The 268,110-nt window shown below is 40.7% G+C and overlaps 1 protein-coding gene across 2 annotated transcripts; it reads right to left on the reverse strand.

Moving 5' to 3' along the window:
• Positions 1-28,545: 28,545 nt before the first annotated feature.
• LOC126457904 (ATP-binding cassette sub-family C member 4-like) lies at positions 28,546-230,138 on the reverse strand. Of its 2 annotated transcripts, none has more exons than XM_050094579.1 (26): positions 229,963-230,138; positions 197,978-198,114; positions 191,302-191,403; positions 191,060-191,194; positions 180,979-181,183; positions 170,788-171,013; positions 166,038-166,194; positions 152,917-153,055; positions 152,726-152,836; positions 141,786-141,968; positions 135,225-135,511; positions 125,577-125,760; positions 125,351-125,497; positions 125,184-125,279; positions 123,149-123,357; positions 111,304-111,664; positions 96,981-97,131; positions 93,820-93,926; positions 80,565-80,688; positions 71,430-71,603; positions 62,141-62,268; positions 61,803-62,048; positions 54,268-54,428; positions 53,339-53,468; positions 28,899-29,009; positions 28,546-28,814 (listed from the first exon to the last, which is right to left on the reverse strand). In XM_050094579.1, the coding sequence occupies exons 2-26, from the start codon at positions 198,049-198,051 to the stop codon at positions 28,773-28,775; spliced, it is 3,990 nt and encodes a 1,329-aa protein (XP_049950536.1). In that variant the 5' UTR covers positions 198,052-198,114; positions 229,963-230,138; the 3' UTR covers positions 28,546-28,772. The 2 variants fall into 2 exon arrangements, with proteins under 2 accessions (XP_049950536.1, XP_049950537.1); XM_050094580.1 differs by having other exon boundaries at positions 93,820-93,922; positions 96,977-97,131; positions 229,963-230,137.
• Positions 230,139-268,110: the final 37,972 nt, after the last annotated feature.

The raw sequence follows: 268,110 nt of genomic DNA on the forward strand, positions 1-268,110 counted from the left end.
GGCCTACAGGTCGCTCTCACGTCTGTTTACAGTAAAAATTTATCGGAACGAAATATTCCGACCTGCTCGGAATGTATGTGGTTCCTAAGGCACATCTTGCCAGCTTCATGGTCCTGGACGTTGTGTGGAATTGTAATAAATTTTTAAATCTTCCCCTGCCTCGGCAATCAACAGTCTAACACCGACTGCAGCAGCGGGTGCGGTAGGTGTTGGCTTTACGTCCCGAATAAAGACAGCCTCTGCTTGCACTTTAACTTCTTATAAAAGGACTTGGTTACGTGTTGCATCTCTTCCTAAGGTGTATGACCGACTGGAAATCGTTTTGATTCTGTCTTCTGTCAGCAAATGCCCCCCCCCCCGACAGTGGGTGATTTATCACAGTAATGACTGACTCTTCTGTTATCCAAATCGTGCTTTGTAAATTCCAAGGCTCTCTGCATTGTTTAACGCATTTACTCATCCTTTGTAAGTTCTTCGTAGATTTCTTTCAGAGCGTCCCACGCTTCTTTAGCAAATGAACATCTATCCACGAATGGACAGAGTGTGATTTGAGCTTTCCTTGCATATACTTCAGTTGCCACGGTTATTTTGCCTGTTACGAAGAAACAAGCAGAAAAAACAAACACCTTAAACAGGCCGTGTATCCAACGGTACCAACAGACCGCCGTCTCATCCTCAGCTTTTAGGCGTCACCGAATGCGGATATGGACGTGAAAGGACATGTAGCCAGAACACCGCTCTCCCAGTCGTTGTCAGCCTTCGTCACCAGTGTCTCTGCTTCTCAGTCAAGTGGCTCCTCAACTGGCCCCGCAAGGATTGAGTGCACCAGTTACGCAATCCCCCAATTGCTTGTGTTCTAGTCAACCAACATACGGCTTTCTCCTACGTGTATCTCGCAAAGGGACATTAAGGGTAGAAATAAAGAGCTTTCAGCAGATACAGAGGCCGACCAACAAAATAAGAGATGATGTCCCCAGCAGTTACGCAAGCAGAAAGAGAATTCAATGACCCGCACGCAACTGGAAAGGAGGAACTGACAGTGGGACGCAAACTATCCTCCGGCACACACCATAAGCCAGCTAGTAAAATATAGACGTAGATGTACGTGTAATTGAGTCTGCATTGCAAACTGCAACATACTATAGTTCGTTCTGCCATTTATAAGCTATAAACTAAGTTAGTGTCTACAGAATTTGTGTGCTCTCAGTACCTAGCACTACATTTTAGTACTGTTAGTCGAATTTAGAAGTCATCATATTTGCTGAAAACAATTTTGTACATGCTGAATTAGTATATTTTAATTCTCAACGTGCTTTTTCTGTGAAAGGTGACATTCTGATTCATGTTAGGGAATGTGTAGTCTATTTTTCTGAGATTTTTTGGGTGTTTAGTACTGTAATCAGTAGTGTTTTCACTTCATTTCCTTTGTTTACGATATTTCTCATTCTTTTCTGGTTTTGTTTTTTTCTTACACACTATGTTGCTGTTTCTAATTTGCTACAATTATTTCTATCTATAAATGGCTCAAATGGCTCTGAGCACTATGGGACTTAACATCTTAGGTCATCAGTCCCCTAGAACATAGAACTACTTAAACCTAACTAACCTAAGGACATCACACACATCCATGCCCGAGACAGGATTCGAACCTGCGACCGTAGCGGTCGAGCGGTTCCAGACTGTAGCGCCTACAACCGCTCGGCCACCCCGGGCGGCAGTACGTGGGAAGAATGACTGTCCGGTAGCCCCTGTATTGCCTTCAATTTCTCAAATTTTCACCTCGTGGTCAATACACGAGATGTATGTGGGGGGAAGTAATATGCTGTCCGACTCCTCCTAAAAAGTGCTGTCTCAAAATTTGAATAGTAAATCTCTCCGTGATGCACAGCGCCTATCTTGAAACGTCTGCCAGCGGAGTTTGTTTAGCATCTCCGTAACGCTCTCTCGCCAGCTAAGAGATCCCGTGACGTACGCGGTGCTCTTCGTTGTATCTTCTCTATGTCCTCTATCAGTTCTACCTGTTAGGGATCCCACATAGATGAACAATACTCAAGAATCTTCCGAACAAGCACCTTATAAGCCACTTCTTTTGTGGATGAGTTACATTTCGTTAATATTTTTACGATGAATCTGAGTCTGGTGTCTGCTTTTCCCACTATGTGTTTAATGTGGTCATTCCGATTAAGGCCGCTCTGGATAGTTAGTTCTAGATATTTTACGGCAGAAGCTGCCTCCAGCTGTTTGTCATCATTAATGTGGCTGTACAGTAGTGGATTTTTGTTCCTATGTACGCTCAATATGTTACATTTGTTTACGTTCAGAGTCAACTGTCAGAGCCTGGACCGGTTTTCAAATCTCTGCACGTCGTTCTGCAAGTTCTTGCTATCTTCTGGTGTTGATACTTTGGTATAGACAACTGCATCATCTGCGAATAGCCTTACAGAGCGTCAAACGCTTTCTACTAGATCATTTACATATATTGTAAACAGCAACGCTCGTATCACACTTCACTATGGTACTCCGGATATTACCTTAACATCTGTCGATTTTCTTCCGTTAAGAGCGACATTTGAGCTCTATCTGCAAGAGAATCCAATCTTAAGTCTGCTCCGATACTCCGTAAGCTCGCAGTTTTTTCATTAAACGGCAATGAGGGACGGTGTCAAATGCCTTACTGAAACCAAGCAGCACGGCATCAACATGAGCGCCGTTGTACACTGCGCTGTGGATCTCACGGAGGAACAGAGCGAGTTGAGTTTCGCAAGATCTCTGTTTGCGGAATCCACGTTGATTTCTGTGGAGGAGGTGTTCATTTTCCAAGAACATCATAATCCTTGAGCATAAACATCTTCCATAATTCTACAACACATTGGCGTCATCGATATACCGGGTGTTACAAAAAGGCACGGCCAAACTTTCAGGCAACATTCCTGACACACAAATAAAGAAAAGATGTTATGTGGACATGTGTCCGGAAACGCTTACTTTCCATGTTAGAGCTCAGTTTATTACTTCTCTTCAAATCACACTAATCATGGAGTGGAAACACACAGCAACAGACTGTACCAGCGTGACTTCAAACACTTTGTTGGAGGAAATGTTCAAAATGTCCTCCGTTAGCGAGGATACATGCATCCACCCTCCGTCGCATGGAATCCCTGATGCGCTGATGCAGCCCTGGAGAATGGCGTATTGTATCACAGCCGTCCACAATACGAGCACGAAGAGTCTCTACATTTGGTACCGGGGTTGCGTAGACAAGAGCTTTCAAATGCCCCCATAAATGAAAGTCAAGAGGGTTGAGGTCAGGAGAGCGTGGAGGCTATGGAATTGGTCCGCCTCTATCAATCCATCGATCACCGAATCTGTTGTTGAGAAGCGTACGAACACTTCGACTGAAATGTGCAGGAGCTCCACTGTGTATGAACTACATGTTGTGTCGTACTTGTAAAGGCACATGTTCTAGCAGCACAGGTAGAGTATCCCGTATGAAATCATGATAACGTGCTCCATTGAGCGTAGGTGGAAAAAACTAAAATGAGCTCTAATATGGAAATTAAGCGTTTCCGGGCACATGTCCACGTAACATCTTTACTTTATTTGTGTGTGAGGAATGTTTCCTGAAATTTTGGCCGTACCTTTTTGTAACACCCTGTGGGTCTATAATTAAGTGGAATGACCTGTGCTTTTTTCCAGTCGCAAGGGCCTCTAGCTGCTCAAGCAATCTACGATAAATTACTGCTAGAAGGGGAGCAAGTTCTTTCGCATAATCTTTATAGAATCTTATAGCTCTCTCATCTGTTCCTGATGCCTTTCCACTACTAAGCGATTGTAGATGCTTTTCAGTTCCGCTATCGGTTATCTCAATATGTGCCATTTCGACGTTCGTAAGCCGATTGAACGGAGGGACGGTGTTACGATCTTCCGCGGTGAAACAACTTCGGAAGACCGAATTCAGTATTTCGGCCTTCTCTCTGTTATCTTCCGTTTCGGTGCCCGTGTGGTCTCTGAGAGATTGAATATATGATTTTGATCCACTTACTCTCTTAGGTTTTTCACTAAGGTCGGTTGACAACGTCTTATTTTCAGAGTCATTGAACGCTTCTCTCATTGCTATCCTTACGCTCATTTTCGCTTCTTTCAGCTTTTGTTTGTCAGCTAGGTTTTTACTTCTCTTAAATCTGAGATGAAGTGCTCTTTGTTTATCTAGCGCATTTCTGAAACGGCTGTTCAACCGTGGTGGATCTTTCCCATTTCTTAAAACCTTACTTGGAGCATACTTGTCTAGGGCATATTGAACGATGCCTTTGAATTTTTTCCATTTGTTCTCCACATCTTCGTCCTCATCACCGAATATTTGATTCTGACTGCTGAGATATTCTGAAATTTGTATCCTGTCACCCTCGCTGAGCAAATATATCTTCCTACCTTTCTTAACATTCCTTGTAGGACCCGTCGCCACATGCTGTCACAGCCTTATGATCACTGATAGCTTCCTCTACGTTAACTGATTCGATAAGTTTAGGTACGTTTGTTTCCAGGAGGTCTAGGACGTTCCCCTCACGAGTTGGTTCCTTAACTATCTGCTCAAGGTAATTTTCGGATAAGACATCCATAACAATGTCACCGAATGCCAATGGCATCAGTTTTGATGGCGTAACACTCCCAATCTATACCTGGAAAGTTGAAATCACCCCCTATTACAACGGCATGATCAGGAAAATTACTAATGATATTCTACAAGTTCTGTCTGAAGCGCTGTACAACTACAGATCCTCACTCAGATGGTCTATAAAAGCATCCGATCACCATTTTTGACCGTTCTTTGATACTCTTTTTCACACAGATTAATTCACATTCGGAATCCGTGATAACTATGCTAGATTTTATCGACTTTTTTTATTGCAATAGACACGCCGCCATCATTGGCGACTAACCTATCCTTACAATAAACATTACAGTCTGAACTTAGGATTTCCTTGTCATTGACGTCTGATTTCAACCAGATTTCGCTTCCCATTATGCATTATAACCTTCCGTAACCGATAATAATTCTAGGACCTTTCCTTGGATGCTTACTAAAATCATATTAATATTTTCTATCTCTGATCTGCGGACCAAGATTCTCTGAGGTCACTGTGGCTGATTTAAAAGGCAAATCGTCTTTGATCCCAAGGGAGGGGTTCTCTAACATAAAAAAGCCCCATGTGCAGACCACACATACTCCGCTATTCTAGTAGCAGCTTCCTGCGTATAATTCACGCCTGACCTATTGAGGGGGGAACCCTAGAATTCTTATTTGTTAACGAATTTATTTAGTTTGCTAAACATATCACTTCTGTCATCTTCCAGTTACTTAATTAATTTGAGTTGCAGAAGGTTTTATGCAATCATTTGTTTCATGTTCTGTTGTCAATTTATTGCTTTATTGCATGGTATTAAGTTATTGGTGAAATTCGTGAAACTTCGCCGTTGTATGAACGAGACGTGGATAGAGCTTCTTCTACAACATACTGTGAGCAATTTAAACTCCAGTTTCTCGTAGAAAACCCAACATTGTGAACATACGTAACCCCCTCCCTCCCCCTCCTAAATAAGGGAAAATGAGGATAACAGCTGTGGTTTTTGTGAAATACAGATAAAATGAATGTATCTTCCTACTTCCCAACTGACATATTGACTGTGGTATCTTTGACCACCCTGCTACACTATGAACGTAGTGATAATCAAAAAGTTATGAAAACCGTCATTGATTGAAAACTATACCTAGTAACTCATTTTAACAACTATAAGAAGGGCAAATATTAATATACGTCATTCGGTAGGAAAACAGTGAAAGTGAAGCAGTGAGTATTATGAAATACATTTTATTGAACGGCTGAGAGCCGTTTATCGAGACATGCCAAAAGTACATTCTAGCTCAGACAGTCAACATATCTCCTGAAGCTGGACTACAACACCAATGCCTTGATTTCATCTTGAAAGAAGCATATGTGTGCACATTCAAAATATCATTCATTGTAGTATTTTTTTCAGTATTACCCATTCGCAAAATTAAAAAAATAAACATTTCTGTTATGTTTCTCTTCATTTTCTAAACCAGGCCAATTCATTCAAACCTTCACACATACATGACTTGCTGCTCACGTGCAATCCAGGGCTCAGTCTGTCTCAGTAGTACTCGATACACCTTGGCTGTGCTCAGTCCTTCTCAGTATAGCGTGTATTTAATTTATCAGTGCACTGAGACAATGTCTTCCAGGATTTGGTGCATATCTTTCTTCATATGGCGGAATTGTGGTGTAAGTGCTGTTTACACTTCGCTAATTGTTCTGGTATAAAGAAAGTTCACAGGTACAGTGGCTGTTTGCACAAAAAGAGGCAGTCTAACAATAATTAAAAAGAATGGGAACCACAGAGTTGAAGAAGGAGAACCCTCAACATCTACTACATAGTTGCATAATCGACGATTACCGCAAATGTGCTACGAAACAGCATTACAATACCAATTTAAAGATTTAGCTGGCGATGAAAGAGTTAAAAATTATATCGACTGACAGATGATTTTTATGGGATTCATTGTTCTGTGTACCAAGAAGCATCTTGTGTTAAATATGCAGGCATGGAACATACAGGAGTTGATGGTGTGAATAGAAATTTTATTAAATCATACGCGTTATTACATTGTCAGTTATTAAAGCTTTTGATAGAAATGACGATTAATATGGAGACGTTATTCATGACCGCAAAGCGTGTTGTTGAGTCAAAGGTGATGTAGAGAACAAGTTTTTGGTTGAGGTGCCACTATTGTTAAATTTCTGAAGGGAAAACAAGAACGAAAATTAGAAGATCTAGAATGGATTGCAAACCTTGCAGTTTGAACAGAGTTGACTACAGGCTCTGCCAGTAAGACATTTCAAGGTGAGAAGTAAATTATTTATATTTTCATGTCGAAAATGGATCCATTTAAAAAGAAAATCGTATTTTCAGATAGACAGCTTGAGACAAGGAACACCATCCATTTCCATAAGCTTACCAGTGCTGAAAATACGCAAATTTTGAACACTCGATTGTGTGAAACTTCCTGGCAGATCAAAACTGTGTGCCCGACCGAGACTTGAACTCGGGACCTTTGCCTTTCGCGGCAAGTGCTCTACCAACTGAGCTACCGAAGCACAACTCACGCCCGGTACTCACAGCTTTACTTCTGCCAGTACCTCGTCTCCTACCTTCCAAACTTTACAGAAGCTCTCCTGCGAACCTTGCAGCACTAGCACTGCAGAACTAGTTCTGCAAAGTTCGCAGGAGAGCTTCTGTAAAGTTTGGAAGGTTGGAGACGAGGTACTGGCCGAAGTAAAGCTGTGAGTACCGGGTGTGAGTCGTGCTTTGGTAGCTCAGTTGGTAGAGCACTTGCCCGCGAAAGGTAAAGGTCCCGAGCTCGAGTCTCGGTCGGGCACACAGTTTTGATCTGCAGGAAGTTTCATATCAGCGCACACTCCGCTGCAGAGTGAAAATCTCAATCGATTGTGTCATTGAAAGGATCACAGGAATAGCATTCTAAAGTTAGAGGACACTGACGTTTTACATCTGTTTCTAAGTTATTTTCGAAAACATTCGTGATTTCAATTAAAAGCACCACTGTGCTTCTGAAGTTGGAACTGGTCGATCTATAATGCAGTTCCTGTTTAAAAGACAATTTTTTTTACCCTAAAATTATCCATGAGTTTTATGTTGTTTTCCTCAGAAAGAGTTCTCACATCTCCATAATGAGGTTGCTAAAATGATATCAAAGTTTTGATCAATACGCGTGTCTAAGAGGCTTTTCTCGATTCTGAAACGAAATGTCTTGATACATGGCAACAAGAATAACGAAAATTTGCGATACTGTCTGCATCTCTCTGACAAATATTTTTAGTTGGCTCTTTAATTTCTGTTGCTGAAACTATTTCATATAACATTAGATTAGTTTCAATGTTACTATCTTTAATAATCTTAGTTGGTAATTTTGATATATAATTAATTTTATGAACTATCAGCTTTGTTATCGATTTATTTTTATTTCTTTTTCTTTGGTTTTAGATTGCATTGCTTCACATTTAGCTGAAACTAATTATACTCTGTTTAATTTTGATGAATGAGATTCAGAAGCAGTTTCAGTGTAAATGTTGAATATGGTGCAAGTATTTTTATTTTTATTTTATTGGCACAGCAGACTAGAATATTTTTGTATATTATTGGCCTTGATGTTATTAGATGTTAATTTTTATTTTTTTGTGTTTTCTATTAATCTTGCTGTGATGTCTTTAGGTTTTATTTCAGTTAGAGGATTACAACTCAGCTCCATCACGATAATTTAACATAACTCAGTCTGAAATTGTTTCTACCTTTATTTTCAATTTTTTTATTTCCTTTATTGGTTTAAAGATTTTATTTCTTACATTTATTTAGTGTAATATTTGAAAATTCAAAAGTTAATAGAAGAATTAATCTTCTAGTCTTATGTTGTCAAAACATGTGCTTTTCCTAAGCCTGGTAGTTACATTAAAATTTATTTCTTAATTAATTTATTTCATATAATTACTAACAGGTGTTAATTATGAAATAAATAAATAAATTTTAGAGTTTGTAATGTTAAAATATAAGGTTCTTGAAGTGGTCATTTTCTAATTCATGTTAATAGCCATGCAACAGTTAGTATAATTCAATTAAGAATTGATATGATAAAACTAGGTACCTCCAAATGTTGCTTTGAAATAGAACAGTTGAGTTATTCAGATTCTAATTGATAAGAATAAAGCAGTTAAACCTCCAGAGTTATTTAAAATTAATTATAAAGTAGTATATGCTAACAGTTCACTCTAGTTCAGATGAACTGGTGTTTCAAGAGCATTTGCAAGTGCAAAAATTGTCTGAATCTCCTAGGAGATATGGATAATTAAACATAACAAAATTAATAATGAAGTTCTTAATACAAATGCATCTGAGTCTTTAATACAAAATAAGGATGGAGTTGAATTTTTTTGATGTATTCGTTTACTTATAAATGGTCATTTAACTTGCTAGCTGTAAGAAAAGTAAGTGAAATAAAGCTATAACTGCAATCAAAAGTGGTAATACAGAATGGAATGTGAAAAATTAATTTAATGCTGCATTATCTGTGGAAAATCCTCCTCATACTCTCTGAACTAAATATGGTCCTAGGTATGGGATTATTAATAATAGATTCATAATTACTGTTGCTCCTCACAAATAATTACACAAACCATAACAATTTTTTTGTGTTACATACAAGTGAAAAATATAGATGTTCCATTTGCATGTAAGGTTGGGATACTTCAGTCATTGCCAGTATCTCAATAAATGTGAATGCTATTTCAGAATATGAGGTATAGTCAGCCTACAATCTGAATTATTGAGCATCACCCTATTAATGAAATGTTTGAAACTAGTATGTCAACTAAAGAGCTATTAGGTGATGGAAGGTCCAGGTTAGATTAACAACAATATTATGAAAAGGATAAATAGCTACTCACCATATACAAGTAGAGGAGATATTAAATCAGAGACAGGCACAAAAAGAGACTACTAAAAATTTCAGCTTTTGGCCAAAAGGCATTTTCCTGAAGTAGAAAACACACACTCATTCACACAAGCCTAATTCACATGAACATGACTACTGTCTCTGGATGTTGCTAATTAAAGATTGCTGGTAATTAAAGGCTGTATCGATCAGAAGTGTGTTTTCATTATTGATTATCTTATTTGATGAATAGGTCCTTGGTTAAAGTTAGCAGTTTTGACTACTACTGATAGTGCTAGGATTAAATAAATAATAATTATTTTTTTCTGTTATAATTAATGTTATCATATAATTTTTTGGAGGTTTTGTTACTTCTTGAGAATTAGTTGAATTATTCGTATTTACAATTTCTTTGTTTAATGGTGTTAACAAAAACTGTTTTATCTATTACAGTTAGTGTAATTATAATGAAGACATGTTACTAAAATGAAGATTGTAGTAATTGATTTAGACTGAAATAAATCATTTTATCCACTCTTTGTGATATAAATAGAAAGGAGTATTAAAAATAGAATATATGATAGTAAAAATCTTTCTGAGTTCCTATAATTAATCCAATAAGGAACATTTGTAAAATAATAATAATATTATTGGTATGGGGTAACTTAACAAAACGTTTAACATGTTTGTTAACATTATAGTTATTTTTTTATAACTTCAGTAGTAAGTTTATTAAAATATCGATTTCAGAAGCCATCTATGCACTTTTAAAAGTGGATGTTATTCTTATTTATAGTTTACAACAGCAGCATGGTTTTAAACCATTACAACTTAAGTTTATATTTCCTCTTTCTACTTCTTTATTAGTTTATTTTGCTGATATTTTGGTTGTTCTTCAAAAATGTAAGTACTTATTAAAAGCTTTATTTACATTTCAATATAATGTTCTTCCTTAATTTATTAATTTTAGTTGTACATTTATTTATTAGTTATTGTTTTCAGTTTGATGGTGATAATTTCTTCTGGTTATTTCTAGATTTATCTGTTTGAGAGGGTACATTGTGCCTTATTGCGTTATTTCTGCAAGTCATTCTCATGCTAATTAGCTTTTAAGTTATCTTAGCTTACTTATGTAAAACATATTTATTTATAACTAGTTTTTCACCCTTTATTGTTAGCTGGGTGATTCTTCATGGGTGGTTAATTCTGTAATACATCTGTCTGATTTTATATGATCTGCATTATTATTATACTGATTTGAATATAATTAGATAAGACTTGGGTTTGATTATTTTTCATTTTGTTTGATTTTGTTGAGGTTTTGAATTTGTTCTTTAACAATAACTACTATAGATTAGGTTTACTTATATTCTTGTCAGTCTAATTTTTCCACCTTATTGTTTTGATTTTAATAATTATAATGTAAGTTTCAGTTGGTAGATTAAGTTAATTAACTTTTTATACTTTTTAGGCTAGATTGTTTCCTATTTTACTTTTAATTTGGAATTGAGGATATCAATGTGCTTTTTATTTAATGTTTTATACTTTAATTGCTTGTTTACTTTTATTGTTAGTTTCATTGAAGGCTTATGATTAGTAATAATCTTCATTTTTGGTCATTATTCTTTTGGTCGCTTTTGTGTTTTATTTATCTTATTTTACCTTATGTACTTACGATGGCTATATTTTTATGGAATCTTTGCTCTCCAAGGTTCATGTAGAGGCTCAAATCTCTGATAGAATAATTCTTACTGATGTTATACTGAAGCTGGAAAGGTCTGATATTTTTCATGTGATGAAGGCTATTTCTTACTTAGGTTTAATATTTAATTAATTTTTAATTCTCCTTAGGATCAGCAGGAGGTATTATTATTAGATTTACTTGTTTTTGACAAATTGATTTACAGTCTGTATTCGGTTTTTTGTTTGTAGCTCATATAAGAATAGAGACTTTAGGTCAATAACTATAAATTGATGAGATTATATAGCCTTATTTCCTTTTGTTTTTGGCTATGTTCTAGGTTCTTCTGATTTCCTTTATTTAGCAAATAGTCTCTGATAATGTTTGAGAAAACATAGATGATTAATTAATAAGGATACAATTAATCTTATGGGTAGAATGAGACTTTAATGATTTCTTTTAAAATCGTCTTATAAGACTGCTCCTTCTTCTTTTAGTTCATTAAACAGAGCGATATATTGATCTTCTTTTTAGCATCTTTTCTTAGTGCTGTCTGTAAATTATATATGTATTCTTATTCACAACATATTTCCTATTATTTTGGTGTATATACTTGTTCTCATGGTTATCTATATGAATAGCATCTTTTACTAGTACACAAGATACCTTTAAAAATTCTTTGTTTTTGGAATGAATATTTCTTTGTTTAATTTTGGTTATCTTATTTAATGAAAATATTGTTTAGGGGCACCAATGATATCAAGTTTTCGTATTTGGCTGTGTAACTATTTTGCATCTGTTCATTTCTTTTTTCTTGATTTTTGTCAAGGACTTCAATTTTTTTCTTCAGTTATTTATCGTTTATAAATAACTGTGGGCTTTTTAGTGAGTGAGAACCTTATGATTCAAATGGTTCTGTGGTTACAATAACTTTAATTTTCGGGTGAATGTCTCCTATCTTTATGTCTTTTGTTTTACATACTTTTTCTATAGCTACCTTTCATAGATAGTATATCTTGTGAAGCCTTATAAATCGATTTATTATATTTGCTTTAATGTTTTCTTCTTTCAATAGGTTTCCAGTTATTAGTTCAAATTTAATTAGAACTTTGTGAGATTTCTTCAGCTTAGGATTAATTTCTTACTGTTTTGTTATTTACTATCAAAACTCGGTATCTACAGTGCATGCATATTAATGCATTAACTAACCATATTGGTGATGCTTCTATTTTAATTTCTATTTGTTAAATATTAAATTTTGTTGAATTATATTTATTATTATCATTTGATCTTGAATTTTTTGAAATAATGTTCATTACTTTGTTAATTGTCTTGGAGGTTATAACTTAGAGTCTCAAACTCCTGTTTCTCCTTAATGTTCTGCAGCTACAGCTGCTCCTTCACTGTGTATGCTGTGGTTCATTCATCTACTGTTGTTACTGCTGTTACAGCTTGTGTTGATTTATTGATTTGTTTTAGTCCAGTGCTTATGTTTTTATTATTAATTGGTAGTGTAGCTTGTTCACAATTTTAAATTTGATTTAAAATGGAAATGGAAGTGAGCATTTGCATCATTGGCTAGGAGGCCCCTTACGGGGCAGGTCCAGCCGCCTTGATGCTGGTCTTATTACATTCAATGTCACATTGGGAAACCTGTGCATTGGAGGGGGATGAAATGATGATGAAGACAACACAACATACAGTCTCTGAGCAGAGAAAATCCCCGACTGAGGCAGATATTGAACCTGGGCACCTTAGGATGGCAGTCGGTCACTCTGACCATTCAGCTATCAAGGTGGATGGTGTAAAACAATTATTTCTCTTTATACGTTAAGACATTTTCGTTTCATAATAAAAATTTTGGTATGTTACGCTTGCATTTTTACATTCATTAACTCACCCAATGATTTTCGATTATTATTTATGTGTATAAATCTAATAATTTATAATTTGAAAGATTCTAAAGACATTAGCTTTATGGGATCTATTCTCAATTTTTAACATTTAACTTGTGTATGTTTAAATGTTCTTGATTGTCTTTATGTGGAAGCTCTTCCTTGTCTGGTTTTTAGACAAAGGACTTCACTTTTGAGTTGCTTAATTTAAGATAAGTTATTGTCTAATTTTGTCTTTACATTTCTATTCTTTTGGTTTAAGTGTTTCTTATTGTTTTGTTTGTTTTATTATTTAATGCTACTGATAATAACTTTTATTGAAGTTTTTTATGATAGGGTTTATTATATTTCTATTGGTAAATTGGTATATTGTTTGCTGCTGTTTTTGATTGTGGACTTCTGTCTCCATAATGTTTTCGTATTCCTCATATACTTGGTTTATCTTTTTATTTAAAATTTTTAATGGTTGTTGTGGTTGGTATAGATTATTATCCCTGTTATCTTATTTCTAGGTTTGATTTCCCTCATGATTTGTTCTGGATGAATATATCACATTTTTATAGATTTACTGGTTCCATATGATTATACCTTTCCTTACAACTAAATTTGTTAGATACTCACTTTTGTTGTTCATCAAAATCTAACGCTGATGGTAAGATTTATATAGGTAGCTTAAGTCTACACAGGTTTATATAGTTAATTTACATTTACACAGTTTATTTATACATGTAATTAATTATATTCTTGAATGGCTTGACTAAGTTTTCAAAAGTTATTTCTTAGCTTTTGTGTTTCAAATATTTTAATTATGTTACTATTTTATAGTACCTAAATAGCTTATAGTTATTGTGTGAAGATGATAACAAAGTATTTTTATCTGTAAGTCTATTTATGAATAGAAATATGTCATTTGCACAGTGAAAATGTTATATTACGTTTAAATTATACAAAAATTAGCAATGCCAATGCAGCTTCACTGATTTTATGAAAATGTTAGAATGATTCACACAGCCTTTAGACTTCTTTAATTAGAATTTCATAATTCAGTAATAGTAATATGCTAATTTTTGACTATAAGTAATTTAAAATAAGGGAATAATTTACCAAACTCTAAAATGAAAACTCATTACTATAATTCACTTCTTATTCAATGTATGGCTTGCTGATTATTATCAATGCTTTCTGGATGCAACCCAAATGTTGTATTTAACTGCAACCCTGTATTCTGTTCCCTGTCAAGCTCATAATACATATACAGAATGTCAAGATCATGCAACACCTTCAAATCCAGAACTATGTTTTGAAGAGATTTTGATTTATTGATTGTCTAATTATACATGTTTTTGGGAAGATTGTTCCAGTTGTAACCTGCATCCATACAGTGCTGTAGAAGCATAGAATATTGGACCTTAAACTGCCTCATCTATAGTTAAGGGAGTTTCTTACTTTCATATGCTTGTAGTATAGTGAAATATAGCCCTAGAAATACTGTAAAAGGAGAATCATTGTTGTGCTTGTGTATGATTTTATTCTGTAAATCTACAATGTGCTCATTTTACAGTTACTTATGGCTCAAGAAGAATAACTAAAGTATGTAGTGAAATTTGTATAGGATTAATAGTTTGGATTCCTATTAGTGGTTATAGCATTCCAACAGTTGGTGCTAGTGTTCTTCTGAGTAAAGCTTGAAAAATGATACAAAGAATAAAACTTCAGATGCAATAAATGGAATTAATCCTGTTCATTACTTAATTGAAACAAATCCAATTGAAAATAAAGTAATTCCAATTCAGTTATGAAAAGTTTAATCATTTGGCTATCCTCATGCTAGAACTATTTCTCAATTGATCCTGTTAACACTTATGGTCTATTATCTTTTAGGTCATGTAGGCAATTTGAGTGCATTGCTAAAATATGTTTATGAATATAATGTTCTTAGAACTGAATTATTACAATGACTCATTCAAAAATTAATAATAACATTTGTCCAAAATTAATATTGAAATTAGATTCATTGCCATTGGTGGTCTTGCATTTCCTAACAGCGTTAGCTGTAAATGCCTCACAATTCTATTTGCTGCTATTCAAACCGCTTACTTTCCTTGGGAAATAAGATTTATATTTGTTTCAGTTGGAACTATAAGTCACATTATTTTAGGAGACATACCTGGAGCTACTAGGTGTGTAAATATGTGATTAGTGTGGTTGATTCACACAAATAATGGGAATATTAGTTGCATAGGTACATAAAATATGAATATTAATCCTGCATAATTTGTAAAAATATATAGGAATAATTTTATTATGTTATTACAAAATATTATAACGAAAATTTAACTGTAGATAAATGATTATGGTCTTGATAAGAAGTTGAATTCATTATGTAGTATTCTATTTAATTTACTCTGCTAATATCAATTTGTGATCAGGTTAGTCAGAATAATGAGGATATTACTAATAATCTTGGAAATGGTCTAGTTCAGTTTCATGATAAATTAAAGATGTTTGTTAATAGGTCAAATACTACAAGTAAATTTAATGTCTTTTCAGATTAAAGCCTTTCTTTCAATTATTTCTCTCTCTGCTCTTTCAATAGGATTTAGTTTAAATGAAAGAAGATTAATTAGAAATAGAATTCATGAATCAAAATATAAAAAATAGGAAAATCATACAAATTGTGACATTTGAAGGCTTTAGATTAATAGTCTCCCTCAGAAGCAGGTGTTAATTTAATCTTTTTTTGGTTTAAGAGACAAATACTTAACTTTCAGTGACCTGAGGTAGACAGTATAGTAAGTTTTTAGAAATTTGGTTCTCTGATGTTACATTTCAAATGAATACTAAGATTTTTTAGATAATCAGTGAATGAATATGTTAGCTGAAGGTCGTTCAATTTTGATTGGTATAAATCGGTTACAATTTAAGTTTGTAAATCAGCTCTTTATATGTAAATACTTTGACAGAAAAAGTAATGGTAACACTAAAAAGAACAAATTTTGCAAACATAAACGAAAGCTGGGTAGCGTATTTATGCATATAACATATGATGTATATTCAGGTTTTAGGTCAGTCGCATAAGAGTGGTACTAGTAGCGCCATTACGAGGATGAAAATCAGGTGTGCTTTAAATACACGCAGTAACGAACGTGAGTGGTACTTATCTCTGAGATTGGACATGGTGAGATGATATTGGTCAAGAAAGCCTTTAGGGCGACAAAGCCATCATTAACAACACCTAACTGAATTTGAATGAGGTCGTTCAACAGATCTATGAGAAGCTTGATGTTCCTTCTGCGATATTGCGGAAAGACTTGGCAGGAATGTCGCAATTGTACATAACTGCTGGTAGTGGTAGTCACGGAAATGTGCAGTAGCAGGAAGACCTGCTTCCAGCAGCCAAGTGGCATTAGGGAGAGTGAAGACCATCATGTTCAGTGGATGGGTCTGGCACATGGTACTGTATCTGCAGCAGCGATTTGAGGAATAGTTGACATCACAGTGACACAACGAAACGTTACAAGTTGATTTCTTCGAGGACATCGAGCCAAATACCCTGCAGTGCAAGTTCCATTGACCCCAAAACACCAAAGTTTGCGACTTCAGTGGCGTCAAGCAAGAGCTCGTTAGAGGGCAGGGTGGAAGTACAATGTGTTTTCTGATGAAAGTTGATCCTGCCTCAGTGCCAGTGATGGCTGTGTATTGGTTAGAAGGAGGCCAGCTGAAGGCTTTAAACCAGCCTGTCTGTGTGTCAGACACACTGAACCTAAATCTGGATTTATGGTCTGTGATGCAACTTCAGTGATGGCAGGGGCACTGTTGTGGTTAACTTATGCATCCTGACTGCAAATTCATACATCAATCTGGTGTTTCGACCTGTTGTGTTGCCATTGATGAACAGCATTCCAGGGTGTGTTTCCCATCACCCACATACTGTTGTAATTCAACATCCTTTATGGAGTGCCGACATGTTGCCTTGGCATGGTCAATCACGTGACTTGTCTCCAGTCGAGCACATGTGGGACACCATTGGACAGTAACTCTGCATCATCCACAACCAGCATTAACTGTCCCTCTATTGATCGACCAATTGCAACAGGCAAGGAACTTCATCCCAAAAACTGATAACTGGCACCTGTAAAGCACAATGCATGCACATTTGCATATCTGTAGTCAATATTTTGGCGGTTACACCAGTTATTAATGTGCCTCTATTTCACATTTTCAATGACTCATCCTGCACTCACATTAACCTGTGATCTTACAACGTTAATCATTTAAATATCTTACATAACCAAATGTACTCCCAAAATATCATTACCCTACATCAGTTAGTTTTTGGCACTGCAGATTTTTCCATCAATGTATATCTTTCAATTTTACTTGTTTTCTAAAAGGCATAGTGAGCCACACTAAGACTTTCATGCAATCATTCCCTGATAAAGGATCTTTCACTGGTACTGCAGTAGACAATACTATGTTTAGTTTTATTTGCTCCTGATTACAACATATTATGATGATTTATTACTTGTGCATTTTTTTCTAATGCTATCCTATCACAGGAATTAATTCGTTTATATATGTTTGTTTAGCTACATGGTAAATTAATGAAGCTGAAGAGAAAAGTGATCTGTATACTAACATTCAATCATAAAAGTTAATATAATGCAGTGGAAAATGATATGAATGTATACTTGAATTTAATATTGTAGTTAGCAAGTGAATTTATTACCAACGGGCTCACTGAATTACATCCACAATCACTGAGTACCATTCTCTGTGATATTTTAGTAAAAATCCTTTAAATCTGCTGTATAATCCATTCCTTTTCTGTAGTTCCGGGATCTCAAACATAAACATTGATGTTAGCTCCCAACCTCCTACGATTATAAGAAATAAATTCAATTTTGTGGGCTATAACGATAAATAATAAGACCACATAATATGAAAACTCACAATGTGGACAGGATTCACACTATTGGTAAGATGTAAAATGATGTAGCAATAAGGACATGTGCTAAGTCTGTATGATGTGAAATCCACTATATGGACTAACCACATACCTGAAGACGGCAGCAACGTGATGTACTAAATTTTTAATATATTTTTATTGATATTCTGAAATATATATACCTTGCTATGTGTAGTGAATTATTTTTAAGAGTTAGCATTGTAGTGGGATATCAGCTTGATGTTACTGTGATTTTTGAACTCTCATAAATAATAATTTCATGTCAACCTGATATTATTGTGAATTTTTGAACCCTCATAATTATTATGTTTTATGCAGCAACTTTAATACCAATGCCACAATCTTATATATTTTTATTTCTTTCATGTTTTTACAAAATTGTTACATAAAACTCTGTATGTAAAAGTCAATGTCCCAAGTGACTATCTCACTCACTCACTTTCCATCATTGCCCAGTTCGAGCCACTAAGGATAAATACTTGAAATTATCAGAGGGCGTTGATCCTATACTGTAGGCATCGTTAATAAGCTATTTTTCGAAATTCCATCGCTAAGGAAGTGAAATGGGGGTTGAAAGATGTTTTGAGAATATGTCTCTATAAAGGCAATTTTGAAGCTGGACATACAAAAACTGGTATTTGGTTTGCTGGTCATAAATAAAGAAATACATGTTTCAACATTTTTGGAAATTCAACCTCTATGGAGTAGAAAGTTGAGATGAAAGTCAAGTCATTATTAAAGAACTACTACAGTATTTTTAAAGCTACATTTATGAAAGTTGGTTTTTGAATTCTAAGTTACAAACAAAAAAATGCCTGTTTCAGAGTTTTTGGAAAATCAACTCTTACAAGGGTGAAATAGAAGACGAAAAGTTTTGTGAAACTGTTTCAATTTTGAAAAGATTTTTAAAGATAAATCTATAAAAATTTGAATTTCGATTTTCAGTCAAAAAAAAATTTATGTTCCACTATTTTTGGAATTTCATCCCCTATGTGGTGTAATAGTGGATCAAACATTTCATGGTGAAACTGTTCTTCAAGCTAAATCTTTGAAAACTGGTGTTTGGCTTTCTGGTTAGAAATGAAACATGAGTTTTTCACTATTTTTGGAAATTCACCTCCTACAGGGATGAAATGGTCGGATTGATTGACTGACTTTTCATCGCCCAGAGCAAACTGCTAAGAATAGAAACTTGAAATTTCCAGAGGATGTAGAAGTTATGTTGTAAGCCTCATTTAAGAAAAGACCATTTGATTTTCACTCCTAAGATTTTGATATATTGGAAGAAATGCGTTTTTGAAAATATGTCGCTATTAAGGTAATAACAACATGGGTATTTGATTCCCTAGTCAGAAGTAAAAAAATACAAGTTTGAGAATTTTTGGTAATTCAACCACCTAGGGGCAAAAATTGAGTGAATGTTTCTTGGAAATAAATCATAATTATGGGACTACTAAAGAACTATTAAAGCTATATCTATGAAAATTGGTATACGACTTCTTAGTTACAAGTAAACAAAAACAAAAAGGGCTTCAGTATTTTGAATTTCAATCCCTAATGTATTAAAATAGGAAATGGAAACTTCTATGAAATTGTTTCATTATAAAAACAGTTTCAAAGTTAAAATTATAAAAATTTGGCTTTGGCTTCTCTGTTAGAAATAGTAAGCTATGTGTTCCACTGTTTCTGGAAATTCAACCCCTAGTCAGTGAAACAGGGGACGAAAATTTTAAGCAAATATTTCGTCATATTAAAAAATTTTTAAAGCTATATCTGTGAAAATTTATATTTCACTTCTCAGTCATGTAAAAAGAAATATGTCTTAGGGAAAGAACCACACAATGGCAAAATGCATGAAAAACAAAACCCAGCTACCATAATTACGTTTTGATAAGAAGAATATTCAGAAAAGACCTTGCTTATTTAGCCTTAATTAGTGTGAAGAGTTTAGAACGTTTTGCAATTCGTGAAGAACATAAAAATTCGATTAAAGAAAAATAGAAAAGCCTGTGCAGATCATAGTGTATGCGGGCAAAGCATTGAGCTCTTAGCTAGTAACTTATATATGCAATTAAGACAGATCTGATTTTGAATTTTTATGTTTTGTTGACATGCATGTTCTTTTGTTTGTCTTCACCCATATGTTGTAAAATTCCTTTTATAATTTGTTGCACTTTTCCCATTGCATTTCATGTGAGAAGGGACATGGTTGCAGTTTGATTATCTGCCATAAGTTAGACTTTGTTGTGGTTGTGGCACATACTGTCGAGTAGAGGCACAATTATATCTTTGGCTCAATGGAATTACATTATATTGACAGAATTCTCCAATTATTTGTAGAATACTATGGGGCTATTGTGATATGCATTCACAATCGATTATCCGTTATTGAAGAAAAGTCAATCACAACACCAAGTAACAGACTCTTTGACCCTGTCTTAAATTGCTGTTATTTAAGTCCTATTTTTTGTACATAAAACATGTTTATAACAACAGCACAACAGTGCTGACTGCTTTCTGATTGCATGGATGCCATACATAATTTTCTTTGGGCCTTTGCCCCACTTCAATGTGAGGTTGGCCCTGTTACTACAGACTTGGCAGTGTTAGTTCCAGAGGGTGGCCAGATGCCCTTCCTGTAGTCACCCCAATCCCCCAGGATGGAATTAGTGTACCCCAGCTGTCGTCATCGAGTGTAAAATGTGAAATATTGCGAACGTTTCCAAATGTCTGCAGGTCGTGTAACTGACATGGGACGTGGGGATTAGCCTGGTATTCACCTAGTGGGATGTGGAAAACTGCCAAAATCCATACCCAGGCAGGCCAGCACACTGGCCTTCATTGCCAACCCGCCAGGAGGATTTGATCCACAGCTGGCGCCTATCTGAGTCCAGTAAGCAGTGCATTAGCGCTCTCAGCTAACCTGGCAGGTTGTGTGGATACCACACAACCTCTGTGAAACTGTGTTTTAGGATTCTTGTATAAAAAACCCGTGGATATTTTGATTATCAAATACGCCGGGAGAAACTCAAGAATCACATAAAAATTCCTGTTTAGAATGTTGAAACCAGTGAAATTCATCAACCTATATTTTGCTACCATGAACTCAAACCCTTTGACAAACAAAGAATATAACAGAATAATTTGTTTCATAAGGAACCAATTGTTTTTGGCTTATTCCAAAACCGTGGCATGTAATAAAGAAAACATTTATGATGCAATATTGAAAATCAATGAAATGACTGTCATCAAAAGTAACATTCATTCATACATACAATCAGTCAAAGTTAGAGAACAAAAGATTAAGTTTTACACGTGACACTGTAACACAAATGCCCCAGATGAACCAATATTAGTAAACTATAAATCATAATATTAAATTTTCCAGATTCAGATATACTGTAGACACAGAAATTCTGAGACACATTTTGGAATAAGCAAAACTTTCCTTTGATTTGAGGCATTTTACAAATAATTTCACAGTTTTTTTATATTTCGTAATTATTACCTTTATATAATTTTGCTTAGATGACAAAACATGATGTGGAAGGAATAATTGACCAAAATATGATTTCTACCATATTTATATTATGTTTAATTTAATATACAAAGTAATTAGAACTAATTAAAATTAAGATAGTTGTAGCTATCAGGCAGCTTAATTCTACAATGAATTATATATTTATACTTCAGTCACATGACCTGACATCCCTTTAATTAGCACAAAGATGCATGCATGTCTGTATACAGATTTTTAATAGATGGAAAAAGATCTTGATATTGAGAAAGTTCAGTGGGTCTGACAATGCCTTTGTTTTTGTGAATGCCTTTCTTACTGCTTTTTATAATAGCAGTTGAGCTTTCTGTTTAAAATTACTTTTTAAATGCAGTTACTCCATGTTCCAACAATTTGCAGTAAATAATAAGCAAACTTGATGACTTGACAATATGTCACCTGAATAACATTAGCTATTAATCTCTTGAATACTAATAACTACAGTGCAAATATTTTACTCCTGATCGAAATGAACATTTAAACTTTACAATGTTTATTGCATCTGAATGAGCCTTCCATATTATTAAGGTTTCACGCACTGGAAATTATCATTGTCCTTTCCCAGTAGAATTCCAGATTAACTTATGCTGAACAGTTGATTGTTCTGTTATATTCTTTAAATGGCACTTGATCACTGAAATCCTTTTACTATTATTGGCATAACTTTGATTTGAAGCTGACAGGAGATCATCCAGTAAGAGACTAGTTTGTGCAGTTACATTTCATGATTCCTTTTCAGTCAGAACATTTAAGTTATACCAGACAACATTTTACATTATTCACAAAACTTGAAGGGCTTTCATTGCCCCTTTGTGATTTGGACAGACGTTGGGCATATAGGTTTGGTGCAATATATTGCTTCTATCCATCCAATTTGTAATATTATAGGATATCAGGGCAGGCTGAGTACTTCAACTTTAAGGCTGAATTCTTTTTGCAAATTTCAGGAGCTTCTTACCTTTCTTTACAGGGTAGCAACCATTTATGATGATAAACTTGTAGAAATTCAATTGAAGATTTCAACTGTAAACAGTGGTAAGGGACAAGGTCATTGTTTCCAGAATCTGTATAGTAAAGTTTCAATAAAATCTCACAAATAAGATATATGAATTTCATCTACTGTAATTTTTTAGTTCAGGTAATCTTTATTTTCAAATATTTCTAGGGCAATGATATGTTTTCAAAATCATATTTTCTTTTTAAAATTCTATTCTTAAAAATGTCTGAATACATTTATTTCTAAACTGAATGCACTTGTTGATGAGCCATAGTTTTCTTGCTGGTCGAATTAACAAAACATCATTGTGAAACATTTCAAATATACAGATTTAAAGGTTTGAATAGTTTCGGTTTATGGTGGTAAGATTAGCATTATTAAATTTTACAGTTATAAAGTATAACAACCTAAACAATAAGTATTATTCAGAAACATATAAAATTAATTTTGTTTTCATTGCTACAGGATGGTCCTTGACATTTCTGCCATCATACTGTCGCCTGAGTTCATGTAAACAACAGTAAGAGACACAACATTGTTTACTTTCTAGATAATTATTTATATTCTCCTATTTAACAATAACTGCCAGATTTTTGACACTTAACACTGTTTGCTTGGACACGTCCTGACAAAGTTGCCATTACTCATAATCTGAAATCAGAGTTATAGTTACCATTTCTTGGTTTTCCATTGAATTGTCAACTAATATAAATAAAGCAAATCACACACCATGTTTTAAAACAAATAACTCTTTTTCTCATCGACTGTCCCTTACATTTGTTTACAGCTGAGATCTTCAGTTATTCTCACTTCCACCTATAATTACTGATACGTCCTTGAAATAGTTAATTATGCACATTGAGTATGAACTTTTGAGCATTGTTGACATAAATCATTCCTGTTGGTGACATCGTGTGCACTGCATCCATCTCTGCCAGTATCTCCCTGAATTCTCCTTCTCTGGTGTTCGTTCACTGATGGCTTGCGCACCAGGCAAGGGAAAATTTGTTCACAATCCTTATGCTGGTCATGATATTTTCTACATAAATACGGTTATTGACCGATCTATACTATACATTTTACAGTATTTTTCTTTGTAATATCTCGTTTGGTTTGGCAAAAAAAACTATATTTCTTAAACAGCATTGTTTGAACAAAAGTGCATGAGACATACATTGCCAGTGATTCCATTTTTCAAAGCAGATTGCGAATGGATTGCCTAAAGCCAAAAGTCTTAATAATTATGTCAGTAAACGGTAGACTGTAAGGCAGTGACGTGAGACTGTAAGATGTGGCATTATCCCAGATAACCCTGACGTCCTTCTGGAAGGACGACGTCACTCACTGTTGAAATTATTTATTTTTGCGAATAACGCATTGTTGCAATGGACTGTGTCGCATTGTTATATGAAGTAGGCAGAGCCAGTTGCGCGCTGCGACAGTCAGTTTGACGGTGTCGTTCATAGTGAGTGAGAAACTGTGTCTTGAAGATAGGGCCGATTTTACCATAGACGAACTGACTGACCTTGTCATCGATGGGTATGTATATTTTCTTTCATATTGCGTCAATATTTCTGAAACTTGTCATATAATATCTTAAAGAATTAACCTATATTATTTATGGGTTTATATTACGATTGAAAGTTTTCGTCAGTTGTAATTCAATTATGTTTTCAACCGTCCTTCCAGAAGGACGTCAGGGTAATATCTTGTCATTTTGTATTCACAGAAAACGATGTACACTGATGGAACTTTTGGACATGTTAGAATCAAAAGATGAGGAAATACCTAATACTGGTGTGAATGTAACATTACACCCTCCTCTAAATTCAACTGATGACGTAACAGATGAAGATTCTGGTGCTGAAGAAAATCCAAGTGTAGATAAATTACCAGCAAGTCAGCTCAATGCTACTGCGCTTTGTGATTTGGCCATTTTTACCAATGGTAATGCTGTGAATGCAACAAGGAAACAATCCTTCACCTCTGATGTTGTTCCAGGACCCTTCAGTAGTACAAAAACAGTAACAATAATAACAACAACCACAAACAAACCAGCAAGGCTATCGAAGAATAAAGTTCTAAACCTCAAGAAATATAACTGGTAAAGTGGTGAAATTGTTAATCCAACACCTGTATGGCCTCTAATGTTCACAGGTGGAATGAAGAAAGGGCGAACACCTCTTGAGTATTTCCAACAGTTTTTTGATAACGAAGTGTTTCTAATGATGGTCACATACACAAATCAGTACGCAGCCAAGAGAAATAGACTAGGTGATTGTTCAGAAGATGAGATGTTGGTGTTTATTGCAATATTTCTGCTTAGTGGATATGTAACAGTGTCACGCAGAAAGATGTACTGGCAATCAGATAAAGACAGTCACAATGACCTCGTAACAAATTCCATGTCCAGAGATCGATTTGACTTCATCTTTTCCAATTTGCATGTATGCAACAATGACAATTTAGATAAATCAGACCGTTTTGGGAAAATCCGCCCATTATTGTGTATGCTGAATGATAGATTCAAACAATTTGCGCCTCACATGCGGCATCATTCTGTCGATGAATCGATGACCCCATTCTTCGGAAGTCACAGGTGCAAACAATTCATAAAAGGGAAACCAATCCGATACAGATTCGAATTTTGGTGTGGAGGCACAAGTGGTGGATATATTATTTGGCACGAACCCTACCAAGGAGCTGGCACGTGTAGTAAGGATTATGAAACGAAAGGTATGGGGTACGGTGTGGTAATGACTTATGTTGACCAGTCACTTCCACATGTTCCATATCGAATATACTTTGATAACCTCTTCACCAGCGTTGAACTACTACATGACCTAAAAGAGAGGGGCGTGGAAGCAACAGGAACAATAAGAGGAAACAGAGTTAAGAATTGTACTCTATCACCCGAAGAAAAAATGACAAAAGAAAATAGAGGATCATATGAAGTTTGTTCTGACTCAGCATCCGGGATTTCCATTGTAGGTTGGAATGATAACAATGTTGTTACTGTAGCCACCAACTTTGACAGAGTGCAACCACTACGCTCTGTAGCAAGATTTTCCAGGGAACAAAAGAAAAGGATTAGCGTGCCTCAACCTAACTTATTACACTCCCACAATACTCATATGGGAGGCATAGATCGAACTGACCAAAATGAATCCCTATATAGATGAATCTATAAGAGGGAAAAAGTGGTATTTCCCGATCATTGCAAATTTTATACACATTGCTGAGCAAAATGCCTGGGATCTTTACAAGCACAACGAAGAACCCATAGATCATCTGACATTTCGTCGTCGAATTGTCACTGCAATTCTTGAAAGTCACAAAAGAGTCACTACCAGCAGAGGACGTCCTAGTAAGAGGGCAAAACTAGATTCTAGATTTGATGGAAGAGAACATTATGTTGCTGAATTACCAACAGATGAGGTAACAAAAAAGAAGAAGCAGCTGAAATGTCGAAGTTGCTACAAAAAAACTACTACTATGTGCATAAAATGTGACGAACCACTTCATGTTTGCTGCTTTTTGTCTTATCATACTAGTGCATAAAATATGTGTATAGGTTATTTTCTTTGTTTTTTGTATTTATTAGCTGTTTTAGCCTATAATTCAAATTTATTTATGTTTATTTGAAAGTATAAAAACCGAAACAAGTTAATTGCGCAATGTCATATACTTTAAAAACATATTCCCTTATTGTCCTGATGTCCTTCTGGAAGGACGCCCATTTTTGGAAATACTAAATAAAAATAAATACTCAAAACTGTTTTTACGTTCTTCCTCACAAACTTGTGAATGAATGTACGAGTAGATAAGATATAAATCAATTTTGAAAAAAAAAATTCAGGACTATCTGGGTTATAATTGTATTAAACAAACGTTTTCCTTGAAATCACAGTGCAACTGCATAGTGGCGAGGTGGCGCAGTGGAGAGCATGACTTGTAGTGAACTGTCCGCAGGGTACCAGAGAGTGCAGCACCGTCAGGGCACTGGCTGACTGACAGCTCTGTCAGTATGAGCAGTCCCTTTAGAACCCACAAGAAACAGGTGCAGTCTGCCATGTCAGTTTAGGGAACAGCTAAAACCTTGTCCTTTCCTGTCGGCAGGAGCTTTGTCATCTGCCTTGTTGGAAGGTGAGACCTCATGGACAATCCCTCCTGGGTGAGGAGGGATGAGGAGGGGATGCTACCACCATTAAAACTCAACCTGAATCTTGTGACATGACACATATAATGAGGAAGCTCACACTGAGGTGCCTGTCCACATGTTGGTGGGGCTGTGGTGCAGCGTCTTCTGCCACAGACCTGGCTCTGTAAATCACGTTTTCTGCTGTGGAGCCACCTCTCTAGACTGCATTTACTGCCACAGAGCTGCCCCTGTAGACTGCATTTTCTGCCGTGGAATCACCATTGTAGACCGCATTTTCCACTGCAGAACCAATCCTGGAGCCTGCGTTTCCTGGAAAGGTGCCACCCCTATACACCACGTTTTCTGTTGCGGAATGCTCCCATAGACTGTGGGTTTTGCCCTGGAGGCACCTCTCTAGACCACATCTTTAGCTGCAGAGCTGCCGTTTGGACAGCACTTTCTCCTGCAGAGCCTCCCCTGTACACCCCATATTCCAGCGCAGAGCTAATTCTGTAGGCTGTGTTTTCTACTGTGGAGATGCCCAATAGACCGTGGTTTCTGGCGTGGAGCTGCCCCTGTAAACCATTGTGTCTGTCGTGGAGCCATTCATGTCGACAGTGGTTTCTGACGTGCTAACTCCTGATCACTACAACTGCGTTTTAGTGATCTGCTAATGCCATCGATAGAAGAGCTCGGAATTGTTCATTTAACGAAACGCAATATTTTAAATACTAAAATCTCATGTCGTTGCTTAATAGTGACTAATTTTTCAGTACTTGTCATAGTTATTGTTGTGTTCCGAATTTATGTATCATTTCCAGGCATTTGCATCAGGTGCACTTTTCGTTGTTTATTGATGTGTGAGATATGTGTGCAACACATAGACATTGGTTTTAAAGCTGGAAGCATAAACAGATTTTAAAGAGTGGTGAAATGCTGCATAATGCTGTTCCACATGTTGCGGACTCAGACTTTCATATATCCATTGCTACGCATGTCTGTATGATAAATGTTCTATGTCGTCTGATTTATGTAAGTTTTATTCACAAAACAAGATCAAGTAACTGTTACTTGTATTAATATATTAGCAGGACTTTAAAGGAATAGTAAGCACTTAATATATTTCAATATAGATATTGTGTAATCTAAAAGGGAAAAGTGATTTTAAAAGATAGGAAGATGTCTTTTATTGGTACCGTTTGGACACAATCAATTCAGGTTACAGCTAGGTAATGGAACAGAAACTGAGAGGCATTGTAACGTATTGGCCAGTAATCATTTTGGGACGGCTATCGGTTTACTACAATTCGCTTTCTGTTTCCAGCGTGATTAATCAGAATCTAAATGGAAGTAAAATGATATTGGGTCATTGTGAAGCACATACAGAATTGTTTCTCATCCAGATGAACTAGCAGTTTGACAGTAAAGAAATGAGGCAATGATTCACATTATGGGCATTTTGTTCTTTCTTCTCTTTCGTTTTAATCTTACCTTGTGATGGAAGATGTTAATTGTTTGACAAGAAGACTTGTTACATGTAACTGCTGTCTTTGGTCCAGAATGAGTTTTGTGATTATTTCCTGCAGATGGTATGTTCAAGTGCATTTTTTATAAGTAGTTCATTGAAGGCTACGTAGATTCTAAATCTACGAACCATAAGGTAAGTAATTTACTCGAATACAACATTTGATGCCTTACACTGAGATGTCATTGGATACCATCTAAAGATAGTCATCACCAAAATATGTGGGTGTGAAAGCAAGCTTTGCGAATGTTAACACTCAGACCCAGTTTTGATCTAGTTTTAATTCGTCATGACAAATTAGCTGGGAAACATAAGAGAATTAACATAACAACAGTCCATGGAGAATACTTCTCATCAGAGATCGTTGGAAATAACTGTTCCTTTAGCGAAACGTGGAAATAGTCCATTCCACAGGCAGTTCTTGCAGATAACACTTTGTACAAACAAAATTTGAGGCAGTAAATGAAGATTCATAAATTTCATGTCCGTCAGTCTGATTCTTCTTCCAAACCTTGTAGCTCAGTATAGCTCTGAAAAAATTAAACATATGTTGTGGTATCGCTTTCACACGTAACATGAAGACAAACTAGAGTCGTGACACACAAGATTCTCACCTGTCTGGCGACGCAGCGCAGCTGTTCTGCCATGGCTGAGCCCGTTTCCTCTACAAGCTTCGACAGAAAACCAGTTGGATTTTTTAGTAGAGTGTATGGATGATCATATTCCTGCAAATGGGATAAATACCAATTAGTCCAACTGCAACTTGTATTTGAAATAATACATGAAACGTTTTCACTGGAATCCTAAACAGCAACAGAGAAAATTGCAGAAAGGTGCCCTTTTCTTTCGCGACATGTGGTGTAGTTCCATTTGATACTGCCACTTAGCGGTACCACCTATTCATTTGTATACACTGACGGTAAAAGAAATCACAACACGGTGAAGGAGTTGTGTGAAATTACCAGAAGTTGGTAGGTGTGTGTCTACATATGAAAGATGATGTCTATCCAGATTTTGTGCCACTAGCCCAAGGGGATGCAGTCCAGATTCACTTTAAATAAAAGCCCTAACGATCATGAGCGTTAACCACCTTTGAGATTGTAGGTGGTGAGTCGCTGGTAGTCAAGAATGCTTTAAAGGCGACAAAGATTCCATTATTAACACCTCACTGAGTTTGAGCAAGGTTGTTTAATAGGACTACGAGGAGATGGACGTTCCTTCTACGGTATTGCAGAAAGACTTGGCAGGAATATAGCCACTGTACATGATTGATGGCAGCGGTGTTCACGAGAATGTACGGTCACAAGAAGACCGAATCCTGAGCGACCACGTGGCACTACTGAAAATCTGTACAGCAATCTGGTGATTCAACCTGTTGTGCTGCCATTCATGAACACAATTCCACGGAGTGTTTTACAACAGGATAACGCTCGCCCACGTACCGCTGTTGTATTATTACATGTTTTACAGAGTGTCGACACGTTGCCTTGGCGAGCTCTATCACCAGCTTCCTCGTGTCGAGCACATATGGGACATCATCGGACGACAATTCCACACAACCAGCATTAACTGTCCGTGTATTGACTGACCAAGTGCCACAAGCATGGAGCTCCATTTAAACACTGACGTCTGGCACCAGTACAACACAATGCATGCACGTTTGCATGTTTCCATTCGACAATCTGGGGGTTACATCGGTTATTAATGTACTATCATTTCACATTTACGATGCGCACTTACAGTAACCTGTGACCTTCCAATGTTAATAACAGAAATATGTTACCTAGACAATGTATTCCCGGAATTTCATTACTCTATATTAATTAGTTTTTGGTATTACGGTATTTTCTGTCAGTGTATATGTTGACGGCTGATCCTGGTGGAGGTTCGAGTCCTCCCTCGGGCATGGATGTGTGTGTTTGTCCTTAGGATAATTTAGGGTAAGTAGAGTGTAAGCTTAGGGATTGATGTCCTCAGTAGTTAAGTCCCATAAGATTTCACACATATTTGAACATTTTTGTACATGCTGATTTAGCACACTAACAACTTGATATTTGCAATACACATACTACCCCCAATCCATCTTCTCTCGTTGTCTGTCACGGCGACTTACTAATACCTCTTTCAGATCTACTTCCGCGATGCAAACAAATATGTAATACACCTGTTAGAATGCGTTAATTTACTTCCTTCAAAGGACAAACATAACCGGTATCAACCTTAACGGATGATATTACCAGCTCACAAATATGTAGGGATAGACTACTACACATTTTCAATAGTTTCAGGCTAAATTACAGTACTTCGTGAACAAAGTATACGATAGCAGAAACACAAGAACAGTGAGCGCAAGAGCTGTAAGTCGATGGCAACGAACACACAGAGGCGCAGAAATTTATACATCTGTGATGCAGAGCTGTCCATCCCAGGTTTCAGCCCCGCGCATGCGCCCCCCCACCACCCCTGCCCCCCTCCGCCTATTCGTCGCAAACTCACGGAGTTGCTGTGGCGCAGGAGGCGGCGGCGGGCGGCGGGCGGCGGGCATCAAGTGCGGAGAGCCCTTTGCGCCAGCCAGGCTCGTACGACTGGTAGACGCTCATGTGCCGTGCTGCGGTAACAGAGTAGCATTATCTGTTAATGCTAAAAGACTGGATCTACTTTCTGGTACACAGACCCGGAATAACCTGGGCGTACTTCCAGCTAGGATTACTTCAAGGACTACTTCTTTAGTTTTTGTTAATAATTTGCAGCATTTCATATTAGATGAACGACATGCACTAAACATTGTTATCGGTTTTTATGAAGTTTCCCTTGTTTACTTTCACAACTATTTCAAATAAGAGCGCTTAAGTTTTATTTACATACCTCTTTTACACTGAAGCGCCAAAGAACCTGGTACAGGCATGCGTATTCAAATACACACGAATGTAAACAGACAGAATACGGCGCTGCGGTCGGCAACGCCTGTATACGACAACAAATGTCTGGTGCAATTGTTAGATCGATTACTGTTGCTACAATGGCAGGTTATAAAATTTTTATGACTTTGAACGTGAGGTTATAAAATTTTAAGTGACTTTGAACGTGGTGTTATACTCGGCGCACGAGCGTTGGGACACAGCATCTCCGAGGTAGCGATGAAGTTGGGATTTTCCTGTACGACCATTTCACGAATGCACCGTGAATATCAGGAATCCGGTAAAACATCAAATCTCTGACATCACTGCGGTCGGAAAAAGATCCTGCAAGAACGGGACCAACGACGACTGAAAAGAATCGTTCAACGTGACAGAAATGCAACACGTCCGCAACTTGCTGCAGATTTCAATGCTGGATCATCAACAAGTGTCAGCGTGCGAACAATTCAACGAAATATCATCGGTATGGGCTGCATGACACAAAGATTTACACCTAGCCTGGGCCTTTCAACACCGACCTGGCCTGTTGATGACTGGAAACATGTTGCCTGGTCGGAAGAGTGTCGTTTCAAATTGTATCGAACGGATGGACATGCATGGGTGCCAGCCGAAGTGGCCGTGCGGTTAAAGGCGCTGCAGTCTGGAACCGCAAGACCGCTACGGTCGCAGGTTCGAATCCTGCCTCGGGCATGGATGTTTGTGATGTCCTTAGCTTAGTTAGGTTTAACTAGTTCTAAGTTCTAGGGGACTAATGACCTCAGCAGTTGAATCCCATAGTGCTCAGAGCCATTTGAACCATTTTTGCATGGGTATGGAGACAACTTCACGAATCCATGGACCCTGAATGTCAAAACGGGACTGTTAAAGCTGGTGTCGGTTCTGTAATGGTGTGGGTCATGTGAAGTTGGAGTGATATGGGACCCCTGATACGTCTAGATACGCCTCTGACAGGTGAGACGTAAGTAAGCAAACTGTCTGATCAACTGCATTCATCCATGTCCATCGTGCATTTGGACGGTCTTGGGCAGTTCCGTCAGGACAATGCGATACCCTACACGTCCAGAATTCAGAAGAGCTGTGCAGAAGAGATCTCCACCTCCTCGTACTCTTACGGATTCATGGTGTCAAATCGCTCCAGCACTACTTCAGATATTAGCCGAGTCCATACCACGTCGTGTTGCGCCACTTCTGCGTGCTCGTGGGTGACCTGAACGATATTAAGCAGATGTACCAGTTTCTTTGGCTCTTCAGTCTAGTTTAAAACTTTTAAAACTTAAGCATTTCTTTTGCTCGTCGTCTAATTTAAAACTTCTTGGTTGCTCGTAAGGTAACAAACCCAGTCACGGATGAAAGTTCAGGAATATTAACCACGTGTCACAGTTACAAAAAATTAAAACAGAACATAATTTTTTGGAATGGCATTAGATAAGGCGTTCCCTCGATTTCATCAAACAGTTTGAATGCTGTTTCTTAATTACTTAAGGAACTATCATGCAAAATTCAGTTTGCAGTAACTGTAGGAATAATGATCACCATATTTTCAGCTTTGCTTTTTTTGCCCTTTAGTTTAAAAAATTATCTTCATTATTTTCAGGACTTAGGAGAAAAAGATAGGAGCTGTAAGTAGTATAGCAATGGGGATTCCAGCTTGTTCCTCCCTCTGGTACTACACGTCCCCACACAGGCCACAATTGTCTCTTTCATCCACTATGTGGAATTAGAAATAACAGTAACAAGCATTTGTTCTGCTGAATAGAGCAGCAGTATATCATAGTTTAAATTTCTGCTGTTAGTCGATGATGTTGTCACGGCAGTGCAGTTGCTAGTGGTGCCAAGAAATTTAAAATCCTAGATCGCGGCAGCTGTTCTCCCCTTATCTATCATGGCACTAGCAGTGCTCCTCGTATCTATCATGTAAAATGACACATGCCCCCTCCCACGCCCCCCTCCGTCTCACAGCCAATATCATTTAAACGAAACAGAAAATCACAGCATAGTACTCAAGCGCACATTAAAATGAAACCACAATGTAACCCCAGAGCAGCCATCTTGGTTAAGGTCCAAAGAATCTGATTTGTATGATATTTATTGCACCATGTTCAAAAGTATTTACTCAGAAAATTATATAAAGGTTTAATTTGGAGTATTTCCAAATCTAAAATACGTCACCGACACACAAACAAACAAGCACACACACACACACACACACACACACACACACACACACACACACACACACACACACACGCACACGCACATACCAGTTAAAGCTGAAGCCTAAGACGTGATTCTGAACTCTCAAATTAATCACCCCCAATGCTATTTTCGTGCTTAGTCATATGTTGTTAAAAAATGACATGCTAAACAGGCAGATAAACTTGATGCCTACACCTGATTTGCGTTTTGTACTAAAACTAACCTGACTGAGATCATAACTGCTGAAAACACATATCGGATAAAATACTGTCATAAACAGACAACAAGACAAACAAATGGGCATTCTGGATGACAGCGAGCTAGGCAGTTAGTTTGTTAGTTTAATATTCCATGCATCATTTCCATAATAAATCACATTATTGTGGATTTAGTCATTTTATATTCACGTCACACATTATTTAGTGAATACAGTACAATATCTTTAAGCTGACTATTTTTCCCTTTACTTAACAAACGTGAAGCGATCTGCAGTTGTATTCCGTATTTGACTTTTTTCACAATTAAACTCCCTCGATAACTGACGCTGAGATTTTCCTTTTTCGTTCTCTCTAATAATAGAAATTCGCTGTTCTAGTGAAAGAACAATAAGTTTTATTTTATTTTAAGTAACTATGACTGTTTACTACACAGGAAAAATCAGAAGCATGTGCTATTAGAAGTACAAATAACAATGAAATTTTAGATACTGTTGTGCCACATTCTCAGCGAGAAATCTTACAGTAAAACAGTATTGTAATTCTCTCTTCTATGGTTGTTTGTGACCGTCTTAAAGGGTGGGGATCGTTAGTTAAGGAGTAGTCGTCGGCTTTGAAAGGGGTGGTCATCTCAAAGGGGAAAAAGATGTGTTGGTCTTGTGGAAATTTACGTCCATTCCTTCGAAATATGGTGGTTTAGAAAGGAGGTCGGCTTAAAGGGGTGTTCTTCTCGAGAGGTTTCACTGTATGGCCAAATCATTTTTTTAATATAAAAATGAAGTGATGTCAGTAATTGCTATCACCACCTTTTATACATTCCAATAATATAAATTCTTCTACGGAATTGAAGGAGTTATCAAGAACAAACGTTTTCAGTTTGTTTTCAGATTTAATTTGCTGTTTGTCAGACATTTTACATAACTGGGTAAGTGATTAAAAGTTTGATTGCAGCGTTGTGCAGCACTGTTTTTGCTAAAGACAACGTTAATGCAGAGTGATGAATGTCATTTTCCTCCTGGTATTGTAATTAGATATATCATTCTTCCTTTTGACCTGCAGCGAATTATTCGTAACAAACTTCAGAAAGAGAAAAAATATAATGTGACGCAGTAAACAAAAACCTGACTTTTTTAAACATCTGTCTACTAGATGACTGCCGGTGAGCAACACATTTCTTCTCAAGCCACTATACGATGAAAACTTTCTTTCTTAAAGATGAGTTACCCCAAACATTATTGCACATGAAGTTACAAAATGAAAACAAAATATGTCCACTTAGTGACTTGTCTCTCCTTAAGATCTGCAATGATTCTAAGTGCAAATGTCGCTGAAGTAAGTTGTTTCAGGAGTTCCAAAATGTGAATATCTAAGATCAAACTCTTATCAACTTGGCAGCTAAGAAATTGAAGGTTACACCCTGGTTATTACTTCCTCACCACCTGTCACTTTTATCATTTGTGTAGTATCTCTAGATGTGCAGAACTGAATATATCGTATCTTTGGAAATTGAGAGTAACGCCTTTCACAGAAAACCAGTCAGTGGCACTTATAAGAACATTGTTTAACTTTTCTTCTATCTCTGCATGTATGCTTGGTCTGATTGCAGTTCTTGTGTTATTTACAAGAAGAGACAATTCTGCTTGTTGTACATATACATAAGGTCATTTGCGAGTATGAGCGACAATAAGGAACGTCAAATGTGATTTCTCCTCAATTAGAGGAATCTGACCTGATTACACTGGTTGAGCTACTAAGTACAACTTTCTGCTATCGCCGGCAGGAGTGGCCGAGTGGTTCTAGGCGCTACAGTATGAAACCGCGCGACCGCTACAGTCGCAGGTTCGAATCCTGCCTCGGGCATGGATGTGTGTGATGTCCTTAGGTTAGTTAGGTTTAAGTAGTTCTAAGTTCTGGGGGACTGATGACCTCAGCAGTTAAGTCCCATAGTGCTCAGAACCATTTTTTTCTGCTATCTTTTCGTTCGGTCTGAAATTGTACGTTCATTGGCTGTATTCCATTGGCTGGCTTTACCATAAATCTCAAAAATCTCAATTCGTCTAGGACAATATTGTGATTCACGCAATCAAATGCCTTATATCTGTAGTGGAAAATATCAACTGTTTCGGCCGGCCGAAGTGGCCGTGCGGTTCTAGGCGATGCAGCCTGGAACCGCGAGACCGCTACGGTCGAGGTTCGAATCCTGCCTCGGGCATGGATGTGTGTGATGTTCTTAGGTTAGTTAGGTTTAACTAATAGTAAGTTCTAGGGGACTAATGACCTCAGAAGTTGAGTCCCATAGTGCTCAGAGCCATTTGAACCATTTTTGAACCAACCGCTTCTATTTCGTTATTGAACTGTTCAAGAATTTTGTGAGTGAATGTGTAACTGACATTTTCAGTACAGCAACTCTTGCGGAATTCGCAGTGTGATTTACTGATAATATTACTGTTGCTCACATGGAATACTGTTCAAAACTATATCGCCTTCTAAAAAGTTCTGGAAATCAATGTCTGCAGTGAAACAGTTTGGTAGTTATTGACATCTCGCCTGTCACCTTTGATATAGAGAAGTTTAACAACGGCATATTTGAATCTCTCTTTAAAAATTCCTTGAGATAGTGATACATTCAGATAAGACCAGCTTATTGCATTGAAATAAATATTTAATTCTCTGTTGGAACACTGTCAACTCAAGATGAGCTTCCAGATTTGAGAGAGTATATAATTTTCTAATTTCAGAAGGAGTATATAATTCAGAAGGAGTATGTAATTTTCTAATTCCAGAAGGAGAAATAGGCGATACACTGATGTGGCTGAATTCTATGGGAGTTGCTTTTTGAACTGCTGCGATTGTTTTCTTGAACTGTTCGTGCATTTAACCTCCAATATGTTTATGAACGATTATTAAACATATTTTCTACATGTCACTCATCATTCATAGGCCTCATGTTTAAATCTTACTAGATACCATTTAGCCTTAACTCTGTTGATGCAATTAATGATCACTGGGATAATGGGCACATTCCTTGGTTTTCTTAATAACTTTTCTTAACAATTTTGAGTAGATTTTGCAGTGTGCAACTACTGCAGGATCTCTACTTGGTCCTGGCAGTACATTTATTTTCCTTTTTCTTCCACAAGACACTTTAGTGTCCAATTTTTACCCCTCACTCTTTAGTATCTTTGTGATTAGTTTACGCAGAAAGCTATTTTCAAATAATAATCTGAATTCATTGTGGAATAGATTAAATTTTATATCAGTATTGGGTTCACTATAAATTTAATTCCAGGTCATGCCTTGTAAACTGGTTTTGTAAGCGTTTGTTCTGGAGTCATTAATTATTCTAATTTCCACTGACATGTATAAGAATCTCATTAATTAAGCTGCTCTATGAATGTAATTAGTAACATTTCTGCCTACACATGGTGTAAGCATCCTCAGATTAAATATTTCCACATCTACACTACTGGCCATTAAAATTGCTACAACACGAAGATGACGTGCTACAGACGTGAAATTTAACCGACAGGAAGAAGATGCTGTGATATGCAAATGATAAGCTTTTCAGAGCATTCACACAAGGTTGGCGCCGGTGGCGACACCTATAACGTGCTGTCATGAGGAAAGTTTCCAACCGATTTCTCATACACAAACAGCAATTGACTGGCGTTTCCTGGTGAAACGTCGTTGTGATGCCTCGTGTAGGGAGGAGAAATGCGTACCATCACGTTTCCGACTTTGATAAAGGTCGGATTGTAGGCTATCGCGATTGCGGTTTATCGTATCGCGACATTACTGCTCGCGTTGGTCGAGATCCAATGAATGTTAGCAGAATATGGAATCGGTGGCTTCAGGTGGGTAATACGGAACGCCGTGCTGAATCCCAACGGCCTCGCATCACTAGCAGTCGAGATGACAGGCATCTTATCCGCATGGCTGTAACGGATCATGCAGCTACATCTCGACCCCTGAGTCAACAGATGGAAACGTTTGCAACACTACAACCATCTGCACGAACAGTTAGACGACGTTTGCAACAGCATGGACTATCAGCTTGGAAACCATGGCTGCGGTTATCCTTGACGCTGCATCACAGACAGGAGTGCCTGCGATGGTGTACTCAACGACGAACCTGGGTGCACGAATGGGAAAACGTCATTTTTTCGGATGAATCCAGGTTCTGTTTGCAGCATCATGACGGTCGCATTTGAGTTTGGCGACATCGCGGTGAACGCACAAAAGAAGCGTGTATTCGTAATCGCCATACTGGCGTATCACGCGGCGTGATGGTATGGGGTGCCATTGGTTACGCGTCTCGGTCACCTCTTGTTCGCATTGACGGCATTTTGAACGGTGGACGTTACGTTTCAGCTGTGTTACGACCCGTGGCTCTGACTTTCATTTGATCCCTGCGAAACCCGACATTTCAGCGGGAAAATGCACGACCACATGTTGCAGGTCCTGTATGGGCCTTTCTGGATACAGAAAATGTTCGACTGCTGCCCTGCCCAGAATATTTTCCAGATCTCTCACCAATTGATAACGTCTGGTCAATGGCGGCCGAGCAACTGGCTCGTCACAATACGCCAGTCACTACTCTTGATGAACTGTGGTATCGTGTTGAAGGTGCATGGACAGCTGTACCTTTACACGCCATCCAAGCTCTGTTTGACTCAATGCCCAGGCATATCAAGGCCGTTATTACGGCCAGAGGTGGTTGTTTTGGGTACTGATTTTTCAGCATCTATGCACTCAAATTGCGTGAAAATGTAATCCCATGTCATTTCTAGTATAATATATTTGTCCAATGAATACCCATTTATCATCTACATTTGTTCTTGGTGTAGCAATTTTAATGGCCAGTAGTGTACATTGTTTTATGAGGCTTGTCAGGAGGTACAACGGTATCTCCACGTCTAAAATTCGTAATGGGTCTATTCATTTCAATCTGAGGATGTGTTACTTGTGGTTTATATAACAAACAGACTTCTCCTAGTGTTTATACAAGTTTCTGAGTCATGCTTCACGTTAGCAGGTACCAATTTGAGGGAGGACGACGGTAATAAATCAAACTGTTCACAAAATATTGTATACATTATTTTTAACAGCCTACTATTGGTTTTTATTTAAATGTAGACTAGACATATTTCAGGTTATGTAGAAAGCAACTTTTTTTAGGAATTCTGCGATGTTTATTAATTGTAAATATGGTGCCAAAATTCTATAAACATTTATGTACTATAATTCATTAATAAAATGCTAAATAATACCAAAATCTAATCAAAATACACCTTGTTACACATATTTTAATAATACCAAGGAGAACTTCTACAGCCTTTCTGTTCATCATAATAAACTGAAAACTATGTTGGAACAAGACATAGATAGGAGGTCAATGTCTCAAAAATCTAATCTTTGTAATCAAAATGAAATTACTTATAATTATAAGTAACTATTTCCAGTACAAAACACATGCAGATATTTATCATAACAAACAAGTATAATTATAGGAAAACAGAGACTGCATTACATCCAACAAATGTTTGAGGATGTAGGATGCAAATGCTTCTCAGAGATGATGAGGTTGGCGCAGGATAGGAATTCCTGGTAGGCCACTTGAAATCAGTCATATGACTGATGATTAAAAAAACTATTAGAGATATCTGATCATGAAAGAACTTCCAAATTTTGGAACAAAATAAAACTATGTAATTTCTCAAAATATGAGATATTTGAAACACAAAACATGCATGGCACTACACACAAAACACACGTAACATTATTGTTGTAAATTATAAGATGAAAAAGGAATATGTATGGCTTGTATATTGGCACTCCTAGTAAAGGTTATAAAAGTTACAGCTTACGTAGCGCTTGTTGAGTGCTCAAGTTTGATCTTTATACCACAATGTGCAGACACAATGTACTTTCAGATGAATTGTCTGTATTACTTACAGAAACACACATGACTCACTTATAGAAACCAACGAAGTAAATTATAGGTTAGTCGTTGACCATAGTTTAAACTTTGTACTACCGATTTCTTTAACATTAATAAAAACTGGTTCTATAACATTGCAGAACACACATGCTGATCTCACTTATAGCTTAAAGTGTACTTGTCACTACTGATCAAAGTAAAAAATGTTATTCCAATGACGTTGGCATTGGCAATATATTATGATTGCAAAAGCAGTGTCTGATAGTTCACCATTCATCTGTATATCTTCCCATGCTTGGAATTGATTTAGCAAAGTAATGTGATCAGAATATCTACCACCAGCATTTGAGTTATTGATATGTCGAATGGTAATTGTACATGACAGTAACAAAAGTCTCTGAGAAGGTAGAGTTGTTGAAATATGTCTTCTCTAGTATCATCTTATTACTCAGTCTAGATTCAATTGGTAACTTAGCAATGATCTGGCTTAATGGAGGAATTTCATCATACAAGCAAGAGAGGAGGGCCGCTGCACTTTTAGCTACCCACTTTCAAAATCAGCCAAACATTTGTTATTGTCTTGACTGCATGTTCTCGTTCGCAACTTTCTGATTCTACAATTGAATCTTTCGCTTTACTTTCTGCAGCCATTTTAAATTTCAAGCAATAATCGAGGCTTCTCAGACTTCTATTTCAGTAGTTGTTATTCCATTATCATGTGAATTATTGGGTACTGATTTTGAGGCTAACAAAAAATAACTGTTCTACAAGTTAATTCGAATTATTTCAGTGAACATAGTTGATGACTGCTAACTATTCGTTAGTGACGTTAACCCAGTTGTGATTATCAGCTTCACTTTCTGTCCTCGTAAATACATTGTTTCCTTTGGCTCAACGTTTTGACTTCTCTCATTTTGCTCTTTCTTCTTCTTCTCCAATGTATGGTGCATACACCTTCCTTTGTCTTTTATCAGTAACACTGCATCATAGCGAAGTCCTTATCTCTGGAATTATTTGAGTGTTGTCTGGGATTCTTGGTAAAAACTATTATGTCCACTTCTTGCCAAGTTTCCTATCCTTGAATGTACTATCCAGCTTCAACACTGCAACTAGTTTGTGGACAAAATGTTTTAGCTGACTTCAAATAACAGGGAATAAATTATATTGACTCCCCAATATCTGCTTCACTCTCCAAGCTTCACATTCGTCACCCTGTATTCAGGAAGAATCCATCTGATTTTGACAGAATATTCACAGAATTTTATATACCTGCATTGTTCTGGGAATTTTATCGAGTTTACTAGAACTTCGGGCTTCCCATTTTTACACCTGACTTTCTTTGTCCTTGAGGCTTTACTTTTCCTTTTCTATCATCATGCCAATTCATAGCTGAAAACTCGAAAGAAAATGTGCTAACGAGGCAAGGCAGTGATGATAAATCCAAACAAACGTGCATTGAGAAATCAACAAAACAGTAAGTATAAGCCACTGAATTTTAAACAGTATTCTATGGCCAGGCGGAGCAGCGTGTATGAGCATTGAATGTCTGCTACTGGATCATAAATAGAGTTCAGTAGTAGTCAGCTACAGGGATATGTGTCCATTCTCATCTACAGGCATCAGCAGGTCTACTCATGACATCGATTAAGCAAGCTGAGATTTGTCCAGGTAAGATTTGACTTGTTCCTGTAAGCAAAAGCGATAAAAAACTTTCTACAGCCAATTTGAGTAAATACTTCTTTATTTTCGACAACCAGTTTTGAGAGACATTGATGTCATCTTATGCTCTTAAAATTTTTTTGTGTATTCACTGCGAGCTTGAACCTCATGAAAATTTGTCATATTAGTTGATAAAATGTGGCGTATTAGTCAAAATTTTGTCAGAAATAAAACGTTGACAGTCAAAAAGTACTGTTTGCACATGGCCATGTCTGTACATGTAGTGCTCACAGAGGGTTGTTAAGTTTTAAAAATCACAATATGCCGTGAAAGATACAATAGTACATCTGTTTACTTTAACTGCACATGTTACATTCACTGATAAACTAAAATTGACGGCGTATATGGTACCATATACACCTGCTAAGGTGGATCATCATTCACACGAGTTAATTCACTTCAGTTCATAGGAGACGTGGTGGAAGAGGACATCTTACATCTTTTCAAACATGTGTGTGCAGCAGAACTTATGTGAATTCTGAAAGGTAGGAAACGAGGTACTGGCGGAAGTAAATCTGTGAGGACGAGTCAACAGTCGTGTCTGGGTAGCTTAGCTAGTAGAACGCTTACGTGCGAAATGCAGAGGTCCCAAGTTCAAACCCCAGTCTGGCACACAGTTTTAATCTGCCAGGAAGTTTCACGTGCTTACCTCGGCTTGCGTTTTATTTCATGAACAGTATTTTGAGTGAACTAACGGTGCTGCTATGGATAACCCTTTGCCTCCCATAACAGTTAACTTTTTCATGAAAGATTTCGGGGACAAAGCACTTCAATCAGAGGTTTTGAAATGTAATTGTTTTTGTAGATATGTGGGTGCCAGTTTTGTGATATGGATACATGGTACAGCAATGCTTCCTTCATTTTTGGAACATCTTAACTTCCTCCATCCTAGCATTTGCTTTACCATGGAAGTGGAGGAAAATGCAGACTTTGTGTTTTTAGATGACTTCGTCTATAGAAACGAAGACTGTTCCATGTGTAACAGTGTGTATTGTAAAGTAACTCACACTGATATGTTTCTACGATCTACATGCGTCATCATTCATAACAGTGCAGTGATGTACTACGGACTCTCTTTCTTTGGGCTGGAATTATCTCAGATCCAGAGAGCTTATCATCAGAGCTCAACCATTTTGCCTCTGCTTTTGTCCAACATGGGTACTCCGATATGAAAATTTGTAATTCATTTCAACGAGCATGCACTAACCATCACTTACAGCCAGAGGAAACAGAGAAACCAACGAGAATTGTTTTCTTATATTATGTTGATGATGTGTCCTTTAAGATCGGCAAGTTATTCACGAAACATTAAACAAGGTTTGTCTTTCACCCCCCAGCATGTGCGCAAATGATGTCGGGTCCCGTTAAAGACAACCTAGATTTAAGAAGTCCAGGAATATGTAACATCGTATGTGAGTGTGAGAAATCATACGTTGGCAACACGTATCGCGCTGTTGAAGATAGATTCAATGAACATAGAAATCATTCAAGATTATGTCAGCCAGAAATACCTTATGTTTATGAACATTGTCTTGACGCGGGATAAAGCATGAACCACAGACAGCTAAAGATCCTGCCGTCCACCTCGGCGCGCTGGGATTCCTGCATTAAAAATCTGTCGAAATACGATAACTAAGGGCCTGATTAACAGAGACCAGAGACATGATATTTCAAATTAGCAAAGCATGAGAACCATCAATGGCAATACTAAGGCAGCGTCTGCCATAGATAAACGAATACAACGAATCCACGCAGACGGAGAGCTATGGTCAGGAAGCTTATGCTGGACACCACAATTCTGCCCATATGCGTGCTGAGCTCACGACTTTGGATATCGACGTCCTGTAGATTCATCTACGATGAAGTTATAGCCCCATCCATTGGTGCCTGCACTTTTATAACGAACAGCGCATGTACTGCAAGTGTCAACAGCAATACAGCAGTAAGCACCTGAAGATGATAAGCACCTTTCTCATTGAACCACTGCATTTTCCAATGCCGTGCGTGTGAACCACTGAAATAGGCTTGATAAGCCTCAACTTTCTGGCTAATCACTTTTGCTTGTTGGAACAAGTCACAACTTGTCAGAACACATCTCAACTTGCCTCGTCAATTTAATGATTAGACTAGCTGATATCTGTGTATGAGTACTGATGCACACCCCAATAGCTGTCATCCACTGCGCATACAAAATACAATTTATGATCCAATTGCAGAGATCCACTGTACATACACACCTCATATTTTGGCGATAGAATACTGTTTAATGTCCAATGGCTGACACTTACTATCAGGTTTTGGACCATACTATTTGAGTTCTCAGTGCATATTGGTTTGGATTTGTTATCACTCCCTTGCCTGCTTAGTATATTATTTTTTTTCGAGTTTTCAACTATAAATTGACACGGAGAAAGAAAAGGAATAGAAGGTTATCAGGCACAAAGAAACTTAAATAAGTCAAACTTTGGAAGCTGTAAAAAACGAGAAGAACAAAGTGCTATTAAACTGCACAAAGTTCCCAAAGCAATGCTGATGTATAAAAAATCTGTAAATATTTAGTCAAAGTCAGATGTTTTCTTCCTGTATACTGGGTGAAGAATGTGGAGCTTGGCGAGTTAAGCAGATCTTAGAGAGTCAAAAGAATTGATTCCCCATTAGCTGAAGTCAGATAAAAGAATTTTTCCACAAACTAGCTGCAGTGTTTAAGCTGGATAGTACATTTAAAGTTGGGAAACTTGGCAAGAAACAGATAGTAAAGTTCTTACAAAGAGTTCGGACAATACCTAGAAACTGTATGTTGGACAGAAAAGAAGAAAAATGATAAGAAGAAGGAGAAAGTCAGAGCAAGAGAAAGAGGGCGAAGACATTAAAATCAAAGAAATCAAAATACACTCCTGGAAATTGAAATGAGAACACCGTGAATTCATTGTCCCAGGAAGGGGAAACTTTATTGACACATTCCTGGGGTCAGATACATCACATGATCACACTGACAGAACCACAGGCACATAGACACAGGCAACAGAGCATGCACAATGTCGGCACTAGTACAGTGTATATCCACCTTTCGCAGCAATGCAGGCTGCTATTCTCCCATGGAGACGATCGTAGAGATGCTGGATGTAGTCCTGTGGAACGGCTTGCCATGCCATTTCCACCTGGCGCCTCAGTTGGACCAGCGTTCGTGCTGGACGTGCAGACCGCGTGAGACGACGCTTCATCCAGTCCCAAACATGCTCAATGGGGGACAGATCCGGAGATCTTGCTGGCCAGTGTAGTTGACTTACACCTTCTAGAGCACGTTGGGTGGCACGGGATACATGCGGACGTGCATTGTCCTGTTGGAACAGCAAGTTCCCTTGCCGGTCTAGGAATGGTAGAACGATGGGTTCGATGACGGTTTGGATGTACCGTGCACTATTCAGTGTCCCCTCGACGATCACCAGTGGTGTACGGCCAGTGTAGGAGATCGCTCCCCACACCATGATGCCGGGTGTTGGCCCTGTGTGCCTCGGTCGTATGCAGTCCTGATTGTGGCGCTCACCTGCACGGCGCCAAACACGCATACGACCATCATTGGCACCAAGGCAGAAGCGACTCTCATCGCTGAAGACGACACGTCTCCATTCGTCCCTCCATTCACGCCTGTCGCGACACCACTGGAGGCGGGCTGCACGATGTTGGGGCGTGAGCGGAAGACGGCCTAATGGTGTGCGGGACCGTAGCCCAGCTTCATGGAGACGGTTGCGAATGGTCCTCGCCGATACCCCAGGAGCAACAGTGTCCCTAATTTGCTGGGAAGTGGCGGTGGGGTCCCCTACGGCACTGCGTAGGATCCTACGGTCTTGGCGTGCATCCGTGCGTCGCTGCGGTCCGGTCCCAGGTCGACGGGCACGTGCACGTTCCGCCGACCACTGGCGACAACATCGATGTACTGTGGAGACCTCACGCCCCACGTGTTGAACAATTCATCGGTACGTCCACCCGGCCTCCCGCATGCCCACTATACGCCCTCGCTCAAAGTCCGTCAACTGCACATACGGTTCACGTCCACGCTGTCGCGGCATGCTACCAGTGTTAAAGACTGCGATGGAGCTCCGTATGCCACGGCAAACTGGCTGACACTGACGGCGGCGGTGCACAAATGCTGCGCAGCTAGCGCCATTCGACGGCCAACACCACGGTTCCTGGTGTGTCCGCTGTGCCGTGCGTGTGATCATTGCTTGTACAGCCCTCTCGCAGTGTCCGGAGCAAGTATGGTGGGTCTGACACACCGGTGTCAATGTGTTCTTTTTTCCATTTCCAGGAGTGTATTTACCAAAGTAGAAAGAGGAGATATTGCAGCGGTAGAGGAAGAGGATAACTATGGGCAAGATGATGATGATGGTGATCATCATGAAGCAAGTTATGTTGCTAATGATGCCAATGATGATGAGGAATACAAAGAAGGAGAATTTGGGTTGGTAAAGATGAGCAAGTTGACAATTATGATTAGAAGATGGTCTCCAAGAAATCGGCAGTGGATATCCTGTCCATTGGAATGAACTGGGAGAGTGATTATCTTTTTTACCTGCATCAAAAACGGTAGGCAATAATTCACACGATTATGACATAATACCTACTGATGAAAAACATCAAGAAGCATGGGACTGTTTGTAGTTCTCAGTAGCTGTGGAAAATAAACTGAAAGAATCAATTGCAGCATGGGAAAGCTGTGTATGAGAACATTCTGTCACTTGAAAGAGAAACACATATGTTTGCTTGACGTTGAATGAGGTATTTATAATCATAGCATCCCTCATTTCTTACCTATATGATGAACTTGCTCCATTGAACCAGATCCTTGTTAAGCTGCAAATTGAATCTAGAGTGCAGTGTGAGTTAAGTGCTTGAAATATTACATATTTTGAGAAATTGTACAGTTTTATTTTTGACCAAAAAATTGAATTTTCATTCACAATCAGAAATCTGTAATTATGCTTGTGTATTATGATCAGCAACAAGCATGTGTTTTGTACTCAAAATAGTTACTTGTATTAAGAAATAATTTTATTTTATTGACAAAGATTGTATTTTTAATATATTGTCCTTACATATCTCATATTCCAAGAGTATCTTTGGTTGTGCTGTAACAAATGTAAACATTGGGAAAGTTCTCCTTGTTTATAAATAAAATATGTCAAAACATCTTCTTTTTCTCTTCCCAAAATAATGTTTAGTTAATTTAAATAGTTTTCTTTTGGCTGTAATGTGTGCGTGAGTCATTACATCGCATATTTTGATTAGATTCTGGTGTTATTTAGTAGTTGATTATATGAAATACAGTCTGCAAACGTTTTAGAGCCTTCGCATCATAATTTTGATTAGTGAGTATTACAGTAAACGTCAAAAGTTCGGCTTACCACATATATATATAGTCATGAAAATAGCACTGGGGCACTTAATAAGAGAGTTTACAATCATCTTTTAGGCACCAATTTTATATTTATCCTCTAACATGTCTAGTTCAAATGCAAATCAAAAGCAGTATTACGTTGTTAATAACTTAAGCTACATTTTTTAGGTCATACTGTGATGCATTATCTTCATTGCCCCGCAAACTGGTTGTTCCCAATACGAAGCAGTACTGAAAAACTTACAAAAATGTCAGGTGACATCAATTTATTCTATGAATCATGAATATCGCATTCTCAGATTGAAATATCAATACCCTTTTTGTATTGATGTTGGAGATATCTTGGTAACACTTAACAAGCATCATGGAGCAATTTAGATGCGGAAATTTTTAATTTGAGTCTGCATTTTGCCTTACATACAGTGTAGGTCTAAAAGTAGTATTAATAGCAGTCTTCTAGTAGCTGGTAGTAATTCAGGATATACAGGGGAAATACCACGAGCTTGGAAAGACATATGCTCGAAATTATCATCCAAGCGACATCTACAACAGCTTCGAAAAGCGATAAAGACACAATCAGTGACAAATACGAACTGATATGTGTGTTGAATGTACGACCCTTCAGCTTTGTCACTTGAGAATGGTTTATTAGTCTTTCACAAGAATTAGCTAGCACTGGCACCAAGAAGGGCACAGTGAGTGCAGAACTCCAAGAAATGTCTCGACGTATAAAAAACATCGCCAGTGAAGTGAGAATTGAGATGTTGCCTAAATTAAAGGAAGCCATTGACCAGAACGAGTGTACTATGGAGTGCGATCTTGAGACTGACAAACATCACAAAATACATTATCTTACTGTGACGTACAGCTTTGGGTAGCCACTGAGGACGTTGTAAACTAGGAAACAATGTGCTACTCACAAAAAAGTTTCAAAATGTTACAAAGACAAGTGAAAATATTCTTACGGAATCCCACGAAAAAGTGTCTGAGATCGGTGTACCTTCCCTGGAAGTAAGCAAAATAACATTTGTAACGGACCAAGGCCAGAACATAAACAATCTCATCAACAGCAGGACGTCTGACACGTACAGTACATTGGTGAACAAAGCATCAAGGCTCAAATTATATGAAAATTTCCATAGTGAAGAATTGCTTGGCATTTATAAATCCATTCAGACACATAATCGGACTATATGTTTTATGAAATGCTCTGGTTTCATGGCAAGATTAGAAACAACATTGTATTGTACTGTATTGTATGTTAATCGGGGGTCTAGAAACGAGGGAGAGGCTCCGTCCCCGCCGCAGCCGCAGTGGTCCACAACCCCACGACGACTACCGCTGTCCGCTTCATCCCTACGCCGCCCCACACCGAACCACTCTTTCAGGGTTAGAAACAACATTACTACTTGTTGAATCTACACTGCGCAAAAGAATTAAAGAGTAATTTTTTATTTACATCGTCTTCCCCCAATCGTGACGCAGAAGTTTGAAATTTGACTCAAAAGTGCCTACAGCTTTCCTCAGTCATGGGGTGAATGCCTGTCGCCCAGCGACGCAACGTCTGGCTCAGTGACCCCCCAAACAGCAAGGTGTTGTCGACACATACGAAAAATAACAAGGCCAGAACTCAAAAGTTCATATGAGGTGTAAGGCTGCTTAATGATGTGGATGTGTCACACGGTGGGAACGTCGCCACACGCCCTCTCACCAACATCTCACCCTTTCCCTTGACGCCTCTGCGATGAAGGTCAGAATGGCGATGCCCAGTACTGAATCACGCGATTTTCTTATGGGTGGCCGAGGAAAACATTTCAGACACACCGTCGCTTAGAATCGACATGAAGACGCCCGACGTAACGACATAAAGGGCTTCAATGAAACCACCCCTCTCTTTTGGGCGTTCATTTACACACATTTCGCCATCGGAAACAACAATCTGCAGTGCGATGTGCAGCACAATGACGTTTCTGACAGCCTGTGCCTCCGCTGACACACACACTGGACGATCGAACCCTTCACTATCGTGGCGCTGCAACAACACTGAAGGTGATGTGTAGTGCGAGCGCAATTTTTGCTCTGGTTTGCAGGGAGGAGTCGCTAGGGACCGTCCAAATCTATTCGGTGAAATCTAAACGTGAGCCACAGCAATACAGGGTGTTTACTCTTCTTCAGTCCTCCTATTTCTATATATTGCTGGTCTCATTCCAGTCACAAAAGAAGACATTGAAACTTTGCTGTTGGAGAAAAACAAGCAGGAAATAATATCTTCGTATTACCCTGACATAGTGAGCTGTATATTTAAATTTGTTTTAAATAAGTCACTAAAGGCCTGGGGGGTGAAGCAGAACTAACGCTGTCTTTTGTAGCACCGTGGGGATGTAGTTTACTACCTTCAGGCCAAAGTTGACATGTCAATACAGTTCTTAAATTACTGAATGAACGTTCCTAAAAGAATAAGTCGGTAACGAACTACAGAATTGTCATTACAAGGCAGTTTCAAAGAACTCTGTGACCTGAGTGAAGAAAAGAAAGAAAATATCCATCGAACTGTCTGTCAGAAGTTAATTAGCTTAGTTGTGGGAGAAGAGAAGAAAGGACCTAGCATCAAAGCGTAAAGAAGTTCGAAGCTAACATTCATGAACGCCTACACATTAAAACTGTCCTGTTAGACATAAATTTTCTGCTAGTGATTCCCTCGAACGAAATATGAAGTTGAAGGAGGTTACTTTTTGTTTTACTTACCCTGGTATCAATTGGTTTCATGCGATTCTTTCTTGCTGTATACTTGTGTTCATACACTTGGATTGTGGCGATAAAGTGTTATTATTACTGTGAGAAAGCGATTAGTTTTGCTAATAGTGTAGAGTAATAATTATAAAATGCCTAGGCAAAATAATAGAGTATTTAAACGCCGTGTTGACTGGAGAAAAAAGTGTTGCTGAGAACCAGGTATTGGGCAAAAAATGTAAGAGTGAAGACATGAAATTAGAAATAAAAAATGTCGGAGTAGTTGCAGACTTAGAGTTAATTTATTTGTGTTGTAAATATAGCGCTAGTTTTTTTTTCTTGCCATATTACACGTGACAATAATACCAAATTGCACAGTTACAATATTAGATTGATATATGGCCTACACTACAATGGGATGGGAAAAGCAGCCGAGGATATGCTATGTGGAGTAATGAACCTGCGTCCTTCCCCACCCAAATTTAGCAATTATAATTATGCATTAGGGTCTGCAGCTGATGATGCTGCCAATGAATGTATGAAAATTGTAGTAGCGGAAGCAGGATTAGAAAACATAGACTGTGACACTGAAAGGGCCAACGGCCTTGCCACAGCGGTAACACCGGTTCCCGTCAGATCACCGATGTTATTGCTGTCGGGCTGGGCTAGCACTTGTATGGGTGACCATCCGGTCTGCCGAGCGCTGTTGGCAAGCGGGGTGTACTCAGCCCTTGTGAGGCAAACTGAGGAGCTACTTGGTTGAGAAGTAGTGGCTCCAGTCTCGGAAACTGACATTCGGCCGGCAGAGCGGTGTGCTGACCACATGCCCCTCCATCTCCGCACCCAGTGACGCCTGTGGGATGAGGATGACACGGCACCCGGTCGGTACCGTTAGGCCTTTCGAGGCTTGTTCGGACGGAGAGGAGGGGAGACACTGAAAGGGCCGTAAGTGCAGCATTTCATGACAATTGTCAAAAGCGAGGGCACACTTCAATAAACTGTGTCATCACAGCCGCACGTGCGGACATAGACAAAATTACTGATCTTGCTATTACGTACAAATTTTCTAGGTGTCCAGAAAGACAAAATCAACTACATTTAGACAATTGTACAGCAAATTTCAGTGGTGCAAGTGGAGCCATGGAAGTGACTGGAGTAAACAAACTTTTTCAACTCTGTCATCTATGTTATGATGTACGGTACGCCAATCACTTAGGCGACGGAGACTGCACAGCCTATAATGAAGTTGTGACATTAAAACCATATAAAGATGGTGCAAAAATAAAGACACTTGAATATATGAGGCATATGAAGAAGAGAATAGGGGCCCATCTTCAAAACCTGAAGTAGTCTCTAGCGAAAACTTTGCCTCAGTGATAGAACACCAATTGGTGGCAAGGATAGTCCGTCAGCGTCAGCTATAAAGAGGCTCCAAGATTATTATGATACAGCAGTTAGGGAAAATACTCATTTTGTAGGTACAATGAAAGCTGTATGGACAGTGCATTTTCATACACTGTCCAACAATGATGATCCTCAACATGGACTATGCCTGGCACGTGCGACAGGCTGGTTCAAATACAATAAACAGTAGCAACTGGCGAAAAATGTAATCATAGAAATAGTCCGCTTATTGCAGTTATGGAGGCAGCGAAGCCAGTACCAGAACACTTGGCAAACATTGATCTACTTCGAAAGTGTTTGCAGGGCAGGGCACAGAATGCAAACGAGTCTGTAAAAAATTTCATTTGGTTTCGCTTACCCAAAAAATTGCTTGTGGTCATATATGCTCTACACTTTGTGGTGTATGGTGCCGCTGCTACCTTCAATCAAGGCAAAGTTAGTAAGTGTGAAGTGCTGCAATATCTAGGATTAGGTGTAGCCTCTCACACTGTTGAGCGGTGTGAAATTTGGATAGCGAGGGATTGAGAAATACGGAAAACAAGTTAAAGATATAAAATAGAGATGTAAGACAAACTGGAAAATTAGCAAAAAGGAAACTAGAACTGAAGAAGCAGAGAATCTGACGATCCACACTACGCAGTAGGCATGTTTTAAGGTCCACCTTTGGACTCGGTTTTTCGTATGATTATTCTTTTCAATACAAAAGATACATTTTCTCAGCTTCTACTCAATACAGAAAGCTGAAATTTTCAGGGTATACTTAAACATATATTTTGTATCACCTGAAGTTATTTTTAATATGATAAATGAAGTTTCTAACATTTTATCAGGAAAATAGGACTGAAATTTAAAAGAAAAATTAAGCTCAGAGGGAAAAAATAACACTAAATTGCCACAACTTCTTCATTTACATAAGCAATTTATTTATGAGCCCTAAAAATTTCTAAACTTTTGTTTGCGGAGTTTCTGAGATAATATATCATAAACAGAACCTAATTTTACATTATGCGGATAGGGCGTTCCGTTTCCCCTTAAACGTGTGCTTGTGGGTGCAGTTTTGAGTGGCGGGTCATTCATTACCACACTCCGATGATTTCAATCGAGCTACGAGTCACGTCATTCGCGAGCGTCTGTGCTTAGTGCACGAGTCGCCCGCTGCCCCACTGCCCAACAGCTGTCCAGCTCACGGGCAACGAGCGAGCCTGATGCGCACGTGCTCACCGCCTCTGCTGGAAACCATACTCGCAGAGAATGTATCAAGTCAGACAGAGTTTAAAACCACAGGCCACTCGCATAGCGGTCGATTCACGGTCTCTGCAAAAACAATAGGGCTCTCGGAGAATAGCACGATAGCTCACGTTAGGTCTTTACAATGTCCTTACACACACCGATAGTCTTTAGCGGTATGAGACTTGTAGCTCAAGAAAGTCATACCTAAAACAGTTCCTTGCTTTTGAGAAATAAATTTTCAGGTAATGTACAGACTTGTTAGAGACAGCGAATCCAGGTGATAAAAACTTGTCCACTTTGGAAAACTATTGTCCAGTATTTTTGGGCTGGTTAAGGACAGTACCCCAGAACAGAATAAGCATGTGGATAGGATGTATAATTAACGACAGTAAGGGATGGCATGAACAAATAAGTAAATGGCGCAGCTGCCATGCAAAATCCTAAGTAAAAGAAGACTTTCAAAAGTTTGAATCCTGGTACAAACGGAGAAGCATTGCAGGAAACAGAATGGAGTGGAGGGTCTCAGTCGTGACGTCGTGTGGTCTCCACGGTCTGGCCCAGTAAAAGAAGGACAAAGGGAGAAAATACAACAACATTGCTGCCTACTGACAATTTCCTAAATTACCCTTACTACTCATTGTACTTTTACATTAATTGTTAACCACAATTCGTCTGCGACAGTGCTACACGAATTGTGAAACAATAAAGATGTTCTGTGTGTCACTAATTAGAGAATGGCTGCAGCAAGTTACATGAAAAATAATAATCGCCACCGACTCACATTAACAACGAACAACCTACGTCAGATCGGTTGGTTGGTTTGTGGGATTGAAGGGACCAGACTGCTAGGCCCATCGGTCCCTACGTCAGTTCGAAATGTTTGTTTCCATATTATACTTCAGGGCATGACCAACCAAACAAACGACAAATTGCTGAATGTATAACAGTATTTTGATTTCTTTTGTTAAATATTTAATAACTCATGCTTATTGACATCCTTGGTTTTAGAGATTACTCAAACTGAAAAGTTTCTCGTGTGATGACGAGCTATCAACGGCAGTACAACCATGTCTAGTAAAGCACTGTTATCTGTGAAGCGTTATCATACGCACTGGGAAGGTATTTTGTTTGTCCTGTAGTCTACGGTTTAGTACTTGCAGCGAAACATCAGGTGCAATTAAAAATTAGATAAGCAAACATTACGTATGATTCCTATAATTTGTGTTACTTGAAATAAGATGGCTGATGGGCTACAGATAATGTGATTTTATTCAACTACCGTTTCAGTAACAATATTTCAACTTACCACCATAGCTCCAGCGTCCATTACCAAAACCTTGTCGGAATCCATAACGGTATTCAGCCTGTGGGCTACGGTGAGCACTGTACAGTGCCTGAATTTTCTGCGAATTGTAGTCTGAATCAGAGCGTCTGTCCTGGAACACAAGTTATTTTACAGATCATCAGAGAAAATCAGAAATAAAAGCACTCCACTGTGCGTGGTTTGGCAGAGGGTACTTCGTACCAGTATTAGTTGTTTTCTGTCCTATTATATGGAGACTGGTTGGTTGGTTGATTTTTTTTTTTGGAGGGGGGGGGGGGGGGGGCAAACAGCTTGGTCATCGATCTCATCGGATAAGGGAAGTATGGGGACGGAAGTCGGCCGTGGCCTTTCAAAGGAACCACCCCGTCATTTGCCCGAAGCCATTTAGGGAAATCACGGAAAATCGAAGTCAGGATGGTAGGGCACGGATTTGAAGCTTCGTCCTTCCGATTGCGAGTGCAGTGTGCTTACCACTGTGCCACCTCGCTCGGTACTCAGGTGGAGAGCGAGGGAAAAATGAATGAATGTGTATGGGCCTCTGCATGCGGCCTAACCTCTGTCACCTTGCTTTCAAGTTGTTATAGCCCATTAGAAAGTCTGTTATAGATGCCCAGGGAATTTCAATCTGAATCTTTGAATCAAAGGCATCGTGTTTTTCGAAACGAGTGCAAGTCAATTTAGAGACCTAGTATTTCAATAGTGTTCTGTGACAACTCTACAGCTTCCATCACAAATGAAATTCTTTTTCCATCAGCGGCGTTATCACGGTTTATTGGCTCACATAAATACGGTTGAGAAAAAAGGCAGAGAAATGAATTTTTATTAAATATTGTAAGGATAAAGATACGTATAAATTGGAAGAAGAGAGTTTTGGGAGCAAACATTGGAACTGTGTGGATCACGTCACTCACTCTGGGTCGACATTGGCGGTTGCTTCATCGAGCACCAGGATCCTGTTGTTTCTGAGTATGGCCCTCGCCAGACACAGCAGCTGCCTCTGGCCCACGCTGAAGTTACTGCCGCCCTCCGTCACCTGGAAGTCTAGCGTCTGTATACCGGATTTGAGCTCCACCTGAAAATTCGTCAGTATAATTGATACAAAGTCGTGAATCACATAAGATGGTATTGATATTTTAGATTGTGAAATGCTACATATTCCCAAATAAATTATTTTAAAAACATGGTTCAAATGGCTCTGAGCACTATGGGACTTAACATCTGTGGTCATCAGTCCCCTAGAACTTAGAACTACTTAAAACTAACGAACATAAGAACATCACACACATCCATGCCTGAGGCAGGATTCGAACCTGCGACCGTAGCAGTCATGCGGTTCCGGACTGAGCGCCTAGAACCACTAGACCAGCGCGGCTGGCAAATTATTATACCACGTACAAAAAAAAAAAAAAAGAAAAAAAAGAAAAAAATAACGATTTTAATAATTTCACGAATAAATGATACACAACTCTCTGCAGTGTGTACAGCAGAAACAAATGTATTACCAACTTTTCGTTAATGTAAATGTTGCAGTTCCTTCAGTTTATAATCACTCGACATAGCACATTATGCTGGGACACTTCTTAATTGTGTATTTCTGCTAGAAATTCCACTAATAAGTTGTTGGCCATGCGTACCAAACTTGTTTTGTTGTGACGAGAAGCGACTCGTGCGACTCGTCAACTAACAACCCTTACAGAACAACGTGAACAGGTCGCGCAGGCGTGGCATAACGTGTCCCAGGACACTATTCGCCATCTGTAGGGCATATATAATATGTTTCGTCTGTTATCAAATTTGTGCATACGACACTTAAACCCGCCAACGAAAGAGGTCTGGGTAAAAAGTAGAAAAAAAAGAACAATGTTATTGATCCCTTCTGCCCACATTTGATCTCATTCTTCCTGAGCTCTTTTGAATTTTAACTCTAACACTGGACACCCCATGTCTTCCATAACGACTCCTAGTTCTATCACGTTGTCAGACAGGTTCCTCGTCCCCCACCCCCTTCCCAACACAGAGACCTTCAATGTACTCTTTCCCTCTACTCTCTCTCTCTCTTATGCATTCAACAATGGAATTCCCATTGCACTCTTAATGTTACTAGCACTGCTTATAATTCACCGAAGGTTATTTGTACTTTTCTGTATGTTGTATCAGTCCACCCGACGATCGTTTCTCTTCCGATTTAGGCACATCTTCCTGGCAGCCATTTCACCTAGGCTCCCCTACACTTCCCATTTATTTCATTCGCAAGGGATTTATATTGCTATATTCATCTCTTTCTCTGAAAATTTTTGTATTTCCTTCTTTCGTCCATCAGTACTGAAGCATGTCTTCTGTTTCCAATGGTTCCTTCGCAGTTTCCTTCCTTATACCTGTGTTGTCTGTCCACCATCTGTAATTTCTCCTTTTCAGAAATGTCCACTCCCCTTCAACTAAACTGCCTACTCTGGTATTCCGCATCGCAGTATACACATCCTTAGCGAGCTTCAGACGCGCCTCGTCGTTCCTCAGTACTTCAGTAACCAACTTCCTTCCACACTGATTCCTCCGGACGATTCTCTTGAACTTCATCCTTCTCTTCATCCTCACTAAACTGTGCTCCGAGTCTGTATCTGCTCCTGGGAATGTCTTACAATCTAATATCTGATTACGGGGTCTCTGTCTGACCATGTCATCATCCAACTAGAATGTTCCCAAGTCTCCCAGTCTTTTCCACGTATACCTCCATTTCTTGTCATTCTTGAACACAGTAATCACTATTACCATCTGATATTTATTGTAGAACTCAGTCTTTCTCCTCTCTCATTCCTATTTGCAAGCGCATACCATGCAGTTACTTTTTCTCCTGTTCCTTCCCCTGCAGGCCCCCATGATTATTAGATTTTCATCTCCCTCACGTCAACTCTTTTACTGAAATGTTCACAGTAGCTCATTTTCTGCCCTAGTTTCCTACTCATTACGAACCCTTCTACAGTTATACCATTTTCTACTGTTGTTGATATTAGCCTATAGTCGTTGTCCTTGTTTTCGTTCCATTTCACTTCGACCCCCACTATACCTAGGTTGAACTTTTATGTTTACCCTTCACACTTCTCAGTTTTCTTTCTGCGTTAAAACATTTTACACTCCAGTCCCGACTCAAAGAACGTTACTCTTTCGTTGGTTACTAGGTCTTTTCCTAGTGGTCACCACCCCCTTGGCAGTCACCTCCCGGAGAACCGAATGGGGGACTATTCCGGAATATTTTGCATCTGCAGAGATTGTTACAGGCCACATGTCCTGTGGATACACATTAAATGTAATGCAGTGGTTTTTGTTGTCATCTGTATCCTCATGGCGTTGATCACTGCTGCTTGTTTCGCCTTGTTGGGGCTGTTTCCAACCCAAGGGCAAGAGAGTTCCCTGGACCTCTGTCCACTTCTCCGCCCTCTTTGGCAGAAAGAGGGCAACTACTAATCCCAGAAGTCTTCGGTGGCCATTGCTAATGATTTTTGTTCAAAATGGAAAGACTGGCTGGAGTCGACCTCTGGACCGAAGGCTTTCTGAACAGTAATCAAAGACTCTATACCCCCCCCCTTTTTTTTCTCCTAGGCCGCACGTCAACTCCTCACTATTAACGACCAATAAACAGTCCATTCAGTACTTTGCACGTATCTTATTTGCCGCACAAACTCTTCTCCTTGTGTTGCTATTCGATTACTTCCGCATATGCAGGAATCTTGTTGAACTTTCTTTTCCTGATACTCAGTTTGGGGGGCTCTGAGCACTTTGGGACTTAACATCTGAGGTCATCAGTCCCCTAGAACTTAGAACTGCTTAAACCTAACTAACGTAAGGATATCACACACATCCATGCCCGAGGCCGGATTCGAAACTGCGACCGTAGCGCTCAGTTTCGGGATAACACACCTAAACTTAGGTTCGCTTAGACCATGAAAGTTTTCAGCTTAATTTTTAAACATTCCCTGTAATTGTTGGAAACTTCTGTCATCTGCCACTATCTTTGGTGGTACAAGACTTGGAGTTTTTCGATACTTGGTTGATTTTCGGTCCATCATTATATCACTGAGACATAGCAGTTACCTTTTCTGGCTGTAATACGCACAAACAGTTTGTGCCTTCATGTTGTTGTTGTGGTCTTAAGTCCTGAGACTGTTTTGATGCAGCTCTAAATGCTACTCTATCCTGTGCAAGCTGCTTCATCTCCCAGTACCTATTGCAGCTACATCCTTCTGAATCTGCTTAGTGTATTCATGTCTTGGTCTCCCTCTGCAATTTTTACCCTCTACGCTGCCCTCCAATACTGAATTGGTGATCGCTTGATGCATCAGAACATGTCCTACCAACCCATGGCTTCTTCTAGTCAAGTCGTGCCACTAATTCCTCTTCTCCCCAATTCTGTTCAATACCTCCTCATAAGTTATGTGATCTACCCATCTAATCTTCAGCATTCTTCTGTAGCACCACATTTCGAAAGCTTCTATTCTCTTCTTGTCCAAACTATTTTTCGTCCATGTTTCACTTCCATACAAATACTTTCAGAAACGACTTCCTGACACTTAAATCTATACTCGATCTTAACAAATTTCTCTTCTTCAGAAACGCTTTCCTTGCCATTACCAGTCTACATTTTATGTCTTCTCCACTTCGACCATCATCAGTTATTTTGCTCCCGAAATAGCAAAACTCCTTTACTACTTTAAGTGTCACATTTCCTAATCTAATTCCCTCAGCATCACCCGACTTAATTCGACTACATTCCATTATCCTCGTTTTGCTTTTGTTGATGTTCATCTTATACCCTCCTTTCAAGACACTGTCCATTCCGTTCAACTGCTCTCCCAAGTCCTTTGCTGTCTCTGACAGAATTACAATGTCGTCGGCGAACCTCAACATTTTTATTTCTTCTCCATGGATTTTAATACCTACTCCGAATTTTTCTTTTGTTTCCTTTACTGCTTGCTCAATATACAGATTGAATAACATCGGGGAAAGGCTACAAACCTGTCACACTCCCTTCCCAACCACTGCTACCCTTTCATGTCCCTTGACCCTTATAACTGCCATCTGGTTTCTGTACAAATTGTAAATAGCCTTTCGCTCCCCGTATTTTACCCCTGGCACCTACATAATTTGAAAGAGAGCATTCCAGTCAACATTGTCAAAAGCTTTCTCTAAGTCTTCAAATGCTAGAAACGTAGGTTTGCCTTTTCTTAATCTAGCTTCTAAGGTAAGTCGTAGGGTCAGTATTGCCTCACGTGTTCCAGTATTTCTACGGAATCCAAACTGATCTTCCTCGAGGTCGGCTTCATAGCATACGAAAAGCAGCTGGTTATATGGGGAACTCAACAAATAGGAAAAAGATTAATTTTGCACGAATGTCGCTTGGAAGTATTCCTAGATACACTACTGGCCATTAAAATTGCTATACCAAGAAGAAATGCAGATGATAAACGGGTATTCATTGGACAAATATATTATACTAGAACTGACATGTGATTACATTTTCACGCAATTTGGGTGCATAGATCCTGAGAAATCAGTAGCCAGAACAACCACCTCTGGCCGTAATAACGGCCTTGATATGCCTGGGCATTGAGTCAAACAGAGCTTGGATGGCGTGTATAGGTACAGCTGTCCATGCAGCTTCAACACGATACCACAGTTCATCAAGAGTAGCGACTGGCGTATTGTGACGAGCCAGTTGCTCGGCCGCCATTGACTAGACGTTTTCAGTTGGTGAGAGATCTGGAGAATGTGCTGGCCAGGGCAGCAGTCGAACATTTTCTGTATCCAGAAAGGCCCGTACAGGACCGGCATCATGTGGTCGTGCATTATCCTACTCAAATGTAGGGTTTCGCACGGATCGAATGAAGGGTAGAGCCACGGGTCGTAACACATCTGAAATGTAACGTCCACTGTTCATATTGCCGTCAATGCGAACAAGAGGTGACCGAGAAGTGTAACCAATGGCACCCCATACCATCACGCCGGGTGATACGCCAGTATGACGATGATGGATACACGCTTCTTTTGTGCGTTCACCGCGATGTCGCCAAACACGGATGCGACCATCATGATGCTGTAAACAGAACCTGGACTCATCCGAAAAAATGACGTTTTGCTATTCGTGCACCCGGGTTCGTCGTTGAGTACACCATCTCAGGCGCTCCTGTCTGTGATGCAGCGTCAAGGGTAACCGCAGCCATGGTCTCCGTGCTGATAGTCCATGCTGCTGCAAACGTCGTCGAACTGTTCGTGCAGATGGTTGTAGTCTTGCAAAGGTCCCCATCTGTAGACTCATGGATCGAGGCGTGGCTGCACGATCCGTTACAGCCATGTGGATGAGATGCCTGTCATCGCGACTGCTAGTGATACAAGGCCATTGGGATCCAGCACGACGTTCCGTATTACCCTCTGAACCCACCGGTTCCATATTCTGCTAACAGTCATTGGATCTCGACCAACGCGAGCAACAATGTCGCGATACGATAAACCACAATCGCGATAGGCTACAATCCGACCTTTATCAAAGTCGGAAACGTGATGGTACGCATTTCTGCACCTTACACGAGGCATCGCAACAACGTTTCACCGGGCAACGCCGGTCAACTGATGTCTGTGTATGAGAAATCGGCTGGAAACTTTCCTCAAGAAAATGGTTCAAATGGCTCTGAGCACATGGGACTTAACATCTATGGTCATCAGTCCCCTAGAACTTAGAACTACTTAAACCTAACTAACCTAAGGACATCACACAACACCCAGCCATCACGAGGCAGAGAAAATCCCTGACCCCTCCGGGAATCGAACCCGGGAACCCGGGCGTGGGAAGCGAGAACGCTACCGCACGACCACGAGATGCGGGCAACTTTCCTCATGTCAGCACGTTGTAGGTGTCGCCACCAGCGCCAACCTTGTGTGAATGCTCTGAAAAGATAATCATTTGCATATCGCAGCATCTTCTTCCTGTTGGTTAAATTTCGCGTCTGTAGCACGGCATCTCCGTGGTGTAGCAATTTTAATGGCCAGTAGTGTAGCTCGAGCCCTCTGTACCGTAGCTTCCTCTGGTAAGTCTAGTACGGTTACAATACAGTTGTGTCACCTGGGGAGAGACTTTGTTACAGCACAAGTGTATCACAATTATGTTGAGGAACTGACGTAGCAAACAAGAAGAAAGTTTTTGCGTGACGCAGGACATTCTCGTACTGTCTCTACGATCACAATTTTTTTTTCCATTTTGGGCTTAATATTGATCAGAATATACTAGTTACTAACAAGCACAATAAACAATAATTATCGTTAGAAAAGTGCTATTAATGGAACTAATTCCGAATTACCTATCAATCACGGATCATTCCGTGCGACTCTAAATAAATAGTGACCCTGCACATTCATTACGCTAGCAGAAACAGATTAACCGTATGGACCTTTGCTTCATTGCGATAGTACAGAAGTAATACATCCTACGTCAAAAAATTTAATAATGAACATATAACAGAGGAATAAAATAAATGCCGTGTGGCTAGGGCCGGCCGTCGGGTAGACCGTTCGCCTGGTGCAAGTCTTTCGAGTTGACGCCACTTCAGCGACTTGCGTGTCGATGGGGATGAAATGATGAAGATAAGGGCAAACACAATACCCAGTCCCTGAGCGGAGAAAATCTCCGACCCAGCCGGGAATCGAACCGGGGCCGTTAGGTATGACATTCCATCGCGCTGACCACACAGCTACCAGGGGCAGACAACACAGGAATTAGTAAAGGTCATAGTCTGAACCGCCCCGTGCCCAACACTTCCTTCAACACAGTCACCATGCATTTGTGCAGATTTTTATCACCTGTGAACTCAGGCATCAAAATCAGTTTAAAAGAATTCAGTGTTTTGCTTCTTGACCCACTGTTTTAAAGCAGTTTTAGACTTACTTGTGAAGAATGTGTATGGGGTTGCTGTAATAGACTTCAGCTACGTACAGTGTTGGGTGAACAAGTTTGGTAACGGAGACTGATATTGCAAACAAACCACTCAGCGGGCAGCCGACAACGTCTGTCACAGACGCCAGTCGAGGAGGTGCTGGTGAAGTGATTCGAGGTGACAGACGCTTTAGATTTCAAAATCAACAGCGAAGCCAGGCGTTTTGAAATAGTGGGCTAAGAAGAAAAACATTGAATTTTTCCATGCTGGTTTTAATGCACGGATTCGACAATGTGTACAAGTGCATGGTGACTGTTGAACGCCAGTGTTGTGTAGAGGACAGTGCAGACTACGATCTGCACTAACTGTGCTGTTACATGTTCACTAGTAAATTTTTTAAGACACAGAAGACATTACCTTTTTGATTCACCTTTGAACAACGCTCTTTTAATACCTGCTTACTTCTGAATCACTCATTCGACTTGTACATGTTAATAACTATATTTAGTAGGCCATTGTGACAAACTTACCTCTTCAAGGGCATTCCAGAGCTTGTCATCATCAAACTCAGAGAACGGGTCCAGATTAAAGCGGAGCGTCTCTGAGAACAGAACGGGCTCCTGGGGAATAATCGAGACTTTCTTTCGCAGGTCGTGCAGGCCGAGGCTGCTAATGTCGATGTCATCTATTAGAATAGTCCCGTCTATATTGACCAGGCGGAAAAGGGCGGAGATTAGAGACGATTTTCCAGCGCCAGTTCTTCCTACAATACCGACCTACATACAAAAAATCAAAGAATAAGTTTTAGAAACGTACGAAGACAAAGTAATGAGTTAAAAGCACACTGGAAAAATACAAGGTTTACCACCTTATGCATTGCTTGAATAGAGAAATTAAGATCTCTGAGGACTGGAGATTCTGTTGGCTTATATTTCAGATATACCCTCCGAAAGGTGATGTGACCTCTCTGAGGCCATGTATCTGGTGGTTTTTTATCTGAAATGATAAATGTAGGAGGTGAGACACAGATATACATTTGTCAAAAATTGTGGACTATGAATTTAACTTAACACACCTATTGCACTTGAAGTATTTCAAACATCTTTTAACGCAAATGAAGAATACGGTTAGGTTTCACTGTAGCTGTATTACTAGCCGAGAAACAATAACAACGTTAATGAAAGTGCGTGTGTGACATGGTGGTAGCACAGAGGCCCACTGTTCTGTATTATACGACTCTAAAACGATTGGATGTGAATTAGGACTTCAGATTTTTATCGTTTTTACACAAAATGGAGACAAAAATGGGTTCGATGTTATATTTTCTACATTGTGTGTGTTGTATCACCCGCTCATAGTATTGTACAAAATGATAAAACGAGGAATGAACATTATATTTGTTATTTTATCGTTGTTCATCACTACTTATAGGAATTGTGCGGTTCGGTAGAGCAGAAAAAATTAGGCAACGTAAAAGTCTTCATCTTTTCAACTGCTTTGGCTAGCTTTCTTCTTGCTAATCTCCATATAATGAACGAAGTGACCGAAGTCTGAGAGATTACTGGGTTTCTCCGAAAATAAGTAAGAATTGCAAATAGATGCTCTATGCTTTTTCTGTTAATGAATAGACATTACTCAGAATCCGGAACGAATGATTTTAATAACACTTTGCGATTGTTCCTGTTTCGTTTTACTGTCAGAAGTTGATAACAACAGATTTGAGATTTCACTGTAAAATATGGTCTGAAAAATGTAATATTTTGTGCAGTTTATATCCTGATACCTTTAACATGAGTTATCGAAGACTACTTTAGCCTAGCACGTCCATGACAAATGTTATTTCGACCTACCGTTTGTCACAAAAATGCCGTCTGGGTTTCCGTGCAACAAAATTCTTTCACTCCCTCAAGTCCTCGAAAGGCGAGGAATCCACTACGCCGTAATATGCGTTCTCCCTCCCTACTGGAATCCCGTTGTCACCTTCTTAATTTAAACCCTCTCCTTTACCATACTGAATACCCCCACTTTCCATCACTTCACGAAAGCTCGACACCAATTATCCAGTAGTTCCATAACTGATGAGCTACCTTCGTTGTCTGTCACGCTTATACCACCACGTCCTCTCAGCCTGACGTCTACAGGCGCTTCACATTCTTTCGAAAGGAACATTACCGCTTTTGCCTAACTGACCACGGTATGTGCCCACAAATCCACTCACCCATCTACATCCTTTCTACTACATTTCAGGACTCTTCTCCTTCTCGGTCTTCTCCGTTTACTTTAAACAGCTTGATCTGATGTCCCCATCACCAACAAATCCATATCGCAAACCATCCAAAACAATGTCTCGCCAAATGTCGTGCCGTCCATTGCTTACTTCTCTCTAAAGGTCAACAAACCTCAGCCCTATTCCCTGACAATCCCTGATCTTGCGCTTTCATCCCCAACAACTCTATACACTAGAGGAAGACGTGAGTTTTATTTACTTACTCCTCAAGGACATCGGCTCTTTTCTTTCAAGAAAACCTCAATGGAAACCATCAGTATTTTAAATTATACGTAATACCTAATTTAATAGCTTTTTAATGTTTCTGCATCACTTTTGCACGTTTCTCTAGCTGAAAAGGGGCTCTGTTACCCGTGACAGCCCACACTTTGCCCGTGTGTTGTGAGGTGGTTGGAACAACCATAAAAAAGGAAAGAGGGTACTAAACGAACGATTTGAGTAGTGTCAGTTACCAGCAAAGTAGAAATGGCTGTTAAGATAGATAGAAAAATAACAAGTGTCATAAGAAATAGACTGCAGATTTTACACGAAGAATCAACATCGTTCGTCTCTGTGCTGAATATCTCGAACATCAATCTAAAAAAAAGAATGTGAGTGTATTAACACAATTAGTTTCGACTGCTACGGGTTGAGTAATGTTTGAATATAGAAAAGATCCAGTGTTGGTTAAAACTGTATTAGAAACTTGCAACGAAATAAAAAAAAAGCTAAGTCACAGTTTTAAGCTGAAAGCCTTGTTAACACATGAAATCTGAAAGAAGCCGAAATGAACGTAAGGAGCCCTATGCGAGATGCGGTCAGTTAGTGCGAAAGAAAAATTGCAGCTACGGATATTGCAAAACAATCCTAAAAAGTTTGGTCTTAACCAAAGTAAGACAAAAATCATCTGTTCGATCTCTGAATCACGAAACCATTTTAAATAGCACTTTAGACTGTCAAGTTCTATAATGCAACATGACCTTTCCTGAACCATGTACACATTTCAGTCTATTCTCAGCCTGTGGCCATTGTGAAATGTATTTGAGTCGGTGATGTGTGCGTCATATTTAAAATCTGTTTAGTGACACACACATCACCAACGGAGGTATGCTGTAAAATAGCCACAGTCCTAAACTGGCCCGTACTGTCATGTATAAGAGCGTACTGAAGAGAGATGCCTCTGAATGTGAAAACTCTTAAAGTTTTTCGAATAAAACAAGCATTATTAACATTCTACATCTTTATTCGCTATGTATTCATATTTTCAGCTCTCTACCGGTACCAAGTACAGAATTGCAGCGTGTAACACGCCGCTGTGTAACGTAACTGTGGTGGTGCGTGAAAAACAGCGTGCTGTAATCGAGTTACAATTTCGAGGAGTGAGTTCACACATGGAACACCCTCTCTTTCAGCTTGACAATGCTAGACCACACACGAGCGCTGCGACATCTGGAACAGTCTGACTCCTTGGGGCACTGTCATCAATGATCCTCCATACTCCCCGACCACTCGATTTTCATATGTTTCCAAAACTTAAGAAACACCTTCGTGGACTTTACTTTGATGAAGATGAAGTGGTGCAATTAGGGATGAGCTTGTGGCTCCGTCAACAGTGTCAAACATTCTACAGTGACGATATGAAAAAACTGATCACTCTTTGGGAGAAATGAGCTTGACGGCAAGATGACTATATGGAGAAAAAATACATAGACGTGAAGGGTAAAGATGTAGAATGTTAATGTCATTTGTTTTACTTTAAAATTTTTAAGAGTTTTCACATGCAAAATTCGGAGACAATGCTCAGCACGTTCTCGTATGTACACGATGCAATAAAGGTCACCTTGCATTATAGAATTTGACAACCTACTTTTTTAAAAAAAAAAAAGTTTCATCATTCAGAAATAATTTCGAGGCTGTGGACCCATACAACAAGAGATTAAGCTACTCAAACGTTCCGTGATACTACCAGCGTTGACATGAAGGATGACACACAGCATCTGTCGGCCTCCGAAGTTATTTCACTGAGGAAGTTCATACTACGGTTTGCTCTTTCAACCGTAGCGCGAACGCCGAAATGAAAGATTTTAAGATAAGTGACTGTTAATATAAAGACGAACTACAGTTGCTCAGTAGAAGTAAAGCGACTGTACATCTACATCTACATCCACATATATACTCCGCTAGCCACCAAGCGGTGTGTGGCGTAGCGCACAACTCGCGCCAATGCAATGTCATATTCCCCCCCCCCCCCCCCCTGTTCCACTCGCGGATCGTACTGTCTGAACGCCTCAGTACGAGTTCAAATTTCCCTTATCTTTGAATGGTGATCATTGCGCGATTTGAAAGTTGATGGTAATAATAGATGCTCTACATCCTCGGCGAAGATCGGATTTCGGAATTTAGTGAGTAGCCCCTTCAGTTTAGCGTGTCGTCTATCTGGAAGTGTATCCTACTTCAAACTTTCTTTGACATTTGTAACGCTCTCGCGATGGCTAAATGTACCAGTCACGAATCTTGCCGCTCTTCTTTGGACCTTTCCAATCTCTTGAATGAGACTCAACTGGTAAAGCTCCCATACGGATGAACAGTACTCTAAGACTGGACGAACTAACGTATTGGAAGCAGTTTCCTTTGTTGAAGGACTGCATCGCTACAGGATTCTACCAAAAACCGCAATCTAGACGGGAAACCCGTATGTTACTGTATAGGTTACGTGAAAGGTCGAAAGAACAGCCAAGCGTGCCAGGCGTTTGAAATCGGGCATAGGCCATTCCAGTTTTCAAGACGGGTTGTTGAATGGATGCCCATTACCGTAATGTGTCTGACTCAGTCTGTTGTCGAATTATGGGACATTATTCCTCTGTATGAGTGGGTTCTATAAACACTGAACTAGAACTGAGTTCATTTTGCTCGTCCTTGAATACCAGATGGCAATGAACAGCGGGGACAACACGGAAGTCGCGGTTCTCGAGTACTGGAACCTATTCCGTACAGTCTGGCACTGGCAGCTAGTGAGCAAAGCAGGAGCTGCTTTGTGACCGGATTGTATACCTAGTAAACAGAACTCGCAACGTCGTTAATAAACTGGAAGAAACCGTCAGATATAGAAGTAATTTGTCTGTATCCCTTGAGAGTATTATTAGTCGTACGACAGTTATTTTGGACGATTTATGCCTATTTTGTGAATCGTTTTGTGGATAATTACGTGTTCTTCGTAAGGCTGTTTCCAGGTGATGTTACTGAATGTAGGTAAGTTGTAAGGCCAGGAAATTGTAACGACATTTTGGAAGACCTGCATGTGATTGAATCTTGATACTAATTCTGGCATTTGGCAACATAAACGAATATAGCGTTCTTAGAATAAATGTGTGGAGAGAGTCACAGTTATTTCATTACTAGTTTGTCAATAAATAAATGGAAATAAAATATCGTGGAGCATATGTGCCATAGATTTTGTATGGAACGACCACATAAGATGATATTTAATAGCCTGAGATTGATTGTAAGAATCCTAAGGGAATCTAGTTCACCTAGGAAAGAAATAGTCAACAGAACCATTATTCGTCGGGATTCTTGAACATTGTTCGTTTAGGGCGCCTACCAGGTAGGATTGATAGAGGGCGTAGTGGAGGTTCAAAGAAGAGCAAACCGTTTCGTGACGGGTTTGGTTAGTAATGGCGAGAGCGTCACGCAGCCCCTCAGCCTGCTGCGGCGAGGACTGTTGTGAATGTCTGGAGAGAGAACGTTCTAGCAAGAGTCGGGCAACGTGATCCTGCCTCCTTCACACATCTCACGAAACGAATACGGTGGGAAACTCAGAGGAATCAGAAGTACGGAGGCGTAAGTACAGGCTCTCTCATCATGCAGCTTTCACGGAAGGAGCAGCAAAGGAAGGATAGTATAGTGGAACACCGAGTACCTTCTGGCACACGCCGTAAGCTGACCTGCGGAGAACAGATGTAGGTGTTGGGAAATACAAATAAATGGCCCTGTTGTCTTTTACCACTTCCTGGTTTTACGAAATCAGTCTAGGTAGTCACTAATTTGGTTAGAAAATATACCAGGGGACTTCAAAAAGTAGGTTACACATTATTCCGGCAGGTCGAGTACCTTGTATTGAGTGCTGCAATACACCTCAAAGTAGCACACATGGCATTATTTTTCATCATGGTCACCAAATATCTGCGAGAAACTGTCGGAACTTCCTACCAATCGTTCAGTTCCTCGGCGATGGCAACCCGCTCCTTCGGCACAAAGACATTGGGCAGCTGGTGTGTGAACGTCCTCATCGTTGGAACGTTTCTTTCCCTCCAGTCTTCCAGGTATGCTCTCAGCTTGCCGAAAAGAAGCAAATGGCATGGTGCAGGACCTGGACTTCCCGATCAACAACCCCCGCGTCTGTGAAGCCTTGGCCGATTTGTTGTTGTCATTTTATTACGGCTCGACGCGACAGTTCATTTGGTCCACATACCGCCAGTATAGCATGGTGAATGTGAGTGTAGTTTAGACGTCTTGTCCACAAGAATCGAGACGACCCACTTACTTCAGCTTGGGAGTACGTTTCCAGTTGCATCGCCATGTCACTCCCAAACTGTGATGCACTTGTTATAAGTACTACAGCAGAACTATGTGTGCTGGAAACCCGCAGTGGTCTTATCGTGCGACGTCATGTGTAACCTATTTTCTGAAGTCCCTACGTAAAAAATATTGACTAAATAAAAAACAACTGTTCACCTGATTTACTTAAGAAATTAAATAGAGACTGTATGGTGTAATGGGTGTTAATTAATGGGTGTGAATTCCTAAGGGACCAAACTGCTTAGGTCATCGGTCCCTAGACTTACTCACTGCTAAAACTGACTTATACTAAGAACAACACACACACCCATGCCCGAGGGAGGACTCGAACCTCCGGCGGGAGGGGCCGCGCAGTCCGTGACATGGCGCCTCAAACCGCACGGCCACTCCGCGCGGCGAGGCTATACGCTCAGGTAACAAAAGTCATAGGATACCTCCTAATACCATGTCGGATCTCCTTCACAGCATAATGCAACAACTCGACGTGGCATGGACTCAACAAGTCGCTGGAACTTCCTGTAATAACATTGAGCCATGCTACCTCTACGGCCGTCCGTCATTGCGAAAGTGTTGACGGTGCAGGATTTTCTACACATACTGACCTCCCGCTTATGACCCATAAATGTTCAATTGGATTCATATCAGATGATTTATGTGGCCAAATCGTTCTCAGATCAATTGCGAACAATTTTTGCTCAGTGACGCGGCCCATCGTCATCCAAAAAATTCCCTCACTGTGTCCATGAATGGCCGAATATAGCCATTTCCAGTCAATGATCGGTTCAGTTGGACAGGAGGATCAGTCCATTCCGTGTAAACCCAGGTCACACCATTTTGGAGCCGCCACCAACTTACACAGGGCCTTGTTGACAACTTGAGTCCATGGCTTCTTGGGATCTGTGCCAGACTCGAAACCAACCATCAACTCTTACCAACTGAAATCAGGATTCTTCTCACCAGGCACGGTTTTCCGGTCGTCTATGGTTTAAACGATATAGTCACAGCCCAGGAAAGGCGCTGCGGGCGATGTCGTGCTGTTAGCAAAGGCAATCGCGTCGGTCATCTGCTGCCACAGCCCGTTAACGCCAAATTTCGCCGCACTGTTTACGTTCTTCGTACAACCGACATTGATTTCAGCGGTTATTTCACGCAGTGTTGCTTGTCTGTTAGCGCTGACAACTATATATAAACGCTTCTGCTCTCGGTCCTTGGGTGAAGGGCGTCGGCCACTGCGTTGCCCGTGGTGAGAGGTAATGCTTGAAATCTGGTATTCTCGGCACACTCTTGCAGCTGTGGATGTCGGAATATTGAATTACCTAACGATTTCCAAAGTGTGTCTAGCTCCAATTACCGTTCCGCGTTCAAAGGCTGTTAATCAGCGTCGTGCGGCTATAATCACGTCGAAAACCTCTTCACACGGATCACCTGAGTAGAAATGACGGCTCCGTCAATGCACTGACCTTTCATGCTTTGTGTACACGACAATACCGCCATCTAAATATGTGTGTATCGTTATTCCATTACTTTCGTCATGTCAGTGTACATGAGCTTAACAGATAATCTGAAATCAATATTCCGGCAGAGTTAATGTAACCAAAAGGTAAAATGGGAAAGAGACATAGCGCCCGTTGAACGACGACATCACTAGAGACGAGAGGGGCGCCCTGACTGGACAGACCTTGTGAAGGACGTTGGCCACGTCCCTTTCGAAAGAAGTACCGCAAAGTTTCCCCTGGCAGATTTTGGGTAACAGTGAAAATCCTATAAGTGGATTGCTGGATAGGTAATTGAACTTCGATCTTCCCGAATGCTAGTTCAATGACTCACTACAGCGCTACAGCACTCGCTGAGTATTTATACAAGTTATTTACAAATACTATATAAAGATAAGCACCGTAAGTTCTAAAATATGAGACTGGCAGCATTGGCACAAAATCAGTATTGGTACTATACAGCCTGACAAAAATGTAAAGCACCTGGAAAACATGGCCGAATGTCAATCTAATTTCGCACATGTGGTCACTATCGTGACATATAGAACGGTCACCAGAGTGCGTTAGTACTGTTCACGTTTACTGATGTTACCAAGCCTGATGTGGTATATAAGGGCCATCAACAGCGTCAAACGGTAAGTGAACGCTTTGAATGACACGGAGATGCCGCCTACTCGTGAGAGACAGCGTTATCAGCAACTGACATTGCCTGGACGGGGCGTCATTGTGGGTCTTCATTGGTGTCTTGGTGGAACTGCGCAATATCCAGATTTGTGGGACATTTGGATGTGATAAAAGCCCGATATTGATCTGCGTGGGTGAGCGAAGGCAGGCAGACTAGTGGTCAGGTTTCCGGTCGACCAAGTCTGACCACTAAAAGGGATGATCGTCGTCTTGCACATCAAGCAGATCGTAACCTCTTCACATCTGCGTCTGCGCGTGCTCCGAGAACAAGAAATGGACCCCATGCGACATAATGCGTCACCGCACGTGATTGGTCGGAGACCAGCAGCATCCGCACTAGCGAATAACCGTCCCATGTGCAGGCTGCGGGCAACAGCACATCACGAACGGCTGCCTTTGGAGCGGTGCCGTGGCCGGGCCGGGAAGCGTGGACAGCTGATGAACAGAGCCGCACTGTGTTCAGCGATGAGTGGAGATGCTGTGAGTATGGCGGGGACCTGCGAGACGTCCCATACTCCTAGGGCTGGTAGTGGCTGACGGAACTGACGGTGCGAGGCGTGGCAGAGTCATCCCGCGCCTCGTGCATTACCTCTCATGCGACAGATTCGTGGTGCCATTTGTTTGTAGGACATTGCTCATTCACACATTATACGTGTCTCTATCAGCTGCGTGATACTGACTATTCCTGTGGTCAGGAACACCAAGCAGACCTGGCCATCAAAGAATATGTCTGGGACCAGTTCGGAAGTGAACAGTATCTCAGTCCCAGTATCGAAGGCATCAAGAAACAGCTGTAACAGCTGTCTTGCAGCTTAGCTCGGGAGAAGATACGGCGCCTTCCAAATCCAATCAGCGCTTGCATCACGGCAGAGGGGGGTGCCACGTATACATATAATTGGGCCCATAATGCCAATTTTGTAAATCTGAGTCGATTTTGTAATTACTTAAATAACATCACAGGCCCTCCCAGCCCGTGAAGTTTCATTTCGTTTCCTCCTCCCCTTGTGGGTGCCCCACGCTTTTTGTGAGGCAATTTAATCGCTAGCAGAACATTCAACATCTCCCTGTTGTTAAGCAGCGTCGAGGAGCCTATTAAATTTAAATGTTGCAATGTTTAATTTACTATGCTTGCTTACCTGGTGTCGACTCCAAAGCTGCTTCGGATGGAATTTTGGTATATTCGAGGATTCTCTCCACTGACGTCATCTGACTAAGGACTTCGGTCATTTGCAGGATACCGAACTGTAGCATAACTGTCAGAGTAAGTGACTGTGAAATGGCCAGTCCGACGCCAGATCCACCGAAGGAAGCTGTATAACATGCATTTGAACAGTTAATGATTCTTCAGATCTCTAAACAATGAAATGTAAGTGATTTGCGTACATCGAAACTTCTGTGAATGAAATTTATTAAACAGATCACCATTGGCACATAAAGTACTAAAGACACAACATACAGTTAATTTTTGTACATCAGTAATAAATAAATATGGATTAGCAGAGGATAAAAGAAGATTCCTATATTACTTAAAAACGAGCTCTTCGTCCAGTCCGTGAAGGGCCAAGGGACGTCTACCGGTGACTGTGTGATCCGCTGTCTTGTGCCTTCATGTGGGTGCGGTATGGAGCGGCATGTGGTCCGATCAGCACACCGCTCTCCCGTCCGTTGTCCGTTTTGCAGACTTTCCAGACAGTAGAGCCACTACCACTCGGCCACGTAGCTTAATTGGCGTCACGAAACTGAACGGATCCCTAACAGTCCTCGCATCAAAGAAAAATCGTTAGGACTATCCGGATCGAACCCGGGTCCTCCACATGGCTGATGACCACTCAGCTGCAGATGCGGATTTTCCGATGTTATAGTTTTATCACAATGGCAAATTGAATGGAAAATGTATTGTTGACTGGTACAAACAATTTATTTTTTCACAGTGTTTTCCGAAGACTATCTCTCATCATTAGGTAGATCGTTTTTCATAATTATTTGTGATTCTGAAAGCTGGCGCAGAAAGTTGTATTACATACACAACCTGGCTGAAAAGGCTTATTGTGATTCGGATATTACTTATTAACAAATTATTGTCGTTCTGAAATAACTGTGTAATGTAGGGAGAACATCCTTTCGTATGATCAATGTATTCGTCAAGAATATAAGAAAGACATTATTCAGTTGATTACACAGATGCATTATTAATTCTATAAGTCGTCAACATTTCGACGCTCTCAGTGATTGGTACTACGTCTCAGTGATCAAAAATGTCTGACTCAAAACTGTTGCTATCATATTTATATCCAGAATGACATGCCAGTTACAACTTACAACGGGGTTCTAGAAGATTCGTCCCATTTCATAAGACTGGAGGAAGTATCAGGCAGGTAAGCTCTTTCAGACTTACGATATTTTCTGGACGTTGTGTGGGTACATTCTTCTCACGAAGCACTACTGTGGTACGTAACATAATACAGTTACAAAACTCCACTTCAAAAGTAAAAAAAAAGTCTAGTAACATTAATGTGACGACTTGTCAAAAGCAGGAATAGCCACCTTTTGCAGCGAGCACCGTTGCGAGACTTGCAACAAGTCACTGCGGATGTGAAGCCATGACGACTCCAGCGCCGAGGCAAGTTGCGCTAGGTTTCTCGGTTGAGGATCCGTGGCGTGAGCAGCCCGATAGAGGTGCTCCCATAGATCTTCGATTGGGTTTAAATACGGTGAGATTGATGGCCAGGGGAGTATGGTAAACTCATCCTGGTGCTCTTTGAACCACGCACGTACACTGCGAGCTTGGTGACACTTTGTACTGGCCTTCTGGTAGACGCCGAAGAAAAATAAACTGCCTGTAGGGCTGGACATGGTCTCCAAGAACATGTGTATACTTGTGTTGACCCACTGCGTCTTCCAGAATGACAAGACCACCCAGGGAATGCCACGAAAACATTTCCTGGACCACATTGCTCCCTCCTGGTTGCAGGGTGTCTGCTTTCAGACGTTTCGCCCCGTGTGCGTCAATGACCATCAGTCCGATGGAGCGTAAAACGTGATTTACCTGAAAAGGCCACTTGTCAGCACTCAGTGGACGCCCAGTTACGGTACTGGAGTGCAGATTCCAGCCTTCGTCCCTGAAGAAGTCAGCACGTGTCCATAAACCAGGCGCCTGCTGCGGAGGCCCCTCCACAGTAACGTCCACTGTACGGCCGTTGAGGAGACGCTGTTGGCAGCCCCTTGGTACATCTGAGCGGTCAGTTGCCCAGTAGTTGCACCTCTATTCGCCCAAGAGTATCTCCGCAGTCGCCGTTCACCCCTGTAATCTGTGGCTCATGGTGTACCACAGTTGCCTCGGACCCGGTTTTGGACAGCACCGTTCTGCCATGCACGGTATATTTTTAAAACTGCTGCGTGTGAACAGCGACAAATTCAGCATTTTCGGAAACGCTTCCGCACTTGGCCCGAAAGCCAATGATCATGTCATTTTGGACGTCACACAAATCGCTCTGTTTCCGCCTTGCGGCAACGACTGCACAGTTTTCGGCGTTCCCCCGAACGCTATATACAGCCTCTACTGCGTGTTCTGCCACCTGCCATCTGTGAGTACTTAGTGCACGTTGACGTCGAACATGGGCTATTGTCACATTACTGTGACTGGACAAAGTGTAAGAATGAAATTGAAGTGTAATAATGTCATTTCTGATGCAAAACTTTTTTCATTCAGCTGCATCTACATACATACTTCACTAGCCACACCGCATGTATTTGCTGAAGGGTATCCTATACCACTACTAGTTACAGTATTTCCTTTTCTTTCCCACACGAAATTAGAGCAAGAGAAAAACGACTGTCTAGACTATCTATATACTACGGTACTAGGCCCTAATCTCTCTAATCTCATCTTCATATTCCTTCCGCGAAACGTATGTTTTCGTCAGTAGAATCGTTCTGCAGTAAGCCTCAAATGCCGGTTCACTAAATTTAGTCAATAGCGCTCTTCGAAAAGAACGTCGCCTTTCCTCTAGCGGTTCCTATTTGAGTTCTCAAAGTATCTTCGTAATACTCGTGCGTTGTTCGAACCTACCGGTAACAGATCTAGCAGCCTGCCTCTGAATTTTTTCGATGCCTTCCTTTAGTCCGATCTGGTGCGGATCTCAAACACTCGAACAGTACTTAACAATGTGTCACACTATTGTCTTATATGCGGGCTCCTAAAATTCCCCTAATAAACCTAAGTCAACCATTTGCCTTTCCTAATACAACCTGACGTGCTCTATCCACTTCATATCGCTTTGCCATGTTATGCCGAGAAAATGAATTCTTGTGTGCAGAAAAGGAAACCGTGTTGAACATCTACACTCCTGGAAATTGAAATAAGAACACCGTGAATTCATTGTCCCAGGAAGAGGAAACTTTATTGACACATTCCTGGGGTCAGATACATCACATGATCACACTGACAGAACCACAGGCGCATAGACACAGGCAACAGAGCATGCACAATGTCGCCACTAGTACAGTGTATATCCACCTTTCGCAGCAATGCAGGCTGCTATTCTCCCATGGAGACGATCATAGAGATGCTGGATGTAGTCCTGTGGAACGGATTGCCATGCCATTTCCACCTGGCGCCTCAGTTGGACCAGCGTTCGTGCTGGACGTGCAGACCGCGTGAGACGACGCTTCATCCAGTCCCAAACATGCTCAATGGGGGACAGATCCGGAGATCTTGCTGGCCAGGGTAGTTGACTTACACCTTCTAGAGCACGTTGGGTGGCACGGGATACATGCGGACGTGCATTGTCCTGTTGGAACAGCAAGTTCCCTTGCCGGTCTAGGAATGGTAGAACGATGGGTTCGATGACGGTTTGGATGTACCGTGCACTATTCAGTGTCCCCTCGACGATCACCAGTGGTGTACGGCCAGTGTAGGAGATCGCTCCCCACACCATGATGCCGGGTGTTGGCCCTGTGTGCCTCGGTCGTATGCAGTCCTGATTGTGGCGCTCACATGCACGGCGCCAAACACGCATACGACCATCATTGGCACCAAGGCAGAAGTGACTCTCATCGCTGAAGACGACACGTCTCCATTCGTCCCTCCATTCACGCCTGTCGCGACACCACTGGAGGCGGGCTGCACGATGTTGGGGCGTGAGCAGAAGACGGCCTAACGGTGTGCGGGACCGTAGCCCAGCTTCAAGGAGACGGTTGCGAATGGTCCTCGCCGATACCCCAGGAGCAACAGTGTCCCTAATTTGCTGGGAAGTGGCGGTGGGGTCCCCTACGGCACTGCGTAGGATCCTACGGTCTTGGCGTGCATCCGTGCATCACTGCGGTCCGGTCCCAGGTCGACGGGCACGTGCACGTTCCGCCGACCACTGGCGACAACATCGATGTACTGTGGAGACCTCACGCCCCACGTGTTGAGCAATTCGGCGGTACGTCCACCCGGCCTCCCGCATGCCCACTATACGCCCTCGCTCAAAGTCCGTCAACTACACATACGGTTCACGTCCACGCTGTCGCGGCATGCTACCAGTGTTAAAGACTGCGATGGAGCTCCGTATGCCACGGCAAACTGGCTGACACTGACGGCGGCGGTGCACAAATGCTGCGCAGCTAGCGCCATTCGACGGCCAACACCGCGGTTCCTGGTGTGTCCGCTGTGCCGTGCGTGTGATCATTGCTTGTACAGCCCTCTCGCAGTGTCCGGAGCAAGTATGGTGGGTCTGACACACCGGTGTCAATGTGTTCTTTTTTCCATTTCCAGGAGTGTATAATCCATGATCAGCCACGCTCTGGACGTCCTATCACAGCCACTGGACATCATTGCCTCATCCACCCTACAGTCCAGACCTGGCACCCTCGGACTTCCATCTCTCTGGGCCCGCTTAAAGATTCTCTATGGGGAACACACTTTGAAGATGACGAGAGTGTCGGTCATGCAGTGAAAACATGGCTACGCTTACGGGACAAGAGCTTTTACCAGCAGGGAACCAGGGAACACATGGTCTTCCACAACGCTGGCGTACGGCTTTAGAATGTGATGAAGACTAGTGGAAAAATTGGACATAGACAAGACATGTTGATGTACACTCCTGGAAATTGAAATAAGAACACCGTGAATTCATTGTCCCAGGAAGGGGAAACTTTATTGACACATTCCTGGGGTCAGATACATCACATGATCACACTGACAGAACCACAGGCACATAGACACAGACAACAGAGCATGCACAATGTCGGCACTAGTACAGTGTATATCCACCTTTCGCAGCAATGCAGGCTGCAATTCTCCCATGGAGACGATCGTAGAGATGCTGGATGTAGTCCTGTGGAACGGCTTGCCATGCCATTTCCACCTGGCGCCTCAGTTGGACCAGCGTTCGTGCTGGACGTGCAGACCGCGTGAGACGACGCTTCATCCAGTCCCAAACATGCTCAATGGGGGACAGATCCGGAGATCTTGCTGGCCAGGGTAGTTGACTTACACCTTCTAGAGCACGTTGAGTGGCACGGGATACATGCGGACGTGCATTGTCCTGTTGGAACAGCAAGTTCCCTTGCCGGTCTAGGAATGGTAGAACGATGGGTTCGATGACGGTTTGGATGTACCGTGCACTATTCAGTGTCCCCTCGACGATCACCAGTGGTGTACGGCCAGTGTAGGAGATCGCTCCCCACACCATGATGCCGGGTGTTGGCCCTGTGTGCCTCGGTCGTATGCAGTCCTGATTGTGGCGCTCACCTGCACGGCGCCAAACACGCATACGACCATCATTGGCACCAAGGCAGAAGCGACTCTCATCGCTGAAGACGACACGTCTCCATTCGTCCCTCCATTCACGCCTGTCGCGACACCTCTGGAGGCGGGCTGCACGATGTTGGGGCGTGAGCGGAAGACGGCCTAACGGTGTGCGGGACCGTAGCCCACCTTCGTGGAGACGGTTGCGAATGGTCCTCGCCGATACCCCAGGAGCAACAGTGTCCCTAATTTGCTGGGAAGTGGCGGTGCGGTCCCCTATGGCACTGCGTAGGATCCTACGGTCTTGGCGTGCATCCGTGCGTCGCTGCCGTCCGGTCCCAGGTCGACGGGCACGTGCACGTTCCGCCGACCACTGGCGACAACATCGATGTACTGTGGAGACCTCACGCCCCACGTGTTGAGCAATTCGGCGGTTCGTCCACCCGGCCTCCCGCATGCCCACTATACGCCCTCGCTCAAAGTCCGTCAACTGCACATACGGTTCACGTCCACGCTGTCGCGGCATGCTACCAGTGTTAAAGACTGCGATGGAGCTCCGTATGCCACGGCAAACTGGCTGACACTGACGGCGGCGGTGCACAAATGCTGCGCAGCTGGCGCCATTCGACGGCCAACACCGCGGTTCCTGGTGTGTCCGCTGTGCCGTGCGTGTGATCATTGCTTGTACAGCCCTCTCGCAGTGTCCGGAGCAAGTACGGTGGGTCTGACACACCGGTGTCAATGTGTTCTTTTTTCCATTTCCAGGAGTGTATATTGTCACAAAATTCGGACTCTTAACAATAAATATGTTCTGAGAATAAAATGTGGGGAATCACTTATTGAACGACTCTCGTAGTTATGTTGCAATAAGATCCTGCAACGCCGTTCTTACGCGTTCCAGCCAAAATTAAGCCCTGCTGCAACGTTAAGTTCGTGCACGGAAAAACTCACCAGGAGTCAGGAGAAGATAACTTGTCCCTCTGAAACACAATGTTACTGCTGATTTGATTCAGATTTACGCTAGCTGTCTTTTTCCTGCACATATCAGACTGCAGTGGCGCGACAGGTGCTTTCACTAAAGCTAGAGTTTAGAGACAGCTCTTGTCCGGTACAGTATGCTGTCCGATACGGCCCGACCTTTCCCTGTATCTTCTACATGCACTTAGACAGAAACTTGCAACGATGTTCACTCAGGCATCGAAACTAAAAGTGTCTGTCGGCAGGAGACTTCGTGGTGCAGCTAGGTGCAATTCTGTTACAACTGTGCCGTGGTGTTTTCGGCGAGAGAACAACATAGCACCTCCTACAGCTCAAAGCACTCGACAGTAGCACTACAATGGCACTAATAAATCAGAACGTTTCTACAACTGCGAAATCATACCGGAAATTTCATATTTCCAAGACGATCGAGCACCAATGCACTGTTACCTGCATTTAAGAGCAACTTCAAATAGAGATCCGCTTCAGCGGTGGATCGTCCGCAGCGGCATGCAGCACTGGCCAGCAAGTTCGCCTGATCCCACGGTATGTGATTCCTTGTTTTAGAGGGTGCGTGAAGATCTCCATCTCTGTGTCTCTTCTTGCAGCAACTTCGGGTGAATGTGATGCCGCAAAGCAAGAGCAGCCAAACTCCAGACATGCTTACGGAAGTATGGGACGAGTTTGATTGTCGTCTGGATGTTCATCGCGCGTCCAGTTGAAGAAATGGTACATTTGTGAAAGGCGAATGAAAACTCTGATACGAAACATAGTTGTAAAATATACCCCAAGAGTTTACGTTTAGTCATGTAAAAGACATACCAGTGTAAAATCAGATTAATAATCCTATGCGTTACACAAAATGTACCCTAAGATTCCCTCTTCATTGAAGTAGAAGGTAATTTTATAATCTTGTGACAGGATGAAACATTCTGAAACACTCTTAAAATGAAGTGTCTCATTGACTTTTGCCTTCCGAGAAATATTTTTTCGTCACCTTATGCAAGAAGTCATTGAGGGTGTCTGCGGCCATATTGGCGCTAATGATTACGCACTTATCTTGGTTGCTAAAACATTTTTCTTTATTTTGAACCTCTCATCATGCGTTTCGGATTATCCCATCATAAGATCTATGGCATAAGAATACCACGTAAAACGAAATAGAGAAATATACATTACAATGAAGCAATAAAGCTGAGTAACATATTTTTAATATCGTGACACAGCATCTGGTCACTCATAATCAATTCACTACACCATCACTGCCCAAAGTGGCACAGGCAAACAATCTTTGCCATCAAGCTGCATTAGTTGCAGTATCAATACGTCTATGACAACAAGCATATCTCTGACATGTCTACGATTATTACAACTGCTTGTTATTTAACCTCAGTTGTATAAAAAGATAATACAAAAGCCCTAATAAATACGGGCATAACAGTTACATTTCAGTGCTGTTCGGATTATAGTGCAGAAGTTGACTGTCGCAAAGGCTGGGTATAGTCGTATAACTTACAATAATTCACAGTGCTCACACACAATTTTTATGCCACAGACCAGATGATGGGGTAACACAGAACCCACAATGGGATGTAAAAAATAATAACAAAAAATTACGACGAAGGTACGTGTATAATCATCAGATACTGTTTTTTATGGTTCACAAAGGTTTCGCCAAAGGTTAAGCAACATTCTGTATGATTCAGCCAGTGTGTGGTTAACAAGTGAGGCTTGATAATATATTTATAGACCACTGTATCTGGCTGCACTGATGTACGTTGTTAGCTTCTATACGAGATCGGCGTTCATTGACTCCCTTTGTTGGTATCTGTACATATTTCGTCAGTGGTCATTAAACAATTCCATTAATCAGCAATCAACCGTTGCCTCTGATCTGATACTAATCAGGCGGTAAGCAATTAGTGTTCGAAGCTAGTAGCAGTTCAAATGGTTCAAATGGCTCTAAGCACTATCGGACTTAACAGCTGAGGTCATCAGTCCCCTAGAACTTGGAACTACTTAAACCTAACTAACCGAAGGACATCACACACATCCATGCCCGAGGCAGGATTCGAACCTGCGACCGTAGCAGCAACGCGGCTCTTGACCCAGTAGCAGTGATAGCGAAGAGGAATCACCTTGTATCGGGATTAAAGGAGCAGATGATGCATTCTTACAATGTCTCGGTCCGCCACACAGTTTCAATCTGCCAGGAAGTTGAATATATAAATTGCTGTAGGTAACTACATTTGTCAATATATATTTCAATTTAATATTGCTGAACCAAACACATAAGTATTATTTATGCTGCTATGATCAAATGCGCAAGGCAATGTCATATAATGATTTATACAATGACTTATTTGGATATTTTTAATACGCATGATTATGAACTGAAATTTTTTACATAGAACCACTTTGCGACATGGCTAAATAATTGGCTGTATACAGCAGAAAAACTTACTAAAGATAATTATGGTTTTACAGTACAAAAGAAAGCATGTATTTCCTAGGTATCTTATATCAATAGGAAAACTGAGTAGCATTTTATAAACCTCACCTGTTGAAAGGACGAGGAAACTGTATGTCACCACACCAACAAATGTGCTGCTCAGCAAATCCAGCCATATGCCGAGGGCTGCCGTATTCGTAATGTAAAGAAACCACGCTGACGTATGGCGATCCTGAAGAAGTTGAAAGGAATAAAATGATAAATCATTCTACAACGAGTAAGAACAGTGGTATTGAGAAATAACGGGAACTTCAGAAGTCCGATTTAAATTCTCATCTCGTAAAACTATTTACTGTCACTATTAATTGAAATTGATTTCAGTATAAACTAACTTTAAGTAAAATAACATGGAACATTTAAACTTGGTTTATAATCTTCTTGAGTATGCGACTGAGTACTGCTGTTAAACGTTCACAACATTACGAGTCAACTCCGTCCTAACGTGATACGCAGGTGTTCAAGGAACGTTGCTGATAGTGTAATTTAAAAAATAAGAAAAAAACATCAAATTGAAAATCTCTGTTTTTGTTCAAAAGTATTCTAATGGTTGGTATTAAGGGTATCAGGACATACCTTAATTATTACTGAATAGGAGCAAGAGTACCCTAAGACATCTGTAATGGTACCCCTACAGTTTTCAGTAGCATTGTACTTCCAACACGTGATATAATTTCTTATGTTACTAGACTAAGTCAGAAGCTACTGAAGTAGGCTACTTGCATGTATCTGAACGTTAGTTGTCTAATAGCAAAGTAATACATACAAATCCTATGTAGAATATATTCTTTCAATTACGTACGATGTAGGGAGTAGGTATCTAATAAAATGTATTAAGATTAATGCACATGATGGTAATTAAAAACTATTTTTCAGTAGTTTCAAGTGCTGTTTTCTAATAAAAATACTTCGTTTCCTCCACGTCTCCCCATTCTGCGAATACCCTCCCGCCCCCACCCACCCCCCACCCACCCCCCGTCCTCATCCCCTTACTTTAACTCAGATCCTGGGTGCACTCTTCGTACCCAACATCAAAATCAATAAGGTCGTGTAATGACAGGAACTTAGCGTCACTGGAATGATGTACCACAAAGTTAAGAAGTGTGGAATAGTACTTAACGTTACTGTAATAAGGTGCATAGATTTTGTTCTCAGAAATTACGGTCTTTCTGGGCTCCAGATATCGTCTGACCATTAGTAGACGAAAGATAAACAAATTAAAAAATGACAACACATACTAAGATGACGAAACTCATAGGATAACGATATACACACATACAGATGACGATAATATCCACCACATAAGGTATGAAAGGGCAGTGTTTTGGCGGAGCTCTCATTTGTACTCAGGTGACTCATTCCGACGTGATTATGGCCGCATGACGGAAATTAACACACTTTGAACACGGATTGGTGGTTGGAGCTTGACTTTCCATTTCAAAATTCGTTAGGAAATTCAACATTCCGATACCCACAGTATCAAGAGTGTGCTGAGAATAGCAAATTTCAAGCATTACCTCTCACGACCGACAACGCAGTGGCCGGCGACCTTCAATTAACGACCGAGACCAACGGCGTTCGCGAAGAGTTCTCAGTGCTAACAGACAAGCAACACTGCTTTGAAATAACCACAGAAATTAATGTGGGACGTACGACGAACATATGCGTTAGGACCGTGCAGCGAAAAGTGGCGTTAGTGGGCTATGGCAGCAGACGACAGACGCGAGTGCCTTTGCTAACAGCACATCGCCTGCTGAGCCTCTCCTGTTCTCGTGACCATATCGTTTGGACCTAAGACGACTGGAAAACCATGACCTGGTCAGATGAGTCCCGGTTTCAGTTGGTAGGAGCTGTTGGTAGGGACAGAACAGTAGTTCCCAAACTTTCTTAGACCATAACCCCTGAGTGCAATCAGACATTCGCTAGTATTCCGGCCCTAGCACCTAACTAAATTGTGGAATGAAAGACTTCTTCGAAGGCTTTTATTTTTAAAATGATGAAATATTAATGATATGTGTTGTTTGTGGGTATGTCGGAAGGGGACGGGGGGTGTTAGATTGAATGGCGAAGGAATTCGTAGTGCATTGCAAGTGGTACCCACAACTTCCAGATAAGAAAGCTAACTATTCACAGTGAGAATAGACATTTGTTACAAAACATACTGCCGGCCGAAGTGGCCGTGCGGTTAAAGGCGCTGCAGTCTGGAACCGCAAGACCGCTACGGTCGCAGGTTCGAATCCTGCCTCGGGCATGGATGTTTGTGATGTCCTTAGGTTAGTTAGGTTTAACTAGTTCTAAGTTCTAGGGGACTAATGACCTCAGCAGTTGAGTCCCATAGTGCTCAGAGCCATTTGAACAAAACATACTTTCCCTGCATTACTACTCTCCACAGCGGCACTTGCTTGACCTGGACATTGCAGGCCCATTTAAAATCAACCAAGCTGTGTGCACTGCACTTACTGTCCGCAAATGACTTGATCGCTGCACTTTATTGCTTGGGAGACTTCAGGCTGTTAATGCTTTGTGTGTCACACCACAGCCACTAATAGTAATAGTAATAATAATAATACAGCACTATAGTAGCCCGTATGTAGTTACTGCCGTGTCGTGCTGTTAGTTAATTTATTTATCTGTTTCGAAGCCTGTAACGAAGCCATTTCTGGACTATTGCAGGTACTATCTACAACTCGGAGTAGACTTTTCTTGAGATATTTAGCATTTGTTTATACAAGGGGGTAATTATCCTCAGGGTGGGAAACACTGGGGCAGAGTGTGGCGCAGGGCCCACGAAGACATGGATCCAAGCTGTCAACAGGGCGCTGTGCAAGCTGTTGGTGACTCCATGATGGTGTGGACCGTCGAATGAACAGGGTCTTCTAATACAACTGAACAGATCATTCACTGGAAATGATATGTTCGGCTACTTCATTCACAGACCTCGTTTTTGTGGGTGACAATGCCGGGTGACAATTATTCGAGATTGATTGGAAGAACACTCTTGACGATTCGAGTGAAAGACTTGGTCACCCATATCGTCCGACATGAATCCCATCGAACGTTTATGAGGCATAATGGAGAGGTCAGATCTTGCACAAAATCTTGCATTGGCTACACTTTTGCAATTATCGACAGCTCATTACTTCTGCATTAATGTTCAGTCCATGCGACGTTGAGTTGCTGCACCACTCGGGTAAAAAGAAAAAAGGTCCGACACGATCCCTCTGAGTTTGTCATCTCATTGTATTTTCTGAACAGCGTGTCAGAAGGATTAAAGTGATCAATGAACTCTGACGTACTCTGTGACGTGAGTTTCACGTGCTTAAAGCCAACTGAGGCCTCTACGCCGTAAAACTCGACACAAATGCCGTCTTTGTGACGTTATGCTCTAACCTTTAGATAGAAGAGACACTAATGCCAATGAAAGTACAACATAACTAATACATTATCGGCGAAAACCACAAAAATATAGATGACCGTTTGCAATATCGCTTTCTCGTTATGCTTGGCTTTTGGATTAACTTGCGGGATAAAGGTGGCCTGCAGGCCTGTAACCATTTGTCAATACTTAGCAAGACTTTTTCACCAGTTTTTAGCCTCTGATAACAGAAATCCACTTGCTAACAAAATTTTATTCATTTACACATTTTTGCCATTGTTTGTGATAAAAAAGATTTAAAACCAGTGTGTACTGTGAGTTAGCGAGTCACCGTAATGTTGAACTACCGCCCCTTTGTCTGTTGGCATCAGCAGTGGTCACCAGCTATGATGTGTTCCTGAGGCAGCAGAGCGCGCGAAAGTGCAATACAGTCGAGTGCAGCGCCACTGTGAGGCGGTGATCTACCGTAACTGACAATGGAGATATGGTGTCTCCGCCAGACACCACACTTGCTAGGTGGTAGCCTTTAAATCGGCCGCGGTCCGCTAGTATACGTCGGACCCGCGTGTCGCCAGTGATTGCAGACCGAGCGCCACCACACGGCAGGTCTAAAGAGACTTCCTAGCACTCGCCCCAGTTGTACAGCCTACTTTGCTAGCGATGCTACACTGACAAATACGCTTTCATTTGCCGAGACGATAGTTAGCATAGCCTTCAGCTACATCATTTGCTACGACGTAGCAAGGCGCCATTACCAGTTTATACTGAGATTGTAATTATGTATCATCAAGAGCGATGTTCTCCAATTATGGATTAAAGTTTTCAAAGAGCTTCGTACTTTATTTATTAGACTCAACTCCTTTAATTGTTCCAGACCTCACGCCAGTCTGCGTGAGCTTAAACGCATGCAATTCGGCCTCCTCTAGCAACACGGTGTTGGCTCTTCTGCCAACACATCAGGAGAGCCGTCTGTTTTACAACAACGGAGCGGCAGAAACTTGGAGCAAGCGCCTGGGACCGCAGGTAGCAGCAGCACGGCAACATTTTGCATGCGGCGCCGGGCAGTGGATGGTGCAGCGGCCGGTGTTGTTTACGTCCTAGAGCGGCAGGTTCACGGAGTCAGCTGGCGGACAGTGGTGGTGATAGAGGCCCTGTCTGTGTGTGTGTGTGTGTGTGTGTGTGTGTGTGTGTGTGTGTGTGTGCGGTTAGCAGCGGGGGCAGCCCAGTGGAATCTGATTTGTGCATGCAGAAACTTGGTATCAACACGAGCCATAGGTCCCTGTTCTGAGTTAGCGGAGAGGAGAGGAGGAGGAGATTAGTGTTTAACGTCCCGTCGACAACGAGGTCATTAGAGACGGAGCACAAGCTCGGGTTAGGGAAGGTCGGGGAAGGAAATCGGCCGTGCCCTTTCAAAGGAACCATCCCGGCATTTGCCTGAAAGGATTTAGGGAAATCACGGGAAACCTAAATCAGGATGGCCGGAGACGGGATTGAACCGTCGTCCTCCCGAATGCGAGTCCAGTGTGCTAACCACTGCGCCACCTCGCTCGGTCTCTGAGATAGCGAACGGTGTCTAACGTGTTGGCTCCAAGGAAGGGGGTTAGCAGACGGTGTCTAGCGTATTGGCTGCAAGGAAGGTAGTTAGCCAATTCGATGCACCTGCGCGTTATGATCCATAGAAATGAATTCAGGGCCAAATGCACCCCTGAAAAGACGCAGAAGACGAAGGGATGCATTGTGACAATGACATTGACCACTGAATGTATTGCATTCAAAGACAAAGGACGTCAGTACACCTATGTAGCATTATGCCTCCCCACACCATAACACCTGGACCAGCAAAACGATCATGTTCGAGAATACTTGATATACCCCTCGCAAGGCGATAGGTGGGAACATGTAATTCACTCAGAACCAATGTCGAGCGCGTTCGTTCTAGTAGTCCAGTTGTTATGGTGTGGAAAAGCAGGCCCTAATGTTGCAAGGACGTACTGTCCTAAAAACCTTTGAACTCGCTATACCTGCAGGTAATTGTTAGTGTTACACTGTACTCCTTTCCCAAGAGATTCTTTTTGGGTGTGTATTCGGCCCAGACTATGGATGACACTGCGCGGCCGCATCCAGAACCTCGGGTGGAGCATTTGCAAAGAGGGGATATTTGGCGAATAGACTGGCCTACCCTTCTCCCGACTTGAATCCCATCGAGGCCGCTTGGGATGGGTTGAGGAGACGTAATGCGGCAGGCTCACGTGCACCAGCTAGCATCGGTCAGTCGTCAGTGACGATGGTGGGGAAATGGAATGCCCTACCACAAGAACTGCTTCCCAACCCTGTGGCCAGCATAGGAGCACGCTGGAAGGCATGCACTGCTGTCCGTTCCTTGGTGGTCAGACACAATACTGAGAACGACGTCTCACCTTTTTGTAGTGTTCTGGGTCCTTCATGACTCACGGTAACTGCAGTGCAATTATTGTCTTCGAAGAAAAGTGTAATTTCTGTTCCCCTCATGGCGTATTTCTTTCAGTTATCTTGTGTTCTATACTGCAGCAGTTTTATCTATGTATGGTGAAAGTGTCATCGAGCTGTGTTACTTGCCAGTGACACATCTTGTGAAAGTTACTTTCGTCCTTATGTTTTGCTTAACAGAGTAATTACAAATTCAGAATAGTCGCAAAAGTGTAACTCATACTCGATAATAATCACACTAGGCACCATGTGGCTGGATCGATACAACAACTGACAACCATCCAGACGAGTTTCACCATTTAATTACAGTAACAACCCTGTTGTTCTTTCTGTTGGAAAAAAAAGTGAATGCAACAGGTTGAAAGAGTCTGTAAAACAGAAAACTGAGGTGGAAGTATTAGCAAATAGTAATTCCACACCAGTCAAAAAAATAACACGGGTTTAATTCTGAAACACACTTATTTTGTAATATTTCAACTTCAGTAGCACTAAGATAAAAGGATATTACAATCCGAAGCGGTCATAACACTTCCATAAAAATCCATTAATGTTATCACGTATTTTAAAAGTCCACACACTACTCGTTTGAAGACGATGGTGCAAAGTCTTCTCCACAGAAGGTCTACTCCACACACTGAACAGGTTTCCTCTATATATTTGCACACGCTGCAGCAATGCGATGTTTTAAATACTTTTGGATCGTGAGAAGTTATGTTCACGACAGAGAAAAAACAGTGGTGTCAAGTCAGTCGAACGTACAGGTCAAGTGTCAATGTCTTCAGATCCTGTACAGGGGCAAGGAAACAGGTGAAAGAAGTAAGTGAGACCTTTCCTAGCCACTAGAGTGTAGAGCGCAGAGCACCCTTTCGCCTACGGAACTTCCTCTACGAAAGCTGTAGCGCTTTGGTTAGAAACTAAAGGATCTGTTATCTGTTAACGTTTCGTCAGTAACGTAAGGGCCAATTACATAGTCTCCAATAATCCCACACCAAACATTCACAGTCTACATCCCTTACGTTTGAACCGACCTTACCTACTGTGGATTCACAGCGGACCAACAGTGCACAATTCGTTAGTTCGTCTTTCTGTGAGTTGATAAGGTTGCCTGTTTGGTGAAGAGAATTTACTAGAGAAAGAAAATACTGTAGAGACGTCACGTCAGAACCAAGCGACGTTTAGCCGTGCACCTTCTGCTATGCTGCCGGCCGCGGTGGTCTCGCGGTTAAGGCGCTCAGTCCGGAACCGCGCGACTGCTACGGTCGCAGGTTCGAATCCTGCCTCGGGCATGGATGTGTGTGATGTCCTTAGGTTAGTTAGGTTTAAGTAGTTCTAAGTTCTAGGGGACTGATGACCACAGATGTTAAGTCCCATAGTGCTCAGAGCCATTTGAACCATTTTCTGCTATGCTACTGTTGAATTTGCTTGTGACGTGGCACATTATGCTTACGGGAGTTATTTGCGTGCAATTAATGAACGGTTATAGTCTGACATATTCGACAGATAGTTTCTCTAGAGCTGACGTGCGAAATACGATCAACAGCTGCCAGAACACCTATTTATTCCTTTGCTTGTTGCATGTTTTCCTCCTATCCACATCGTAGCATTTAAGGGAGTTGTCCTTCTTATTTGTTGTCCACAGTCCGTCAGTATATCTTTGTGCGTGCAACTCAACTGCCCTTTTCGAGCTCCTTATGCACTATCCGCAAAGAAGCAGGATGTATAGCACTTAATGGTTTGTCAAAGTCTGTTTTAAAGTAATCTGTACTCGAGTTATGTGAACTTCAAAAACAAAACAGAAAGCTACTCGTACATTTCCTCCGTAACCCTTTTGTAACGCGTTCGCCCCGGTGCAATCTTTATTTCCTCCGTATCCTTACCTGGGTACGAAATAAACTTCTAACGTAAGACAGCGACCGATTTGACACTCACATTGATCCTAAGTTGCAAATATTGTAATTTCTCAGAAACCACTCATCGTATTTCCGGTAGGAAAGTGGCTGAACTCCTCGTTTTGATTTCTAACGAGGGAATGGACCTATCTGACATTTCTAAACCTATCCTGAAATTTTTCATACAGGAAGAATACATTGAAATAAATTCACTGTCAAAATCTTGGCTGCTAATGCACACAGCAAATATTTAAAAAAAGTTAAAGTTACTAATTTTTGCCAACAAAAAACAGTTTATAGTTGTAGAGTGAAAATTTCATTCTAGAAACAGCCCCCAGTCTGAGGCTAAGCCATATCTCCGCAATATCCTTTCTTCCAGGAGTGCTAGTTCTGCAAGTTTAGCAGGAGAGCTTCTGTGAAGTTTGGAAGGTAGGAGACGAGGTACTGGCGTAATTAAAGCTGTGAGGACGGGGCGTGAGTCGTGCTTGGGAAGCTCAGATGGTAGAGTACTTGCCCGTGAAAGGCGAAGCTCCCGAGTTCGAGTCTCGGTCCGGCACGCGGTTTTAATCTGCCAGGAAGTTTCATATCAGCGCACACTCCGCTGTAGAGTGAAAATTTCATTCTAGAAACATCCCCCAGGCTGTGGCTAAGCCATGTCTCCTCAATATCCTTTCTTCCAGGAGTACTAGTTCTGCAAGCTTAGCAGGAGAGCTTCTGTGACGTTTGGAAGGTAGGAGACGAGGTACTGGTGTAATTAAAGCTGTGAGGATGGGGCGTGAGTCGTGCTTGGGTAGCTCAGATGGTAGAGCACTTGCCCGTGAAAGGCGAAGGTCCCGATTTCGAGTCTTGCTCTGGCACACAGTTTTAATCTGCCAGAAAGTTTCTTGTTCTTTCCCTATTTCCAGATTCTGCTACATAGATTACAAGATTTCTGCAAATAAACAGACGTATTTTCTAAATTTTTGGTTGTAATTTACCTTGATGTTCCTGAAGACAGATGTAAAGCTGTGGCAACAGTAATCCATTGATACTTATCACTGGCATTGTTGTACATGAATGTGTCAAAGCATTCATCGACTGCAGAAGTCACTCTGGCTTTTATTTGATCGAAACTTTTTATTTGCACGAAACCTAAGTGATTGGGTGCATACACAGTATTTTAGGGGGTTACAAAAAACTTCGTCTTTATGTCAGTTACAAAATTCTCTGTAGTATTTACCTCCTAATGAAATCTCCTCCATACGCGTACTTGAGGTAAACTACTTAATTTGGTGACTTTATTTTCTGTTTAATTACCTGAATTTGTTTAAATAGCTTGTAAAAGCCCGGAAATCAGCAATGTTCATCTTACTTGTAATTCAGAGCCCCTAGTCTCGTAGATCTCCTTCGATAACGGTGGATTGACTCTCAGGAGCAGTTCTAAGTCGTCCAAATAGTTCTTCTTCTATACTTTTGTGCATATTTCATACTAAGTGTAAACCTTTCTTCCATTTGTACAATTCGTTTTCAGTTTTTACGAAACGAAACCGCCTTTGCACACTGCTTATGGTAATCGTTTTTTCTTTCCTTTGTTTAACTACAAAATTATAACCTTTTCTTTCTCACTGAAAGCTATTACTGTACACCTTTTATTTGGGTTTGGGAGCTGCTCTGTTTCTGTTCTGGACTTTAATTAGCAGAAAAGTCATCGATCGAATCCCAATTCACGCAGTCGTCCAAGTTATTTCCTGTTTGCTCTATTGTTTACACAATTACTAACGAAATCTCTACATGACTGGAATGAATGCCCAAGAAAACAACACATATGTATGTAGGTCTTTAGGAAAAGTAGACGATATCGATTGCATACCTCGTTCTTCAGATCTTACCTCTGCAAGGTTGCAAAGCATTAATTGTATTCCACATTACTGTGAAAAGGCAGGTGCTGTTTGCAAGCATATACCTAGAAATCATGCAGAAAATTAATTCAGTCTCCATTATTAACACTTTGCGATACTGCAAGGGCAATTATAGATGTTAAATGAGTTGCAGATTCGAGCGCATATTAACTGTGAACTTCAAATGTTCAAATGTGTGTGAAATCTTATGGGACTTAACTGCTAAGGTCATCAGTCCCTAAGCTTACACACTACTTAACCTGAATTATCCTAATGACAAACACACACACCCATGCCCGAGGGAGGACTTGAATCTCCGCCGTGACTAGCCGCACAGTCCATGACTGCAGCGCCTGAGACCGCTCGGCTAATTCCTCGCGGCAACCGTGAACTATTGTGTCAGAGAAACTATGAATGGAAACTGAAATTTGCTTTACAAATTACAATCAGGTTGTGCCTGTTTACCGATGCGCTGTCGAACAAGGATATGCGCTCGGAGTGTTGCGTATGTCCTGCTTGTTACAGATACGGCAGGGGATGGCGGTAGTATCCGGTGTACAAAGTATAAAAGGGCAACGCATTGGCAGAGATGTCATTTTACTTAGATCATTCATGCGAAAAGTGTCCGATGCGATTATCGCCACGCGACGGGAATTAACAGACTCTGAATGTGGAATAGTAGATTGAGCCAGACGCATGGGCCATTCCGTTTAGGAAATAGTTAGGGAATACAGTATTCGGAGATCCACAGCGTAAAGAGCGCGCCGAGAGCAAAATATTTCACGCATTACCTCTAACCTCGGACAAAGCAGTGGCCGATGGTCTTCACTTAACAACCGAGAGTAGCCGTGTTTATGTACAGTTGTCACTGCTATGGCAGCAGACAACAGTCGCGAGTGCCTTTGCTAACAGCACAACATCGCCTGTAGCGTTTCTCCTGGGCTCGAGGCCAAATCGATTGGACCCTAGACGCCTGAAAAACAGTGGCCTGATCAAACGAGTCCCTATTTCAGTTGGTAAGAGGTGATGGTAGGGTTCGAGTATGGTTCAGACGCAACGAAACCGTCGACCCGAGTTGTCGACAAGGCGCTGTGCTAGCTGATGGTGGCTCCATGATAGTTAGCTGATGGTGGCTCCATGATAGTGTGGACTGAGTTTACATGGATTGGACTGGGTCCTCCGGTCCAAGTGAACCGGTCATTAACTGGAAATAGCTATGTTCGGCTACTTGGACTTCACGTTCAGCAACGATGGAATTTTTCTGGATGACAATGCGCCATGTCACCCGGTCACAATTGTTCGCGATTGATCTGAGGAACATTTTGGACAGTTCGATCGAATGATTTGACCACCCAAATCGTCCGATGTAAATCCCATCGAACATTTATGGAACATAACGAAGAGGTCATTTCGTGCAAACAATCCTTCACTGGCAACACTTCCGTAATTATGGACGTCTATAGAGGCAGCACGCCTCAGTATTTCTGAAGGGGACTTCCAACGACTTGTTGAGTCCACGCATCGTCGAGATGCATCATTACGCCCGGAAAAAGGAGGTCCGACACAATATTAGGAGGTATCCCAAGACTTTTATCACGTATATTTCTCCAGCCGCTTGGCGAGCTAAAAATTTGGCGAAATTCAACATCTTTTAAAAAATACTTGCAGTGTGTCCAATTTATTTTTCTTAGATTTTTTTTTTTGCTTTTTGAGTCTTTAGTCTTCTGACTGGTTTGATAGGGTCCGCCACGATTTCTCTCCTGTGCCAACCCCTTCATTCCAGAGTAACACATACAACGTACTTCCACAATTATTTGCTGGACTTATTCCAATCCCTGTCTTCGAATACAGTTTTTACCCTCTACAATTCCTCCTACTACCATGAAAGTTATTATGTGATGTGTTAACAGATGTCCTATCATTCTACCCCATCTTCTTGTCAGCCTCGAAGGCTCTACGGAGAATCTCCTCATTTCATACCTTACCAGATAACCTAATTTTCAGCATTCTTTTGTAACACCATATCTCAAATGCTTCGATTCTCCTCTGTTTCGGTTTTCCACAGCCCACTTTTCACTACCATATAAAGGTTTGCTCAAGCGTACATTCTCAGCAATTTCTTCCTCAAATGAAGGTCTATGCATCACAGTAAGAGACTTCTCTAGGACAGTCTGTTTTTAATGTCCTCCTTGCTCCGTCCGTCATGAGCTATTTTGCTGCCTAGGTAGCAGAGTTCCTTAACTTCATCTATTTCGTGATCATCAATCCTGAAGTTAAGTTTCTTGCTATTCTCATTTCTGCTACTTCTGATTACTTTCGTCTTTCTTCAATGCACTCCCAGTCCATGTTCTTTACTCATTTAGCAGATCCTGTGATTTTTCTTAAATTTCACTGAGGATAGCAAAGTCATCAGCGAATCGTATCATTGATTTACTTTCAACTTAAATTTTGATTCCACTTTTGATCCTTTCCATCGCTGCTTCGTCGATGCATAGATTCAACAGTAGGGGCGAAAGACTGCACCTTTGTCTTAGACTCCTTTTAATCCGAGCCCTTCGTTCCTGGTCTTGCACTATTAATGTTCCCTCTTGGCGCTTGTACATGTTGTATATTACCCGTCTTTCTCTATAGCTTATCCCAATTTTTCTCAGGATTTCCAACATCTTGCACGATTTGACATTGTCGAGCGCTTTTTCCAGGTGAACAAATCCTATCAACGTGTGTTGATTTTTCTTTAGTCTTGTTTCCACTATCAATTGCAACATCAAAATTGCCTCTCTGGTGCCTATACCTTTTCTAAAGCCAAACTGATCATCATCTAGCACATCCTCAATTTTCTTTTCTTTTCTCCTGTATATTATTCTGGCAAATAACTTGGATCCATGAGCTGTTAACCTGATTGTGTGATATTTCTCGCACTTGTCAACTCTTGCAGTCTTTTGGATTGGTTGGGTGATGTTTGTCCGGAAGTCAAACGGTATATCGTTTGATTCATACATTCTGCACACCAGAGTGGATAGTAGTTTTGTTAATTTTAGAAATTCTGATAGAATATTATTTATCCCGTCTGTCTTTTTTGATATTATGCCTGCCTTAGTGGCTAAAATTTTGACGTCGTGTTTTTTCGGTGTATTCTTCCTATACAAAACTTTGGAGACAGTTTCGACATGTCGAATTGGACAGTTCCCTTGTAGAAGATTACAGTTAACCAAGTGAGTTGCATTAGAAAAAGCAGATTTAATATCGATCTCTCTTTGTAATTATTTATGTATATTAAGAGACAATCTGTCGATCAGTGATCACTCTCTTGTAACAGTATTACCGTGTCTTAAACGGGCACGGAAATATGAAAGTGACGAGTTCAATTGAATCACTTGTATATTTCCCTCTTGAAGCTCTAGATAGTCTTCAATTTCTGAAATTTTGGTTTCGTGCTCCTAAAGCTCCGGTTGTAATTTAGATCTGTTCTCTCAGCCTACTAGAAGTAATTTAGATCTGTTCTCTCAGCCTGCTAGAAGTAAATGCTTCTCAAAGTATTCAATTACTGCAAACACTGCAGTCTGCTGAGTGGGCAGTCGAGAGCTCAGAACTGACACATTAGATTAGTGTATGACTTACTCCCCTTGTTGTCTTTTCTGTTGATTCAACCTTTTTCTGTCACCAATAACTTCTGTGTAATGAGGAAACAAGCGACGTACCTGGTGGTCATCGAATTCTTTTCGTACAATATCTTGAACTCCTGAAGATCTTATTGTCGCCAGGCCGTTGAGTGTGTCCGAAAGATGGGAAAACATGGGACTTCTGCCTGAAAAAATCAAAGTCGTGGTACATGTCCTGATATACAACACGACAGACAAAATGGCAATACTTTGTAGTTTACTTAAGGACACTAAAAACAATTTTTTTTTTTTTTTACTCTTGTTACTTTATGTAGTCTATGGAATTTAACAGAAAAAGGAGCGAGAAGAAACAAAAGTTTTTGTTTGGCTTCTCAATAAAACTAGAATAACCTACAGACAACTATCAAAATGATGATTCCGTACAAAGTATTTTATAAATCACTGGACGCTCAGATGAGAAGCGTACAGTTATTATTTGTGGTTAAAAAAGTAATGCAAACAACTTTCAATAGCAACCGTGAAGCACTCATTGTGCACAGCAACAGTTAGTACCATCAGTGATTTAAAAGAAAGAATTCTGCCCATTTCCACTTAGCAAAAAGTAGCCACATGTGTTATATGACGTTCAAACCGGGTGGCGAAAATGCCATGAGAAACACCGTGAATTTCACACACAAGTTCTACAAATAATTTCTGAAAAGACCTGCCTATGTGATGTAGAATAGTTTCTTCGTGGAAGACGGCATTCATACCAATGACCAACTCTTGTACGATTCGGCAATTTATGTAAAAAATTCAAGTAGTTCATAATCTTCAAGATTATCCTATGAACACCAACACACGATAACGTAATTTTTACTTAAGGAAGTGTGAGCTCCAAAGCTTAATATACTGTAATCAGTAGTTGTTCATTAATGTGGCCCCTCATTAGAAAAAAAATTAAGATGTAATTGCGTAGGTTAATACAAAAGTTTTCTGAGTATGATACCGCGTTGTCAAATTGTAAATAACTATCACTGGATATAATGGACATCGGCGATGGTCGCAGTCGCCACCTTCTGCGAGATGTGCCAGTTTTATTCGGCGACAATTATTTTACAACATAGGGTGACACCTTACCTAGGATAAATCAAAGGCCAGGTAACGTTCAGTTTCTGCAGCTTACTTGTATTCAGACTGCTGAACAAGTAGTTCAACATCCTGACTGAATACGGACAGCACTTTTGTGGTAAGAATTTCAGCATTATTTCTTAGCTTCTCCTAACAGACGATTTCTCTCATTTGCTATTAGTATCAGTTTACTGTTGCTTTTAGTCGTGCAAGGGATCGAGTAAACTGTCACTGTGCTTCGCTACTATTGCTACATCTACATCTACATACATACTCCGCAATCCATCATAGGGTGCGTGGCGGAGGGTACCTCGTACCACAACTAGCATCTTCTCTCCCTGTTCCACTCCCAAACAGAACGAGGGAAAAATGACTGCCTATATGCCTCTCTACGAGCCCTAATCTCTCTTATCTTATCTTTGTGGTCATTCCGCGAAATATAAGTTGGCGGCAGTAAAATTGTACGGCAGTCAGCCTCAGATGCTGGTTCTCTAAATTTCCTCAGCAGAGATTCACTAAAAAAACGCCTCCTTTCCTCCAGAGACTCCCACCCGAGTTCCTGAAGGATTTCCGTAACACTCGCGTGATGATCAAACGCCGGCCGTGGTGGCCGAGTGGTTCTAGGCGCTACAGTCTGGAACCGCGCGACCGCTACAGTCGCAGGTTCGAATCTTGCCTCGGGCATGGATGTGTGTGATGTCCTTAGGTTAGTTAGGTTTAAGTATTTCTAAGTTCTAGGGGACTGATGACATCATAAGTTAAGTCCCATAGTGCTCAGAGCCATTTGAACCATTTTTTTTATGATCAAACCTACCAGTAACAAATTTAGCAACCCGCATCTGAATTGCTCCTATGTCCTCTCTCAATCCGAGTGATAGGGATCCCAAACGCTCTTGAGACTTCAAATATCACCACTCCAGCAACGTCCCCCTTCAAAAGACAGAGGAATCTCCAGTTTTCATCATCTACGCTTAGTCGTTTGCACTAGCAAATAATGAGTTCAACAGAAATGAGGATACGAGGCAGATAGAAAACCTTCATATAAAAACCAAGATTTCCGGTAACTTCTTGAGATTAAAGAAACTTGCAATATTACTTTTCTCAGCAAAGTGTACGCAAATTTTCGAATTTAAAGTATATCATTCACGGTTTTTCGTAATTCCACAAAGATTATTACACTGCCGGAATTCTGTGTCGTTCAAAGTCGATTATTTTAAATTTTTCTGTGTTATGCACGGCAATTAGTTTTCCCATAAATTTCACGGTGAAGTAAAAAATACCACTTTGTTTTTATTTCTGCATGGTGGAATTGATATAATATCATTCATAGCAGATGTCACTTATTATGACTAATTTACAAACGTAATTTATTTGAACCTGATGACGTGCCATATTTTAGAAATGTATTTAATTTGTTTTCATAGTATATCAATATCTTTAACTTTTATTATATTTTTAAAAGTTTTTATTCACATAAATTATATTTTTTTCAAATCTGTCGTCATTTTTAAAAGCACAAAAGATGTTATAGTTAAATTGACTATCAAAAAATTCCAGATATTTGTAGAAGGAATTGAAATTTATATAAATGATGAAATTTGCGTATTCGGTCAGTTCAGTTGTTCACTTCAGAACAGTCTCTCCTTTTTATGCTCTTAGAACAGTGAGTTATTGAGCAACTTCTCTTCGTTTGAGCCTTACGTCACAGTGCATACAAAAATGCTTCTGAGATTTGTTAAAATATCCTTTGGGCAATCTGTGATGATTGAACCGAAGATAAAAAGTGTTAATAGCAAGATATGGCAATAATCTTCATTTTTATCAGAGAAAATATCACGGACCTTATGTAATTTCATAAAGATCATGCAATGGAAGCTACTCCTTGAGCCTGACACCAAATTAAACTTAAGCAATAGTCATATAATATCTTTCCTTAGAATAACACAAGTATTGCACAGTTGACGTGTAGCACAAGATTGCAATAAGATAACAATAATAACAATATCTCAGGGGGACTGTATAGTTACCACTTCTCAAAGCTTTTGTGTTGCGGAACACTCTGATAACCATGTGGGCAGTGTTTTCGTTGTGCAGGGGAAACTGGAAAACATGAGACGCTCAGTACTTACGGATGCCTTCCAGTCTTTTGATGTTTCTCCCAGTTGTCATGAAACGCTTCGCCACAACGCCAAACAGTGCTCCGATAATGACCATCGGAACAATTAGCAAGTAGTTCACCACGAGGACCATTGCCAGGATGCCGCAGAGCGCCATGTATACCTGCAGCGGCAAGAACAGTTCGCATGAGTCAGGCTCTTAGAGAAAACAGAATCGTTTTCGTATTACCTATAATAATGTAATTTACTTGCTAAACATTTTTCTGAAGACGTGTTTTTCTCAGATTCACACAAATTATACAGCTCATCTAGTAGTTAAAAAAAATGTAATATACCAAAGATGATTGTGTAACAGAAAGTAATCTATGAGTTGTTCACCGCTCGCATGCGTCCTCTTCCTGAGCGTATAGCTGATACAAGTCTTCATAAATTACAAATCTTCATAACTGAATATTCTCTGAAATCTTAGTAAGTGGTAATTAGAGGGATCTATCCAGTGACGTTTCCCTTCGTCCCAACGACAGTGAACATCATACAATGATCCTAGTCACTCCCCTTAAAGTACATACTGATCGCTTTGGATCTCTAGACAGTGTAGAATTACAATCAGGTGGTAAGCTTACGTATGTCCCGACAGTGAAGTGTTGTGGACACTATGTAGCATTCAGATGTACGGAATCGTACAGTAAGATCAATCGACGTTGTGACTTGGCAGAAGGGCAAAAAGAAGCTATCATTTTTAGACGAGATCATAACCACAACATGAAGGAAGTTACTCGATTTGTTGTTGTGTCAACGGGGACCTTCCAACGTTTCTACAAAAAATTGCATACCACTTGCAGCACTGTAACACACATTCAAAACAGCGCTCGTAAAACGAGCCTAACCGTCAAGGACTGTAGTTGAAAGTCTCTTCAAATTCTTCAAGGACAGTCACTTACAAACACGGCGGCCGCGGTGACCGTGCGGTTCTAGGCGCTTCAGTCCGGAACCGAGAGACTGCTACGGTCGCAGGTTCGAATCCTGCCTCGGGCATGGATGTGTGTGATGTCCTTAGGTTAGTTAGGTTTAAGTAGTTCTAAGATCTAGGGGACTGATGACCTCAGATGTTAAGCCCCATAGTGCTCAGGGCCATTTTTTTGAACTTAGAAACACGAAAGGAATTGACCTTTTAAATGAAGGGACTCGCCGTGTTCTAGGGGCTGGAGTGGGGGGACGGCACGGCTTTAGCAGCCGTGCAGTGCGGATGTGTTCCCGCCTGCAGCGCCAACACGCTCGCCCTGTTTACTTCCTTAGGCCGATACTAACGCGAGGCCGCAGCGCGACAAGATTATGGCGAATAAAAGCCGAAAATCAACACTGAAATTCGCTTTTAGAAACGAACTTGTTAGACCAAAAGCACTCGATATCGAGCGCTTTTTCAAGGAAGGTGCCTAGATCCCGGCTGCCAACAGCTTTGGTATCCACTTTTCGATCGTACCTGTAAGTAACACGGCCTATGTGCAACTTATTAACGACGCTACATGAGACAAGGTTCTTCGACAGATGAAACAAAGACTCTGCGACGGCTCAATTCGCCTCTACAAAGAAGGACAAGGAAGACCTGGGCAAATGGGGATTCAACATCATTCGTTAATGCACATTTGAATTATAATTTATTGACATTACCAAATTCCTCAAAAATCAGCAAACTTAAAAGGATGGCCCCCAAAACCAAAGGTATATTTACCAATTTCTAAATTAAGAGCACTGCAAAGCAAAGATTCAGGTATGACGAAATTTACCAAATATTATTTACATCAATGAACATTTGAGAATAAAATAATAAAATTACATAATCTTAACGGTATAGGCTTTAAGTAAAATCAGACAGCTCTTAAAAACTTTTAGCAGTGCATCAAATAATGTATACAAACTAACAGTAACGCCGAACTAAACCTTATCTTGACACATCCAATGACATTTAAATCAATTTAAAGAATATTTTAAGAAAAGACGTATACAACTGTAATAAGAAATCTGAAGGAGAAACTTTTTACGTATAGAACAACTGTAAGAAGAAATTTGACGGTGAAACTTTTGTGTATACAATCACTATAATAAGGAATTTGAAGGTGAAACTTTTACAAAATATTCGGAGCAATGTTTTGGTACTGCAAGTGGTTCGTAGCGGGCGGTAGAATCCCTTACACTCCATAAGTACGCGGCGCAGTAACCCAAATTAACTAGTTCTATAACATACACGTGACTGTTATTACAAACACAATAAAATTAACGAGTGCAGTATAGCGTGCCATCAAACAGCTGAATCTCACACTCAGGAAATTAGATTTACGCTTTATTTGCACCCCTCCCTTCAATACCATAGTGTTTTATAATATAAGAAAGGACAATTAAAAAAGGATCCTGGTACCACGTGATATAACAGAGAGCTTTAGTAAGTTATTATAATTTTTCTTCATTTACAAGAAGCAGATTTTTTTGTTGCAAGGCCCACGCTACCACTCTTAAATAGACAATTCTATGAATACTAAGAGAAACCAGGCTGATTCATCTCCATAAGGCTGGTTGCAAGAACACAGATGGAGCGTTAAAAATCACACCAAACTATACACTGTCTACAACGGCAAAATTTACTGAATGTTAGTTTGTATGCCCTTATCCACCTCTCTCAACAAAGGACCAACGCAATAAGCAGCAAGCATGTAATAAGAAGGAAGTTTCACCACGTTAGGCTGAACCTTGCCAAACAAATCAAATCATTAAAATAGCAAGATGATAATTAGCGGGTATCGGCTTCTCTCATAGACCTGCACAACTAACGAGCATTACCCAAGTTAGCGAACCTTGCAAGACACTCGGCTGGTATACCATGTGGTAACTGCAGTTACAACAGCACTGCTGCACTGCTAAATGCAGCAACAACTTCAAGGGTGTTAAAGGAGAGAAGTAAACATGCAGCTTGTGGTTCTGTGGTAGCACGCAGAGTAGAACTCTGGCACAGACGGCGGTTTGCAGCACCAGTCCTTAGGCCGCGGTGGATAAGGCCCCTCTTCCCGCGGTACCACTAACTTCGGTGGAAACGGCCCACACGCCCGCCGCCTTAAGCACAGCCGACAACCTAAGACCGCCAGGTGCTCCGAACACCCCAATAGCTTTCCAGCTAAGCACCACCTGCCTCCTCGAAGGACTGTCCGAGAGAGAGAGCGAGCGCACGAGAGATCTCTTGAAATCCGCCCTTGGACGCCCTCTAGGCAAAGAAAAGCGCACACTAAAGCCTGCTGCGAGAGGCTTGACTCTGCTTGTGTCCCAGGCGGAAATGTTGGCAACCTTGGGGTTTACCATGCTGGACTGGGACTGTGGACTATACGCATATTCGAACTACCCTTCGAAACCATGGTGGTAGAAGTCTTGGAGGCACTCCGCCCCTACGGTACAGTACAACAATGCGTGGTAGAAAAGTGGACCCACTTTAAGACATATCCAGACTTCTACGGAGTACGCCAGGTGTGGATTGAACTCCCCCAGCACATACCATCACACATCCAAATAGGAGGCTGTAGAGCCATTGTTATTTGTGGTGACCTACCTAAAACGTGTTCCGGATGTGGAAAGAAAGGTCACCTACGTTCCGAGTGCCTCCAAGGTCGGTTCACACGACTTCCACAGCAGGACATGGCGCCACCACAGACACCGACAATGTTTCCAGTAACTTACATCGCGGCTCTCACGACGTTTCCCTCTGTCCAGACGCAACAGACCGGCGTTGCAGTGCCGCAACCACCATCTGTGGACTGACGCCGGGCCGATCGGTCTGTCTGGCCAACGGCAGAATTCCGTGCAAGCCATCGATACCACTGAACACTGCAGGCGCCGCCGACAGCGGAATGGAATCAAATGGCTCTGAGCACTATGGAACTTAACAGCTGTGGTTATCAGTCCCCTACAACTTAGAACTACTTAAACCTAACTAACCTAAGGATGTCACACACATCTATGCCCGAGGCAGGATTCGAACCTGCGACCGTAGCAGTCGCGCGGTTCCGGACTGGGCGCCTAGAGCCGCTCCGCCACCGCGGCCGGCAGTATGGAATCGATACACGTATCGTACCAACAGAAATCCTTGTGTCGGTGAAGCGTGAGTCAATGCCACCATCTGACACGGAAGGCCACACACGAAAACAGTTATTACCAAAATGCCAAAAGAGCTGCTGCAGGACTGTGTCGAAACACGGCAGCTCTCACTTGCAGGGGGAAGAAGAACTGACCCTGCAGGACACCAACCATGGAGCTGACACTCTTGCCACTGACTTTACCCTGCAGAATGGATGGTGGCACGGGCGGAGTTTATCTGCAAGTCCTCTGCAATGAGATGAGCAGAAAGTTTCCAGTGCAGGCTGTAAGATGGCTCGCTCCGTTCCTATCACCCGCCACGGCCTTATGGAAGATGAACACACTGTGCCCAAATCGTGGACCGAAGACGTCGAGACCGAGAAGGATACGAACTGGGGTCCTCTGAGGTCTGAATAAAACTGGGAGGCCCACTGTCGGTGGGATTCGATATCACTCGCGACGTCTGCTTCTCTCCACCATCACCATTAATAACCCTGCCTAACCACAGCACCACCAGGCTAACTGCTTAGCCACAATGAATATCAGCATGGTCAGTTCTCCTGCCGAGATCCAACTCTTGAGTGAAACAGTACGAGCCACCAGGAGTCGACTTTACATTCCTGCAAGAAATGCGAATGAATGAACTCCCGAACATTTCTGGCTACGAAATGCACATGACGCCTAGTGGTCCCCCAGACACCGGCATGGAGATTATAGTGCGTGATGGTGACATCACGTATCTCCCCTGTGCATGAGGATAAGAAGCCACAGCACTCAATACACAATTCATTATTCTTTGCACACCATCGTGCACCACCAACCGTTGTGATCGACCAGGTTCTACTCCAATGATCTCGTCCCCTTTGCTTAGGACGGTACAAACACAGTGTCTTCACCGACGATGTTAATTGCGTCCTTCATCCCAAAGACCAAATCCCGCACTACACGACTTGTCTGGAACTGGGTATGGCGATTCACGATCTTTACTTGTGCGACACATGGGAAAAGATACACAGTGACAGCTCTGGATATTCGCATCTTACCATTCATTCGGCGAGTCAACTGGATGGCATATATACAAGGTTTTACAAAGGGAGTGTTGATCGACGAACGATGACGGCCTCTGGCCTTCTCTGATCACAGGGGCTACATCTGCATGATGCATCTCCACCCTAAACAAGTCTAGCATAGTAACAGCATTGGGAAGCTGAATATAACACACCTCCAGGACCTGGGCTGTCGTCGGCAAGGCGTCGCTCCCGATACCATTCGACTCTGGCGTGGTGGCTCCTCTGTGTCAAAGTGGCAATGTGCAAGACGCTTATGCAGTTTCGCAAGGACACAGCTGCGTGGTACAGGGAGATCCTACTTTTAATCCATGGCGCTCAGGGGCCTTGACCTCTACCCGCATCAACCGACCGCCAGCGAGAACGACATCAAAACAAGGCCTACATATTATCGTTGACAAGGCACCAATTAGATGGTGCCATAGTCCGCTCGCGACGACACTACCAAACGGCCGCGTAGGTACCCACCAAGCATCACGTTGTATCAGACATGCGAGATCATTTTCGTCATCTTTATCAGGAAAAACTGTAGATGACCAGGCCACTGTGGAAGCGTTACAACAGGTGACATACACTATCGACAGAGAAACAGCGACAGCATTAATGCAGGAACTGTCGTCTGAAGAGGTGGTGTGTGCCTTAGACAAAAGTGCGGTCAATAAATCTCCAGAGCCCGATGGATTACCGGTCGAATTTTACCGGACCTTCCATCACATCATGATGCCCTGCTGGGTTACAATGTTCCGAGAACTCATGTTCCACAGACTGCCCAGTGTGACCTACCTGAATCAACGGATTTCTCATAGTGGTACACAAGCCAGTCACTGTACATTGGCCACTTACAGTGTTGAACGACAGCCAAAACACGTTCGCCAGGCCTTTGGAAAGCCGCATTACGAAGACTTCGCCAATTGATTATCGCCCCATAACAAGTGTCGCAGGTGAGAGATGGAAACTTACAAATGTCCTTTGGTGACTGAAGGGACTTAATAGCTATAGCCTCAGTGTGCCGCCTGAGAGTGCATCATAACTTCCATGATGGACCATATGGGATTTTCCCGTTGGCTCATCGTCATACTGCACTGCCTTTTGGCAGCAACCAGCTCTCAGGTCCTGGGCAATGACAGAGGGTGTGCCCAGTACTCATTAAGAGGTGTCTACCTAGCTTTATGCAACATCGCTTTCGACCCACTCCTCAGTGATTTCAACCACAAGCTATCTCACATCTCACTGTGGGACAACACATTCCGTTATAGGGCGTATGCTGACGAGCTGCTACTGCTAGTTCGTTCCACCGATGAAGTCCATGGCATACTAAACTGGATCGAGCGTTATGGACAGGCTGCGGGCAGTCTTGTGAATATCAATAAGCCGGTGGCGCTGGATATCGGGCTCTGTCTTTGGCTAGGTGCTTTCGCCTTCCTATGGACAGTTACTGAACTGAGATATTTGGAAGTCACGTTTACAAAAGATGTGCTCTAAACGGTCGTGGCAAACTATCGATGATTACTACAGACTGTACGCGTGATGGTGCGCCAGAACCTGCTCCAGGACTTTAACCAACTGAGTTTGTGGAATAAGTGAACCTCTATGTGGCTTGAAAACTCAGTCACAAGGTACAGGTTCTCCACCTACCGAAGGTGATTGGTCACAGACTTCAGGTGGCCTTCAGTTATTTCCTATCGAAACGACACGTATTTAAAGTACGTTTGACACACTCACCCTCCCTCTACATGACGGAGGAGTGGGACTGGTTAACATCCAGGCACGGATAGCTGTCCTTTATATGAGCAATGTGTGAAAAATGTAGACCAGTCAAGACACCTCCCTCACGGATCGTCTATTGAAGGTACTGATGCCAGTCTTTCACGTCCTTCTGGTGTCGGTGGAGCATGTCCCGACACAGCTCTCTCATGTGTCGACATTCGTTCTGGATACAGCTTTGTGACTTCGGACCTCTATGAACCAGCCCGCTGAAAGCAAAAGATTTGTACAGCACCCTTCTGCGAGCAGCTCCGCGTAACGTGGTAGAAACAAAGTATCCAACTGTTAATTGGCCATGAGTCTGGAAAATGATACACCACCACGTTCCACCAACTATGGTGCCCGCGACGTGGTATCAAGTCACCAACAAAAAATACGAGGCGAGACACTGTTTCACGCTATCGGATTAACGGACCCCCCAATTTACTCTGAGCGTCGCCTCCTGAACATCAATGAACATCGCCTCACGTGTGTGTCGTCGTCCAGCTTTCGGCGACTGATGCAGAACGGTTTAGCCTGTTACCTATACGTACCACCTGACGTGATTGAACACCGGACTTCCTTATGTGCGGATAATTATTACTTTCCTCTCGCAAACCATCATGCGCTTATTTGGTTCGAGGGAATTATCATCGACTACATCTACGGCGAAGTGGAGAAAGTGCAGCTTGATTACTGGTGGTACCTGCAAAACACTCGCAACGCTCTTGAATGCTCACTGAGGTATCGTACGCTCTTGGCAAATTATTTATGCTGTGTTTTCGTAAACGCCCCCCTAGTTGGGATGTACTAGACTCAGTGTGACTTTCCGTGCAGTATCACATCGAAGACAGAATCATCTGAATTGTAAGCAGTGAGAAAGAGAGAGACTGGCTGATTCATGGGAATCTGCGTTCATTGAGGCATTAGCAGTGCAGCATGAGACACATATTTTAGACGGAGACAGAAAACGCCATGGCAGTCGACAAGAAAATTCCAGTTGCACCATTTCTTGAAGAAAGGTTCTTTTAGATGAAGTTGCACAAGTAACGTATAAAGTTATTTTAGTTTACCCTTTGACTCACATTTTTGTAACATTCTGCTTTCACTTGAACACATTTAGTAATTACATCATGTAACAAAAATTACAGACCCGTAGAACCTTGGGAGAACTTTTCGGGGTGGCTAGGAACAACGACTGAAGAGGGGTAGCTTTTTTTATGGTATGGTAAAAGTGGCGGTGCCAGGTAGCAGTGGATTTGATTTTCGTCTCTTTTTTTGAGATTACACTTAGCTGAATAAGGAGACAGTTCCACCACAGAAAAGGGTAACGTCTTTGATTGTTAATCAAAACGTACTCGGTCCCGGGTAAGAACCTCGCCACTGCTTAAATTTCGAATAAAAAACGTCAACAACGGCCGCCGACAACTTTCGGCATGAGAAGTCACCGTCGTTCTGCCAACGGCATTGTCGAAGAGGGCGAGGAGTGTATAGAGGTTCAGGTCACTCACTTACCCTTGGGTTGGAAAACTGCCGCTAACTGGCAGAAGAAACAGCAATTATCAACGACATGAGGATGCAGGATGCAATGGAAACCATTGCATTAAATACACATAATGTGTATCAGCAGGACATGTGGCTTTAAGTCAAAAAAGTGTCATGACGATATCTCCATCGGCAAAAGATTCTAGACTAGCCCCCATTTGGATCACCGGGAGAGCATTGCCAAGGGGGAGGTGACCATGAAAAAAAGATAAAATGACCAACGAAACGATAACGTTCTATGAGTTGGGGGGGGGGGGGGTGGAATATCACAAGTTTGGACCTATTAGTTAAGCTACAAAATCTTAAAAGGGAAGTGCTAATGCTCAGTCTAGATATAGTGGAGGACAGCGAAGTAAAATGGAAAGGAGACAAGGAGTTCTGGTAAGACGAGTATAGGATAATATAAACAGTAGCAGAAAATGGTATAATGGGTGTAGAATTCGTTATGAGTAGGTAGGTGAGCAGAGAGTGAGTTACTGTGAACAGTTCACTGAAAGGGTTGTTCTCATCAGAATCGACAGCTAACAAACAGCGACAACAGTAGTTCAGGTATACAATGTTGTTGTATCGACGGGATCAGAAGAAAGGGTTATGGGAGATTATGGGCTTGGTAGCAGAAACAAGGGAGGAGAAAGATTCAGTTCTGTGACATATATAAGTTTTTGTACTTGAAAAAGGTCTAAGGCCGAAATAAGGATCTTACAACAATAAAACAAAAGTTATTACAATCAAATGGAGGCAGTATCATTAAAAAATATCAGTTAGTAATAGCGAATACTGTAAGTACCATAAGAGAAGGTGATATACCTGGGAAAGGCCGGGAGATACCGGAAGATATCCCGGATTCAAATATTGGATTTTAAGGCGTAACTGGGGCCAGATATAGACTCAGATCACAATAGACTAATGATGAAGCGAAGGCTGAAGTCTCAGAGACAAATCAGGAAGAGTCAATGTGCAAAGAAGTCGGAGACGGAAGTGCTACGGAATGAAGTGGCAGGCTTGAAGTTCTCTAAGGCTATAGATACTGTGACAACTCAGAAGGTAGTGCAATTGAAAAGGAACGGACATCTCTAAAAAGGACAGTCACAGAAATTGGAAAGATAACGGTGGGTATAAGGAAGGCATCTGCATGGAAACCATGGATAACAGATGAAATACTTCAGCTGAACGACGAAAGAGGGAAGTACATAAATGTTCAGGGAAGTTCTGGAATAAAGAAATACAAGTTACTTAAGAACGAAATAAACAGGGAGTGCAGGGAAGATAAGGCAAAATGGGTGCATGAAAAATGTGAAGAAATGGAATCAGACATGATCGACGGAAGGAGAAACTCAGCATTAGAAGAGTCAAAGAATTTTCGGAGAAATTAAAAGGACGAGTGATAACATTAACAGTGCAACGGAAATTCCAGTGTTAAATGCAGAGGAGAGAGAGAAAGCGGATAGGAGGAAAGAGTACACTGAGGACCTATGTGAGGGGGATGACTTGTCTGATGACGTGGTAGAAGAAGAATCAGGAGTCGAGAGGGAAGAGATAGGGTGTCTGGTATCAGAATCACAATTTAGAAGAGCTTTGGAAGACTTAAAATCAAAGAAGGCAGAAGGGATAGATAACATTCCATCGGAATCACTAAATAATTGGGGGAAGTGGCAAGAAAATGATTATTCACGTCAGTGTGTAGAATGTGTCAGACTGGCGATGTACTGTCTGACTTTCAGAACAATATCATCCACACAATTCCGAAGACTGCAAGAGCTAACAAATGCGAGAGTATTGCAGCTCATACATCCAAGTTGCTGACAACAGTAATATAGGGAAGAACGGAATATAAAACTGTGGATGTGTTAGATGATGATCAGTTAGGAAAGGTAAAGGCACCAGACAGGCAGTTCCGACGTTGCGGTTCGTAATGGGAGCAAGACCACAGAAAAATCAGGGAATAATACGAGTGGAAGACCAAGAACGAAGTGCTCGGATAAAAATGGGTGTAAGACAAGGATTTGGTTCTTCACCCCTATTGTTCAATCTATACTATGAAGAAGCTATGTCGGGAAGATTCAACAGTGGGGTTAAAATTCCAGGCGAAAGGATATCATTGATAAGATTTGCTGATGACATTTCTATCCTCAGTGACAGTGAATACAGGATCTGCTGAATGAGGTGAACAAAAAATTGAATAATCTGAATAATAAAGGTTCGTGGGGGGATTTGAACCTTTTTTTTCGGTTATCAGGTCATCAGTCTTCTGACTGGTTTGACGCGGCCGGACACGAATTCCTCTGCTGTGCCGACCTCTTCATTTCATAGTAGCACTTGCAACCTACTTCCTCAGTTATTTGCTGGATGTATTCCAGTCTCTGTCTTCCTCTACAGTTTTTGCCTTTACAGCTTCCTCTAGTACCATGGAAGTCATTACCTCATGTCTTAACAGATGTCCTATCATCTTGTCCCTTCTCCTTATCAGTGTTTACCATATATTCCTTTCCTCTCCGATTCAGCGTGGAACTTCCTCATTCCTTACCTTATCAGTCCACCTACTTTTCAACATTCGTCTGTAGCACCAAATCTCAAATACTTCGATTCTCTTCTGTTCCGGTTTTCCCAAAGTCCATGTTTTGCTACCATACAATTCCGTGCTCCAGAATTCTGTACTCTCAGAAATTTCTTCCTCAAATTAAGGCCGGGATTTGATATTAGTAGACTTCTCTTGGCCAGGAATGCCTTTTTTGCCATGGCTAGTCCGCTTTTGATGTCCTCCTTGCTCGCTGTTCTCATTTCTACTACTTCTCATTACCTTCGTCTTTCTTCGATTTACTCTCAATCCATGCTGTGTACTCATTAGACAGTGCATTCTGTTCAGCAGATCATGTAATTCTTCTTCACTTTCACTCAGCACAGCAGTGTCATCAGCGAATCGTAACATTGATACCCTTTCACCTTGAATTTTATTTCCACTCCTGACCTTCTCTTTTATTTCCATTATTGCTTCCTCGATGTACAGATTGAATAGTATGGGAGAAAGGCTACATCCTTGTCTTACACCTTTTTTTAATACGAGCACTTCGTTCTTGTTCGTCCACTCTTGGCTGTTATACATATTGTATATGACCCGTATCTCCCTATAGCTTACCCCCACTTTTTTCAGAATCTTGCACCATTTTACATTGACGAACGGTTTTTCCAGGTCGACAAATCCTATGAACGTGTCTTGATTTTTCTTTAGTCTTTCTTTCATTATTAACCGCAACGTCATAATTGCCTCTCTCGTGCCTTTACCTTTCCTAAAGCCAAACTGATCGTCATTTGGCGCATTCTCAATTTTCTTTTCCATTTTTGTGTATATTATTCTTGTAAGCAACTTGAATGCATGAGCTGTTAAGCTGATTCTGCGATAATTCTTACCCTTGTCACTTCTTTCCGTCTTCGGAATTGTACGGACGATGCTTTTCCGAAAGTCAGATGGTATGTCACCAGACTCACACATTCTACACACCAACGTGAATAGTCGCCACTTCCCCCAATGATTTTAGAAATTCTGATGGAATGTTATCTATCTCTTCTGCCTTATTTGACCTTAAGTGCTCCAAAGCTCTTTTAAATTCTGATTCTAATACAGGATCCCCTACCTCTTCTAAATCGACTCCTGTTTCTTCTTCTATCACGTCAGACAAATCTGCCCTTCATTGAGGCTTTCAGTGTACTCTTTCCATCCATCCGCCCTCTCTTCTGCATTTAGTAGTGGAATTCCCGTTGCACTCTTAATGTCACCACCCTTGCTTTTAATGTCACCGAAGGTTGTTAGACTTTCCTGTATGCTGAGTCTGTCCTTCCGACAATCATTTCGGTTTCGATGTCTTCACATTTTTCCTGTAGTCATTTCGTCTTAGCATCCCTGCACTTCCTATTTATTTCATTCCTCAGCGACTTGTATTTCTGTATTCTTGAGTATCTCGGAACGTTTTTCCACTTCCTCCTTTCATCAATCAACTGAAGTATTTCTTCTGTTATCCATGGTATCTTCGCAGTTACCTTCTTTGTACCTATGTTTTCCTTCCCAACTTCTGTGACGACCCTTTTTAGAGATGTCCATTCCTCTTCAACTGTACTGCCTCCTGAGCTATTCCTTATTGCTATATCTATAGCCTTAGAGAACTTCAAGCGTATATTGTCATTCCTTAGTACTTTCGTATCTCACTTCTTTGCATATTGATTCTTCCTGACTAATGTCTTAAACTTCAGCCTATTCTTCATCACTACTATACTACTGGCCATTAAAATAGCTACACCACGAAGATGACTTGCTACAGACGCGAAATTTAACCGACAGGAAGAAGATGCTGTAATATGCAAATGATTAGGTTTTCAGAGCCTTTACACAAGGTGGGCGCCGGTGGCGACACCTACAACGTGCTGACAGGAGGAAAGTTTCCAACCGATTTCTCATACACAAACAGCAGTTGACCGGCGTTGCCTGGTGAAACGTTGTTGTGATGGCTCGTGTAAGGAGAAGAAATGCGTACCATCACGTTTCCGACTTTGATAAAGGTCGGATTGTAGCCTATCGCGATTGCGGTTTATCGTATCGCGACATTCCTGCTCGCGTTGGTCGAGATCCAATGACTGTTAGCAGAATATGGAATCGGTGGGTTCAGGATGGTAATATGGAACACCGTGCTGGATCCCAACGGCCTCGTGTCACTAGCAGCCGAGATGACAGATATCTTATCCGCATGGCTCTAACGGATCGTGCAGCCACGTCTCGATCCCTGAGTCAACAGATGGAGACGTTTGCAAGACAACAACCATCTACACTAACAGTTCGACGACGTTTGCAGCAGAATGGACTATCAGCTCGGTGACCATGGCTGCGGTTACCCTTGACGCTGCATCACAGATAGGAGCGCCGGCCGGAGTGGCCGAGCGGTTCTAGGTGCTACAGTCTGGACCCGCGCGACAGCTACGGTCGCAGGTTCGAATCCTGCCTCGGGTATGGATGTATGTGATGTCGTTAGCTTAGTTAGGTTTAAGTAGTTCTAAGTTCAAGGGGACTGATGACCACAGAAGTTGTGATCTGAGTCTGTATCTGCTCCTGGGTACCGTTTACAAATCGGTATCTGATTTCGGACTCTCTGTCTGACCATGATGTAATCTAACTGAAATCTTCCCGTTTCACTAGGCCTTTTCCAAGTATACCTCCAGCGCATTCGCTATTACTAGCTGAAACTTGTTAGAGAACTCAGTTAGTTTTACTCCTCTCTCATTCCTTGTCGCAAGCCCATATTCTCCTGTAACCTTTTCTTCTACTCCATCCCCAACAACTGCATTCCAGTCCCCTATGACTATTAGATTTTCATCCCCCGTTAAATACTGAACATTTGAATCTACTCTCCATTTGAATCTACGGTTTTGAATAATTTGTGTACTGCCTGTTTAATGTAGGTACTTGGACATCGGAATTCTGAAATGAAAGTCAGCAAAAAACTTTTATAGACCGTAAATACATGAAATATGAGTGCACAGAAAGTAGGACGGTGAGTATCAGCCTGGTTTGTCAAGTAGTGTAAGAATCAGTTACGCTGGTGCCCACACTTGACACTGAGGTGATCCGACGGATAATATCGAAGTGCCACTCCTGTAGGAACTACCGCCCTCCAAAAAGTATCCAATGTCGTATAGTCACAGAGAACTATATCATTAATCCCCTCACTGCTTGTTACGTGTTTCTGCACAAGTCATCACGAACACCACGTGGTTCACTAGTAGCTGTCGCTTGGTCATAATTCAGCGATCACTCGCAGTAAGTTTTCTCGCGTATAGTTTCGAAGCTCGTGCCAAGATTTCCTTTGCATCGTTTCCATACGTACCTGTATCATATTCATCATAAACTGCGGAAGTAGATCGTCTGTGGAGCCGACGTCTTTGGAGAATCTGTTCAAAATCCTCCCCGACGGATTCGTGTCGAAAAAGCTCATAGTGGCCCTCAGGACGCTGTTGAACATGCGGCTGTGGAGATTTTTGGAGGCTCGCATGCAGAAGGTGAAGAAGGCGACGGAGCGGAGCTGCGTGAAGGCGATGCAGCCGAGCACGAGGCCGGCCAGCAGCTCGAGGAACGTCTGCGCTGTGGGCAGCGCGTCCAGCTGGCGCCGCTGCGCGCCGTCGCCCTCGCCGCCGCCGGACTCCTCCAGCTGCTGCTGCAGCGAGCGCCTCACCACCTCCGTGTCAGACCTGTGGGCGACGCCAGGGGGTACAAGTGGCAACGACTTTTCCCTCTTCTCTAAATTGAATTGGTCTGCGGCTGGTCATAGACTTGAAGAAAATGATTACCGAATTCGGTAATTTTGTTCATTATTTTATTGGACTACGAGTTTCGGGGCCTCATTGCCAAACTCTTCAGGCTCCTGTATAAATCGACTGAATCAGGTTTAAAATGAACAAAAAATCTGACATGCAACATCAGTTGTCATTATTTGAAATAAATTAACCGTTCATATGTATTACAAAAAGTATAAGAAGAGAGATCAAATATATCGAGATGGTAAACTGTAATGCACGACATACAAACAGTGGTCACAGAACTGTCATGTATCTGTCAACTGTATTAAAAAAAACGCATAAAATACAATGCTACCATAATATTACGACATAAAGTAAAAGTTTTCACATTGTAGTAATTAGAAAAGCTTTTATTGAAAAATAAGCTGAGTCATGTTGTACATACAGTGGTCGAACTGTAATGAGACATCCTGAAGGTAGCGAATATGCCTCAATATATAAATACCGAAAAATAAGAAACTGAAATAATGAATGCGTAAACATGATAAAGAAATAAAGAAAACTACCCCTAGTAGTGTAACTGAACTGTGAAGGGATGCAATAACCGTTAAAAGACTAAAAAACCAGAAATGAGCCACTTGTTTATGGTTCAAACGGCTCTAAGCACTATCGGACTTAACAAATGGTTCAAATGGCTCTGAGCACTATGGGACTTAACATCTGTGGTCATCAGTCCCCTAGAACTTAGAACTACTTAAACCTAACTAACCTACGGACATCACACACATCCATGCCCGAGGCAGGATTCGAACCTGCGACCGTAGCGGTCACGCGGTTCCAGACTGAAGCGCCTGGAACCGCACGGCCACACCGGCCGGCTCGGACTTAACATCGGTGGTACCAGTCTCCTAGACTTAGGACTTAGAACAACTTAATCGTAACTAACCTAAGGACATCACACACATCCATGATCGAGGCAGGATTCGAACCTGCTACCGGAACCACTTGTTTACGTCAAAGTAAGAGTCTAATACCGTAAACAAAATTTTAAAAAATGTAACGAAAGGTGTAAAACACATGGATATAAAAATAGAAGTCATCAACAAAGTAAAGCTGTGTGTGCTGGTTTAGAAGCATAGAGGAAGTGAACTCTATGAACTCTAAAGTTTAGTCATTCTTTTCAGTAGCTGTCTCTCTATAACGTAACGTGAGAATTATTGTAATAAAATCTTGTCAGTTGTTATAAGCTTAACAGCGTAGAGTAAAATAGTTTATGACGAAAACTGATACGTCAAAATAATGGGAGCACATCCTGAACAAAATTTGAGTGTACAAAGAAAGGACCAATAGTGACTCAATATCTTTCTAATCGGAGAATTGCTGGGCATGTGTGGCAGATGAGACAAGAACATGGATGATGTGCCAATGCACTCAATATTTAGGGAAGATAACTCAAGCCACAGAAACAAATAAAGAGGCAGGGGGTGCAAACAATCTCCTGTCAGCTGGTTTCTATGTATTTTATGCGGGCTGTATTAACACAGTTGAGGGATACATGATTCCTCTGGAAATCTACTAATGACTTGTTAAATCTATTTCACGGAGAATTCTTGCTCTACTGCGTTCCAAAAGTGGACCAACACGATTTACAGCAGGTAATCGTAATTGTATATTCATTTTTTGCACTTATATTACTAAAAACGTTTCGCTACATTCTTGTGAGAATTGCCCAGTAAGGCGGCGGTCGCTTCTAAACGCTACCTACTTTTGTCTCGGACAAAAAGTGCCCCACCACATCTCTTCAGGACCCACTGGTGGGCGGTGCATATTCGTTTATAACTGTGATCCAGAAGAATGCATTACCACTGAAAGCGTTCGAGGAAAATCACCAGTGGGTTCGTAGTGCGGTAAATATAATTAGACATCTGTGGTACTTTCAACACTGGTAAAAACTTGAAATTCGGGCTACGCTTTAGTTTTGAGACAGAATAACGCTGTAATGTTTCTCGCCACTATCTTGTAATGGCGTCAGAAGACAAAATTCTTTCCTTATCAGCTCCCGTTTTGAGTTTATTATTCATTAGGTCACTAGAATGTGGAAAAGAAATTGGCCGCGGCTATCACATGAGATCCAAGATGGTTTCACAACAAAGATGGAAGCGACGGGCGCCTTAATACGCCCATAGCTTGCTTGTGTCGTGAATCGTCCAGCACGCGCCACCAGCAACCTCCACCGCGAGCAGTGAAGGTACAGTGAACCAGGCTAGGGAGACGACCACGTGCTTCCACATGCCTACGGTCAGGTGACGCAGTTCCCGTAAATTACGGGCCGGTGGTTTTGTGAGAGTGGAGCTGGGGCCAGATATCGTCCCAGACGTGTTCCATCGGGTTCAGGTCAGGCCAATTTGTTGGTGACCAAGGCATCAACTTGAGTTCACTACCATTTTACTCAAACAACCTTAGCACGATTCTGGCCTTGTGACACTGATAGTTCCTGTAGGAACATGCCATTGCAGTCGGGGAAACAACCAAGTGTGACAGGATTCACGTTGTCCGCAGTTATGTTCTCGTAGTCCACAGGCTTTGATTACTACTACAGGTCCAACTGAAGCCTAAGTATTCTCCAACGCAAATACCACCCCAGCGGCATGCCTCCTCGGCGCTTTGCATGTTTCGAGCAGCCGTTTACCTGAATGACAACGTACCCGGACATGGCGTGGTGTAACATGCGACCATGTAACACGTGGCCAAGGTCCACGATGCAATCTTGGTGATCCCATGTCCACTGCAGTTGTAACTGACCATTTTGTTGGGTTAATATGGGAATACGTCTGTTTCTGAACCCCTTGTTCAACTATTTGAGCTGAACGTGTGCTCCAAAACGCGAATGCCTACACAAACATTGCACTCAGTCGTCACGTACGCCACACATCTTCGCACATCCTACTTTATAGGGCAGGCAAGACTCCGACGTCCATGTTTTTAAATAGACGCGGCAGTTCAACTCACTGTCGACTGGCCGTGGTTTCACCGTCCTCCTGCCACCTTCCGTAGATGCTCACGACAGTAACACACACACAGCAGATTAGGATCGCCGTTTTCGATATGCTCGTTCCTAGGGCCTCAAGTCAGAATAATCTAACGTTTGTTAAAATCGCTTGTATCGTGGATTTCGCCATTTGCGGGCCATACCGTCCGCTAGAATAAATCCACATTCATCTCTCCTCCGCCTATGTACTTCACTAACCACCACACGTGCCCGGTACACAACGAAGCTACGTTCAGCATCGTGATGGGTACTGGTCATAGTATTTTGGTTGATCAGTGTATGATTCAAAAAGTAATTCTAACTATCTTTCAGGCTAATTCAGCCCTTATTAAAAGTAGATATTATTTACTATTTACATAGCTGGAAAAGTGACAAGTGTGAGAATAAAGTACCTGAGTAAGGAAGCGAAGGAATTAAGAAATGTTCTGCAGTTATATCTCAACAATTTCCTCCCTTTTAACGCACTTACTTCCTATGGATTCCAAGTATTTATATCATTGATGAGCTTTTAATGTTAAAACCAATAAAATATTCTCGGATTTCTTGCGGTGTCAATTCAATTAGAAATTTGGAAATTTGTGGTAATTTCCTGTGGGAGCAAACTGCTGAAGTCATCGGTCCCTAGGCTTACACACTACTTAATCTAACATAAGCTAACTTACGTTAAAGACACCACGCACAACCATGCCCGAGGGAGGACTCGAACCTCCGACGGGGTGAGCCGCGAGAACCGTGGCAAGGCGCTACAGACCGCGCGGTTAGTCCGAGCGGCGTCAATTCAGTCAACACAAGAGAACGCATTAATAAAAGTTAAACAATCTTTGTGGACCTTCATACAAAGGTTGCCTCCTCCTGCGTGTTGTGTACTCCACGTACTGGTAAAGTTCACGCATTTTGCAGTTGACTGTATTAAATTCGTAATATTGTAATGTAGTCAGTTACTTTAATTTAAATTTTTTTAAGAAAGTGTTGTTTTTAATGAATTCTGCTACCAGATTCCATTACTTTTTAGTTTTTCAATTAAAGTTAATTCAAAAATTTAGGTCTTAGGAACAGATGTCACTTGTGCAATGAATGTCATATTCAATATTATCAGGTTCAGGACCTCACTTAAAGATCAACATCTCTTTAAATAGTATTTTATGAGTAAAAAATTGCATTTTTTAATTTTATTTCGGGGAGCATAAAGTAGTACACATTACTGAAAGAGTGGTGATATTGATAAGTGTGTGGACCCTACTTACACATCAGTATGTGTTTGAAAAGTAAGTTATTGGTATAAATCAATAACAAATAACTATTTTTCTGATTTTTTAAGGTCGGCATAAAGTGGCCCCCAGTTACGTGGGCCGGCCGCTGTGGTCGAGCGGTTCTAGGCGCTTCAGCTGGGAACCGCGATGCTGCTACGGTCGCAGGTTCGAATCCTGCCTCGGGCATGGATGTGTGTGATGTCCTTAGGTTAGTTAGGTTTAAGTAGTTCTAAGTCTAGGAGACTTATGACCTCAGATGTTAAGTTCAAATGGTTCAAACGGCTCTGAACACTATGGGACTTAACATCTGAGGTCATCAGTCCCCTAGAACTTAGAATTACTTAAACCTAACTAACCTAAGGACGTCACACACACCCATGCCCGAGGCAGGATTCGAACCTGCGACCGTAGCGGTCGCGCGGTTTCAGGCTGAAGCGCCTAGAGCCGCTCGACCACAATGGCCGGTAGATGTTAAGTCCCATTGTGCTTAGAGCCATTTGGACCATTTGAACCAGTTACGTGTGTTATGGAAAATGCCTTGGTATTGCTAGGATTAATGGATTTGACTACAGACAACAGCGTAAGTGACACAGGACGGTTTTCTATTTCACATTTTACGCCACAGTAAGAGGTCATCAATTGAGGTTTATGCAAACAATGTTATGTAACGTACGATGAACAGTTGATCTAAACTGGCAGCTGATAATTATTTGTTTCATTAGGAGCTCTTCGTGATTCATTAATATCTTTTCCATTATTTACGAGCTGTAGAGCACCACCTAAACAAAATGCTCGTATACTGTGTATTAATCAGCAATAAGAAGATTTTCACAGCGAATGTAGCTTTGACTTATTCAGGAAACAAAGAACAAGTTAGACACAGAATCTGGCTTGGGTAGTTGACCTGTCCATTCGGAGATACAGGAACAACCAACAGTCGGGAGACAGAGTGCTGAATTGAGCTACCGCTGGGCTTTTATACTAACAGTCCTGTGGTATGATTTTGGAGACACTCCGAACACATGCGTAATGTTCTGTAATCTCAGTCCATCGGTGTGTGGGTAGAAAGCAAGCGTATGTACTTGGCTGGATCAGCAGAGCTGTAAGGTGTACATGTCACTTTGATTTTGTTAGCTACCGATGTTCACGTCAGGGAGAGAGCAAGCTACGTTACTGTTAAACAATCTTTGGCCTTGTCGTGGCACAGTCTTTGCCTCTGCGTAGTCTGATACATTCTTAGTTGAAATGCGGTAGGTGATGGACGTATTCAGTAGTGCTGTGTTGGCTTGTGAGTGTATCTGTTAGATGAAGAGAGATATACTGTGAAGGACAGTGAGGATGAATATGATGTATATATTGGAAGGCGAAAAGAACATAACTCATGAAAAATATTTTATTTAGAGAATAAGTTTGTGGTAAGACTGCAGCACTGCGCAGATAGTCGAAACGTTTGTTAGCTAGTTAACTTGAACAGAGCTGACAGAAAACCACCCCTGTTCCTTTCGTCATGCATTAAGATATCGACTGATTAAGCCGTTTGGTTTTATAGAAATTTTCTGTCAACTTTGTACCCTTTACAAATTGTTGTTCACTTTGTTAAGCATAGCATTGTTCAAACCTATGTTATGTGTGAAGACCACGCGAATTTTTAATACATACTTCATTCTAAAATCGCTGTCTTGGAATACAATTTCATAGGAATAGTTACTCCCCCATCCACCGTTACAGATTACCACAGTGCATCATGTGGTATGCAACAATTTGAATATTTATTTAGAAATAGAAATCTAGCTTAGCCGCTGCGTGCTTACTGTTTGCTGATGTGCTTTCGAGAAGTCTGCCACAATGTTTTCAAGACGCAAGGTAAGTGGAAATTTTTATTAGGGCCAGATAATTATCTTACTTCAGTTGTTCATTTCATATAAAGACTAGCTACAGTTCAGTTCAAATTAGGTTCTGTTTAGTCCCAGGTTAGCATAAGAGTTTAAGTTGGATAGCACTTTCAAAGTATACAGTTTCGTTACTACGTAGGCTTTTATAGTGTGGGAGGTAAAGTTGGGCTAAATTTCATTCAGAAACCAGTAGTGGGGAGGTTACAGAGTTCATATTTATTAGGTTACACACGTTCAACAATATTAATACGCGTGCAAAATATCGAACCTACGCAAGTTTCTAAGGTTTCATTAAATATTGCTATAAAAAATGAGGCTCTATATTAGGTATGCTTCGTGAACGAAGGCACAAAGAATCAGCTGAAACAGTTCAATACATTCAACATCTACTCGACTTCATAATAGCAAGTGCTGTAATCTGTGACTCCATTCAGCAAAATGTAAACACTTTGTAAGAAAGTAAGGAGACATGTAGCTGCTGTTGCTTGTTGCAGAAACTGACGCAGTGCTGTAAGAGGGTTCAGAAAATTAGTACTCGTGGGGAAGGAATCTAAAACTTGAGCACCAGAACGCCCATTCATGTCACGTGATGGTACATGCAGTAACTAGCCGAAATCTTGCCTTGTACAAACAATTTTTTTCTGGAAGACAATTCTAATGTTTTCTTTGTGGAAAGACCTGATGTTGTCACCCTGGTATTTTTGACAATTTATAGGAGCATTTATGGAAAATTTTAGAAATCTGTTTCAGTATATCCTTCCCATGATCATTCTAAGGCGAGTACTACAACCTTTCTGAAAAGTACAAACATTAGAATTATTACTGCATGAGGGGTTCATTGAAGAGTCGACAAATGAATGATTGAAACTGAAATAAAAAAATTATACAACAAATTTAGTTTCAAAGATAAAGTCATAAATTATATCCAGCTTTAAGGCCTGCAGCAAGGAAGATTTTACATTATATTTTTATCATCATACTGCGATGCCTGCATGTTTGAGTAACATCTGCTCTTAATGGAGGTGGCATCCACGTAAATCCTTTGATAAAGCAGTAAAGTAATCACTGTTACCAATGTTCCCTTTGTCAAATCTTGTGACTGTCGGCTTCATATGCTGTATTATTTTCTAACGACTATTTTTATTGTGAGCAGATATCAGGGCGCCTCTTTGGCTCAGACTCATAAGGAATAACTAATATATAATAGATTTACACCCAGGTCAAACGACTATGAGATTCATAATACGAAACTGCAATACCTTTTTTTATGGAAAATACAGATTAACGAACCATTCGGTTGTTTCAGTGCACAGGTCTCACTATTAGCTGTGGTTCCTTTGCGTAATCTTTCTGACTCCGTAAACTTCATTTCTGTTGGTTTTCCTTCAGTGGTCTGCCACCCGTCAACCATAAAAATGGCTGACAGGTACTCAAAGAAGAAACAACAGAATGTCAATAGCTCAAGGTGGCGTTTCAAGGCTGCAAATATTGAAACATTAGCATCATTCCACCAAGCGCAGTCTCCCACTTAAAGATATCAAAATTTGAGCCCAATATTGTTAATAGCTTTTGATATAATAATTTAAAAATCTGACTTATTATCAATAAATAGTGCTGTTTAGCTCGCCTAAGTGTGCCGCCATCGCGTCACTGCTGGAAAGAATGAGTGAATATCCAATAAGTTGCAAAACTATGAACTATTTTATTGATTCCAAGAACAGGAGTGTGTTTTTCTTAAAAGAAGAGTGGAGTAGGAAAGGAAAACCACTGGTGGTAAAATTAACATGATAACTGGACCCTGCTCTCACATCTGTACCGTGAGTTTGAAAGATGGTGCCATATCCACAAACACTTCTGTTACTCAAATCATAAAACAGGAAAACGTGGAGCATAAGTGGCTCTCGTTTAATTCATGAAAAAGTAAAGAACATTTGACACTATAAGAGGAAAACTTTTTTATATATATAAAGAAACTACGACGGCCTGTGTAGGCAAATGGATTTCTTAAGAAAATTTGTCCATCCAAATGGTTATTTTGAATGCCATTACGATTGATGCTGTCTTCTTCTATTCTGTGGACCTGTACATCTAGTGTTACAGGGGGCAAAGAATACGAATCACTGTGCGACTTTATTTGTTCATATTCAAAAAGCATTGCCTGAAAATGTTGATCTGATTCCACCACGTCCTTAAGACGCATGAAAATTTCAAAATTATCACGAGATTATATCACAGGCTATTTGAATTTATAATTTTTCCGTATCAGTAGTGGGGTTAAGAATCTACTGCGCATCAGGCTTTCCCGACGAGGCTGTTGAATGGACAAATGTTTCTCCAGGCATCTGTCAGCAGCTGATAGATGTTTCAGGAAACTCGTGACAGCTGGCTACATTAGAACAATTTATTTATTTTCTGCCGGTTTCGGACAATGAACATCATCTGGCACCTGAATCAAAGTTAAATAAATTTACAACAAAAATTCAGTGTAACAAACATCGGAAAGACACGAAAATATCAAACGTAACTTACGAACAACTGACTAATACAACTCATAAGTCAATCATATTGAACCACAAAATCCTTTTAGCTGTCAAACTCATGAAACACAGAAGAACAGTACTTTTCCCATATAAGCAAATTTTGTCATGTACGCACAACAGGAAACTAGAAATATGTAGTCGGAACATGGCATGAAAGCCAATGTACTCGTAGCCTCAAAGATAAAACCATAGAGATATCCAGTCGATATGAGCCAAGACGCACAAAAATAATTTTAATATAAAAATAACCATAATACCGCCGATTACAGTGAAGTTATAAGTAATATTTGTGCAGAAGAGAATAATGGTATGACCACTTAATCACAAGCAACTATTATGAAAAACACTTAAATTTTCATTTTTCTTGTACATTAATTATCATATGGACATCACAATGTACGATCTTCGTAATACACATTGAATGACAGTTATGTAAATAATGTGTCCTGTGACAAAACATATGAAATATACTTATCATGTATGTATACTAGCCTTTATGTATTACTTGGTAATTGTATTGTTACATTTTTCCTTCTGGTTGATCCTGTAAAATATGGGCTTTTATATTACAGTATTTAATATGATTTCTTTGTGACGGCTGTGTGGCTTATTGCAGTTTAAGTATTCTTGTTTCTGCTGTGATTATGTCTCCTATCATCGTTGCACAAAATTGCTTGTTGGTTATTTAACAGCATCAGTGAGTTGTAATGGTCAAAGAATGATTTAATGTTTTTTTTTTTTATAGCCAGTTCCAAAATCCACTTCTTAAGTTATCCATTTGTTGGTCACTTGCTTCGTTCCACTCTATACAATGCTCAGTTGCCTAAACCAGATAACCTAATTTTTCCTTGTTTTTGTACAACTATTGTAAGCTAATCTGCTATTTGTCTGTCGTTCCATATTGATCTGATATTGTGCTGTGGTGTACTGATTCTTCTTGGGAAAATGGATTCTATGTAATTCTTGTTTGACTATAGATTAGATGTCATGTGATTAACCACACATGTGAACATGAAATAATGCTTTTATTAACAGATTTCTGCATACTCTGATTAAAGTACCCTTTATTATGCTATTAAGTTTTAACAATGTATGCTTTGTATTGTTTAATCCTGGTTAGTTCTTTCATACATCCATAATGATGTAATTTCTCAGTAATTATCTAGGAACCTCAATCTTAATCATTTGTTCCCGAGTCGCTGTCTATTGGGACACGTGACACACTGACTTGTGTATTGTAGTCAGAAATTATATGTAACATTTGCTATTGGCATTTTCATTTTAATTGTGTTTCAGTTCTTTTTGCACAGTTTACGTTGCTTATGTGACTGTCATTAAAGGCGTATTAAACATTTCCATAAATGATGGTCGTGATTTAGTGGTCATACCACTGTCATCTTTTGTATAAATATTACTTATGACTTTACTGGAATCGTTGTAGTTATTTGAAAATTCTTTTTGTGTGTCTTGGTGGATATCGACAGGACATTTCTATGGTGTTGTCTTTCAGGCTACGCCTACTTTGGCTGCTCATGCTATGCCCAGACTCTTGTTGTATGTAGATAACGAAAGTTGATTATGTGAGAAAATTAGTTATTTTGTGTTATTATTATTGAGTTTGACATCAAATGTGATTTTATGGTTCATCATGATTGACATGTGAATTGTGTTGGTCAATTTTTCGTTACTGTTTTGTATTTTCATGTTTTTATGAAGTATTGTACATTGAGCCTTTATTGTCTTTTTTGCCTTTTAGCCACTGATCGAAATCGATAGCAAATTAACAATTTGCTCTAATGCAGCCAAGTGTCTTGATGTTGAATGTACGGCTACTGGATCTGCATCCGCATATATATGTATAAACCCAACAGTATTTTGTGGAGACATCTTTAGGCGTTTTGCTTCCATGAAATACTGCAATATTTACACAACATGATTCTCGACTCGTGTACGCAATGAAGAATTGTTAGGAAGTTATTTGGGAAAGTCTTTGTGAAGAGTGAGAGTTCACAACACCAACTTTGCAACTGAAACGTTACCAAGTAAAGCACTTTGCTACTCAGTCAGTAAATGTAACGAAGGTCGCGAAAGAAGCAAAATGTTAGCTATTCTGACGTTACCTATCCCTGTGGCTGTTGAGATGACGCAGGCCTCTCAAGAAATACCGGTGTCGATGCACTAACCTACTGAGTAACAGCGTGGGCGACATGAATCAGAACCAACCAAATGAAAAGAAACTCTCTACAAGTAGACATTGATGGAGACCATTTCTTGCAAGCTGAATTTAGGGTTTAAGGGTATGTGACTGTGAAGAAATTAAAAGTGATGGTCTTTGATTTTGTAGCATGTGTGTTTAGGGTGGATATCCGATAGCTGTTTACCATTGTAACAGTTATTTTATTTGGACAGTTATTAAGCAGGTAAATAACTTCAGACGTCCTACGAAACTACCGCAGTTGTCATCCCACAATATTTGTACCTTATTTATTTCAATAACAAAAATTTTATTTAATTATTGAACGACACTACTAAAGACATTTCGAGAAATCATAAAAACTTTTGAAAATGCTGGGAATATTAGTCATATTCATTGGCATCCAGTAAGTGATCCTGCACAAATTCATCGGTGTACTCTATAAGCTGCACGCATACCTCGCAGGTGTGGAAGCATGTGATGATACGGGTATAAAACAGTGTTTCCCTACCAGTACGTTACCACGTAGTCCGAACCACTGGTGATGACTTGGGCGACGAAAATCATGGCCATCACGGAGAAGAGCAGCCACATGCCTCCCGCGGCCCTGTAGTACTGCCACACGGTGGACCACCTGAACGCTGCCTTCAGCATCTTCTCGCTGTTGTCCTGCTCAGAGGGGTCTCTGTGCAGCTTCCCAGTCTCGTCCATAATGACACTCTGCAGGAAAGAAGGGCGGCGCAGGCACTTTAGTGGAGCAGAACAGTCATGAGAGCTGTATGGTATACTCATACATAGGTAAACGCGGCAAAAGCGGGATCTGACACAAAGCGTAAAATAAAACGTAGTTTTATCATAGAAAAACGTTATCGTTGTGAATAAGCCTGATGTAAGGAAGTGGTCGCGACTGTTATGGAAATGAACTCAACAAGAAAGGGATACAGTTGTGTTTACATAGCTGTTCATAATGTCTGAAGATGTGAAGTGGAACTTACACATGTGACCAGTTAAAGATAGGTAAAACAAGTTTTATTTCATTTCTTGAATACTGTCAAAAGAGAGGTTACTTAGAAGACGTTTGTACAGTATCTACCGGAGTATTTCACACAAATGTGGGATGCATACCAAGTGGAACTAACAGGAGCATTCAAACTATGTAACGAAGGTGACGTGGATTGTCACAGACGTGTTTGTTCCGCAGTTGGAAAATCACAGCTGGCATATATCTACATCAGAAGAGAAACGTCAAACATTCTGTCACAAACATAACTGGAAGGTTTCAGGTATAGTTCATTTTAAAGTACCCTCTGCGATGCCTTATACAGTAGTAATGTATGAAATCTATCCATAAATGTGAACGTAATATTGATATTTATTTCCAGTATTGTAAATAGCTTACTCCAGCAGTCAGAGAAACGTGACAGGAAAGATCATATCAAACACTGCTGCAGTAGGGTATTGTGTCCCAGCATGTCATCCACATGAGGAAAGCACATATCCAGGAGGTTGGTTAGATGTTGGTTTTTCGTGCACTGTACGTTTTCCCGATTTTCAGATGTCCTCTTTCTGCACCCAAAAACCTTGTAAAACATGAACTTTCACAGCCGAAATGTCACAGTAAATAAAATATTACGGGCTATTACGCCTTGGTCGGATGTATTTCACATTAAAATCCAGTGTTTTGTCCTCATCTGTAGAGAATGTTTCAAGGGGGATCGTAGCTTCATTGAGTGTCCGATTCAGACCCTAGCTTGCTACTGACTGCAGGAAACTTTCACCCACGTGTGCTCCCTCCGACATACCCGAGGAAATTTCTAGGAGGTGTCGCTCTCTCCTGGCGCAGTGGCGTGGCTTCGCATGCTTTGAATACCAAGGCGAAAATACACGTTGTCGGTTGCCATCGTCCGCTGTTGCTATCACCCCATGGCGGAAGACTCGTACACACCTTATTTAGTACCGAGATCCAGATGTGAATCAATTGCACGCACTCGTCCTTCCTATAGACATTGCTGAGATGTTTCATCATCTCTATGGCCTCAACGTGTAGCCTTTCATGGTATCTGCTTGTGGCTTTCAGTACTTGAGCCCTATCAAAATCAATGTGACGGACTCCTGGCTGCAAAGCATGTTCGGCAGCAGCTAATCTGTCAATCTCTCGGCGTCTATAGTTGCCCTCGTTCCACGTGTGTGGCTTCGCGTGACAGCACGGAAGCTCCCAGTACGGACGAAGGGAACATTTGAGTCTTTTAAATGTTACATCAGAACATTTTCAACTCCAGATCACATTTCTGTTACAGGTGAAAGGGGAAACTGCTCCAGCTTGGACGGAGATAGTCACAGATAATGAACGGGAACAAATTAGCCATTAACTAACGTATGCCACTTATTTCAAATAAAAAGTGAAAATAACTTGACCAATGAATAAGATAATCAAATAAGTAATAATTAATAATTAAATATATTTTTACTATTTGGCTTCTAGGCATCGCAGCATTCAAACATACTAGGTTGTGAGCACCAGTGATTTAAGCAGTAGCAATACTTACCACTTCAGACAAAGTGGAGATTTCACTCTGGAGAACATTTGCATTATCCCTCCGTGATCCTAAACGCTTCGAACGTCTTAGGATGTTGTCCTCTCTCTGTGAATGAGGCAAGTGTTAGCAACTAGGCCTAGATGTCGTTACGGATTTTTACGCCCACTGACATTTACCTGCAACGACTTTCTCGTACTGTGTTTTCGCATGATGGTGAACTCCTCTGGCACATCTTCTTCCGCTTCGTTGCTCGACATCAATTTTGAAAAGCTTACGCCACTATCCATAATCTCGTCGAAGGTTCCTTGATAATCAATCTTGCCCTGTGATGAAAGTCTTCGTTACGGTGTGCTCCACGGAACAGATTTAAAGTAACAAAGACGTAAGGATGGAATCACTCACCTTGTTGAGCACCACGATGTTGTCGGCGCCCTTGACGTGCTGAAGCTGGTGAGTGACCAGGATTCTGGTCTTGTCGCTCAGGTAGGAGTTGATGCATTCATCCAAGAGATGTTTCCCTACGTGGGTGTCCACAGCAGATAAAGGATCATCTAGCAGGTAAATGTCTGCATCACGGTAAACAGCTCTGTAAAATTAAACAGAAAATTACAAACTGCGCACTTGAATTTTAGAGCCAATTTGTTCTCTTGGAAATGTATTGTAAAGTACACTGCGTTCCGGGAGGGATGATCAATATTGAGAGAGATATGACAAAAAAAGGTCATTTGAAACAAAAAGCGTCATATGGACACAAGCCCTATTATGAAAGGTTTCCGAGACAGAACAGTATGTTTCTGGGATAGTGGCGCGCACTATGTACCTTGCTCTCCCAATCTCTTTCACGTTTTATTCAAGGCCAAACTTGCCTCATTGCTTTCAGTGACTTTGCTCGGGAGGTCTTTGTAATATTAAACTAGCCCGTTGAACGCACAGTTGCCTATGACGTGTTGTGAGTAAAGTAGTGTGAGAGACTGAGAGTTTATCTGTGTTTGTTCACGAGTTGGCTAAAATACTGCACGTCTGCCTAATGAACAGTATGAAGGTATGGTGTCTGCTTACGGCTTCTATGGCTACTGCTGTAGAAAAATACCGTCGGTGCTTTCCGACACGTCGAAGTCCTGATCGGACAGTCTGTACCAGAGTTTTCAGCACATTGCGTGAAACAGGTAGTCTTTCAAGTTCTCATTTTTCTTCTGAACGTGTGGTTCAACAACCCATGCAGGGAAAACAACACATTATTGAAATAGTTCAGCCTGGTCTTACTGCAGTCCTAGCAGTGTACGGTGACCGTGCACAGTGGCGAATTTTAGCCCTAAGCGCTGGGCGAGTCCATTCACTTGTCTGGAAGTGGGTGGCCGCCGTTGTTTGCCCACTCGCGTACAGTTGTCGACACGCTGGGCTGACAGAACCGAGGTATGCGCCCTGCAATCTTTCTCAAACGATTTACAGCAACTATTCGGCAAAAAGAAAAAAAAATCACTTTTGTGTTGCTTATAACTTTACGTGTCAGCTTTACGACGAAGGGCCCATCATTTCGTTAAAGGTAATAATTACCATGATATTTTTATTTATGGAAGACACTGTAGAAATTCGAAAAAGTTTTCAATGAAAACTAATGGTTGCTATGATTTTGCATTTGGTGCATAATACATCATGTGTTGCTGCAAATGAAATTTAGCTAAAATACTGAATTTTCCTTTAATCTTGGATGGAGTTTGTGGTGTGTGTACTGTAAGACCTTCAGTACACACATCATCTGATTACTTGACTTGTCGCTCTAACTAAGTAGGCAAGTGTCAGCAATATGTCTCGTGGTCTTATCGTGGCGTGTTTATCTTCTGCCGTTTGGTCAGACGATGGAAATGTCACTTGCACGCTTAGAAAAGCAGAGTGACGATGACCAACTTTGAACGGAACTTGATTAATTTTCACACACATTTATTACAATAATAACAAGCATTAAAATTACTTAACTTGGATCTGGATGCTATTTACAATTGACAATCTGAAGTTCCTTTGGTATTGGTACGTTAATCTTATTCTCACATACATCTCTGATACTTGCCAAAAGTGGCTATACTTTTATCTTCATGGCTATGTACAGGAATATGGTAATCTTATTAGGCGCAGACTGAAACTTGTCTATAGACTGGTACAGACAAATGTAGAACTCGTACAGACTGGTACAGACTAATACAGACTGGTACAGACTGATGCAGACTGACTAATCGGAGGTCTTTACACTCGTTATAATACCTCGCGCGTTCATGTATTACTGCGCGAGTGTGATCCGCGAGGAGAAAAGGTTCTACGTTAGCAGCAATCTCATTGGCTGCGTTACATAATAATACGCGGATCGGCGGAAGCAGAATTTGGTCCGTCTCTATCTCGTAGTGCGGAGACGGACGAGCGCAGCGCCTGCGCTGTTGATCTTAGCGGGGCGCGCTCTAGTGGGAAAGTTGTGTACGCGCTGACTACTCGGAACTATGTACACAACAGAGGTATCTACCTGTCTTCAACCTCATGAAAAATGATTTTACGTGGCGTACTCACTTTCGATCGCCGCACCAGTAATGCTGCCAGAATGAAATATCCATAAAATTCCTTATATCTCATTAACAGTATGAAATATAGAAACGTGATTTTAGCAAATGGTAGTACACTCCTGCAAATGGAAAAAAGAACACATTGACACCGGTGTGTCAGACCCACCATACTTGCTCCGGACACTGCGAGAGGGCTGTACAAGCAATGATCACACGCACGGCACAGCGGACACACCAGGAACCGCGGTGTTGGCTGTCGAATGGCGCTAGCTGCGCAGCATTTGTGCACCGCCGCCGTCAGTGTCAGCCAGTTTGCCGTGGCATACGGAGCTGCATCGCAGTCTTTAACACTGGTAGCATGCCGCGACAGCGTGGACGTGAACCGTATGTGCAGTTGACGGACTTTGAGCGAGGGCGTATAGTGGGCATGCGGGAGGCCGGGTGGACGTACCGCCGAATTGCTCAACACGTGGGGCGTGAGGTCTCCACAGTGCATAGATGTTGTCGCCAGTGGTCGGCGGAAGGTGCACGTGCCCGTCGACCTGGGACCGGACCGCAGCGACGCACGGATGCACGCCAAGACCGTAGGATCCTACGCAGTGCCGTAGGGGCCCGCACCGCCACTTCCCAGCAAATTAGGGACACTGTTGCTCCTGGGGTATCGGCGAGGACCATTCGCAACCGTCTCCATGAAGCTGGGCTACGGTCCCGCACACCGTTAGGCCGTCTTCCGCTCACGCCCCAACATCGTGCAGCCCGCCTCCAGTGGTGTCGCGACAGGCGTGAATGGAGGGACGAATGGAGACGTGTCGTCTTCAGCGATGAGAGTCGCTTCTGCCTTGGTGCCAATGATGGTCGTATGCGTGTTTGGCGCCGTGCAGGTGAGCGCCACAATCAGGACTGCATACGACCGAGGCACACAGGGCCAACACCCGGCATCATGGTGTGGGGAGCGATCTCCTACACTGGCCGTACACCACTGGTGATCGTCGAGGGGACACTGAATAGTGCACGGTACATCCAAACCGTCATCGAACCCATCGTTCTACCATTCCTAGACCGGCAAGGGAACTTGCTGTTCCAACAGGACAATGCACGTCCGCATGTATCCCGTGCCACCCAACGTGCTCTAGAAGGTGTAAGTCAACTACCCTGGCCAGCAAGATCTCCGGATCTGTCCCCCATTGAGCATGTTTGGGACTGGATGAAGCATCGTCTCATGCGGTCTGCACGTCCAGCACGAACGCTGGTCCAACTGAGGCGCCAGGTGGAAATGGCATGGCAAGCCGTTCCACAGGACTACATCCAGCATCTCTACGATCGTCTCCATGGGAGAATAGCAGCCTGCATTGGTGCGAAAGGTAGATATACACTGTACTAGTGCCGACATTGTGCATGCTCTGTTGCCTGTGTCTTTGTGCCTGTGGTTCTGTCAGTGTGATCATGTGATGTATCTGACCCCAGGAATGTGTGAATAAAGTTTCCCCTTCCTGGGACAATGAATTCACGGTGTTCTTATTTCAATTTCCAGGAGTTTATATAAAGAGGAGAGTATTTTGCAGCATGGCAAACATACAAAACTTCATTATCTGTTAGACTATACCAGTAACTACAGAATTTTTAATGATACTATGCAATTATTAAGGACCATTGCAAAACGGATGAACTGAAAATTTCTGTGGGTTTTGGAACAGCACAGGTGAAGATATTACACTTTTGTTTTTGTACCGAAGATCTTTTTCATAAGCTATTGGCCTAAATTGTCCTCACTTAGTAAACGTAATAAACCACTGTTTATGGATTCCATCGCTGCTGCATCCGCAAAACATGTTAGTGAGGTGACGTTGTGCAAACTCCGCTGTATTTTGGCAAAAGAACCAAATTTTAACACAGACAAGAAAATTGTAGGTTTTAGTCATAATTCGCCACTCATGATGCTTCTTAGAGAATTAAAAATAGTTAACAAGTCAGGTAAAAATAGATCGCTGTTTTTGTTGCGTTTTCAGCAGAATTCTTTTCTGGTACGAATGAACCACTGGTGACAGTAGACCGTTTCGGATGATCACCGTGCAAGTTTGGGTGTGAGGCGCTGCACTTAATATTTACAAAAAATATGAACATAGGCTTCAGTTTAGAATGGAAACTCCCCTCCAGTGCTTGGCACTTCCCATACAGCACACTGACGGCCCACCCACAACCACAACCACTACCACTTTCCCCATGCTTGCCCACCCAATTGCGCAGCTACTAGCTATGTAGTATGTGCACACTCTATCATCACACAGCTATTTACTGCACGAATGTCACATGAACATGTGTATAGCTAACATCAGATATGGAAAACTCGTACCCATTTCACATGCAACGTGTCCATAATCTACACATTGGCTACAACACCACATGACTTGGATCTTGTCAGTAGTTGAAAGAGAATCGCCATGTGCTTCTGTTAATACTATTCCCTGATCTAGCCACGTTTTCAAAGAGTGGAACCAACAACACATGTAATAATCATCGATGGTCAAAGGAATACTCACACGCTACAGTGGAAACCAAATCCAAGTTCACTTTTCAATCGATTCTGGTGTGGCATGAATGGTGACAGTTGATAGGTCCAGTGATTTTAGCAGAGCAAATGACGGGGCAGAATTACTTCCATTTTTGGAAAATTAGTTTGTTGAACAAACTGAAGGCGTTTCTTTGGTCTCGCAGACTGCAGTGTACTTAATGAGTAATGTAGCCCCTCCACATTTCACCCGATTTCTGATGTAACATCTTAACTGCACTTAACCTAATCGCTAGATTAATCATGGCAGTACAATTAACTGGCCAACTAGATCGTTAGCCGTTGCGTTATTAGATTTCTCTTTACGGGGACGGTTGAAGTCTGAGGTGAACAAACGAAAGGTGAACACACGAGATTTACTGCTTGTTCGCAACACTGATGCTGTTGCCGTCATTAGAGAAACTCAGACAACCAAGAGAACATGTTCTCCCAGGAGAGCACACATGCACGGAAACTGACTGGGAGACATCCCAATATTTATTGTCAGCTGTAAAACAGCGGTAATGTGGTTTAGATACCACATGAGACTACCGTGCTGAGAGACTATGCCGAAAACACGCACAGCATCTATAACGTTTCAAAGCAAAGTAATATCTGACCATATGAGATTATGTATTTTTCATTTGATAGTTTCTGAAATGCCTGTTGTAGTGTTACTCAGTGTCGTACATATATACATGAGTAAACTGACAATGTATTGAGTAATATAGGAAATAATTAATAATGTACATTAAGTACATTCTACCTCAGAAACCATTTGGCAAAGGGCACAGGTCCATATACACATTTTGCCTTCTGGCAGGTGCCAGCGGAATGGGAGCTGTGAGGACGGGTCGTGAGTCGTCCTTGGGTAGCTCAGATGGTAGAGCACTTGCCCGCCAAACGCGAAGGTCCCGAGTTAGAGTCTCGGTCCGGCAGAAAGGTTTAATCTGTCAGGAAGTTTCATGTCCCTGAATACTGACCGTTCCAACTGGGACACCTTACAGACCTTGAATTAATGATTAATTAACTAACGAGCGCACATAATTGACAAATACGGTTGACGTTAAGCGGAAGATTTATTTATAGACCCCTTGCCTCTGTCGCATAGAAGTGGAATTTACCGAGGAAAACTGCAGAATGTCACGGATAAATTTGTTAATTCTGTTGCGGTATTTAAAGGAGATTGCAACTTGTCTGTCTCTTTTGATGTTGTCATTTTTTGTATTGTTCTTTTGAGTACTATAAACAAGTTTAATAATATTACGGCAAGCGCGAACAGCACACCAACGGTAACGTGTATGTACAGCGAGAGAGTTAGGCTCTGTCTGGTTTGTGATGGCACTACTCTGTGAACTTACGATCACACAAAAGGAAGAAAGGATAAAGGGCCCTTGTTCTAGAGTTGGAGGAGAACGGTTGCAATTACTTTTTATGTAACAACTAGCGTTGTTGTGGTCACCATTAAAGGAACTGATTTAAATATAAAAGCTATGTCAGCATGTCGACTAGATTACAATGGCGATGATGTCCGGGGATAGGAAAAGTGAAAGTGTATAAACATTATTGGGCCATATAATTATAATTTAAAGGTATACTGTGATTATTAGTCCAGTATTTTTTTCATTGATATCGCCATGTATCATTACCGGCAGTTTGAGGACCGTAGGGAGAGATGTAGGATGGATGAGTAGTAGAAACCCGCATCTCGGTCGTTGCTCTGTTTGGGGGAAATTATTATTTCACTGATTTTCAGTTTTCACACAGTACAACAGCTACCAATCACCCTCCACTTATAGTCCTACACCAGTAGTTGTGTGAACTGTCTATTGCTCATAAATGCGAGAGCGATTTGACAAATTTTCTAGATCAAAGGAATAACATTTTTTGTCTAGTTTATTTCAGATATTTCGCCGAAAACAAGCCAGAGTTACACAAGTTCTATTCCCATGAAGGGTGTTGGGAATTTTTCTCTCTTGCATGATGCAAGTATTTTAAATCGTAATACCATGGTTAATTAGATATTATACACTGTTGTGTAAGGTGTCAGGACATGTACTGTATTTTTAATGTAAAATGTGTTAATCTCTGTACTCTTTTATTGTTTCATGCTTTACCCTCGTGGAAACAGAGGTACCTGGCTGATGAACCTAGTTCCATTGAGTGCGAATTTCACATGACTGCAACACATAAAAGACAAGCACGAACTTTAACTATCATCACTTCCTCACCTATGCCACTTCATTGCTATTAGCATTCCTTTAAGTTAAGTGAGTTGAACAGCCTATGACTATTTTCAGTGTTAGTGATGAATTTTTTTGCTGATTCACCGTCTCCTGTGTAGCTACGTCGGAAAGTGTTTAGAACGATGCCTTGTTGTGTTCCCTTTTTCAGAAAATTGTGTGTTGATTCTTCTTTACTGTAAGTTGACAGTGTTAATTTTAAGTTGTGTTCCTCTGTGAGGCCAGAACAGACCTGCATATTTACTGAATTTAGTGTACGGTGGTTAAAACTCGTTCACAGTTTAAAATTGAGCATCAGCAGTTAACTAAAGCACAATTCGTGGAAGAGGTTTATAGAATTCAGGAGTCAGCAGTAGCTAGTCAATTAGAGATAGACGCAGTAGCTCAAATTTTGCAACAATTAAGATTGTTAGCCACATGACAGACTGAGATGACAGCAGATGTTGCAGATACGGTAACGAAACAGAGTGGAAAGTCAACTCAGGTAAATGAGATAGTTGTAATCTGTGCCTACCAAAGAATATTTAGCTGCTGTTACTATTCAGGTTTGTGATACAGCAGTTATTAACGTGCTGTGCTAACTGGCAATTGCAGCTGCGTTGTCTTCGCCTGCTGTCATCCGTGTTGCGATTACTAATAATATTTGAAGTAGGTCTCCAGAGAAGAAGGTGGTACAGCTGATCATAGGGCTACTGTTGTTACGCAGATTCGAATTGTTCTGTGGAACACGTCAATGAATATTTCATGGGACATCAGGAAGCTGATCTCAAACAATGGAAGTTCAATCCTAAATCAGTTACCAATATTACTTTGCTTTGAAACGTTAAAGGTGCTGTGCGTGTTTTCGGCATAGTCTCTCAGCACGGTAGTCTGACGGCCTTATGTATATCACCGCTAAATGGCAAAGGCATGTTTCTCACAGAGGCAGATGACTTCATTTCATCATAGCTCGGCCAGTTAGGATGAAATATTTGTAAATTAAACAGACAGGGCTTTCTTTTGAATCACTCCACCTACTAATAAAAACCATATCAAAATACCTACGGTACTTCCCGAGATTTGTAACAGATTATGAATGCATCTAAATGAGTTATCGTATAAAATATGTTTATGCTACATAATTATAATTCAACAATTTTCAGCTTTTTCCCTTTTCTTGTACTGTGAAACCTCGCTGCTTGCAAAAATTTCATGATTCTAGGGGTTCTAGATAATGTTCATATAGATTTTTGTGAAGGAATTTTTCGATTATCAAAATATGTAATATAAATGGCCGAGTCATTTGATTAAATTGACATAGAAGCTTAAATTTTTTACACCGGCAAAGGGCCATGACCTTACTTTGTGACATAAGTATGAACTTGACACGTCTACCCGCTCCTGACAAACAGGTGTGTTAACAGTCTGACAGACGGACTGACAGACAGACGGACAATAAAGCGACCCTGTAAGGGATCCGTTTTTACCAAATGACATACAGATTCCTAGAAAGAGGGGTAGATGACAGTAATGAGCTAAGTACCCACTGCCACAAGCTGTAATGCTGCTTGTGGAATATGGTTGTAGATTTTGGTAGAATAATTACGTTGCTCATTTGGTCACTCCCAGTTGAAATTGGTACTCCCTAGTCTTACTCTGACTTGGCAGCTAGCTCTTGCATTTCTACAGTCGAATTCAGAGCAGAGACCCACTTGGCATTCGTCACACATGAAAGACTTCGGGAAGTTAAAGTCACTAAAATTCCCGAGTTCAATTGGATAACTAATCAAGACCCCCCCCCCCACACACACACACACACATAATCGTATCAGCATTTGATCAACTGACTCGTTTCGATTTACTCGTGATTAATAGTTGCGCATATAATGCAATATTTCAACGTAATCAACGCAAAATGACCGCGACAGGAAAATTAGTGATCATACGGAAACTTTCTGACACTTGTGCACTGCTTGTGATTGGAACGCGAAAGAGGGATTGCTAATGGTACCTGAACTACCCTCAGCCACACACCGTAAACTGGACTGTGGAGTAGGCCTATTTATTCAGATTTAGATGCATATATGACAGATTTACTTTGTTTTATTTCTGAAGATGATAGCCACATGGCTATGTGGTACAAGTTTTAATCTACGTTCATCTTTTTGTCCTTAAGCTACATTATTGTGCAACAGATATAACAACGTAACAGAAACAAATAATTATAGATTCCTACGCTATATCAGTACCAGGCTGAGAAATTTACTCTCGTAACATGTATCCAACGATTAGAATTTCATTTCTTCAACAAATAACAAATGAGAGTAAATTTATACTCCAATACTACATGTTTCTAATCTAATATCAAAAGGCCGACAAGATTTCAAAGGCAACATATTTTTTTACAATGCTGTGTTTCTGAAACTCAAGTTATTTAACCATTAATATGGTGTGAATGGCCGTACGATGATAATCTGATGTTCGAAACTCATTGTGACTTACTGATAAAAAGGGCATATAACAGAAATGTATAGTAGTGCCTGGTACATACATACAAAACAGTGACGTATTCGTTTTAATCTCCGGATATTATTATTATGTGGCGTGTTTTGTAAAAAAGATTTTTTCCCATGGTTCAGACGTAAATGTTGCAGATAAAGGCCTGTTTCTGGAAGCAACTGCTCACATTTGACTTTCCGCCTAGCCTGACACACGTGCAGAGTACTTGGGTTCTCACCTGGCGAGGCTGACCCTGGCCCTCTGTCCGCCGCTGAGGGTGATGCCCTTCTCGCCCACCAGCGTCTGGTCGCCGTACGGCAGCAGCTCAAAGTCCTTGGACAGGGCGCACGCCTCCACCACGCGCTGGTACTTCTTCCGGTCGTACGGCTGTCCGAACAGGATGTTCTGCCGCACGCTGCCCACGAATACCCACGGCTCCTGGCTCGCGTACGACACCTTCCCACCAATCCTCAGGCTTCCAGACGACGGAGACAGTTCGTTTATCAGCAGATACAGCAGAGAGCTCTGGAATAAATAGACTCAGTGAAGTGAAAAAGAACGCACTGAATTAGTCAGACAGCACTTGGTCGTTCTCATAACTTTTTCATTATCTTCGAAGAGGTGTAATGCTGACCCTTTTGATGCCAAGGAAAAAGGTATCTTTTTTATTTATGCTCTTTTTTTGCTTCTTTCACAGGACTTTAGAAAAGGATCATTTCTAATTATATTGTAAATTTGTTTTTCAGTGTATGTAGGCTAAGAACACGATCTTCGACAAACTGATTTTTTATTTACGTTATTATGAAAAATAGTGATCTTCTTTATGTTTTAATCAAATGGGTATGTGGTTAAGTTTATTTGTATTTACTTCAACAATCAGCTATCTATATATTAAAATCTGTGTTGATGCTCATCTAATTTACTGGGAGTTATTATTTGCATTCTATATGAGGTTTAGTGAACAATAAAGTTCTCCATCTTATGAAATGAACACAAATGTCACTTGGGAAAGAGCAACAAAAAGTAAAAGTGCTGTGCACACGGGAAACAAATGACAGTAACTGGACAATAGAGAACTAGATGAACTAGGAAAAACTCTGCTTGAGAGCATATAAAAAACGTTTAGTGCATCAAAGCTATTCCACTACAGACATTTACGAAAAAACAGATGAGAAAATGTTGACTAAAGAACAAATTTGTTGTGTTGCCTGGCTTAAGCCAAAACAGGTAACAATTTTCCATTGTATACTAAGATTAAAAAGCAGTTAAATGTTCATTCTATTACTGACAGTCCCAGAATTGCTTTCTTGTCATTTATAACTCATTTTAGAATAAATGGAATATTCGAAGTCAGACTTTTCCTCTAGTGTTCTAGTGTATGTGAATGTGCATAGTCAATGTGTCCTGTTTCACGCGAAACAGGAGGGCCTCCTGCCGTTAGTCCAGCCTAACAGGAGCCGGCTGGAAGAGGTCACCGGCCCTTACGGTGAACCTCTTGAGTGGCCTTCCAGCTCCAGCTGATGCTGAAGCGTCTCACGTCAGTAGTACAAGCAAGGTGAACATAGTAGGGCTGTATCGAAATCCTTGGTGTTTCCTGGCATTTTGCAAAACTCTTCCTGGGTGTGCCCTTACGTTTCAGTGGACCACTCGGGTTTTGAAGCCTTCCAATTGAATTATTTTTGAATTATTTGTACATCAATTGCCTGTAACTGATACTCAGTCTTCCTCTCTCTCTCTCTCTCTCTCTCTCTCTCTCTCTCTCTCTCTCTCTCACACACACACACACACACACACACACGCACACGCACACACACTCGCAAACACTTGTCAATAAAGTTTTCCTTGTAAATACTTTTAGCTTGTCGATGCCTCTCGCACAACTTACAAACCCCACGTTCCATAACATAATAGTATTTGACGAAGCCTTACCAGAGCTTTGACTCTTCTGTTCAGCTCCATTGCTAATCTGCAACCCTCTGCATTGTCAATCTCGTCTGCGGAGGACTAGGTTATCACTCTCTGGTGAGATGTTTCGTTTAATGTCTCTACAGAACCTTGAATAGACCGAAAATGTTTATGGTGAGGTTCTGCGTCGAATTGTCGAATGTGTTGATTTAGGGACAAGTGGTAAAGTTCTCTTTTGAGAGTTGAAACTGTTTAATATATATTTATGTGACATGACCCACTTTCATCCAGTTAAGGTAGCCTCAACTGCTGCTACACAGCGATATACCGTTCAGATCAAAATATATTGATTATACCTGACAAGTTCTATTTTTAACTGAAAAATTATTGTAAAAACGTCAGATCTAAATAAATATGTGTGAAACTCAAGGAACTTTTATTCCAAGAAAAGACAGTCTTTGCACACAACACGGTATTATTAAATGAAAATATTTCGTGGACTGATTTCCACTAATCACCTTGGAGTTCATTCGGATAAACGCGTTAAGAAATGCATAATGAAAACAACAAATAAAGCAAGCAGTATGTTAGCTTCTTTACGTCCTTTAATAAACAAATCATACCCAAACCAGATAAAGAGTGTCTTGCACCATCTTGTAGTCACAAACAGAAGAAAGTCTTTTACCGTGGCACACGTGACACTTGCAAAAGAACTAAGTTTCTTTAATGCCTGAACAATTCTACTTGTCTTGAAAACGGAAATTTGCTTCGTTTCCAATAAATTCTGTTTCAAAATGTATTTAAGTTGTAACTGGTTTTTATAACACTTTTACTTAATTTGATTTCACTTACTGATTGCTGATGTGTAGTAGGGTAATAACGAAACAGGTAGACGATTAAATACAATACTGACAACACTTTCTCGTTTTCGACGCTTTTGTATAACAGTACTTCATTTCTTTCTAATTACATGACAATGTTGCGCCTTGGAACATGTTTTGACGTTGGGATAAATTTTAATTCCGAGGAGTAGTTTTGTAATTTCAGAAAAGGACTGTGGCACATTAAAAGTGAATGTCAACATTCAAAAATGGAATAAGAAAATAAATTAAATTTTCATTACAGGGCTGGCTAGATGCGAATGTCTGAGGAGTGTACTAAGGTGCAGCACTCTTCCCTATCTACAAACGTTAAGAAAATCCAGACTTTCCAATAAAAGACGCTATGATTAATTTTAAATGCCCCACCGTTTGTAAGAATTTCAGCAGTTAATAATGACCTAAAAACAAATTCACAATTACCTACGAATAAGAACCGATGCAGAAACGACTCGCTCCATATCTAAAAGGAATTACAGCAAACTACCCCACTCGGCCAACGCATAAATTCGTCAAATATCCAACTAGACATCCATGATCAAGAAAGTAATAAAGTTTCGAAACTGGGAACATTACCACTTGAGAAGGAAAACATCAAAAAAAATACTATACAAATACGCGTGATCATGTATGTTGGAAAGTCATGGAACATGTAAGTAATAATTATTTGTTGTAGTAGTGGAGGGTCTTGTCTTTGTAACGTTCCCATTGTTTAAAAGTATTTATGCATAGGTCAAATTGTAATATTTACTTGAATCTGTTTTATAGTTATCTCTACCACGTCACTTTATTGAGACTTTGTTGACTACATGGTAAATGTTTGGCTCTATATCTGTGACGTGTTAGTCATACAAAGTATTTTGTGTAATTGTATGTCACCTATGGGTCAGAGCTCCACGAAAGTGAAATAAAAAAATTCCTGGTGGCAAGCACAAAGACAGTGAAAAGCGGCGCTACGTGTTTTTTTTTTTTGTGTGTGTGTCCGCCTGCACACCTGTCGGTGAGGAAAAATCTCCACTGGTGTGGACCAATGAATCTCAGCCGCAACCTATGTCTCGAAAAACGATAGTCAGCAAACACCTATTAGCGTGATCGTTGCAAATGAAGCCTTGGTTTTGCAGCCACCGCTTTCTGCAGTAGCTTGCGTGTGTCCCAGCGAACGGCGCCTGGTCAGGGCAGATTCGGTGTCGGACTGACTCTGTCCCGTCTCTTGATGTGTGGCACCCTTCGAACAAGGTGCCCGCTTCGACAGCTCTGCCGCCCCCCGCCCAACGTTGCGCGAATAATTGTTTTATTATTATTTGTACTGCCCTAAACTACGGAAGCTAATTACTGTAGACGCTTAACAGGTCCTCTTTTATGCCATTGAGCACAGTTATGCAATGATAGACGCTGAACCAGCAGTCACAGTCAGCGGGGGCGGGGGGGGGGGGGGGGGGGGGGCAGCGGTTCAAAACCTAGCTAGTCCATTGTCCGTCCAGATTTAGGTTTTCTAAGGTTTCCCTAAGTGGCTTAAGGCAAGTTGCTTTGAGAATAACACGGACCATTTCTTTGTTTATCCTTCGTTAAAATCGAGCTTTTCTCCACTGACGAGACGTTAAACCCTAACATTCCTTTCATTTTTCTGCCATCTCAGTGCTTCGTTGTGGTAGCATCGCTCATTTGCTTTACTTCTATCGACTTATCGTTTATTTTATGTCTGACCAAGTGCTTTTACTTATACTGCAAGACGGAAAAAATTCGCAACACCAAGGAGTTGTGCAACGCAAACGGAAGTTGGTAGGCGTGTCTATTTAAATTTCGCGCCAGTCGCATTAGAGTGACAGTAGTAGCGCCACTATAAGGATGCAAATGAGGTTTGATTTAAATATACGCTGTAATGGCAGTGAGAGTTAGCTACCTTTGAAATTGGACGTGGTGGGTTGATGTTAGTCAAGAATGCCTTTAAGCTGACAAAGACGCCACTATCAACACCTCACTGGGTTTGAACGAGGTCGTGGAATAGGCCTACGGGAAGCTGGGTAGATGTTCCTTCTGCGATGTTGCAGAACGTGGCAGGACTGTATGTACTGTAGATGATTTTTAGCAGTATGGTCACAAGAATGTACTGTCGCGAGAGGGCCAAATGGTACTACCAACGGAAGACCACAATGTTCGACATACGGCTGTGGCGCATCGTACTGCATCTGTTGCAGCAATTCGAGCAGCAGTTGGCACCACGGTGACACAATGAACTGTTGCTTATTAACAGATAACTGATGTGCGAAAACTCCGAGCCATGCGCCCTGTAGCTTTCATTTCACTGACCCCAAACCACCACCGTTTGCCACTTCAGTGGTGTGAAGAGAAAGCTCGTTAGAGGTCAAGATGGAGGTCTGTTGTGTTTTCTGATGACAGCTGGTTCTGCCTCTGTGCCACCGATGGCCGAGTGTTGGTTAGAAGGAGGTCACTTGAGGGCCTGCGAACAACTTTTATGTGTGATGCACACTGACCTACACCAGGAGAAAATGAAATGACATGATCGTGTGGCATTGTTGGCCCGGAGGCCCCACTGGGGAAGTTCGGCCGCCGACTGCAAGTCTTTTTTCAGTCGACGCCACACAGTGCGACTTGCATGCCGGTGATGAGGATGAAATGATGATGAGGGCAACACAACACCCAGTCCATGAGCGGAGAAAATTTCCAACCCGGTAGGGAATCGAACCAGGGCCCGCTGCATGGTAGGCAAGCACGTTCCACTGCGATGAGCAGGAGTTATGGTCTGGCGTACGATTTAGTATGACAGCAGGAGCACTATCGTGGTTGTCCCACATACCGTGACTGACAGTTTGTACATAAGTCTGGTGATTCGACCTGCTGTGCTGCCATTCAAGAGTTGCATTTCAGGGAGTGTTTTCTAACAGGATCACGCCCGCTCACATACCACTGTTGTAACCCAAAACGCTCTACAGAGTGTCGGCGTGTTGTCATTCCCTGTTCGACCCCCAGGCCTGTCTCTAATCCAGCACGTATGGGACATCATCTTACAACTCCTGCGTCGTCCACAAACAGCATTAATCGTCCCTGTTTCGAGCGGCTTACTGCAACAGACATAGAACCCCCAAACTGGATATCTGGCGTCTGTACAACAACATGCATGCACGTTTGCATGCTTGCATTCAACATTCTGGCGGTTACACCGATTTTTAATATACTAGCGTGTCACATCCGCAATGCTTACCTTGCAAAGTTAATCACTTAAATATTTTATCCAGACAAATGTATTCCCGAAATTTTATTACTCTAGATTAATTACGTTTTGGTGTTGCGATTTTGCTTCCTTCAGTGTAGTTTTCGCCATCAGTTACCTATTACTAAGCCCTTTTGGTTACGTATCGTAAAAAGTCACGCACTTACATAAACTTCTCCGTGTGAAACCCAATAACAGTATCGGTAATTATCTAACACAGTCAAACTGTATAATTGTAAAAAACAACGTAGAAGGAAAAATTGTAGGATTAAGAATAACTTTGCACTTACATAGTCGAGACTTGTCAAAGAAAAGATCGTTGTGGAACTAGTGTGTTGACAACGTAACAGAGTGAGCGCTTCCAACACCTCAAAATTTATACCTCTAGCTTCAATGGCAACGCTGAACAGCAGGCAGTTCGAGGCTTACACAAGTTTCCTCGCCTGAAAATTCGCGTATAGGTGATAGTACTCCAGTCAGTAGAGAGAAGGGGCGTTGATTGGCGCTCTTATAGCACGGGACGTATTTTGTTAACCATGAATTAAAGAAAAAATTTTTTTTGGTATCTATAACGGTAAGGAGATTGTCACTTGCTAGCAGAATAATTCCATTGGTATTCGCTGCACTGTTGTACAGATTTGCCACCAGTATAACATGTTAGTAGGTGAGGATACTTCCGATAGGTTATCGAAATCGAGCTGTACATGTACGAAAATGAACGCAGTGGCAACTTACGCTCACGTCCACGGACGCCGCACCTTTCACAATAGCAGGTGAAGTGTGTTACCTTTCCGCAGCCCACAGGCCCTACGACAGCGCACAGCTGGCCGGGTAAGACGGTGAGGTTGATGCCGCAGAGGACGTCGGCGCCGCCGTCCCACGTGGCCGACACGTGCTGCAGGCTCAGCTCTCCCGTGGCGGCGTCCTGGCTGGAGTGCTCCACGCTGGCCTCTGGCTTCAGGAGGAACTCCTGAGGGCAGCACAACAGCAGAACACCCGCCTTGTGTGTAACGTAGAACGGAAACTAATGTATCTGAACATAGAGGACGAATTCCTCTGAGTAAAGGAAGTGAACCTCAGAAGTAATGGAAAATCTGCCCTGAGAACCATTCGAAGAACGATTACACTTCAAAAACTAGTGATGCACAGCTCACATAAGGGAGGGATCCAAGTTTGAATTTCTGTGTGGCACACAGAACTTGGTCGCATAAAATCGAAAAAATGGTTATCTCACTAACTTCCCATCTACAAAATCTTAAACCTTGATGTTGCACGAGATATTTAAAATGCATTTTACCTCTGACATTGTGCACCCTTAGAGATTCAGAATTCAAGATTAAAAGTAATTATATTATAAAACAGAGGAAATTTTCCACGTCCTATTTTGCACAGTAAATAATGCACAAAAATAATTTTACCTGACACACACCTTTCAGTGGCTTAGGAACTATATGTTAATGAGCATCTATATTAGAATATCCTTTTTCGCTCTAAGGATGAGTTATTCGGTTTTACATAACAGAGTGTACATAAATATTAAAAATGTATATGGAGTACTAAATTCTTATCTGACTCCTCGGTCTGCCGTGATAGCGTTTCAACCTGCGACTTGTATACAGGGTGTTACAAAAAGGTACGGCCAAACTTTCAGGCAACATTCCTCACACATAAATAAAGAAAAGATGTTATGTGGACATGTGTCAAGAAACGCTTAATTTCCATGTTAGAGCTCATTTTAGTTTCGTCAGTATGTACTGTACTTCCTCGATTCACCGCCATGATTTCATACGGGATACTCTACCTGTGCTGCTAGAACATGTGCCTTTACAAGTACGACACAACATGTGGTTCATTCTCGATGGAGCTCCTGCACATTTCAATCGAAGTGTTCGTACGCTTCTCAACAACAGATTCGGTGACCGATGGACTGGTAGAGGCGGACCAATTCCATGGTCTCCACGCTCTCCTGACCTCAACCCTCTTGACTTTCATTTATGGGGGCATTTGAAAGCTCTTGTCTACGCAACCCCGGTACCAAATGTAGAGACTCTTCGTGCTCGTATTTTGGACGGCTGTGATACAATACGCCATTCTCCAGGGCTGCATCAGCGCATCAGGGATTCCATGCGACGGAGGGTGGATGCATGTTTCCTCGCTAACGGAGGACATTTTGAACATTTCCTGTAACAAAGTGGTTGAAGTCACGCTGGTACGTTCTGTTGCTGTGTGTTTCCATTCCATGATTAATGTGATTTGAAGAGAAGTAATAAAATGAGCTCTAACATGGAAAGTAAGCGTTTCCGGACACATATCCACATAACATATTTTCTTTTTTTGTGTGTGAGGAATGTTTCCTGAAAGTTTGGCCGTACCTTTTTGTAACACACTGTATAGAGAATTACTTGTTGCTATGTTATTACAGCAAGTTCTTGAAATAGATAAATATAGATAAATGTAAATTAATGCAGATGAATAGGAACAAGAATCCCGTAATGTTTGAATACTCCATTAGTAGTGTAGCGCTTGACAGTCACGTCGATTAATTATTTGGGCGTAACATTGCAGAGCGATATGAAGTGGGACAAGCATGTAATGGCAGTTGTGGGGAAGGCGGATAGTCGTCTTCGGTTCATTGGTAGAATTTTGGGAAGATGTGGTTCATCTGTAAAGGAGACCGCTTATAAAACACTAATACGACCTACTCTTGAGTTCTGCTCGAGCGTTTGGGATCCCAATCAGGTCACATTGAGGGAGGACATAGAAGCAATTCAGACGCGAGCTGCTAGATTTGTTACTGGTAGGTTTGATCATCAAGCGAGTGTTACGGAAATGCTTCAGGAACTCGGGTGGGAGTCTCTAGAGGAAAGGAGGCGTTCTTTTCGTGAATCGCTACTAAGGAAATTTAGAGAACCAGCATTTGAGGCTGACTGGAGTACAATTTTAGTGCCGTCAACTTACATTTCGCGGAAAGACCACAAAGATAAGATAAGAGAGATTAGGGATCGTACAGAGGCATATAGGCAGTCATTTTTCCCTCGTTCTGTTTGGGAGTGGAACAGGGAGAGAAGATGCTAGTTGTGGTACGGGGTACCCTCCGCCACGCACCGTATTGTGGATTGCGGAGTATGTATGTATGTAGAAATATTTGGTGTATATAGATCATAGTTGTTTTTCTTTATAACAGGTCATTGCACATCCTACAACGGTATTCAGTGTTTTTCAGAGTTAATTAATGCTAAAAATAATTTCTCTTTTTTGCACTATATAAATGTAAACTTGCTTTGAACCATCTCAGTACTTGTGTCAATGTATAGTCAAATTAGAAATCATGTGCCACATGCGAAGGGCTATAAAATTAACCAACTTCATGTGGTCTCTATGGGAACAATAATTTTATATTTAAAGCTAATCAAATTTCCAAATAATAATTTTCTGTTTCATCTCAGTAGTGTGAGATGATGAAAATAGACGTTTCTTTAAATATTTGATTGTAAATAGTAGAATGTTTAGAGTGGACAGAAAACGATTTGTGAAATTTCGATACGTATCTGAAAGCGCCGTAGTAAATGGGTTCATAGGACTGCGTCAGAGATAAAGTTTGTAATTGTGCGATGGCGAGTGCTGAGAGAACTAGGCAGTCTCAGGATGGCGATGGACGGCAGCAGATATGAGGTTCGCTGGTGGTGGCGGCGTAGTCAGGTACCACGAAACAGCCACATCTTACTTTTATAGACGAGGTCACTTGAGCACACGGACTCCATTGCAGTCAGAGTATAAAACATTTATCTGTTTGCTTTGATATGCCACAAATGGTTTTGGAAGATACACCAGTGTGACGTTCTTCTTGTATAATTCGATACGAACAAACTCACTATGTTTCTTATATAATGCATTCTCTTGCCACGAAGACCAGTTATACTAGATGTGAGACTCATTACTCGCCACAACTACTCCTTCTATTATAATGACATAAGTTCTACTCCAGAAACGACCATTAGAGATGTCGTGTGTACTCTCACCGTAATGTTTTCATACCGTACTGTCCTGCTTGACGTTATTCTTACTGCTATTGGTATGGTATATTTTGACTGGCTGCTGTTGCCATTGCATCCTATAGAGTTCGATATTCACTGAATTTTCCGGTGACGTTCATTACATAGGGGGTATTGGATGATTATACGTCCATTCAGTTCAGAAATGATGTCCATTATCAACATCGCTACGAGGTGTGACCCGACATTCACGCTCTTCCATTCGTTGCAGCATTGAAGCAAACAGCCTTTGAAAATCATCATAAAGAGTTTCTGACAATGGCTGTGTCGTACAAGATTGAGGGCCGGAGTCCGGTACGGAACAGCACATTTCCCGTCGTGTAAAAGGCACGCTGAATATAACGAAACAAGAGAGAGGGGGAGGGGCCTAGTTACATACTAATTACTCACAATAAAAGAATATAAAAACTAATGTGAAACAATACAAAAACAATTTTCTATCAAAAGTGTGTCATAGCCCAGAGTCTACGTGCGTCATTGGAAGTACGAGTAAATTGTAACCTCATATCTACGCTCATTAGTTAGGCTACACAACATAAAACGAATACATAAAATTTTTACATATGAGAGGGAAACTAAAACATGTAATAATTACATAAAAGAAAACAGCATAAACTAAATAATACGTCTAGTAATATGATTGCATTCCAGCAAAAAGAGAGTTCCTTGGCCCAGAGTCATGCAATCTTTTGGGACTGCGTCAAAACACACACATGCTCACAGTCTAAGGAAAACACATGTGAGTAATGTAGCAAAAAGTCTAACAACACGAATCGTAGCCCGACGTCGCCAAGGGCGCTAACAAGCGGAGTATAAAAATATATACAGGGTAAGTCACTAACTGTTGCCACCAAGAATAAGTCCGAACATATGATAGGAGCTGAAAAGTTTGTAGGACAACGGGGGCCATAATATGACGTTGGTTTTTTTGTTGCTAGTTGGCGTCGCGTTAGAGATACAAAGGTCAACTTTGTTTTTTTTTTAATGGGATGCTATAGTTGGTACTTATTTTCTGATAGCGGCTGTCGAGACGAATCCAGTGATGTGTAACAGTAAGGTCTTTGAACGTCAATGAAGGTCCCAAAGGTAGCATGAACGTCCATTTACAGAAGGTGTTCGAAGTGATGGCCATTGGTATCAATGCAGTGCTGCAATCTTCTTATCATGGATTGAGCAGTATTTTTTGTCACTTCGGCACTTACAGAAGTACGTGCTCCGACAATTCTCTCTCGCATATCTTCAGGTGTTGTTGGAACGTCTCTATAAACAATGTGTTTTACGAATCCCCACAAGAAAAAAATCCAGAGGTGTCAAGTCTGGCGAACGAGTCAGCCACGACACTTCTCCTCCAAGTCCAATTAAACGATTTGGGAATTGTCTCTGCAACTCATTTCTAGCAATAAGCGAAAAATATGTCGGACGCCCATCGTGTTGATACCACATTCTGTCCCTTGTTCCTAAAGGTATTTCTTCCACTAACAGAACTAATGTTTCTTGCAGGAGTGTGGTGTGCTTCATACCATTAAGATTTCCTTCTATGAAATAGGGGCCTGTAATTCTGTCCTCCAGAATTTATGCCGTTGCAGAACACGAACGACACTACTCAAGCTCATGGCATATTCCCTTGCGATCTGACGCGAACGAACACAAGGAAAAAAATTGGAAATTTGTGGTAAGGTCTTATGGGAGCAAACTACATAGGTCATCGCTCCCTAAGCCTACACACTACTTAATTTAACTTAAACTTATGCTATGGACAACGCACACCCAAGCCCTAGGGAGGACTCGAACCTCCGACGGAGATAGACGCACGGACCGTGACAAGACTCCCGAGACCCCGCGGCTACCCCGTGCGGCCCGAGCGCAGGGATCTCGAACCACAGTGGCAACAGTACCAATTTCAGTTTCCTTGTTAGTAATTCCCTTGCCGGATATGTTTCCGATGCGTCAAAGATGCTGTTGTTCTCAGTTTATCATACACGTATTTAAATGTGCCACGTGTAGTTTGAGTACGTTGAGGATATCTTTCGGCGTATAAGTCTCTAGCTCTCACTGAATTTCGTTTGCGTACTCCGTAAATGAAAAGCATATCGACTTGTTCCTCGAAGGAATATATCATTCACATTCCCTTTATTCAACGATTCTAGTCTTACCGTTCCTATTGGTGTTGTATTGTGAAACCCTCGAATGGTGTTTACATGTCAATGGCACGTTAGATGGATACGCTGTATTCGGCGAATATTTACTATTTGCACGATATACGAGAGAGAATTGTCAGAGCATGTGCTTCGATAAGTGCCGAAATGATAAGGAATACCAGTCAATCCATGATAAGAAGATTGCAGCACTGCACTGATATCAATGGTCATCACTTCGAACACCTTCTGTAAATGGACGTTCATGCCACCTTTTTGACCTTCGTTGACCTTCAAAGACCTTTCTGTAACACATCATTGGATTCGTCTCAATAGCCGCTGTCATGAAATAAGTACGAAACTATAGCATCCTATTTAGAAAACAAAGTTGACTTTCATATCTCTGACGCGACCCTAACTTGTAACAAAAAATCAATGTCATTTATGGCCCCCACTGTCTCATGCAACATTTATTCCACAAACTTTTCAGCTACTATCATAATTTCGGAGTTTTTCTAGGTGGCAGTAGTTAGTCACCACTCTGTATATGAGGGAATCGTAGCCCGAAACCTACACACATCAGTGGAAGTGAATAGTAGAACGATAAGTATGTTCGTGAACTAGGCGAAACAATACAAAAACACAAAAATTACTGATACAGTGAAGATGCGTCGGTGATACCAAGGTGGGCAAAATAAAGACAAGTTGACTGGATCTGGGGTGGACGTGATGAGGGGTAATTGTCCTCATTTTTACATTAGTCATACAGGTCGTTTCTTTGAAACCAGGTAGATGGTTCAAATGGCTCTAAGCAGTAGGGGACTTCACATCTGAGGTCATCATTCCCCTCGACTTAGAACTACTTAAACCTAACTAACCTAAAGACATCACACACATCCACGCCCGAGGCGCCTAAAACCGCTCGGCCACAGCGGCCGACAAACCAGGCAGAGAGAACGTACTAATTATCAGCATAGAACAGTTTTTTCAGTACATTTAAGTGCACCTCATCCTCAACGATCAGCGCGATTTTAATCAAGGTTATTTTTTCAACAATTTTCATGATCACTCATAAACACTCTTGTTTATTACATGTATCTCCGCTGCCTACACAGCTTCTATACAATTTCAGTCATCCAGTGAACTTAGACATCTGGCTACTTAGACATCTGGCTTACTTACGGAAGACACAGACTTCGGGCTACGAAACGAGTTAGATGGACTTCTGTTGCAGTACTCACATCTGTTTATCCTTACTCAATCTGTGAGCATAGATATAACTCTTTGTCATGAAACTCTCTTTTTGTTGGAATGCAACCTCAATATTAATTTTACTAACGTTTACGCTGTTTTCTTTTTGTGTTATTGTGACATTTTTTTCTTCCCTTCTTATGTTTACAACGTTTCAGCGTTCATTTTATATTGTGTAATCTAGCTAATGAGCTGAGATATTAGGTTACGATTTACTACCAATGATGAACATAGACTCTGGACTCCGACACACTTTTGATGGAATAAGGTTTCTGTATTCTTTCACGTTAGTGTCTGTATTCTTTACTCGTAAATAATTACTGTATAAGAAGTTCCCCTATCTTTCTTTTTCGTATTATCGATTACATACAGGACATTATTACATTATTAAATTTAATTACATTGATAAATTTTTTCTCCCATTGAATTTTCTTGCACATTTGCATGTCTTGTTCAAAACATTATTTGTACTTTTAAGACATAAATTTCATCGTTTTGTAACTTCTTTTATATTTTCTTCATTTATTTTATTTCTTTATTTATATTTCTTATTTTTTAATTATTTCTACCCGACTGCGACTTGCCGGCAGTTCGTTTCCCTGCGAGCATGAGCGCGGGCACGCACACACACAAGCACACACACACACAGTATAATTATTGCTCTGAACTCACCACATAGTACATGTTGTTGACGAATTACTGGAGTAATGAGACTGTTTACGGAGTATTATGAGCTGATGATTTTTTGTAAGAAAGGTTTGTTCCTCATCCGCTTACGGTGGACTTATTGAACGTTGTGTCACGTTTTTATTGCTTTGAATGTTTATTTTTAAGGTTTTTCTTACATAATGTTTCATCTCAATATGTGAGCTACAGCCATGTTGATGACTGATGACAGCGTGTGAAATCTCACGATGAAATATCGCACTCCAATGGACAACTGGTATGTGTTGAACACGTTTATATATTTTTATAATTTTAATTAATTGTTCATAATTCTCCCGCCTGAAGTGCAATATTCGGTTTCAGTTTAAGACCCGAGCATGGTTGAATATGCAATCGAATCTAGTAATCATTGAATATTATACAATTTCGATCAGGACAGTTAAAAGAATTTTTCCAGAATTTTTTAGCTTCATTAATCTTTTTAGATCCCTTATCTTCTTCCTGATTATTTTATGATGTAATGGTAATACGAAAACTATAGCCTCCAGGGAACCTTTCCGATTATTGAATAAATGTAGCAGAGCAGACGAACGAAAAGCTCGCAGAGAAATCTAACAAGGTGGAGAGAGACACAGTGAAAATAATTTCCAACCAATCTACATGTCATGCAAACTTACTCTCATTCCTATCACTGCAGCGGACGTAATCACTGCTTATGTCTCTGATAACGGCACAGCGAATATAGGAAAACTTATCAAAATAAATAATTGAATTTTAATACTTCTATAATTCTTCATCATAAATTCTTAACTTCTGCAATTGATTTTCGTGCACCCTTTTCAATAACGTGTAATTATTATATTGTTTTTAATTAATATCTCAATAGTGCATGAAAAAAAATTAATTTCCGAAATATTATTAATAAAATAAACACCACCGAGCACATTAACGTAGAAATTCTCTAAATTCTAGAAACAGCATTTAAATTTCATTAATTCCGCATTGCGCGTTACATGTTGTATATGTTCACTGTGTTGTGGAGTCAACTTCCGACACATATTCGTGCCAATAAAGAGTGATATCAAGCTTGCAGTTACAGATAAAACATGGATGAAAATAGTCATAGTAAAGTAGCAGGTGTAAACAAGTTTACTTTCTGTAACATTGGTCATTGAGTTCAAAACTTTCCATTGCACCCTTCAGAAATTTTCAACGTAGGAAACAATATCACATTTTGAGATTCGCTATGTTGGAGATTGGGTGTTATAAAAGAATATACAGTAATACTTTCATGACGAGTGAAAAGACGGAGTATTGAGAGTAATTCACAATATGTATGGTGACGTTAAGAAGGATACCGCAAGTACAACTGTGGCGCTTTCCCCGAACAACTGGTATAAAAATAAACCTTAATTTCATCGTAAATATTACGATCAGCATTCGAAAGGAACAAGACCCACCTATTCACCACATACATCGCATGTTGGGGAAAAGGCTTCGATTTCCTGTTTGATTGTTCCATAGTTTTCCTAAATCATATCAATCCAATCGCAGGAACGTTTCTTCTATAAAGCTGTTGCCAAGCTAAAAACTTTCCTCGTGAAATTAATTTGACTGAGTTTTAATAATTCTGCGTAATGGGGACATAAAATTCCAACTCTTCCATCTATGTGGATCTGATCGCTTTAAAACAGCCACATCAGAGTTGCTCAGCAGGAAATACCAATCAAACGCGCACTTTGGGGGAAGCTTCCTTTCGTATTATATCTCAGAATCGTATCAAACGCCTATTGTGTTTAACATTGTGGCATGAAACAGCTTTTCTTTAATACCTAGCAGCTTAAGAGAATACTGAAATACTGGTAGAGCTGTGTTCATTTCTTTTAACCGAGGTGACTTTGTGATAAAAAGGAGGGGATGACATTCTGAACATATTTTCGTTTCTTTTAACGGAACAGATTCTTGGCATTACTCTCAAACAGGAATGCAGTGTAACTAGAGAGACTAGTGCACCACAAGGATTGGTTTCATACCTTACAACAATGGTCCATTGTTGTTAAGCACTTGTATCTAGGTATGAAGCCTCTTCTTCGTTGAAAGGGTTTGCTTGTGTAGCTCACTTAATGGCCTGCTGTAGGCGTGAGTGAAAGTGTTAAGAGAATAGTTCATTGTAGATAATTGTATGTCAGATTTTGTTCACACTTATCCGTTTCTCGTACATGTTCAGAAATGCTGTTTTAAAGCGACTTCTGTAGTGATATTTTATTTGAAATGGGTATTATAGTTACAAACAAAATGTTGCTAGAAAAGAAAATTGGGATACTCAGAAGAAACTGCCAGTGGTGGCGGTTCATCATTACTAAAGGACGAGTTTCCAAGACTCCATAATAATGTGGTAGAGACCTTGGCAAAAAAAAGAGAAAACCTAGAATTCACGCTACCGGATGGCTGGGAGACATCCATTGAACAGGGTAGAAGCCTGCTTCCCTTTTCGAAGAGAGTTCAATCCTTAATGCAGTTAGTAATGCTTACTTCTAGGACATTAAGAGAATACGTCTTCACGCACTCAAAGAAGAATTATGCCAAGACACAGGAAAAGGACTGTATTACAGAGGCTAGGTCCTGGAGTGACATGTGTAGGTTGCTACGACACAAATAAAATGAGAAATAGTTCCCGGCATAGACCTCTTAATGGAACCAGTTATATAAAAAAATTCTCCAGAAAAACTTGTAAATTCTCTGAAGGTGACACTGATTACAATGGGGGGATGAGTTTTGTTGAGGTGATGGCAACAGTTTAGACACTGTAGCGGAACTAAACAACTTACCTACAAATTATGTTAGTCGAGGGATGGGTGCTGTAGTTCGTTGTAATGGAAAATTTTACAATGATTTGCTGACAGCATGAACAGCAAATGGATATATTTCTTGTGCAATGGCAGGAAATGAAAAATACTTTAAATAGCTTGAGAGACGAGATGAATATTTTCCAGATATTTTCTCCTAATAAAACTGGCATGAAAGTTAGACAGGCGTGACGTATTTGAAGTGCCTCAAGTGGCAATACAAAAGAGGAACTTTTAACTGTCAGAGGATATTATTCCATCAGTGAATCTATATGTACTAAGTTTGTGAATCACAGTTCATCAGTTTTTGTCAAAGCTGAGAATTTCTACAAAATAGGAAAGCCCCAAAACTGTCACAAAGCCATTTCTATTTACGGTTCGTCTGAAACTTAAACTATCTAACCTTATCATTCCTAAAGCCATCAATGTTATTTATACCGACGAAGCTTCCACGATTTTGCATTTCATATGTCAGGCAATATACACTATGTATGTCATGAATAAATTACTGTGTGTATCCTCGGAGCGTGGACCTATGCATAAGAACTATATTCAACACTGATTAGTGAAGACTTTGGCTCACAAGCACTATTCCTTTCTCTTGTGTCGTATTCTAGAATGTTTGCAGTTTGTTACCATGACAATCAGTCATTATCATGTCTGTCAGTGCTGGAGAGAATCGCATGTATGCCTTAGCATCTAACGAACAGAAATTCGGTATGCTAGGGATGCTGGTAAGTGTTGAGGAGAGCTCGCAGACACGTGGCCTGCGCTTACCTGAATACGATGGGCGGACACACGTGCCTCCTGCAGAGCGGACATACTGAGTGGCACCCACAGGGCCAGAGACGAGTTGAGCACGTTGTAGAACTGAGAGATTGCGAAAATCTGAAACATACGAGAAGAAATGCAGGTTCTTGCAGGCAGAGGTATTCGAAGTAATTCGGAGCTAAAACGGGCAGTCATACCTGCTCGGGTCCGGCAATTTTCCCACCCAGAAAGTAAGCTGCGAGCGTGACCAGAAGAGCAGACCTCTCTATAAACACACTGGATGCCAGTATAACACTCTTCAGGTAAGCCACGTGCAATAGTTTGTGAACTTCAGATCTGCAAGCAACACACAACTGTATGTAGAGTTTCCGTCTCGTTGTATATGAGAGAAAGAAACTAAATCTTATGGAGATAAGAAATGTAAGAAACCATTGGCCTTCATGCCTCCATCACGCGCTCTGTATCCATATTGTCAGCGATTGGCAGCTTCAAGATGTCTTAAAACAATTGGCGGTGCGATGTGACGTGGAAATCGAGAACAGCCCTCTCTGTGATCGGAAATAGCACATGTGCGACATTTCCCTTCAGTTTGACATCTAACAAGAGGTTTGAAGGCTTTTGTAGAAACGTTGACTGAAAACCCGTAGTCAAAGAGTTTGGAGTGTCGTTAATCCTTACCACATGAAGGATGATTCTGGGAAACTTCAGCGTTAAACATGAAAGGGGGGCTGGGGGCGGGGGCGGAGCGGGCGTGCAACCTCTCCCTAATTGGGAAACACGCTCGGTGGCCGGTGGTCACTTTTGTTGGGCACTTTCATTATGTTCCTGTAAAGAGACAGTCGTTCACTGATTCCTATGCACCGATGTGACAGGCAACCATTTCAATGACCCTGAGCTAAGTGGTGGTATGTAGTTGAACTAGCACCTGCTGTCCACAGGCAGAATCTAAAGGATATCGAAAGGGATTCCTGTGACACTAACGCCTAGGAATCCGTGAATCGCTGTCTCGCTACATGAACACTTTTAAAGTGCTAAACAAAGGTATGAGGGTGGTACTGAGGGTGTTCTCGAGCTGGAGGGTCTAAGGGCCGCCCTTTGCCGTTTTTATCATGCACGTGTCAATGTTGCACCCCAACAGGGCGCGAAAAGGAGGATCGAGAAAGCATAAACGCCGCTTGCTGTTTCTCGTCGAATGGTTTTGAAAGGTCCCTAGTTGTTTCATCCTGCGTACCAGAGCAAAAATTGCGATTGTGCTACATACCAAATGGGTGAGATCGCGCCCAGATTAGATTTAGATTAGATTAGTTTTTCGTTCCATAGATCCGTGCTGAGGAGATCCTCGTGGATGTGGAACATGTCAATTTATTTATTTATTTATTTTTTTAAGCTGAAATAACAATACTAATAGTATGAATATATACAATACATCATTTGTCTCTATTAAAAAATTCGTCAATGGAGTAGAAGGAGTTGGCCACTAGTAAGTCTTTCAGGCTCCTTTTAAACTGATCTTTATTTGTAACTAAATTTTTTATGTTTACTGGCAAATTATTGAAGATGAGTGTTCCTGAGTAGTGGACCCCTTTTTGAACTAAAGTAAGTGCTTTTAAGTCCTTGTGCAGATCATTTTTATTCCTGGTATTGTATGTATGAACTGAACTGTTTGTTGGAAAAAGAGATATATTATTTAGGACAAATTTCATTAATGAGTAAATATACTGAGAGGCAGTAGTTAGCATACCCAGTTCTTTGAAGAGGTTTCTACAGGACGTCCGTGAATTTACTCCACAAATAATACCACGCTTTTGGAGTTGCAGCCCCAAAGTGTCCTTAAAGAATGGCTGAATCGTCTGGTGGTGTCAAAGACTGTTGTGACCGTCGGCCTGTTTGCTCATCGCATTGCGAACTGTCGTTTCCGAATGCAGAAAGTGTGGGAATCAACGCCACTAGGGAACCGTTGCTTTCATTATCGCCGTTAATGCCAACGCTTGAAGCCTATTCGTGTCGATTCTGAGCTGCGGTGTGTCTGAACTGTTTTCTTTGTCCACCCATAAGAGAACCGCGTGGTTTCAACGCTGGGCGTTTCGTTCCTGACCTCCATCGCAGAGGCACCAAGAGAAGGGATGAGATATGGGTAAGGAGGGAGGGGCGACAACCTTCCCATCTTGTGACATTCCACTTTGTCGCTGGGGAGAAGTGTGGTGAAACTTGGTTCCAGTCTGACATCATTAACTCATCTTACAACTCACACGAGCTTCTGGCCTTTCTTTGGCAAGTGTCGGCACATTGCTGTTCGTAGCGTCGCCGTATCCACGAGTGACGTCGCAGGGCACCACGTTTTTGCGCCATTACAGAGGAACACTGTAGGCAGTTTTGACCCAAATTTGAAACTTTAGTGTCGCAAGGGGAGATAAATGTGGGGTTCCGAAAAAGTGAGTCTTTAATTGTGTTGCACAGTGTAGATTTCTACGAGGTGCAGTGACTGTAATTTCCATTATAGTACACATCATTTTCTTTGTGCTCGGTAGTTCGTCTTTTCCTTCATAGATATAGTGAAAGAAAAGTAAGCTTACTTTTATTTCCAGTTAATCGCAGAATGTGTAGTTTTTTTCTTTAATAACAATTACCAGCTGTCTCAGTTCCACTCATCAGTGGAACTGAGACGGCTGGTAATTGTTACTGTTAGTTTTATCAGTCAGTATTCTCTGAAGCTGATGGACGCCTGGAGCTGTGGAACTTAATTATCAAAGTCAGATGCATTTTCTAGGGCCACAATAACGATTTTATGCTGATAAAGTAATTTTCCCAGGGGATTTTTATTTTAAACCCCTAATATCGGCGGATTACCCATAAAAAAGCTTAGGTACTGGGTTGCAATTCTGAGTCAAACTTATTCATAGCGAAGAGGGCCGCTATAAACGTTGAAAAATGGATGGCGCAACAGATAATATCAATGCAGTAGTCCGCCCCCTGTAGCTGAGTGGTCAGCACGCCAGAATGTCAATCCTAAGGGCCCGGGTTCGATTCACGGCTGGTGGTGGTGGTGGTTAGTGTTTAACGTCCCGTCGACAACGAGGTCATTAGAGACGGAGCGCCAGCTCGGGTTAGGGAAGGATTGGGAAGGAAATCGGCCGTGCCCTTTCAAAGGAACCATCCCAGCATTTGCCTGAAACGATTTAGGGAAATCACGGAAAACCTAAATCAGGATGGCTGGAGACGGGATTGAACCGTCGTCCTCCCGAATGCGAGTCCAGTGTGCTAACCACTGCGCCACCTCGCTCGGTGATTCTCGGCTGGGTCGGAGATTTTCTCTGCTCAGGAACTGGATGTTGTGTTGTCCTAATCATCATCATTTCAACCCAATCGACGCACAAATCGCCGAAGTCGCGTCAAATCGAAAGACTTGCACCGGGCGAACGGTCTACCCGACGGGAGGTCCCAGTCACACGACATCATCATCATCAATGCAGTGCAGCTGCTATAACTGACCGTTTTCCCAACATGCTGTTGTGGTCTACAATTACGCCAGAGGAAAGAGAAGTGTATATTTCAGAGAAAGAGACGTCGCGAAGTTTCAGCTCGCCGCAGCGAGACACATTTCAGAGTACAGGATGGCGCACGCGCCCGCTGCTTCCAACGCCGTGAAGGAGCCTGCAGCCCCGAAGGCGGGCGGGCAGCTCCCATCACTGCACCACCCCCAAGGCTTGTTGCTCGAACTGAGTAGTAGCTGGGCTCACAGATTCATCTTCGAATAAATAAAACACGTCAGGAGCGGCCTTTAAAACAACTCTGAGAAAATGGTTGTGGCATTTAGTACCTGAGATGCTGTGTCAGCGGCATCTGCTTAGAGGGCCGTGTATAATCTGAAATTCAGACCTTAAGCAACCGTGGACCATCGACTGCCAATACAGTTACTACTGCTTGACTAGTGTATGGGTTCAGATATCGATCCTGCACCTAACAGATCGAATCCACCCTTACTGAACTTCGCTCTGGTGAAGTAGCACCGATGGCGTGGGAATGTCCCGTTCTACATTCAATGAGTGTGCATTAGTCAGTACATTGGCTATCACGTCGAGCGGGTCTTACGGGCGCGTGACGTGCGCGATAGCGTATAAAATTGTCTAAACTGAGTATCAGATTAAATTTCATAATCTGTGTACATATAAAAGGCAATGTCCTGACTGACTGATTCATCAACGTCAAGCCCAAGTGGGTAAAACAACAACTTGAAATTTGGAGATAGTGTTGACCTTATACTAGAGACATTGTTTAATAAGGGATTATTCGATATTCCTACCTAATGGGGTCAGGAAATGTCCTGACGACTGACTCATCAACGCCTAGCCCTAGCCGCTAAGACAGAAACTTGAAATTTGTATATGGTGTTGATCTTATACTGGAGACATCGTTTAAGAAGGCACTACTCGACATTTCGTCTTTAAGGGTGTGAAAAAAAAGGAGAAAGGTATTTTGGAAATACGTTATTAAGGCAATTTTGAAGCTAGACCTACGAAAATTGATATTTAGTTCCTCGATCAGAAATAAAGAAATACTTGTTTCAGCATTTTTGGAAATTTAAGTGAAAGTTTTTTGAAAAATAAGTCATTAGTAAAGAACAACCGAAGTATTTTTAAAGCAAAATTTCTCGGTTACAAATAAAAAAATACATGTTTTAGGAAACCTGAAACTTTAAATTTGTAGTTGTTGGTTCTATATTGTAGGTACCTGTAACATTACGAGTCAAGACAGCTGTAACGGAACTTGAATAGTGTAAAGTTATCGTTAAAAACGCACGCCGCGCGATTTGTTATGATTTGGTCGGTCATAATAGTAGTAACATGCTTTTGAATACAATTAAAATATAACGGCGATACCTGTTTAGCGTTATTGGAAATAATATGTAATAAATTAATGAGTAAGGTAGCCGATCCTATAAGAAGAGGTAAAATTGGGCATATTAAGGTGTTTTGCTTTATATCGACTAAGCCGATGATACGGCGTCTTTTTTTTCCGTTTACTCTTAGAAGAAAAAAAAGAAAACAAGTAACGAAGTGCTAATTGTGCGTTGTGAAAAATATAGGGGCGAATTTTAAATAGCTACAGTGTATAATCAGATTAACAAATGGACATTCAGTTACGCGAAATAGCCGACAGTGAAGTGTGGTCATTAAATTGAGTACACCTACAGGGCGGTCAATTCCAGGATAAGTCTATTCGCATCTCACGAGGGACGCGGTATTGAGACCGGTTTTTTTTTTATTATATCACGGAGAGCGGGCTTCAATTTATAAAAAGGAGAAAAGCTGTATCATTATCATTGACTGTTGGTGTTAAGCAACCAAAACTGTTCATCAAAGGGTTTCGGTGAATGAGTGGTGAATGCGAAATGAAACTGTGAACGAAGTTATGTTAAATAAAGCAGAAGAGACAAGACAGTTTGGTTGTATCTGTTATTATTCCATAAACCGTAACATTTATTCTCGTTGTACGAAGCCTTTATAGACGATCGTTATGACAATTTGCTTTGAAGGGATCTCGTTACGAGTTAAGTTTTGGGGACCTGGTCAAGAGGGGATAGTTCGTAGATCTTAACTACTGCAACTATTCTGGAATCAGGTGCTACCGTGACCGTTGTGTGTTGTCAATGGCTTAAGGTCATCATATCTCATGCTCAAAGATCGACGCGCCTTTCCTCTTGGTATAACGGTGTCTCACGGTAACAACGACAACGCCGACGGCGAAGGAAGATACGGTAGATACCGTTTCGTAAGGGATTGTTTGAAATTCCATCCCGAAGGAGGTAAAGTAGCGGATGAAAGGTTTTTTGAAAATATGTTACTGTTAAGGCAGTTTTGAATCTAGAACTACAAAAATTGGTATTTGAATTCTCGGTCCAAAATAAAGAACGTGTGCTTCAGAAATTTGGTAAATTCAAGCACTAAGGGGGTAAAATAGTGACTGAAATTTTTTTGAAGAGAAATTGTAATTCAGTTACTAAAGCTACGTATGTGAAAATTGGTATTTGGCTTCTCGGTTAGAAATAAAAAGAAAAATGTTTCACTAACCTTCTCGGTTAGATGTAAGGAAATATGTGTTAAGGGATGAAAGTTACTATGAAGATATTAATACAAGAACGCAAAAGTGATGACTAACAAAATCAGTTGCCAGAACCTTTTTTTCTGTCAGCAGTACATTCGGAAAAGACCATGTTTCTATGGATTTAATTAATGCGAAAAGCTTAGGTGTTGCAATCTGCGAACAACATAAAAATTCGATTAAAGAAAAGCAAAAAATATCTGTACAAACCACACAATCCCCGTAAGCGAAGCAGCGAGCGCTAAGCTACTTACATAATAAATGGGCGACCCTAAAGTACCGAACACCAGTGGCAAACTCAGACAGAACTGTGTTAAGTGGGTGATTGTGACTGTATTGGGAGTGACATAAGTCCACCTAGGGGCATAGTGCTTGTGCCTGGAGAGCAATAAATCGAGTTTTCCTTAAAACAGTGTTATCATCATTCAACCCTATCATCATTTTTCTAGTGGTTTGGTGCGAACTAGTGATGAGAAACAGAGAACGTTTTGATAGGACTTGTGGTAGTGGGTGCACGATTAGGAACTTTGATAAAGTGGCACGTCCCCTTGGCCGTAATCCTGCCTTCCTAAGCCGTCATAATTTACAAGTCTTATGCGTCGAACTTTCGACAGCCATACAACTCAAGCATTCCTGGAAGCAGAACATCGGTAGTGTAACTGATTAACTTGCCATGTCTGTGGTTTACAGTCATTTAGAACTTTTTAAACGATGTTCTATCTGCCATTGGCTGTCCAAAGCTTTTGTTTTCACAACTGTATATCCGGCCTTAAGGCCATTATTAAGTGGTGTACTCTAGACACTAAAAAATAAAGAACAGTGAACAAATAAAATGGTATTAACATGCCTTACATAGGTTTGCTCTATATTGCAAATTGGTGGAAATTACATAACACTTACACTGTGCTTCAGCACATGTGAAGCATTAAAATCCTCCGATATGTACAGATGTCATCATCGTATCTGAGCCTTATAATTGTAAGAATACAACATTAAACGAGCGCGAGTCTGCGTGCATCGTGAAAAGGCTATAAATTACATAAAATATTAGAAATGTAGTCATCCTTAACACGAATCCCGGTGAACAGGTGTTCTTGTACACCGCTTCCATACTCGTATGATCTAGGGCAGTTGACGCGAAGATACATGCAGAGGTCGTATTTTCTTTGCTCTTGTGAAATATGGTCTGAACAAAATACAGCTTTGTATGTATTGAGACAGTCATAGGGTACAAAGTGACGAGTTAGGAATTTTATTTACAGCAGAATAACGTAAAAGTCCTAAAGGACTTACAGAAGTTTTGCTATTCATACAAGCATGGCAGTAGTAATCTTTGACATCGCTTTACGTGCGTGTACATCGCAAAACCCTTCATCCACCCACTCTCTCCCAAGCAAACATTGGATGGATATGTGCCCCACTATAACTCCCTTCACATCCCTGCATCCGTCCATCAGTGGATCCTTTACCATTTCATCAACTTCCCACCTCTGCTCAATCTCGTTGAACAGCTTCTCACAACCTAATTTCTAGTCCTAGTACGTAGCCGCGCCTCTACTGACATATTACACCAACCCTAAGCCTCCACACCATCCACATCCTCCCCGAACAGCCGTTCAACCGTATTCTTCCCCCAGACCATGCAGTCCGTCCAGACTGCCAATTATAAATTCTACTTCATAACTGCTCCCGTTTAGTTCCCCCCATACATTTCCCTACGCCTTTTCCGCTTCACCTATTCATTCCCTACTTCCTTTTTCCCTTTCAAATTATGGCTCCTCTCTTAGTAACATCCACTCTTGCTCCACCAAGACCTCACATCAGTCCCCCTTCTTTACGCCCCCATTCTCGTTCCCTTCTCAGTGTCCAACCTTCTTCCTTTCAGCTACAGACAACCTTTCCCAGCACAGGTCTTTCCAGTTTTAGTGACAGTGGTGTGCTTCTTTACGAGATCAGTGTCTTACATCTTATTTTAAATGTACTCTCATTGTTTTTCATTTTACCTTTTTATTATTACTGTTTTAAATTCAAAACCAGGAAGCCATGTTCCGTGTATACAAAAACGTTCAACAGTTTCACCTTTAAAAATTTGTATTTCACTTACAAGTATCTCACCTTTCTGCTAGCGTTTGTTTCACCTCTGTTGTAATTGTCCCTTGGCTATAAAGTGGGTTGAATGCACAGTACCGACCTCCGCCCCCATACTGGGCGAGAGGGGACAAAATAACAATAAAAATAAATAAGGTACACATGCAATTGGTGAAACAATATATTAAGGCCAAAAAATGCTTGCATTTGAATTGATCCAACAGGACAAGCCAAAGTGCGGCACTGCTGACTGAGTCAAAAATATGTAACGAGACACTTCTCATTAAATACAAGTCTTTGTATCAACCTACAGCAAGAGAAACACATTGTATGTAAAAGTAATACGTAAATGTAGTCGTGCAGTTCCCTGGTGCTTAGAATGTTAACGAGGGAAGTCCATATGGGATGCACTTATATAACTGGTCGAACAGTAGTTTTGGAGAACTGCTAAATTAGATTACATAAGACAAAATCGCTCTAAAGATAAAAATAGAAATAGAGTAAACTGTACGAGACTACATGCGATTTTTACTTGTTGTCATATAAAAGAACAAACGTTGTAGGTATCATAGATATTATGAAATCAAGCTACGTACGTTTCTGTTCAAGCCGTTAGGGCAATAAACCTAAGTCAAACAAGGTAGAGTATGTATCTTTATGCCCACATTCTTCTGCAGTTAGCACATAAAATAGACTGGAAGTTATCAAAAAATCTTCTGTTCCTTAGATCCGGCAGTATTTTAACCCTTTCAGATCCACTGGCTACAATTATGTACATTAACTTTTACTGTGAAGTAGGTGGAACAGAAATATTTTCCTCAATGTAAACGTGATACATACTTTTGTGAATGTTCAGTCTTTCCATCATGCGGAGGTGCTGTGGATCTCTATAAAATAGACTGTGATTGTAGCAGTATGCAGCAGCTTGTGAATGTCAGGATACACAGATGTGGTTGGTTATTTATATGAGAAAGCAGACAAGTAGTTGGAGGAGTTTACAGGGAGAGCGGCGTTGTGCTGTATAAAGGCCTGTCGCCTGTCCCAGCGTTTCTTTGTTGTAATGAGATTCCGAACTTGTCGCTGTATTTGCCGATGGCATTGGAGTGTATGCCCGTCATGCAACGTATATACATGTACAGCAATATGAAATATTACTACTGCAATCCTTGTATGAGCACCTAAGCTGCTGTAAGTGCATTAGGACGAATAACATTTGCGCTTTACATCACTGTGCTATAAATGCAGTTCCTATCTCGTCTCTTTGTGTTGTATGACTCTATCAATACACAGAAAGTTGTGTTATGTCAAAAAATGTAAAACCGTGCTATTGCACTAAGTTTACTATTGTTCTCGCTGGAATGTACTATCTTCGACAATAGAAAATAAAATACGACCTCTGAATGTATCCCCACGCCAACTGCTTCATTTCATATGCAGGCCGTGTACAAGAACAGAGATTCATCACGATTTGTGTTAATGGTGTCAATATTTATGTAATTTATGTCACTTTCATGAAGTACGCAACCTTACGCTCGTTTGATGTTGCTGTATTCTTACAGTTACAAGGATCAGGTATTATGATGATATGTCCCTTCGTGTTTCCTCTCCTTCCCCCCCCCCCCCCCCTTTTTCTTTCCCATCATTTGTCCAGGTTCCCCCCGTCTGCCCTCGGCTGTGGTATGTCATATTTGCCAACTTTTTAGTGTAGTGTTCAAGTGAATGTTCAATGTTGTTCGTCTTTCCAAAGTGTTGCGAACAGAAATCATGCTATCGCTGGGTGTGAATTTTACGTCTCTTGCGAACAGAAACCAGTACGTCGCCGTGTTTTTTAATTGTCTATTATTTTACCTGTCTGCTTCATATGTATTTTCTTAGCATCATCATCCCTTTGTTCTTCATCTTTTTAAAACAAATTCTGTAGGCTGAAGAGCGGCATACTAAGCTGCTGCCAGCCCGCCGCCCCCTTCGGGGGGAATTGAAACTCAATAAAGAAAAAAAAAAGGATGGTATGTGTACATGTCACAGGATTATAATGTCTGGCATGTAATGAACCATAGTGTAAGTGATGTACTACAACAGTATGTATGACATTTTAGTAACATTTTAGTTATACACTCTGTTCTTTGTTCTTCAGCATATGCAGCACATCACTTGATAATGTCGTTAAGACGGGAATTGTAACTGTGAAAACAAAAATTTTGTAAAGTAATGGTGCATGCAATGCTTTACAAAAAGCATGTTAACTGTCAATTTTTTCTGGCGAAAAATGGAGGTTTTTATTCGAGAACATGAACTCACAGAACAACCGACGCTATAATTGTGAAAATCATGAGCTACACCAAGAGCCTCTGCGAGGTGTGTAAACATGTGAGCAGGAAACCATGTATTGTAGTTGTCTGTGGATATCGGAATGCAAACGTTTTTCAGGGAACCAACCGTTATTCATTGGTGGACAGAGTAAGAGCAGACACTGCCAATACGTCTGTGACTGTACTACGCGGTGTTTTTCATAACTGAACAACTTTATGTTCAACGTGTCAGTCATACAGAGACTGCAACAGTCAGCTGCTATGTAGATATCGAGCAATAAATAGTATCTGAATTAGTCAGTCGATGCACTGCCGTTATTCTGTAGGGTTTCAGTTCGAGTTTCTGTGCAGCTGTTCGAGCGAATGCCACTGACACACGAGGTAAAGTACAAAATGACGCATTGGTTTACTAGGAAATTGTTCCAAGGCCGGTCGTAACTAACGTACTTTAAATCTTGGTTAAAACCGATAGTACACTTGTCAGACAATCCGAAGAACAGCTAAGAGAGTCATGGAGCGATCGGAGCCTGCCGCAGACTTATTCAGCGGCCGGGCGAACGGCACTGTGTGCACGGCTGCCGGATGTAAAATAAACTGTACCTCTCGACGGCCGCGTAGCAGTCAGAAAACTGTGAACGGATGATAAGGGAGTATTGATTCCTTCTTAAATTCATTTGCATTACACGTCAATCAACCTTATTTTGACATAATCGAATATACGGGTTTTGTAAGTGTAAGACGTAAAAATTTGATAAGTTTCACTGAAATGTGCTTTATTTCCTTTATGTCATGTATATATTGCTTTTGTTTCTTCATAAAGCCACTGATTTTCTCATTTTTTATAAGTTTGCATACGCTTGTTGAACTTGCTACAAGAAGACTTTTCGAAGCTATGTAATGCACATGCCACGCTCACAACGAGTGTCCAGACCACTTCATATCGCAGAGAACCGGGAAAAATTAGTTCAGTAGTTTCAATCACAGACTGAGGTTTCTTGCAAACTTCTGAGTTCTTTGATAGCAGTCTTAGACGAGATGCATCATTAATGAGAAAGAAAACTAAATCAATAAATTAACGTAATTAACACAATTTTGCCCAGCCATTGAACATAGTTGAAGGTCCCCTTGCGTGGAAGACTATCGAATGAAGAGGGCAAAGTAATTTATACATTCACCATTTTAATTAATTTAGGATACACAAGTGGTGAAATTCTCTAAAGAAATTGCGCCGTTACACTTAATATTTTAAGCTGAAGCCACACCACGTTTCCGGCCGCTGTGGCCTAGCGGTTCTAGGCGCTTCAGTCCGGAACGGCGCCCCTGCTACGGTCTGAGGTTCGAATCATGCCTCGGGCATGGATGTGTGTGGTGTCCTTACGTTAGTTAGGTTTAAGTAATTCTAAGTCAAGGGGACTAATGACCTCACATGTTAAGTCCAATAGAGCTTAGAGCCATTTGAACGGCATCATGTTGGAAGTGCAATAATACTTTCCTCATTCAGAGAACAGGAGTCCCAACTTGAAAGTCAAAAGGCCGCACCGCACCGCACCACCGGGCTGAGACTGTAGCAGTGGTTCCGCCCCACCCCAGTCTCGTTAGCTAAGGGAACATATTTCCTAACTGTGGAAGCAAAATAGGAGGTGGCGCCTGAGTTTATAAATTGTTTGGCGAGCCGCTCTCCAGTCCTATTCGTTCTCTGATCGAGGACGGCTTCATTCTGCAGAAAGTGGTAGAGCGGAAGTTACCTCCATTTTTACACGCAAATGTTTCCTTCCATCACCTCAGGAGCAATCTTGCACTAAGACCACGCGGTCGGGTCAGCATGATTCGCGATAGGAAGCTTAGAGCAACGACATCGGTTGCCACAGTGCTATCACACCGTTTGTACTGCTATTATCTGGCATCACAGTTCCACTGATCCTAATGTGGTAAGCATTGTCGTTCGGTCGCTATCCTGTATTTGTAATACGGAATTCATGGCTAGTATTCCTCATTTTCTTGATTCATATCGATTCAACATCATCCGCTCTCTCTAGGGACTGGACGTATAATCGTTTAGTTTTCATTGCATATCGATGTACTGAGTACTTCATTCTTTGTGCTACAGCAGGGTGGCTACTGGTCAAGTCACTCAGAATTGCGACCACATGTTATAAAACACCGTGACAGGGCTACCTAACATTTGTGTCTTTTTCTGCGATTTATTCAAAGATAATCTTATTCACTGACTATCTTTGACTGTAACTTTCCCATTATCTCTTTTTCTTCAGTTAAGTTATCAATTACGTGTTGAATAGCCTGTAAAAGAGAAGACGTGTTCAGAGTGCGAGGGCAGAAAACCAAAAGGTGGCTTAGGGGACAATGATAGGTAGTACATTCCTCCATTCCAACCGCCAGACTTTAACAACCTGCACAATTTGATCTTATCTGAAGAAATTTCATAGACGCGAATGAAAGTAATGAATAACTTTGATGTATAGCGACATATCAAAATGAAACAATTAACAAAGGAGTTTCCAAAAAAAATGGTTCTGAACACTATGGGACTTAACTTCTGAGGTCATCAGTCCCCTAGAACTTAGAACTACTTAAACCTAACTAACCTAAGGACGTCACACACATCCATGCCCGAGACAGGATTCGAACCTGCGACCGTAGCGGCCGCGCGGTTCCAGACTGTAGCGCCTAGAACCGCTCGTCCACCACGGCCGGCAAAGAAGTTTCCATTTACAGTTTAAGGTCTGTAATATTTGCTGAAGCAATGGTCTGCTGGTACTTTGCTTCTGTTTGTTGATGTCTGAAATGGTGGTGCTGCCACTTACTTCCTGGCCATGGCCACGAGCTTGGCGAAGGGCTTCTCCCAGGCGTACATCTTGACCACCTGTATGCCCTGCACCAGCTCGTTCATCATCCTCATCCTCTCGTCAGTGCGGACGGCCACTCGCTTACGGAATCGCGCTGACAGCCTCCCCATGTACACTGTGAACAGAGCGAATTACCCACAATAACACTCTAGTGCAAGTACCCACACTAAGCGAATCAGTTTAACTCACTGCCTCATTTCGAGCATTTGAGCTTAAGCTAATAGTTTTCAAAATAACCATCATATTTGGGGTGGAAATTCTTTGAGACCGTGTCAGATACCATTGACTTACAAAACTACACAAAATTTAGTAGTCAGAGACAATGATCCAATTGGGACAGAGTTTAGAAATACAGTTACACAGATCATAAATGTGGAATAGTAGTACAAGTGCAAGAAAAGTCATTACTTTAAAACACGTAGCAATGTCGTTTCCTTTACAGTTTGTATGGATGATGTGATGCCTCTGTGTTAGAAATGTGAGTTCAAACTATCATTATGATGAGAGATGGAAGATGGTTAACTCATCAAATACATAAGAATGATCAGATCAATAGCGTCATACAAATAATTTCAGAAAAAAAATCAGAAATATCTACTTCGAGCTAAGCAACAAAAGATACGCTTCTTCTTCGCTTACTTGCAAACAGACTATCAATGCAGTAGTCTAATATGAGATATCACAAAAACTACGTGGAATTATTCAGAACAAGTACTGAGGAATGTTGTCTCGGCAACTGCAATTATATTACGGGAGTAGGTGTCCGTATGTTTTTTATGGTACTCAAGAACTGCTGGAGTTCTTAGGTTCATGAATTTTAGCTTATCTGTTGTATATTTTAGATCTCTCACCAAGTGAGTTTCACGTTTTTCGGAAGTCAGGGTTACACCTGAATAAAAAATGTTTTTTCAAACGACTACTAACGATGCGACAAAGATAGGGTGTTCTAGAAAGTAATCTAAAAGTTTCTACGGCATAATGATAAAGGATGACGTTACTCCCAACAGAAATTAAAAGTAACTAAGACAAAGAATACCCTTCCGTTTCAATTCATTCACTATCTTGCTAAGTGTATTGGTGTGCTGAATAAAACTATAAGTTAGGATAGCTCACTAGACTTTCAGAAATCTCATTGATTGCAGTTTTAAACATGACTGTTTCTTAGCAACCATATACAGTTTTCAAACATAGGAATCACACAGCCAACCGGTTACAAATAACTGTTTGGTACCTTGTCCTAGGCTGCGACACCTCTTTTTTAATTAAAAAATATGGATACAAAGTTACCTTTTTCACTAACAATAACTTGCAAAGAAATCTTGTTCACAATCTCTACAACTCCTCCTAAACACAATTCAGGAGTGTATTAAATCACTTGTGTTACGTCTGCCTTTTATTATATAGAACAAACAGGAAGATCTTTTAGTGTTAGGTACAAATAACATTTATTGAGAAAGAGAGACACTACTCCACACAATTCCACTTTCGCTAATCATCTACTAATTTCCGGTCACAAACAGAAAAGCGGTGAAGAAATTTTCATTTCGACGTACTGGAAGAGCTAGAGATTTTCAAGCATATTTCTAAGAACGATGGCCTCATCCTCAATGAACAGTTACTATTACATAACAAAAATTATTTCAGTGGTTTTTTTATCCACTAGTCGCAGAATTTTGATTCGTCTATTTTTTACTATATTTTCCTGCCTCTAGTTCCGAAACATCATTTTCTTCGAATATCATAGATGTGTAGTGCTAAAGTTACTTTCATGCCGATATTTCTTGGGTTGTAAAGCTATTTGTATCAAATTTCTATATTATTCTGCCCTTTATGCAAAAGCAAATTCTGTACAGCCTAATAGGTGGTTCTTAGTTATACTTCACTGCTTGACAACCATGTATTAAAAAAAAAAAAAAATGCGTTAAGCTCTCCTCCTTATTTTCTTTTTGGAATTAACTGTCGGTTTTTTCAATTTTTTCTGTTATACTGTTTCAAATGGGCAGATGTCACTGTCCGCGCCCGGCAGGCTGCGCACCTTGTGTTGCTAACATGGCAGCGATGTAAACCACTGGGCCTATCAGTCTGATGTTGTTCGTAGCTAGGCATACGTGCCAAAGGCTGGAACGTGTTTTATTTTATTTTTTACTTGCGTTTATCTGCTCTAAAATCTGACGATTGCCTTCTCGCCATTTAATTTTATTGTCATCTTTATTAATGGTTCTTTTTGTCATACTTAATTTTCTGTGTATTATTTTATAGAGTTTCTAAAAGTTTCACTCTGATGAAGACATCCTTAGAGGTGTCGAAATTTAGGTCAATGTACAAAACCGTTATTTGCAACCGGTTGGCTGTTGGAAAAGTTTCATTGATTGCATCATCCAAGGATTGCAAAATGCACAGAACAACCATCTGATTGAAACCTGAAAATTTCTGACTCTTAAAACTTAATATACTGTGAAAGTGTGACAAAATTAAACCAGTCGTATAGTAAAGAACAGCCAAAAACAGATTTTTGAACGACGTAAAAGATTATTTTTAAGTTCTCGGGTTTGCAGGCGAGTGAACAGGACTTATAGGTGCAACGTTTCGATTGGCATCAACTTCCGTAGAAAAACACTATGACAAATTGCCTATTCGATTCTGTCTCGGTTTCTTCCGTCGAGGTTTGTTTGGTGATTTTTATGACTTTTGCCAGCACAAGCATCTGGAATTGTCATCACTTCACCCTGCCTTGCTGGTGGTGTACTGGAGTCGAGCTGGCGGGCGCAGATAATATATAACTGGCGCGCCAACGTCGCAGGGCTTTTCCGTAGTTATTACCGCTGTGGTTCTCCCCTTGCTATCTGCAGCACGAGAATCCAGAATCTGTTCACTTTCAGGCTTTCTTTTTTCTTACTGAAGTAACTGTCATGTTTGTGTAGGCCTACAGCTACCGCGAAGAAGCTGACGTGATAGTGCTTCTCTACAGCAAGAACATTCGTGTCGGCGAATTTTGCTATGTGGTCGGTATCAACACAGGGCGCGCTTCACCGCAGCAAAATTTTTCACCAGCCGCAACCTGGAATGTCGTTTACGTACGGTGATCCTGGAGTTGAGCGGTCATACAGTCATTCCAACATGGACTTTTCCACATGTGCGTAGTATGCGGTATATTCCCGTCATTACAAGTTGCTCTCTTTTCTCCGTTGGCGATCTGAGGTACCCTTTGATCTTCTTTGTCCGTTTGTAAACAATCTTTATGTAATATTTGCGCAGTACACAGGCGAGTCTGTCCGTCACTCTGAAATCTATGCCACAAGGCGTTACCAGACTTTTCTCTCTCCAATGACTCCGTCGAGTGTTTGGCTCTAACTTGTGGAGTACCGATTGCTTCTCAAATCCCATTCTAGGTGTTGCATCTCGCGTCTGAGATGCTGCGACTCACATATTCCTCTTGTTAGAGTTACGGACGAATTAATCAGGTTCATTTTCTGGTTCGGATGGTGATTTGACATTTTTTTCAGGTACCGGCCCACCATTAACATAAGAAATGTCAAACTGGAAAAAGAAATCTGGGCTACGGCCTTTCTGCCATACATACCCAGAGTGACGGACAGAACCGGCCGTACACTGTCCAAACACGGCGTAATGATTGTTTATAAACTGATAAAGAAAATCAAAGGATGCCTCAGATCGACAAAGGAAAAAAAGAGACCCACTTGTAATGTCGGTAATATACCACACGCTATGGAGATGCCATAAAGTGTTTGTTGGAATGACTGTATGAAAGATCAACACCAGAATCACAGAACATAAGCGACATTACAGGTTGGGACAGGTGAAAAAATCGGCCGCGGTGGAGCACGGCCGGCCGTTGTGACCGAGCGGTTCTAGGCGCTTCAGTCCGGAACCGCGCTGATGCTACGGTCGCAGGTTCGAATCCTGCCTCGGTCATGGATGTGTGTGATGTCCTTTGGTTAGTTAGGTTTAAGTAGTTCTAAGTCTCGGGGACTCATGACTTCAGATGTTAAGTCCCATAGTGCGCAGAGCCATTTGAACCATTTTGGTGGAGGACACGCTGCCTGATGCTGACCACACAGTAAAATTCGCCGACACGCAAGTTCTTGCTATAGAGAAGCGTTATCGTACTTGCTTCTTCAGGGTAACTATAGACATACACAAACGTGACAATTACTTCAGCAAGAAAAAAGAAAGCCTGAAGGTGAAGGGATCCTGGATTCCAGTTCTGCAGCGAACGTCCGTTGCAGATAGCAAGAGGAAAACTGTAGCGGTAATGGCCACGGAAAAGCCCTGGGATGTTGGCATGCCAGTTATATATCATCTGCGGCTGCGACCTCGACTCCAGTATATTATAGAAATGGAGGCTGAAGCTTCGACAGTTGCATCTACTAGTGCTGACGAAATATCAGGAAAATCATCAAAGAGACGTCGGTGAAACAGCACGAGCAAGAAGGCAATAGGCAACTTGTCAACAAGTGGCCATGAGAGCCCAAACAATTTTCGGAAATGTTATACTGCATTGTGTTTGGTTCGTGACGGTAGACATGAGTGGCTGAACGCACTAGATTACCTGCCAGCGGAAAGGGACCTTGTAACACAGCTGGTACAAACGTGTTCTGGATGATCAGCCTCGATCACTACCAGACAGTTTCTAGCTCTTAGTGCAGCTGCTGTCTCACTGGTGCGTAATAACGTGGTTGCGCCTTACTCTGCGGTGGTACTGTCATGAGGACGATGTAGACGATGCCGGCGTAGGCGGCCCAGGAGACGTAGCTGTAGAGGCAGTAGGTGACGAGCGCCAGCTGCAACGAGCTGAACCACAGCCAGTTGGCGTGCAGCGACGCCTGGTCGAAGCGCGCCACGTCGTTGGACAGCAGGTTGATCACTTGCCCGGTCGCCGTCACGTCCATGGACTGCTTGTTGATGCGCAGTATCTGAGGAAACGTTCCAACGTACTGGGTACTGTTTTATATAGGGTTCGACGTCCGATGCGCGGACAGGCTCCTGTGCGTGTTAAACGTGGTCATTTCCACTTACAGCTGTCAAACATTATTTTTATTTTTTCATTTATTGCAATTGCACTGACGAGTATTACTCTACTTCAAGAAGAAATCACAGATGCAGGCGTAACTGCAGTTGCCGCATGTCCAAACACCAAGAGAGTACGAGCTGTCACCGAATCACAGAGTACGTGAATAAACACAAATCCAGATAAAAACTGCAGCATAAAGTATTTCTCATATTCGTAGTATGTTACTTTCGAACGAAGTGGATAAACTACGACCTTAGTTTGTCAAGATGCAGTGCGGGTCGCTGTTTTGGCTCAAATGGCTCTGAGCACTATGGGACTCAACTTCTGAGGTCATTAGTCCCCTAGAAACTTAGAACTAGTTACACCTAACTAACCTAAGGACATCACACACATCCATGCCCGAGGTAGGATTCGAACCTGCGACCGTAGTGGTCTCGCGGTACCAGACTGTAGCGCCTAGAACCGCACGGCCACTACGGCCGGCTCGCTGTTTTGTTTATGGGCTCTAAATATACTGTATATACAGTTCCTAACATACACGAGTGCCGTAATTAATGAAAGGCATCCGCCACTGGAAATGAGGCTATCTTTGTGGTACCAACAGATTATCACAGCCTTAATACAACACTTGGATATCATCGTATCGGTCGTTTGGGTAACTCAAAATGCACTGTGCACTCTACAAAAGACTATTGTCTCACCAGCAGCAGTTTGCGCTTCGCAACTGGAAGCTGGCGACAGTGCTCCTACTAGGGATGTTGTTATATCGTCTCGACTGTAGACGAACAGGCAGGTTGCATGTTCTCTTTCTGGCACGATCGTGTAATCACCAGTTTCATTTCGCGGTTATGTTGTACGGTATTAATACATCGGGAAGGTGATTTGCATGAACCCCTTTACCCTGTTAAATTAACTTTGCCAACCGTATTATAACATAGTTTCATGTCTCATTTTTCGATGTTTTTGTTGTAATGTCCATTATAAATTTGTGCATACTAAGAATTGTAATAAATACAGGAATTTACGGGCGCCAAGCGTCTGACTCGTAATTATGAAACAGCCTTCATGAAGTTAGTTAACAGTAAGCTAAGGGATACCTGAACCTGGAAGTCAATTCTAGGGCTACCCATTTCCATTAATTGCTTTACTCAGATTTGTCGTGTAAGTTTTATTAAGCGTTTGAGTTTCAGGGAGTGATCTGCCACTCAGAAGACCCAGACTGAAGCAGGTCAGTTGAAGGCCTCACAGCCGGCCGAGGTGGCCGCGCGGTTAAAGGCGCTGCAGTCTGGAACCGCAAGACCGCTACGGTCGCAGGTTCGAATCCTGCCTCGGGCATGGATGTTTGTGATGTCCTTAGGTTAGTTAGGTTTAACTAGTTCTAAGTTCTAGGGGACTAATAACCTCAGCTGTTGAGTCCCATAGTGCTCAGAGCCATTTTGAAGGCCTCACACCGGTATTTCCACAGATTACAGCTAGATAAATGCCAAACATTCAGTGCCATCCAGTAGACCACGAGTACAGTACGACAAAGAACAAAACACACCAGAGTTTGTTAAAGCTTCAGCCCAACGGACGAAATGTACCACTGAAACGATTCTTTAAATACACACGAGATACAGTGCAATATATAAATGATCAGGAATACAAAAACACAGCATGTTTCAGGAGGAGTAGTAAACTATTAGGAGATAGTAGTTCTCAAATAAAGCTTTCCTTATGTGTCCAATTATTGTTACTGATCGAGATACAACTGGTTAAAGAGATAAATTTTTATTTCGTGCTTTAGTACTCTAGTTGCTATTGGTTTATGCATCGACTGCCTTATGTTTTTTAATTCAACTTGCGAAATTGAGCTTGAGTTTATGTAGTTGAATTTTTTAATTGTAACTGTGATTGTGGATTATTCGCCAGTTCTGAGATACCGATTAAGCACGACGCATGTATTTAAAATTGTTGAGTATGCTGATGTGGTATATATACGCGGATTTTGTAATGGAGACGCTCCTGCTGCTTGTAGAGAATACCACAGACGATTTCCTAACGGCAGAGTGACAGATTCATGACCGTTTACTCGTGTTTTCATCAGACCGCACGACGCTGGTGCAGTGGCCACCCCTCATACCTCATCTGAACGCGTAAGTGAACGGAGTGTGGATGAAGTAGGAGACAGTTGGTAGAATGTAGTCCTTTAACAAGCACACACAGAATTTCTACACGTATCGCTGTTCAACACACAACCATATGTCGTTCATTACGCATAAATGACCTCTATTAAGATTATTTACAATGGAGTCAATACTTTAGAGAAGGAGATGAAGGAAGATTATTGGAACTACGTCGTTGGCTAATGGCTCATGACAGACTGATCCCACTAACACTGTTTACTGATGAAGCCACTTTCAGTACTAACGGCTTCACTTATATCGTCGGTCCGATGAAAAGCCACGTGCCTTTGTGGAGACATATTTACAGCAACTGTTCACTGCTAACATGCGGGTTGAAATGGTAGAAAATCACTGCATTGGGCCTGTTATGACACCGCATGCCCCGTTTTGTAGGCTTCCCTGAGGAGAGGTTACTTTGATTACAAGACTGGGCATGTTCCTGAAGCATGGTGGAGCCCCTAAAAGTTTTAGTAATCGGATGGTACATCAGCTAAACCATACTTTCCCCGACAAATGAGTCAGTAGGAACGGTATTAAAACTAGGCATAGAATTTAAGAAAATTAAATTTTTGAACTTAATCATTTGCGTTCGCTTAACGTGTTCTGTGTGCATTTGTTTGCGTTACATTTTAACCATGAATCTCTCTACCCAATAAAAATAGGACATGTATAGAATATTTTATTTGAAATCATGTCTACCACTACCTCTTAAAATTTTTACTGTTTTTTCCTGACCACAACTTACACAGAGACAGCACTGTGTGAAGTAATGAGTGCTGGAATGAGTGCCATGGAATCAAAAATGACCCAGACATATTACGAACGTCTCTTCAAAATATTTATACATCACAAAGCAACAAGAGTGATTTTTGTAGGTCTTGTGAATAAAGCTGGCCTTCAAGCGTACCCCTGAGATGTTCGGTGGGCGTCGTTTCATAGAGACGTACAAGCTATAGAAGCACACAATTCCTTGCCTTTTTTGAAGAAAGCTTACACACTTTTCGAATCAGTGGTGCGATTATGAAATATCGAATGCTGATTAGTTCGAACTAGGCTGTTAAACTTCCGCAAATTAGCAGCTACTGTTCGAATCGATCTAATATGAACGAGTCAGAATCAAATATTCAGATCGGGCGAGATGGTGCAGTGATTAGCACACTATACCCGCATTTTTGAGGACGATGGTTCAAACCCACGTCCGACAGTCCTGATTTAGGTACTCCGTGATTTCCTTAAATCGCTTCGGGCAATTTCCGGGATAGTTCATTTGAAAGGGCACTGCCGATTTCCTTCCCCATCCTTCTTTAAAGCGAGCTTGAGTTCCGTCTCTATAGCCCCGTTGTCGTCGGGACGTTAAGCACTAATTCCCCCCCACCCACGTATTCAGACGCGCCCGAGACATTCTACTTGATGTGAAAGATGAGACAGAAGAAGCATTAGGGCTTAACATCCAGTGGATGATTAGGTCGTTAAAGAATGAGCGCAAGCCCAGAAAATTCAGAACTAGTACTCCTGGAATAAAGTAGATTGCGGAGACATGGCATAGCCACAGCCTGGGGGATGTTTCCAGAATGAGATTTTCACTCGGCAGTGGAGTGTGCGCTGATATGAAACTTTCTGGCAGATTAAAACAGTGTGGCGGACCGAGACTCGAACTCGGAACTCTTGCCTTTCGCGGGCAAGTGCTGTACCATATGAGCTACCCAAACACGATTCACGGCCCGTCCTTTCAGCTTCAATTCTGCCAGTACCTCTTCTCCTACGTTCCAAACTTCACAGAAGCCCTTCTGCGAACATGCAGAACTAGCACTCCTTTTTTCAGGACTGTTAGTTCTGCAGGTTCACAGAAGAGCTTCTGTCAAGTTTGGAACGTAGGAGAAGATATACTGGCAGAATTGAAGCTGAGAGGACGGGTCGTGAGTCATGCTTAGAAAGCTCATATGGTAGAGCACTTGCCCGCGAAAGGCAAAGGTCCCGAGTTAGATTCTCGGTCCGACACACAGTTTTAATCTGCCTGGAAGTTTCACACCACATGTTGTTGCTCAGAATTCTGTGGACTGTGTACACGTGACCATTACAGTCGGAGGCATCTGTTATCTCTGGACAATAAAAGGAAAAGTACATGGCGTGTTTGAACACTAAACCGGCACAACGGCTTAGAACCGTGGAAGCACACAGGTCCAGCATTTAACCAGGAAATTGCACCATATATTTCTGACGCATGAAGAAGATGGTGGATATTCTGTGCCTTGGTAAAACTGCATAGTCTAGAATCTGATCGTCTAAGTAATCATTTGTCAATAATCATTCCGCCTCGTTTGAACTCAAAGACAGCGTCTCAATTGTAGCGGCTGACGCTGAAATTTGTTGAGGATCTCCGTAACAGTCTTGAGCTTACTTAAAGAGCCCGTGGCGAAAAGCGACACACTTCATCGCGCCATCTTCAACTCTACTATTAATCTAACCTGGTAAGTGTCCCAGTCTGACGATCGAAACTTAATAATTCATCGAAAAATTATTTTGTGAGCCACTTCTTTCGTTCACGAATTAAATATCCCTAAGATTCTTGCAACTCATCTCAGATAGCTAAATACTTTCCCTAAAATCGGTTTTATTGTTTCCAGTAATTTATTGCCAATAGTGTAACAGAACAGTAATGGATCTCTCTGGGTATCTATACGAAGTATGGCGCAAATTATGGCATATACGTTTAGGGTCAATGGCACTGACTGTGGCAATAGTTGATCATCTGCAGATTTTTCTGCATTTCGTTACAGTTCTCTGAATTCACAGCCTCGCTACTATAAGGGTAAAGACACCAACACACTTCCTACGCATCGAACCTTGCCATCACTCATTTCTGATGGACCGGAGTTCACAGGTGGAACGATGACTCCTCATCATCTAAGAAAAGGGATCGGCTTGCAGCCTGCAGATTTGACGCGTGACACTTGGGCAGTTGGTCTTAGGGATCCTGCAGAATGATTCGCAGGCGAGCTTGGTATAGATAATCACGCATCGGAGTGCGGAAAGCAGGCACCAAATTTAACAAATATTGACTGTCGTTGGTTTTGTGTGAAATGAGGCAACATATAATGTTTTACAACGACAAGGCTGAACCAGGAATGCAATGGCTACCTGGATGCAGTTTCCGAATCATGAGAATGCTGTCAATGAACTCTACACATCGTAGGGATGTTTTCCATGAAAATAACGTATAATAAAAACAGTTCTACAGACTGTTCTGACTTCAAGAGATATTTCTCGTCACTTTCATGCGTTACTGACCTACTTACCTAGAATAGTGAGACCACTGATTTGACACGACATGCGTTACGTGGGCATAAGGTTAAGAATTTCTTCTCTGTGCGAATTAGTCTCAGAAATAGTCGTTCAGTTGTTGCTTTAAGTTTCGGTAGACAAAATACGTGGTTTACCACAGATATTATGAGTTTTTTATATTGTAAAATTCAATATGTAACATATCGTCTGCACGTAAATTTTAAATACGAAACGTTGCAAAACACTATAAGACGACCTGAAATTCCCGTTGAACAGTAACTAATTAGTACTGGTTGTAGAATTTCATTTACCCTAATCTCTGTGCTCTAGTGAAACGTGCAGTTTGCTTATTCTCATTTAACTGAATTCGTTTCTGAGCTTTGTAACATATACTGTGACTGCTAGGTTGACAAATTTACTGTCTTTGGCCACAAATAGACCTTTATCACTATTGAAATTTAATTTAGGCAACGAAATCGCAAAATTCTCTATTTAAATGTAGGCCAAGTACCTTTCGCATTGATAGAATCTGAAGCAGTCAGGATGGGACGTGGCTTGCAAACTGTTGTTTACGAAGGGTTAATTTAAGATTTGATGAATTAAATTTTTCATTTCCAACAGAAATCAAAATCGACATGAGGCAATCAGTACTCTAAGTGAGACAATAATCTGCACTCTTAATAACTTTAAGCCATAAATATACAATTACTGGAAACGTACTCCCGTTTATCTCAAATTGGGACCATTGGATCGTAATGTGAGGTTTGGAGGAAACTTTTGGATTCATAAGGAAAACGATTAAATACGGAGTCAATCACTCAAACACTCATACAAAAATAGATTTAGCAAGAGAGAAGCTACCACATCACCGCATCTACTGAAACGATTGGAGATTGTGCAGAAAAGCAAGTCATCACAATGAACACGAAGATAAACCGAAACATTTCGTTAAACTAAGAAAAATACAAATTAATAAAATCATAATATAAGTATAGGTAGGCCTACTTGTTATACATGAAAAAAGAGAGCAATCGATTCCAGCATAATTTGATAAGCATGCCTGTGAACAGAAACAATAATGTAAGAAAATCACGAAAGACATTAAATCTAAAATCATAAAAACAGAAAAATTTAACTACAGAACTACGTATTCATTTCGCGAAGAAACTTTAGCACAATACAATGGTGAACACAAATAGGCAACTCAACATAATGTACTGAACACGTGGTAGAACACTGACAAACATGTGAAGTACGAAACTCCACTATTTACCCACAAAAATCACATCTTAATGGAAAATCACAATAGATAAGCACGTCGAAAGACTAAGGAAGGAAGACATCAGTACTACTGCAGCATCCCCCAAAAAATTGCTGAAATAAATATCCAATTACAAAGTCCTCTAACAATAGGAAAATTTAGAATTCCAAAACTGCTTAAGCACAAATAGACGCCTTGAATGAATCTATAGCACTGAGAGAGCAAAAACTTGTATCTAATTTGTCTTACCACTCCATGTGGTAACCAAACGATCTATAGATACACCACTACTCATATAAAAATCGAAAGTTCTCGTGCACACATGATAGTATACCCTAAACAAATGGTATAAATTTTCTCCTAACATTCTAAGCCTGAAGGCTAACAAAAAAAGAAAAAAAAAATTAAACCATACCAAGACCATTTCCGTACCTGTACCCGCATCTCGAAGTGTCTACATGCGACATGATTTCACTTACCAAGAAACGAGAGTGTCCTTCGATTTCATCGCCCTGGACTTGCCCGCTTCAGAAGCCAGAGAGTGGAGAGTGCTAAGTTAAAGACCACTGCTGCCTGATACCAAATCCTGTGCAAACTCTCTTGCGAAAGCGTCTATTTGATGGTAAACCTCTCTGCCCTTCTGTCTGAAGACCGAAGTTTTGAAGACTGCCTAAACATACTACAAGATTCTCTTCAGCCAGGTGCGTCGTGCCGTTGGGAGGCTGTGGTCCGCGACATGCTTGGCTTAATCAAAAGTGACATCAGAATGATGTGTCACTCTATGGAACCAAGCCATTCGAAATATTTGGGAGACGCCATATTGCATTCATTGTACTGTTTTCTTTTTTTTTTGTATTATTAACTGTGTAGCATAGCAGTATGGAGTTTCAAGACAGGGGAAAATGGAAGATTTTTCAAAAATACGCCATCCTGGTACAAGTATTTGTAATTAAATGTCAGTTAATCACGCATTTGCACTAAAAGCCCCCAGCAGATTTTAACATAAAAGATAATATTATTAACAGTTGCATGTATTCACTGTGGTCTTGTAGTTAGGAGCCTCAGGTTCCGGAGTGGAAGGAAGTACGTTCGTGTCTCATTAAATGTTGATAGCTGTTTTCATCTTCACATTTGCGACAAATGCAGGGATTTTCTTATTAACGTAATACAAATAAGTTCTCCAATTTCCAAGTTACGTACATATAACATTGTGTTCCTCCCAGGAATGAGTTTCTTTGATTTTGTGACTTATTTCTGATTAAAAATGAAGGATGAAGTTGCTGCGACTACAATTTCGTTGCACTTAGCGAAGCCAGCAAATTTGAATACGATGTCTTAATTGTGATGGCATACTGTTTTGTAGCGTATCCCGAAGGCTGGGTTAGGCTGAAAGTGATACTTCAGTTATGAGTTGACAAAGCAGTATTAATTTCATTTATATTAATTATGGAAAATAATAACTACGATCAAAAATATGGAGAACATATAATTAAAGAATAATGGCACATAGCTAATTTTTATGAATGTATGACCATTATTGGCCATATTTCAGTCACTTGTTAGATTCTAAAGTACGTGTGCCTAAACAACTGTATCATGACCATAATTGTACATTTTTCCGAAATTAAAGTTGTCATAACTGGCCCTGAGCTCCAACGAAATTAAGGTAATGAGATTACACGTATCAGTTCTCTGATTCAGCTGATGACCTAGACCACAGTACATGCTACAAATCGCCAGTCCATGACTGATAATTCGTAGTTACATTCACTGGCTTCAGACTATTACATAGCAGTCAAATTTATTACTACATAACGGATTTGTCTGCCACAACATTCCAGTTTTGTTACACTCGAACTTTGTTTCCTACCGCATTTCAGTTTCACATAGCCGAAGCTCCATGGAGCACTCTATTGAGTATTGATAGGTCTAACTATTTACAAATTTTTGGTCGACTGGTGAGTAATGTCAATTGCGTCAAAAGACAAGTTTTGGACGAATGTCACCCGATGCTGTTGGTTACAGAAGCCTCCCTTATGGTTTCATGAAAGTTACCCATTAGCATCAGATATCGATGCACAGCCTCACAACGGCGAGATGCAATTCCCTTCACCAACGAGAAAACACAGTCGTCCCGCACATTCAAACCAACTTGCAGAATCAAAGTACAGGCTTAGGACACAGGAGAAAGAAGACTGGAAGAAAATCGCACGTCTTTTCTTATGTTGCCTTCCATCTCATACTGGAAGCTTGAGGTATCCAAAACCCAGAAACAATACAACTTAGTGACACAAATATATTAAATGGATCTGACGGAACCTTTTCAAGAATTCCATTTGGTACAAAAATCTGAGTATTGCCTTGTTGAAAATATATTGTGCATATCCTGTGTAAACAACAATTATTGTCGTATAAAGCTGATTATTTACAAGATCTAATTATGACATAAAACAGTTTGTGTAAATATTGAAACTCATGAGTGTAACTGAACCTGGAATATCGATGGAGTGACACTTGATAGTATGAATGTTAACTACCATTTATGAAAACATCATAAAAAAATGGTTCAAATGGCTTTGAGCACTATGGGACTTAACTTCTGAGATCATCAGTCCCCTAGAACTTAGAACTACTTAAACCTAACTAACCTAACGACATCACATACATCCATACCCGAGTCAGGACTCGAACCTACGACCGTAGCGGTCGCGTGGTTCCAGACTGTAGCTCCTAGAACCGCTCGACCACTCCGGCCGGCTGAAAACATCTTCAAAATCTAAAATGTTATTTGTTGTGTTGTGATTATGAGATCAGTGTCAACTATCATCACAAACTACTGTTCTACAGTATCGGGAAAAATCTCAGTTTTTTTTTACTTACGTCTGTACATTCACAATGACTATTGTACTCGTTTTCTTTTCTAGCTATGACACATCTTCTAAACCAATGATAAGATAAAGAGAAAGGTTTTCATTTTATGAGTGTTACGTTTAGAGAACAGTGGATGGAGCGAACTCAGCTTCTTTTTTATACCATTGCATGTTTTACAGAGTGGTATCACTGATACTTTCTTAGTAAATATCAGTGTTATAATCAAAAGAAAGTGAAAACTGCAGATACACGACATTAATATGTGAAAATTGCTCCGAGAAAACTTACCTTTCTGTAAATCAGAGCACAACAGGCAACTCTGATTCTCATGCCAACGTAAGTGGTCAACATTGTGTGGTGATGATGCCAGAATAGCTTGAGGAAGTTGATTAGCACCATAAGGCTGCCATAAATGTATGCTTCCTGTTCCGTAATATTACTATCTGGGTTGAAATACTGTATAGTCAAGCCCAACAGAATTGGCTGAGCTACTCTGTAACAAGGAAAGAAAACAAATGTATGAAGCTAAAACAGCAAGGAAGTAGATAGTTGGCTTAACCCTTTGTTTAGTTTCGTTTGAATATTATTGATTATAATGTGTAATATCTCAAATGGTAAAAAATAAATAACGTATTTTCTCATTGATGGAGTTTGCACATAAAGGCCATTTATATGGTACCATCACAGACATACGTATATTTCTATTAATTCTAGATTAACGTTACGCAACTCAGACATTTCATCTGTCAGTCTCTCGTTTCCACTCCCTGTTATCATCAACATTTCATCGTCACATAGTGAAGACTCAAACAGTAATTGGTACTTTTAAAGAACAGTAAATGCACACAAGTTGCTGTCGTTGTCACCTGTCTACTATTCTGTGGCATAATGTGTGCCAGTGGATTTTGACTAACGTGCTAGAGCGTAACCGATTTCTACACTTTGTCGAGGAATCATCACAGAAAGGCACAGAGCACAAGTAATCAGTCATTCAGAAGGCAGTGATCATTTGCAACTACGAAGGGACATGCTTATCGGTATTTAACAGATGGAGCGTCTTGAAGACGCTAAGAAGCACCTGGTACCTTATCCATAAGAGAACACAGTATTGCAAACATTAACGAATGTTAAAAAAAGTTTCTTCAGTATCTCCCCAGCCAGAAATTTCGTATGATAAGGCTTTCTCAGCCTTTTAGTTTCAACAACTATTAATTTTTTTTCAAATTTCGTAATGTCTATGAGCTACCTGCGGCAATTAACCTTGCATGAAGTGCCAATAAATAGCCTTCGACGATTTTTATTGCCATAACGATCTTTAACTCAATTATGAGTAAGACAGATGTCATAACCACACAGTTCGCTTGTCTCAGCGATGTGATAAGGATAAAGAGTATCTAGAGTAATCATTTCAGATAATTAAATCTGGATTTGTTTCCGAATTGTGGTCAGTAGCTACTGAAGAACACCATTTGTGAGTAAAGTCATTATAAGGCTCTTTTGGGAATATCTAAGTGCTAAAACAGTTCTCTATAGTAGATTCGGGATTGTACAATCCAAATTTTATTCTTAAAGCCTTTTTACGTGTTTATAGGTTTAGAGGAAGCTTGTGAAAACATCGAGGACATAAAGTGCTCTAAACATTTTTCATAATAGATTGAAAGTCTATAAAAACTAACAGAAGAAACGTAAGCAATATTCACAATATTGAAGAACCAATAGAAAAAAAAGAATCCTTCTTACTGAGGAAACAATTTGACCCATATGATGAACACACAATCTGGGGGAAGAAAAAGATTCTCTAGACAGGAGTAAAGCAACGTTGAAGGAGTTTCTTTTCCTTTATTGTAATTTCATTCCCCAGCACCATATGAGCAGCGGAGGGCTGGCAGCGGCACAATCCGCCCCTCTTCAGCCGAGGGACATTACAGGCACGAAAAAAGATGTAAAGAGACATAAATAAAGGGCGATAAAAACGGGAACACAAGTAGTATGGGGGGAGACAATGGGGGTGAAAATATATGTTTAGACAGAGACTTTCCTTGGGAGGCACAGCTAAAAAAAAGGCCACATAAAGATAAAACCACAGTTTGGTCGTCAGTTTCAATCATTAATCTACGTGCCTACCGAAAATTAGGATCGCCAAAGTTAACAGACTTTAAAAGTTCGCTTTTCAGTTACAACCGTCATGAGATACCAGTAAAAGGGCAATTTTTCAACATAAGCCACACACAAACAATTTACGGAACAGGCTACATTCCTAGTTGGAAATTCAATTTACTATAACTGAAGCTTCTTTTTCACTTCTCACGAGGAAGTGAATAAAATTGTAAATGAAACTCTAAATCGTAAGTTGAAACAGCTGTTAGAAAATTATGACGCATCATACGTTACGCGAGACACATTACGCTGCAGCTGAATGTGGTGGCGAAATTTTGCAAAGCACATGACATTTCTTTTGTGTTAGAAAATAAAATAAACCAGGAACATAGTAGTCTTGATCAGAATGAGTTTATACGAGTAGAAGCAGTGACCAGTAGTCGATGGATAATACGGATCGTAGATATAACGAATCCCAACGGTTCACAACGAATCTGCAGAAATTTCAAAGCGACGACTAGTGCTCAGTCTGTTGTTGACTCACATTCTGTCCACAAGCCGGGAAAACTGGTGTCAGAATTAGCTGGTTATGTGTACCTTTGCCAGGAATGTTTGCAAATCCCTTTGGACGAATGCACACAGCGATTTATGTTGATACATACTTCATTTGGTCTCTACCACTACAAAACATTACCTTTTGGAATTGCCAGTACATTTAGTTATTTCCAGCGGTATTTACAACAATTAATTCAGCAAGTTCCGAACAGTGTGAACTAGTTGGACGACCTAGGTGTCCCTGCAACAATTCCACAGGAGTTTCCATAATTTGAAATTTGTTTTCAGAATTCGACAAGAAACAAATCTGAAATCCAAGAGTGATAAGGGCAACTTTTTTTCAATGTGAAGTACAACACTTGGTGCACAGGGCACCAAATCGACGCCACATCATATCGGCGCCATTAACAACTTTCCAACTCCCAAGAATGTTAAGCAATTATGTTCCATATTAGGACAAATAAATTACTGCTGGAAATTTCTCAAACATGCAGCTTCCATCAATGAATCACTGTACCAAATGTAACTGGAACAGTGAATGCCAACGCGCATTTAGCAAATTAAAACCATGTTTAGTTGACGCTGAATGTCGTACGACATATGACCCGAACAAAAGGCTCACAGTTGCTGCGGATGCTTCAGACTGTGGTAAAGGCGCCATTCTGTCCCACCGACATCATAGTTTTGAATGGTCAATTGTGTTCACTTGGAATCCAACAATGGCACAAAGAAATTGCAGTCAGATCGACAAGGACACTTTTGTGATTGATCACATCTGCAATCAAGTACTTATTATATTAAATTTACGGACGAAAATTCATCCTCCTCACAGACCACAAACGTTTACTGGCATTCTTTGCACGGAGTAATACTGTTCCTACACGGACAGTTCAACGTTAGGAGCGTGGGTGCTACTTATTTCGAATTATGACAATGAAATTATATTCATATCCCCAGCACAACACACTGATTTGCTTTCACATCTGACAATAGGGTAAGACAAAACCTTTGACTCATCAGCTGGTGTTAGTAGCCATGATACTGCAGAAAATTTGCCAGTAAACTCAAATTAAATTCTCAAACTTGTTGCCTAAAGATCCTAATTTCTCTAAGATCAGACAATATATTCAAATGGAGTGGCCTAATGACAAGACGTTACTTAACCAACCAGAGGTTAAATCTTAATTTCACATCAATGCCATTTGGGCATAGTCAGTACCAAACGTATTGCAAGAGAAAATTGGTGTTGGGAAATTTTGATAAAGACACTGAAATGATTCTATCTCAATGCCACTACTGTCAAAAATACCAGTTATCTCCACCACAATAATATTTTCCGTGGCCACAGGCGTCAGACTAGTCGTCACTTCTGCATACTTATATTGCAGGACCGTTTCTCAGAAGCTACTGCATCATCCTTTTCAATGCTTTCTTTAAATTTCCACTTGTGGTACAGATGACTTTTCAGGCTTCGTCAAAGGTCTTCTCTGAAGAATTGCCTAAATGTCTTGTCGCCGACAGCGGCTCACAAGTATTTTCTCAGGAATTTAATTTTGAGAAACCAATGGCATTTCAAAGTTCAGAACTATACCGTTTCATCCTGAGACCAATGAACTTCTTGAAAGATTCGTACGATCTTTCAAATCGCTGATGACGAATCTTGTTCAGCAGTACGATAAAGACAGTGCTTTATTGTTCTTTCTCCGCCAGTACAGAACCACTCCATGCGATGCATTCCTTCCAGCAGAGAAATTAGATCTACCAGCGCACTGAAAATTGATGTCAATCTTAAAGCCACTTGTGGATCTAGAAGCCAAGCTTCGACAACAGTCATAACAAAAATTTTTGAAGCCGGGCAGTGTACAAGAATTGTAAAAAGACATGGGTACGAGGAATAGTCATTGAGCAGCTTGGCAGTGTCATGTGTAAAGATAAATATTCAAACGCAGTCACAACACGTCATAAAAAGCAAATGAAGCCGCGCCACGCTCACATGCTTATTGGCAGAACTCCTAGGCTGTTTTCTTTTCCAGAATCAAGAGGCCTATACGCAACCAGAAGTTTGAGCGACCTTCCGACGCAGTCGGCAGTCGTCCCCGCCAGCACCTCCACCTTCTCCTGTATCGCTGCTGGCAGTTTAGGTAATTATTATTAGTTATACCACTGTTTGTGTACTGATTGATTCACCTCAACACAGGTCTCGTTCCTCCAGTCTCCGAGAAATTTTCTTGAGGCTTCTGTCACATCATGGTCATATCTTCTATTTTAATACAGGCTATTCTTAATGTCGTTTTGTATCCTTGCCGACTCGTTGTAATCTAAGAATTCTCTTTGTAATTCAGCATATTCATTGTCCTTCCCTACATGATGCTTCAAATCTTATCTTGCTGTGTTCGTACCACAGCTCTGCATATGTCATTAAATAGGCCAAAAAATTCTACTGGGTGCCGTCTCCTGTTTTGACACAATTACCTAATATTTTCTAAATTGATAAATACTCCTTCACTGCATATCCCACCAAGTAGTTGCCAGTTAAGGGACCATCATTTTTCTCTCTAGTTATTGTCTTACTTCTTGGCTCACTGTCCCCAGGGTAACGCATTCACCTAATGCATGCGTCTTATATTCAGAGTTATCATTCCATTACTTCAAGTGTTTTGCATTGGAATCAGTTAGGTTGCTCAAGTCTGAATGTTTCCAGATCGCTTATTTGTGCTCTGATCTCTTTAAGTCGTCTGTTCTCATTTCGTTAGCTGAGTTAGTTCTCGCATATCTTTTTTACATTCTTTATTTACTTTATAGATCTTGTTCTTTACATTTTCCACCACTTGATCACGTTTATGCTCTTGTTTTCGGACTCTTTAATTGAACTCTCGAAACCTTAGAGCGAGGTCTCCACGGATTTTCTGTGCTTTTTGTTTATCTCTTGAGCGTTTCTATTTAATTTGACAACTTCCTTAGTTTTCTTCTTTGAGTATCTCCTGAGCTCTAATACTTCGTCTAATACCTTTCCTAGTCTGTTTATTATCTTTCCTGGTCAGTTTAATATGTTCCCTACGCTGGTTACTATATAGTGTGCTGCTTCACGATAGGAAGAAAGTCCACAACTGCTCATAATCTTCTCCTTGAACAGTTCCAATAGTCGCACCTGAACTTCCCATGTCGGATGCGACAATCATGCAATAACCATTTGACACCATATTGTCAACAACTTCTGTCTGTATTTTCTCTAGCTCTACTGCTCAATTCATATTTGGATGATACTATTCTACCAGTAATGTCTACACTTATGTTTGTAGTTGCCACGATAAAGTTAACTACCTTGTACATTGCAGTAAAATTCACTCACACAATCCACCAGTGATATATACATCAATAACAAATCAGCATCAGTAGCACTGACTTCGCCGAAACTCAATACCAGAGAACACTTAAACAGCGAAAAACATACATATAGTGTGCAATAGCAGCAGTTCCTAACGTCCACTGGTTAACGAAAGTTACGTTCCGTACAGGTACATTCAGCTCTCCTATGAAGTAACCATGGCTGCCTACTTGTTTCTTAGAGTAAACTGATGCAAAGCAAATAAAAGTTACTTTCGAAATGTTATTGACGCTATGGAGAGCGCTATTTTTTATTATATTCTGCTACGCATCTTCGGCAAACTTACGTCTGCTCATTTGTTGCGTTCAATCTGTGTGTATTGTGTACTCCTAACATCATCACAACCTGTCAGGGCGCGGTTTCAGTCACAGTCAAATTGTTCTAATTATCTCACGTCGCATCTGCTCCATACACCGGGAATGGGGATGATATTGCACTGTCTTAAGTCAGCTCTCCTGTTGCGTCACTGATTCTCTGCCGAACTAATTCCAGCGTCTCTTGTCACATCCAATCCATACGTTGTTAGTGGGAGGGATAGCTGTCAATGTTTCACTGTCACTTCTTCGACATCACGATCTTGTCATGTGATTGCCCAGATATGCAGTGATATCATCGTGCACTCAAGTTCTTTGTCTGTAACATTTATTGCAATTTGCTATGTCACAGGCGCGCTATTTTTCATTTATTAATAAATGTGATCTTATTCCTATCAGAAAATTGCAAGTTCTAGAAAGCCTGTCCTCATGTCCTATCACAGTCACTACGTGACCAACCTGGTGGGAATATGATGGCAGGGGAGCAAAGTTTATTCTTCACCATCGTGGCTTACACCACCTACCTGAAACTCCAACGTAGGCTGCTCCTTCCTCCGTCGCACCATTCGGTCTGTGCGGATATACCAAAACTAGTGACCGACTCCGGTTTCGTACCGGTAGCACTAATTATTTATGGTCGGATTTGGATGGCAAAATGGTCAATAGATCACTCAAGTCTACAGATCGCCTACTCGTGAGCGTTGTTACGGACTTACTAAGCTGCAGATGTATACACATATACGGGGGGCGGGGTTCTCGTTCACCTGATTACAACGCATTTGATTTCGTCTCATGGGACCGCCTATACCAGACGTCCGTCGAGAATGAAGTACTGTCTGGCAAGAATTCTGTCTGCATGCGACACTGTTCAGACGACACTGGAGATGTTAGAACGGGTACGGCATAACTTTGTGCGACGATGACATGCCAACGCCATTTTGAACAACTGGTGTAAATTTAGCAGCTTATGGAATTTATTATTAAACTTTTGCGCACTGAGGACTTTCAGTCTGTTTGACAAGTTGTGTGCGCCGTTACTAGTCCATCAGCAGGAGAAATTATCTGAGAGTACGAGAGAGTATTCGGCGGGAATTCTGTACATCACTATAAGGGTTCGGAAGTTGGGGCCCTCAGTTTGAGCACTGCTTGAGACTAAGACGGAACTTGATTAGATTTTAGCTCATACCTTTGGACTCGGTCGTTTCTGGGCTAAGGTGCTTATCCTCATTACCTCAGCTTGATACATTTGCCGTTCTCCATGATCCCCGAAAGTTTGTAACATCACTACTGTCACCCTCTATGTTTATATCACGCATGATTCGGTTAGATTGTGCTTTAAACATATCATCTGCAGTATTACGTGGGACATGCGTACACACGCCATCAAAAACTTTTTTTTATCGATGAAATATTTCTAGCTTCACCTTCCGCTCCATGCCCCAACGAGCGGGCATGTTTTCCTACACGCGCCAAGCATCAGCGCTTGAGCGCCAAAGAAACAGATGCGACACTAACGGAGCTAACGTAACCACCGATACGTAGGACATGTAGCGTTCAGATGCTATGTATTGGAGTTCTACAGCCTCCCTGAACTGCACGTTGTAGATAACAGTGACCAGCAAGCATTGTACCTGTTGCACAAAATAGCGGATTGAACGTACCTGTTGTTCGCCCAAAATAATACTTCAGCAATTCTATGGAACTCTGAGCCATTGCTGCCTCAGCATGCAATGGGAGGCGAAATTCAGTGATTTACCAGTCAGAAATCTGTCGTGTTGCCAGACAACGTATGTTTATACACAGTCCAGTCACATTATGTGACCACCGCCTACGTTCGACGGCAACGTGCTGCCTGTGACAGCAGGGGGTAAGACTAACACTGGGGGGTGTATAAACCTAGGGGGGGGGGAGTAATAGTGCCCAAACGGGCATCATCATTGGTTTTCGGACCAAGGGTGGAAGCACATCCGGAAAGGCTAAGTTTGTAAACTGTTCGCATGCTGCCGTGGTTAAAGTGTATCGTTCATGTCATGGCGTTACGCGAAAGCGGTGTTGAGGTAACTGTGATGCCACAGATGAGAGAGGTGAACGACGGCTGCGGATGTGTTTACGGGCGAATAGACGTACAACTGTTCAGCAGTTGACCGCCTGCATGGACCAAGGGACTACTAGCGGTGCCTCTCCTCAGCGAACGCTGTGTTATTCATTGGCGACGAAGGCTTGAACTTGCACGCCATTGGCGACAGTAGGCCTTTTCAGATGAGTAATTTTTTATGTCCCATCGGACAGATGGACGTTGTTAATCACCTGGAAGCAGACACCTTGCAATAATTGTTGGAAGGGTCCAGGCCACAGGAGCGAGGGTTATGCTCTGGGGCATATTTTCATGACATTCGAGTGATCCCGTCATTTTGGAAGATACAATGGATCAACTCAAGTACGTATCTATCCTTGGAGACCGAGCCCACCTCTAGATGCCCTTTCTCTTCCTCAGCACGATAGCATCTACCAACAGGATAATGCAACGTGGTACACATCCCGCAGTATGCGTGCTTTGCTCGAATAGCACCAGTATCCGTTTACTGTACTCACTGGACACCAAATTCTCTGGATTTAAACCCAATAGAGAATGTGTTGAACCAACTCGATCGTGCTGATCGTGCCGTGAATTCTCAACCGGAAGACTCAGCGCAGCTGATCACGGTACTGGAGTGGGCATGGCTCCACATCCCTGTCGATATCTTCCAGAACCTCACTTACAGTCTTTCTGCACCAGCCCATGCTATAAAAGATCGTTGTTCAGGCTCCTGACAAGCGTTCATATTAATGTGACTGGACGATGTATGTCCTTGAAATGATGATTGTACGCGAATTCGATCATTGATCTGCTTGTGTCTGAATATGTGTGGAGCGAGACGGATGGCAGGCATAGCTGTGAAATGTTTCTGGAGATTGACACTCTACGTTGGCAAATGGTACAGACCCTCAGCAAGGCAGGAAGGTGGTTCAGTTCTTTCGACACTCCACGAGAAATTATGAACAGCGAGCCCGCACTTGATGTCAGTGATTCAATACTGAAAGTTTCTGTGGTTTCTTAAAATTACATCAGACTATTTTCCTCGATATAACCGATTTACTTCTTCCACTGTGCCAGTGATATATGTCTATAACGACTCTGTCGTAGAAGGGACGCTACACTGTAATTTTCCTCTCTACCTTCATCTCAACAGTAACTCAGCATCAGGATAATTTTAGAGCTGACTACCAAAAAAATATCCAGTCATATGAAAAGTTAAATGTTTGATACTTTCCGATGCATATATCGTTTCTTCACTTGCACGACAGTTGGTTGCACATGTCCCAATTAAAAAGCGACTACGGAAGATTCACCTATCGACTAACCCAGTTACGTCCGTAAGAAGTCGGTATTAATGGACTGTACATACGGGCCTTAAACACACACACACACACACACACACACAAACGTGAAATTGAGGGCACAGTGCTGTGATGAGCTACGATAGGACAGCCCAAACAAATAGCTATGTCAGTGGCACAAAAATGGCTCTGAGCACTATGCGACTTAACTTCTGGGGTCATCAGTCGGTTAGAACACAGAACTAATTAAACCTAACTAACCTAAGGACATCACACACATCCATGCCCGAGGCAGGATTCGAACCTGCGACCGTAGCGGTCGCTCGGTTCCAGACTGTAGCGCCTAGAACCGCACGGCCACTCCGGCCGGCTCAGTGGCACACAACATTGTTGTGGTACACAGTGAAGACGAAAAATATAATTCGAAGGCAGAGTCCCCTCAAATTGTTTTCTATATTCTTCAAAGTGTTCATTCATTGGAAGGTTCGACGATTCGACGTATGTCTCTACCCTTGGCAAACGTTTTATTGTTCTTTATTCCAATACCACAACAGTATAGTTCTCTCATTGTCGAACAAGTAAACGTTTTTTTAGGTATGAAATGTATGGTTTCTTCTGCTTGATAGTTTTTTTAACATACCTGAGCACTAACTGGTCAAAAAGATGAATTACGCCGTACATGAAATAGCGTAGGCCGAAAGTCCTAACAATTGCTCTTCCGAAACTTGGTTTTGTACCCTTCTGTTTGGATCTCATTACTTCTTTATCCCATGACCTGAAAAAAATGTAAGGAAGTGGAGGTTTATAAATGCTTGGTGAGTACTAAAGTGTTATTTGGGAGCATGAGAAAAAGCTGCGGCTCAGCAGGTAGAGGAGACTTACTTCTGCAGCCTGTCTCCCAGCTTCTCTGTTGCGTCACAGTCTAGCCTGTCGTACAGGTCGTACTCTGTGAGATTCGCCTTCCACACGAGTTTCCGCAACCACCTGAAACACAGAATTTGCTTCAAAACATGGAGAACACACCTTCCCGCTGCAAGGATGAATTCTCTGTCAGTCATTACAGGCTCTTGAACTTAAAGGTTAACAACACGCGCTGAACTTTCTACGTTGATGACTTTTTCTCATGAAAGACAATTTTGGCACTTTACCATGTAATATATGACTTAGTTACTTAACTAAATATTGAGCGTTGTGGAATTAGGGGAAAAACTTAGCAGTGGTTCTTTACGTAGCTAGCAAACTGCAGAAATATAGAGTGGACAATGGGAGGGACATGGTTCTGTTCCTGGCCCAAAGCTTTGCCTAATTTTTACGTCAATGATCTGCCGTTAAATATGATACGCGATTCAGTTTTTTTCCTTTATCAGATGAAAGAAGTGGAATTTAATGAAAATGTTCTTTCAATAATTTAGTGGGTAATATTAGCATGTGGTTTGCAGAAATTGTTTTGCCTCTTAGTAGGAGGAGAACTTAGTGCAGACTATTTCTTATAGAGACATTTTTAAGGGAGATATTTTACTACGACAGAAGAATCCTTTCTTGGAAGTATGTTGTATAGAAACTGATTGTGACTGCTACTATACTAAGTATGTCAATAATTCTCTTTTTGACTTACCAATAGCTTCATATAGCTTACTTTTGATCTGTTATTTTCTGTTGTCTCGTATTTTGTGACAATTCTGTGCATTCATGAACAGATGGCGTCCAGAACCATCTGATATGTCAGTGTACAAATTTAGCGCAGGCCATTTTTTCAGGGGTGACAAGACTCAAACTCTTCCTTCCTGTGCAAGTACACCCACATACACTCACATTGAATTTATGGTTAACAACACCGATCCATTGAAAAGAGACTGTAGCACTCAGTCGTTAACAACAGCATTATACAGTATAATAGGCACTATGATAACAGCTGCACGGAAACATCTGAGGTGGTTTGCAGCCTTAGTGATCAATAAGTTGTAGGATAACATACACTCTGACGAGCTGTCAGCGGACAGTCTGCGAGCGCTTGAGGTGCTGCGAATCAGAAAAAACGTCCAAGCCGCGATCTAGCAACAAGTCGGCTGGAAATCCTGGAATACTTGAGGTGGGGATGCGGCGGTTGTGTTAGGCGGCAAAGAGGTCCTTGTCAAAAACAGTCGATTTCGCAATATGGAAGGCGATGGCTATTGCAGAATACTACGAATTTACGTAGAAAATCACAGAAATATAGGATCAAAAATCCAAGAATATCATGATGATCACAATGCTATTGAGCTTTGCGACTGGTTTGCCTGACACGCTACATGAATGGTTGTGAGAATTTATAGATGTTTATCACACTAATGAACTGGAAGTATATGTGAGTTAGTAATTGATTTATGACCTGTTAATGTGCTTGTGCTGTTGGGCTTTGAAATACGTGGATTTGAGACGAATAGTTGAATTGTGTGAATGTGGTAGCACATGTAACGCATTCATGCTATGTTTTGCTACATTCGTTTTCTGTCCTTGTTCTTAATTTTATGTGTCTCTTGCATGTTTTCCTAGTGCTACCATTTCAATTTATTTTGTGTTAATTAGCTGAATAAATCATTAATTCGTTAAAACTGAAACAATCGTTGTAGTTTACCTTCGTTTACCCAAAAGGTTCATTCATTTCTTACCTTTGTTAGTTAATTTTTCAACTTGTATTTCATGGGCAATAAGCAGTAATGGCCAATCTTATAAAATGTTCGACTACAGGATCACTTCTTAAGCCAATGTTCACGAGCGAGTTTAGCTGCTGGGCATATAGCAGATGGTGTGTAGCCCGACTCTAGGACATATGGCGAGCAACTTTTTTGATTGTATTGTGCATTATCCCACCCTCCTCACAAAGGTATTCTGTACCTTTGTCGATAGACACGCCACTTTAAAGGATTAGCCAAGCATGCTTGAGTTGAGTGTTTCGACACGAGGCAAGATATCTCACAAATGTCAATCTCATCTGGGATGCAATGTGAGATAACAGCTCTTACGTTCCAATTGATTTGTCTCGTCCAGGACTACCAGCTGCGACCGCATATGTTACGTGGCAATCGGAGTTTTTTCGTATGGGATTGTGTTCACAAGTGAGATTGTTCGGCGTAAAACTCGATCCAGGTTCAACTAAATTGTTGTTTGATGTTGCTATTGCAAATCTTTAAGTCAAGAAACTTAATGCTTTTATTAGTTTCATGTTCAACTGTGAATTTATCTACCGTAAATAAGGAATATACAAACTCAAATGCGATACATGCCCAAAATTCTACATTGGACGGACAGGCAGAACTTTTGAAATTAGATAAAAAGAACGCGTTGACGCTCTATGGCTTGGAAACTTCAACAAATCTGCATTTGCAGCCCATATTTCTGAAGAGAATCATTCAGTGAGAAACATTGAGAACAATTTAAAAATTTTAAATCTAGCAGAAAAAGGAGCCACTATGAATATATTAGAAGAAATAGAAATACATACACGCAAAAACAGCGCCTCAGACTATATCCTTAATGAACAAACAGAGTTAACTAACACCCCTTTCCTGAAAAATTTCCAAAAATTATTTTCCAACCTCCAAAGCAAATAATATTCCTACACCTATCTGCAGATCAAGTAGCGAATTTATATGTTACTATAATTCTCATGATGATAAATGTAATTAAATAATGTACTGTTTTACCTATACAGTACAAAAAAATTTAAAAACTTTATAATTAATGTAACAATATCCGCTTAAAAACTAAAAAAAGTCAATATCTCTCTGTGCTAGTGTAAAAGGCGTTTCAGTGAATATATGATCTTTTTCCAAACATAGGACATCTTCAAATGTTACGATATATCATAGCATCTTTGATACTCATATGTTTGTAAGCTCTTTGTATGTATCAAAACATGTAGTGCGTGGTAGAAATCTTTTCAGTGACAAATCTAAAGTGTTTAGTGAGAAAAATTTAGGTGTGCAACAATAAGAATGCAGTGGGAATGTATTCATATCTGTTGGACGAATGTTATGAAAACAAACACGCCAAGCCGACATTTCACGTAAGTCACATCCAATGAAAATCTGTAACGCAACCATCTGTATGTGGCGTGCTTATAATTATGTGTTATTTATATTTTATGACAATTAATCTGTAGAAAACGCACCACACGTAATAAGGAAAGCATGTAAACCGTCTGAAAATGAATCATAACGATTCGAAATCAGTAACGGTACCCTTTGAATAAAGGATCAGAAAGTAAATTTGTGGCTGGTTGTTGCCCCAAGACCATCAAAATTTGTCTTCAAATAACAGCCACGGCCTCCAATCATGTCATCATATGACAAAATTGTATTTTATGAGCAGATTCTGGGGAGAGGGGAACAAAACACAGCTTTAAAATTAATTTATAGACAAGTCAAATTACTGGACTGCTCCTCTTTGAGGAATTTTATGTGCAAAAACATTTAAAATTAATGCTCATAAATTTGCTGTCGGGTTTTTTGACAGATTACAAAGCTCATAAGACGATTTCCAGATCATTTACAATGGGATCTTGTGCATAGTTCAGCAAACTCGGCGGACTAAGATACAAGCCTTAGAAATTTTATAACAGGCTGAGGAACAGAATCCAACATGTTCATCAAAATGATTTCCTAAATTACAACCTGAATAATAATAATAATTCTCATCACTATCATAATTATAATTTCTGTGAGGCAATAACCATAATAATTTTCAACTTAGAGATCATTATCAAAATCAGAGGTTCTAGGTACCTGAGATTCACAGACTGCAAATTCAAAATAGGAATTCCGGTAACTAAGATGTGGCACGATTCAGATCCAAATGTAAAAATAAATTTCTGATGAAACAGATGCAAAGGACGTCAAATCGGTTAAAGGGTACGCGGGTGTGGGGATGAGGGCCCGTATTATCGCAGATGGATGTCATTAAAAGTGTTTAGGAATTCTGAAGCAGCTGGAAGCAGTACAAAAAAAGAAAAAAAGCGCACTAAAGACTAAGGAACTAATTTAAATTTAGATTTTGAAGCAGTGGGTCTAGACATTTTATTCAGTTCGCGTGAACAAAATGATGGCAATGATTTATGTTGGGTGGAAATTTTTGTATCGGAAACAGAGGCAGAGGTGAACCCAGAATTGTTAGAATTCGAGTGTCAGGGAAATTCCAATCGAGTATGACGAAGTTGTGTCTTACGATAGAATGTCACTGAAAACAGACTGGTGTTTGTTGTCAAAGAAAGTGGCAATGCGATAGGCCCTTCAACTGAAGACGAAATTAATGTCGCATCTGTGAAGGTAGTTGAATTACTGCTAGCGGCAGTTGAAGGTGATTATCAGGTAATGAGGTTATGTATGAGGATGTTGAGATAAATATTTCGAAGGAGGAAATCTGTGTTTTTATTTCTATAGAGGGAGGTGATCCGACAGCTCTTTATGAAGACACTAACTCTGATTAAATGTCGTCAGATGAATGTGAATATAATGTGGTAGACGGTAGCTCATGCTGCTTAATGCGATAAGCCTTTATTCATTTTTAGTGGGAGGATAATAAACATAAAATGTTAGAAAACTTGAGAGAAGAAAAGATGAAAGTGGGGAAAATGACTTTTGATGATTTGTTTAAGGGGGACTGTGAAGTTGAAGGATTTTCATTAGTAGATGTGTGTACATGAACACTATAGATAAAAGTAGGAACTTTGAAAACGAGCCGGCCGCTGTGGCCGAGCGGTTCCAGGCACTTCAGTCCGGAACCGCGTGACTGCTACGGTCGCAGGTTCGAATCCTGCCTCGGGCATGGATGCGTGTGATGTCTTTGGGTTAGTTAGGTTTAGGTAGTTCTGAGTTCTACGGGACTGATGACCCCAGGAAAATGAATTATTAAAGGAAATATGTTCGGAAAGGAAAATAATTGAAAATGAGAAGCATATTACAGAGACTAATGTTTATGATGAGAAATAAGAATTTTGCAAGTAGGAATCATAAATCACTGAGCTGCGAAGAAAAATGACTCGATTTCCAGCAGGAGAGAAAGGGGCGGCAAGTGAAATTTAAAAGATATTCTCACTGAACAACAATGTATTGCGAAATGTAAAGATGCCACGACTGTATGTAGGGAAATAAGAATTGTGGTATAGGTTCAGACTTAAATATATATATATCCTTAGGTGTTGTTTATAAGATTTGTTGTGAAGTTAGTCTTATGTTATTATGAAATTTGTGGGAACAAATGATCCCATTATAAACAAAGAGAAAAGGAGATAAATGTTTTGGTGTGTTGAGGTCGAGAAATGAAGGCACAACTTTGGTGCATGGAGGTCAGAAGATGATGCACGTTTCTAGGATAAAACAATTTCGATCAATTCAGTATGATAAATTATTTGTGGTCATCTCATTTGGGCAATAGGTTTAGTTTAATATAAATATTTTTTCGCAGAATTGTATGTGCTATGTGCGTAAGTAGTAGGCAGATGGGGTTCTCGGTGAAATTTTGATATCAAATTGATAAGCAAGTTAATTAAACTGACCAATTAATCACCTCCACCCCCGCCCAACCCCAGCCCAGACCACTCCCACCCTCGGCCCCAGATGATGTCACGTGTTTTCCTCAGCCTGCACGTGTGCCCCAGCCCCTCCGTCTTCCCTCCCTCACCCCTCCTCCTCCAACAACATGCCCTACTGGCAGGAATTTCGAATTTTGGCAGCAATTCCGAATTCTGGCGGGAATTTCTTTGTCCCAGGACTGTGCTGACATACCACTCCATCCGCCACCCGGGAATCGGTGGGAAGTTAAAATTGGCAGTACCATTTCCAGTACTCGAACCCTGGTGTTCCTGGGCAGAAAGCCCAATTGCACCCCCCTAACACAAGTAGACCACCAGAGGCGTTTGGAATCGAGGGGAAATTAAAAATGGCGGTGCCCTTTCTGGGACCCGAACCATGATTCTACTGAATGGAAAGCCCAAGTTCTCTCGCCCAACACATGGAAACTGTCCAGATGCGGGAGAGGAAGGTTAGGTTAGTGTACTTTATTAATTCTGATCGCGAAATTATTATGTAATTAATCACAAAGATCGGGGCGATAGGGGCTAATTACACAACTATATCTTTAGATGCTAAGGTGAACAACCGTTCATGGAGTGTCAACGCATTGTTAAATTACCAACTACAGCGTCCTTAACGCGAAAGTATGCTGAGAAATTAGTTTTCAAAGTCGCCTCTCACAGCATGTAAGAATCAGACAGTGACTTTATATAAGGTATACTGCCTAGGATATCCTAAGAATCCACTGGAAAACGGAGTGATTATGTCGCAGGACCATCAAGATGACGCAATAGAAACCTATATTGAACTCCCTTCGGTTGGAATAAGGCAATCATGATATAAGAAATATCTGAGACAAATATATTTCTATCTTCTGGTAGAGTTAAGCAAATACTGGATGCAAAAATAAAGAATTTGCATTAGGAAAACATAGAAACTTCTCCATTCAAGAATTTCAGTATCTTAATCCATTATTATGCAGAAGTATACAAAACGTTAAGTTTGCTTACCACACGAAGAGCTTTGAGACCGGGTTCGCTGTAGCCTTCGGGTTGGGGTTGGATATGTATACTTTTGAGTCCATGACGTCAGTCTTCAGTCACCCCGTATCACTCCAGTCACGTTGCAGTGATTCCTTGCATTCGATCTGAAATAACATTCCGAACCTTGAATTCATATATGATTTTAATTAGTATATATAAAGGTACGAAGTGAGAGCAAAAAAAAGTCTCATTGAGACGAACTGATACGATTCAACGGCTGCTTTTCTTTTGAAGAAATTGCACATTTCCCGAGCCTGCAGGCTGAATCGTAGTGCCCTACAGAACGCTCCTTTCGGTTGTAAACATATCTCGTTGGTTTCACTGATAATGAAATCGCAAGTGATAATCTAGGACAACTTTTGCCTGTGCTCCACAATTTAACATGTGTCTTTGTGGATAAGGCTGTCGTCTTATGAACGTGTAATACGATGTTATGAGTACTGTTTCTGGTTAAATGTTATGGTAGAACACAGTACATGTGACAATTCATAGTATATTCAACAATTAAATTTCCTCTGGAAGTAAACTGAAAACTTTATAGTAAGAAATTACTTTCAAGGAAGTTTCCGCCGTATTTTTCACTGAGTTTCAGTTGTACAAAAGGGCAAATACAATTAAAATATCAAAACATGGACCATTATTCATTCTGCGTACCAGAAATGTTACTTAGGGAGTGAGGGAAAAATGAGCCAATAGAGAGGAGTGCATCTAATCCAGTCCAAAGATCATTTCAGATCTCCTACAAGCTCTAGGTGAAGGCTACTCTCCAACCTACCATCCCTTGCCCCTCCCTCTCCCTCTAGTCTAGGCCAACTGGCTAATCTATGGAAATTAAAAAAAAGTGACACGGGGCATTATTCCATTGGTTGGAGTAAGAAGGCAGATTTCTGGGACCCTTCCAACTATAATTAATTTTCCTATCGTGTAGAATTTATTACCTTATCACTATAATTTATTACCCAGTTAGTATAACATGCGACCCAAATATGGCTGAAGGTCACCATGATGTCCGATGTATAAAGCGTTGTATGACATCACATTTAAAAATTAAAAAAATTGTGTATGATAGCATGGTCTGTTTACTTAGGAATGTTTCTGACATGTGTAGCAGTGTTATGTCAAAAAGAATGCTGTGCACTGCGCCACCATTATACAAAGCTGGGAAGTTAAATACAATCCAAGTCTATTTATGTAGGAAGATTTCTGTCGTGTATATAGCAGTATTTTACTGAAAGAACAAGATGCAGAGATAACCAGCAATGTGCCAAGTTTAAAATGACGCAAAATGCAAAAATAAAACAAAAAATGCAAATAAGATAGTATGGTTTATCTATTTAGAAAAGTTTCCGGTACTAAGATAGAACTGTGAGAGGTATGGACTAGTGTCTGTACTTAAACCACAAAAAAGTAAGGAGAATCTCTTAAGCGTGTGTAACAAAGTTCATCCCAAGTAAGATTCACACATCACAGTGCAGTGTGCCACTTGCTTCCCCTCACAGACCCGACACTACCATTGGCCCCACCCCTGACCCTGCAAGGTAATGCATGCCATGTGGGTCGGCCGCGTACCGCTTGCTGCGAGCACCACTACGTGTCTAGGAGCCAGTCTGTTGCAACAGACACCTGATATCTTCTCGTGAGATGTTCCCAGCCAGGTGTGACCACACCATATCAAGTGGCCCTACCTCCTTGTAACACTCACAACCCTTGCATGCAGATGTGTCCAGATTACATCACTCAGCTCATGTCCAGATGCTCGCAGAAACGGCATATACTTCGTTCCACATCCCGCCGTCAAATGGCAGCACAATCTAGAGATACTTTAAGAAAAATTAGAACTCCTATAAGAGGGTTTGGTTGTGCAATAAATGCAGTTTTTACACCAGCTGTACAATTTACTAAAACTCTTTACTCCATCAACCTTCCACTGTACACAGTTTTAACGAAGAGCTCTGTTAATTCAGGTTAAGGATCTGATCTCAAACTGTGTACAGTTAAAGGGTGACAGCCCTCTCAATACTGTTATTAATACAACTATTGTGATAAACAGAATGTGCGGTTATTATGGAGATATCTTATGAAGGAAATTAGGAAGCGAATGTCTGTGTAGAGACTCACTGATTTATTATTCAGTTTATTACTGGAATGGCCGCCATATATTTTTCCTCGACCATAGTTAAAGAATTGTAGCTTAGAGATTTTAGGTAACATGTGTACAAGATTTTCGGGTGTTTGCCTGTCTGTGCAGAGTTGTTTGGACATCGCCATATGGAATTTCGAGACTAGTTTCTTGTCTCTGCATTTTAAACGTTACTAACACAGTATTCTGTGAATCTTGCTGCCACATTGTTGTTCCCACGTAGGAGAAATAGTAGCTTCGCCTTGACACCCTGTCTCACAGAGATGGAGCTGGAGAATTACCAAATAGGTAACTGTTAAATGCACAGAAAGTTCCCTTTCCCCGACAGATGCTATTAGATGCGTGGTACCGCATGCCACCTTAGACTGTGTGATGCAGAATAATTCCATAATTTAACACCAATCCCTGCTGAATCGGTGATATCGTTGATGTCTATGTTTTGGGTATTAATACACCGCTTCAGCTGTATTAATGCAATTATTTTTAGATAACTACTCGTTTTATAGCATTAAGAGCCACATATCTTCAGGTGAACGCTGCATAACAATAAATCAAGAAATAACAAGAATCCTGAGACACCCAATGATATGAAATTTTTTCTAAAATTATTTTAATATAAAAAAATTAGAAGCTCTTACATAAGAATATTGAAGTATTTTTACTCACGTAACTGAAACATTAGACATGTATCTGCGGACGGAAGTGACAAATGAAAATTTGTGGGCCTCCCTCCCAGGAGAGCACGTGTAGTCATGCAGAGCCACTGCGCCGGGGTGCCATAGCACAGTTGCCTAGTCAGCAGGAGACCTGGGTCCGAGTCCCGGATTTAGTGCAAATTCTCGTTCGTCGCTTCAGTCTACATGTATACATTACATATTTGAGACTTGGAAAGATCTTTGGAACCTAATGATTTCACTTGATTATAACATTAGGGCTAAGAATGTGGTGACGGTACTCACGACTCCAGACAGTATCGCACCACAATCGATAAGCCGCCCTCAGAACACTTGTAGCGCAGCAACCGTGTGGGTTGGCTGTAGGGACTGTACCGAGGTCCACCAGGAGCCGCGGCTGCCAGCCCATCGGCTTCACGTGTATGGATAGCGATTGATCTATACCTCGTTAAATACCGAAGCACTGAGCTTCGGCGGACAGTTCTCTTCAGTTCACCGAGTCGTGAACATTCTCCAGTTACCGCCGAGTCTACAGACTGCAGTGTTTCGTCCGTCGTCTCCGTCGCTTAGACTCCATAGGCATCGTAGGACCATTCTGGAGTTTACACAGGCATCACTCAGAGGCACAGTGACATGCTCTTAATATTTTAGAGGACTTGTAATAATTTCAAGTGTCTAATTTTGCTGGACATCTCACAGGAAGAAGCATCATTTAAATTCTATGGTCCAGTCATCAATCCTTTGCAATTTGACTCAGTCTTCTGGCATTGCTATCTTCTTCATTGCCACTTTCATGTTATAGGCAACAGAATCAACTGCAATCATCTTCACTTAACTTCTGACATTGTCCACTGGATCATTAGTGTTGCCATGTCTTCTTTGCATGTCAGCCAGAACTGATCAGTCACTTCATCAACAGTAAGCACTTTATCAACTGTAGTTCAAATCCCATGGTTTTTTAACTGCTACAGAATAAATAAGTGAAGACACCAGCGTTGTGTGTGCTTTTTTCCCGGAATATTATGTATTCCGATGATTTATAATGTAGACAATGTCTGCCCGCTTTGCTCGGTGCTTGCAGGCACGGTAGCTCAGCCTGTCCAGTCAGAGGGTTAGCTGCCCTCTGTAAGAAAAAAACTGAGTGAACGAATCAACAATGAACTTGAATGGGTGTTATGGGACGTCCGCCCCGAACAAATATAATGAACGACATCGAACAAAATGGAAAAAAAGGCGGTAACGTGATGCCTCCCATGCAAGCGAGCCCGGGTTCGATACGCGGCCGGTGGGAGATTTTCTCCGCTCGTGGACTGGGTATTGTGTTGTCCTCATCATCATTTCATCCTCATCACGGGCACGCAAATCGCCAAATTTGGCGTCGACTGCAACAAGACTTGTACTTGGCGGATGAACTTCCCCGGATCGAGCCTCCCGGCCAACAATGCCATATGCTCATTTCATTTTTCATTTCATGTAGACAATTTTTATTTGAATACAAGGTCGAATTAGTTCCGCTTGGAATCATAAATCTGTAACTATATTTATGTGGCAAACACTCTGAACCTGTTTTTTATGTATACCATTACTCACCACCCCGAAACATCTACTTAGGCAGTAAATTTAATGTTGCATACGTACGAAATTGGAACATCGTAGTTTGACAGCCATAATGCATCACTGTACATATATATTAAAAAGCACCAGTGTATCTGAGATTGTAATCTGCGATCATAAATTTGTAGTCATACTTGGGTATTATGTTAAGCAACCTCCTCGTGTATAAATAACATACGTCAATACAGGGGGAGAGAGTGTCATAGGATAACAGTCAACAGAACAATGCAAAAATATTTTTGTATCTCCCTCATACATAGGGAGAAAAGTCATCATAACAGAATTAGAAAAATCAGAGCTCATGCGAAAGATTTAGGTGTTTGCTATGTTCTTTGTTCATCTTCTCCCATGTGGTATTCGAGAGTCGAATGGTTGAGAAATGATCTATGAATCCTACGGTAGGCACTTGGCTGTGAGCCACAGAGTAGTTTGCTATGGTTGTTTTGCTGTAACATCGTGATGTATAGAATCAACTGCCACAATTTTGTTTACTTTTATGAAACCTAGAATAATGTGAGAGATCCTTAAAGAATCTGTTATATGAATCGATGTTGACACAAATTTCATTGTATTCGTTGCAAAGTGACTAATTTCAACAAAGCATTCACAGATTTTTCTTTTAGATTTTGAAACAATTCTGCCTTTAGCAATGATTCAGCGTTCTAACTGGAGGCCTTAACTTAGATCAAAATTTAGCGAACCAAAAATGGCATCGCTTTCCAATAGCTATGCGTTCGATCCAGTGTGCATCTCATGCCTGTGTTTGCTTCGGGTGAGTACTCTCATAGCACAGGATGGCGCACTCAGCGATAGAGCAGTTAGACAATGAGCGCCGCTAGTGGAACAATAAGACGCAACATCATGACTGCGTGACGTGCCTGCTGGCATGGCAGTCAATGATACGATCATCAGTGTACTGCAGATGTTCGTATAATTGAAATAAAACATCGATATGGAGAAGCGGTACCCCAATCCTTGAGTAAAACGCTAGCCTACCCTCCCATCCTATAATACATAGTGACGCTAACACCACTTAGACACTTACTATTAGGTAACCACATAACTGGTATAATAAAGATGGCTTGATATACGCCTTCCTGACAAACAAAAAAAAAAAAAAATATTAGAGCTGGTATTTATAACTTTATGATGCTGCTAGGCTTTTATCGTAATAATAAGCAGTATTATGTCCTGTGTTCTGCAATGCGTCCACTATAAGAGTAATACATCTAGAAGCTGGAAAGCTGTGTGCCAGGTTTTAAAGACGGTGGAACCACTATATTTAACGACTATTCGTTTGCTAAAATGGATAACTTTAATGTTACATACTCCAGTAATATTTGAGATTTGGCAACCATCTATCCGATCTTATCAATACATACTAAATGAAAGCCAATATTTCCAGAACCTTGGGTAACTCTTAACATAAGCAAATCTAATTGCAAATTATTACAAAACGTAAGTCTCCCATACAGGAATCTTTGACTGGTGAGCAGAGCATCCACAGAGTGTGCTGACATTACAAAACATGTCCTTTGTCAAGTTTTAGGTCAGAGATCAGTGTTGCGAACTATGCAACTTTTCCATAGTAGTTACAGGAACCAATATAAATCACTGTTGCTTTATTATTATCGAGCTTTGCAATCTTGCCATTGATTCCTTTGCTTATAAAGACAATAAGGACTATATTTTGTAAAGAAACAGGGTGACACTGAATTTTTTTTAAATCGTGCATTTACCATTGCTATGTTGTTTCAGTGCAACATACAGTGACATAAAATAAATGTGGAAATCGACAGTCTTGCACGAATGTAACGTTAAACGTATTAAAAATATATCTCTTTTTCCGCTATCATGTTGCACTGTACATTTTTTTCGGAATATGGAGATTATTTTTTAGTGTCATACATTTGTTAAAGTATACATATGTGATGTCATCTTCCTCTTATATCTAGTGTTTACATCAAAGCTCCACATATGGAGATTATTTTTTAGTGTCATATATGTGTTAAAGTATACATATATGATATCATCTTCCTCTTATATCTAGTGTTTACATTAAAGCTCCACATATGGAGATTATTTTTTAGTGTCATACATTTGTTAAAGTATACATATATGATATCATCTTCCACTTATATCTAGTGTTTACATTAAAGCTCCACATATTCTATTGCAAATTTCTATTACTTTCTCTGTGTACCACGTTTTATAAGTATATCTCTAATTCAGTGTAATATTACTAAATGGGATATTGTAACAGATTCAGATAAATGGTTGTGGACAACGAGTTATAATTACAATGTTATGGAGGGTTTATGTGTTAATAGAATCGTATATTTCCATTGCTATACATCACACTCAAACTCAAATCGTTACTAGGTCAATGGACAGTGAATAGGTAGTCTCAGGGTTACTATTCCCACAGTGCAAAACACCTGTTACCAAATGATATTGAATTGTGCAGTACAGGTCTGAATGTCTTAACAATAGAACTCTTCTGGATATAAAATGATATTTTCTTTGTGTAAGGCTGTCTACACCGGCAAATGTTTGTGGTATGCTGACTTATATCTGCCAAATCTCATTTTGACTCTGAACTCATCATATCTAATGCTAGTCAATTTTTGTTAGGAAAAGTTAAGACTATGGTGTAATCAAAAACATCATATTAATAGTCGCTCTATCTAGGTATTATCTGTCTCGACAGAGAATGTTGACGTGCGATATACCACTTTGACAAAAACAACAAAAGAGGCAGCTACATCCTTTGGGTGCATATAGTAACTATATTATTTTACGAAGTCTACGAGTACTATAGGATTTGTTACTGTGTACCCCCAATGCAATATAAATTATACAGAATATCCAAACCATCTACTTATCTTCCATGTCTCTCATGTCTGAAGTATCATGTAAACTATTGTGCATTGCTATACGTCACATGTTTGGTTTCCTTTCAGAGTACGCATATATAACAGTTCCACATGTAGCAAACATATACAACCTCTAGATCAAGAAATGAACCATACTTAAAGACTGAAAAGTTGCGCAGTTCGCACCAGTACTCAAGAAATGAATAATTTCATTTCCAAAATCCTACTGCAAATCTTCATCTGGGATATGGACCTCTAATTCAGCGGATTTTTCTAATATCCGCTAAATCAGAGGTCCACATCCCAGATGAAGATTTGCAGTAGGAGTTTGGAATGTATACTGTTCGAACATTACAAACTACCTCAAAGAAAATGATCTATTGAGACATAACACCAATTCAGACGCTATTGTCCTTGTGAAACGCAACTAGCTCTCAATTCAAAGAAAGTATTGAGTGCTGTTAATAAGAGATCTGAAACGGAGTCCGTTTTTCTTGATTTCCAAGAGGTTTTTGACATGTGTCCCCACAAGCGACCTTTAAATTGCATAGATATGTAGTATCATGACACTTATGAGGCTGGATTCGTGATGTCCTGTCGCATAGGTCACAAGTTGCAGTAACTGACGGAAAATAATCAATTAAAATAGAAGTAATATCTGGTGTTCCCCAAGGAAGTGTTACAGACCCTCTGCTGTTCCTGTTCTACATGCGTATAGGATTTAGGAGGCACTCTGAGCAGCTTTCCTAGATTATTTGCAGGTAATGCTTTCTTTTACTATAGTGAGGTCCACAGAAGATTAAAACCGATTGCAATATAATTAGGCAACATATCTGTCTGGTGGAAACAGTGGCAATTGGCTCTAAGTAATGAAAAGTGTGAAATGATCTACACGAGTAGTAAAAGGAATCCTCCAAATTTCGGTTACACTGTCAATCACATAATTATGAAGGTTGTCAGTCCAACTCAAAACTTTGGAATTACATTGTCAAACAACTTTATCGCATAATGTTGTCAGGAAGGAGAACCAAAGAGTATACTTTACTGACAACATACCTAAAAGATGCAACAGGTCTACTAAAGGGACTGTCAACACTACGCTTCTCCGTCGTCTTCTGGAATATTGTTGTACAGTATGGGACCATAACCAGATACAATCGACAGTCACAGAAAAGCTCAAAGAAGGATAAACCGTTTAGTACTAACTCAAAACGCGGGACAGAGTGTCAAGGATACGATAAGCTAGCTGCAGTGGCAGCCATTAAAACAAACTTGAGTTTGATTTCAAAGGCGTACCCGACTCATACGATTGTAGTTGGTGATGACTTAATTTACCCTCGATATATTGGCGAAAATACATGTTTAATTCCGGAGGTAAGCATAAAATATCGTCCGAAATTGTGCTAAATGCATTCTCTGAAAATTATTTCGAGCAGTTAGTTCATGAGCCCACGAGAATAGTAAACGGTTGTGAAAACACACTTAACCTCTTAGCAACAAATAACCCTGAGTTAATAACGAGCATCAAAACCGATTCAGGGATTAGTGAACACAGGGCTGTCGTAGCAAGATTGATATTGTAATCCCCAAATTCTCGAAAAAGAAGCGAAAAATATACCTATTCAAAAAAGCTGATAAAAATTCACTTGACATCTTCCTGAGACACAATCTCCACTCACTCCAAACAAATAATATAAATGTAGACCAGATGTGGTTTGGATTCAAAGTAATAGTATCGGCATCAATTGAGAGATTTATACCAAATACACTAACAATCGACGAAGCTGATCCTCCTTGGTACACAAAACGGGTTAGAACACTGTTCCAGAAACAATGAAACAAACATGCCAAATTTAAGCAGATGCGAAATTCCCAAGATTGGCAATATTTTGCAGAAGCTCGAAATTTAGCGCGACCTTCAATGCGATTTTCTAATAACAGTTTCCACAACAAAACTTTGTCTCAAAACCTGGCAGAAAATCCAGAGAGATTCTGGTCGTATGTGAAGTATGTTAGCGGCAAGAAACAATCAATGCCTTCTCTGAACGATAGCAATGGAGATACTATCGAAGACAGTGCTGCCAAAGCAGAGTTACTAAGCACAGTCTTCCTAAATGCCTTCACAAAAGAAGACGAAGTAAATATTCCAGAATTCCAATCGAGAACAGCTGCCAACATGAGTAACGTGCAAGCAAATATCCTCGGAGTAGTGAAGCAACTTAAATCACTTAATAAAACCAAGTCTTCTGGTCCAGACTGTATACCAATTAGGTTTCCTTCGGAAACTCTGAAAATTATTTCGAGCAGTTAGTTCATGAGCCCACGAGAACAGTAAACGGTTGTGAAAACACACTTGACCTCTTAGCAACAAATAACCCTGAGTTAATAACGAGCATCAAAACCGATTCAGGGATTAGTGAACACAGGGCTGTCGTAGCAAGATTGATATTGTAATCCCCAAATTCTCGAAAAATAAGCGAAAAATATACCTATTCAAAAAAGCTGATAAAAATTCACTTGACATCTTCCTGAGACACAATCTCCACTCATTCCAAACAAATAATATAAGTGTAGACCAGATGTGGTTTGGATTCAAAGTAATAGTATCGGCAGCAATTGAGAGATTTATACCAAATACACTAACAAACGACTAAGCTGATCCTCCTTGGTACACAAAACGGGTTAGAACACTGTTCCAGAAACAAAGAAACAAACGTGCCAAATTTAAGCAGATGCGAAATTCCCAAGATTGGCAGTATTTTGCAGAAGCTTGAAATTTAGCGCGAACTTCAATGCGATATGTTTATAACAGTTTCCACAACAAAACTTTGTCTCAAAACCTGGCAGAAAATCCAGAGAGATTCTGGTCGTATGTGAAGTATGTTAGCGGCAAGAAACAATCAATGCCTTCTCTGCACGATAGCAATGGAGATACTATCGAAGACAGTGCTGCCAAAGCAGAGTTACTAAACACAGCCTTCCTAAATGCCTTCACAAAAGAAGACGAAGTAAATATTCCAGAATTCCAATCGAGATCAGCTGCCAACATGAGTAACTACAAGCAAATATCCTCGGAGTAGTGAAGCAATTTAAATCACTTGATAAAACCAAGTCTTCTGGTCCAGACTGTATACCAGTTAGGTTTCCTTGGGAGTATGCTGATGCACTAGCTCTATACTTAACAATGATATACAACCGTTCGCTCGACGAAAGATCCGTACCCAAAAACTGGGAAATTGCACAGGTCACACCAATATTCAAGAAAGGAAGTAGGAGTAATCCACTAAATTACAGGCCCATATCGTCAACGTCGATATGCAGCAGGATTTTGGGACATATATTGTGTTCGAACATAATGAATTACCTATAAGAAAACGGTCTAGTGACACACAGTCAATATGGGTTTGCCGGCCGGGGTGGCCGAGCGGTTCCAGGCGCTTCAGTCTGGAACCGCGCGACCGCTACGGTCGCAGGTTCGAATCCTGCCTCGGGCATGGATGTGTGTGACGTCCTTAAGTTAGTTAGGTTTAAATAGTTCTAAGTTCTATGGGACTGATGACCTCAGCTGTTAAGTCCCATAGTGCTCAGAGCCAATATGGGTTTAGAAAACATCGTTCTTGTGAAACATAATTAGCTCTTCATTAACATGAAGTGCTGAGTGCTATTGACAAGGGATTTCAGATCGATTTCGTATTTATGGATTTCCGGAAGGCTTTTGACACTGTACCATACAAGCGGCTCGTAGTGAAATTGCGTGCTTATGGAATATCGTCTCAGTTATGTGACTGGATCTGTGATTTCCTGTCAGAGAGGTCACAGTTCGTAGTAATTGACGGAAAGTCATCGAGTAAAACAGGAGTGATTTCAGGTGTTCCCCAAGGTAGTGTTATAAGCCCTTTGCTGTTCCTTATCTATATAAACGATTTGGGAGACAATCTGAGCAGCCGTCTTCGGTTGTTTATCGACTAATAAAGTCATGAGAAGATAAAAATAAACTGCAAAATGATTTAGAAGAAATATACGAATGGTACAAAAAGTGGCAGTTGACCTTGAATAACGAAAAGTGTGAGGTCATCCACATGAGTGCTAAAAGGAACTCGTTAAACTTCGGGTACACGATAAATCAGTCTAATCTAAAAGTCGTAAATTCAACTAAATACCTAGGTATTATAATAACGAACAACTTAAATTGGAAGGAACACATAGAAAATGTTGTGGAGAAGGCTAACCAAGGACTGCGTTTTGTTGGCAGGACGCTTAGAAAATGTAACAGACCTACTAAGTAGACTGCCTATATTACGCTTGTCCGTCGTCTTTTAGAATACTGCTGTGCAGTGTGGGATCCTTTCCAGATAGGACTGACGGAGTACATCGAAAAAGTTCAAAGAAAGGCAGCACGTTTTGTATTATCGCGAAATATGGGAGAGAGTGTCACAGAAATGATACAGGATTTGGGATGGACGTAATTGAAAGAAAGGCGTTTTTCGTTGTGACGGAATCTTCTCACGAAATTCCAATCGCCAACTTTCTCCTCCGAATGCGAAAATATTTTGTTGACACCGACTCACATAGGGAGGAACGATCACCAATATAAAATAAGGGAAATCTGAGCTCGTACGGAAAGATACGATATTGGAATAATAGAGAATTGTGAAGGTGGTTCGATGAACTCTCTGCCAGGCACTTGAATTTGATTTGCAGAGTATCCATGTACATGTAGATGTAGAAAGACGTTTTTCGTTGCGGCGAGATCATTTCACCAAATTCAACCACCAACTTTCTTCTCTAAATTCGATAATAGTTTGACATCGACATACATAGGCAGAAATGATCATTATCATAAAATAAGAGTCCTCATTTTATTGTGAAACCAATAAAACTGTCACACGTGCGTCTCCGCAATACCACTGTTTGTCGAAGTAAACTGTCTGCCAGAGGATTAAGAAACTAAAAAAAAAATGGTTCAAATGACTCTGAGCACTATGGGACTTAACATCTGAGGTCATCAGCCCCTAGAACTTAGAACTACTTCAACCTAACTAACCTAAGGACATCACACACATCCATGCCCGAGGCAGGATTTGAACCTGCGACCGTAGCGGTCGCGCGGTTCCAGACTGCAGTTCCTAGAACTGCTCGGCCACACCGACCAGCAAGAAACTAAAAAATTCGTTCCATGTGGATTACTATAGTTAAGACGTTTAGACCTGTCCCATCTGGTAAGAAATGATTTTCGATGTGCTAATAGCACGCCAGAGGCCACTTGCATACTCTACCAACCTACTACCGACTTGAGGCTTCAGTAGGATAAATAGCATGGGAATAGTCTGTTACCACACAAACCGTCTGTAACATAACAACTGTAATTAAAGTTCCTTAGTCTGTATGTGTTTCATTAACGTAAACACTAGATGTAAGAGGGAGATGATACGAAATATGCGTACTTTAATTAATACACTAAGGTGCCAAAGAAACTGGTAGACCTGTTTAACATCGTGTAGGGCTCCCGCAAGACTCAGAAATGCCGCAACACGATGTGGCATAGGCTTGACTAATATGTGAAGTTGTGCTGGAGGGAACTGGGCTGTCCATAAACCCGTAAGAGTATGAGGAGGAGGAAATCTCTTCTGAACAGCACGTTGCAAGACTTCCGAAATATGTTCATTTCTGGGGAGTTTGATGGCCTTCTCGCTTACCTTCTCGCTTGTCCGTGGCTCGGGACATTATTTGATGAGTCGTAACTCTTAGGGAACTTTGTATCCTGGGAAATCAGTAAAGCGTGCACCAAGGTCGTTTATGCTCTATTTTGAGAGATTAATTGCTGGACTTTTATCGAAATTAATACACAACTTGGACACTGATTTCCATGCTACAGAGTCAGTATGTCATAGCACCCAAGACGGCATCCCCGCGGCGTACGACTGTACCTCCGACAATTTTCAGAGTCGACGATCGCCGGAATTCCGCAGAACGAAATAAATTTTATTTCAGGTGTTGGCTTCGACGTCGAGAGGCAAATAGAGTATGGCTACGAACTGTAACTGCCTTCTACATACCATTAATCATTTTGCTTTACAGACCTGAGAATTCAAATAGCAATTAAATTAATACCTGGGAGTGTTCTTGATATTTGTGTTAAAATATTATAGAAGCAACTACTCTAGCCCGAATGTTTCCATTCAAGTAACCAGATTCTATTCGGTCATAATAATTTAACTTCAATTTAATGGGGAGGGAAGTTAAACTGTCCAGGAATGCTTTGCCTACCTGTCAACGATTGCTTTATGGGAAGGACACATTTTGTGACACTTTGTAATTAGATTTTTATTTAGCCTTGCTTTTGTTAAGCATTTCAATGGTTCCCCATGTATTGGCGTTTGTTTAACCTCTATTTATAAGACATGCAAGACCGTTACCAAATGATAATAGTGTTGGAGTCTGTTTAATCGAGCCCCATGTATTTTACGTGCAACTTATCCACTTAAACAAACGAATGGTAGTGAAATGTAGTGATTCCATCGTTTCCAAGATTCGGTAAATTGGTTGCCAGATTCTACATGCATACTGTTGTATTACAATAACTCCATTGTATACATTTCAGATAACAGAACAGAATATATGGCTTGTTAGTATGATAAATGAGTAGAACCACCATGAATTTATAAATTGCACGTTAATACCTGCATATCAGAGAATTTTTCATAAGGTCAGTAAGATGGTTACCTAATCGTATGTGTACATGTCATGTCGTTTCTATTTAAACATTTAGATACGGTGTTAACACCACTGTGTGTAGTGGGATGGGACTATAGGCTAGCGGTTTTTATTATTATTGACGTATTGTCTGATTTATTTCGATCACCCACTTCAATCACGCTAACGTATACAATTGCTTGTATGATGGGTACACCGTTGCAACACCAGCAGACACGACATGCAGAGCCATCATATGGCATCCGTTCCTCCATAAATGGCGTCCACTGTCCGAGTACTCCAGCCCCCAGCAGAGGGCGTCCCACCACATGAAGCAGTTCTGACAAATGCACACTGGGTGGGACACACGGCTGTTAGAAGTCGGTGCTACGCTGGTTCGCCAAATTTAGATCATAAGAAAGCATTTCTAAAACCACAACTGTTTGAAATTCTATGAAAAATCCACAAATTCTGTGTTGAAATCAGTGATTATGTAATCAAAGCAATGATATCTAACTATTCGCATAATAGATTTTTTAGGATGTCAGATACTATTCTCGACTGCAGGTAAGTAAATAAAACTGTGACAACTTAAGCCATAATCGCTGCACTACAGCAAAACAACTGTAGCAAACTACTCTGCAGTTCACATTCAAGTACTTGCCTTAGAATTCACAGACTACATTGCGACCATTCCAGCCTCGAATCACACAGAGACAAAAAATGGGCAAAGAGCATATTAAACGTCTAAGTCTTTCAATGCGAGCTCTGATTTCTCTTACCCTATTCTGGCGATTATTTCTCCCTGTATGGGAGGGGGCCACTAACATATTTTCGCATTGTTTTACTGATTGTCATCCCAAGAGACTCTCTCCCGCAGTATGTACCAATGTTACTTGTATTTGAGCAGGTTACTTATCATAATAAACAATTACGATTGCAGATTTCTGATAATGGAACACAATCCATAAATAGGTCCCAAATAATTTTTGGCTTTGCTATATGTACAACTTTAGTGTGCGAAGATAAAATACATGTCTCAAGCTAGAATAAGAGTGTCACTCCATTCAGACCACTAAATCTACAACCTAAGTTGGTGTTTTTGGGTACTGGGTAATGGTATGTGTGCAAAACAGTCATGGATTGCTTATAGTAAGACGCAAGTATGATGACAGATATTTGCTAAAAACGAAAAAGAAACGATCTTGCCTCAAAATGAAAATTGTCTGTGTTACTATTTATCAAATAGCTTTTTTGATTACGAACCACACGTTGCACTACTGTCATAACTTATTTACTCTATGGTGGTAAAAAAATACACATGGACCAGATGCTGAACCACTACTGACAAAATTGTTACATGACTAATTAGTTGTTGAAATGTGAAGCAGGTGCAGCACCATAAATGATCCAGTGAATAATGTCGAACGTCCATGACGCTGCCTGCAGATGATGTAGTTGTCTATGAAAAGAAGACAGCAATTCACCTACAGTAGACTGATGATTGATATAGGGGCTCGGAGTTGGTTTTGATTTGAGGTAAGTGTAATATATAACGCAGAAAAAGGCGAAGAGACCCAGTATTGTACTATTACACTATTGATGACAACTTACAGGAAACAGTAAATATCGTAAACCATATGGAAATAGCCATCTGCAGCGATCTAAAGTGAAATGAGTACATAAAAACGAAATGAATGGAAAAGAATATGCCTGGCTTAGAGGATCTTAAGAAAATATAATCCATGTACGAAATAAGTGGCTTATAAAGGAGTTGTAAGATCGATTTTTGAGTATTGCTCTTTGGACTCAAATCACTATCTGGACACAATTATAGAAAATGCATACACATAGCGGTGTACATACACTCATTACGGAGATGCTAAACAAACTCTTGTGGTAGATCCTACAAGAGAGGCATTGAATGCCATTTGGAAAAATTTACTGTTAGAAAAATCGAGAGATTACGTTCTGGGCACCATATTACTTCCACCAAAATAAATTCGTGCAAGTGCACTACCTAATTGATAGATTATATGTGGTTTCCCTAATTAAAAAGGACAATATCAAAATCAGTCATAGCCACCATTCAGTAAAATATAATAAACTGAATAATGAATTAGTTGGTCTCTGCTGCAGACATTCGCTTCCTAACTGCCGTTACATGCCTCAAAAATAACAGCACATTACATTTATCACTCTAGTAGTTTAAATAACAGTAATAGGTGGGCTGTTACCAAGCAAATGTACAGAGTTTTTTGAATTTCCCGTCATTTTTATACGTATTGTTGGTCACGTCTGAAACTGTTCATTTAACATAATACTGCTGCATACATGTCAGCTACTTTCCTACACAAATACGCTTGTTTAAAAAAAAGTCCCCAGTTAGTGTAATACTGGAGATGTGTGCAGTGTGGTTTTTACCACAATCGTGCTACACAGATATCACAAACGTTCCTAGAGAAATGGTTCAAATGGCTCTGAGCACTATGGGACTTAACATCGGAGGTCATTAATCCCCTAGAACTTAGAACTACTTAAACCTAACTAACCTAAGGACATCACACACACACATCCATGCCCGAGGCAGGATTCGAACCTGAGACCGTAGCGGTCGCGCGGTTCCAGACTGAAGAGCCTAGAACCGCTCGGCCACACCGGCCGGCGTTCCTAGAAAAACAGATTATGGTATCTTTAACTTTTTAGTTTAATTTTTTAAATTTTTAAGTGTGATGTCATACAACTCTTTATATTTCCAATGCTTGGCTACCTTCAGCCATTTTTTAGTCGTAATTTATACTTGAGTCATAATTTATACTTGAACGCATTATTGTGGCCAAGATAGATACGAAACCCACACCTACTACAGTAGTACAAGTTTATATGCCAACTAGCTCTGCAGATGACGAAGAAATTGAAGAAATGTATGATGAAATAAAAGAAATTATTCAGGTAGAGAAGGGAAACGAAAATTTAATAGTCATGGGTGACTGGAATTCGAGTGTAGGAAAAGGGAGAGAAGGAAACATAGTAGGTGAATATGGATTGGGGGACAGAAATGAAAGAGGAAGCCGCCTGGTAGAATTTTGCACAGAGCACAACATAATCATAACTAACACTTGGTTTAAGAATCATGAAAGAAGGTTGTATACCTGGAAGAACCCTGGAGATACTAAAAGGTATCAGATAGATTATATAATGGTAAGACAGAGATTTAGGAACCAGGTTTTAAATTGTAAGACATTTCCAGGGGCAGATGTGGACTCTGACCACAATCTATTGGTTATGACCTGTAGATTAAAACTGAAGAAACTGCAAAAAGGCGGGAATTTAAGGAGATGGGACCTGGATAAACTAAAAGAACCAGAGGTTGTACAGAGATTCAGGGAGAGCATAAGGGAGCAATTGACAGGAATGGGGGAAATAAATACAGTAGAAGAAGAATGGGTAGCTTTGAGGGATGAAGTAGTGAAGGCAGCAGAGGATCAAGTAGGTAAAAAGACGAGGGCTAGTAGAAATCCTTGGGTAACAGAAGAAATATTGAATTTAATTGATGAAAGGAGAAAATATAAGAATGCAGTAAGTGAAACAGGCAAAAAGGAATACAAACGTCTCAAAAATGAGATCGACAGGAAGTGCAAAATGGCTAAGCAGGGATGGCTAGAGGACAAATGTAAGGATGTAGAGGCCTATCTCACTAGGGGTAAGATAGATACCGCCTACAGGAAAATTAAAGAGACCTTTGGAGATAAGAGAACGACTTGTATGAATATCAGGAGCTCAGATGGAAACCCAGTTCTAAGCAAAGAAGGGAAAGCAGAAAGGTGGAAGGAGTATATAGAGGGTCTATACAAGGGCGATGTACTTGAGGACAATATTATGGAAATGGAAGAGGATGTAGATGAAGATGAAATGGGAGATACGTTACTGCGTGAAGAGTTTGACAGAGCACTGAAAGACCTGAGCCGAAACAAGGCCCCCGGAGTAGACAATATTCCATTGGAACTACTGATGGTCGTGGGAGAGCCAGTCCTGACAAAACTCTACCATCTGGTGAGCAAGATGTATGAAACAGGCGAAATACCCTCAGACTTCAAGAAGAATATAATAATTCCAATCCCAAAGAAAGCAGGTGTTGACAGATGTGAAAATTACCGAACTATCAGCTTAATAAGTCACAGCTGCAAAATACTAACACGAATTCTTTACAGACGAATGGAAAAACTAGTAGAAGCCAACATCGGGGAAGATCAGTTTGGATTCCGTAGAAATGTTGGAACACGCGAGGCAATACTGAACCTACGACTTATCTTAGAAGCTAGATTAAGGAAGGGCAAACCTACATTTTTAGCATTTGTAGACTTAGAGAAAGCTTTTGACAATGTTGACTGGAATACTCTCTTTCAAATTCTGAAGGTGGCAGGGGTAAAACACAGGGGGCGAAAGGCTATTTGCAATTTGTACAGAAACCGGATGGCAGTTATAAGAGTCGAGGGACATGAAAGGGAAGCAGTGGTTGGGAAGGGAGTGAGACAGGGTTGTAGCCTCTCCCCGATGTTATTCAATCTGTATATTGAGCAAGCAGTAAAGGGAACAAAAGAAAAATTCGGAGTAGGTATTAAAATTCATGGAGAAGAAATAAAAACTTTGAGGTTCGCCGATGACATTGTAATTCTGTCAGAGACAGCAAAGGACTTGAAAGAGCAGTTGAATGGAATGGACAGTGTCTTGAAAGGAGGATATAAGATGAACATCAACAAAAGCAAAACAAGGATAATGGAATGTAGTCTAATGAAGTCGGGTGATGCTGAGGGAATTAGATTAGGAAATGAGGCACTTAAAGTAGTAAAGGAGTTTTGCTATTTGGGGAGCAAAATAACTGATGATGGTCGAAGTAGAGAGGATATAAAATGTAGGCTGGCAATGGTAAGGAAAGCGTTTCTGAAGAAGATAAATTTGTTAACATCCAGTATTGATTTAAGTGTCAGGAAGTCATTTCTGAAAGTATTCGTATGGAGCGTAGCCATGTATGGAAGTGAAACATGGACGATAAATAGTTTGGACAAGAAGAGAATAGAAGCTTTCGAAATGTGGTGCTACAGAAGAATGCTGAAGATTAGATGGGTAGATCACATAACTAATGAGGAAGTATTGAATAGGATTGGGGAGAAGAGAAGTTTGTGGCACAACTTGACCAGAAGAAGGGATCGGTTGGTAGGACATGTTCTGAGGCATCAAGGGATCACCAATTTAGTATTGGAGGGCAGCGTGGAGGGTAAAAATCGTAGAGGGAGACCAAGAGATGAATACACTAAGCAGATTCAGAAGGATGTAGGTTGCAGTAGGTACTGGGAGATGAAAAAGCTTGCACAGGATAGAGTAGCATGGAGAGCTGCATCAAACCAGTCTCAGGACTGAAGACCACAACAAAAACAACAACAATTTATACTAATTCTTAAACGAATTATGAGAATGCTAAATTTGGTCGTAAATAACAGTGCAATATATTATAGTGATAACGGCCATAAATTATACGAATTGGATAATAAATTATGCCAGTAAGGGACCTGAAAATCTGGCAACCAAGTTGTCGATGTATCCCATGCAAAGGGGCAATGCTTCATCTCATTTTCTTTTTAATTTTTTGCTGTTTATGTATTACCCAGTTGGCCTAGAAGAGATTGGAAGTACGGAGAGGGAGCGGAAAAAAGATGGAGGAATGGGTGAGGGAGAAGTTGACCTTGAGGCAGATCTGAAAACAATGGATGTTAGAGCGATAAAGCTTCATTACTATCGAGGATTTCCACACAGATATTGCCTGAATTATTTTACTTACTTGAAGCACTGAGTACAGTGAAGCAAATAATGTACAACGGCTCTTTATAGACTGCTCATTTCATTACATTGCATTGCATTGCATTACGTTCCACTATACGCAAGCAGTTGCAAACGTTCCATTACACCCATAGTACGGCTCTGGCATGTTTCACAGGAATTTTCGCGTTGCAACTTTCCCTCTCCACTATAATTATTGAATGCTTGACAAACCTTCATCTGTTGCAATGGACTCTAAGCACTTCGTCATTGGCCTGTCCCTCACGATCGCGAGAAACAGTTTGTTTACTACAACATCTACTGAAGTGTGTCTGACAATTACTGATCCGCGTGAAGACTTTGTTAGTAACTAACGGCTCGTGACACAGATACACAAATACGAACGCACACACATACACACACACACACACACACACACACACACACACACACACACACACACACAGCGCGCGCGAGTGTATTCAACAATTTAGACATTAGGAAAATGCTGATACAACATTCAAAATGCGATGTTTCTCTCAGTTACCACTTATCTCTAGCGACGATTTTACGATACAAAACAAGAAAAAAACTGTAGCGTGGTTTCGAGGAAGGCAAAGATGTAGCAGTTCCGTTAGATCAAGACCCAGTAAAACACTACAGTGGTTTGAGGACAGTTTTACTTTATTTTAGATTTAAGATGCTGGAGCACATGTTCTGTGTGACTGACGGTGATTTACGATTATAATACGATGGAGATATTTTTATATACTAAGTGATAATGAAACGTTCTATTTCAAGTTTTGAACTCTCTTTGATTGCTATCATGTGCAGTCCATGGAAAGCCACCTGAAAGTGTAACTAATCTGAAATTAACGGTAAACAGTTATATCCTGGTGTCGTTCCCTTGGCCTGATTATCAAGACTGCCTTGGGGACAAAAATGGTTCAAATGGCTCTGAGCACTATGGGACTTAACATCTGTGGTCATCAGTCCCCTAGAACTTAGAACTACTTAAACCTAACTAACCTAAGGACACCACACACATCCATGCCCGAGGCAGGATTCGAACCTGCGAGCGTAGCAGTCGCGCGGTTTCGGACTGAGCGCCTAGAGCCGCTATACCACCGCCCTTGGGGACAAATCATACCATTACGTTTTCAGTTACTTTTATGCAAACATTAAGACAGTTTTAGAAAGATTGCCGGCCTGTGTGGCCGTGCGGTTCTAGGCGCATCAGTCTGGAACCGCGTGACTGCTACGACCGCAGGTTCGAACCCTGCCTCGGGTATGGATGTGTGTGATGTCCTTAGGTTAGTTAGGTTTAATTTGTTCTACGTTCTAGGCGACTGATGACCTCAGAAGTTAAGTCGCATGGTGCTCAGAGACATTTGAACCATTTTTAGAAAGATTTGAGCTGAACGGTATATCTGAAACAGAAATTACAAAAACAGATTTCCTTTGAAGTGACCGTCACCATTCACATAGCTACGCTTATAACTCCCAGGAAGAGTAAAGGATGCTTTTCCAGTCGGCAAGGGTTCTATATATCACTGCAGATATTTTCAGATTATCATAGAGAATCCGTGATATTTTTCGATGAAAGGAATCCATCCTTACTTCGCTACACTTTGCAAGAAAATTACATCACTGACAAATACGATATTTCATCATTTGCACTAACTGACTGTCTCGAGCACAGGCCTCTGTCGCTCTCTATTTGTAGTTCCACAAAACTGTGATCTGTACATTCACTGCACCATCTTCCAACAAGGGAGGCCAAAATCCAAATCAGAAAATATCACAGGTCTCTAATGGCCGTGACTCAAGATAGCAACTGAACCTCCGAATGACGTCGCTGTAGTGACTGCCCATTCAGCGAGCAACTTCCTGCGATGTGAACTCGCGCTGTGTGCCAACCAGTGCACATAATCTACTGACGACGCCTTGAAACGAAAGACTGTACTATCTTATCTTTTAGCTCGTTAGCGCTGGTACAGAATTTCATACTATGTTTTTCTTCTCTTCGTTAGTAATTATAACGAGTAGAGATACATTTGTCAAAAGCTGAAAACGAAACTAATTTAGAAAACCATTAAATCATTGACTGACGCATGATTTTTGAAGGCAGCGTTTCATGAGAGCGCAAATAAGTCGGCGGAATTCCTCAGTCAATTACCACAATACTTTGTTTTCCAGCAAGTTCACGAGATGTGGGATGTTGAGTGACTAACCGCTAATGAATTTTCTGTACCATCCGCGTAATACAAGAAAACGTCTAACCTGTTTTTTATAACGCGGTGCAGGGAAATCCTTAACTGCTTGTAATTTAGTATCATCAGGTTTCATTGCTTCTCCGCTGATAACATGTCCCGAGAATTTGATATGATCCTTTCGAGATTCTGACTTCTCTTAATTTGCCGTCAAACCCGCTTTTTCGAAGGCCATAAGTACCTCTTCAATTACTTTCACATGGTCCTCCGAATTTGGGTTCGCGATTTACCGTCTACATACACGATCATCTTAAGCAACTTGTGAAATGGCTCTGAGCACTATGGGACTTAACTTCTGAGGTCATCAGTCCCCTAGAACTTAGAACTACTTAAACCTAACTAACCTAAGGACATCACACACATCCATGCCCGAGGCAGGATTCGAATCTGCGACCGTAGCCGTCGCGCGGTTCCAGACTGTAGCGCCTAGAACCGCTCGGCCACTGCAGCCGGCAAGCAACTTGTCACCAAGAACCTTGTCCAATGACCTTACGAAGTCTGAGATGGAAATGTTCACACCAAAAGGTAGTACACATTACTGGTAGCGCCTTCCTCCACACAGGAATGCTGTGTATCGTCTGGAGTCCTTGTGCAAGGGGACCTGCCAATATCCTGTCATCAAATCGAAGCTGCTAATCACTTTCGCCCCATGAAATTTCTGGAGTAATTCTTCTAAGTTTTCGGGTCTGTCTAGTTGTGGTCTTATTTTGCTCACTAGGTGCGCAGACTGGTCGACCATTTGACGATTTTCGTACTCACGCTGGATTTCCTCCCCGCTGCTTCACGTTGTGACTGCGGGATCACGTATGGCGATAAAAAAAAGTTCATGTTCCCTCACTTGCAGTTCTCATTCTGCCTGCTTTATCACTCCTAGGTCACTCGAGGAAACCTACCTATGCCTTTTCAGGATCTCCATCAAACTTTCTATCTCCACCCGGTTCTATTGTGCTAGAGACTGTAGTTCCCGCTCAACAACACGCGGCATTTGAGGAGCATGCAGAGAAGGCGGGATGTTAACGTGGCTGCGTGTCCCTCCTCACTGGACTCTGGCCTGAGAAGTGTGTCCCTGGTAACAAAAACGCCTCGCAGATTTTAACAAGTCCCTGGTGAATAGATTATCAGCTTGTAAACCGATCCTGAAATAACGTGGACGTCGCTTTGAAGAACGCCCACACACTCTTTGTGACCGAGGTTGAGTCATTTACACCCACATATAAGGTTCACATGCGGAAAATTAAGGTTTTCGTTATGTTCCAAGGTACATGTTCATTTAACAAGGAAATTAAAATGTGTTGCAGTCAAGAATCTATAGTCAATACCGTATTTAACAATCTGATACATTATTACTCTGTTACACACCAATAATTAGCAAATGAAAGTAAACAGAATAACTATAAAAAACTGTTACAGATAAAACGGTGACTGGTAACAGTAAACTTTTTGTTTCATTTAATGTCAATAACAGTCACGGTAAAGCCTAACCTAAAATGTACACATTTAAATTTAAACTGTTACAAGTTAAATACATTTTGATGTATAATCTGTTGTAAACCAACACAAATTTTCATTTCCAAGGTAGGTAGAATTGTGAAGATACTAAAGAAGCTCAGTTCATTGATAAGTATCGCTTGTTCCAGGGCAAAAGGCCTTCTTCTGTATCGAGGTACAACTGCGAGGTAGTGCATGACAGACGGAGTACAGCTTAACTGAGTGCATGTTATGTAAATAATATTAAAAATATATAACATGAAATCCTGTGCCTGAAGGTTTAACAACATACTGCAAACAGTTTCAGTCTATTACACAGAACTTAAATGTGTGGAAGGTGTAATATTTAGAAATGATGCGAAAATATAGCCTCATGTCTGAGAACAATAAACACAGCGAAAACTGCTTATGGTGGTCTGTAGAGTGTAATTCTTTGCACGATTCTCAAATCGGTCATTAGACTGAAGTATTGAAGAAAATTACGTTGTGTGTCCTCGGGTACACTATTCTCCGCGTAGAACTCTACCCTACTGGATTTAAGCTAAAATGTGGATGTATTTCTGGTTACTAAAGATGTTTCTGGCCAAATATAAGTAGCATTTATTCAGTTGCTCATAGACGTAATATAAAAATCGTTAATATAAGTTTCCTCGATATTTGTCGTTGTAATTCATCGACTGTGATAGTAATTATTATGCTTCAAGTGTAAAGTGTGCTTCTTGAAGGAAGACTATTTGGTAATGAGGAAGTTTACCCTTGGTGGATAGAGATGTGTCATTGCACATATTTCAGTTGATTCGGTAGACATTACTGAAATTTTCTGTGCGGGTGTTATTGGTCACACTCATTATAATCCGTAGTCTCTATCTGGATACATGCTGATATTTTTCTGTGTATGTCTCCATTTACGAGTGATCAACTCCGTGAAACGTAACTAAAACGTAATTGAACGGTTAGAATTTTTTATTGGTGCTTTTGGTTGACTGGAGACGATCCCTTACGACTTATTCCCTGGCTGATAAACCTTGGTAGTAAAGTTCCGTTCAGTAGCAATTTCCTTAAGCATTACGGTAGCTCCTAATTTTCTGTCTTGACTTAAAAATTCGACGTACATCCATAGTAGTAAAAACTACAGTGAAGCGCCAGAAAACTGCTATAGGCATTGTAACGTTCCCTGGCAACACTCACACTATTAATAAACTAAAATTTGATTGTACTATATACGCCGCTATGAAGCAATTTGTATATACTGTAATTATTTAACAAAAAATATTATTTAATTTTGTGTAAAGGACATTCGTTATTATTGTAATATTTTCTGTAGTAATATTCTCGATGTATTTATGATTGTAATATTTCTATACTCATAATGTAATTGCGAAATGTGTCAATATCTGCGATAACAGAAATGTAAAATTCAGCCACAGAGGAAAATAATGTTGTAAGATTACAAAGAGATGTTAATGGTCAGCACTAATATAAATAACACCGCATGGTGTGCGTCTTTGTCGTCTTCCTGGAGAGCTAAAAGTGAGAGGAACCTGTGACGTAGCATTTTATGAATGGGTAGACTTCTTTTGCTGTATCTAGATTTAACCGCCATTAGAGGAGAAATTACAAACTAATGTAAGTTGAATTATTGTTGTATCTAAATACATTATAATTTAACAAAAGTGTATATTACTAATGTAAATTAGCTTGCCCATGTCATCTATAATATTTCTTTAAAGAATTTTCAGCATTTTTAGCGGTGTTGCTGGGCTGTGCCGCGACCGAACGATTTGCAGCGGCGACACATTTAAAAAATTGTTCCGCTAAGAAAAATTAACCAAACCCGTAAATCGGGAGCAGATAAAAATTATCAGTGAATTAAGAAAATTTTTTTCTTTTACAGCGATCCTGAGACTGACGGAATTTATTACTAGTTTCGCATTTGTGCATTCATAGGCGGATAGTTAACGTTGAAATTTAACAATTTTGGTTCTTTCAAATAACTTAAATGTATAGTGAAGTGTGTTTTATCAATGATAATTAAACGTCGGCTTGGCAATATTTAACCATTTTTTGCTAATAGAGACAGTCTTGTGTTCCACAGCTAACGCCGGGAAAGAATTCAGTAAATATATAAAAAAAACCACTGCATTTAGGAAATGTGTGCCAAGGCTGAATTATGTAAAGGATTTAATTCTCAACTAAATATTCTTAATCAGTTAATATGAATTCACGTAATTTTAAATGTACTTAATTCTGTGTAAATGAATTTTTATTACCACACGTAAATAAGAGGTTCTACAACAAAGTTCGTACGTACAGAAGGAAAGAAAGGCAAATTAACTAAAAACAAATTTAAAAAAGGTAACTGATTATTCTTTAATGTAATTTCATTAAAGCATGCGTACTCAAATACAGAGATATGTAAACAGACAGAATACGGCGCTGCGGTCGGCAACGCATATATAAAACATTAAGTGTCTGCCGGAGCTGTTAGCTCGGTTACTGCTGCAAAAGTGGGACGTTATCAAGATGTAAGTGGGTTTGAACGTGGTGTTATAATAGGCTCACGACCAATGGGACACAGAATCTCCGAAGTAGCGATGAAGTGAGGATTTTCCCGTATGAACATGTCGCGAGTGTACCGTGAATATCAGGAATCTGGTGAAACATGAAATCTCCATAATCGCTGCGGCTGGAAAAAGATTCTGCAGGAACGGGACCAACCACGATTGTAGAGAATCGTTCGACGTGACAGAAGTGCAACCCTTCCGCAAATTGCTCCATATTTCAAAGCTGGACCATCAGTAACTGTCAGCGTGCGAACCATTCAACGAAACATCATCCATATGGGCTTCGGAGCCGAAGGCCCAGTTGTGTACCCTTGATGACTGCACGACACAAGGCTTTACGCCTCATCTGGGCCTGTCAACACCGACATTCGACTGTTGATGACCGAAATCATGTTGCTTGGTAGGACGAGTCTCATTTGAAATTGTATCGGGAAGTTGGACATGTGCGGGTATGGAGACAACCTCATGAATCCATGAACCCTGCATGTCAGCAGGGGACTGTGCAAGCGTGTGGAGTGATAAGGGAGCCATGATACGTCTAAATACGACTCTAACAGGTGACACGTAAACATCCTGTCTGTTCACCAGTATCCATTCGTATCCGTTATGCATTCCGACGGACTTGGGCAATTCCAGCAGGACAATGAGGCACTCCACACGTCCATAATTGCTACAGAGTGGCCCCAGGAGCACTCTTCTAAGTTTAAACATTTCCGCTGGCCACCAAACTGCCTAGACATGAACGTTATTGCGAATATCTGGGATGCCTTGTAACGTGGTGCTTAGAAAAGATCTCCATTTGCTCGTACTCTTACGGATTTATGGACAGTCCTGCAGGACTCATGGTGTCAGTTCCCTCTAGAACAATTTCAGACATTAGTCGAGTCCATGCTACGTGGTGCTGCCGCACTTCGACGTGCTCGCGGGGGCCCTACACGATATTAGGCAGGGGCACCAATTTCTTTGGCTCTTCAGTGTATATGAAGCGTGTACCAACTCCTCTGTACGCACTAATATGGACAGCTCATGACTCTCAGAATTTTGACTCCCTGTTAAGTTCTGTGAGATTTGTGGTATATCTCTGTAGACCGAAATTGACGCAAAAGGAATGCATAGATATCGAAGCGGAGGACGCTGCCACGGTATGAATGTCATTTGGTCATCATTCACTCATTTCTTGAGCAGTTGTAGAAGCACGCCAACGAACAGTAGGAGCCCATAACAGGTCCTACACTGCCTGCTCTCACAGACGCAACACCTACGTCAGCAACAGATGCGTCATGTTCGTGCTGGCGATGCATTCTGGTCCACATCTTTCGGTAGATCTTAGGTTGAATCGCCGTCACAGTGGAGGTCAGGCGTCAGCTGTGTGAAACATGCAGCGATCAGCACAAAGTGCTTCTGGAAGCTGCTACACTCTCAGCAAGGCTGCTGGCAACGCCGTCACCAGCGGCGCTGCCACGCTGGCCGTCATCATCTCTGACCTCGCCATTGGCAGCGCATCATCGCCGTTGTCGCTCGCACTATCAGCAGCAGGCATTCATAGTTTGCTCTGTTCCGGGCTACTATGTTCACTGCCGTCCTAGAGGTCGTATGAGGCCCCCATTACTTCTGGACTACTGGAACCTTGTTCTACAAGGACATAAAGATACTGCTGAGCTGCCGACCGGAGTGGCCTTGCGGTTCTAGGCGCTACAGTCTGGAACCGAGCGACCGCTACGGTCGCAGGTTCGAATCCTGCCTCGGGCATGGATGTGTGTGATGTCCTTAGGTTAGTTAGGTTTAATTAGTTCTAAGTTCTAGGGGACTGATGACCTGAAGTTAAGTTCCATAGTGCTCAGAGCCATTTGAACCATTTTGAACTGCTGAGCTTCGGAAACAGGAGACAGCTGGTTAACTCCAACATGGCACTAACAGCCTCGAAACGACTCAGAGGACGCGGCGGAAGCGGGGTTGTGGAGCGGCCAAACGGTTTCAGCATACCTCTCTCCTCGTCTCGCCTGAAAGACAACTCTGGGCATTTCAGACTTTCGGCTCCCATGTCAAGACGGAACAGAGGTATGCCTAAGAGGTATGACTAAGAAGAAGGGCCCTTAGGAGCTGCACTGTTGTCGTGGTACGTATATATTCGACAATGAGACCACCTAAAAGTATCAGATGAGCCCACCACGCTACAGCCTATTTATAAAATGTTTACAGAATAAAAACCCATTTTTTCAGTAATTTTCTTAATTTATTCCACGACCGGTTCCGAAGCTTAAACCTTCTTCTTCATGTGTCATCAAATAGCAATGAGAACACATGCGTGTCGAGGTCGGTCCACTCAGCCCTTGGGGATCAATCACACTCACGTCAAACAAACGCATGAGAGCGTAGGACCAGTAACCATAGCGCCCGCCTGCACATCACGACACGGAAGTGATGTTTGTTCGACGTGGGTGTGATCCTCTATAACTGACTGGTTCAACCGTCACACATTTGTGTTCTTTTAATTATTTGATGCTACCTGAAGATGAAACTTTAAGCTTCGAAATCGGTAGTGGAATAAATTAAGAAGCTTACTGGCAAATGAAGTGGATTTTTTTTCTAGAAATATGTTCCTCAGCTGCGGATGTTCATCTGATCAAATAATTTATAAAAAAAATCCAGAGCAGACTGGCCGCAGCCTTGCGGTAATATCGCATTTGTTAGGCTTACTGCTCTGCCAGATCAAGCTCTATGTGATGGACGTTGCTGTCAGTGACTCAGAGGCTTAACTGTTTCGAACAGTGAAGACTCGTTGTTACACGACATCTCTGAACTGTCTTCTCAAACCGTGTCATCAGCCCCCGTGCTGTTACGTAACGGTTATTAGATCAATCTGTGAAATCATTTATTATTTTCCGTACAGTAAGTAAGTAAGCAGCTGCCGATTCACAAGTAAAAATTCGCAAATCCGTCAATGGGCATTCCACCTAAGGAGATCGATGTGCTCAATATTGAAAAAACCGGAAATATGTTTGCATGGATCCTATTGCATGAGAATGAGACGCTAAAAAAATGGCTTAGTACGTTTTATTACAATATCCAAACACTAATATTAATTCAATATTTATGTCATTGCCTTACACGGGACAGAACGGAATTCATACTTAACCGCAACAGTGGCTTAGCAATCGTAATAAGAATCTGTGCTACTGAAATATGTTTTCTAACATTGTGAATATCATAAATATTTACAGATTTCTTTGAATCCTGCTATATTGTACACCGTGAGTCTAATTCCCCTCAAATCCGTGTTTTACATTGACTAGACATACAGTGCAAACTTTAAGTGTAAAGATACGTTTAGCATCTCTGAAAAATATTGAGTAAAAACAGAATGTCTACGATCGCAAATAGAAGCAATTTTAGGACTATGGACTGGTGATTAATGCAATACGTTTTAATTGTTCATCAGAACATTACACTGAGGTGACAAAAATCATGAGATAGCTCCTAATATCGTATTCGATCTGCTTTTGTCTGGCTTAGTGCGGCAACTCGAATTGGGATGCACTCAGCAAGTCTTTCGAAGTCCCCTGCAGAAATATTGAGCAATGCTACCTCCATAGCCACCCATAGTTGATAAAGTGTTGCCGGTGTAGGATTTTTTGTACAAACTGATCTCTCTATCATGTGTTATAAGCGTTTGTTGGGGTTCTTTTCGAGCGATTGGATGGCCAGATCATCGGCTCGAATTGTCCAGAATATTCTTCAAACCAGCTGTAGCCCCGTGACATGGTGTATTGTCAACCATAATAATTCCATCGTTGTTTGGCTGCAGATAGTTTCCAAATAGCCGAACACAACTCTTTCCAGTCAATGATCGGTTCAGTTGGACCAGCGGAACAATCCATTCCGTTAAACCACAATCCACACTGTTATGGAGCCACCACCAGCTTACACAGTGCTTTATTGACAACCTGGGCCCATGGGTTCGTGGTGTTTGCATCACACTTCAACCTACCATCAGCTCTTACCAACTGAAATCGGAACTCGCCTGACCAGGCCACGGTTTTCACTATCGTCTGGGATCCAACAGATAAAAAATAATTGAACACAGCTGCTAAGGTTCAGTGACCGTGTCAGAATTATATTAGAACAAATAAGCCCTCGGTCACAAATATTAAGTCAAAATTGACCAGGTTTCGACGCTACTATGAGCGTCATCTTCAGAATTAGACGAACTGTTCTAAAACATATTAAGTGTACAATACATTAATAAAATTATAGTTGGTACTGACTGGAAAAAGATGCAGTACTTACAAGTCCCATATTAAAAAAGATCTAAGCCGGAAAGGCGACGTCATGAATAGTTGTAAGTAAGATGGTGAGCCGCTAAGGGCTGCTCGTACTTTAGTGAAGAAGGGTTGAAAATGTCATTAAAGTACGAGCAGCCCTTAGCGGCTCGCCATCTTACTTACAACTATTCATGACGTCGCCTTTACGGCTTAGATCTTTTTTAATATGTGACTTGTAAGTACTGCATCTTTTTCCAGTCAGTACAAACTTTAATTTTATTAATGTATTATATACTTAATATGTTTTAGAGCAGTTCGTCTAATTCTGAAGACGACGCTCACAGTAGCGTCGAAACCTGGTCAATTTTGGCTTAATATTTGTGACCGAGGGCTTATTTGTTCTAATATAATCCAACAGTTAAGGTCACTAGCACAAGAGAGGCGCAGCAGGCGATGTCGTGCTGTTAGCAAAGACACTCGTGTCAATCGTCTGCTGCTATAGCCCATTAACGCCAAATTTCGACACATGGACCTGTCGGATACGTTCGTCGTATATCCCACACTGTGTTGCTTGCTTGTTATGTCTCTCAGTACTGCCAACGCTACGCAAACGCCGCTGTTTTCGGTCATTAAGTGAAGCCACCGACCACTGCATTGTCCGTTGTGAGAGGTAATGTCTGAAGTTTGATATTATCGGCACGCTCTTGGCATTTTGAATTTCGGAATACTGAATTCACTAACGATTTCCGAAATGGAATGTCATTTGCTTCTAGCTCTAACTAACGTTCCGCGTTCAATGTCTGTTAATTCCCGTCTTGCGGGAATAATAATATTGGATACCTTTTTAAATGAATCACCTTAGTACAAACGGAAGCTCCGCCATTGTACTGTCCTTTTATACCATATGTACCCGATACTACCACTATCTGTAAAAGTGCATATCGCTATGTCATGATTTTAGTCACCTCAGTGTGCACCTAATAATAGCACCGTCCAATGAGTTGAGTCAGTAAAAGTGTGTAGGTCGCTCAGTATTGTTACATGCCCGCCCAGTTGGCCGTTCGGTCTAACGCACGGTTTTCCAGGCGGGAAGGAGCGCCTGGTCCCCGGCACGAATCCGCCCGGCGGATTTGTGTCGAGGTCCGGTGAACCGGCCAGTCTGTGGATGGTTTTTAGGCGGTCTTCCATCTACCTCGGCGAATGCGGGCTGGTTCCCCTTATTCCGCCTCAGTTAGACTTTGTCGGCGATTGCTGCGCAAATAAGTTCTCCACGTACGCGTGCACCACCATTACTCTACCACGAAAACATAGAGGCTATACTCGTCTGGTGTGAGACGTTCCCCGGGGGGTCCACCGGAGGCCGAACCGCACAATAACCATGGGTTCGGTATGGGGCGGCGGAGGGGTGAAGTGGACTGCGGTAGTCGTCGTGGGGTTGTGGACCACTGCGGCTGCGGCGGGGACGGAGCCTCTCCGTCGTTTCTAGGTTCTCGGTTAACATACAATACATACAATACAATACATACAATTGTTACATACAATTTGATTCTTTACCTTCAACAGGATGAGTCGCGTTGTATAATCAGACGCGTGGATTACAAGTCACTCGGTGCTTTTAATCGCCAGTCCACTGTGCTTGGAGAGCAGGTATGCATCAGCAGCAGCAGAGAGCGACACGTGGACTCACCCTGGTTGTCGGCGACTGAAGGCGTTCTGTGTTCAGTGAGCCGCCGCGAACGACGCTCGACGCTCCGACCTCGCAGGTATCAAGAGTTCTCAGCTATCAGTGGATAACGTTCTTACACTCGACACTCTGAAATTACCTGTCAAGGGCAGCCGACAAATAAGCAGTAAAATACCAACACCTCCTCCCTCCTCTTAGACCAAATTAGCTGAACTTGCGAAACGTGACTCCAAGTACTTAAGCACAACTCGTTACAAGGTTTCAGTATCTACTTCTCGGTACCTCTGCAGGAAGTGGGTATTTTCACCTGCATAAGTCATAAATGAATGCAGAATAAGGCAGTTAGCAAAGAGAACATGTGACTTTTTCTTTCATTTGTTTGGTACGTTCGCATAATAATTATCCGGGAGGAATGCACGCTCGTTTCGTTACGAAACGAAGTTCAGCTTACAACGCTTAATATCGATGAGATGCCTGACCGACTAACACTGGAATACTGGTTTTTCACTATCTGTGTGTGAAGGACGTATTGATAGTCACTGTTCTTAGCCAAAACTAGGATGCCTGTCTCCTCACTGGCTATTGTTCTATAGGTATAAGCCAGAATTTAACAACTGTCTGCAACTAATATGTGACCAAGTCTCACGTCTTCGCTTGCTATTGAAGTAGCGTTCATATATTTAAGTAACAATAGTAGGTTATGCGTCTGCTCAGACAGTAACCGAGTGTGAATACCGCTGCTGCAAAATATCTTTGTGAGGCTATAAACGTTGGACCTATTGTGGCGCAATTAAAACTCTATTAACAATCTGTGCATAGTTAATTGTGACTGAGGTGAAACTGCGTAGCTACACCAAAGTTCCAACGGTGTGTACATAGTATATAAGACAAGTGCTGTCTTCCATTAAATATGATAACGTAATACCACGACTCAGCTAATTTTTTAAAAAAAAATTGTGTTATCGAGGAAACTCAACTTACGACAAGAACACGATGAGTGCCGTAAACCAATTTCTCAGAAATTTCGCTCAATGGATGAGAAGTGAAAATAACTGAACACGTGTCTCACTTGTCAGCTTACCTGTAGATATTCAACCGTTTCTGAGAAAACGAGAAGCAGAATTTTCGATGTACTTTATGTGTCTTTTAGGGAGTAAATAACTCAACGGTAGCGCTGCTAAAGCGGCTTCACGCTTTTGCGCCCCTTGATCGAAACCGGATTATCATTTTTTATTTTTGTTTTCCATTTCCTTACCTACGTCCTTAGAAAAATACTACATAAATGTTTTCCCACGTATTTTTCAATAACGTTGTCCTTATTCATCTACCAAGTGTAGCTCTGAAAACACCGTACACATGTAATAAACGTATGACAGTTATTGTGAAACCAAGTTCTAATTTTACAATTAATATAACACCCTTTTTTCCCCGCAACAAGGCAAACAACATTTGTGCAGTATGCTTCTACGTACGTGGATAGATAAATGACAAAATAAATAAATAAGTAAAAACAATAGCTGTCCGATGTGGCCGAGTGGTTCTAGACGCTTCAGTCCCGAACCACGCTGCTGCTACGGTCGCAGGTTCGAACCCTGCCTCGGGCATGGATGTGTGTGATGTCCTTAGTTTAGTTAGGTTTAAGTAGTTCTAAGTCTAGAGGACTGATGACCTCAGATCCCATAGTGTTTAGAGCAACTTTAAAAACAATAATCGGGTTTCGAACACAGGGCGCAGATCTGTCATGTTGCGACGCTAGCCACTATACCACCATTTCTTCTGAGGTCATTGCACCCTGAAATACACATGAAGTACCTCAAAAACTTTGACCCTCCATTTCTCAGAAACGATCTAGTATCTGTGGATAAGTCGAGACACGTGTTCGGCTATTTTGATTCCTCTTCCAACCGAGCGAAGTTTCTGGCAAACCGGATTTTGGCACTTGCCATATTCTCCTCGTTAGTACTAAGTGATTTAACACTTCTCCCTCAAGAGAACAAGATTTTACAACTCGAGTTTTATTAAGCAATGCTAAGGAATTTACAGCGAGTAATGTCTTAAAGTTCTCGCGTCAAGATGAGGATTCGATAGGAGTCGTTGGCTTTGACCAAGGTCGTAATGTTAATCGCTGCTATGAAGTTACTTTTTCATTCCTATTTCTACAATTTTGCTATTAGTCGGCGAAACCAATGAATTTGAAAGCAAAAATACTAGTCTACAGTGACAGATTGATCTGCAGCTTTGGCCAAAGTATAAATATACACATAAAAATTTTTTTGCGTCACCCCGGTTCCCAGAACTCCTGAAGACAGATGTTGACTGTGGATATTGTATCACAGACACAGTCCCTTTGACTGTTCAGAGATGTCACTAAACCCTCCCAAAGATGTAAACAACCATGCATGAGCAGCGGCTCTTAGACGGAGGGGATCCGACGACCGATCAGTTCCAGTCATTCCATCAGGAAAGGGGTACACGGCTCGTGTTGCCTGTAGTTCAACCGTGCCTAGACGGTCAATACCGCGGTTATATCGCGCCCGCATTCTTACTTTGTGCCAGGAAGGGGCCGCAAAGAGGGAAGTGTCCAGGCGTCTAGGAGTGAACCAAAGAGGGGTTGTCCGGATATGGAGGAGATACAGAGAGACAGGAACTGTCGATGAGATGACTCGCTCAGGCCGCCCAAGTGCTACTACTGCTACACTGGACGACAGCTACCTACGAATTACGGCTCGGAGGAACCCTGACAGCAACGTCACCACGTTTAATAATGCTTTTCGTGCAGCCACAGGACGTCATGTTACAACTCAAACTGTGCACAATAGGCTGCATGATGCGCAACTTCAGTCCCGATGTCCATGGAGAGGTCCATCTTTGTAACCATGACACATGCAGCGCGGTACAGATGGGCCCAAAAACATGCCGAATGGACCGTTTAGGATTGGCATCACATTCTCTTCACCGATGAGCGTCGCATATGCCAGACAATCGTCCGAGACGTGTTTGGAGGCAACCCCGTCAGCGAGTGTAGCAAGGTGGAGGTTCCCTGATGTTTTTGGTCGCATTATGTGGGGCTGACTTACACCGCTGGTGGTCATGGAAGGCGCCGTAACGGCTGTTCTATACGTGAATGCCATCCTCCGACCGATAGTGCAGCCATATCGGCAGCATATTGGCGAGGCATTCGTATTCGTCTTCATGGTCGACAATTCGCCCCCCTCCCCTCCTTCCCATCGTACACATCTTGTGAATGATTTCCTTCAGGATAACGACATCGCTCGACTAGAGTGGCCAGCATGTTCTCCAGACATGAACCCTATTGAACATGCCTGGGCTAGATTGAAAAGGGCAGTTTATGGACGAGGTGACCCAGCAACCACTCTGAGGGATCTACGCCGAATCGCCCTTGAGGAGTGGGGCAATCTGGACAAACAGTGCCTGGATGAACTTGTGGATGGTATGCCACGACGAATACAGGCATGCATCAATGCAAAAGGACGTGCTACTGGCCATTAGAGGTATCGGTGTGTACAGCAGTCTGGACCACCACCTCTGAAGGTCTCGCTGCATGGTGGTACAACATGCAATGTGTGGTTTTCGCGAGCGATAAAAAGGGTGGAAATGATTTTTATATTGATCTCTATTCCAGTTTTCTGTACAGGTTCCGGAACTATCAGAACCGACATGATGCAAATCTTTTTTGATGTGTGTATATGTATATGGTGACTCCGCGAGCGACAGTAGCTGCCGCAGAGAGGAAACTCTCTGGCTAGGGACAGCAGCATAATGTGAAGTATCTGAGCATCTATGATTAACTGCGCTTCATACCCGCCGTGGACTTAGATGTGAATTCGTCCTGTGTAGATTACGGAATAAAGCGCATATTGTATGTGGCTGTGGTTACCTGAGATCGTCGACAGAAGTTTTATTTAGCTCAGTTCGCATGGAATACATACGCGGACGTATAGTTTCGGCAACAAACTAGAATTCCGAAAGCCTGTATTTCAATAGTATTTTCAACGGTTTTTTTTCAGTCTAATGGTCAACTTACATTTAGATGAACATTTTTCTAAATATGTGCGGTATATACCCGTGACGTACATCAGTTTAGTTCCATTGCATGTGGTGCACTGTCTTCTGGTCCTGAATACATAGGAACTTAACTGCAATATAAATAATTACAGAATATCCAAAGTAAAAAGTACAAGAAAGCGTATCAGATGCGCACATACCCCACTACAGCAGACGCATTGTTGTCGCATCATACTTAGAATGATGAACCCGTGTATGTGAGTCAAATTCATAAAACTTGGTGTTAAAGTACATTTTGTATACAAAATCCGTCATTCTGACAGCTGACGGCACACTGCCCAGCAATAGGCAACTGGATTGTATCGTGTTATGGGGACCACCAGACGGCAGCAGTCTCCTATTTAATAGCTTGGAAAACCTAATACATATTTTCCATGTTTGTATGATACGAGGGTAATCCCAAAAATAAGGTCTTTTTTTTAGAAGTACATAGGCCTGTTTATTTCTACAGTGGTTTACATCAGTTTAAAGGTTGTACATTTAGCTATTTTTCGACATAGTCACCATTTCTGTCGATGTATTTTTGTAGACGCTGTGGCAGTTTTTGTATGCCCATGAAATACCAGCTCGCCGCCATTCTGTTCAGAAAGTTATGAATCTCTTCTTTCACCTCGTCGTCGGAGCTGAATCGCTTTCGGGCCAAATATTCTTTTAACTTACGGAACAGGTGATAGTCACTGGGCGCCAAGTCAGAACTGTAGGGTGGGTCAGTGAATATGTTCCACTGAAACTGTTTCAGGAGAGCAACGGTTTGCCGAGAGATGTGTGGGCGAGCGTCGTCATGGAGAATGTGTACGCCCTTGCTCAACATTCCTCTTCTCCGGTTCAGAATTGCCCGTTTGAGATCTTTCAGCGTCTCACAGTACCTGTCAGCGTTAATTATGGTCACCGTGGGCACAAAGTCGTCCAACAATATCCCTTTCAGATCCCAAAAAACGGTTGTCATGACTTTACCGGCAGACTGTGCGTTTGAATTTGCGCGGCTTTGGCGAAGACGGATGCCGCCACTGGCATGATTGTTGCTTGGTCTCAGGTGTCAATTGAGTCCAGAAAGTTCTCCTGTTCGGCTGCAAGGCGATGAAGAAATGCGCGGAAGGTATCAACTCGTTGCCGCATGTGGTCCTCAGTAAGCATGCGTAGCACCCATCTTGCACACACCTTCCGGTAGTTCAAAGTTTCCGTCAAAATTCTGTGAGCGGTGCTTCGTGAAACCTCGGAAACCAACGTACAGAGATCATCCAGGGTGATACGCCGATCTTCACGCATGCTTTGCTCAACCTTCAACACTGTCTCCTCAGAAATTGACGGTCTCCCGTTCCTTTGTTCGTCGTGAATTTCGGTCCGAACAGCTGGAAACTCTCTACACCACTTACGAAGATTTTTGACATCCGTGCACGACTCACCATACACTTCTATCAATCACTTCTGCTAATTGGCGATGGATTTCAATAGCCGCGCTGCCCTTTGCGTTCAAAAAGCGAATAACTGCGCGCAATTCGCACTTGGCAGTAACATCCAACGGGAGCTCGATTCTCAACGGCTGCCAAGCCAAGACTGAGCGCCTCAGCGCGGCGTGCGCATGTTTACACACAGCGCGTCAAGCACTCTTCATGGCAATGTGACCAACTGCCACAAAAACAGAGTTCTGTACTTATAAAAAAATAGGAGACCTTACTTTTTGGATTACCCTCGTACATACGATGACGACAGTACTCTGCACTATTAAGATCCTTTTATAATATATAAAACAATTTGAAAACAGTTTCTTATTAGTAAGTAACGGCAAATAGGCGTGCCATTTAAAAGCAGACAATCCAGGTTACCAACGCCTTTTCGAAACATCAAAAGATAATTTCACAAGACTGTCCGGAGAAAACCACAAGTGAAATAGAGTACTCGTTTGACAGCAAGGTGCTTGTAAGGAGACTTTTCGTTTCTTTTCCCAACAGACCATTACTTTTCATTCACGCAACATTTATAACGCTTGAATTACATTAACAACACGACAGACAAGGTTCGTGCTTATTGACAAGTTTGATGTATACAGAAAATCCAGAATTATACAGAGTCCGTCTATACCAGTTAACACAAGCCGTAATATGCTGTTAAAACCAAGTGAAAGATGTACAGTTATTCAGATTACAATATCTAGGTACCATGCAACAGGTCAAACTATCTACATTGTTAAAGAATATAATCAGCGGGGAAAGGGGTGAACGGGATGGGAAGATGATGGAGAAGGAACCGGACAGGGAGAGCAGGGAAAATGCACTGGAATCTAGGACCGTGTTTTGAGATAGTTCATCTCGAGCTTCGGTGAAAGTATCCAAGAGCCATCCTATACAATATGGTATATCATTTAAAAGAAATCATCATTCACGCTGTGTGTGTAGCAGCGCTCTCGTCATTAGTATAGTCAAGCTCTAAGAACGTCTATATGAAACCAATTCTATTTTAGTATTACCAGATGCTTAATACACAACTGGACTATACACTGTATGTTATGTGGGTATATCATGTCGTTCAACCAAGTCTTAATCGCAGAATGGATTGTGCGTAAAAAGAGAATCCCAAATCTAGATTAAAACAATTTAACTGAAAACGATTTATAGGTACTGCCCCGGCTCGTCATGATGAGAGTTGTATGTATGCCAATACAGTATTTATGCAGATTCAGACTCTATTCTATATAGGCTAAATGCTATCTCTACATAATTCTAAATTATGCATGTGAGCTGTTTCCAAGAAAGATGAAGCATTTCACGCACTCAGTTACATCTAAGTCGTGGAAGATACAATGCATAATGTTATATACCACAACAGTTTATGAGAAGAAGCGGTAATGGTCGTATTATGTAGTTGTGCTGTGTTGGTTTCAAAGCAGTATAAAACCTAGCTCGATGTCTAGGTCACGACAGGTGACATTACTGTTATTTATTGATAGCTGCAACGTTTGTGTCACGTGGCAATGTTAGATTGACTCTGTTATCTACTGCATGCCACTGGCTCAAGCTGGTTAAACGTCTTGGTAAGATTGACACTTAGTTTTAAGTAAATCCAGTAGCTATTTTACCTAGCCACAGCATATGAAGGACTACCATAACCATATAAATCTTATAAAGATTGGCTACATTTCAAAACCAATGTATCATACCGCACTACATTGTTTGTAACAGTAGGTCTAGGTTATGATTGATGTAACATCAATTACATGCACACAGCAGCTAATTCGGTAGTAAAAGTATGTACATGAGTTCAGAAACCTACTATTTATCACAACTTTTATATAAAAGGAGTGTGAATGGCTGTAACCTAGGACGCAGAGTGTACAATTCACTCCATAGTTATCATAATACCTAAACTGACCAGTGGTAATGAGCCATATTAGTAAACAGTATAGCTCACACTGGAATTGCGACAGTATGTTACTGATCTCGAAAAAATGTGTGTCATACCCTAGGTCAGTGGATAGGTAACAGCTGACATTTATATGTTACATTAAATCCGTAACTATCATCTGGTATTGTTAAATCAGAATTGAGTTCACATCGTAACCGGCTTAAAGCTTGATTAAGCTGTTAGTGAGAACGTTGCCATACACACAGAGTTAAGTGATGGTTTTTTGAACCGCTACGGTTGCAGGTTCGAATCCTGCCTCGGGCATGGATGTGTGTGATGTCCTTAGGTTAGTGAGGTTTAAGTAGTTCTACGTTCTAGGGGACTGGTGACCTCAGAAGTTAAGTCCCATAGTGCTCAGAGCCATTTGAACCTATTTGATGGTTTTTTGAAATGGTACAACACGCCATACAGGACGTGGCTTGGATACATTCGAACAAAGCTTGAGATGAGGTATCTGAAAACACAGTCCTAGATTTCTTGTCCGTTCCCCCCCCCCTCCCCAATCTGGCTGCTTCCACCTTCCTCCCCCTCCCCCCCTCTTCCCACCGCCCTTTCCTCTTCTTCTTGTTGATCGTATTGTTTAACAATGTAGATGATCTGACCTATTGCACGGTACACATACATTGTATTCTGAGTAACTGTACCTCTTCTACTTACAAATAAACCATCACACTAATTGTAACAATACGTTAACGGATTATGTTAACCAGTAGAGACGTACTCTGTATAACTCCGCAATATTTCGATTTTCTATATATATCAAACCTGTCTATAAGCACAAACCCTGCCTGTAATTTACTGTCACACTGTTAATGTAATACAAATATTTTAAAGCTTGGGTAAATGTAAATTAGTGATCTTGTAATACTTACATCGATTGAGAGTAGGTTTATTTTATGTAACTGTGCATTTACAATTTATGAAGTGTGTATTCTGTGTTGTTGAAACTCCTTGATCTATGGCAAGGAAGTTAGAGTTTTGTAATGTATACATGAAAAAAAGCAAAAGAATGTTGAAATGGTAAATTATTATAATATGAATATGTTTATATAAAGCAAATTTTTGTTAAAAGCTGGTTGATGCTTAGGGCACTTGTATTTGTAATATGTAAACGCCGTAGAGAAGTCCCTCCGCAACGGAAGTGGCATGGTGCGATGTAAAAAGGGGGGTTTGGCGGTCGAACTGAGCGGCTCCTTTGTGTGAACGACACACAGTATGTGGCTAGCCTTAGCACAGTGCTCATCGAGGGTGTTATGAGAGGCAACTGTAAGCTGCATTATAAGGGATTTGCCTCGGATGTGGATCTGCCTATTATTTGGTATTCACGGCACAATGGAATGGCTGTAATGTGTTGAAAATACGACGCCAGGAAGAGATTTTATAGACCATTCGTACATCAAGAGCCGTGAGTACAGTTAGCCGCCATTGCGCCTGCCACCAATCTTCGCCACTTCTTCACAAACTTCATACTTTCAGTTAAGTAATGTATATGGGCATGGACCAGTTAAATTGAGTGTTGTTTCAGTAATAACCACATTAAACATAAATTTGTGTCTGGAACCATATTTTCAATCCTGATCACGAAACTACGCAGGGTCCTCAGCTAAGTGCTATTAAAATCGAGTATCCTGATTTAAATGAACTATTCTTGCATTCATGTGTTTAAAAGTGATTTTTTGTCTAAAATAAAATCAGTAGTAAATCTTAAAGTTAAAACCACAAAAGTAAAGTGGGATAGGCTTTTGCTAAAGTATCCTTAGTTTCTTACAAAATATATTTTTGGAGGATTACAGTGGAAGACTGTGTTAATATTATAACAAAGAATACCTACTTCACAGGTAATTGAAGTTCAAGTACATATAAATCTTTAATGAAATCGGTTATAAGCTTTTACATAAAATGACATTAAGTTTTAACGTATGTCCCGCACACACTCTCTCATTCATTTACATGTCTTCACACCAACAAATAATGAGGAAATAATAATTTTGAATGATTTTTATACTTCATAACGTAGAGAATTGGGATAAAAAAATTAGAAAGAAATTATGCACAGTTTTAAAGAAGGTGTATTTTTGATACCCAACATGGAAGGTTCCTTTTTTTAAAGTTAATTAAACCCAGTCTTGTATTTTATTGTCTTGCGAAGTAATTTATGAACTACTCCAAGTGAAGTGAATGATTATCTTTTAGAGTTAGTCTTTACTATTGTAATAATCAAAGAGCTTTGACTAGTGTACCTATACTAGTTTAGTGGTACCCCATCATATCCTCCACCTACTAAGAAAAACCTGAACTATTGCTGTTGCTAAGGAAAACTGATATATGCAGAGGAACTGAAACAGTCTATTTATGATGTTTGTTCATCTTTATTTGTGCACTTCATGCAGCGACATTTCAGTATCTGATGAATTAATGCTCTTGAGTGTGGCTGTCATTAGTATGAACTTGGAGCAAATTTGCTCCCCATAATTCACTGGTGTGTGTGTTATCGGTAACAGCTGCTACACATACTACGTGGTGCACTGTGTCAGTTTGTATCCTGTTTGATATTCAAAGGGAAATCTCACCAAAAGTAATTCCAATGACTAATATTCAGTTTTATCAAACAGATATTTCCAAATTAATGTGCCTAATTGGGCTGGCGACCGTTCATTTCTTTTCATTCATTTATCATTTTGCCACTTTCATTAACTCCCAAGGTTAAAGTCCGTTTGGTTTTTCTATTAATTTCGCCAAATTCGAAATTATAGTCCCATATCTTTGCCCATTATACACAAGCGCGGTCGAACTTCAAAATCTTCTCAGAATGTAACATTAGCGGGTTTCACTCCACGTTAGTTATATATGTGGCTTTTCCCGTGACAGGGCTAAAGGGTCGGTTATTAGGGAAGAGACATATATGAGAGTGTTATAGTCTATTGAAAACAAAAACGAAATGTCTGTTTAAAAGCTCTTTGCTCTATCACGTGTAGTCCATTTCACTTGTGGTTTTATTTCTGCAGTTTCTTTCTAATCTGCAATTTCAGCTCACAAATGCCGAGCAACCCAGAATACTATATATCTACGATCATTTGTTTCATCTGAAGCATGTATTCGTTGGTTACAGTTCTTGCCCTCACCTTCTTTCTTTCCTTCACCTTATTTGCTTCCTTCGTTATCATCATCTCCCTTCATCTCCTCTTTATCTTCGTCTCTCTTCTTCTCGTCACTTCATTTTCATTTAATATCTTCTTTTCTTTTTTTTCTTTTCTCTTCCTCCTCTTTGTCTAGTTTATTGCAGCTTGCTTTTGTTGCATTTTCAAGTGTATCATAACCTGCTGTTTGTTTATCATAGGCTCCTTCGTCGGTTAGCTTATTGCTACTCGTCCTTATTTCGTGAACTCAACGTGAGCGACTTCCAGTTTATCAACTAGTTTATCGTAACCTGCCACATTTTGTCGGTTTAATTGTGATGCGCTTCTATTTTAGTATTCATTTCTCCTGTCATTCTGAGTAGTTGGTTAAATATAATATTAATGCTCATTCATTTGCCCAAATCTGTTTTTACTGAAGCAGTACCTAATTTCCAAAGACCGCTGAAATGGTCTCATCAGGGGCTATCTGTTATGAAACTAAGTGCGTCTGCACCACGGTCACCGCCGGCCGGAGTGGACGAGCGCTTCTAGGCGCTACAGTCTGGAACCGCGCGACCGCTACGGTCCTAGGTTCGTATCCTGCCTCGGGCATGGATGTGTGTATTGTCCTTAGGTTAGTTAGGTTTAAGTAGTTCTAAGTTCTAGGGGACTGATGACCTCAGAAGTTAAGTCCCATAGTGCTCAGAGCCATTTGAACCACGGTCAACAAACAAAACGTTTAATAGAATTTCACATAAATAACAATTTGGAGAGTGACGATAATTTTATATTTAATTATGTTAATCACAAAGTTATTGAAGAGAATACTAATTTTGGCTATACAATTGCCACTTTCAGAATCTGCAATACAAGTAAAAGAAAAACATTACTATCTTCTACAGTAAAATATTAAAAGTAAAGTTGAATAAATGGTTCAAATGGCTGTGAACACTATGTGGCTTAACTTCTGAGGTCATCAATCCCCTAGAAATTAGAACTACTTAAACTTAGCTAACCTAAGGACATTACACTCATGCATGCCCGAGGCAGGATTCGAACCTGCGACCGTAGCGGTCGCGCGGTTGCAGACTGTAGCGCCTAGAACCGCTCGGCCACACCGGCCGGCTAGAATAATTATAATGTAAACCCGGTATATCTCTCATTCTGCCGCAGAATATGTTACCCATCAACACAGTAAATTTTCAGTTTCAGTCGTTGGTAAAATTACATGCGACGATTGCAATTGCTTTTATACTGAGTGGAGAGGACGTACTTTTGAAACAGATTTAAAAAACATATATATATGTATTTGCAAAAATCGGGATCTGGTGATCACTTAAGAATCCAAAACATAGAATAACGGACATAGCACATATTTTGAAAATTGTGCCCACCGCAGTGGATACCGCAACATTTAGGAGGAATATTAAATTTTTGGCAGTGGAGACCGTTTACTGGTTGTGTTCTTAACAGGCAAAATGGTTTCAACGAAAACTCTTATTTAGAAACATTTGAAGAACTTGCTTCGTGACATCTCAGCTCCTAGTTTTTAGTGCCATCGTACGCCGTGGAAGGCTTGCAGAGGCCAACAGTACCGCCGTCGCGTCGCCTACAAGTGTTTGTGGACGCAGCGGCACGCGGTGCAGCGCGCCGCTCCCTGCAGGACGTCCGCTGCCCCAAATACCGCGACGAGAACCGTAGACGAGATAAACTCACACGGAACTAAGAGCAGTCAGTGCCATCCAGCGACTGTACCGTAGCAAGTTATTACGAGATAACATTCGGTGCAGTAAGGCACGCAGCTGAGTAGCACAGTGGCTTCAGGATGGCTATGTTTTTTCTTCGCTCTGACTCACAGCGCAGCTGACGTTACCAGCCATTCAAGTAACATTCAGTCGGTACGCAAATTCATACCCCTACGAATTTAAATAAACCATAGTAATTATTATCTGATTTTGTTCAAGCTTGGAACGCAATCTTTTGTTATTAAGGAAGGGATCCTGTCAAAATTTCAGATTTTTATCTATTATAGTTACAGAGATTGAGAAAATTACTTAAATGTCGTAAAACCGACACTTATGTTTCAAAACTCAGTTAGTAATAAAAACCAAATGTCTTTTATTATAATCTGAAGTCATAACCAAGCTCACAGTATATAAAATCACTTAATTGGAATTTTCTTTTCAAAACTTAATTACTCTACGTTATTTAGTATACAAATCATTCAGAATTACTATTTGCTTATTATTTGTTGGTGTGAATACATGGGAATGAATGAGAGAGCGTGTGCGGGACATACGTTAAAGCTTAATGTCATTTTATGTAAAGCCTTACAAAGTTGAACCATGGAAAAATTGTGTTGCAACCACGACGCTGATGACGTATGTCGATGTGTACTTGCTTTTGTAAGAGAGCAGCCAGAATAAAAGTCTGAAGTGGAGAAATTTTCTATATTAATTTAAAGAATAATTTGCGTTTCGTTCTATTTTCTTAAACAATATATTAGAAACTTAAATTGTAATGACTTAAATGACTATCTGATTAGTGGTTGGCTAAGGCAAGTTTTGCCGCGAGCATGATTTAGAAGGATCATTCTGATTGGTCATTCAGATCAATAGCCAATCAGAACCGAGCGGTTCCCGCACGCAGACAATTAGATAGGCAAAGAGGAGAGAGGTATCGAGATAGTCGCTCGCTAACCTGCTTCCGGGTAACACCTTGTGTCCCTGAAAATAGTATGTAAAATGAAGAACTAGGGAGTTCATAATGTTTAGAACGTGTCGTGACTAAAGCGGTTTAACTTACGAACATTTGGAGGAAAGTCTGATTTTTCGGAACTAATTAATTGAAGTTTTATGAGCGTGTGAAATTTTTGGTCGAAGAGAAATTTTCTACGGTATATTCCGTGTTCTTTATGGAATACTTTGGCGAGCAATGTTGACATAGACCACTGAAACGACAGAATGTTCAACTCGCTAATAGTGGTGGGTCAGTGACTGTTGGATCGCGCAATTAATCGGGTCAGACTTGTAGGAATTCTGGCTACTCTTACGTGTGAAACATGATGGATAAACAGTGAACTTCGAATGATAAAGCATTTGCATTATTAAATGCGGACTTGATAGCCATTTCATGTGTTTCCTTATGAATAAAAGGACGTTAATAGAATTTTCAAATGCTTACTACAATTAAACTGCATTCTCCTACCGCCCGAAATATATGAAAATGAACTTTCAGGAACTGATTTGCAACTTGAGTTACGCGGCCTCCGTGTGGTGGGTATTAGGTAGTGGTTTCGTCAACGCTGCTTTACACTGCCTAGCGTGTATCTACTGCTCCAGAGTGAAGGCACGTCGGACGGAAAATGACTGAGAGAGAGTAAGGAGACGAAAGAATGACAGATAGACCCCGCCCCGCCCATGACCACTGCTGTATTTCACTCTCTCTCACTTATTTCATCTAAATGTTATTGCAATTTGCTTGTCATTTTTTACCTCACGTTCGTTTCCTTTCCTTTTTCATTTTTTGTTACTTATTGCTCTAACCACAATTTATACTTGAATACGAGGGACAGACCAATATATATATATTCCCGAGTTTTATTTCATCTTCTTCCTTTGTAACAGTAATTCTTGAGTCATCACAGTGTTCTTCATTTTAGAATAATATCTGTGATCAATTTTTTTGAACATATGCTCAAATTTTGACCCACTTTAAACTGCCGGTATATATATATATATATATATATATATATATATATATATTAAAACATCTTTTAGCATATTTAAATACAACTGACAATACTTTAAAAAACTGTACTTCTAAATGAATCACTTTTTTAATTGTTTTGTATAATAATCTGTACATTATGCGTACATCAATAATCTCTAATATAGCTTTGCATCCTATGTATATTGCGTTGAAGCACACATAGTATTTCTGACTCATTTTTATGTGGTTATGACTTGTTGTAGTGCGGCTTAATGAGAGGTAAATCGTATTTATTTTATATTTTCTGTACTTTGTATTTAATCTCTTACTGGAGCAGATAGTAAAGTTCTTCTTCTAGTTCCATTCTAGATTCTCAAAGTAAAACTTTTCAAAAAACAATGCAGTGAAGACAGACACATAAAACATTGAACATTGTTTGAAACGTTTAATACTAATAATATGTGTGACCAACTAACATTGGAATACTGTTCTTGCACTATATATGTATGAAGGCTGTACTAAAAGTCACTGTTCCTATCCATAACTGGAATGACTGTTCACTGGATACTGTTCTATTGGAATAAGTCAGGAACGTCTACTCTGAACTAATGTCTCACGTCTTCGCTTATTAATTAATGATAAACGAAAGTTTTCACTCACACACCCAATTACTCATACATAAACATATGCAGATATAACATTACAATAGCCTTTATGCATTTAAGTAGGTAAAATAGATTTATCTCTCGATTCAGGCAGAATTACTGATTATTAAGGTCACTAATTCAAATTATTCTGCATCAAGCTAAAAACTGGTTGACCTGTTATGAATCTATTGAAACTCTGTTAAACATTCTGTACTTTGGTACTGTAAATGAACTGAATTTGTAATGTGAAGTAGCTATAACAAGATTCCTCTCGGTGTCTGTGTAGTCAGATAAGACAACTATGGTCGTTCATTCAGTGTAGTGAAGTAATGTATTAACTGAGCTAATCTTTTAGAGAAAGTTACGTTATCAAGTATCTGTCGTATTTTCTAAGCGTTCTGCCAATAAATCACAGTCTTTGATTTGCTTTCCCCCTACATTATCAATGTAATTGTTCCAATTTAAGTTATTCATAATTGTAATACCTGAGTATTTAGTTAAGTTTATAGCCTTTAAATTTGTGTGATTTGTCTTGTAAACGAAATTTAGTAGATTATTTTTAGTGCTGGGCAACGGCCTTGCCGCGGTGGATACACCGGTTCCCGTGAGATCACCGAAGTTAAGCGCTGTCGGGCGTGGTCGGCACTTGACTGGGTGACCATCCAGGCCGGCAAGCGCTGTTGCCATTTTTCGGAGTGCACTCAGCCTCGTGATGCCAATTAAGGAGCTACTCGACCGCATAGTAGCGGCTTCGGTCAAGAATATCATCTTACGACCGGGAGAGCGGTGTGCTGACCCCACGCCCCTCCTATCCGCATCCTCCACCGAGGATGACTCGGCGGTCGGATGGTCCCGGTAGGCCACTCGTGGCCTGAAGACGGAGTGCGATTTTTAGTGCTGATGTGGATGACATGACACTTTTCAAGATTTAGAGACAACTGCCACTTTTTGCAATGTATGGATGTCTTTCTAAATCATTTTGCAATTCGTTTTGATCACCTGATGACATTACATGACGGAAAATTACAGCATCATCTGCTCATAGAGCCTCCCAAGTCTATTATGTAAATCAGGAACAACAGAGGAGCTATAGCACTTCCTTGAGGAACGCCAGATATTACCTCTGTTTTATTCGATGACTTTCCGTCAGTTATTACGAACTGTGACCCCTTTGACAGGAAATCATGAATGCACTCTCACAACTGAGACGTCACTCCATCGTCACGCAATTTAATTAGACGTCGCTTGTGAGAAACTGTGCCAAGGCATTCTGGAAATCTAAAAATATAGAATTAGTTTGACGTCCCCTGTCGATAGCACTTATTATTTTGCGAGAATGAAGAGCTAGTTTTGTTTCACAAGAACGATATCTTCTGAATCCGTGCTGTCTGTCTGTCAATATATAGTTTTCTTTGAGTGTGTGCTTACCGTGGAACGAAGATGCGGCCTTATGTCATCCTCAGGCGTAAATCCATGCCGAAGGAATAGCTGCTGATTGGTATCGTATTTCCCTGCAACAAAAAATAATGGACGACCAATGACTTGGTTAAAAACTGGCTCTGTACCGTCTGGAGCAGGAGATCGGGTGCTCTCCTAAAGACTCGTGGGATTTTGGTCCTTGATGCTCCGAAGGCGCATTTGACACCAACAGTGAAGGTAAAAATTAAATTACATCCAGGTCACTGTAGTAGGCATGGCTTCGCAACTACAAGTGCTAGATTTGGTGGTGAATAATCCATTTAAAGGCCAACCAGTTTGCAGCAAATAGTTACTTAAAAATGGTCAAGCCCTGACATCCACCAGGAAGGTGACGATGCTTCAATATCTCTAATTGCGAAATGGAAGCAGACTGCTTGCACACATATCCAGTGCATCAGTTGTGAACGGCTTTAAGAAGTGCAGTGTAATAAACATATTAGATGGTAGTGAAGACACTCTGCTGTGGGAAAAACTGCAAGATAACCATGACACTGGCAGTGATACTGCATATTCCGTGGACCATCCCAGTGAGGAGGATTAAGTGGCGTCTATACTGACTATGGGAGGTTTTTATCTGATTTTATTTTCTGTGTACCGGCACTTTTATTGTCTCTTTCAGTTATATCTACTAAGTTAACTGTTTGGAAGTTTCCACAATAAACCTACTAAGTGCATACATCTTTTCCTCTAGCCCCTTGCTGAACAGTGAGGGGCCGTCTTGGATTCGTGGTCGTCCAGGACTCGGGGATACACGACATGAGTAGACAGTCGTGCAGATAGCTCACGGTATCTTGTCGTAGTGACTAGTTGGTGATGGGAATAGTCGTAGGCAGCTGTTTAGCTAGTGCTATGTGGATCATTTTAATTAAGTTTGAGAATGTCTTAGCACCCTCTGCTCCATTACAGAAGCTATATTTATTGAATCTGACAGTCTGTAGAATCATACATTGTAATTATTATTGTTGTTGCTTGATTACGTGAGCTGGGGTAAAACTGATTTTAATTCTGTTTTACGCATCTCTGTTTCACTGTGTTGAGAGCAGTGTAATTCTTATTCTTTTGTTTGTGCGCCGATTTGTAGAACCATGTTTGGTTGCAAGCCGAATTCTGTTCATTTGTTTTTTCTGTTGTCGTGAACACTTTATGTTTAATAAATTATTTGTTAAATCAAGGCCATGCCTCCACAACTCACTGCCAAAATCCGACTCCTACCTCTCCCTAAATTACACGTTACAGGCTGGAGCAATGTTCAAAATATTTAACCCAGCTATAGTTCTAGAATACTAAACTGGAAATAGGGCGAATTCAATGTGAAATGAACACTATAACTGTTTGACAGAGTATTAATGTTTTCACAAATTTCCTTTTAGACTTATACCTGAGAAAGCTAGCGGTGTCTGTGAGATGATCATTATAAATCAGCAGAAGGGAAAAATGTCAAATGGAATAATTTGCTTCAACAAACAATGGTGCATACTAAAGCGACTATTACAAGCTCAAATTCTTCAAATCTGAAACATAAATTTTAAGGTTATTTTTCACTGTAGTTAAAACTAGTAACTCTTCGTGAAACTTAGAATGCAGCTAAACATGAAGTCCACATTTACATACAATCCACACATCATTTGCATAATACTCTTTCATTTACTGAGATAGTATCTCCTCTGCTGCTATGAAAAGAGCATAGAATGTGTTCTATTTCTATTATTTCTTCAGAATACTTGTTCTTGATTAACAAAACCTCTTGAACTCCTTTTTATTCACCATATTGGGAATATTTTTGGGATTCTGTTCAGTCAGAATTGTGTGAAATACTATTTCGGCTTCCTCAAGGTGGTAAGATATGGTTGATTATTGAGTAAACAACAGTATGTAAAATTTAATGTAAATATAGTTTATTGTCAGAAGTTTTCTTTATTTATAGTCACTTTTCTGACTTTGTCTTGGCCACAGCATAAATAGGGGTAAAAATGATATGGAGCTGTCGTTTGCCAGTAAGAATGGTTAGGGAAACTTAGTTTATACACCACCCCCGTATAATGTGACATGTATGACTTAGTCAAACGTCCATACAAAACCAATTTTGGCGACAGTGTATCCACCCTGACCGTCACCTTGGGCTGTCAGGTGTCATGCGCTTTGTACAAATGTGCTTTTGGCAGTTACTGAAGTGAAATTCGTAGACGATATCACGAAAGAATAAACAAGTGAATGATAAGTATTGGAATAAAATAGGTTCCATTCCATACTAGTCGCCTGGTACAGCAACCGTTTATGAGTTTCTTGAAATAAGACACTCTCGGATAAAAAATAACTTTAATTTACAAGAAATGAGCGTTTCGTCCTTTTGGGGCGAAAAATGACAATAGTGGGGAATATGCAGTTTAAAATTGCGAAATGGAGTTAATATAAAAACACAAGAGAGCCAATGTTTCAGGCTGCGGGGCAGTCTCTGCAATTAACTGTAAGTGAGCTTACGTAAAAATTAATGTGGGGACCATTTGTCCGTTAATGTCCATATGTGGCACTAAAATGAAACTTTATAAGGAACCATCGTCCTGTCGTCTTGGGATGAATAAAAGCACTACGGAACCTGGAACTGGGAACACAATGCCAAATATAAATACAGTGTCTGCTAGAGAGGAAAATTATGACAAACAAAGAAAAATTAAGAAATCTTCCGTAACACGGAACCAACCGCGTTCCGGCGCACGCAGCATGGAGTGTTGCGTACAGCTGACAAATAGTAAATACTGCTGTCGAGAACTGGATACGTCAGCCTATAACTCGACCGTTACTATTGTAATTTAGTACTTTTACCTAAATAACAGAAAACCCTGTCTCTATGTTGCCACGTGTAACCCTCTTAATATATTTTGTTTAGTTTCCAAATAAAGTCCACTGTGGGAGGATAGAACTGTTAACAGGAAAAACTAATCAGTACAGTAACCCTTTTTGCAGGATTTAATCGTGTATTGTATCTAATGGATAAGTAACTCAGACTATTCAATTATTTTCCTAATATATTACCCAGCGTTTGGAAAGAAATGCAGTATGAATAGTATTATATTGAAGCTAGGACAACTTAGTTCCAAGTTCATTTAGTGGTTTAAAATACTTACTAATGGTCGCCAGCCTATCGAAGCAATGAAACAGTGAAGTATTGGAAAAGCGAAGTATGAATTTTGCCCACTTTCTTGCTTCTGTTTAAGTTGCTTCTTCAAAAAAATGTTACTCCAGGTAAACAATGTTGGTGGAGACATTAGAATTTTTTTTTCTACCACACCCTCATACGTTACATTTTTAAAAGAGGAAAAGCCCAGTAGATAACTTAAAGGAAGTTAAAGAAAATTGGCCGGGGGAACTTTAGAAAAGCACTTTCCGTAACCAAAAAACTTAAATACTAAAATACTTAGATACTAAACTTTTTATACTGAACATTTCAGTTCAAGGAAACCTTTTTCTTACTGGAATTTACTTTCAAAAGCTATTACTCTTTTAATTCTGTATAGTCATTTAATAGATTCTAACAACTTGGCTTAACTTTGTTTGAATGTTATGCAAGCAAACTTTTACTATAACACTTTGCAATAGTTAAGAAAACTTATAAAACAAGAATAGTTTCACTTTATTTCTCTGTAATGTATTAAAGAATGGACGTGTTATTACTCTAACTACAATTCTCATTACGCCTTTCAGTGAAGCAATTAAGACAACTATTACACAAAAACAATTTAAATGGTACCTCTTTATATTAACTTGGCACTTCGTAAGTCTGTAAAACAGGATACTCGGATTGAACACAATAAAGGAACCCTATGTAGGTGTATGATTAGGATGAATTAAGAGGGTGAACCAGTTTCTTTAAAGATAAAGAATGGTTATTTACTAGTAAAATACAGTTTAAATTAATGGTTAACGCTGTAAAAAAGTAAAATACAAAAAAAAAATTATCTGGTGGCTGTAGGCTTGGATGTGGCGAACAATTATGACGGCTACACTACCCACACTACGGCCTGCAAGTATCTTGCTGTATGGGCTCATTTTCTCTTCCTGCCGTCGTTCAATTTTACATATAGTAGCCCAACAACTCGCTACTATGCCATAAGACATTTTCAGACTTCATCCGAGGCATTTTTGTGGAAATTTGCAGGCAAAGCTTCTCCTGCTCCACAAGGGTGTTGCCTCAGTCACTGTTGCCTACAGACTGTGTGACTTACTTATCTTGCTTGATCTAGGTAGCGCGCTAATTAGTCATTGCCACCTTTTCCACTCCCCAGAGCCACTTTCGTTTCAAACAAAAGCACTCTGGCTTTTACAGAATACCAATTTCTTACATTGTTCCTAAGCTTGACCATTTCTTACAATTGTCAAATGTGCATCAACATGAACAGTTTATACACACAAATATTTGTAAATACATGTGATATCAGAAACTTATTCAACGTAATAAACAATTTACATAGCATTTTACATACATTATTCACATTGCATGGGGGCTTAATTAAAAATGATTGAAAATACTTTTAGTTTTTAGTAGCTGTATGGCCGATTACGCTGTGTCTCGTAAACGGTTGGCCCTGACTAGAATTATTACGCAATCTGACTGCAAAGAACAAAAACAAAGAATGAAATGAAAATTTTCATAAACACAGTTAATTAATTAAGTCCCCAGCAACTATAAAACCTACTAAACCAAAGCACAAGTATAACTGTTCTGTATGTGGGAGTGTGACTCAACGTACATCTGGCACGGTTCTTCTTCAACAAGACAAGAATTTTTAAATACCAATTATACTGACGTGATAAAAGAAAATTAGAAATACTATAATTGCGTAAGGAAAGCAGAATTAAACTCTAATACAAGAACACACGCCAGATGCTTTGTTGACTGAACCTGTAATGACGCATTATTTAGGACACTGAAATAAAAAGAAACGGAGTTAGTTACCTCATTTATATTGATGAAAATCACTCTAATCCTTACATTACATCTCACACCGACTCTCTACTATCACATCTCAACCAGAACTCTCCAATATCACATCTCGGCAAGCACTGCCTACTAGCACATCTCAACAAACACTCTCTGCTACAACATCTCAGCACAGACTACCCCGAGTCCTCGACAGGCACTGACTAGTACAAGCTCTCTACAAGCACTGTGGAGGCGGCAGAATAATACTCTTTGGCGCAATCTCTGGCGCAGTGGCTCAGTGTAGCCACCTTTCATATGCCCCTCCTACACAGGCCAGAATTTTATGGTATTTTTTGCCAGCATTGGTGGTGAAAACACCACCAAATTCGTCCACAAAAATACAGACAAAAATAAAAGATAATATTAATACCTAAATATCACATAATTAGTTAAAATTTTGGCTTTGCACTGACCTTTCAATAACCTAATATATAAAATACAGTAGGCAATACAAATTCTTTTCATACATGTGGCTTTACATAATAGTTTGCACAATACACAAAAAATCAGTTTATACAAATGTTCACATAAAATACTTTTAATTGTTCAAAAAAAAAAACAAATAGTTGATAATTCCAGCCCAGCAATGGTCAACAGGTGCAAACACCAACAAGTGACATCATTTCAGCAGAAACAGTCCACTAGTTGCTCCCAGCAATGTTGAGAGCAGGTGCAGACACCAACAAGTGACATCATTTCAGTAGAAGCAGTCCATCAGTTGCACCCAGCAATGTTGAGCAGGTGCAGACACCAACAAGTGACATCATTTCAGTTGAAGCAGTTCCATCTGTGGCACCCAGTAAAGTTGAAGAGGTACACACAGCAACAAGTCACATTAGTTCAATAGAAGCAGTCCATCAGTGGCACCCAGCAATGTTGAATAGGTGCAGACACTGGCAAGTGACATCATTTCCATAGAAGTAGCTTCATCTGTGCACCCAGTAATGTTGAGCAGGTGCAGACACTAACAAGTGACTTCATTTCAGTAGAAGCAGTTCCATTAGTGGCACCCAGCAATTTTGAGTAGGTGCAGACAGCAACAAGTGACATTATTTCCATACAAGTAGTCCATCAGTTGCACCTAGCAATGATGAGCAGGTTCAGAGAGCAGTCCATGATATTCACTATCACTGATCACACTGTTCATCAGAGTATATAAGCACAAATTAAACATGTCCTAGTGGCACCAATCATGCAGAAAAAGTACAAGTAACAGTCCATAATATTCAGTATCACTAATCACACTGTTCATCAGCAGAAATTAAACATGTCCTAGTGGCACCAATCATGTAGAAAAAGTACAAGTAACAGTCCATAATATTCACTATCACTAATCACACTGTTCATCAGCAGAAATTAAACATGTCCCAGTGGCACCAACCATGTAGAAAAAGTACAAGTAACAGTCCATAATATTCACTATCACTGATCACACAGTTCATCAGCAGAAATTAAACATGTCATAGTGGCACCAATCATGTAGAAAAAGTGCAAGTAACAGTCCATAATATTCGCTATCACTAATCAGACAGTTCATCAGCAGAAATTAAACATGTCCTAGTGGCACCAATCATGTAGAAAAAGTACAAGTAACAGTCCATAATATTCACTATCACTGATCACACAGTTCATCAGCAGAAATTAAACATTTCTAAGTGGCACCCATTATGTTGAAGAGATGCAGGTAACAGTTCATAATATTCACCATCACTAATCAGACAGTTCAGGCATGAACAATAGTTTGAATACACATACAAATGCTTTTACACTAAACATACAAATCATAACAAACACTCAAATGATGTCAGATGATTGTCATATTAACTATTACAAATACTCAAATATCAGTAAACCTATAATATTTATGGGTGTCAGTGCAAGCCACAACAAACAAATAAAATAATATTTAGGAAATAGGTGGGTAGGATTAGGAAAGGAAAACACACAAAACACACTCACTCATCTTTCATCCACATTAAGTACTACTGTGTAATTGAATAGTGTTAACTGTGTAAATGCAATTCTGTCAAAATCTGATGTTCATCATGTGTATCAAGTAGTAGTGGCAGCAATGTATAACAGTCAATAATAGTTAAGTCAACGTCATAGTCATCATGTCAAGACCAATGTTTGCCAAGCCAGATCAAAATGTACTGTTGCTGAACAACTGTCAGTGAGCCAAGATATGCAAATACTTCCTCTCTTAAAAAAAAAGTATATACTGCTTAGTGATTTAACAAAGTGTGTGTATAGACTATCTTCCTTCTACTTTAGTGTTCTAGTCTGCTATCTTCATCCTCCTTGTTCCATAAGACCAACAAAAAAAAATATGCCCCTCACTTACTTTACCTCTTATATACCAAAACTCCAATAATCATCAGCATCACATAATCTCAATACTTCAATAATACCTCTTACGTCGATACATATAAACCTTATTATCATTAATAGCATTTACCTTACCTCTTGTCCACAAAAACTCCAATAATTATCAACTTCATATAATCTCAATACCTCAACAATCATCAATATCATTTACCTTACCTCTTGCCCACAAAAACTCCAATAATCATCAACTTCATATAATCTCTATACCTCAATAATACCTCTTCAATACGTCGATACGTATGAACCTTATTGCCAATATCATCTCACTTCCAACACAACTCTTTCCTCTAGTCAGTCTCCTCGAACAAGTACAGATAAAATCCTAGTGCAAACTTCAGTTCATCCTCCCATACAATCTGAAGACACATTGTCAACACACAACCTCTGTGTAATCCGTCTGACCCAAATCTTCTACTCATTATGAATTATAAACAAAAGAAATGCATACATGACCTCTAACAGACTTAGTTCGAATAACTCTCAGTAATTAAGTACGATTACGGAATGTGAATGATTATAATATTTCACAGTGTGTACACCACTTCAAGAATTATGGCAGAAGCAAACATGTGGAGTATTTCTTGTGTCTAGTGTCACTTCCTATTTCAATTGCCCACGAAAATGCAGTGTAATAATTGTTAATGGTCTAAACCTAGTTTCGGTATGTCATGTCGTTAGCTTCCTTCCTATTAGCATAAATTTATATAGCTTCCATAAAACCTCCAGCTCATGTGACTTCAACGAAGTTCTTTGTACCAATGTCGTTCGTCGAATTATAGCAGTTCATTTTCTTATCTTAAAAATATAGGGCACTGAGCGTAAGCAAAACAACCAATAGCGAGTAAATATACCAGTAGTGAACAGAATGTCAACAAGTGGATGCAGCACAATTCTTACAACGAGGCTCTGCCAAGCGAACAATCTATAATTAATCCAATAGTGTGACCTAAACTCTCTGTTTGTACACAGTATATCAGCATTTCTATACACCAAATTAAAGAGTAGTTATGACAACAACAGATATGTATAAATATGCAATCCATACGCAAAGCAGTAAACATGTCATTAGCATCATATCAGCATAAGCAAATAAATGTTCATATGTCATCTTAATAAGTAAACATGAAGGCGCAAGCAGATAAATCACAAAGTATAACTTACATACATAATCACAGTCAGCACAATTAATCAGGTGACAATTATAATTTAAATAAATAAGCACAGCAGGCACATAATTAAAAAATATGACATCAGTGAAAAAGCAGTGCAGCCAAGCGATGCATAATATATACAAGTTACAACCCAGTTCATTAATAATCATTGTCAAAATCAGTTAACGTACGCAAGCACGTCGCTTCACAAGTAAATTCATAGAACATGAAAGTAGCACAAAGTATGAATCACGTAATCGCGAGCAGCAAATTACGTCTAAAGTACGTACCTAAGTGGAAATATGTTACCTGAAAAATGAACTCAATTAATAGTTACCCTTTTTAGTTTATTAGTTTCTTCTTCGAAATTACATTCTTCCTGAAAATTTCTCGATAGCAAGTCCTCTTAACGTCGGAGACACACAGAATTTACCTGAAATTCTTAAATATTTTATAGAACCGTATCCTGAAAAATACTGAATGTTAATAACATAATTCATCAAGTCACTATAGCTTTATACTGAATTTAGTCGGAGAAATTAAACTGTGTATTTGTTTACGGCTGTCAGTGCATTCGCACTGGGCACTCGATCAGCTGTAGGCGCGTGACGTAGGAAGCAATTGTTCGCGGTCAACGACTGCCTTGTGCGGCGCGCAGACTTGACTGTTGCTTTGAGTATGTGCCGCCGCCAAAACACAGCGCGGTATCCTTGTATTCTCCGCATGTTTACATGTAGCTGTGAGTTTCTCTAAAGTATGTCATTCCACAAAAATTTTTACGTTAGATATATGATGTATTCCTTTAGAGCGTCGAGATTTAAGAGTTTCTACTTCGACAGTGTTATCATGAATAATTTTACGAATTCTATATGGACCGTTATAAAGCAGAAAAAATTTGCGACACAAGCCTTTTCCTTTGTGAGACAAACGATGAGACTTAATTAACACCTTCTGACCAACTGACAGGATTTTTGAACGACCAGGACGCTTAGCTGATTTCTCTCTTCTAGCAGCCGCAGATGCAATATTTTGCAGAGCCAGGTTGACAACTTCAGAATGCCGCAGTTTCCGTGAAGGCGGAAAAAGATTGATTTCAGAAATGCGATTTGTCGGTGCTTTGTTTTTTAATATCAGTAAAGGCGGTAAAGAAGTCGAATCATTAGGGAGTTAATTCCGAATGTTTTGAAAAATATGAAGATACTGATCCCAAGTTCTGTGATTCTGATGACAATAAAGACGACACAATTTATTGATTTCCTTCATCCATCTCTCTGAAGCGTTAGATTGAGGGTGAAAAAGTGAAATGAAGATTGGTTTAATTTTACGACGCTGTAGAGTACGAAGCCAAATTTTAGAACGAAACTGTGATCCATTATCTGATATAACCTTATCAACATGACCAACTTCTTCAAGAAAATGTTTGATGAAAGCGTTAGATACTGAACGAGCTGTTGCTTTGCGTAAAGGTGTAAAACACACATATTTTGACGTCAACTCCACTGCTACGAAAATGTACGCAAAACCATTAGTAGAACGAACCACTGGACCGAACAAATCGACTGCAGCCATCTCCTTTAATTTCGCTGGAATGATAGGAAACAACGGTGCTCTGTGAGAAACTGTTGGCGGCTTAGCCTTTTGACATAATTTGCATTTGGCCAGAACAGATCGAATACGTTTTTCCATATTACTGAAGTAGCAATTTTCTCGTAATTTACGAAAGCATTTTCTGGGACCAAAGTGTGCATAACTGAAATGCGTATACCAAATCAGCTTATTAACCCACTCATCAGGAATACAAACTAACCAAACAGAGTTGTCGACCGATTTTCGTTTAAAAGAATGTCATTGCGAACTGAATAGCATCTAGTTTCTCTGGATCAGGAAGAATACCTTCTGTAGAAATAATGTGACCGAGAAATTTCACCTGAGAACGACCAAATTCAGATTTTTCCAAGTTCTCTGTAATGCCAACTCTTGCAAAGATACGTAACAATGAATCCAAAATTTTGTTGTGCTCACTCCAAGAACGTTTAGCAATAAGAATGTCGTCAACATATGAAGTAATATTGTCACGAAGATAAACAGGTAAAATTTCGTTTAAACTACAAATGAATGCTGCAGAAAATACAGTAAGTCCAAACGGTAAATTCCAAAGTCACTTTTGGGTAAAACAGTCATATCCGGTTATTGTTTACTTACTCACTAGATAGATTGATAGTCGAAGAGTTGGTTTGATAGATGCAAAGAATAGTGAAAGAGTAGGCAGCGGTGCAGAAAACTAAAAGAGAAATAGCACCACTACAGCTCGGGGCCCTATGCTCGCTACGGCACATATTCACTTAGAGTAGTGAATCCCCTGAGGACTTTAATAGCCGCACATAATTTCTAGTTTGTGACTTAATGGCAAATTTGGTGGAAGTGCGTACATAAATTGATCTAACCATGCACATGGATGTATGTCATTCTTAGAGTTGTGGAAGATCTTAAATTTCCGAACAGTCAAAAAGTGTTTATAGTCAAAGTTTTCGCCTCGTGGCGACAAAGACCTACCGCGTCTGTCCCAGTCCGAATGACGACTATTGTTAAATTCACGCGCCTGGCGCTCTCTTGTTGCATCCCGTAAATGAAACAAATTATTTTCTTCAAACCCCTCTGCTACCTGTGATTCTAAATTTCTTCTGCTATCTTTTCCTACGATTTCGCCTTCAATTTGCTTGACTTGCTTTCGTAATGCCTCAACTTCCCTTTTAACGCGTTCATTAAATTTTCCCTGATTTTCAACATGCTTATTTATGTTCTGGTACTCTTCGGTTTCTGCAAATGGCAATGGTGCTGTATCATCTGAATCTCTGTCCCCATTTAAACTAAGATTTGTCAATTTATCTGAAATCTCCTCAACTCTTTCCGATAAATCACCTATTTTTTCTCTCTGTTTATTTACGTCTTCCGTAAGTGTCGCGACTCGGGTTTCAGTATTGACACATTTGGTAGTTAACTGTTCATATTGTTGTGTTAGATTATTTATTCTGTCATTTGGTACTGATTCCTCGATTCTCTCAAATATATCTTTCTTATCTTTTGCACGTTGTAAATTTAACTCTGAAAATTTCTGTACTATCACGCGATCTCTTTCTTCCTGTTCTCTATCCTGTTCCCTTTGTCTAATCTCTACTGCAATTAATCTATTAGTGTGAGCATTCAAAATCGGTTGTACTTCTTCTCTGATTTCTTTCTTTAATTCATCTTTCATATTTTTGAAACATGTCCCTATTCGTGAGTCTAACCGTGTTTCCAAATTTCCCATCTCTGTTTTAATTGATCCAATCTCTGTTTTAAATTCAGATCCTAACCGTGTTTCCATTGTCCCCATCTGTGTTTTTAATTCAGATCTAAACTGTGTTTCCATTGTTCCCATCTCAGTTCTAATTGTTCCTATCTCTGTTTCTAAACGTGTTGCCACTGTTTTTAATTCAGATCCCAAATTTAATATTGCATTCATCAACTGCTCCATTTCTTCTGTCGTTAACCACGTAATCTGTGAATTTTCTGATTGAGAAAAATTTTGAACTGTTTCCTGACTATTTTCCCGACTTATTACATTGTTTTCCACACCATTATTCATCATACTGTTATCCTGTGTTGGCGAGTTCGCCATGTCAACAATTTCGTTATTTTGACCATTCATCATTTTTGCCTGTTTCATTGACCGCGTAATCATTTACAAAACATAAAAAATTCGTCACTGTACGAAAATTACACACAATGACTCTTTATCTCCAACAATACCATTCACATCAAATGTTTCCCTCAAACACGATTAACAAACAATTGACATAATTACACTAGATTGTCAAACGCGTAAACAAGACAACAAATCAAATTCTGAGAAAAAATACCATTAGAAGAATGACAATTACCAAATCTACACATGCAAAATAGACTACAATTACTAAACTACAAACTACTACAACAATACCACTGTCTACTATTTTTATAATCAGAAGATTCCAAGGGACGATCCTGGCAGCGGTCGCCACGTGCATGGGGGCTTAATTAAATATGATTGAAAATACTTTTAGTTTTTAGTAGCAGTATGGCCGATTACGCTGTGTCTCGTAAACGGTTGGCCCTGACTAGAATTATTACGCAATCTGACTGCAAAGAACAAAAACAAAGAATGAAATGAAAATTTTCATAAACACAGTTAATTAATTAAGTCCCCAGCAACTATAAAACCTACTAAACCAAAGCACAAGTATAACTGTTCTGTATGTGGGAGTGTGACTCAACGTACATCTGGCACGGTTCTTCTTCAACAAGACAAGAATTTTTAAATACCAATTATACTGACGTGATAAAAGAAAATTAGAAATACTATAATTGCGTAAGGAAAGCAGAATTAAACTCTAATACAAGAACACACGCCAGATGCTTTGTTGACTGAACCTGTAATGACGCATTATTTAGGACACTGAAATAAAAAGAAACGGAGTTAGTTACCTCATTTATATTGATGAAAATCACTCTAATCCTTACATTACATCTCACACCGACTCTCTACTATCACGTCTCAACCAGAACTCTCCAATATCACATCTCGGCAAGCACTGCCTACTAGCACATCTCAACAAACACTCTCTGCTACAACATCTCAGCACAGACTACCCCGAGTCCTCGACAGGCACTGACTAGTACGAGCTCTCTACAAGCACTGTGGAGGCGGCAGAATAATACTCTTTCGCGCAATCTCTGGCGCAGTGGCTCAGTGTAGCCACCTTTCAACATACAATGCAAAAAACTTCAACCTCCAATACATCACACTTTACAGCACATATACAGAAAATATAGTACCAATATGTGAAAATTTTAAAGCAAAAAATTCCATGCCGGACTTTGTTTCCCGACGACATAATGCGGTTGGCTCCGTGTTACGTGAAGATTTCTTAATTTTTCTTGGTTTGTCATAGTTTTCCCGTTCAGCAAACACTGTACCAGGCTCAGAAGTATGAAACCGGAATTTGGTTGCAATAATGACACGTCTGTTGTTTGAAACTGATAAACAATATTTTATTCAAGATAATCTCCATTGCTATTCATACATTTCTCGCACCTCTCCGGCAGGCCATCAGTACCACGCCAAAAAGCAGTCTTATTTTGAAGCGAACCAGTCAGAGAGCCATTTTCGTACATTTTCATACGAACTAAGGCGTTGTTCAGCGACTGTTCCAAATTGATGATAGCCGGATGGAGCCAAGTCAAGGGAATTTCTCAGCTAAACGCCTCGATCGTTTTCCTGACCCGTTTTTCTGTGTGTGATGGGGTGTTATCATGGAGCATGACTTTGGGTTGCCTTTTTCCATATTCCAGTCGTTTTTTCACATAACTCTCAGTTTAAATCGATCATTTGCTGTTGGTAGCGATCAGTGTTAATTGGTTTCACCAAGTTTTAGCTATTCATAATATATGGCACTCTTCTCATCCCACCAAACACAGAGCATCGTCTGCTTTCGAAAGTGATTTGGTCTTTCAGTGGATGTTGATGGTTTGCCTAGATTCACCCAAGATTTACGAAGGCGGTTCGCCCGGCTGCCCCCGTCAGAGGTTCGAGTCCTCCCTCGGGCATGTGCGTGTGTGTTGTCCTTGGCATAAGTTAGTTTAAGTTGGATTAACTGATGTGTAAGCCTAAGGACCGATGACTTCAGGAGTTTGGTCCCATAGGAACTTACCACCAATTTACGAAGCTTAGGGTTCTCAAAATATGGGAAATTCCGGTGTCATACTTCTGCACCTGGTATTTATACTTGGCATTGTACTCCCGGCCCCAGGTTCCGTAATGCTTTTATTCATCCCATGACGACAGGACAACTGTTCCTTACAAAATTTTATTTTAGTGCCATATGTGGGCATTAAAGGACAAATGTTAGTTTCCCACATTAATTTTTACGTAAGTTCACGTTACATTTAACTGTAGAGACCGCTGCACAGCCTGGAACTTTGACTCTTTTGTGTTTTTATTGTTGTTGTTGTTGTGGTCTTCAGTCCTGAGACTGGTTTGATGCAGCTCTCCATGCTACTCTATCCTGTGCAAGCTTTTTCATCTCCCAGTACCTACTGCAACCTACATCCTTCTGAATCTGCTTAGTGTATTCATCTCTTGGTCTCCCCCTACGATTTTTACCCTCCACGCTGCCCTCCAATACTAAATTGGTGATCCCATGATGCCTCAGAACATGTCCTACCAACTGATCCCTTCTTCTGGTCAAGTTGTGCCACAAACTTCTCTTCTCCCCAATCCTATTCAATACTTCCTCATTAGTTATGTGATCTACCCATCTAATCTTCAGCATTCTTCTGTAGCACCACTTTTCGAAAGCTTCTATTCTCTTCTTGTCCAAACTATTTATCGTCCATGTTTCACTTCCATACATGGCTACACTCCATACGAATACTTTCAGAAATGACTTCCTGACACTTAAATCAATACTGGATGTTAACAAATTTCTCTTCTTCAGAAACGCTTTCCTTGCCATTGCCAGCCTACATTTTATATCCTCTCTACTTCGATCATCATCAGTTATTTTGCTCCCCAAATAGCAAAACTCCTTTACTACTTTAAGTGCCTCATTTCCTAATCTAATTCCCTCAGCATCACCCGACTTAATTAGACTACATTCCAATATCCTTGTTTTGCTTTTGTTGATGTTCATCTTATATCCTCCTTTCAAGACACTGTCCATTCCATTCAACTGCTCTTCCAAGTCCTTTGCTGTCTCTGACAGAATTACAATGTCATCGGCGAACCTCAAAGTTTTTATTTCTTCTCCATGAATTTTAATACCTACTCCGAATTTTTCTTTTGTTTCCTTTACTGCTTGCTCAATATACAGATTGAACAACATCGGGGACAGGCTACAACCCTGTCTTACTCCCTTCCCAACCACTGCTTCCCTTTCATGTCCCTCGACTCTTTTTTTTTTATATTTTTTATATTTTTTTATATTAACTCCATTTCGCAATTTTAATCTGAATATGTCTCACTGCTGTCATTTTTCACCCCTAGGCCAATCTGATGACGCTGCAAAAACAGCGAATGCATTATTTCATGTAAATAAGAAATATTTTGCAACCAAAATCGTCTTAATTCAATGAATAAGTGTTTGACAGTTCATATTACCGTAGAACACTTGTGTTGTTTTATTACTTATTTTCACAGGGTTTACATATTATGTTTTAGTGAATTCATGATATTTTACGAATAATGCTCATTACTTCGGGACAAAATAAGATGTATCACAGCAGAGTTATTGTTCATATAGGGACGATAATATTTTATTTCCAAATAATCAACCGTACTGCAGATACAAGTTTACGTAAATGTAAACACAAATTTCACATACTTTGCGATGAGTCAAATGCACTTTAAATTGGGGCTGCTCGCTTATATCGATAGTGCCGTTCACAGCGAATGTCTCCGGCTGGTTGCTGGGTAAACAAAGGGCGCCTTCCCCTCAGGGGGCAAGGAAGAGCTGTTGAGCGGGAATATACAGACGTGAGCGGCACACTTATGGAGTCTTTTACTGTCGACAAAACTGCGTGTAGGTCAGCGCCCGCTGTTGGCAGTTTCGTGTTCATACCCCTGTGGGCTGAACATTCACTGAAGTTGGCTGTCTAGATTGGAGTACTTGTTGGTACTGGGACGCTGGTTGGAAGTCAAACTGTCAGCCACTCAACTATTTTGAGGACCTATATTTGTCTTTGGAATCCGTCTCGCTTCAGGATTACGGATACCGGCAGCAATTTAGAAGTGTTGTGGATCCCCACATCCTGGTTATCTTTGTTTTTTTGCGAGTGATTTTCCTGTGGCCAGCCTGTTACACTGTGTGTAGCGTATGCACTCATTTATTTCTGTACTGGGCCATCTAGCCGTTTTGAGCACATTTCGCGATTTGTGGTGAACGAGGGCCAATCATTCAATTTACTATTGGCGAGTTTGGCTTTCTGTTGTCATTTTGCTGAGTGGCGTGGCATGATAATGTCTACAGAAGCTCCGTGTTTTTCTAATGTCCAGGAAGCTGCATTCTCGAGTACTCAAGTAATTGCTCTAAAACTTACTTGATGTTGCCTCAGAATAAAAACATTCTAGGTTGCAACGCTGCTTAATATCAATAACGCGTTTCGCCCTTTTGGGGCATCATCAGATTGTGTAAAAATAACTTAATATGTAACCCAGTCGTCATAAAGCCGTATAAAACGGAAAATGGATACGAAAATAAATGGATATGTAACCTACCCGTCATAAAAAACATACAAAATAGAAAGTGGACCTAAAGCGCGCCAACTGACTCTGAATAGAATAGAACCATGCTTGTTTTAGCCCTTTAGATAAAAACGGAAAAGCTGTTGCATTAAGTTAATCCCTCTACATCATCTGTATAGTTTATTTACATGTTGGACCGTTCGCTTGACAGCCTTTATAGACAGACAATAAGGGTAGCATGAAGAAGGCGACAGAATGGTAAAAGTATCGCCATGCTCCTGATACCAGCCGAAAGTGCGTGTGTGTGTCTGTGTGTGCTTGTGTGTAGTGAAGGTAGTGACGTAGTGACCAGTGACGTGATATAAATCATTGATTAGGTAATATTGTGTGTGCATGGCCAGTAATTTTTTAAATGTTTTCCTTTCTTAGTTAAGATATCGTAATTGGTGTCATTTTGTAAATAATCTGTGGGTAAATAAACAACTAACTGATTAATTTAACTGACTAGTAACTAACTGAATGGTGGTGAAGGAGAGTGGGGTTTCGAAAAACGTCTTCAGGAGGAAAGGACACCAGTCAAGGAGCAGGAAGTAGTACCTTGCAGCATGGAAAATATCACTGGCTTTTCAAATTGATGGTAGAATTGGTAACGAACTGATTTTACTATAATTTAAAAGATATTTGTATTCTATTTCTGTAAACATTCAAAATGATTGTAGTTTATCAACATAAATATGAAAATGTTGGTAAAGTTTCTGTTCTTTCAAATCATAATAAAGGCTGGTTTTACCTTTCCTCTTCTTCTCTTCTTAATTTGTGATGTCAAAAGGAATTGTTACAACCTTTTTCTCAAGACTGAACTTTTCAACAACTCTAACACATACAAAGTCAAATGCATTTCAATATCAACGGGAAAGTTCTCCAAAACCGCGCTATGATACTTCTATTTGGATGGTAACATGTAACCAATAAGGGAACAAACTTGAGGTTTGTGTGGCTGGAAGAATCCAGGATCACTGAAATAAACTGTTCTTCTTTCTGTTCCTTCATTATATGTTTCTAACCAAACAGTGCTAATACATTCGTGACAGTTGATTTGGGTTTCGTCTGCGAACAAGAGAACTTCTTGTTGAGAAACGTTTAGATAACATTGTTGCACCCCTTCGACTTTTAACTCTGGTTATGCATCACTGTGTGGCCTTCACATGTAGAGTCTTGAAGTGAAAGTTGTTTGTCCATGGCTGAAACGTAATAGACAGTAGTTCCACGTGAAAGAAAGGTGGCGAGGAGGCACTTTTAAAGACCCTCTCTGTGGCTGGAACAGTACCTTAGCTAGATACGATGGCCAATGTACACGTAGGCCTACCTTTTACTTTTAACAATAAATAATTTCAAAACATCTTAAATTACGTTTAAAATTAAATAACTTCAAAGCTTCTTAAACCATCATAATAAAGTGTCCAGTGATAGTACTTGAACAGCACAATCAAAAGTCAGTATCAGATTTTTTTTAAAAGTTGTACAGTTTGAATATGGATTTTTTTAAAAAAAAAAGTAGTGCAATTTGAATATGAAGCGAGAATACAGATTCAAACGATAAAAAGCGCACTTACATATGAGAAATCTGAAAAACAACAAGAATAGCGTCACGAGGAGATAATAAATATGAGTAACTATCTGTTGATATACAAGTCACCTTAAATAGTTAACCGTGCATAATGCCAATTTTGTTCACTTCATATTCATGAGATGCAAATAATTGACAAATTAAATGCCCGATCAGATATCAGTACCGCAGTATAAACGCTGGTGAAAGGCTAGTTCTGGCTCTTATAAGATGATGTCTCCTAAAACGTCATTTCTGTATAACGGTCTCAGTGACGTTAGCACATAAAAGCAGCGACCCTATCCAGAGTTCCACGAAGTACCCTGATATGCGACTCCATGAGGTGGTGAGTGGTTGCTTTGTGGTTACTACGTCAATGAGATACCTTACTGTTGCAGTGAGGGCGGCCGATGTTGCTGTCGAAAGGGTGAATACGAAGCAGAAGCAGCACGAGCTGCTCATGTGGTGCTGCGTGTTGTATGAATCCCCCACCGCAGTCAGTTCTCTGTGTCTAACTAGCAAATTAGTGAAAATTCGGTTTACTACAATGTTAAAGCTAGTGCATATGTTAAAATATGTGGCACTGTCGTAGAGATTTATCAGTACCCAGATCCGCTACCATTTATCGTTTTACTCACGACGCGTGAACATAATATTGTAAAGGTACTCAGTTTCACTAAACATTCTGTTTTGTATTGAAGTCCAATTTTTGTTCTGTGAACAAAGAGTGTGCTCTGTTAGAAAGTGATTCATGGTACTACTTGGGTTGTCATGATTCAGTTTTAGGTGTCAGTCTTGTATTTTAGAGAGTATCGAAAGCATAGCGATGTGTATCTTTGTTTTCGCTGCGCAACTCACGTTCTTCATCAATGAAACTACCTATAAACTGACCTTCTCTGTAAAAATTTGGGAGGGGTTTCGGCTATCTCTAACAGTCTTACAATTTTGAACAGGACTATTGCGAAGAAAAAGAACAGAGTTACTGGCTATGTTGGGAACGTCTTCTGGTGCCACCAATTCAAGTAAAATTGAGAACACCTTCAAAAAATTTATCGGACTGACTTTAAGCCCGCCAATACAAATCCACTGCGAAAAATAGCTACTGAGAAACAATTTCTCACGCACACACACATCTAAACATAATTAGCAACTGACAGAGAAAGGATTGAAGCTAAGCACTTCATGTCTAGCAAGACAGGAAGTGCTTATCATAATTAGTCAGTGCAGATATTGTGAAAAACGTATCCCCAATGTTATCACCATGATGAAAATCCTCTTAGTCGTCGGCCAAGTTAAACAAATTTAAATGAACTGAGAGCTATCAGAAACTTTGTGACTTAAGGTTATACAGTTTAACATACGTTTGATCACATCGACACAAATGAAATTCTTGTCGTTGATGTTATTAAAATGACATACAAATTGTAATTACACTGGGAGGTGTATTTCTTTATAGGACAAGATATATTACAAGAATATCCAGCTGTTGTGTGTTTTGTTGAATCCTAAACAAATTACAAAAACCATTTTTTGCATAATTTTGTTAATGAAACATGCGGATGGATATGTCGTTATCTATTGTGCTGCTTTGTGGAATTTGCCACCTATGAATCGAGACGCGTGATCCTTGAATAAATACTTTCCTGTGTTCGATTATTTTCCAGGTTTAAAAAAATGGCAAGACCGTTTTTCATGCCTGTTCTGCAGGATGTTTTAATGTACATGTAGAAGTTGATTGAGAATGATTGTATTGCCAGAACACAGATGATGTTACATATGATACTGTATTGTTGATAAATAGTTTAATTGCATTTCAAGATTGAAATCATTTAAGAAATTGGTTATAGCACAAAATATAAATTTCCACAATTTATGACACTCATGCGATGCTGAATTGCACCTAGTAAGCACACTAGAGACAAATCACCTTCATGTTGTAGCTAAATAGTTTACTTGCATTTCATTAATTTTTAGATGCATTTCAAGGATTTACGATTTCTTTAACAATGAACCACCAGCGACGTTCTCACTGGTTTGCTAAACATAGGGCGTATTCTGAGCCACCTCAGTGAACCTAAGTTCACGTTAGTCTGCTACTGCACACATCTATGAGTGGCAAAAGCTACAAGAACATGCTCTCCCACTACAATGGGACTGGCAATCAGAAGCGTTGACTGACTGATAATTCAGGCATCTGACAGTACGCGACTCCTTGGAACCTCTGAAGACAGAGAAAATTACGTGTAGCAACATTCAGTTTACTGTACATTTTTACCAACACACGTCATTTCGAAAACTTTATTGTTTCAAAATATAACAATAACATACAAATTTCTGATATCAGGTGTAATTATTCAAGTACTTAAAATACATGCAAGTTGCAAACTATTTCATTCCATTGCATATTCTGTTACCAATGTAATAGCACTTGCTGCGAAGTGTTTTCAGACGCCAGTAGAATTTACATAAGAAATGTTTCGATTGGATTGTAGCTACACCACGTAATGTATATCTCTTATTGCGCTATGACACGTGCCATTATTCTTGTCATCCCATTTAAAAGTGTCTTCTCGTAGCCAGTCACCTATCTCAAGATCAACAGTCAATAATGCCTTTCGAATCAAACTAAAACTGTTTATCAGAGTTTCTATATTTTATAATCTCCTGTTTTTATTGTGAAGTTCTTCTGTTTCTAGCTTCAAAAGCAACCGTAATAAACGTCGAACACATTAGGATCACCTCTACCTCAATTATGCCTGTGCTATAAATTTAGAAAATTCTGGAGGAAGTTGGAGTAATTTACTTACAACAAAGATGGGCACCAGAGGCACATCCTAAATGACTTTCAGTTCCAATTGTCAGCCCCAGATGTACCATATTTCCGAATCGTGGAAAAAACTTGATTGTGGCGTCCCCCCCCCCCTTTCTCCTCGAGCATTTGAGATAGGACGTCAAAAAATTAAAAAAAAATTGTTTTTCAAGAAATATGTTCATTTTGTAGCGTACATCTTTCTGAAGAGTTTGATATGTAGAACATACGTTAGAGGAACTGTAAGACATGTTATTTCGTCTTAATTGTGCCAAAATGCAATGCCACGCCTCTTCACACAGCTTTCTTCTATCGCACATCACTGTATGTCGCTCTGCGGAATTCAAAAGAGTATGGAAGCAATCAAGCCTACATTCAGGACATTGTA

Source organism: Schistocerca serialis, chromosome 2, assembly GCF_023864345.2.
Source record: "Schistocerca serialis cubense isolate TAMUIC-IGC-003099 chromosome 2, iqSchSeri2.2, whole genome shotgun sequence".
Lineage (NCBI taxonomy): Eukaryota > Metazoa > Arthropoda > Insecta > Orthoptera > Acrididae > Schistocerca > Schistocerca serialis.

Bases quoted from the DNA above. Each gene is read 5' to 3' on its own strand.
- LOC126457904 (XM_050094579.1), bottom strand. From the start codon at position 198,051: ATGGACTCAAAAGTATACATATCCAACCCCAACCCGAAGGCTACAGCG. The intron at 111,665-123,148 runs GTAGGGAAACAC...CGTCGCCCACAG, and splicing joins GACTACGTGGTAACGTACTG to GTCTGACACGGAGGTGGTGA. The intron at 28,815-28,898 runs GTGAGAATCTTG...TAATTTTTTCAG, and splicing joins TGCGCTGCGTCGCCAGACAG to AGCTATACTGAGCTACAAGG.